The sequence below is a fragment of the Ornithodoros turicata genome, chromosome 1 (assembly GCF_037126465.1).
Source record: "Ornithodoros turicata isolate Travis chromosome 1, ASM3712646v1, whole genome shotgun sequence".
NCBI lineage: Eukaryota > Metazoa > Arthropoda > Arachnida > Ixodida > Argasidae > Ornithodoros > Ornithodoros turicata.
The window spans coordinates 50,616,868-50,862,160 of record NC_088201.1 but is presented as its reverse complement, the minus strand read 5'-3'; the positions used below and the strand labels follow the sequence as shown (position 1 = coordinate 50,862,160).

Here is a 245,293-nt window from a genome sequence, read left to right as displayed (position 1 = left end):
GAACATCATCAGATGTAATATTCTTGATGTATGAATGCAGGAAGAAATTAGATGCCATAAACGTATTCGAAAATGAGTTGTGAACGAATTAAGTACAGGTAATTAAGTTACGGTAACTCCTTGCTTATAGAGTTAGAAAGTACTGTACCAAAATACTTTCAGAAATGAGTCCCTTAAGTACATCTTATTTATTAGTTGTACTCGAGGGTCACTTGCTTTTTGATGGGTTTTAAAGGTACTGTTAGGCAGTAGACAAGCATGATATGCCGGTGATGTGACTAGAGACTTTGTTGCTTCTAAATACCATATGCGGAACCATACGACCGACAACGCGCTATAAATATTTTTAATTTGACATGAAAGATGCGGCGTAGTGGAGCGGTGCGACGCCTGGTGTCAAACAACCCCCTGTACAGCGGGCAACACTGAAAATTGGTATTACACACTATGACATCGGAACTTCGTTATTTTAGTAACCATATTATTAGTTTTCCTGTTTACCTATGCATTCTGAAACCCCTGTTAACAGTTTAACCTGTTAACCCCTGTTTTTGCGAAGTAACCCAGTGCTGGCCGCTGTTCGATGGGGGCTCTCCCTACTTCTCTGCTGCGCCTGCGCGCTCCTTTTGTTCGCGGCCTCTTTCGAACGAACAAACTCTCTCTGTGAACCTCTGTGAACAAACAAGTCCCGACGCTCTCTGGCTTCTTGAACGTCTGACACATTTTTTTCAACGGCTCAGCATTTCATTTCAGTTTGCTTATCCGTTTATTACTAGCCACTGTACGTTTATCCTCAGATGTGGATCGTTGTGTGGATCGTTGTGTGGATTGCAGGGGTGGATTTTATGGTGGATTGTGGTGGATTGCTATGTCGGGCCCAGTGTTATACACATGGAATGTGGTTGCCGCCGTATGTGTCAGAAGTACGGATTCATTTCGAATACCTAGCACAGTGTTGCCCGTAATCTTTAATTGTAATTTTCTAATTAACTGCACCGTCGATTGGAATGAAACTTGCACAGTTTTTGTCCTGGTGGCTTGGACTATCGAATAGCCACACTAAATGACATTTGATCGGTGCTGCTTTACAGTACCTTTAAACGGGTTAGTTACAAATTTCTGGCTGGCAGCACTGACTTTTTCCAAAGGCCGAGTCTTTCTACTGCGTTGAAGTTATGAATTTTTTCTTGTTGCTGCTCTTCTTGCAATTTTAGCGTTAAATTAAAACGAAATATACTCAAATAAGGCTTGAACTGTGCAAGCAGACAAAAGAGATTCTGGCAATTGCTATCGAAATTCGGGAGTGGATATCTTCATGCACGTGCGTGTTTCAGGATTTTTTAAACGTGAAATGGCTTTCAACTATGGTCTCTCATTCTGATATCCCGCTTTTGCCCGAAATCCCTCAATTAACGAGTTAATTAATGAAGTTTAGGTGATTAGTCATGTCGTAGTTGCAGACTTTCTTCGAGGGGATGTCAGACTGGCCGCAGAACTCAACTGCAAAAACGGCATCTATTTTGCTCTGCTAGTTTGTTAATAAAAATTCTGTAACGAATAAAAATAAACACCCTGTATATTGCTGCACGCTCGGATTCCACCGCACTCGTTATAATTGTTGTAGGAGGGGGGGGGATATGTATATGTATATATGTTTATTTAAAAAAAGAAGAGGAAAGGTTAGTCAAACAAAGAGCCGACTTGCTATTCTCAAAATGTGTGGCAGGTACAATAGCATGCGCATACGTATTTAGGCAACGTGTGTTGCTATGTGCATACGAATGTCAATATCTACAACACTACACGTAGTGTAATATGACTATAATATAATACAGGAATGATATCATGAATGTTAATGGAAGTTATGAAATATAGTATATTCTTAGCCAAGCCTTTGCTGGCGTGTGCTCATGCTGGCGCATCCAATCATTTTTACTCGTAACCGACCACAAGAAGCAGTGGTTTCCCTATCTCAAAAGCAACGACATAATGAATGATACATATTATCAGCTGCTTTCTCCCTTTGTAGGTGTGTGTGTGTGTGCATGCTTTTTTTTTTTTAGGTACGAAACCCGAAAGTTTCCTAGACCATCCACGGGGCAATCACCCTCCAAACGACACAAAGAGGAACCAGATGTTCCCAACTGTCCCTAATCTGACGAAGATCGCTCTACATTACATTCACGATGTACAACGCTAAAAGAGCTAAGGCGCAGGCAGACAGGGAGGGAAGAAAGACGACACGTTTTCTCGCGTTTGTCTGTCTTTCTTCCCTCCCTGTCTCGGATTATCCTCCAATTACAATGCACAAGCTCAACGAGGGACACGAAAGAAACCAGCACAGATACACACAAGACGGACACCACTGGCAGCGAAAGCGATGTTTTGTACCTTCCGGTTCCGGTCAGTGCCGTGTATGTCAAAGGGAGTCTGGCCATTAATGGGACCTGTCTATACCTGAGGCTCCACTCACTTTTTGAGGTATCTAGTTAAATCACAGGTCGAAATACAGTGGTCTATTATTACATCCATCCAGTACTTATACCTCACCCTTATTTACTAGGTGCCACCATTTTGGAGAAACTCGATTGATTCGGATTGAAGCGGATATCACTGGTGACAGACCAAAACGACGGATTTTGCACCCACTTTTATCAACGCCATCTGCACGGAGAGAGGCATGTTGGTAAGGCTCAGAATTGCAGAAATGGTTGCTGGCAGAAGTGATTGGCCAGGATGGCGGTACAACCGCTTCTTCGTAGCAGACGATAGCCGGTATGAAGTTTTATATCACGTAATGCAAGTACATTGAATCAAAAATGAGCAAAGATGTATGCATAAATAAAATGCAATTATATAACGCAAAATCCTACATGTAAGGGTCGTCCTTCTTGCTATTTTCCTGGTATCACGATCTTAACTAGGCCTAACGTTAGCGAAGAAACATCCCATTTTCACGTAAATAATGATGGCGGAGCGAAAGTTGAAGCTGATTTTACAGATGCGTACATGATGATATATACTCACAGTATGAAATTAAAGTAGTCTGTGAAAATTTTTTGTCACGAAATCTCCGCTTTGCCGTCCCAAGCACCATCCTCCATCTTGGAGAAAATTTGGTGTCATGGCAGCCCCCATGGAAAACGGTAACCAATTACATGCGCCTAAGTTTGATTGACAGGTCGAGCCTCTTTTTTTAGGCTCCTCCTAATGGCCAGACTCCCTTTGGCATACACGGCACTGGTTCCGGTTGAACTTCAGCGCCACCTTGCAGGAAACGCTGGAGTTGCAATCATGAATGGTTACAAACCACGGCACCAGATGGCGGTTTCACTGGTTGTGCTTGCATGGGTGTATTTCTGAGGTAGTAAATTCGATGAAAAGGTTTCGTTTGTGCTAGAACTTCTAGGAGTCATTGTACGCATAATCCTAAGTCTCCACTGCACAGCGTGTCTCTCATTTAGTCGCAGAATGGTCGAAAACGACCATCGACAAAAGTGCCATTTTTCGTGGTTAAAACAAGCCATTGCAAATTATCCATACCATATATCAAAATATCGCGTTGTACCGCCCTCGGCAAATCGTCAAACGACACAGGGCACAAAACTAGACAGTGTTAACTTCTTTTGTTCTCGTTAAATCTCTTGACGAACAACAGCAGTTATCGCGAACATTACCTTATTCTCGGCTCCATTGTACCTTTACCGAGACATCCATCTAAAAACGGAGGTAGTAGCACCCTAGCCAAAGAAACCAGCTTTCCAAAGGTGTCAGGAAGAGAACACGCACGAGCGGCGCAATCCTTTGACGAAGTTCCCCGATTTCAGGGGAGGAGTGGGACTGCAGCCTTAATAACGGTTTTCGGTTCAGGTTCGGGTTCGGGTTCGGTTCGACTCTCTGGGTTGCAGGTTGGAAATTTTCTGTGCTGGTCCCATCATCAGGTAATGCGATGTTTCCCAAACTGTGTGTCCCGATCCCCAGGGAGATTGTGACCGATTCAGTGGGTGCTCGGGAAATGACTCGGGAACCTGATAAAAAGGACAGCAAATGCTTTTCTTCGAACATGCTCAGCCCACTATTCTGCGTCTCAAGAAAGCTTGCGGTAGTGAACCCCGAGGGCTAACGAACAATCTCACTTTAGCAAATAGGGACCGCCATTCCTGCTGGCATGCGTTATTTTCTTTCTTTTTTTTGTTATGGTTTTTAGCCGAGCTGATTCACTGTGACTACACTAACTGTCCAATTAATGTTCAGAGGCAATTTGTGTAGGGGGGAGTGGTTGTCGCGACGCGATATCTTATGTTTTTTTTTTATGGGTCGCAGGGTAGCAGTGTTTGGGAAGCACTGATACAAATAATGAGAACCAGCAGAGTGACGATCTAAAAAAAATAAAAAAGGAAAAAAAAAACACAAAAGTAGAAAAAACAAGTAGAATAAGTAAAAGTACACAAGTAGAAGGCACATAAATAACATCAATTTCAGTTTCGAAGCGACACAACTTTATGTAAAACATTAACATGCTCGTCTCTGTATCTCGCATAAAACAACGTAGCAGTGAAGCAGTCTATTGGAGAACGTATTTTATAGTGGCGTTCTACTTTGGTGGAAATGTCTTCTTTAACGCATTTATGACAGGACGGCTAGGAGAGACATCCACGTTTGGAACACGTGGTGTTCGTTTAGCCTCCTCTCCTCGACCCCTGCTGACCACGTCATCATTATGATAACGGTGGCGCCTGCCTTTCTGGCTTGGTGACATTTCATATTGTAACCACGCTGAGCCAGGAGTCCTATTATCGCGAGAGGGCACACTATAAACCCCTCTTGCCGATCCAGGAGTTCCCATATCATAGCGACGTGCACTAGCGGCGCCTCCTGCTGATCCTGGAGTTTCTGCATCACGAGGTTGGGCGCTATGTGTACCGGCGATGTGCCCTCCGCGGTGAGGCTTCCACTCTGGAGAGTCCAGATCAGGTGAGTCCTCTTCATCCACGTGGTGCTTCGCGCAGTCGTCTGGAAATGCGACGATGAGTGCGCCAGGTTTGATGTCGAGTGGACCATACATAACGGTCATCGTGTACGTGAGGAAGGCAATTACGGATAAGGCGTAGCCTGGAATCCACATGTAGAGCACGCGGCGTCTGAATCCCAGGACGACCATGACGCAACCCACGGAGAACATAACAAAAGCGATCGCATAAATAGTTTTGGACAGGCTTGATGGACGGAAGGTAGCCGGCTTCACCTTCGCTATGGTCTCGAACCCTGCAAAACAATCGATGAAATATCATATGTATCATATCATATACCCATATCATATACCATCATCATATACCCATATCATGGGTATGTATGAACTGGTATTTCTCCGCGAGGAATTGTTCTACCCCATTTACTACGTTTGGTGCCGGTCGCTTTAAAGTGCATCACGTTACACTTGCGCACACAATAACGAGCTAAATAATTTCACGTGACTGCCCGCCTGGATGAGGCGTTCTTCGGCGTGTATATTGTTAAAACAGAACGTCGCGGCATAATACGACCAACTTCGAAACACTCCCGTCTCAGCGTTTATACGAAAGTCCGCACCCGCAGGCACTGAAGCTCTCTGAAAGCAAGGTCATGAGGTAGAACGAGGGGGTTTTGCTGGTGACGACATGGGTCACGTACCAATGCGCCTTGGTGATTGGCCAGAGCACGACCAACTCCAAAACAAATTCCCAACAACTGCACTCTGAAAAAGGAACTTCACCGCATCGCACGCAGCTAGCCAACCATCATCCCGAATTGCATGGTTCTCTTCCCTGATTTGTTGAAAACGGGAGGCGTACGCTTCTTTGTCACAAAAATTGTCACAAAAAATTCACGCCTTTTGGCAACCATGTACGAAGAAGTAACAGCAATAGCTGTAACGTCCACGCGCAACACCGCGGTGTAACGTAAGAGTTCGCGGTGTTGCGCGCGTGCGGGCGCCCACATCAATGCCACTTGATAACAGAAGGCCTGAGCACTCTTTCGATAACGTCCTGCACCTGGATCGGCTGCCATTTATACATTTTCAATGGGGGGGGGGGCTTTTCTCTTCTTCGCTCTTCAGTGACGTCACATCTATCTATCTAGCCCCAACAGCCATAGTAGGGCCACGTGCGTGACGTCAATTGAAAGAGTGCTCAGGCCTTCTGTTATCTAGGTGACATTGGTGTGCCTGTTCCGGAGCGCGAGTGTTTGGCACTTCAACCGTTAAGTGGTTACGCTTGTACTCCGAGTTTTGTACTCGAGCGCGCTCTTCACGCATCAGCTTTTGGAGGGTGCACGAAAAAAGGGTATCGTGCTCCCCATCACGTGACCTCTTCCCTTCTCTGCACGAAAGCGAAGAAAGAGAACGCAGGACATGGGGTGGCAGCGGAGCAGAGAAAACATAAAATAGAGAAAGGGAAAAACGGCATTACAGCGCGCGTGTTCAACCGTCCAAGTGCCGTTTAATAGGTGCTCCAGGAGCACGAAACTCGGAGCGCCCGAGAAGGAGTATAAGAGGGCAGCTACTTAACGCTCCCATTGGCCACGTCGTCCGAAGCCACAGCCAATCGCAAACGTTACAAACATGCACAAACTGGCTATTCAGAAACTTCTCCGCAAACTCTGCGTTGGCCAATGCAAACTGCGACGGACGCGCATTTGTTTCATGCACACACGTTAATGCGTTAAGTCGGGCCTGTTGGTACAAATCCATTTTCTAAATCGCCGGGGCCGCCCTCGGTGGCTCAGTCGGTAGCGTGTCCGTCTGCTGATCCCAAGATCGCGGGTTCAAACCCGGCCGAGGACGGTGGCAAACTTCGTGGAAAGGTAAAAGTTGCTCAAACGTGCCGTCTTCCGTGAGGGACGTTAAATGTGGTGTGCCGTGTGTCAAGATTTCGGCGCACGTTAAAGATCCCTCAGGTGTGCAAACCAATCCACAAACCCGAACACTGTGCTCATGTGCTCATGACCACAGTTGTCTCGCGACGTAAAGCCCCGCATTATTAAAGTGCTAGGGGAACGAAAACGCTATTGACGGTATAGGCTGACACATCTGTCCTTCTGCTCACTCATAAAGAATGCTTCCAGATCAATCTTTCGAACTCGTTCCTGTACTTTCCCATTGTGATTGTATCACTATAACCGGCAACACACCCGCAAATGTCGCAGTGTTCCGATAAGGTGGCTGTGTCAGTTTTGAAGCTGTGCGCGTGCCCACGTAATCTAGTGTTTATGCATCTGCACGTCTGCCCGGTGTAGTGTTTTCCGTTTTCCGCAGGCCAAAGGAATCTTGTATACAACCTGGGCGTTGCAGGAAACAAAACTGAAAGAGAAATTCGCTTCTAGGCACAACATTCCGGTGGTTTGGGGGCGATTTTAACCTGAAGTCTATGATTCCCCTCGTAAACAGAGATAAGGAACGTCCCGTTTGCGACGCCAACCACAAAAACTATATTTTGTTTCCTGCAACACCCATGTTGTATACAAGATTCCTTTGGCCTGCGGAAAACGCATTGCTGAAAGTTGCGCCTGTGTTATTGTGTCATTCGACTTCGTTCCCCTGGCGTTTTAAAGAATGGATAAGTACACGCCTCTGGGACCACGGCCTCATGGCCATCATCCCATTAGCATGAGGCCATCTCATGGCCACGGTTTCGTGCTCGCGTACTTGTTCGTTCTCCCGCCTGTGTCTCTTGGACTTGGCTTCGCATTTCCTAACTTCTCGGCTTTGTTTCATCGTAACCGCTTTGTATCCCCTCACTGTCGGGTCATGTCTTCGTGCAGCCAATGCCCGTTGGGCTGCTTCTCCCCCGATGTGCTACGCCGTTCGCGGGCTGCAGCGGCGCGCTGACCCCTGGGGCCTCTCGTAGTAATCGTCCTCGATTATTACGAGAGACACAAAGTAATCGACCTCGATTACTTTGTGTCTCGCCTGTCAATGGTCGTTCCGTGAAGAAGGCGTGGAGAACAGAAATGAATGTCACACGCCCTCAATCAGTAGTCGAGCTCTTGATCCTGCAATGTTCGTGATAAAGTATACACTCTTAAAAATGAACTTCACCTCATAGCACGCTCCTAGCCAACCATCATCTCGAATGATATCGTTGTCTGACATGATTTGTTGAAAACGGGAGGCGTACGCCTTTTCTGTGACAATTATGACCAGCATAAGTGTCACAAAAAGGCGTACGCCTCCCGTTTTCATCAAATCAGGGCAGATAACGATATCATTCGAGATGATGGTTGGCTAAGAGCGTGCTATGCGGTGAAGTTCATTTTTATGAGTGTAGATAAAGCACGAAGAGCCAGAAGAGTGCAGGATCAAGTGCTCGACTATTGGTTGACGGCGCGTGACATCAATCTATGTTGTTCACGCGTTGTTCACATGACGAACAATGACAGGCGAGACACCAAGTAATTGAGGTCGACTACTTTGACGAGAAAAGGCCCCTGAACTCCTTATCTGCGGACGGCGTACACTCTTAAAAATGAACTTCACCACATAGCATGCTCCTAGCCAACCATAATCTCGAATGATATTGTTATCAGTCCTGATTTTTGTTGAAAACGGGGGGCGTACGCCTTTTTTTGTGACACTTATGCTGTTCATAATTGTCACAAAAAGGAGTACGCCCCCAGTTTTCAACAAATCAGGGCTGATAACGATATCATTCGAGATGATGGTTGGCTAGGAGGGTGCTATGTGGTGATGTTCATTTTTAAGAGTGTATATGGTATACTGATTGCGCTCGCACCCAGTACAACCGCCTCTGTTCTTTTTCTTTTTCATCTGCTCTCCGGTTTGCTGCTGCGCCAACCAATGGCACGCTGAATAAACTGCCAGACACTACGCCGTGACCTTGACAAAAGTTCCCTCATACAGCTATCGCTGTAAAAGTCGTGCGCCCCGCACTTTCCTCAAATCAAAAGTGATAAACGTATCACTCTGTGCTATGTGGTGAAGTTCTGTTTTAAGAGTGCAGTAGCTGACCGTGGTTGTCGGCCGACTTACACTAACTAGGAGTGTGTTATGTGGTGAAGTTATGTTTTCAGAGTGTAGAATAAATCTACACGTCTGAATGTGTACAGAGCTGAACAGGTACGAGAACGTACTTTGTCGCACCTCGTGCGGAGTGTAAAAATCCATTATTTAAGGGGTTGTGGTGTACTTTTTGTCAACTGTGCACTTACCTCGAAGTTCAATCCCAGATGGAGGCCCCAGGACTGTGTTGAACATGAGGATGAGAGTGTACACGCCAACACCTAGCACTGAAATGGCGAGGCCGGCGTGTATTCTCAAAGGGGTGTCATGGGCAACACCTGAAATGGAGCAAACTCCACCAAGAACGAAGATCAGGAATGAAACCAAGAGAAGCATTCGGCTGCTTCCTGAGATTCCATATTCCACTTCATCCGCGTCTAGAAGCGACGATACGGTCACCCGATCTGCGCCGGGTAGGTGTGTCTGGGCAACAGGTGAACGCTTTCCTAACCCAATACTCCTTCAGACCGCAGGGCCAGTTGCACCGACGGTTGCAGTTTCGTGTGCTGACTTTTGACTCAAAAATGGAAAGCGAGACTGATTCGCCGTCTCTCACCTCTCGTCATCACCATCCCCATCGCCATCTTTATTAAAAGCTTCGTTTTCGAAACTGCCACATGCAGCTTGGTGGTGCGCTTATCTCCTCCCCTCAAAAGCTTATCAAAAGCTGGAGCTCCGTAGCCGACACCTTCCAACAATGCAAAACGATCCACCACCCACGGCTTCCGGCAATGGGACCAACCTCAACGGGACAGTCAACCCCACAAAAGAAAAAAGGGATAAAACAACGGTTTGTCCCAAAGGGGAAAGCAGCAGGAAGCGACTGAAACCACGGTCAACGTACACTCCTAAAACAGAACTTCACCGCATAACACGCTCTTAGCCAACCACCATACCGGATGACGAAAGTTCTTCCCCCTGCACTGTTAAAACAGAACTTCACCACATAGCACGCTTCTAGGCAACCATCATTCCGAATGATATCATTCTGTGTCCTCATTTGCTGAAAATGGGAGGTGGCGCCTATCTGGGACACATTACGCATGTCCCAGATAGGCCCCTCCCCCTGTTTTGAACGAATCATGACACAGAATGATATCATTCGGAATTGTGGTTGGCTAGGAGCGTGCTATGAGGTGAAGTTCTATTTTAACAGTGTGATTGGTTAAAAACGGGAGGCGTGCGCGTTTTTGTGACACTTATGGAGTCACGTTAATTGTCACAAAAGGGCGTACGCCCAGCGCTTTCCACAAATAAGGAGTGATAACTATCATTCTGCGCAATGGTTGGCCTTACCGTGCCATGACGTGAAGTTCCGTTTTAAGTAGTGACGACGCCCACGACTGGCCAACAACGGCGAGCCGATCCTGTCATTACTCCCCCCCTCCCCCTCCGTTTTAAGAGTGTAGACTGTGTTGTAATATGTGTGCTGCAATGCTTTCTTCACTCTTAAAAAAGAACTTCACCGTGTAGCATGATCTTAGTCAACCGCCAACCCGAATGGCATGGTTCTGCCACCCAGCTTGGTTAAAATCGGGAGGGGTATACCTTTCCGTGGCACTGCTGCTGTTATGTTAATTCTCACAAAAAGGTGTACACCCCGCACTTTCCACAAATCAGGAGTAATAACAGTACACTCTTAGAAATGAACTTCACCGCATAGCACGCTCCTAGCCAACCATCATCTCGAATGATATCGTTATCTGTCCTCATTTGTTGAAAACGGAAGGCGTACGCCTTTCTGTGACAATTATGAGCAGCATAAGTGCCACAAAAAGGCGTATGCCTCCCGTTTTCAACAAATCAGGACAGATAACGATATCATTCGAGATTATGGCTGGCTAGGAGCGTGCTATGCGGTGAAGTTAATTTCTAAGAGTGTATACCATTCTCTGCAATGGTTGCCTCCACCGTGTTATGTGGCGAAGTTCTGTTTCAAGAGTATTGGGATACTATCCGTCATATTTACTGAGGAAATAGATAAGCTACTCCACCGGAACACAATATCTCTGTAGGCAGGCCCCTGTTTACCGCGATCGCCCAAGAATAGTGTGAAGGGTAACAGGAAACGCGAACCACGTGAAACCTTATCGGAGCTGAACCGGAAGTATCTCGATATTTCGGGCGCAGTCGTCAGGAAACACTTGACAAAATTTTGCAAGACGGTCGAACAGCATATGTAGGTTGGGAACGAAAAGAACTAAACTTAAACTCAATATGCACATGGACGTGTACTTTGCACAGAAATCTGGCCTGGCCGAATCGTCAAACACCGTGGCAACCATCCACCTTGTATCAGAACATTTGCCTCTCTGCTGATTAGCTATATCGTTCCGCACCAATCGTCGTATCTGAAAACTGCTTGCTGTTCGAACGCTGCAGAATGGTGAAGACTCTTTCACTTGTACGCTGTGCTTCTATAAATCTGCTCGCTACTTTTCTTAGAGCCATAAGTCAGTGCACGAAGCTACCCCCATCCACGTTGTCTGGCATCTCTGCTCTGCGTCACAGTTGGACACCTTCGATACTATTCACTAAATTCATTACGTTAAGAAACCTCCTCTGCCAGGAATGTAACAAAAAATTGGTACTCAGTGAAATGAAAGGTTCTTACTTGGACTACGAGAACCAAACGGCATCCTTTTATGCGGGGTTGAGATGCAAGCGCGTTTAAAAATAAATGTGGGAAACTACTTCGTTCGAACACATTGCTAAACAACAATTATAACGCCCAAAGAAGAATGGATAATACGGCACAATATCGGTAAGCATAACGATATAGGCTCACGGGATATAAATTGCTTCTTTCTCGTTACTGCACATGTATGGTGCACTAGCTCGCCATAGTATATATGCCATGGTCGTCTAAAACAATTATTAAATGTTTTTCTTATTATCCACAGGAGCCGAAATGCTATTGGTGAGATTAGAAAGGAACACGCAAAGTATTTTATGTGGAAGCGGATGAGTGACATCATCAAGAACCTGACAAGAAGTTTGCGAAATAACGTCTTTGTGCGTAAATCACAAGAAACCGTCATGTTGAACAGGAACACAAAATGCTACATCCTATAGTGATCCTATCACAACATCACGATTTTCCTACACGGTCTAGAGAGCTTACGGTGATTTTACACGTGACTTCCACAAGCCTAATGCGTCTCATAACTTCGTTTTATACTTGCAGGATCACCAACATTGTTATGGCCACTGCAACCTATAAAAAGAAGAAGAATTGTGTACTTCAAGGAAGACGAAAAAGAACCTCGCATGATAGAGAAGAATGAATCAAGGCAAGAGACGGAGGAAGAGGGAGAAGAAACAATGGATCATTACTTCCTCCGCTGTGCTTTTTACGCATCCATTAGTCGTCAGTTTTCAATAAATCTTCTCCGTACCTTTTCTACGCCGTTATATTTATCCAGTATTTTGTTCTCTTCGGCGTTTCTCTCCAACGCAATGCCATCTTTCATGTCATCAACACACCGTTTCTAATTTTTAATTTCATCATTCACCCTTATTCCTGCCAATAGTAATTTACATAACGGTCCTTGGCCAGTTGCCCTACGGCTACGAGCCACATAGTTCATACCAAGAAGAAGAAGGTTACGTCCATACCAGGCAGTGTAAAGGAAAGAAGAAGAAGAAAATCAAGGACACGTCGAAAAGTTCGTGTAAGCATGGCAGCGGAACATGCACCGGGTAAGCAATAACTTTCGGACATCGGACTTGTTATGTTCCTTTCTTCTGTGTAAAGATCTGATCCCGCACACAGCAAAACCAGCTGTTTAGGCCCAGGGTTGCGAAGCTCTATTGCTACTGTCAAAGGTCTAGAGGGTGGTTCATACGTGCGGACGCAGCTACTCTAGTGACCAAATTACAATACAGTTTTCGCTTTTTGTGCGGTGTGAAAAACTGCAGAGTTTTGAGAACCCTTGTGACACCCTTCAACGAAGCCTTATGTTCGAAAGGCTAATATTCTGCCGACAATTTAAAATTCTCCATAATGGAAATTAAATATTCGAATGGGCCTGTAAACAAATTCGGTGTAATTTGGCTTCCTCATAGCCTATTCATTTGACACGCGAATATTGGCAGTCACGCTCGACGATGAGCATTTACGTTAGGCGCCGTGCAGCCATCACATTGCCGGCCGTGGAATTAATTGTGCGCGAGTGCGAGAACAGATCTTTCACAGGTCACTGCAAATAGGACAGGGTGTGTCGTACAACGGTCATGACAACCAACACGCAGACGCCCCCCAGTCGTATGTTTCCTGTGCGGACACCGAGTGTGATCAGTTGTCCAAAGAGCCTGAAACGAAACGATATGTGTAGTCGTCTAGTCGAAATGGATCTCCGATCTGCAGCTAGATTTAGTGATCAAATCCAAACCTCAATTCCAAGTTGGTGAGAATGTAGAGCAGGATGTGGTTCTACACCACGTTCTTCGTAAAGCGCTCAGTCCCGAAGTCTCGGACGCTTATGCGCATGCCAGCCTACTCGGCGGTTACTGAGGTACAAATCAAAATTCTAACCAACTCATTATCTATCCGACATGTTTTGTCCCACCCAGAGCGATCAGTGCTCGTTAGAGCGCGACAGTGCAATCATGAAAAGTAACACTAGGGCACAACGGTTACAATTGAACACAACGTTTTATAAGTCCTCTAAAGTTAAAAGGAAACAGTAGGCTTAAACGTTCAAAAAAAATACAACAGAGATTAAGAACCAGCACTACCAACTCAGACGCACATAATTCACATAGAAATGGCCTTAAGTATAGAGTTCTAACCGTATAACGGAGAATTTGCAAATCTTAGCTGTTTTGCCCAGGATGTCCGAATGTTCTTTGTTAAAGGGGGTGCTGTGATGTGTCGGGTCGCACGACGGGGGTCCTCATGTTGTTATGTGGTGCCTGCAGTTTCTTCCACTACGCAACCAAACAAAGAAACGGGCTGACGTCTCCCCTCGGGGACTGACGCAACGACACGTACTCGTTTCCAAGCTACGAATGACCTTTCTCGGTCTCGTTCCTGTTCTGCTTCACTCCTTGTTTTTCTTGTTCTTTATTTTTTTAATCCATGCAAGGAGGAATTCCACACACAAACTTACTAGCCATTGTCACATGACAACCACGAGCACACGGCCAGGAGTTCCTGCCTTCCCCAATGTACAATTCCCAAGATAAACAATAACTGCACCTCCCAGAGAGAGAGAGAAAAAAAAGAAGCCGTTTCGACGTCTAGGCAAAGAACATGACGTAAGAAGGAGACCGTGGCCTTTTGCTGCTGTACCTTTGTTTATACAACAACATGCTCGAAAAATTCGCATAATACAGCGGAATCACGAATTTCTGACGTCAATACGAAGGAAATGCCTAGATCATAGCCAAAGAAATGACGGAGGACTACGGCGACTATGACTAGGGATACGGGCTACGGCTAGGGCTGGCAACTCATTCGTCGGACAAAATTCTCCCAGCCTCGTATGACATGACGTTTATTTGGGCATGGCAGTCTTCGTTGGAGTCCGTTCGTTGCACAGCCGTTACGAAAAGCAGTCTTCGACAGCCCGCACTAGCTTTCCTGTAGTGACACCCCGTTTCGTTTGACGGGGTATCACGACGCACGACGACCATCTGTTTCTTGACTGCGAGCAAAGGTGACACAGCATACACAGGCTCCATTCTGTAGATTACATACCCTTTAGGAGCATCTCCGAAAAGTATACATGTGTGCATCGTCGGTCGTCGGACTGTTGCTATACCCTTCTGTGTAACTAGGTGGTTTGATCAGTACTCACGCAGCGAGCACTGCTGTTAGACACTAGCAGAAATTGTTGCACCGACGTGAGTGGGGGGGGGGGGGGGGGGGAGCGTTTCCTTTGCACTTGCCGAAATTGTCACAGATCTTGGTCGTCAGCTTGAGGATACTATTTCAGGCGACCTTCTCAAAAGTATGGGAACGACCAGGCTGCGGTCTAAAACGTTCCATCCAGCAGTGAATGGCCTGATAGAACGTTATCACCTTCAGCCGGAGGCTGCATGATGGCTTGCGAGCACCTGTGTCACTGGCAAGATCACCTGCCATCGACACCCCTTGGCATACGCTGTGCTGTCAAAGCGGACTTTCAGGAGGAACATTATCTTCAAAATCGTTGACGTCACGGTTACGTAGTCTTTGAAACAAGCTAGTCACCCTCTCTGTCGCTCTGTTGGTCCAGGCGGCATGGCATCGGTAACATCATTATTCAGTTCGGTGCTATGAAACCGTTATCCTGGCGTTTGTGCCGGTGTTCAAAATATGTCCAATAACTGATCACTGAAGACCTTCAGCTGCATAGATGTCGCGGTGCATGTTTCCTTTGCGCGGTGTCTCGCTTCGAACGAATGATACATGTTCGAACGGCATCTTGCCAGGGCTGGGTCGTGCTTTAGATGGAGAGGAGAACAGGGCACCGCGGTACGATTTCGTTGTTGTTTTGCTTCGGGAACGAGACCATACAGTTTTTTTTATCTTTTACAGATTAAAAAAAAAGTCTATCAGAACAGCACTGATGTCATTTTTGCGGACGCGTTATGCGGCTGGGACATCCTTTGGGAAACGTAATGTAACTATTGGACGACTAATTACCTAAAATGCATAATTTAACTTTTGAATTAGATGTTTTCGCGAAAATGTGAGACAGTAGAATTCGAGCCAGTCATTATTTAAATCCACCCTATTCTTTAAATATTCTGAAACGAGCACGTACGTTGAGATATAAATTGCGCACTGGTATGCAAATGAGGCGAATTCAGAACTACGCATTTCTCCAGCGCACAAAACCACATCGCTTCAGCTTATCTGGACCGGAAAGCGGTCTATCTGGTCAACAGATCAGCATTTATTCCAGTCAGATCGATCGCTACAAATCATGTGGTCCTATGATGCGAACGGCCTTTCCCTCTTTTTGCGCTTGAGGACCGCGTGGTTTCAGTTTCGGCTCATTTGTATAACAAAATTTATATCTCAACGTACGTGCGTATATCTCAATACACGTGTGAGTGTATTTAAAAAAGAGAATGGATTTAAATAATGTCTGGCCACAATTGTGCTATCTCGCATTTCCACGAAGGCATCTAATTATAATTATGAAGTTAAATCATGAATTCGATGTAATTAATAGCTATACGTATGCTATTTCCCACAGCATAACCCACCTGTGTAAACCGCTTTTAGGTAGTTCTGATAACTTTATTATAAAATTCTGTAAAGGATAAAAAATGCTCTGTCTATTAATTAATTAATAATTGTATATTTACGACGTTCCAGTATGAAGTTTGTTTTGTACTGATTACATCTCTGCCAAGACAGAAGGGCTTCATCGCCCAGTAACAGGGCTTGTGTCTATAACTCTCAGCTAAGTGACGCTAGCGTTCCTGTAATAAACGTGTGATATGCATCACGGAGTTATTTCTCAGAGCCTGTAGACTGGGATGGCTCCTCCCCGCGCACCAAAAAGCATGCGTTATAGATTCGTACGTCATAACCTATGACAGTGGTTCCCAAACTGTGGGTCGCGGTCGCGACACTTTCCGCGGGAGGTCGCGAAGCGGCCCACAAATCCTAAAAAATTCCACGCCGTGCTCGCTATCTTGCGTTACCAGGAAGCCCGCGGCAGCAGACCCGGAGGTTTCTCATAAACGCGCTTGGATGAGGGGTACGCGACGCTTTGGATGCATCACACAGCCTCGCTTTCACGCCTGCTTTCAGTTGAGCACGAGGGCCAAAATCTACTGTCGTGAGGTCCACTCACTCCCATTAAAGGCCACGGCGTCTGCGTCTATCGCGGCATACACGGATGCCCCGCCTTCACGGCGCACCGCGCAGTGGCGTCTTCTCGAATTACAGCGGAGGTCAAAGACACGAGAAAACCATATCGCGTGCGTTGTCGGCACAGGGGTAGCACTCAATGTATTGCTCCGTAGACGAAAGCGTGCTGAGCGAACGCCATGCATCCTGGACAGGTCCTGGTCGCACGTCACAGCAAACGTCAAGGCGCACGTGACCTTAAAGATGGTGGCGCCCGTGATCGGCTGCCACACCGTTTGTAAACAATGCGGTTGTTGTTTCTGCTCGACGTTTTGGATGCTTTTCGATCACGGTAATTACTTTTATCCGATAATCTCGCAGTAAAACGCGCAGTTTTGCACATAAGGCCACGTACTGTTGACGACTTCCAAAGGTGTGATGACGACCGTGCGTTAAGGCTCACTGAGACGATGCGACGTACTTAAACTAATGCGTGGTTCACACTACAACTTCTCTCCGTTGCGGTTACGGTGCGGATCCAGTGCGGAGGCGGCTGTCGTACGACACGCTGTTCAGACATATGCGTTCTTGATACGTCAAACGCTTGTGGTTGACCAATCACGTCTCCACTCCACCACGTCTCCATTCCACAGGCAGCCATGAACGGGCAACGTGATGTGGTCGGCGAAACTTTGAATCTCTGAATGAATCTCTGTACTCGGCTCGGCGTGGGTCGTAGAGCCACGGGTATTTTTCGACCTCTGAAATTAGAGCTTCTTGTTTTGCCAACGTGCTTTCACCGGAGGCAGCCATGTTGGAAAAGCACGCGACAGCACAGCAGTGATGCGCTTGCGCGGAGCGCGTTCGCTCATTGGTCAGCTGCATCTCCGCAGGTAGCCCGTACCGCATGGACTTCGGTCGAGCTCAACTCTTGCGGTGCGTGTGCTTTTCGGCGTGTCGTGCTTCGTTGTCATGACAACGGTGTCGCGCCGCATCCGTAACGCATGAAAATGCAACAGTGTGAACCAGGCATTAGGAGAAATGGGCTACCATGTTGCGGAAGAAGCACCGCGTGGTTTACGCTGGCAAAATATGTTCATCTCCTGGCTTTATGACGACGGAGATATGTCGGTAAGCGGCAAAACGACGTGTAAACAAAGTCACATGACCTCAAAATGACGTTTTGTATGACGTGCGACCAGGACAAGATGGCAGTTTTGCCGAAGGCACCCGCTTGAGGGTAGTTACAACAATGGCGGGTTTGTGTCACCCCTGTGGTTCTCAGTGAGTGAAGCATGCAGTAGTTAGCAGGTCACGGCGCCGTATTTGCTCAGGATTAAGGCCCGTTCCGACACACAGCGCTTTGCTCCACAGCGCTGCACCACAGCGCTGCACCACAGCGCTGCACCACAGCACTGCAAAACAGCGCTGTATTTCCACTGTGGGGTTCGCACTTGCAGCGCTTGTCCCAGCGCTGTACTTGGTGATCTCACGTGATCGAAAAAAAAAAAAAAGGCAGCCCCGTCACGTGAACGCGGCGCCGCGTTCTCATTGGTTCAGGGAGCCTATCGCTGGGAGACAGCGATGGGAAAGTTCACCGAAGCTCAACTTCGCCAAGCGCTGTTTTCCATCGAGTCGCAGCCGGGAGAGGAGGGAAAAACAGCGCTGTTTTCCAGTGCTCTGGAGCAAAGCGCTTTATGTCGGAACGGGCCTTTAAGCGTTCGTTCGTGCTTGTGGTTTCCAAGTTTCGCGTGCATCCAGCTGTTTAATAGTGGAACGATTCCTGACAGCTGTCAAACGAAAAATGTTTGGAGACCGAAAGTACAAGCGCAGCGTCAGAGACGGTGCTCCTGCCGTTCTGCAAGACTTTTTGCACCAGAGAATTCGCTCTGAATGTAGCGCCAATAAAATGTCAGCGTATCGTTCTGGTTAACGTTCATGCGCTGAGATGAGAAGGCGTCCGGCTTTCGCGACGAGGAAAACCGGTGGGGGAGGGGCGTCGTGACGAGGTCGTCTATATTTTTATGGGCCGCGGGGCAGCGAAGTTTGGGAACAACTGTCCTATGGCGAATAGCCAAGTCGAAGCTAGCACACAAATGGACAAACACACCGTCAGGTCTCATCGCATAATGGAATGAGGCAATTAATTGCGGATAATGCTAGACCCCGGTGGGACATGAACCTAGACTTCATCATTTGCGGTGAAGTGCTGCTGCAAATACGCCGCGCTAGCAGGCAATTACGCGCCTGCAGGACCTCCAGCAAAGGACACCATACGGACGGACGGACGGACACCCTCTCACTCACTTCTGTATCTTTGCTCGAACAAGTCACACACACAACGAGGCCCACGGCAGGTGGCTCATAAACACGCTCGTTTTGTATATGTGATTGTGTTTTTGAAAACAAAAGTAGGAAGGGATATAAGGAAGTAGCAAGTAGTCGGGGGGAAGCAACAATGCGAGTGTCTTGCCGTTCTGACTTTTTGACAACTACCTTATTTCGTTTTACTCAGGTAGTGGAAGCTTTAGTGTTCTGTTTATGGGCTTACGCACTCTCCACTATGTACACCAGAGGACTCCTGCCTCGTTCTTACGCACAAATTGGGAATTTTCACGGGATGAATCATGCACTTGAGTATAGTAAGATATTGAGCGCAATGCGATGCTACCACAATTTGACGGGGGTCGCTAGGTTCATGTTAGCGTCATCGGGTTGTCTCCCACCACTGAGTGGGGGGACCTATACGCGTTGCCTGTACATTATGTGCACACTGTATGCATGATCGAAAAAGTTTTTATCTGGAAGAGAAGCGCATTTAACTAGCCATTTCACGCAGCTGCAGCAGCCACTGCTGAGGGACCTGAGATCCGACGCTCTAGAAGTAAGTTATTTTTACGTTAACAATTATCCCACCTGTCAGTGAGAATGCAATTTAATAAAATATTGTTCAGGGGTGGGAATACAACTAAGTGCACCTCCATTATCACCCCGTTCCCCATTTGCTCATTCAGTCATTTTTCAACAGCCCCTTCAATCACGTGGGGTAAGCAAATCACCGATGTTCCCGGTTCCCGTAACTTTTTCTTGCTTTTTCACACACGGTTGTTACTTTTCAAGCTGACGAGATAAGCCCTGATAGTAAGTACGGCACCATGACAATAGGTGTGCCAGGCGCGTAACAATCCATTGATCGTCGGTTGTATTTCTTTCCAGTGATTGCGGAGTACTTTCCTGCGTAAGTGTTCCCCAATTCGCATTCCCGTGCCTTCCGTATTCTGTGATGAAATAAACTAGTGGGAAATAAGAAACATGTTAAACTGTATAGGTTGCACAGCACTACAGTCGTGGTCGATCTATATGAACGCCCCCTCATGTGCTGCATGGGAACTTAGAGTATTTCCTATTAAAAGAACGTGTGAGACGACCGTGTGCGACTTGAAAAAAACAAAAAAAAAGAACGATGCACAATCACGTTTTAAAGAATATGTCGTCTTCCGGTGGTTAAATACAGAGAGCAAACATGCATCGATAATGCCCTTCTCAGGCTGAACACTACCACAGAAGATGCTCGACCTTTAAAGGAGTACTGAGGTGACCCCTAGAATATTTTTGTTTTTCGTTGCGGCGTGTTTTGCAACGCGCAAAATGAGCTCCTGCGCAAGAAGCGCAGATGACTTACAGAGCAGCGCAAGGGCCTCTGTTCCACACACGTTTAAAGGTCCACTAAAATGCAAAAACGAGAAAACAAAGCGGCGCGTGAGCTGAGAAGAAAAAACAAAGGAAAAAGCACAGAGCCGTTATACGTCACGCGAGGATCCTGTCGGCCGTGGACTGTCCTAGTGGACAGCTACACAGATGAGGCAGGGTTTCGAGACACGTTAAATGTCACTTCATTGCTCCTTTAAGCTTTGTTCGATTTCAAACGACTTAAGCTTAGCGACTCACCAGTTACTGATTTGCAACCTTGAGTGATTTCTGAAAATCGCGGCCAGTGATTCTACGCTATATGTATCTACCGGTTTCAGACAGCTTCTCCATTAATGCGTATTGAGAACCTGGGCCTCAAGGTGAACAAAGAAAGTTCATCTTAAAAGCTATAGTTCAGAATGACCGCAGTGCCCTTAGTACACTCCAGACAATTCCCCCTTGCAGACACTTCCCTTTAAGAAAATCTTCATTCTTGAGAACGTAACTCTTAAGAAAATTTTAGCTGGTGTTAAAGGCATCAGGTTGAGGGACTGGTATAATTAAAACCGAAGCAGAAACCCGAACGTTCAAGCAGCAGCAGGGTCACTTGCAGTCTCGGCGTATATATACAACGGGTCCCCCGCGGTTAACCAATCGAGTAGGTGTTCCCCACGATTGAATACAGAAATATTCTGATATGGTTAGCACCATTGATCCTTATTTGATTATTAATACAACCAAACGTCCTGCAACTCTTTCTCCGAGTAACTAAGGTGAAAGAGGCTGGAAACTAACTATGTCGTCCGTGCCACGGATCCCAACCTTGTTGTATTTTGCAAACTTTTTATATTTCCATTTCTCTACATACGGTTTTCTGTCAACATTGGCTACAACCATCGACTTTAATACACTCAAATTTGTGGAAGACGATGCTAACGCTTCACCATGAACCCCGTACACAAAGACAAAGGTAATGAAGGAATATGAAAATGAAGAACAGTGTAGGATAGGGGGAACATTGAAACACGGGGTACACTGAAACAGTCAACTTTTCTGGTCCCATTTTGACGGTAGCAGCTCCACCTTTCGAAGGTAGCATCGTTCCAGACTTCTACTCCATTCAGGACAGCGTCACGGTGCTGCGTAGGGTGGATCGCCCCGGAGACAACCAAAAATGGTTCCTGCCCCTTACAAAAATAAGTTTGGCCAGTCTATTGACATCCTTTGGAAGTCCTATTTCCTGAACAGACTTCCTTTGGACTATTGAATTTATAGCCTGTCTGTTTCAAGTCTATAGACATCTTTTGGACTATCGTGTATCCTTTCTTTGGCCTGTCAATGGGAGATTTGCACCAACAGTCTATAGACAACCTGCTATAGAAAGGAAATTGATATCTGCCATTGCCTGTCTATTGACTTACTATAGACTAACAATAGACAGGCGACTGGTCCACAATTCCCCTTCTACCATCATCATATGCACCCTATTCCGATTCATGAACTGTGATCTGTTGAATCTGAACCTTTAATTCTGCTGAGTTCCTGTTGTGTGAAAGTGTGTTAAACTTTTTTTACCTGTGTTGAGAAGCAATACAAGGTAATACGTGGCCGTCATTGGCACACGTCTAGGATCATCGAAGATAATCCTTAGTGCCATCTGCAATAGCTTAACCAGTGCAAGGACGTAGCACGTGCAGTTAAAAAGGCATATGCAACACTACCATCTCCTTCCTAAGTGAAAACAGATATGATATATTGCTTGACTTTCGAGCTTCCGCAAATTCGAGTGACCTACTTGCCTCTGACGAGTCAGAATGAAGTGTGAGGGGTCCCAGCTTAATTCGAAGTGAGGAATTGCTTGGAGTATTAACTCATCACCAGGATAACACCTGTGTTTGTATCTGCTTTCGGTTTGAGACATTCAGTAGGTCCAGTGAGAGACAAACTTGTGCAGTGCGTAATTTGCCATGCAGGTTCACATTGGTGCAAATAGCCACCTCACTGCACAAGTTTGACTTTCAATGAACCTACTGAATGTCTCAAACCGAAAGCAGTTACAAACACAAGCGTTATCTTGGCGGTGAGTTAATACTCCAAGCAATTCCTTAATTCGGGCTTGGATGTATGCGCAATCGAATTAAGCTGGGACACCTCACCCTTCATTCTGACTCAGTGGCAACCAGGACTTTCGAATTTGCGGAAGCTCGCAACTCAAGCAATATATGGTATCTGTTTTCTCTTAGGAAGGAGATGTCAATGCTTCGTGCTCAGAGGTGGGCATCCTGAAAGCACTGGAATTAAGCTATTGCGAATGGCACTGATGATTATCCACGACGATCCTAGACGTGTGCCAATGATGACCACGTATTGTCAGCACAAGTTAAAGAACATCAATACACTTTCACACAACAGGAACTCAACAGAATTCCAGATTCAGGTTCAACATACCACAGTTCATGAATCCGAATTGAGTGCATATGATGATGATAGAAAGGCAATGGTGGACCAGTGGCCAGTCTAATGTCAGTCTATAGAAAGTCAATAGACAGTTGGGGCCAATCTCCCATTGACAGGCCAAAGAAAGGATAAACGGTAGTCCAAAAGTGTCTATGGACTTGAAACAGACGGGCTATATATTCAATAGACACTTTCTCTTTAGACAGGCTATAGGTTGGCCATAATTTTTTTCTTAAAGGTGACCTCAAAAGGAAACTTTCTCTGATTACACGCATTGTCATGCGTGCTCGAGAATGTTTGCACAAGAAGCACGAAAGTTGGGACGTACTTGTAGGTCCTTCTTTCGTAGTATTAGTAACTTCCCAAACTCTAGTAACTGATGGCGTCTCCCTCGGCGGAAAATGGCGTTTACCGTTGCCATGCCGCTATGGGGCAAGTTGCTACAAGTGCTTCAACTTGGAAACTTAATGGTATATGTACATCGTAGAGAAAAGCAAAACACAGCAAACATAGAGCAGAGCAAAGTCTGGGGCGCCCAGGAATGAACGGCGTCCAAATACTGTTGCAGATGACTTCATGGAATATTACTGTCTGGCGTGACATGGGAAGTACGCACCGAACAAGGAGTGTGGGTTCAGTGCAAGGTTTGCAAAGACTGGTCACATTGGGATGGTATTAACAAAGACCTGTTGTACGTTCGCCATGACTGCACGGCAAATCCCTGATTCCTCTAAGGTTGGGGCATATCGAAACACTCTGCCTCCTGTTGCATATTAAAAGATTTTGGCCATATTGTCATGAAATATTCGCGTCATTTTTGTTCCACAGTATCCAGAGGGATCAACAGTGCTGCTAGTGCACTGAAGCGCCTACACCCTCAAGTACGATCCGAATTTAGACGGTTTTCTAAAAAAAAGCTACAACTTGCCCCCTCCCCCTTCCCATATGTGTGCGTGGCAAGGCTTGAGTTAAACATCGGTCAACTAAGCGATAACCTAAGTGATTGCCGCCAAATTATCTGATCTATCGACGCTCATTCCCTCCAATTATGATGCTATTCGCAAGTACCATCGGTTACTCTGAGGTTCTTCTACATCACTTACCTTACATAGTCACGTGGTTTCTATACTTCTATGTGCAGTGAAGACCAACCGGAACCAACCAAACATAGGGCGTGGTACATTGCCCCGCTGGTTGCATTAGCCCTCGCGTGTCTCGGACTGCTGTGCATTGGCGCTGTTTACTACGCATTCTCGAATTCCGGAGGTAAGCTCAGGTTGCCTCACAGAATGTTGTAGGACCTGTCAAGAACGATGAAAATAAATCCACACTACGGCGAGGACTGTGAAGTGCTAGCACCGGTGTCGCATAGATAAATAGTGACGTTACTTTTTTCTTGTTCACTTCATCGCGCATTCTTTATTCCTGTCACACATGTAGTCTTCAATGATGATTGAAACCAATGGCCACTGAACATGCGCGCAGCGTCCCCAGGCGTGCAGCGCGTCCACTTCTCAAAGGGCATTGGATCCAGGGATTTCCCTACACCCCCTCAGGGGGGTGTACACCCTCCCTGCATTTTTGCAACCCCCCCCCCCCCTGAAATTTCTCAGGTGACTCCACCCAGCTCGGGCACCAACGCGTTCTGGTAGTGAGTCCGGCGCAGCGAATTACATCCTGTGCTGTCAAACTTGGGCTGTAGAACCACAGTCATGCAGATGATCGTACCATGCATTTGCCCAAAATCATTTGAAAGTGACTGTGCAATGCATATATTGCGCGTATGTACGAGCAAAAATGCATGCGGGCACGCAAACTCAATGTGGATCATCAAGAGCCATTTGCGCCCAACTCAACCAAGCGAGGTATTCTAAGGTTTTCACCGTTGATTGCTAGGTGTTCGTGACAAGATGGTAGTCTCTTATCTTTGTCGGTCGTGTGATTATGCATCTTAATGTTGAAATGCCGTTCACAATGAATCTCTATTCTAATGTACTGTGTTCTAAAGTAATAACATGTACAAATAAACCGGGAAAGCTGTGCAGAGATGTCACCATTGTGCCACCATTCTTCCCGTGTCTAAGAAAAATTCCGTAAGTCACCAAGTATGACCCCCCACCCCCCTTGAAAGCTCGGCACCCCCCCAGTAGTGAATTTCTGGGGAAATCACTGATTGGATCCAATGCTCCCGAGAGGTTGAGAAGTTACACGCTTGGTGGCACTACGCGCATGTTCAATGGTCATAGGTTTCAATGAGCATTTCAATGAGCATGAGCAAGACCCCCACCCGTATGCCCACTGCGCACCCGCAGGGGTATTATTATATGCCTCAACGGTGCAAGTATAACCTTCGTCATTCCTCGCGCAACTTAACCTTAAAAACAAAACAAGGAAACAAAAAATTTCCCCGCGTAACACGATCAGACCAACTGCAATGATCAGACCAACTTTTTGTTGTTGTTGTTGTTGTTGTTGAAAATGGGAGTCGCACGTCTTGGTGCGTATATGAAGATTGTCATAGGAATACGCGCTCAGACCCCCGTCAACAACAACCAGTGTCGTTTTGCACTTCCGACAGTGGCTGCCCAAGTCATATACGTAATACCGCATAATATTGAATCTTCCACTTCTTCCATTCGGTCTGCCTCACATATGTCGCATGGTTATAACGCAGACAAAGATGACGATGCCGCCGAACCGGGTGCCATGGGTGCCAATAAAAGCGCCGAGATTCAGCTAGGACATGGTAAGGAAAAAGTACGTGGTCATAAGTAAGTAGCTACCGTGGTCCATTCACCAAGACGGGGTTGTCAACACATAAAGATCCGATTCGCAACATACGCCTACCTAAACATACATATACAACACTCTGCAGGCAAGTAACACGCTTGAGTCATCATTAAACAGCCGCGCACTGTAAAATAATGCGAGAACATCCATCCTGTCAGTCGGTACTTTTCGAGAAATTAAAGGAGGTAAGAACTCCTATCTGCATGTATTTAGTTACGGGTTTAATAGATGCAATATTGTTCTTCTACGCTCCGTAATTCTATTTACAATTTATTGTTCAATTCTGCTCATTCATAACTTTTGCAGCGTTAATATAAAAACGCACTCTCTTTCGTATTCGGCCGTCCAGATACCTCTATCCATCGTTACGTCATCTGAAGAATTGTAGCACCCAATCAGACGCCAACACAGAGGTACATATAATGTTCTGCTTTACCCTCTTCAAGACGAACTTCACTACATGGCACGCTCCAGCCAACCGTCATCACGAATGACAACGTTCTCGTCTCCGATTTGTTTTAAACGGGAGGCGTAGCCCACTTCGTAGCCATGCATAATAGATACATAATAGGCTCCGCCTCTCGTTGTCCACAAATCATGGGCGAGAACGTTGTCATTCGGGAAGATGGTTGGCTAAGAGCGTGCTATGTGCTGAAGATACGCACCTATCAAATTCACCTATACAAAAGGTGTCACAGACAACACGTTGAAATCGCCGTTTAGAGCCGACGCGGTCGGCGGGCTCGCTTGGTACAGTTGATCATAGCTCCTTTAATTCAATTTCACACCATAATGGACCGCACCTCATTCACAGTTCATGATTCGACATTAAACGGACAACCCTTCAATGCCACAATCCATCAGTCAACATCAACATAGTAACCATCGTATACCCTCACGGGACATGAACACCACATCACGTCCCATCACTCAACATCACATCATTCTGCATCATCTGGTGGTGAATTTACTGACGTATGATCCACCCACAGAAAAGCTCTACACCCGTGAAACAGAACTGCACCATATAGCACGTGGAAAGCGTACCATTGCACAAAATCATACCGTTGCCGCTCCTGATTTGTGGAACGCGCGTGTCGTACGCGTTTTTGTGACAAACAACGTAACTGCGTGAGTGTCACAAAAAAGGCGTACGCCTGTCGTTTTCAACAAATGAGGGAAGCGAACGATGTCGTTCGGGATGATGGTTGGCTAAGGAGCGCCTTCATATGTCATATTCAACTGCTGGGCTTTTTTCCTACACTATTAAAACAGAACTTCACCACATAGCACGCTGCTAGCCAACCGTCATTCCGAATGATATCATTATGTATCCTTATTTGCTGAAAATGGGAGGAGGCGCCTCTCTGGAACACATTATGCTTGTCCCAGATAGGCACTCCTCCCCCTGTTTTGAACAAATCATGACACAGAATGATATCATTCGCTATGGTGGTTGGCTAAGAGCGTGCTATGTGGTGAAGTTCTGTTTTAAAGGGACCGAAAAGTGAAAAATAACCCCCATATTTTTGCCCACTGTCGTGCACAATATCGTTGTTTTATAAGATACAGAAAGCATTACTTCTCAATTCGGCATAATTTTTACGTATAAATATTTTGAAGATTGCCGGAACATGGACGGTGCTGCCAGCGAACGGTGAAAAAGAGCAACTTGGGTTTCAGGTCCAGGGCTCCCAGGGATTGGTCAACCCTTACTACGTGAGAGTTAATTAATTTTGTAGAGAACAAAGCTGACGCACATTATCTTACAGCTAAACGCCATTTTAAAAATAACGCTCACTTCCATAGCTTTTACGTTAATAAAGCCGCTACGAGCTACGATCCGCCGCGCCATCTGCAAGGCCGTCTGTGTTATCGCGTTTATTGTTTATGTCGTGGGTGGTCGTATTGGTCGCGCGAAGAGAAGTGAATGACATGTTCGTGGTTGTTGTGGTCAATTATTCGAGAGACCTACATATGCCTGGTGTAGTTTTGGTAACAAGGGAAAGGGTGCAGGCTAGCTGGTATAGATCCATGAAGAAGAGACACGGACACAGAAGACGACACACGTAGGTTCTCTCGTAGTTTTGGTGTTCGGGGATGCAAAAATCATGTTCGCTCACCATCGGCAGCGGGCGTTTTCTACCACAAGATTCAACAGGAGAGTGCGCGAAAGCGAATGTGGTTCGAAACACTCGGTTATTAGATGTGGCAGTGGTGCCGTGTGTGCTGTTCTCATTTTGCTGCCGATGACTACGAAGATGCCGTAGAAGGCGAATTGTGAAGACGTCCGAAGCACACTGATGCTCAGTACCCAGTGATTTTGCTTCACCGAGGTGACGAGTTCAACACAACGTCTTAGGTATGTACAGGCGTCACACATGTATAAATTATAATATAGCGACGACGTATTCCATTTCACTTATGTTATCCTACTTGTCCCGTACTCAACATTGTCAACATCAACAAATTTAATTTTAGGGGCCTTCCAGTGTTAAAGTGGCGCAAGACTGCTTCGTGTGTGTGTGATCCAGGCACTCAAGTTGACATGACAGAAATAGCTGAAAGCAGGTATGCAAAGTCCACAGATGGAAGCACTAGATTTGTTACGTGTTGCAGACTTTGTGACATTTTTTTTTAGTCTTTGGATAGGTGCAGAACATTAGTATGACATCAACAAGGGGAGAAGAAACCGATCAGAACTACTACCTTGTTTGAAGGGTACAAGAATACTTCCTGTTGAGATGTAGTTATGACTTTATGACTAAGGAACGCTAATTAATTTTCTAGAGATGCATCCTCTACACTTGAATGCCCAGTGAAACAGCAAACGTTCGTTGTCTTTGAAGCCCCACTACTGGAATTGTTCAATGTGTGTCAGAGCTGCAGTGAGCCATGCAAGGTTACCACATCATATTGGTCCTAAATTCGCAGAGTTCCCCTATCTAGGACGCAACTGTCATTTCTCTTTATTGCTTTTCCGATCCTACCTTCTGAGAGAATAATGTGGTTCACCATACACTGCATGGCACTGCCTTTCTCTATACTCATGCTTTCGGTTTCTTGTTCTGTTGAATAAATCTTCACTTGAGTTTGCAGCCATCACGCTGTCTACTGTGTTTGCCCCTCTATCAATATTGATGTGCTGTAACGGTATAGCACATCAACATGCCAACAACCTACCAAACACCCTTGCCTAGTCCTACTTTTGGATGGAAACTACACGATGTGGTAACATCCACATATAGAAAGTTTTAGTCGACGGAGACTTGCTGTTTTTGTACAACCTTCATTGTACATTTCTTTTGTCTCACTTAGCATGCTTGAAGACATGTTCTGATCTTCATCAAGATGACAGGTCATTGTTCGATCTGCAGCATTATTGTTCCTGTAATCTTTTCACCAACAGAGAATACAAAAGTGAACAAATGGTAAAATATAACTAGCTTGTTAAATTCAAAAGGGAAAGACAAAACTGTCTATACTTCTCTTGTTTATTTTGTTGTAGGTTTTACAACTCTATCAAGTACGTCAAAACATCAGAGGGCAGAAAGTCCTACTCTGTTTCCTAAATCCCTGGACAATATGAGGGGAAGCCATCTGAGTTTATTTACAAGATTGCAGCCGGAGAACGGTGCTGTTCACCGGAGCCGGACAGGAATCGAAGTGGTGCACGCACCGGTAAAGGCGCGAGAAGAAGCGCGGGTGGTACGGATGGTGCGATCGTCTTCGGCGCCGCCACAAATAAAAAAGAAAGATATTGTTTGAGTGGTGACAAAATGTTGCTTCTGCTCTTATATTTCAATTAAATGTTACGATGCATTTGTAGTGTACACTGAAGCCAGTTTCAATTTGCAGGGCTGTCAAAAGTACTTTACAAAAGTACACCTCAATTACAGTAACAGAGAACTTATGGAATAAATTATTTAGCCATTTTGGAGTACTATGCGCACCAATGGTGCATGGTTAACTTTGAACCCAGATAAAGGGTTAATAATACTTGAAGTCAGCCCTCAAGTCCTCCTTTACAAATGTTAGTTGATGACGTGATAATGAATCAGCTACAAGTACTCCGTTTAGCAAAACAGAGTTAATTAAGTGTTAAATCCCAATCTTGTTTCAATTATTAGTTGACATTTGGAAACGTGGTCACTAAGAAATATACTAAAAGGTTATGAACACAGTTCGGCTGAATGACACTGATGAAAATTATCTTACTTACTCCTCACATATACAATTGAGACATGAGTATAACCTACAAATACATCTATGCCCACAGGTTATTTGACCCTCCAGGAACAAACTAGTAATTATAATATGCTGTGACAGCAAAGAAAAAGCAATGAGAAAAACTTCCAGCAAACAAGAAATGAAAATATGCTGACATTTCTAGAGGTCAGCACACTGATGGGAAAGCATCCCTAATAGCATGCATCACGCAGATCGAGATCCAGTGGAGTACTTTCTATTGTATTTTCTCGGAGCACCCCATATCCTTCTTGTGAATGGCCGACAGGTGGTATAACGGAATTTCCTGCAGAAATAAGGGTTTTCCGTCCAGTTTGCCGTTCAAGTAGCGCGTAAAGACCACACGGCGCTGCCGTGTATGTTGCCATGCTTTTCGGTTTCTCGGATGTATGTAAAAGACACTTGCAGTACTTCGGTGTCAAGGCACAGTATTTCGAAATATTCGTTAGTTCTGATGCAATCGTCTGTCTGCTTTTCACACGCATTCTATACCTCTCGGCAGCAAAAACCGTAGTATCCATCCGTAGTATCCGTCGGTTTGCGTTTCACATACGAACACCTGCACGACGAAAAAACAGTGCTTGTTTCGGCTTACACAAGTGTTTCTCCCTGATACATGGAAATTTCACAAAACAGTCCATGTTCACGGCACGGTGAGCTACTGCTGAGGACAAATGTGACTCCGATTGATCTCTGGACGAGGAATCTTCTGCTGCGAAGAACACACTTTCCAGCACGCTAGCGCACGAACAACAGTTCTGTGTGAGCGACAGTTCTCGAATGCGGAATTCCAGCGCACTCATGTTCAAGAGGCTCGACATTCTCGACGTAGAAAGTGGTCACAAATGCCCACTGCCATTTTCGTTTTCGCCGGATTAGCGCCCGGAAGTGCGCGTATTACATGCGTCCTCGACAGATGGCGCGGGGTCATGCAATTGTTGACAGACTGCACGGTTTCCTACTAGGTCCCTGGGCATGCAATTATGGAAAATTCGATTACAGAAAAACTACAGCGACTTCAGCGGAGTTCTTTGATATTCGAACTTTTGAAGGTTCAAGCTTTTCGCCGAACATAAAGTTTCGATAGGTTTATATTCACTTTTCGGTCCCTTTAATAGTGTAGGAAAAGAGCCTCGTGCGCTTTCTTCAAGAAACGGGCCTAGCGGAAAGATCACTCTAGTGCACCTCTCACCTACAGTGTGCCTCCGTCCCATCAGTATCGGTCATCCTGCCTATGCATCACTTTGAAGTCCTCAAGTCCCCTCTCCCACTTTCCTTCTTTTTTGGCTATAGTCGTGACGATGCCCACTTGAGTGCGGCCAACATCGGCAAGCTACCTCGACCTCCCCCCCCCCTGTTTTAACAGTGTATAAGACATTTGAAACCAGATGGGAATACTGGACAGGGGGAAACGTTCGCCATTCGCCAAAAAGACGGTGAATCGAACTAGTAACCTACTTGCAAGAAGGGTATCTCGATTTATTTTTTAAGTATTTGGTGCCTGCACCCTGTTGTTGAAAGAGCTAGTATAGTGTGCACTCTAAGAAAAAAGGGAGTACTTTTACTACTTTTGGGGTCTAAATGCATTGCCACAAAAAATAGTTCCCTTCGGGAGCAAATGCACGGGTGTAAATGAATGTCACAGAGTGAAGACTGCATTTCACGCTCTGTTCTAAGAGTCCCACGTACATAATTCGTGTGCACGCATGAAAATACTTGGAATCAAACCGTCAACAGTGATATATCGAGTGATATAAAATCATGCGACACACATAGGGCACAGTTTGCGAAGAAAGAAGCGCTAACTGTTTCTTACTCTGTGGGGGCGGAAAATTTCTAAGTTCGCTGAGTTATACGCCTTACGCCATGAAATTGACCCAGAGCACATATTTACGTAGACTGTTGCATTCGACAGACCATTCGCGAAGATCAGTGACAATTTGTAGTCCTGTGGAGTAAAATGCAGAGTAATTGCAGTCTAGGGGACTAGAAGCTGCAATTACTCCCCATGTTAGTCCTTTTTTTCTTAGAGCGCGGCGGTGCGTAATGCTGGGTACAGTAACAGTGGTGTTGGTTCTGTAACTCTTGCTATTTCCACCATTGTCTGTAAAATCACATTTTATGTCGGTTTCTCGCAGCGACACCTAGTGACGCATCCGCCACCACGGTATCGTCTAGCGCCGACGCAAGCCAACGCAAATCGAGACATCTATATGATGCTGACTTCCCCCTCCTTTGTACTATGGGCGCCCATGGGGTCTTGCCTGAACAGTACGCATATGATGACCTCTGCGACTTCGTCTATTATACGCACGTTGCCTTCGACTCGGGAAGGAAGGACTTTGGCTCCACCAACGGCGACGCATCTTTCGATATGTTCAAGCGGAGGGCATCTGTATCTCACAACAAATCTTACGGCATGTCCTTCCACGCTGAGTAAGACCCCGTACGGTACCTAATCGTGTTAAAGGAACATTGACGTGTAGGAATGCTCGAAACCTGGACTCTTAAAAATGAACTTCACCGCATAGCACGCTAGCCAACCATCATCTCCAATGATATCGTTATCTGCCCTGATTTGTTGAAAACGGGAGGCGTACGCCGTTTCTGTGACACTTATGCTGTTCATAATTGTCACAGAAAAGGCGTACGCCTCCCGTTTGCAACAAATCAGGAAAGATAAACGATATCATCCGAGATAATGGTTGGCTAGGAGCGTGCTATGCGGTGAAGTTCATTTTTAAGCGTGTGCGAGCAATAGATCTGAAGCGATCGCCGAATGTTGTCTTATTGCCCGGCAGCTCATGCAAAATACATATTTTTATGGCATCTTCGACTGGCGGTACCAATGCTGTAAGCCAGAGAGCTCCGAGCTGGAGAAAGAAACAGGATGGAAGAAAGAAACAACTGCCGAAGCTGTTGCCAGAGCACTCCTTTTTGACCAGGCGTAGTTAGAGCGTTCTAGAGCGATCGGACGCTGCCAGTCGAAGGTGCCATTAGAATCTGTTCTCGCGGTTATCCTAACGTTTCACATTACCAATCACAGCGACACAAATTTGCATTGTTTCGCGTGTCACATAATTTTATATTTCTGCGTATTTCTTCCTGATCGTCATATAATGTGACAAATGCACGTTATGCCATATTTTGCGTCATTATTTCAAAAGGAAAGGCGTGGGTACAAAACCCGTGTTCCAGCTATACACATCTAGGCTACTACGCTGCTTTTAGGCTGCATCGTGCCACGCAATCAGTGGATTCGTTTAGCACAGCTAGCATTCAGAACGAACTGCTGCAAACGAAACGCACGACAAATAGTCCGCAAGCTGAAAAAAAGAAGAAGAAAAAAAAAAAAGATGCCGCAAGCATTCGCGTGTCCCAACACTTTCTCGAAGACATTGGCGTGAAACATGACCTATAGCGGCCAGACGTGTTAATTTCTCAACTCTCAACTGTTACTACTTCCATAAAGAGCTGGAGTTTGGAATCGTGTTTCTTGGAGATGTTTGAAGTTATGCGTGATGAAAATAATTGACTCAAAGTACTGCATTGTGTCTGTACTGTTCTCGAAGGCAATGAACGGCACAACGAAGAGCACTAGCGTAGAGTGCACACTGCGTACTAGTGCACACTGCACTAGCGTAGATGAGCTAGGTGACTAGCGAATTCGCCAAATCAACACCCAGCGAGATAGCGCGTACATTTTTGCGGTACTTGACTTTCATAACTGGCAAATAAGTGAGGTTTTAATCATCTCATGTCAAAATGCGCGTGTATTTGCGTGTACCTTTGAAAACAAGACTATGGCGGTATACGGCAATGACCAATGAGAAATACCTGAGTGTGCACGCGTGAACGTATGTTCCAACTCCAATAAGGAATACGCATTTTCTTTCGTAGAACGTTCTTGCGTATACACAGATCCAAGCTACGCAAAAGCTTCCGAAGCAAGGTTCTCGGCATCGTAATTGACTAACTTGACTTTCTTAGTTGGCGTATATGGGACTCCCCTCCACATTTAAAAGGGGTAGCCTTCAAAGGTAGAAAAATCTTGGGTCTGTGAAAGCAAGAACCATAACGACAGCAATGACCTACCGTCTACATCCACAGTGCCGAGAGCTCCGGAGATGATACAGACCTATAATATTCGATCCAGCCTAGCGTTGAGGCATATTGCACTGATGTATGGCAAGTTCCTTGGCCAGTGACACTTTGTACACATCCATCAAACTTGCAACCCCATCCATCAAATGGATGCAAACATCCATCAAACTAGCACACACACAAGAACACAAGATCGAGCTGAAGACTGGGAGGTGATGGGTTCGAATCCTACCACCGGTGCGCTGTCTGATGTTTTCCCTGGGTTTTCCGACAGACTTTCCACACGAATTACGGCACAGTTCCCCTCGAAGTCGCGAGCGGGCCGCATACCAGCCCCCTGTCTTCTGCTGTTTTCTCTCCATCTGTCCACGTCTGTACGCCGCTCATAGCCACATTTCCTTCGCGGCGTTTGCACGGAATTAAAAAAAATAATGCTCGAAGGATGCGTCATTTCAGCTGAGTTCACGGAACTTTGGCATCGCGTAGTCCCATGGTCGTCGCTCATGTTGCATCCACCCCAGGAATTCCACGACTGCTCAACTTCCCGTTCCAGTGTCAAGGTGTGATACCCAGCGTTTATTCACACGTGAGCCACATATCCAGAAAATGGTCGCGCATCTCTTCGGGAGGCTGTCGCGTCGTCACTTATCAGCACAACATAATCTCGCTGGCTGGAAGTCTGGCCTTATCACTTTCAAAACGAAACCCAAGCAGCAAAGTGTACTGAAAGTCGAGTGCAATAGGGGTGGACGGGTAGGTGGAAGGCCTTGAACAGACTCCTGAAACTAAAGAACATTGATAAGACACATACCGCCCACCCCTATTGCACTCGACTTTCAGTACATTGTGCTGCTTGGGAACAGACTACCGACCACCTTTGACGACGCATTGCGCGGATGCCTGTATCTCACAATGACAAAAGTGCACTTATCAATGCGGAACATGGAAGTCGCTGGAACATGTTTTCGGTTTTGGCTCATTCGCTTAGCAAAATTTGGCGATGGATACATCAAAACACGTACCCGTTTCGGGATTTTTTAATGCGACAGCATTTTTTAGCATACTTTTGTGGCCTGAGTGTCCGCGTCGCGTCGCATTATCTCCACTCGTTTGTTTCTTTATCGCGGCGCCGGTTCAGTAGGAAGATTTAGAAGAATGGGAAGGATTAGAAGATAATTTATTAGATTATATGGTATTTACGATAAGGTTTCCGAAAATATGATACGACAAACACCTAATTCATTTGAAGTGGCTGACATCCTGATCTTGGATTTGACAGTTTCCTTTATATTGTAGTGTAGTTTTCGAGCGCTTCCGATGTGCTAAAACTCCCTAATGTTTCCTGTGTTAGCGCCGCGAAGTAACCACGGGTATGAATGGCATACATTCGTGGACTGATGGATAGAGGACAGGAGGAAGGAGTGGGGGACAGAGGGAGGGGAACTGCGCCGACATTCGTCTGGAAAGTCTGCCGTGAAACCCAGGGAAAACCTTAGACAGCATCGCTGGAATTTGAACCCACCACCTCCCAATCTTCCGATGGCCTCGGCTACCACCAATGACAGACGCTTTTACACACTCACGTCGTCTGGCAACACGAACTCCACGGAGTTACAGCGTAGGCGGTGTGCTGCGAACCATTCGCGCAAGTAGAGTCAGATGCCAGATATGCTGCTGCGGGAGATGCAGACGCGGTAACCGAAAATGAGAAACATAAGCGGGCGGGCGACAAAGCGTGCATTACACTGGGACAGATGTTCAGAAGTGCGCATCAAAAGAGTTCAATGACTTCAACACGAAGTGCACGTGGATGCAGGCGAAACCAGTGTTTCTGCACGAGACCTACGGCAATCTACGGTTGCCGTTGCGCCGCACGCAAATGATGTACGGCCACAGCGCAGGGACGGCCCTGGTACGTAGGCTGCAATGCCATCGCCTTTCCTATTCGTTTGGCAGTGCGCCAAAGAATACAGTAATCTTTTTTTAATATGATGGCTTTAAATATTGGCTTCAATTCTGCCATCTTACAATTTCGTGAAAACATCTGAATCAAAAACCCAAGAAAAGACTTTCAGGTAATGAGTCATTTAGTAGTTACATGCTCTCTTCGAGAGAACATCCGCCTGGTCGTATAAGCGGCCTGCAAAAGTGGCATCTGTGCTGCTTATATAACTTTTTCTGTAAGAAAAACTGCGAGGAATAAAAACAAACACCCTGTAGCTATACAACCGGAAACATCAAAGCAGCGCAGAGCAGGTACAACGCACGCGCGAATGCAGAACACCATCACCCACGTGGTATCCGTTTGTCACTCACCATTCGGGTAGTATGCCATGTAGACAAAATGAAGGCCTGCTCAATGCTTCCGCGCCCTGCTTTGTTACGTAGTCGTGGTGTCGTCTGTTTTAGTCAATCGCTGCAGACGACTTCAAAAATGGGGCTTGTGGCTACGAGTGGCTGCCTGTGCGGCCGATGGCGGCTGGTTTCCATGGCTACGGCCGCTGAATTTTTAATGGCCACGTCACGTCAGTTAGCGATTAAGGGTGAACCGCATGGCACGAAAAACTGTCCGAAAAGTGGCGGAACCGAAATCGGGACCGAACTTTTTTCTGTGCATCACCGCATGCTACCGAAATGCACCCCGAATTTCGGCCGAAGACTTCTGGCCTTGGGGAACATCGCCTTCCAACCATCTAGGTCAATGAGATAATCCCTGTATTCATAGGCGTAGAAGTCGCACACACGGCAACAGTCAAACCCATTCCTACGTAATCGTTCCTATGATTCTCCTTCCGGCTGGATAGCCATTGGATGCTTCTGCGTTTTCGGTTGGCGTCACTTCGCATTTCGGACGAGAAATCTGGCCTGCCAGATCGGGCCGAATTCGGCACGGAATTCTGTTCTCCGAAAAAAGTTCGGTCCCGAATTCGGTTCGGAAAGAATTTGGACGCTTTTCGGGCCATGCGGTTCACGTTTTATAGTCCTTCTGTATTCTAGTTAGCGTTTGTACTGGTCGTACAACTAACAACAGCTCCACGTGTACGCTCGGCACCATATGCCATACTTCCTCCCAACATGCATTTCCCATTATCTAGATGCATTGGCAAGTTCTCTTCATTTGCCTATTGTATCTCCGTTTTCCTCTTCGTTTTGCCTACATGCTCATGTATCCTTACTAAGCAATATACCAGTCGAAAGCCTGTCATGAACTTACTGTACATTTGTAACCGCCGCCTCTTCCCTCTTACTTACTTAGGACGCATACACCACTGGTGGACTGGTGCATCATCATCAAAACAAAGTGTTTTGTTGTAAAGTGAAGTGAAGGAAATACTAGAACAAAAATTTTCATTAACACACTTTTTATGTTTGTGTGGCTTTACAGTTTCTTAGCAGACGTGACGGCTACCTTACGCACTGATTTTGGCAAGCATATTTTCAAGACACACTTTGAAGGCAACATCCGACATCACGGCATACTGAATATAAGAGGCAGCATTGCTCAGCTGGATCACTACCGAGGCGATATACTATCAACTATCAGTGTAAGCCTAAGACGACTACACAATTCTTGGAGAATTTTATAGGTCTGTTTAGCGCTTTGCACTGGACATGTAGACGCTTTTGTCTACATGTCAACGTAGGCGAACAGTTGCCGTCGGACTTCGAAAGGCGCGACCCGTGCAGACGACAGCGCCTTGAAACGCTGGCCCCTGGATTTGAGACAGGAGCTTGGGAAGATCGCCTACGTTGAAATCGCACCTGCAACCCTTCTCAGCTGCACATTCACGTTCGCCTCCGACGGTATTGTATGCATGCTGCAAGCCAGTCTTCAACCCAGTGGCCAACGTTCCGCGGGGCTAGCGTCCCCATAGGCCACGCACCTGCGCGTTACCGTTACGTTTGGCGGTGGCTGTAGATTACTCGACCACGCAACAAATTACAGCATCCGGACAATTGGTCAATGCTGACACATGAGGCTTCTACAATGATATGCGGTCAGCACGATGTACGGTAATGCATCAGGGCAACCGCATCTATCATAACAACTTGGCTGACCCAATGTACCTTTTCGCTGGCTTGGTTCCTAGGTATTATAAGGATTAATCTGAAGGACTGAACATGGGGAACGTAGTCCCTACATACGGAACACAGTTTACGCCAATCCCTTACCTGAGAATGCTACTCAATAGAGAGGATCGTATTATCCTTCCACCTTTAGAATTGTTCACAAAAACGTGACATGTCCATACGTATTTCTGTCATGCAGACGATCAATACATTCCAGCGAGAGCACAGCCAGAGTTGGCCAGTCTCGCACAATTACATCGCCATAGGGGTCGAGCTGACGCTACAGGCCGAACTGCCGAGGCTCCACGGGTATCTCAAGCAACTGGCTGAGTAAGCATTTTCATTTATCGAACGCTTTAACGGCACATAACAGAATTTAAACGGGAACCAAAGCTCAAAAATATTTTTCTCCTTGTTACCTTGACTCCCACACAAAAGGAACGGAATTCATTCATTGAGTTGTTCGTGATTTATGAGTGAAAGAACCCGAATTATACAATTTCCCTCTCCTTCTCAAGAACAGCACAATGTGGAGAGGCCTCGGATTGGTGTCATCAAATGGTCTCCCGCGAATATTGGACAAATCGTTTGAGAAGACCAATAAGAATGCGCTCCACATTGTTGACCATCTTGAGAAGGAGAGGAAGAACGAAAGCGTAACCTGCAGGTTCGTTCGCTCATAAATCACGAAGGGCACAATGGATGAGCCCCGTTCCTTTTGGGTTGATGTCAAGGTAACGGAATCTTTAATTCTGCAGGAAGAAAGATTTGCACTTTAGTGCCACGGTAACTGCATTACAGGGATCAAATATTTACCTTCTTGTGGCTTAGCATTTTGTGGTGCCATACTATTCAGTTGTAATGCAGTGGTTGAAGTGTTAAGACTGAGAGTATTTTCAAACATGTTTAGTGGAGAGCGGATTTTTAGGCACTAACAGAGGGCGCTGTTGACCGAATAGCACGCAGTATGCCAATCATCATCGCAGATGTTATCGCTCTGTTTCTCGATAAGCTGAGAAAGGGGGCGCACACCTTTTTATCTATCAACTTTCCTTCCAATCAGAAGATAAAATGATACGATTCTGAAGGTTGGTTGGCAAAGAACGATTTATGCGACGAAGAGCGCTACCTGTTAGTGCCTAAAATCCTCTATCCAGTGATTAGGTAAGGTAATGTTAAAGGGACCACGAAATGATTTTCGCGAATTCCGAATGCTCTGCCAGAAACGGTTTTTACAATCTCTCACTATCATGAACACATCGACTTTTAACCGTATTTAGAGCACCGGGGGCGCGGCTACCGCGTAAAATTAGCGGGGCGCGGCAGCCGGATACATCCCTTCACCGCGGTCTTATGTCATCAACATCTCATCAACATCCATCCTCTCAGCAAATTGTGGATGGCGGCGAGCACACGCGTGGATCACGTGGGTGCGTGGTTTCGGTTTGGACAAGAAACCACGCTGTCATATATTTGTCGTTGAAATCAGTAGAAATATGGCGAACCACAAACTGTCTGAGATTATGCGACGCACAAAACGTCTGGAAGTCGTTCCGTACACAGCAGCTCCCAAAAGGTCACTAAGAGAGAGATTTTCTGACGAAGACAGGAAAACGATGAGAGGAAGACGTGCTCCGCTAACCATGCCGACAATCAACAGCTACTTTACACTTCCGGTAGGCTTCAGTGATGATGATTAAATACGATCTTAGCTCCAGGTCAAATTAAAACATATTTCATGACCAAGTTTGCAAGCTTGTTCGCAAAAGATCGTCCGCCAATTGGCAATATCAGCTGTGTTTGACGTCAGGGAACAGTAACGGCAGCATTTTCATTATTGTTTCCTTTTTCGTTTCTGGGACATTTTCGTTTCCATTATTCGTTTCCGGTACCAGCCAGTCAATTTCGTTTCCGTTACTGTTTGCGGTAATGAGATGGTTGACGGGGAGCTGTGAACGTAGATCACGTTCAACCCTGTAGGTACTGCGCTAACGTCATGATAATTGTTAAAGCACCCAATGTGATAACACTTCCTACTACTTTCGTTGTATGTATATACACTTGCCCGAAACGCGAAAGCATGGCGGCCTGACCACAGGGCACATGAGCGTCAATGTCTCTGTCCCTGTCCCAATGTCCCTGTTGCTCTTGCTTTTAATGTCTTGCAATGCACACTGTGTGTTTCTGCTTATTTGCACAATTGAGTAATCTGTTCCCTGGCACATCTAAGCCTAGAGGCACTGTGCAGGAAAGTACAGAGGTGAACAGACAGCCTGAGGAGGCTTGCAGGACTACAGCATGACGTTCAGAAGGCATAGGTCGCCACTATATACCATGACCTTCAGAATGCGTTTTGGTGGTACCTACCGAACGCCCACCTTCCATTCCATCTGGGAGATGCGCGAAAGTTGTGACTGCTAATGCGCATGCGCCAGTCTACTTCGAAGACGTGCGCAACACCAAGGTCATAGAATAAGATGATTGTAAAAAAAGAAGAAGAAAAGTTTGCACAGAGCAGGATCGCCGTCCTGGTCAGGGGCCTGCAAATAATAAATGTGCCCTGATGCTACACGTAATGTTTGTCTGGTATAGTATGGCGACATGCTGCACGTGCCGCAGGGAGGACTGCGAATAATTTTGATCACCTGGGGTTCCTTTGACGTGCGCCGGCAGCCTTCGACACACGGTGCTCGGAGCAATGTTTACGTCCCTCACATTGTTACCGTCCTCGGCAGGGTTTGAACCCGCGACCTTGAGCTCAGCAGGCCAAGACGTTACAGACTGAGCTACCGAGGAGGGCCAGGGGCCTGCTTGGGCCCTTCCAGTCCTTTTGATGTTGGACATGTGCATCTAGCCAGAGGGGGTGGGGGCTCGTCTTGGGTGACGCCGCACAAAGTGGACCTCTGCCACCTTCTATCTGAATGAGTCTCTGGGGAGCAGCGATGACTGAGGTTCCCGAATGGCACGTGCCTGATGATCACATGCTTGCTTTTGCGATGTTCTCAGTTCGCACACTGTACTCGTATTCAGATTACTGTGCAAGGTATTGACAACTACATTTACAAACTTATGAAAGAAAAGCAAGAAGAATGTGCCCATGTGCTGAAGGCAGAGGTGGGCACCTTCACGAGGGCGTGCGAGGGTGAAGGTTTCCTCACCTCACCCTCACCTCACGATATTTGAGGTGAGGTGAGGTGAGGGCCAGTTTTTCTGGTGATGTTTGAGGTGAGGAAAATCTTCAAACAAATTTTTGAGGTGAGGTGAGGTGAGGCAAATTTTCAAACATTTTGAGGTGAGGTGAGGTGAGGAAAATCTTCTTTTAAAATTGTTGAGGTGAGGTGAGGTGAGGAAAATTTTCAATTTTTCTAGGTGAGGTGAGGAAAATTTAAAAAAAAATGAGGTGAGGTGACGAAAACATTATGAACGCGCACTTTATGAAAACTTTTTCCGCGCGTACACGGGATATATTTCCTTCTTTTTGCAGCTTGCGTCTCTCACCTGGGCGGGGACTCTCCTCCTCTCTCACTGGTGATACGTGCAACTTTTACGCGTATAACAATCGTTCCACGAAGAGTTTTCTGTGATTGATTAGGCCAAATCTGCCAGCTAAAAAAACGTTACATTGACTAAGCAATTTCACGAGTTCATTGGCAGTCACTCAAAGCCAACGCGACTTTACTGATGAAGATTCTTCAATCTCTGCGAACGTCACATCGAATACACATATAGCTTGAAAAAATTGAGGTGAGGTGAGGAAAAGTCTCAAAAACTCCTTTGAGGTGAGGTGAGGAAAATTTTCAAACCATTTTTTGAGGTAAGGTGAGGTGAGGAAAAATTTTCAAAAAATTTTTTAGGTGAGGTGAGGAAAATTTTTCAAAAATTTTTGAGGTGAGGTGAGGTGAGGAAAATTTTTCTCCCAGAAAATTGAGGTGAGGGCAAGGCTCGTGAGGACAAACGCCCACCTCTGGCTGAAGGTGCACTAGTGTGACACTTTGTACTTGTTCGGTGTCACTTCCCCTTTTATATATACAGCCATCGGGCGCGTTAGGTCGGTGCTCCGGGAACGTTCTCTCTTTTACGGAATCACTTACCACCTACCAAGCGACCTTCGGTGCGCGTTCCCGGGTGCGCCCTGCGCGCCCCTTGTCTCATGCCTGGGAAAAGCAGCACCACTTCTGGCCCGTGACGCATGTTCCGGTGTGCGCGCGATTCGGCGTGCTTGATTGGTGGTTTCAATTCTCCCCCTTCACCATGTTTACAGAATGCAGTCGACAGAAGAAAGCTCGATATGTGGAGCACGTCCGCAGCACTTGGCTTCTGGAAAGCCTCACAAACATCGTTAAGTGGAGACACCAAGAGTACGTTCTCCTGAGAACTCGGGGAAAGGATGGACGCATAATTAATGCGTTCATCACCCGAATTCAATATCGAATATCGTTACCGTTCCCGGTAATAGTGCTGCATGATATGTGTTTCTGTTTCCGACACCGTTACCATTACTGTTCCCAGTTTGACGTTGTAAATTAAGCTGGACAGAACAAAGGTCCTACAAGCAGGGTCGCAATGCAAGGTCCGTGCTGGGTGGCTGTCAGCAGTCAAACTGAGGCACGCCCGTTTATTCGTCGTCCTTTTTAGGCCTTTGCCAGAGAGGGCGCTACAACGTCACGACCAGTTTGCCTCGCAGCCAGGTCGTAGCAGCCACCATTCTCGGGCCTGGTTAATAGCGAGTATTTTAGCTGTTTTAACGATTTTCAACTTCATATTTCACAGGGTGAATGTTTTCGCATGGAGGAACAAATTGAAAATGATTGTAGGCTTGTCAAATATATTTTCATGGTCCCTGTAATGAAATGTTATCCCCAGTTTGCTGTTTGCATGATTCTTGCAGCTGAACGTCGTGCAGCCCACTATCACCCCTGCAAACCCTTGCAGTCAGTTTAGAAAACACACAAGTGAAATATCACATATCCATTCCTTTTCTGCCCATGCCGTGGTGTCTGCGAGAAGGCACCGCTTGCAGCAGTGCCCCCTCAGCATACTTCCTCATGCATCACACTCAAGGACATGGTCCTATGTGCTGCCAGGATTTTTTCCAGGGGGGCAGGACAGAATGTTTGTGGGGGGAGGGAGTGTTTTGCGGTACGAGAAAAAGGAGTCCATAGTTTGTGATTGTGTTGCAACGGCAATGTTTACTTCCTGAAACCAGTAGGGGGGGCAACTGCCCTCCTTGGCCCTCGTGACTGTGTGCAGCATAATCAATCTCTCAACCTGTTTTCTGTTTTAAGGAGCCCAGCAAATATTCTGGTGGCGTGTACACACGTCTCGAGTTGGAATAGCTGGGAAACTAGAGGGACAGCTGGTGCCACAATGTGGAAGAATTCTAGGGATATCGATCAACCTGACATTGTGAGTAGAGCAAGTGTCCCAGAGAATCGACCTAAGCATAACCTATTTACTTGTGATTGCATAACATGATACTAATGTGGAGTGACATGTATTCATACTGTATACTATACACTGTAGATAGCTTGATAAGAAGAAAGATTTTCGTAAACCAAACGCGAATCACGAACAAAGCTAATCCCTAGCATTGCCAGTCATACAGGACAAGACCAGGAGGTTGCTACCAAACACTATTGATATGATACGGAAGAAAAGTGCTATTGCTTTAATATCGCAGTCAGTCCACCATGGTTTGATGGTGACCCCACACGTCGAAACGGCAGTCAAGGGGCTGCACCCCCGTGACAATGGCACAGCGAAGAACACCCATGTAATTTTCCATGAATATCTTCTAGGCCATTGTAGAGCGGAGTGATTATTAATGGCGTTAGCGGAGTGTCAGTAGTAGGGCGAGATTCGCTATAACAACCACCTTCTTCTAATCCAATAGAAGCCTATTCTAATCCAATTCTAAGCCAAAATCCAGTTCTAATCCAACACAATCCAGTTCTAATCTAACACAAGCCCATTCTAAGCCATCTGATTGTTCACCATTAGCTCCGCCCACGTTGATTGGCCCATGCTAAGCTTACTGATCGTTGATTGGTTGACCAGAGCTCCGTTCGTTTATGCTAATTAGTTGGCATGGCTCCGCCCACTGCACACTGATTGGTGCATGCTAAGCCTGCTGATTGCTGACCATATCTCTGCCACTTTATGCTGATTAGCCGGATTCACCCATGCTTCACGCTGATTGGTCCATTCTAAGCCTACCGGTCACTCTCCACATTTTCCAGACATCTAAGCCCTTAGATTGGTCGAGCCCTGGCGTGAACCAATCACCGTGAAGGGGCGGAGCCAAACCAGCTCATTAGCATAAACGGGTGGAGCTACGCTCGACCAATCAGCGATCAGTAGGCTTAGCATGGGCCAATCAACGTGAAGTGGGTGGAGCTAAAGCCGACCAACCAGATGGCTTGGAATTGGCTTGTGTTGGATTAGAACTGGATCTTGGCTTAGACTTGGATTAGAATAGGCTTCTATTGATTACAAAAAGGTGGTTCTTATAGCGGATAATGCCCTACTACTAGTGTCAAAGTGGAAGAACCTATATGTATGTGTGTCTGTGCATGTGTGTGGTGTGTATGTTGTGTGTATGAGATTGTGAAGCCTAACCGAGGCAGAGGTATAAGTGAAAGGGGAGGTCAGAGGGTAAATGTAAATGATATGAAATTCAAGTAGTTGAAGGTAATAAGAGGTACGAGTAATTTGTAAGTAAGGTATGAGTAATAATTAAAGCAAGTAGGTTGAGTTTAAAGGTAATGAATGTATATGTAATTAAGAGAACGATTAAATCAAATTAAACATTACCTCAGGTAACCTGCAGTTACCTTAGAGAGTTAAAGTTCAAGGGTGATTGAAAGTAACAGATGCTAATTAAAGGTTAATTAACTGGACTTACATATAGTAATTGAAAGTGTCAAACCAGAAGTAGTATACACTGGAGGTGGACAACTGGAGGTTAGGTTAGACGGGAAGTGGACAACCGGATGTCGAGTTTGACTGGAAGTGGATACTGTTAGTCAAGTATAGACAGGAAGTGAGCAACAGGTTGTCGGGTGTAGACCAGAATCGGATACCTGGAAGTCAAGTATAGAGCGGAAGAGGCGCTTAATGCTAACGCATTTCTCTCACATTTACCACTAAATAGCCACTCAGCCACTATGTACTCAGCAAGAACAGTTTATCGGAATAATAAGACATGACATTAGTAAATAGGAAACGAAATCGTATAGCTCTATATTCATCTGTTAAAGAAATCCAAGCCACTCAAGTATTTGTTTGTTTGTTTATATGTTTATTTGTTTAGTGGTACACAAAATATCAAGAACACACTTGAGATAAGAGACCGTGAGGGGAAACCCAGTAGGCTAAATGCTGCATTGGTAAGAGTAAAATTGCATCATCTAACAAAATACTCACGACTCCCATTGGGTAAGCTGCAGAGCTTGTCCTTTTTCTATTTTGATTTCTGCTATACACGAATTAGACCAATACACCAAGGACATTTGTCTTTCAGTCATCGACCTTAGGTGAACTGGTGACTGTCTTATCTCCGACATACACTTTAATGGTGTCTTTCGTCATGGGAGTGACTTCTTTCGAGCTGCCGGATAGCTGGGGCAACGTCACCAGCAGAGACAGCACTAGCCTGGAAAAGCCAACCAATTCTTCTGTTGTGGGATATGCAGAGGTGAGTCAACAGCCTCCCAACTTTAGCTTTCAGTTAATTAGTAAGTTTTAGTATATCGTATTGAAGGAGTTTGCCAACAGGTAGCCCAGGAACACAACCTTTACTGAATAGTCCCGAAGTACAACTGTGACAGATGACCAACGTGGTTGAACAGTAGATCAAGAACCACACAAACAACAGCTCGCGGCGCGTGCTGCGGCTGTCCAACAGTCTCAGCGCGTAGATGCTCCGAATACACAACACAACACGTACGTTATTGCCTTTGCGTACGTAAGAGATACTGTCGCTGATTCTGCGCACGAGAGATGCACGCATTGAGCAGAACCACCATGCTGTCTCTTACGTACGCAAAGGCGATAGCGTACGATGCGTAATTGTATGATGCATTAAAACTCTCTATTTGATAACGATGTATTCACAGGCAACTTAGCAGCGAGCAAGAAAAAAAAGTGCAGACTCGTGGAACCGCATGACGCCTATTTCAGCACGAAACACGCGCCGTAGTACGTTTGGCGCAAATTTTCACGGGGAGAACCGGTTTCTAGCGTGTGCTCGGGCGCGTCACACATCCTCTTGGTATTTCACGCGGACGGCAGCGTGGCAATCATAGCGCGGCATGCGTATCCATTTTCGGTTCCGCAAACCATGCAAACTAGTATGACGCCGTATCCACATTTGCATCGCTGACATGGCAGGCCTCTCAAAAACGCTTGTGATACTTTCACATAACGAAAGGTAGAGGAAAGGTCTTCGCTGGTCCTCGCTGAAGACGGTCATGTGGGAAGAAATTCGCAACACCACTTTGTTTTTGATAGCGACGCCATGTGTGCACTTACTGAACCAGCGTTTGATCTTTGTCTTGCTTTCTAATTTGCTAATCGCTTCCCACAGCGAAATCCCTTCCCTGTTCCTTTTTTACTGTGTTTTACTATGTCTTGCATTAGTGCATATTGAACATCTACTGGCCTCGCTGCGTGATTCTTTTCTCTCGGCGAGCAGCCCGATTCACGACGTGCACTTCACTTCATTCATGCAGTTTGGTCCACGTGTTTTCGCCGGTGCGTTTTACACGCTGACAGTTCTACGGCCTGAAATACGCCCCATGCGGTTCGCCAGAAGAAGAAATCGGGCGATAAGTCGATTCGATTTCGAGAGTCTGCGTTCTTTGAAATGTTAGTTTCCCCAGATGCCTGTTTAATACCACAAAAAAAAATACAAATGCTGTATCACTGTACCATTGCGTCCACTGGCACGCGTGCAACTCACTTAGGCATCGTTCACACAGGACAACTTTTTCCAGCAACTATGAGCAATTTTTGAGTTGCTGGCAGTCGGCCGACACCGGCAACCTCCAATAACTCTAGTTGTTCGGAATTGCTCCCCGACCGAAAACTTGAGAAGTTGCTCGTGCACCGGCCAAACAGCGAGGGGAGCATTGCCACGTGACTCCCGACGGCGTGATGTGATTTTGTTCTTGGGTTCATGGGTCCAAATCCTGCAGGTGCAGGTGAGAAATAATTTTTTTACTAACATCACACAGACATATGAATTACCATTTTTGAAGATAATGATGATCTTTGAGATGCAAAAAAAACAGACTAAGATTTCATACACAGCAACTAAAGGAAAAACACGATCAGTTGGATTCGAACCCACATTCTCCGGTTGGTATAACGTTGCTTGCTACGTGTGAACGCGTTCTCAAGATTGCTCATAAGATGTTGGTTCGAGTTGCTGGAAAACATTGCCCCGTGTGAACGCAGCATTAGATTGCTTGATTTGCAGGCAACTTATGTGTAACAACGGCCCCTTGTGTAATGACCTTACCAACAGCCGCTTGAAGGTTTTCTTAGTAATGGGGCCCTATTCTCGTCAAAGTAATCGACCTCGATTACTTTGTGTCTCGCCTGTGATTGGTCGTTACGCGAAGAAGGCGTGAAGAACAGAGGTGTATGCCATGCGGCCTCAACCAATAGTCGAGCCCTTGATCCTGCAACCTTCGCGCTTTATCGGAGTGCCCATATCACAGCGAGGCTGCCCTTCCGCGTAGTCTCGCCGGAAGCGGAAGATTGTAGGTTGTATGGTGAAAGAGAAATTTGTGCCGACGTGCGATATGTGCGCGTAGAATGCATAGCCTACGCGCACGCCACGCCAACGTGGCGTGCCTGCCAACAACGTGACGAAATGTGCAATGTTTTGCAATCCATGACATGAAGGTTATTCCACAGTGAACGGAATATCACCACATCACATTAATTGTAATACACGTTTACACCTATGCGCCACGCTTTTCCCTCCTTTTCCCCGTGTCGTTTATTTCAGTATAGCACATAGCGCCCCCATGTTGTAGGAAAGCGCGACCTTCGTACTGTTCATGCACTAGAGACACCGGTGGATGACGGTAGAGTCTAACGATGGCTAGTGATACCGGCTAGGGATAAATAAGGGGAGCCTATGGGCGGAACTTGTTCTGGTAGCTCTGCCCAACAGTTCGTGACGTAAAGTAATCGAGCTCGATTACTTTTGACGAGCATAGCTCCCATGATAATAATGATACAAAGCTTCCGTGAAGTCAAGGACAAGTGATGAAAAAACCTCCCATGGCGACAAGACACACTCCTCAGAGTGTCGAAGACCTTCTGCTGGGTGGTCGTTGACCCCTGCCTTAAACTAAAGCTTGTGTGAGGATTGATGTTTTAGATAACTCCTGTCAATGCTCCACAGAAAATAACCCGGATGAGCTACGTCTGGAGAAGGAGCAGGTAGATTCCACGCGAGATTCTGTGATGGGCAATGATGTCCCCCAGAAACTTGGTTGATGAAGAAGTTGTATGTGCAGTTGCACCGTCCTCCTGGAACTTGGCTTCTCGAATTTCATGTTCACAGCGGTGAACTGGGAACTAAGAAACTGTGCCCAGACATCTACTGTATGAACAACAGCAATGCTGTATATGTTACACCACTGCACAGGATATAACATTGTGCACAACATCTAGCATAAGTAGATTACATTAACTAAAATTAGACTGGAAATGCTTTCGGAGTTTCCAAGTTTCGAGTTCCAGATATCGTCTCAGCACACTGTTCAAAGAGGGGTTAAATCGTGTTCAATACCCACAATAAGAAAACTTGACGTAAAGACAATGTGCTGCCATGGATTTCAAGACAGTTATAGACATAAGACACGTTGCACGGCACAGGCCTCATGAACAGGCTCTTGCACATTTATCAAATTTAGAACATCGGGAGCGGAATTGTATATTCACAAGACATGATAGCGTACCTGCTGGCCCTAAATCGTTATTCAACATATTTTGTTGAATATATATTTGGTTATTCCTCCGAATACAAATAATACGCATCAGAAAGGTGCCAGTTTGGTACAGATGATCAACAGACCTGGTGCATGCATTAAACGTCGCTAATCGCTAGGTACATGGTCCGGGCACTGTACAGTGACTACAAAAAGAGGAGGGGAGGGGACAAATTATCAGTAGTATAGTAGGGCGCGGTAGGATGAATTTTAAACTTCCTCATGTTTTGTGGTGTCCACATGTTCCTCAAAAAGTAATTGCGAGCGATATTGAACCCTCGAACTACTTACCCCAGTGGCTTACGTGTTCCTGTGTGTTGAGAAGTAACATAAGTGCTGTTATTCAGTGCAGTGACGGTCAGCCACAGTAAACCTAAAATTCATTTGTAGGTCTGTGAGCTTCCGCAAATTCAAATAGTGCAGCCTGAGGAATTTGCCATCGTCGGAAAGAAAGACCGTCATCAGCAATTCATATTCGACAGCACGGAAACAATATTAACAAAGGTGAGAAGCAAACGTCAACGTCAAGCACCGTTATCTATTGAAACAGTCCAATTTCTCTTTAGATCCAGTACTGCATTGTTTGATTTAATTGATCTACACATAAATACTGTTTCTCTTTACACTTTAAACACAGAGGTGGTGAGGGTAACGATGTCCCGAAATTACACAGTCTTTCAAAAACGTATTGTTCTCCCTGCTGATTTGTTGATAATATGACGCATACGCTTTTTTATAACACTCTGCATTTATAATAACGGCTATGGAAGGGTGTACGCCAGTAGTATAGTTTAATACTTATAAGAACCGTTATGTACAATGACATCTTTTTTCTAATCCAAGATGGCCTATTCTAATCCAATTCTAAGCCAAAATCCCAGCGCTCTGATTGGCCGTCCCCAGTCTAAGCCTACCAATTGCCCTCGCTGGCCCGTTCGAAGTCCACTGGCCCCAGATGGCACAGCTCTTTACTGGCTCCACCCACTTCATGCTGATTGGTCCATTCTAAGCCTACAGACTTCTAAGCCGAACCACGCTAAGCCTACTGATTGGGCCTTCACACCGAGTGGTTCATTCTAAGCCTACCGATGGCTGGCCCCTATTGGTCCACGCTACTTACCTTGTGGCGCACCTCTTTACTGGCTCCACCCACTTCATGCTGATTGGTCCTACTGATCCAGACTTCTAAGCTGGTCCACGCTGAGCCTACTGATTGGCCCTTCACACTGTTTGGTCCATTCTAAGCCTACCGATGGCTTGCCCTGATTGGTCCACGCTAAGCCTACTGAACAGTGACCGGCTAGACTGTCGCTGCTGGTCCTACTGTCGCTCCTAGAGCATGCGTTGGTTCAGCTGCATCAGAGAGATCGTTAGTCTATAATTCTATCTAGTCATCTCTTGCGCTCATTGGTCACTCAGCTCCCTCGGCAAACACCAACTGCTATTGGTTCATCTAACTACAAGTGGTTGTGCTCATTGGCCCATCTGACTACAAGCCTCTCATTGGTCACTTATGTCTAGAGCTCCCTAACTTGTTCACAATGAAACTTTTTCACATGCTCTGATGGTGCCGAAGAAGGTTCCCTACATATACAATAGATGGCGCCGGTTGTATACCCTCTTTGCAAAGCTGGACAGCTGCGACAAGTGTGAAAAAAAAAATTATTTCATTTGTGACTCATTTCTATCCAACTGGTTCATACTTCTGGAGAGTCAGCGTCAGAAGGCTGAGCAGCTTACATGCCGCCGCATCCTGCTGTTCACATAGCCACAGTTGCTAATGGAAATAAAAAGACGTGTTTAGGGTACACTTCTCAAAACACACTCTACACGAGTAAAGTTGGCTTCACCTGGTTGCATGCGTGCGTTAGGTCAAGCCCACCCCTGGGAACACGTTTAGGATCGTTTTCTGTGTGTGCTTTGCAGGTCCACATAAAAATTGTTTCAATCAAGCAGAATGGCAAATGATGCTATGGAGCGCGTTCATTCTTAAGAACGAATTTTGTGACACACCCACAAAAAAAAACAAAAACATTTCAATGTGTATTAAAACAAAGTGCAAAAACTCATTGTGATGCTAAGCGGGGAAGCCAGCACGCGTTCGAAATAAGCAGAAAGAAGCACATGATCGAGAAAACATCGATAGTTGATGCTGTGCAGAGAAGCTGGTTTGAGAGAAAAACAACTTCAATGATAAATAAACCCTATAGAGCTTGGGCCCGTTTTTATTTTAGACAGCGCGCGTTCAACACACGAAATTAACTAAATCAAGCAGAATGACAAAAGCATAGTGGCACTGTGTGGTGAAGCTCAAGACGCACTGACGCTTCAACGCTTATTAAACAATGCTATGCAGTGAAGCTTCACGCGTGCTCAACCCAACTGAGTACTCAACCCAAGCTGAGTACGAAGAAACACAATTTCACATTGCTCCCCTCAGAATATTCTGTTCAAACATAGCCAGCGTATATTTCACACGCGACACAGCTCGTACACAGAGCACAACTGGAAGCACCCTTAGAAGAGTTAGAAAAGTTCAGGGCACAACGTCGCACTATGAACCAGTTCATCTCGGAAAAAATGCGCTCACCTTCGCAGACGGGCACATAGATTCACGAGCACCGTGCAGCAATATCTGAAACATGAATTTCCGACGGCGCGTGGACAGCTCACGCGACTTTAGCCAGCCCGTGTTTACGCATATTGCAGTTTTAGATGGTGCACTTCAACATAAGATATTAATTAAATCAAGCACATAGCATAGTGATGCTATGTCGTGACTGACGCTCCAACGCTTATTAAACAAATTAGTTGGTGCTACACTCTTAAAAATGAACTTCACCGCATAGCACGCTCCTAGCCAACCATCATCTCGAATGATATCGCTATCTGCCCTGATTTGTTGAAAACGGGAGGCGTACGCCATTTTTGTGACACTTATGCTGTTCATAATTGTCACAGAAAAGGCGTACGCCCCCCGTTTTCCACAAATCAGGGCAGGTAACGATATCATTCGAGATAATGGTTGGCTAAGAGCATGCTATGCGGTGAAGTTCATTTTTAAGAGTGTATGCACGCACGTACACAACTCAAGCTGAGTATGAAGAAACACAATTTCAGATTGCTCTCTCCCAGAACATCCCGTGCAGTCGCACCTTCGCGTTCCTTCTCTACTGGAAGCACCAATATTAGAAATATTAAGATCATCACACTATGAACAAGTTCATCTCATCAAAAAAATGAGCTCACCTCATCACACCGGTATGACGCACGTAGATTCTTGTCACGCGGCAGGGTACAGCAGGGTAGGGAAACACTGGCGCGTGGACAGCTCACACGATTTTAGCCTGCCCATGCACACCTCACAACATGCGCCGACACACCAAAATGTCGCGCACCTTCCAGGCACCCGCATGTCGACAACTTACCGTGCCAGCCGCACGGAAATCTAGATAGCCGGAACACAGACGCCTAATATACCCCTCCCGGTCCGGTTGGGGCTATCTGTTTTATATCAATGCTCGCTCGTTTCCGCAAGGTTGCAAGTCCGAGAAATTGGGTCACTTTGAGGATGAGCCTGTGTTCGAGCCATCTGTTTTATATCAAAACGCACTTCAACCAGTCATGGCCAAACTGAGTTTATACTACAACTCTGCGGCGGACCCGAGGGGAAAAAATGTTGTGTATGTTTCAAGGTGGTGTAAGTAGGCTTTCTCCGAGAAACTGGGTCACCTCATAAATCATATTTTCCGAGTCCTCGAGGCCGCGTGTATTAAAACGAAAAGTAAACTGTGATCACACAACGCTATGCGAAGAAAAAAAATCGCTATGAGCCCACGTCACCACCTGCTCATTGTCGAAACAAGCTTTCTGTAACCAAAAACAAAGGGTTCGCTTATGCAGTTTCCAATAAGTTCCAAATGTCCTTCGCAGCTAACGGGCGCGCATCGGGCCGTCCCTGCGTGATTGTGTAAACAAAATTGCACCACCCTCCAAGGGCGCATTTGAGTTCCGTCCGTCGGTCGACTCTGGGTCAAGCGCACGACGAGGAAAGACTATTGTCTTCAAGATGAGGGAAGTTCTCATTTTTAGTTCATTCGGTGTGCGTAGAAACTGAGAAGTCATGTCATTAGTTTTCGAAAAGCCGGATAAATCCGGTGATGGGGACATTCAGAACATCAGCATTGTTCCGGAGAATGAAAAGCTGGACGTGTTGGACTTAAGCAAGGTCGACAAGGGGATGCGGTATAGGTGGAACTCCTGATGAAAAACGATAAACGCGTAAAGGTTCCCAGTTGTTTTAAGCGATGCGTGAATTACCGGATCTGAAACTGGAGAAGCGACTCATGGATGGATCGCCCGAAATCATCTTTACTCACTCGAAGAAAAAGTGACCCGCGAAAGTGCGCGCGTCTCATATGTAATTATTAGTAAAATAAATGTATTTCCTGTTTTAAGAGAAAAAAATGCCGTGCGGTGTGATGGATAAGGAAGCTATATAGATAGGACGATATGGTAGGGAGCTATGTAGAAGGATTATATAGCAGGTACTCATCGACTAAGCGAGTATAGTTTGTGGAGAGCACCACGCTATTTTAAAGCCATTTTATATCATATCCCAAACGTTTTGCGTGATCAAACAAGTCCGAGCATTATGGAAAGAAGAAAACCGTTTCACACATCACGGTGCGTGCGCGCTAGCCATATCGCAGCTTGTTTCAGCGTGCTCAAACAAGTTCTGACTATTAGTGAAAGAAGTTTTTTGGAGTTTTGGTTTTCCAGGCGGGTTCTGCATGGTGGTTGCAGCGCATCAAGGAAAGCTGAATGAAACCACCAAATTGAGCTAGAAAAAAGAGATGCGAACCTATTCATGATATCACACGATCACGACGAAGTCCTAAAGAGTACGGCTACAGAGACATCGTGGTCATAGATATTCTTCAAGCTCTCCACCTGCTGCACGTCTTAGTTTCCCACTGGAATGAATGCTGTCGTATCATGTACGAAGCGGATGGCTGTCCCCCAAAGATCGAGCGAAACTGTGTAATCCTCACGTAAAATAAAGCTATTTCGTCCGCAAGGTTTTTGAATGCATGAACAGACGGTTTTGAACGTCCACCCTACCTCATTCCATGCATTTTTTGAAATTGCCACGCGGGCGTTTCACATCGCGTATCTGATGGAAGTGGTGCGAAAATACTCTCCCTCTATATCTATAAATAGGCAACACGCGGTGCAATTCGAGCTCCCACCGCACACCATTCGAGATAGCAGATCAACATGGTATGGTGTTTGATAGCAGAAGGGGTAAATCGATTTCCCGCCCTCTCTTCACAGATCTGACGAAAAGCACATTTTCTGTAGGACGCGTGGACCTCGATGTTGTAACAACCTTCTTCCAATGGATACCTGAACAGGAAGTGCCGGAAGGAATATATGAAGCTTTCATCAACAAAAGATTCGCGCAGATGACAGGATAGACAGCCTCCGTGGACGAGATCTGACGCATGTACTACGTAATCGAGCGAAAACAAGGAGTCTCATTTCTATTCAAAATATCCTAAGATGAAGTCCTAAAGAGGTCGAGCTACGAAGACATCGTACCTGTAGACACCCTTCAAGCTCTCCTTCTGCTACGCATGCTGGTCTATCGGTGGAATGAATGTTGTTGTATGACTTACGAAGCAAGCGGCTGGTTTATCTTTCCAAGGATTGAGTGAAACAGTACAGGCAAATAAACGTTTATTTGCATAACAAATGATCTCAATGTGCGTAAACAAAGATGATTTCGCGCTGTCACTAGATACCTTCTATCTACCCAATGGGGGCAATATGCTTACCGCGCGTAGTTCGCGTTCGCGAGGGGGATTTGTTTATCATAAAAATAGTGGTTGCTCCATTCCCGCTGCTCCATCTCGCTGCTAAAATCAATAAAGATTATGAAAACATTTTGTTTTGTGGTAAACACGGTATTCACAACACTTTAGCGAGGACGTGTTCTAATGTGGAGACAACACGTTCCTTTCCGTCAACGACGGTAATGTCCAAGCTCGTGTGGTTCTTTTTCCAGTAGTCACGCACCACGGGGATGGAAAACCCGGCATTTATGATTGTCTCGTTGATGGGTTCTCCGTTTCTATATCGCTCCAACAGTTCCAACTTGTATTTCACAAACTGTCTTATTTTATGAGTACTACACAGGGAATAGCTCTCAAAATGTCACTAAAATCACTCGATTCTCCGTGTCCATTTAAAAAGTTGTTTAGGCATTGTAAATCTGCCAGCATGCGTTTGCATACAAACTAATCCATCTCACACGACACACTGGGGCTTCGCACTTTTGCAGTTGTCAAGTCGCTGCTCATCACTTTTCTCATGTCGGAGGATTATCCTTGAATCTATTCCGTGTTTCTTACAAATCTGCCCCGTCATACGTCGCGACCAGTCCCACGTCTCACCTCAACGCATAATACTAAAAGCCAGAACTTGTTTGAGCACGCTGAAACAAGCTATGATATGGCACGCGCGTCATTTGTATAAAGGGGAGCGGGCATAATGCTCTGACTTGTTTGATCGCGCAGAACAATTTACGTTGTTGTAGGACATCGCCCTGTGCGCACGACACAGAGAGCAACTACCTGTTTCTGCGGGGCGCGAGCCAGCAGCAACATCAGCGTCCTAACAAGTGATGGTTTAGCGCGGCATTTTCGGTCTCGAGTTGGTTGCACTCGGTCGTTTTTTTCCTGTGGGTTTGGTTCAGCTTTCCTTAATACGCTGGAAACACCATGCAGAACCCGCCTGGGAAACCAAAACTCCAAAAAACTTCTTTCACTAATAGTCAGAACTTGTTTGAGCACGCTCAAACAAGCTGCGATATGGCTAGCGCGCACGCACCGTGATGTGTGAAACGGTTTTCTTCTTTCCATAATGCTCGGACTTGTTTGATCACGCAGAACGTTTGGGATATGATATAAAATGGCTTTAAAATAGCGTGGTGCTCTCCACAAACTATACTCGCTTAGTCCATGAGTACCTGCTATATAGTCCTTCTACATAGCTCCCTACCATATCGTCCTATCTATATAGCTTCCTTATCCATCACACCGCACGGCATTTTTTTCTCCTAAAACAGGAAATACATTTATTTTACTGATAATTACATATGAGACGCGCGCACTTTCGCGGGTCACTTTTTCTTCGAGTAAAGATGATTTCGGGCGATCCATCCATGAGTCTCTTCTCCAGTTTCAGATCCGGTAATTCACGCATTTCTTGCAACCCTTCATCTGTGAATCGCTTAAAACAACTGGGCACCTTTACCCGTTTATCGTTTTCCATCAGGAGTTCCACCTATACCGCATCCCCTTGTCGACCTTGCGTAAGTCCAACACGTCCAGCTTTTCATTCTCCGGAACAATGCTGATGTTCTGAATGTCCTCATCACCGGATTTATCCGGCTTTTCGAAAACTAATGACATGACTTCTCAGTTTCTACGCACACCGAATGAACTGAAAATGAGAACTTTCCTCATCTTGAAGACAATAGTCCTTCCTCGTCGCGCGCTTGACCCAGAGTCGACCGACGGACGGAACTCATATGCGCCCTTGGAGGGTGGTGCGATTTTGTTTACACAATCACGCGGGAACGGCCCGATGCGCGCCCGTTAGCTGCGAAGGACATTTGGAACTTATTGGAAACTGCATAAGCGAACCCTTTGTTTTTGGTTACAGAAAGCTTGTTTCGGCAATGAGCAGGTGGTGACGTGGGCTCATAGCGATTTTTTTTTCTTCGCATAGCGTTGTGTGATCACAGTTTACTTTTCGTTTTAATACGCGCGGCCTCGAGGACTCGGAAAATATGATTTATGAGGTGACCCAGTTTCTCGGAGAAAGCCTACTTACACCACCTTGAAACATACACAACATTTTTTCCCCTCGGGTCCGCCGCAGAGTTGTAGTATAAACTCAGTTTGGCCATGACTGGTGGAAGTGCGTTTTGATATAAAACAGATGGCTCGAACACAGGCTCATCCTCAAGGTGACCCAATTTATCGGACTTGCAACCTTGCGGAAACGAGCGAGCATTGATATAAAACAGGTGGCCCCAACCGGACCGGGAGGGGATATTACGCGCCTGTGTTCCGGCTATCTAGTTTTCCGTGCGGCTGGCACGGTAAGTTGTCGACATGCGGGTACCTGGAAGGTGCGCGACATTTTGGTGTGTCGGCGCATGTTGTGAGGTGTGCGTGGGCAGGCTAAAATCGTGTGAGCTGTCCACGTGCCCGTGTTTCCCTACCCTGCTGTACCATCTTATGTTGAAGGTCACCGTCTAATACCCTAGTCAGACAGCAGACAGCAAATGTCAATTGCGAGAAATGGCCATTGGCCTCTCAAATGACGTTTGTTCGGGGGCGCCTGCCAGACAGGCGGGAAAGGAGTGCTCCTCAACTGACTGCTCTCACCGGCTCCCTTTTTCGGTTTCGTTTTCCCTGTCTGCTGTGGAAATTTGAAGTTGTTCTGTGTGCCACAAATCAAGATGCAGAAGTCATATGCACTTCTCTAAATAGGATATCTAAATACGTTTACACAGTTTCACTCCATTATCCGCATTTTATAGGTTTTCCTACATTCAGCTGCGAAGGTAGCGAGGGTACAATGGCATAACACTGTTGTCGAGATTGCTCCTTTCTGCACCTCAAATGTCGTTGGGGGCCTCCTTTCTCGTTGATGGTCATTTCTTAGAAAGGTCCTTTGAGCTGCCGTCTGACATGGCTCTGAGAGGCCATTTTTTGCAAATGAAAATTCCACGAAGTCCTTCGAGCATGCCGTCTGACTGGGGTATAAAACTGCAATATACGTAAAAACCGGCTGGCTAAAGTCGCGTGAGCTGTCCACGCACCGTCGGAAATTCATGTTTCAGATATTGCTGTATGGTGCTCGTGAATCTATGTGCCCATCTGCGAAGGTGAGCGCATTTTTTCCGAGATGAACTCGTTCATAGTGCGACGTTGTGCCCTGAACTTATATTTCTAAGGGTGCTTCCAGTTGTGCTCTGCGTACGAGCTGTGTCGCGTGAAATATACGCTGGCTATGTTTGAACAGAATATTCTGAGGGGAGCAATGTGAAATTGTGTTTCTTCGTACTCAGCTTGGGTTGAGTCTTCTTTTTGTAAGATTGAGTACGCGTGAAGCTTCACTGCATAGCATTGTTTAATAAGCGTTGGAGCTTAAGTGCGTCTTGAGCTTCACCACGTAGCGCCACTATGCTTTTGAAATTCTGCTTGATTTAGTTAATTTCGTGTGTTGAACGCACGCTGTCTAAAATAAAAACGGGCCCAAGCTCTATAGAGTTTATTGATCATTGAAGTTGTTTTTGTCTCAAGCCAGCTTCTCTGCACAGCATCAACTATCTATGTTTTCTCGATCATGTGCTTCTTCCTGCTTATTTCGAACGCGTGCTGGCTTCCCTGCTTAGCACCACGATGAGTTTTTTTTTGCACTTTGTTTAATACACATTGAAATATTTTTGTTTTGTTTTTTGTGGGTCTGTCACAAAATTCGTTCTTAAGAATGAACGCGCTCCGTAGCATCACTTGCCATTCTGCTTGATATAAACAATTTTTATGTTGAACTGCAAAGCACACACAGAAAACGATCCTAAACTTGTTCCCAGGGGCGGGCTTGACGTAACGCACGCATGCAACCAGGTGAAGCCAACTTTACTCGTGTAGAGTGTGTTTTGAGATGTGTACCGTAAACACGTTTTTTTTATTTTCCATTAGCAACTGTGGCTATGTGAACAGCAGGAAGCGGCGGCATGTAAGCTGCTCAGCCTTCTAACGCTGGCTCTCTAGAAGTATGAACCAGTTGGATAGAAATGAGTCACCAATGAAATTGACTTCACACCAATGAAATTGATTTTTTTCACACTCGCGTCGCAGCTGTCCAGCTTTGCAAAGAGGGTATACAACCGGCGCCATCTATTGTATGTGTAGGAAACCTTCTTTGGCGCCATTAGAGCATGTGAAAAAGTTTCATTGTGAACCAGTGAGCAGCCGGATAGAGGCATGGGCAGATAGCAGTTGGAGCCTACCAGCCCCCGGCTAAACCTATCTTATGGTAAAAGTTCCACTATCCCACAGTTAAACTTATATTATCTCATCTAGAGATTAGAGGGAGTGACCAATAGCAGTCGGGTCTAGCGATGGGTGGAAGTGACCAATTGCAGTTTGAGCCTGTTAGGGAGCTCTAGACATAATGACCAATGAGAGGCTTGTAGTCAGATGGGCCAACGAGCACAACATCTTATAGTTAGATGAACCAATAGCAGTTGGTGTCTACCGAGGGAGCTGAGTGACCAATGAGCGCATGAGATGACTAGATAGAATTATGGACTAACGATCTCTCTGATGCAGCTGAACCAACCCATGCTCTACGATGCTGCTGGACCAGGAGCGACAGTCTAGCCGATCACTGTTCAGTAGGCTTAGCGTGGACCAATCAGGGCAAGCCATCGGTAGGCTTAGAATGGACCAAACGGTGTGAAGGGCCAATCAGTAGGCTCAGGGTGGACCGGCTTAAAAGTCTGAATCAGTAGGACCAATCAGCATGAAGTGGGTGGAGCCAGTAAAGAGTTGCGCCACGAGGTAAGTAGCGTGGACCAATCAGGGGCCAGCCATCGATAGGCTTAGAATGAACCACTCGGTGTGAAGGCCCAATCAGTAGGCTTAGCGTGGTTCGGCTTAGAAGTCAGTAGGTTTAGAATGGACCAATCAGCATGAAGTGGGTGGAGCCAGTAAATAGGTAAGTTTGGACATCTGAGATAAAGCCGCAGCGGGGTTGCCGCCGCGCTGGTGAAGGCTATGTTCAGCGGTGCGGGCCAATCAGAGCGCTGGGAGAGTGATCAGTACGACCAGTCAGTGGAGCCGGTTAATTAGCATAAAAGGTCAGCGTGCACCAATCACCGTGAAGTGGGCGGAATCAAGTAATTACCATAAAAGGGGCGGAGCTACGGGCAACCAATCAACGATCAGCGGGCATGGGCCAGTCAACGTGAAATGGGCAGAGCCAAGTAATTAGCATAAAGGGGTGGAGCTACGATTGAGCAACCAACGATCAGTAGGCTTAGTATGAGCCAATCAACGTGAAGTGGGCGGAGCCAAGCCAACTAATTAGCGTAAAGGAGCAGAGCTGCGATTTACCAATCAATGATCAGTAGACTTGGCGTGGACCAATCAACGTGAAGTGGGCGGGGCTCATGGCGGTCAATCAGATGGCTTTGGATTGGCTTGTGTTGGATTACAACTGGCTTGTGTTGGCTTAGAACTGGATTTTGGCTTAGAATTGGATTAGAATATGCCATCTTGGATTAGAAAAAGACGTCGTTGTACGTAACGGTTCTTATACAGAATTAAACTATACAACTTACGCCCCATTGTCTCCTCAAATCAGAAGCGATAACGGTATCATTCGGCGAAGCTGGAAACATGTTTTTTTGTTTTACAGTGTCAGCTGTATAGTGGGGACTTTCCCCGAGATCGCGTCGGCGGCATTCGCACGTTCGCACGAAACCCTTATCGCATGAGCGCTCAGCGCTGAGAGTAAAGGCTGGTTCACACTGTCACGTTTACGCTTGCGGCTACGGGTTACGGGCGCTTACGGTGGGGGTTGCCATGACGACGAAGAGACGGCACCCGCAAGATCGTTTCCGCAAGGAGTTGAAGCAACTTCAACTTTTCTCCCGCAAGCTACGTAACCGTAAGCGCACTGGCCAATAGGATGGCAGAAAAGTTCGGATGCCGTGCAAGCGTTTTGTCTCGCGCGTCTCTTTGCAGAGATGGCGAAAACATTGAATGTCTTAGAAGCTCTTATTCTCCTAGTTGAGAAGTTTCCCTGGCTATGCAATAGCAAAAGAAGCGACTAAAGGGATGCCACGAACAAAGCAAACTCATGGATGACAATTAGCAAAGCAGTGGGTCTGTCAGGTGATATCTTTACTCAATGAATCTGTCCGAAGTAGCGAGTTGTACGTTGCACTGTCGACGATGGCGTTAAGTTAAGAACATTAACAGTTAAAAACATCGTCAAGGAATGTCTGATTGTCTCCCAAAGCAGCCGGCACCGGGGTGCTGGACGCCATGCTACTCTGTGGCTCTATTTCACTTTTCTTCGGAAGGATGGCGCTCTAGGAGGCCGCTCCTCATTGGAGGAACGGAGCGCCGAAACGTAGTAATGTGAACGATGCTGGAACGTAGCCGGAAACGAGATGGGTACTACGTAAGCGCAACCCGTAGCCCGTAAGCGCGAACGTGGCAGTGTGAAACAGCCTTTAGGAAGAGAATCCCGCCAGCTTACAACCGCATCCGATGGAAAGTGAGATAAGCACGAAACTGTTATCGCATGTGCGCTCAGCGCTGAGAGTAAGGAGCAGAATCCCGCCAGTTTACAGTTTTACGCTTTTTAGTTTTACGCTTTTTGTTTCTTTTTTACGCTATCGATGGAAAGTGAGATAAAAACCAAAGTACGTCAGTTTTACAGCGTCAGCTGTACCGTGCTGCTCCCCACAGGGCTCGTGGTGGCTGCGTGCTACTTCTCGCCTCACGTCGCGCCGGGACACATCCGCGATTTTACCACGTATGTACTCGCGCCTTACCGCACGCACAAGCTTCTCGACGTCGGAGACTTCATTGTGGACGTTTCACTGGCCAAGAACACCACTTTCCTAAGTGATATGTCCGAACAGCTAGACCTTACGCTGTGTACCGACATCCGCCAACCTACTACTAGACTAGATGATGTAGACTTGCTATTCCAGAACAGGCCCCTCGTTCAGGACACCGTTCACCTCGCCAACCATTTCAGCGACCGCAAATTAATACTCATCACGCTTACATAAATTTCTCTACACACTTTCATCTGGCCTCATTTCACCACACGCAAAGCTGACGCTGAATTTCACGTTAGACGAGTCGTAACCGTCCTGTGCTTTTTGTTTTTAGTGTTTTTTTTATAATTCCGTGTTAGCGCCGCGAAGTAACTGTGGCTATGAGCGGCGTATATAGACGTGGACAGATGAAGAGAGGACAGCAAGAAGGAGTGGGGGACAGGGGGTTAGTATGCGTCCTGGGCCGACTTCAAGGAGAACTGTGCCGACATTCGTCTGGAAAGTCTTCGGAAAGCCCAGGGAAAACCTCAGACAGCACAGCCGGTGACAGGATTCGAACCCGTGTCACCTCCCAGTCTCGGCGTGGAAGGCGATCACTCTAACCACTATGCCACGGGAGCTGGTTTTTTAGTGTGTAGCAGAGAGTGGGTCCCTGTTATATTTTATAATTCTATCGACTGCTTGACGTTACCAATACGAACAACCTTTATCTGCTTAACGTTTCTTCGAAAGCTACTGTGTTCGTCCGCAGAATGTAACAAGGCTCACAGATTCCTGATTTGAGGAGCGAACGGGGCGTACGCCTTTTCCTGGCATTTAGCATGTATCCAATTTGCCACAAAAACGTTTACGGGCGACATTTCTTTTTTTTTTTTGCGTGTGTGAAAACTGACATGTCGAAATTTCTACTTGATAAACGTTGCATGTGCCAGTATTTTCTGCATGACATCACGTAATGGATAGATCGAAGTTTTGTAGTCAGTAAAAATATACTTCTGCAGGTGCGATATACATTGCTCGTCTTGGGGAAGAAGATTGAAAAGTTGAATTTCGGCTTGGCTGTTTTCGATATGGACCTCGAAGACTACAACGGCACTTGTAGCCCCAGTGCAATACGATTCGAGCGACTGGCGGCCATGCGGAGGGAGGTCGACCGCCTCTCTATTCCTCCAGAGTCCCCACAGGATGGAACGGACGCCTGAAAGAGATGTTCACCTGCGTTGTGTGGCATCGCTCGCGCCATGATAGATCAATTCCCCGAGTGGATAACGCTACACAATACTACAGTAGTAAACCATAACGAACAAATATGAATTCAACTTGTCGAACAACCTCTTTCTTCGTGCGTCTGTGAAAACGCGGGTTTATTTTTCTTTCTTTTTTCCAGAACGAATTGTGGATAACTTAAAGGGTACCGTTATACGTAGAGTAAACGTTCACAATGAGTTAAAGATGGTGTGTGAAAAAGAAAAAAGAAAACGTAGTTGAACTGAAGGTGTGATCGAAATAGTGGGTGCCTGAAATATATGTAAGCGGAATATTTCGTCTTGAAACAGTCGTAAGCATTAGAAAATCAAATTAAATCGGATTTTGCAGCCGGCGGCGCGCTCCTGGCTCAATACAGGCAACAGTGTGCGGACTGACGTCACTGGAGTCTGTTATGAAGGCAGGCTGTCAGTCACAAAATGCGGTCTTCCGACCGCAATCGGCTGCCGAACAGTCGCTAGAAACATCTCCGTTCATGCTTTCGGTGGTATCGGATTGACACCATCCTGGCGACGCTTCAGCTGAGGGATTGGGAATGTCACCGGCAACGCAAATTACGTTACCGGAAGAGGCGAATCAGGGAAGGGCCGTTTACACCGGAAGCTTGCAGTTGGTTTCGAATTCGATGTTTTTGATGTTTCATGAAAAACACGAAGGAACTTTGCGAAACATTTGGGTGGTTTCTTCTAAGAAGGCATCTCCAAGTGGACATCAGATTAACTTTACAATTTCGGATTCCTCGCGGACACCACGTTTATATCACACGTAGGCGGTGTAACAAACGCAAGGACGTGGTTGAGTGGGCTTTGAAACACAAATGTGCTCCAACAATTCTTGTGTAGGTGGGACAGAAATGTGTAATCAAATTTGTAAACCTTGCAAAGAGGAAACGCATTAAAATATATATTGAACATACAGCGAACGCAATGGTGACAAGGGTAGGTGAGAAACCTTTATTTTACAGCGTCAGCTGGGTATAGTGGAGACTTTTCCGGGATCGCGTAGGCGTCGGCGGCATTCGCATGTCTGCACAAAACTCTTGTGAGTGAGGAAAGTGAGATAAAAACTGACATACGTCAATTTTACAGCGTCAGCTCTGCCGTGCATCTTCCCACAGGGCTCGTGGTGGCTGTGTGCTACTTCTCGCGTCGCGCCGGAACGTATGCTCGACTTTAAGCGGTAACCGCATACGACGATTTCTCGACAGAAAAACGGCCAACTTTCTCACCGGCACGACAACTCGACGGAGAAACGGCGGGATGATCCGCATGCACAGATTTCCACTGCGGCGGACGGTGGCGCCCTAGCGGGCGTTTCGTTGGTCAGTGTTATAGTGTGTTATTGTGTAAGTTATAGTGGCACACAGAAGAAGTTCTTGCGGTCATCATTCTTCGCAAAGCAAGAGCTACAAAATCGCCCTCAGACAGCAGCCAATGGGCGACAGCATGCTTCCAAGTTCCCAGGTTGGTGATACGGGCATCCGAAATGCCCGCCACGTCCGCTTGTGGAACGGTAGCGCGGTGAGCGGTCCTATTGGCGCCGTCGAGCGGTCGCTTGCGCTCTTCGCCGGATTTTTCTGTCCACCGCTGTTGTCGAGAAAGCGGTGACGTTCCCATTGCTCGCGTCGGCTCACCGGAAAAACGGTGATGGTGGCCGGTTTTCCGTCGAAGAATCGTCATATGCGGTTACCGCTTTATCGTGTATGTACTCGCGCCTTACCGCACGCACAAGCTTCTCGTAGTCGGAGACTTCAATGTGGGCGTTTCACTGGCCAAGAACACCACTTTCCTAAGTGATATGTAAGAACAACTGGGCCTTACTCTGTGCACCGACATGCGCCAACCCACAACTAGACTAGATGATGTTGACTTGCTATTCCAGAACAGTCCCCTCGTTCAGGGCATCACTCACCCCGCCAATCATTTCAGCGACCGCAGATTAATACTCATCACGCTTAAATAAATTTGTCTACACACTTTCATCCGGCCTCATTTCACCACACGCACAGCTGACGCTAAATTTTGCGTTACACGAGTGGTAACCGTCCTATAATTTTTTTCTTCCTCTTCTTTCGAAAGAAACACCGTTTCGTTAAAGCCTCTGCTTCTTCGTTTCTTTCTTCAATTCATTGTATAGAAATTATAAAATTCTATAATTTTTCGCAATTTATGACAAGATCAAGAAGTCTTAAACCACGGTGGCGAAGAGGAACATCTCAACAACTGAACCGCCATGACAGATGCGGTAGCCCCGACGTGTTACGAACGCGCTACAGGCTGCATTCGCCGTTCTCATATGTTTCAGTCATAGAAATCTTAAGGAGTATGTTGAAGGAAACCTCCGAAACTAGGAAGCAGGGGCGAGGGGACCGCCAATCTGAATCAGCCAGCGTTGCCACGCAGCACTCTGCTCCACCGCTAAACTTAGCGCATGGCATAACGTATATACACAGCACACAAATTATTAAAAAACAAGGCCTGTGCCCAAAGATGAAACACAAGCTGTACACACATCAAACGTCCATGTACATTATGCATAACAGTTGAGACCAATTCGCGCGCGTGACGTCACGGCTTGCGGTGGCGCTGCAGTCAGGATATCGTCTGCTTGGTGTGGACAAAACAGCAATCAATTGGAGTGATTGTTGTCATGGAAAGTGGGCATGCCGCAAAGCTGTGTATCCTTCGCGTACAAAACTCGATGGGGAAAGGGTGGCGAAGTCACTTTTCATCAGTTTCCGTGCAACGCAGAACGAAGAAATCGTTTGATTGTGCATCGTTTTTGTGTGTTGGAATCGTTTTGATCAGTTAAACAGAAATTCTCAGACATCGCCTTTGTGAGATTCCCTCACGATACATGCGCACAAATAAACGACTCTAACATGAATCGGTACACGTTTTCAGAAACGCCCCGATCAAACAGCTCGCCTATGGTGAAGTAATTGTGTGCTTCCAGTGACATGTACGCTTGCACAGAGTCAGCAGTGAACTGGCTCGGCAAAAATACTAAATAAACTACAATGCAATTGTGATCGGCGGCATGTTTTGTGGCGGCATGTTGTCGATGTGCAGCGCAAAGGTATCGTCATATTGTATACCGTTCATAAACAACTTCGTGTTGCAGCAACACTTGTCTCGTTCCTTCAGAGCTCTAAATTATTTCCCGTATTGTGGAAAGAGACAGTCGAGAACGGTGTAGCAGTGCAACACAGCCGATGTCGCACTTGACGAAAGCATTCGCACGGCTGCGTTCAGTGTGTTTTGTCCACACCAACCGCGCGCATGCGCAAATGGCGCCTCTTGTTTGTAAACAGTAAAGTGGTCTATACGTACCTCATTCAAAAAACAAAAAAAAGACAAGAAGCCAGTAAGCATACACCAAACATAATACAAAAAGGTTTTTGGAGCAGTAGCACACAGCAGTAATCCATTACTGAAACCCTGGGATTGAAGAAAAAAACGACACGGACGCCATGTGGGGACGCCGTCACCATGTTCGCCCACAGCACAGGATGCCCACACTGCCATCGCCGCTGCCTTGGACCAGCCTTGGCTACGAGCCTGGATAGAAGCAGACAGTGAGAAAATCCGTAGCCAACAGAAGCAGCGGAACAGGCGTTGCCAACAGTTTTCGCAATTCCTCCTGTTTTCGCGGGCTAAAAATACGCTATCTTCCCTCGGCTGATTCAATATGGCTGCCTCCGGGCGCCTACATTGAGAGAGAGAAGAACCCCATTCAAGTACTTTGCTCTCCTCTGATCCTCCTCTTCGCGTTTCCTTCTAGCCATAAGAATTCTAGGGTCGCAGTAGTAGGTCTACATGGTACAGCTCCGGTCAACCTTGTGGGATCCCCTTCCCTAAACCCCACCGGGGTTTCCCTGCCGTTCCGTCTTACAGCTTCCCGAGAACACGGACACAACCAAGAAATGCAGCAATACAACTTTTATCGCTTACATGCTTATCAGCAATTCCAGTCCACGGCGTACACACCTCTGTCTTTTTCCCACGCTCACTTCTTTTTAAGCAGTTCTGAGGAGAGGGGGTCACGGCTCTCGCCCTTCCCTGCTGTACCGGTACGTCGCCACCTTGTGGCGTCCACATCTTCCCCTCCCAAAAAAACTTAGATGTCCGGGAAGTCGGGGAGGTCCAAAATCCGTTCATCTTGCGGGCGGACCCGAACTGGTGTCCCGGTGAGAAGATGGGGTTGGTAGCGCCGCACAAGGGCCAATGCGGCTTCCAAGTCTTGCAGTCCAAGCATGGGAGTCGCTGCGGATGCTTGCTACTGCGCACGGGTGAGGTGGAGAGGCCCCGCCCGATGAGCTTCCGGGCTGACTTGTAGCACCCCACAAAGAGGACAGAGGCGACTCCCCTTTTCCGGGCTATAGATGGCCGGCGGCTCAGTTGGGTGTCTGTCCTGGAGGGTGAGTCCTTGGAAGGGCTCGGGGACCTGGGCAACTGGGTCGCCTCGAAGAGGTCGGGCCTGGTCGCGCCAGCGTCTGCGGGATACGAAGGAGACACTGGTGTCCCCTCGGAGAACCGTCCAGGTCGCAACGTGACAGGTAGGGCGGTTGCAAGGAGTCGTACCATAGGTGGGCGGACGGGCGTCGTGGCTCGGGGCTCGGCTTCGTTGGTCTCGTGGAGTGCGGGACCTCGCTCGGGGCCTGCATCAGAAAAAAAACGAAAAACGTCACCTCGGTCGCTTACGTGGGCGAAGGTTATAGCGGGTAATCCCGGGAACCCCGCCCTGAGCAGTAGTCTCTTGGGGGGATGGTTGACCGGCCCTAGGGGGACTTGAGGAAGAGCGGGCTTGCGATGCTAGATCGTGGTCCTCCTCCCACCTGCCGTTGTGCGAGATGCGCTGGCTGAAGGTCTTGTGGTATTGTACGTGGACGGGGCCCATTTCCTCGTTGTCGCTGCAACGCTCGAGCCTGTAAGTGACCGGAGTTAGCTGCGCGCTTACCCGATAAGGACCGTCCCATCGATCAGCGAGAGAGGCAGCAAAGCCTTTCGCTGCATCGGTAAGGGGATGTGTTCGCCTTAGGACCAGGTCTCCAACGCGGTAAATGACCTGGCGCCGACCTTTGTTGTACTGAAGAGACTGCTCCAGTCTTGCGACCTCAAGACTCTCTCGTGCCAAACGAATGGCAGTCGAAATTCTATCGCGAAGATCATTAGCATACTTCGCGTACAAACGACTAGGCTGTGCGCGCCGTGTTCGCAACGTGTTTTCGAGGGGGAACACAATTTCCCGTCCGAAATTCAAATAAGCCGGGGTAAATCCTGTCGACCTATTTTCCGTGGTACGAGTGGCAAAGCCAAGCTCCGTAAGACAGGCGCCCCAATCTTTATGCCTTTCGGTAAAAGATACCAACATAATCTTGATGTTGCGATTAACCCGCTCAGTTATGTTCGCCTGAGGGTGATAAGGGGACGTCTTTACGTGACGTATGCTCAATGCAGAGCAACTATCGACAAACACCTTACTTGTAAAGTACGAGGCGTTATCCGTGATAAGCTGGTCCGGGAATCCAAACCGGGAAAAACGTCCAGCAGTCTGTCCCAGATCCGAGCGGACACCAACTTCCGCAGCGGGTAAAGCTCAACCCACTTCGTGAAGTGATCTGTAACAACTAACAGATACTGGTTACCACGGGGACTTCAAGGACCCATTACGTCACATGCGACTATCTGCCAAGGTTTTTGGCTCACAATCGGTTGCAGCAAGCCGGGAGGCTGCCCTCCACGCGGCTTAGACTTCTGACATATCGGACAGCTGCGTATATACCGCAAAACATCCTGTCTCATACCTGGCCAAGTCGCGATACGACACAACTTAGAATAAGTCTTGCTGCCGCTACCGTGACCCGACAATGCAGAATCATGGAAGTATTTGAGGAATGACTTACGTAGCTTCCTTGGAACTACGATCCGAAAGGGGCAATCACCAACCTCCTCGTCGTCCGCCTGGGGAATGTACCGGACCAGGAGACCATCCTCGCTCAGCTGATAGGAGTCGTACCTCTCCTCAGCGTCTTCCGTGCCTTCCAGGTTTGCTGTTTCCAGCCACCTTGACACACGCTGACAAAGGCCGTCGGTCCTCTGCGCTTCCAGGATGTCGTTCCTGCTCACAATCTGTCCCCACGAGAGCTCATCCTCCGTGACGGTCTGGTTAACCGCGGCCACAAGCTACTGCAGAATAACGACGTCCTCAAGGGGCAACGGTGCTCGAGATAGCGCGTCTGCCACCTTATTTGAGGTTCCCTTCCGGTATTCCACCGAGAAGTCATATCGCTGCAACGTTAAACTCCAACGTGCGAGCCGTCCGGCTGGGTTTTTCAACCGCTTTAACCAGGACAGTGCCTGATGGTCAGTTTGAATAGTGACTTTCGCACCATCCAAATACATGTCGAACTTATGTAGTGCGAACATGATTGCTAGGCATTCCTTCTCCGTCACGCTATAATTGCGTTCGGGAGGCGTCAGCAAATGCCACGGGCTGGAGTTCACCGTGATGCTCTTGTAACAAGACTGCACCAAGGCCGTAATCGCTCGCATCTGTTTGAAGTACAAATGCGCGATTGAGGTCCGGGAGATACAAGCGGGTAGCTTCCGCAATCGCTTTAGCGAGAGAGGTAAACGCCTGTTCCTGCGCTTGACCCCACGACCATCGTGCTCCCTTCCGCAAAAGCCAAGTTCGCGGTTGCGTTAGGTCTGCGCATTGCGGTATAAACTGTCTATAATCAGTAATCATACCCAGGAAGCGCTGCAAGCTTTTAACATCCGTCGGGCGGGGGTACTAAAGGATAGCCTTTAGCTTGTCCTCGTTCGGCCTGGCCGTGCCGGACTCCACCTTGAACCCGAGGAGATCGATGCTGTTGGTAGCTAACTGCATCTTCTGGGGATTGACAGTCAATCCTGCAGCTTGCATGCGTCCTAACACCACTTTCAAATGAGAAAGGTGTTCCTGGAATGTACGTGAAAAAATTACTACGTCATCCATGTACACCATAGCGAAATTGTATTTCGCATCGCCAAGTACCTCGTCCATCACTCGCTGAAAACTAGCGGGGGAATTAGACAGTCCAAAGGGCAGTCGGACAAATTCAAATAATCCCCTGTGACAGGTAAATGCTGTTTCCTCAACAGCATTCGGTGCTATCGGAATCTGCAGGAATCCTCTACTGCAGTCCAAAGTTGTAAACACGTGGGCGGATCCCAACGAATACATGATCGAGTCTATCGAGGGAAAAGGGCGCAAATCTCTTACCGTCACCTCGTTCAGTCGGCGGTAATCCACGCACAACCTTGCGGTTTCATCCTTTTTCGGCGCAAGAACCACCGGAAAAGCCCAATGGCTGCGGGAAGGTCTCACAGCCCCGGTCTCGATCATTTCATCCAGCGCAGCATCGAGGAGCTTGCGCTTATGCACACTCAACGGCCGAGGATTACATCGCCAGGGCCTTGCGTCGCCGGTTTCTATCCGGTGCTCCAATGCATGGGTTATACCTGGTCTCTCTGTGAACATACAGGAGAATGGCCGCAATGCTTTAGCGAGCATGCGTCGCTGGTCTGGGCTTCCTGGAAATCGTTTCAGGGCGTCCTCCAAAGCAGCGGGTACGACCGTCGCTGTTAGGTGTTCTGCTCCGGAAAATAGCTCAACAGACGTAGATTGTCCAGCTCCGGGATCCTGGGTCTCCTCACCAGTCCGGTTCTGCTCCGTTTCCGGCGGCGTCCACTCCATGAACGGGTTGAAGGTAGTACCGCTTGCATGCTGGTAGGCTCCGCGACGTAAGTCCAGGACGAGTCCCATCCGGATAATGAAGTCGCGTCCCAGGATCATCAGTCCCGCCAATCCGGGCAGGTAGATGAAGCGTTGTCTGACACGATGTCCGTCGACGGTCAAAGTGAGACGTATTGCTCCTCCGGATGGTACCACTGCATCTGGTGCGAGCCTTAGGCAGGTCCTGGTTGACCGTACGGAAATGTTCCGCTCCCGGCACCAATCGTGGACGGTGTCACCTATCAGGGATGCAGCGGCTCCAGTGTCCACCAAAGCCGCAACGTCCTTACTCAGGACGCGCACCACGATAAACGGTCCGATGTTGCATATGTCATCCTGCGCTCGACATGCGAGCGGGACCGAGGCCACCACGTTATCAGACAAGATAGCATGGTTAGAATTCACTTGCTTCTTATCGACATTTTCAGCAGCCGAAGACAGAACTGAGTCATTCTCAATTACCGCCGCTGGCATCCCGGGTTTCCCTGCGGGGGTTGTCTGGGGGTGGTAGTGGTCTGCTCGGGCAGTTACGACGAAAACGACCGCGTTCGCCGGAACCGTAACAACGGGGTTGTGTTCCTGCGTTATTACTTCCCCTAGAGTCGCGCCTGTCCTGCCGTGGTGCATGACGTGCATCACAGACTTCGCGCGGCTCTGCTCGTGCCGACCTCAGCGACAGCGAGCGAAGGGCACGGGCGACAAATGCTACAAAGAAGACTGCCAATGCACTCGCTGTCGGTGCCCTCGGGAGTGCGGCAAGACGGGTCGGGCCCCACGTGTGGGCGCCAATTTGTGGGATCCCCTTCCCTAAACCCCACCGGGGTTTAGGGAAGGGGATCCCAGTAATGATAGTGGAAAAGTAAGTTTTCAGCTTGATTTTTCGATTTCCGACGCATTTTGAATATTCGTGTTCTCCACGTCGCCAACCGCTCTAAAAACGCTATTTGGTACTGTTTTCACGATCTAAGACGTTTTCAGCTTGATTTTTCGATTTCCGGCGCATTTTGAATATTTGTGTTCTCCACGTCGCCAACCGCTCTAAAAGCCGTTCCGTCTTACAGCTTCCCGAGAACACGGACACAACCAAGAAATGCAGCAATACAACTTTTATTGCTTACATGCTTATCAGCAGTTCCTGTTCAATTCCAGTCCGCGGCGTACACACCTCTGTCTTTTTCCCACGCTCACTTCTTTTTAAGCAGTTCCGGGGAGAGGGGGTCACGGCTCTCGCCCTTCCCTGCTGCACCGATACGTCGCCACCTTGTGGCGTCCACGACCTTAATAATAACACTGGAAAAAAATCGGCCTCATTTCCCAGCGCGATAACAGCCACCCTTGGGGCACTAGAGGAACGTTGATTATTGCGTTAAACTAACAGAATAATTCTGTTCAACTAAGATTTCCTCATGGTCTCAAGGGTTGCTGTAATAGCGCTCGGAAACAAGACTCCATTTTTTCGAGTGTTATTATTAAGGTTGACCAGAGTTACAATACCCCTTCCTTACGGAATAGGAAGCAATCCAAGCATACACGATAATAGCAGACGAGACAGACTTACTTCACGTGTGGAGCTCAGAGGACAAACACGACAGGGGTGGGATCGGACACCAGGAATGCCGAGCCGACGTTGAAGGGCTGTGGCCGTATCCATCATGGCAGCTCCTGGACTTGTACTTTGAGAGAGCGCTCATCACCTTTTGACAAATCCTTTGTTTTACCCCATATGACTTTTCTCTGTGATGGCTTTTCTTCTAGCCTCTCCCTTTATGATTTCTACAGGGTGTCCCGGAAAATATGTCATTAAATTATAATTTGAAAAAAAAAAATACACCGCCTAGAATAACGCGGTCAACGGCATTTGTGCTTACTAGGTTTTTGTCACCTCTTGCTGTGAATGGCATCTAACTTAAGTTTTATTATCAGTTTTTACGAACTGAACCCGGAAAGTTGCCAAGTAAACATCGCTTTTTTTACTCCACCAGTGTGAAGTGCGTGCCAAATTTACTCAAATTCATGATAACTGACACAGATATTGATAAGCTATCCCATCGGAAAAAAATAGCCGACCACCATGCGTTTTGGAGCCCCGCCCACAGCCTAGTGCTCGAGCACTTTTTGCGCGCCCTCGCTCTCAGACCGACGAAAGGAGGTTGCTAAACCCAGCCCACACAGGGATACTAGAAAAAGTAAGCCGAAACGTGCCGCAAATGAATGTTTTTATTTTCTTGCTTCGGTAACAGATAAAACAGGCATGGCTCACAAACATTCGGCTCCCGCTGAGATCATGTCTTCCCTCCCCCCATTTCAAGAACTCCCACTTTTTCTAATATCCCTGTGTCAGCTGGGTTACTTCCTTTCGTCGGACTGAGAGCGAGGACGCGTAAAAAGTGGTAGAGAGCTAGCCTATGGGCGCTCCGAAACGCATGATGTTCGGCTATTTTTGTCAATGGGATAGCTCCTCAATGCCCATGTGAATTATCATGAACTCGAGAAAATATGGCATGCGCTTCACACTGGTGGGGTAAAAAAAAGCGACGTTTACTTGGCAAATTTCCGAGTTCAGTTCGTAAAAACTGACATAATAAAAACAGTAAAATGATGTGAAATGAGATGACATTCACATCATGCGGTCTCAAAAACCTAGTAAGAACAAATGCTGTTGACCGCGTGATTCATGTTTTCTGGTACACCCTGATGCTCTGGGCGACCGGGTTTAGCTGCACGTGACTTTTGTGCCATAATTCAGTTATGGCTTAGAAATGATGAAATGGGATAGAACAAAAATATGAAATGTCAACAACGACAATAGTATCGTCATTGTGAAGTGAAGACATGTTCTAAGTAATTTTTTGCTTTCCTTCCGTAATTGAATTCGGCTCACTTGAATCAGCACCTCTTCAGTTGCACAAACTGTACTTGCGAGCAGCCTCGCATATGGGCGTTTCAAGCTCAAGGTGTTCACACTTCGTAAACCTAAGGAACGCCACATAGAGGACCACACAACAGCAGTGGTTCCGGAGAATGTTCACTGATCGGCAGTCGTCTACGCTCAACTGTGTTCCAAGAGTATATCGGTAACATAGCTTTTTTGTATGAGCTGATCTATATTTATCATACCTTTTGGCCTGATAAATACATTATGAAAATTATTTGACGCTTGGTTGTTTATCCGGGAACACTCTGGATGCAGCCGATATCTTGCAGTATGATCGCTTTTCACGCTAAAACCCGACTCCATCAAGACTACATCAGAAATTCTAATGGTCCATTAGAATATTTTCATGGACCATCAAAGCAGCCTGTTGGCACATTAACAACTCCTAGTGGTCCAGCAGGGCTGTTAGCGGTCCGACAAATGCTGTCCCACAGCCCGTGGTGGGCCAAAAGAGGTGGGCCAAATGGGTCCACAAAAAGGTCTGATGGTACCACAGGGCCCCTGACGGCCCAATAAAGGGTATCTAACTGTCCATCAGGTGAGCTTAGTGGTACATCAACGGGGCTTTGCGATCGAAGAGGTGGATCATCATGGTAGATCAGGGGCCCCTAACGGGACATCAGAGATATGGAATAGCATATAATCGACAAAACACTCCATGCAACACGCCTTGTCCTTTAGTGTTTCCTTGTGTCGAAAGTTCTAGCTGTTCTAAAAAATGAGCAACGCTGTAGCCGACGTTCTTCCAGTATTCAATATGGCAGCTCGTATTGTCCTGACAGGCCGATAGACCTCCGACCGTCAGACTATTAATTTTTTTATGCCGTTTGACGACTTCGAATATTCTAATATTTCTTCAGGATGCAGTCGTTCGTGATATGTGACCCCCATAAAACGTCCCTAAAACTGTTCAGCTCTCACGGACTCAAGCGGCGAACGCTCCAGCGTCTAAAGGCGATTGAGCATCGCGCGACGCTCGCAGCCTATAAAAGGTATTAAAAGCGATAAAAACCCCTGTGCCAGGAAAGAAACAAAAGGATGACACAACACACATCACAGACAGAAGATTTTTATTGACAGACCTGCTTCTTCAATAACCTGACCCAACGACGCCCTTTTCTGCAAGGTTACACTTTTACACCCTCAAGCCTCCCAGTAACTTCACCTTTTCGAAAGCACGATACTGATCAAAAGCCGCTCCTGTTAGCAACTCCTAAGTCCTGTACTTTCGAAAAGTTAAAGGCACTAGGCAGGCTTGAGGGTGCAAACGGGTAACCTTGCAGAAGAGGGCGTTGATGGCTGCAGAGGCAGGTCTGTCAATAAAAATCTTGTTCGTCAGTCTGTGCTGTGTGTTAAGTCGTCCTTTCGTTTGTTTCCAGGCACGGGGTTTTTGATCGCTTTTAAAGTATGAAATACCCAACAGCCCAATTTTAAACTATTTTCTATAAATGGCCACGTGCCATGCACGAGTACCATAAGCATCCATAAAACGACTGGGAGCTTCATAGGTGGACGTCGCTTTCCGTATATCCACCGGATGTCGCACGTCGGCAGTTTAAAAAAATTTCGTAGTCTTGACGGAATTGTCTGATGGAATGGAGGAGCGAAAAAAACGCGCGATTGTACTCAGAAGATCTGTTCTCGATGGATCTACAGAATGCCTAAACCAAAGTGAGTAAGAAACACAGACGTTGTGGTAATCTTGAGTTAATACCCCAAGCCATTCCTCACTTCAATGTTGCGTGTGTGAGTAAATTAAATAGATTTACAGAACCCACCCCCTTCTGTTTAACCGCGGCACCAAGCAGGGCTATCCGATTCGCCTAATCACGGAAGACAAGCTATAAGTATGGTACATGTGCTGTCTGCGTCCAATTCTGGTTTGATGCCAATGTATCAAAGGAAATGGACACTGCCATCCTAAGTGAGGTTTGGGTCCTTCACTTCTGGAGAGCGTTTGTTGTATTTCATTTTTGACTTTTTCTGTTCACTTCCTGAAATTCTGCAAAGAATTAAAGCAGGAGAAATTAAATTGTGTCATGACAGGGGCCGGAGAAAAGAAAGGACCCATTTTTTTGCTTTTTTTACTTTTCTGGAGCTCCCTTAGGTCCTAATGGTCCCATCAAGCCATTAAACCGTTATTTTTAATGGAGATGTCCGAAATTACGATAGGCCTAATGGTTCCATTAGGATTTGCTCTGATGGATTTTTCGATCGGGCAGTGTCTCTACCAGCTACCAAAACAATCGCCCTGCACTAAGGTTCCAACACAAATAAAATAAAAGCTGTTCAGATTGCTAAACTGTTAACTACACTCTAAAAACAGAATTTCACCGCACAGCACGATGTGCGCCAACCATTGCCACGAATGATTCCTCTCACGAATATCGCCTGTGATTTGAAGACGGAGGGGGGAACAGGTCCTGTTCTGAGAGTGTAGGACGATTGTACAGGGTACAGATTTATTGTGAGTTTGAGTGGGGCACTAATAGCGAGTTCTTTTCGTTCAACCGGACCGACGAAACCGGATCCCAGGGGAATACATTCTGTGAACCCAGTTTTGCGTCGAGTGTTGCTGGTGCTACTGGAGGTTAGTATTCTTCTGGACAAAGACATTCTCCGAGTGTGCAAGGAGCGGTACTTGCCCCCTTACAGATTGAGTTACGTGTTGTGATGTACGTGCATTACAGTTCGCTTATCATTCAAAGTAGCTTGAATGTTATACCTGGGCACAAACCGCTCTTCTGTGACCCACCTTCTTGGCCTTCAGGTTCTACCGTAGCAAACCAAAGTATTTTAGCAACTTCCATACTTCTAAAATGTCGTTTATTCGCCGCTGGTCACCGTGTGCAAGTCCTTTCTTCGGCGGTGTCGTGATGCACTAGTCGAGTCCACCATTCACTCTGCAGCACCAACACAAAGCAGTCTCTGTTACAAGTTCGCCAATGTATTCGTCCTTCGTACATAACACGCTGATGTCACTTTGCTGGGGCGAGCACGTACCCGTTTTCTGTAAATTACGATAACAAATTCACTATGAGGCACAACCAAAGCATTCAATAGACGCGACTCTGCAAACAGATGAGCTGTCAGATTTCTAGTGACTTAGGTGTATGTGACGACCCGCGCTCTAGTGAGCTCACCAGCTGTGTTCGTAGGCTACAAATGGTTGAACGACTGTTGTAAGAGAGCAACGCAGTGCAGTCAAATGGATGGAGGTGTCTAAGTGAAATATTCGTTAGATAGCAGCTGTACTTGTGGTATTCGGCGAACTGGGACGATGCCTTCGGCTGAGCGAGTGGTCGGTCTTAACCCTTCCATACGATCTCCGCAGTAGGCCCTGAACCTGGAGAAAACAATACCGAGGGTAATGTTTAATACATGCGTACGGTCGATCTAGGAACGGCGACAATATCCGCCCCCCCCCCTCCGTTCCAGTTTTTACGTAAGGAACGTACCTACATAGCTAAATGAGAAACGAGTAGTATAGGCTAGTGCCGAGGTACAATCGTGGCGAATAATGAACCAAACTTGTTCGTGATCTCGTCTAATTACCGCCGATTAGCCGTGCAGACTACATCTCACATATACCAGGATCTTTTTTCAACCAACACAGACCCTCGATAGGTGTAACAAGATTTGGTGACATGTTGGAACAAGTGATACTAATGAGAACAAACGATAATTATTCTTCATCTACTATCACAAGCATATCTTACACTGACTACAAATTTTGTACTATGTTCATATCAATGGAAATTAGAGGGACAGAGTCACAGCGAATGATACTTATTCTACCTAACCTATCATAATCGTAACACTCACTACAAAGTTTCAATCGAAATCAGAGGAACAGAATCATAGCGAGCAATAATTATTCCATTTAAGTTTAAGCACAACCAACATTCTCAACATCAAAGGAAATCGTAAATACTACCAACTGCCTTCGTATCAAATCATATAGCACTCTCTACAAATTTTACACTATGTTCATATCATCCGAAATCAGGGGAACAGAATCAGAGCGAATGATATCAAAGCATATAACATCATAATGCTCACTACAAATCACTACAGATCAAGCACAGACACATAAATCCTTCAAAAGGCCTGCACAAACTGCACACACACACACACCGCTAACCAGGCAGAACCAAACCAAACTACGAAGAAAACGGCCATACTACTCAGAAAAATATGCTCATTTCCTGACCACCGTCTGGAACTTCTGGAGAAGCGGGAGACAAGTGTAACACATTCCTTCTTGCCTGCTTCTCCTTTCCTCTTTCCCGAAACAAGTGATGGGGAGACCACTACTGCTTTCCCCAAAACAGGAGGGTGTGCTTTTCTTGTCGCTCTTCCTATTCTGCAACCTGAACTAGTTGCATATGTGAATGTGTACGGACGACACAGACTTTCGTTTTTATTGCTTGCTCACAGAGGCAAACTTTTGAAACCTGCTATGGAGGCAACAAATTTTACTGCATCATAATAATCCACCAATACGTACATGGGTGGAGTACACTAACTTACTTGTAACTATAAATGATACCTTGTTCAATAACTGTTCTAAGCAAGCTCCGTGAAAACAATACATTCAGTAAGTGCAGAAGCACCACAGGAACGGGTCAAAAAGTTGCACTGTAGAGTTGAACTTCTTGGATAATTATGGCGTAGAAAATTTGTTGTCTCCATAGCAAGGGCCAACGTTTTTCCTCTGTGACCTCGTTATGAGCAAGTAATAGAATTGCTTTTCCAGAAAGTTTGTGATTTCTCTACATATTAGCACATGCGACTAGTCAGTTTACAGAAGAGAAAGAGTGGCACCAAAAAGCAAGCCCTCCTAGTTTGGAGAAAGCAGTAGGGGTCTCCCCCTGACGTTCCTGACGTGTGGGAAAAATAAGTAGGCGAAAACGAATGCATGAAAATTGTGCCCCGCTTCTGTGGAAGTTCCGAACAGCGGTCACGAAGCGAGTATATTTTTCTGAGTGGTATAGCTGCTTTAGTATATTCCAGTTTTGTTCTATTGTGTCTGTGCAAGCCATTTTCAGGATTAATGACAAGGTAAGTGTGATACGTTTCGAGCTTTTGAGTCACACAGTGGTGGTCATGCATAGCAAGCTTAGAATTGCTATCACAGGAATTATAACCTCGTGTACATGAACCTGACAGGAGCAGGTCGAGTTGGGTTGTCGGGTTCAACTGGCTCAAGTAAACGCTGTCGGGTAGGGTTGACTTGCATCATGCATCTCAGTCATCCTGTGATGACTGAGATCAGGATGCATCCAGTCGGCCCAACAGCAGGGGGTGGGTTGACGACGTGATCGGCGAGGTGCATGTGAACGCGGTTGAAGCGAATGAGGCCCGCCACAAGGAACTGTGGAACCCAGACATCTATTGCTCAAGCGCGGGTCGGGTCAGGTAAGACTCAATCCGCAAGTCAACTCTACCCGCCTCTGCATGTCGGGCTCGCTAAACGACAGTTGTACGTATTAGTTATAAACCTGTTCTTCAATTAAAATTTGTGCCCTCGTTTTGTGCGGCTACTTGTATATCGTGTGTTGTGCTTTGATATCTGTAATGTTTGCCCGAAAAAAGGTTGTTTACGTTTCTGTCTGCCATGATCATGAAAATGAATGAGCCTCTAGTATGAACGTAGCGTAAACTTTGTAGGGAGCGTTATTTATTTCGCGCTGGTGGGGAACCGGGGAAGAAAGAAAAGTGGAAGGAAGGACTTCACCTCTTGATGCGCTTGGAACGCTATCTCCGTTGACAACGCATAGGGGACAACACGTGGAAGCTGGTGTGGTTGGTGAGGGCGCTTCCGAGACAGTGGCTTTAAAAGCGAGTACGAGGCGGTAAGGTGGTTCGTCGTTCATTGGTCTTTGTTTTGTGTGTGCGCCAGAGCTGTTCGCTGCTCCTGGTCTCCGACACGTCAACTCGACACTGTTCTGGTACTAAACCTTTGTTGTTCTTTTCTAGAGATTCCTGTGTTGCGTTTTTCTCTGCTACTAGGCTGACGGCCAACGCCCCGAGAGTGGAAACCTAGGTTTCCACACTCTTCAAATCAGTTCCTTGGACATCGGTTGGTATGAACGTGGTTTAAATAAAATGTCAGGCATGTCTGCTTGGCTGATCGGCGGTGCACCTAGCACCTATTCCCATCCGTTATTTGCCACGATTATACCTCGACACTAGTTTATACTACTGAAACGGCAGTAAGGGGGAGTAGAATGTCACGATGCCAACATCGACGCAACCAACCACCAAAAAATTAAAAAAACAGCTTCACCACATAACACGCGCCTTGCCAAACCATTATCCCAAATAACATCGTTCTGTCCCCTGATTTGCTGGAGAGGCGTACGCCTTTTCGTGACACTTGTGCAGTTATAGGGCGCGTTAATTAGCGGCTCTGCAGACCGCGCTTCGTCCACTCTGTCTCTCTCGCTCCGTAGCCTCTGCTAAACGGGTGTTTATGCCAAGAGACCGTTGCGTGTGCACGTGATGTGTGTAAAGCGCCTCTAGGCCTCTGGGTGTCACTGAATGTTCTTTTCCGGTAGAGCCGTCTTCCGATCCGGCTGCCTGAAACCTTAAAAGGATTAATTAAGGTGCAGGTGGCTCAAACCGGAGAGGGGGTGGAGAGCGCGAGAAGCACTCCGACTGTTGTGAAGTAGCGCAGGAGCGCCACACTCCGCAAAAGGAGATGTCCTGGTCAGTAAAAAGGAGCGCGCTTCATGCGCTCCGGAGCCGCTACTTAACGCGCCCATAGCAATTGTCGCAAAAAGGCGTACACCCCACGCTTTCCACAAATCAGGAGTGATAACGGTATCATCTGTGCAATGGTTGGTCCACAGTGTGTTATGTAGTCAAGCTCTGCCTTAAGGGTTTGGTTCCTAAACTACGACACCCAACACCAGTGTTTATTATATGGTTTCCAAAATGGTGGTCAGCGGACTGGATGCGACTTTAATAATACAGATGTCAATATGGCCTAGATTCAGGCATCCTGTCGGAAACCCACATTTTATGTTGCACGAATAAAGCTCTAGCAAATCGGCCAGATTTTGATAAGCACAAATATGAACGCAACACGGGCCCAGACATTGTGTCTTTGAAACTTGCGATTTTGACACGAGGCGCTGGTGGGGTGCCGCCTAGTGTGGTGTTTCACGTAGAATTTTCGTAACGAGTTCCCTCTTTTGCAAGATTCCACGTTCTATCTGAAACCCGCTGCTGCAAGCAGACACATTCTGGGAATCACGATTCCTAGCGATATTCTACTCTAGAAGATTCAGAAGCAGATCTGGGGGGGGGGGGGAGTCCTGACCCCCCTCAATTTCAGTGGTTACATAGAGTATCAATTGACCTCGGCAGTATAATAGCATGTTTTTGAAGGCAGAACCCCATCCCCCCTTCAGAAAAATCCTGGATCCGCCCCTGAGAACATTCCCGTTGCTTCACAGTTTGTCGGCAGTAGTTGAAAGGAGTTCCTTTAAAAAAGACGACTAGGAAAAAAGAACTTACTTCACCATTGCAGTAGCAGAACACCAAGGACACAAAGAAGCCCTGAATCAAAAACCAGTATCAAGTTTCATGCTGATTCTAGTATTACTACGACAATTCAGCAGCAATATGTTTTAAAGTATATTTGCGAGACTTTCTCACCTGAAGACCAACGATTGTCCACTCTGCATACTGTTTGATGGAATACTCAGTGCATGACTTTGCCGAAACAAACGTTGTGAGGATGTAATGGGAACCAAAGACGGGCAGAAGAATTAACACTGCACGAACAACTTTTCTGAAAGGAAGATTCCCAAAATCAAAAATATAGCAAGGACCTAGCAGGTCACTAATATTTCGGTGGTAAAATGCCTTACATAGAAAATTTATCTAGTCAGTTGAAAGGCTGCCTTTCCTAGTAGTATTGCTCTCACTGTATACTTTTCTTTTCATCCATATCTACACTATACTGCTATACGAAAACTGGACATAACACCTGTGCCTGCAGCAGCCTTCGGTCTCTGTAGGTACCTCGCTAACCTCTCTCAACCTATCTCATACTTTCTCTCTAAGAGCCTTTACACGCCGGTGGCTTGTACTGGCGTTAGGAGAAGAATCAATAATCTGATTTCTATGCTGCTCCAAATTGTTATTCAGCTCCAGCGGAGTTCATCGATAAAAGCTTACTCCGCACGCGGGACTGTCACGCAATGCTAATTACTTAATGAGTAGCAAGTTTGGCCAGCCCTGCCGTCCCAGTCGCCAGTCCGCCAACCATCCGGGCACATCGTTCGTTCTTGGTCGTCCTCTTTTCGATTACACTTGCGTTAATCCAAGATGAGATTGGCTGACGGTCTCCTCCACTCGTTGTTTATAAAATATGGCGGAATAACAATCAGCACATATATTGTTGGCTCAATGCTAACGTGCCGGTCAAGTTGTCGTAATGTCCAACCTCCTCCAACTGAAAGAGTGACACTAGAGGATATGCGCGTGCAAGCTTAGAACACAACTTCAAGGCATAATATGCTCAAAATAGGTGAGCACGCAGAATGTAATGTCCGAGCATAGGCATTGCGGTGAAATTTTTCCATGCATGCTGTGTTACATACATGGGTCGAATGTGTGTCCTCTTTTTCTTTTTGTTCACCATAAAGCTAGGACACAAGATTTCTCCGCACCTTGATATCTTTCCATGCAAATAATATGTGCGTGCAAGATTACTGAGGTTCGTATGATACTCACTGAAAGTTTGACTTCTCATTCAAGTTGCTTTTCCGTAGCTTCGTCACGAGTATGTAGATGACATGAATCATGAAAAATACGTTGATCTACAAGGGACGGAAAAGTGACATTTTATGGCAGTGCAGAGCTTGTAGCTGACTTTTTGTCCGACAGAGACATACCGGGCGGCCCTTAAAATATAACCCAACATGACCAGAAAAGTCACTATTACAGAGGGTGAGCCATTAATAAAGTTAGTGTTGCCGACTGAGCCCCTCATTCTTGCATCCTTCTTAACACTGTCATTCGTGAAGTCACCTGATTCGGAGACTTCGTGGACAGTATTGAAAAGTTTCATTAAGGGTCCCCTAGAGGACATTTCAAGGAGCATGGAAGGACCCGAGCAAAAAAAGATGACACGAGGAGTCGAAATTGGGATTACAAGCACTGTGCGCACTCCTGGTGAACAACAGAGCTTGCAATCTCGCGAGTTGGAACTGTTGCTTCCTTCGGCTGCCAGTCTGCGACGTCGTGTGAGTCGTCCAATAATGAGGAGCGCGCTTTTTTTTTTCTTGACTGTTGCAGTTGTACTGTTGCGCCGCCCTTCCCGCATTTCGGCCAGTCGCTCTCGCTAGCAGACGATTCCTATCAGCCAATAAAAAGTGATCCGCTCACCTGACGTCACAACACGCGAGGAGCTGCTGGGGGAGATCGCGGCCGCTGCGCGCGTTTTTATAAACCAGTTTTTTCAGGAAATTCGCACCTCCCAAATGAGATATTTTGCGTGGCAGTTCCTGAAGGTAGTAATATGTCCATATCACGCGGTAAAATAATACGTATTCTAAGTGCCTCCCATGCTCCTTTAATACGGAGTTGATGACGCTTCGTAGAGAAACGGGGAGCAAAGAGGCAAAAGACGAGACACCCTTGAAAGGAGCAGTCAAAGGCCCCTCAGTATTTTTTTTTCTTTTTGGTTACGGCAGATGGCGTGACAAATAACGCGCGTTCTTGAGGAAAGACACTGATCGTATAGCTGACCTGCAGCGTTAGAGAGAGATATTTGGTGCGAGCACGCTGCAGAAGCTCCCACCTCGTTCAGAGAGCAGAAGAATGAGTGGGCACGACAGACGTCACGACGTGACGCATGAAGGCCCATGAGCCAGGATTTTCACAGCACCCCCCGCATCACCCTAACACCCTCCAAAATACCGTCCAGAAAGGCCAAGAACGCCACAAAGCATATACGAGACCCTACCCCAAGATGAAAATCCTGGGAATATCCCTGCTATGAGCTCCTAAAACACAACTTCATCGCATAAGAGGCGACAACCAAAGTATTGAAACCATGGTGTTTCCTGATAGAATTCTTGACGAATGAACGAAGCAGGGTTTTCGAGCAACGCAAAATGTCACTGCATTGCTCATTTAAAACGGAAACAAAAGTAACACATTGTAACTCTCTTTCCTGGAATCGTTAGCCCATGAGTTCAATTCGCCGATGGCAGTTTATGGTTAACTTATTCAGCCATAAGTGAATATGGATGTTGTATATCGATAGGGGTATATTGGATATACCGATATTGGGTATATTGGGGTATACCGATTGGGGTATACCATATATGGTATAGTATCTGCTTCTTGGTAATAGCTGGTTCTTGCTCATCCAAGTCAAGGAACCCGCATCTGGGCTGGCTTATCCGGGATATAATTGAAATTCGGGTTTGTCATTCTGGTAATTAATTGCATGATGAATCATGCAAGATGTTACTGCGTTGGCCTAGAACATAGGTTGCTGTAGATCATTCAAAAGAGCCTATACTTACTAAGAGACATGCAATTATAGGAACACTGAAGACATAGTCGTACTCTGTGATGTTCCGCCAACATCTGGAAGTAAGCGAAATTTCAATCATGTTCTGACGGATAAAAGTTATCACAGTGACGCGCACTATACAACTGCCACATGTTCACGGACAATCCTTAAAAGCTGTTATTGGTTGTTGTTGTCGCTGTTCCTACGTGTACGCGGTATAATCACATTGGAGGGACAAAATATGAGAGGTGACCTATCTAGCCACTGATCTTGCTTGACTAAGTGGATGTACGTTGAATCGATGGAGAAGAACGGGATGCTGCAAAACTGACGGCACTTTTGGAAACCATTCGTATACACGTCATCACGGCCATTCATAGTAGATAATGACCGAGGGCCATCAAAAGCAAACAAGACACCGTTGTCAACTTACTGCAGTCGAAATGAGAAGGAAGTATACCGGGTGTTTCACGAAGGTCCCCCGGCTGAATAATTCGTGAACAGGTAGCGCTAGCGAAGAAATTTCTTTTTGGTAAAGATCCTTGGGACATCGGCCATGAACCGAGCAGTGAGCGGCTCATTTGCATGCGCTCACTGATTAAATAAACATCCCAACTTTTAAATTTTACTTCGCATGCTTACGGGACTTCTTTTTTACGCATCGAGACCTTCAGCGAAAAATATTCAAAGAAAAAAAACGCGTCAACACTTTGTGATTTTTCCGAGTAATTAATTAGTTTCGGTTTACATATTTCTTACGCGGAGCAGTGCACCAATGCGCTCTTTGGATCAGCTATCCGGCTGTCAATTTCGAGTTCACCCGCCTGGTTGACACACGGGGGTGACGGAAGGCAAGGAACAGCCGCAAGACCGCAGGAGACGCTTTGGTGTTCCTTCTCCTTCTCTACACTGTTAAAACTGACCTTCACCTGTACGTTCTTCACCACATAGCACGCCCCTAGCCAACAGTTCATCCCGAATGACAACGTTCTCTCCCTTGATTTGATGAAAATGGGAGGCGTACGCCATTTTTGTACGAATTATGCCGTACATAAGGACAAAAAAAGACGCTCTGACTCCCGTTTTCAACAAATCGGGCGAGAACGTTCTCATTCGGGATGATGGTTGGCTAGGAGCGTGCTATGTGGTGTAGTTAATTTTTAAGAGTGTGCCCCACTAGTTCACAGCGCTCGCGGCGCGTTGGTCATCATCCATGATAAGAGCACGCTATTTCACCTACGGAACTACAGTACCGCCAGCGCTGTTTACCAGTTGCTTTGAGAAGGAATACCAAAGCGCCTCTGGCGGCTGTTCCTGATCTTCCATCGCTCCCGTTCGTGAACCAGGCGGATGAACACGAAATTGACAGCCGGATAGCTGATCCAAAGAGCGCATTGGTGCACTGCTCCGCTTAAGAAATATATTAACCGAAACCCATTAATTACTCGGAAAAATCACTAAGTGACGCGTTTTTTTTTTTTCTTTTTAGTATTTGTTGCTGAAGGTCCCGATGCGTAAAACAGAGGTTCCGTAAGCGTGCGAAGTAAAATTTAAAAGTTAGGATGTTTATTTAATTAGTGACCGTATGTAAATGAGCCGCTCACTACTCTGTCCATGGCCGATGTCCCAAGGATCTTTACCACAAATAAATTTCTTCAATGGCGACACCTGTTCACGAATTATTCAGCCGGGGGACTTTCGTGAAACACTCGGTATCTGGATGGTTCTTTTTGGTGCAGGAACTCACTCACTTTGAACACACAGGAGGACAGCATAAGGCCAATACCGCTGTACGTTTTCTTTAGTTTTAGGTACAGTAAGCTTCCAGACATGGATGACTCGTTGATGTCAACCGCGATTAATGTTAATTTCTCACGGGACTCCAGAAGGAGCGCATTATTTACCTTATGTCTGCCATGGTAGCCCTAAGGGAGGAGTAGATGATGACCAGTATCAGAGGCAACCCTGTAATGAGCGTACCGATTGAGAATTAAAACATGCAGTCTTACATTACCAGTGTCTGGAGGTAGATGAAAACCTCATTACAAGAATGCACCCTGGAACAAACACATACCCCAGCCAAATCCGTAGTAGTAGATGAGATTCGTCTGCTGTGAGAAGGCGGAAGCTACTAGACGATGCAAGTAGAAGCCTTCACATACCATCCAGGCGTATTGACTGGCCATGAAGTATCGCGTGAAAACGTTCACTGCCTTGCACCACCACTATAAAACAAGGCGGGTTCTCATGTTATTCAGGAAAGTCATATTTTTCGTGGGCCAAAAATGACTGCAAAAACCTGCGGTTCTTTCCGCTACCAACAAACTTTCGTTTGCACAGGATAGCGACCCATAAAGGTGGTCCGGTACCGGCATGCCATGTTCAGCAAATACTCATTGCAGATGGATAATAATGATTAGGAGTAGATTTACACGTGATAGCCTACATCCACGTGGTGCAACCTACGTCCCAGGCGTACGGCCTACATTCGCAGGGTAGGAACGCGGATAATTTCGGCCACCTGGGATCTCCTGCAGGTAGATCATTGCGTTGTTTCCATAAAAAGCTCTGGATGCAGTTCAATCCTGGTAAGTTTCAAAGTTCCTGAGCATTTCACCGCCAAGTTATCATTCTTAATGGCCGAACCCCGAAGTAAAAACAATTGAAATGGTGGTGTAGCGAAGGGCTGTTGAAACGCTGTTGTCCAGTCACCGGCGTGACGCGCAACACTGAAGCGGCTAGAATTGCAATTCCAGCTTCGTCTTGGCTGATATCTCCTAAATACCCCTAAAATAACCAAACAAACCTCTTCTGCAATGACAGTCGCTTCAGCGTTGCGCGTCTGGGGAGCAGCGCTTGCACGACCCTGTACAATAGCGCCATTTTGGTTGTTTGCATTACGGTCCAGTGTACTAGTTCACTATAATTAGGAGTTCGTACATTTCGAATCATAACTTTGCACCACGATGCTCAACCACTTTGAAATTTACCAGGATTGAATTGCCCTCAATGATTTATATGTAGACAGTACAATGTGTAGAGCCGCCGTAAGACCGAACCGTAACGCGCGAGCGCCTGGCCAGTGCCGCGGAGCGTTAGCCTCTGGTTCTAAGACTGCGACCTCTCGAGACATAGATCCGAGACTGGGTTGAAACATACACTGCCTCACGACAGTGGCCTAGCATGCGCGGTTAGACGGTTATCGCACCTACAGTCTGTCTCTGCTTTGCACACTCACTCACCACCGGCGGTGCTGCATGCGCATTGCGACCTGGCCACACATCCAGCGGTCAACGCTCCGTGACGCTGGCCTCTGCGCAGGCCGCGCACTCGCGCGGTACGGTTAGGTCTGACGGTAGCTGTACCTACATTGGGAAATTGCAGAGCACGACATGCCGACACTCGTTCACTTTTGTAGGTTGCTCCGCTGTAGTTTTGCTCTGCCCTTTTCGGTGCACGCCTTTGCCTAACAGTTTCCATATGCAGTCACATGAAAGCATATGCCGTGTGTCATAGGGGGGCGGGCACCGCGAAGAATAAAGAAGGCACCGGAAGGAAAACGAGCACGGGCGAAATACTTGAAGGCACAGAAGTTCATGGTTCGCTCGCTACAAGGGTAGAGCTGTTCGGCAGACCTTGCAGGCGTGGCGGGTGCAGCATCTATAAAATAATGGGGACGACGAGAGACAACTGAGGGTGCAGCATCTGAACGGGGTTCGTGATTCTTCGTCCCCACTCTTGGATCGAGTCTTGGTTCTGGCTCTTGGCTCAGGCGCTAGATTTTCCCCCTGATGCTGGCACTCGAAGGTGGTCTCCCCTGCACTACGCCCAATCGACGGCCTAGTTCACTCCCACTACAGCTTTACTACTGTCTGAACAGTAAAACATTTACCTTGGACCTTTCTGCCTCCCCGTTTCATGCCGCCCCCTGTGCGAGCAACCTTCCGACAGCCCTATCGCCAACGTCTAGTGCTTCTAAAAAACAGGACAGGACTCAAGCTCGACCACCGTTCAGGATGGTATAGTTCTGTTCCCTGATCCTTGAAAACGGGAGGCGCTAACACTAAACACTTTACCATGTGAACAGTGTTACAAAAATCGCGTACGCCCCTGATCTTCAGCAAACCAGTAGACAGCGATATCATTCTTAATGCCTGGTTGGGATTTAGCCTGCTATGCGGTTCTGTTTTTAGAATGTAGGTAGGCTCCCAGACAGTCGCACCACAGACTGCTCTCTGAGCAATGAAGCGATATATAGCCATACTTTTTTGCTATCGTTGACCTTGAACCTTCCATGCGGTGAAGTTCGCTTTCCGCACAGAATACGTTTTCCCGACAGGTACGTATGGCTATGAGACGAAGGTATTACGCAATCTTAAAACTGCAGCTGACTGCATAGCACGCCCCTAGCCAATCGTGATACCGAGCGATATCGTTGTTTCCCCCGACTTGTTTAAATGGGCGGCTTACTCTTTCTTGTGGCCCTCGTGTATTTATGTGAATTGTCACAAAAAGGCGTACGCCTCGTTCTTCCCGTAAATCAGGAGTGCTAACGGTAGAATTCTGTATAATGGTTGGCTTTGAGCGTATTATGTGGTGATGTTCCGTTTTAAAAGTGCAGAGCGTACGCTGTAACGGCCAATAAGAATAATCGCCACTACATGCAATTTTTACAGGCACTAATTCTTACCAGGTTTCTCTTGGTATAGTTCTTGGATTGGTTGGCTGCCTTAGCATCATCTAATGTGAACACCGCATGGTCGATTATGTAAAACGCAGCTGACATCATCACCGAGAAGCATAGGTGCTTATGAATAGAGATGCGAGGAACTTGCAGAGTTCTGGAACAACGAAGGTATGTTTGCTGGTAATCCGAGGTAACTACACGTACAGCTTGGGACAAAAGTTTACGGAACACGGCACTGGCGTATTTCTTCATCGAAGCGGCTCCCTGCTGGATATAAATAAGAGATCGTATAAGAAACGGATGGTCGGCTATACATGAAATTCTCGGGTAAAGATAAACAAGCCCCCACCGCAACTTCCGGTGCCACGAAGACTACTGGTCGTTACGCGACTAAGGGCGCTCGGAACCAGCCCCCATGCAGAATTATATCTTCCGCGCTTTCCTGATTTGTTGAAAACGGGAGGCGTACGCCTTTTTGTGGCAGTTTGAATTGCCACAAAAAGGCGTATACGACCCTCTCTCTCCTCAAGTCAGAAGCGATAACAGTATCAATCGGCACAGTGGTTGGCGCAGAGCGTGTTCGCTGTGAAACCGGATGTCGTTTTGGCACCAAACCGGAAGCGGTGAAAATGGCATGTATTCTATCCATGTCCCAGCATGTGTGTCCGCTCCTGTTCGCTGCTAGGGTGCCGCTCCAGGGAGAAATGCGACACCCCGGTGTTCCGTAAACTTTTGTCCCAAGCTGTGCAAGGTAGTATTACTTTTAAGCGTAATCCCCATAACAGATAACTTTTTCCCCTTCGAAAGTGCGACAAAGAAACCACGTTTCCACGCTACAAGAGGCGCTTTACCCAGATAACACAAGCTTGTCCCAGGGACGTTTATGGGACGTCCATCTCCGGACTGCACGGACATCCCTAGGACTGCATCATTTCGTTCGATACCAGTCCGTATGAACTCCCAGTGAAACTCCGAAGTAGGACTTGCAATGGATGTCTCGCACCTTCTTTTATACCTCAGTAATATTTTCCCCCTTTTTTACGGCTCCTATACATCTTTAGGTTGAAAAAGGCTACATATGCTGTAAACGTGTCATATGGCCCATAAAATATATGTATTTTTTGCCCTTCTCATTCAGAAAATTCTGTCCCACGGATGTCCATGGGATATACTTTCACGGAGATATGAATATCTGCAGAATAATGTCGAAACTCCTCCAGCGGGTATACTGCGGAGATCCACCTGGCCGGGCTTCGAACTTCCCACCAACGTCCACCTTGTGGACATAACCAGGGGATACGGACGTAAGCAGGAGCTCTCTGGGACGCAGCGTGTATGTCGAGCGATTGTTGCTTTTTTTCTTGTTCAGAAGTCAGTATACGCTTTGTAGTAGGATATAAAGCGTCTTTCCGCCGTTCTTTTTTAACATCTGCCACCGCAGCCGGTGGTTTTGTTTTCTGTTGCTCCGCTTTCTTTCCCATGAGGGAAAATAAGCGCGGTGTTTCAAAAAGAAAAAAAGCAACGAGAGATTGGGCACTCAGCCGAAAACCTTTGGAAATGAAGTGACATTCACTTCCGAACAGAAAACAGACACTGCAGATTGGTGTTCTGGCGAGTTTCTACACATTCGAAAGCACTGCTCGCCTTGAGTCGGAACGAAGGGTGAGATGTCTAAGTTTAATATTCGATTGCGTACACAAACAACAGTGAGATGAGAAATTGCTTGGCGTATTAAGTCACCGTGGATGTAGTGTTTCTGTTTCTTACTCATTTGGTTTCAGAAAGTGAGTTAATTGGTTCATAGAAAGTCGAATTTGTGCAGTGCTACATCGTCCCGCGTTTCTCTCTCATGCAATACATGATCGATACAGCATCCCATCACGGAGCTGATTCAGACAGTCCGTGAAACAGCCGTAACAGGACCTCCTGCGGATATATGGCTGCGGATATCCCTCCATGAATATCTCCGGGGAGTCCCACGGAGGTCCATTTTTGGATATGAACATCGGATGCCTGGGATCATTATAGGATGTCCCCGGGATTTCATGTGCTGTCTGGGTAGGTACAGCAGAGCACTTCCTGGAGATCGTTTGGAAGCAAATTGCTGCTTGCTAGTGAACACTGTCGATGGGTATGCGATTAGCTGCACTAGAGATATACTAGATTAGACATAGGACTAAGCATTTTGTCAGCACCGGGAGAGCTTGTTATTTCCCCGAAGTGAAAACTACGAAAATGCTCTAATGTTTGATTATCTAATGCCAATAAGAAGCGGAATCGATAATGGAATTGATGGAGTAGTCCTCGGGTTCACTTCCTGGGCTTTTATCAGTGTGGGGAGTAGCGAGAGAAAGAAAAAAAACAATTCTGTAATCCGACGACGTTACGAATACTGTCACCTCTCGCTCACACTTTGGGAGTGAGGTCTCGTATCGAGTCGGATCCTGTCTCTGACCCTATAATATTAGAACAGACGGAAATTGCGAGTGTTTCGAAGCAGATGAGTACTCCCGCCAGCAATGCTTGACTGTATGATAAACGCGTACGACACACGTGCGCATACAGAGCGAAGAGCGAAAATGTAGAGTGAGTGGGTAAGGGCACTAAACAAATATCCTAAGAATGCTTCAAGGGCTGATAAGATGAAACAAGAAAAGTCGTGGCTACGCGGGAGTCGTTTTCATCCGCTCCACTAAGACCACAACAAAATAGTTTACGTGGTTTACTATCACTATTAGCGTGTATTACTTAGTTACTATTTGATTCATTTTCATAGTTATGCGACAGAAAGACCTACACTGCGGTGGACATTACCCACACTCTTAACATCTGGCCCTCAAACTATTACATTAACATTGCGAACAACTACCGAGATCATGAAAAAGTCTGGTCACAATTCGTGACGGCGTTTTTAATAGTTCGTGGGGATAGCGAAATCCCCAGATCTTACTGTAGTGTGTTTCGCATATAGGTACATCATCATCAAAATTAAGCGTTGTGTATAATATCATTTGTGGATATCAGTTGTATAAAGAGTACACAAAGGCGGAGACAACGCGCGAAAAAATACACGCAACGTGCAATAATGCATCAAGATGCTCTCACCCCTCGACCAAGCTGCAATTATGACGCCCTGAAAGAAATTTGTGGATCCGCCCAGAAGAAATGAACTCGTACAAAAGGAAGCTCAGCGGTTAACACTCACTTGTACCAGTTGAATATTATGAGCGCTGGAACGAGTGCAGCCACCGAGACCGAGAAGAGACCAATGGCATAGTGGTACAGAGGGATGTACGTCTGCAAATGGGAACAAATATCAATCGACACTTGTTAGTACAATCTTTAAAAAAAAGGGTGTACTTTAACTCCTTTCCTTGCCACATATATAACACCCTTTTGGAGAGTACAATTACGCTCAAAAGGGTGTCTCCTCACTCCCTCAAGGGAGTAGCATAACACCTTCTCTCTGCCGGGAAGTAATATTACTCTCCAGTAGGGAGAAAGGTGTTATGCTACTCCCTTAAGGGAGTGAGGAGACACCCTTTTTAGTGTAATTGTACTCTCCAAAAGGGTGTTATATATGTGGCAAAAAAAAAATGAGTTAAAGTACACCCTTTTTTTAAGAGTGTAGGTGCGCTCCAAAAGCTCGTCATTTTGCACTCTTTCGATATTCTTATGGAAATCAGAATAAGAGCGTGTCGATCAAAGTATGGTGGTTACGTACGTGTGGTTACAATACGAGCTGATCGGTGAACGGCACAAGACAGACTACATCTGACGGGTAACAGTAAGAGTTGTGCCTCCACTGTAATGCTAAGCACCATTGACAAATGGCAAGCAGCAACGCAAGGCCGTATGTACAGGCTTTCTCTTGAAGGAGAACACTTTTGGTATGCCACTCTCTACTAAATCTGCTTATCTCTCTCTGTTTCATGTATGTGCAAACCAACATATGGACATAATATCAGGATCCACACTGTCGTCAGAAAAGTTTTGTCCATAAAACGGTTCCTATGCACAATTCTATTTGTGTCATACCTACCCGGTTTCCTGTTACTCAATGCGTTTTGAATGTGCTCTACTAGATCGAATCGTTACTACACGATCCATACTCTTACCGAGGGCCTTGGTGAGCAACTGGCATAAAATGTGCGCTGTACTCCGTTCCACTCGTACCAGGACCCGTTAGCGTGGCACCATTTCGTAAGGTAATCTGCAGATCACAAATAAGCGTGATGTCGGTTTCACACGGAACAAGTCAAACGCAACAAAGCTTACTTTCGCAGTAAGGAGCCGAGTGAATGTAGAGTATAGATGGGCACACTTTGGAAACATTGGTGTTTGGCTTTGTGTCCTCGAAGCAAGTCAAACCGTCCCAAGTGCGCGTGCAGTATGTGCCGCCTAGAGAGGATGAAAACGTTTCTGTGAATTTTTTAAAGAGTGGCGGTCGACTTCTGGGACTAACGAACTATGTGGCAGTTCTACTGGCAAAGAGTATCACGCTGATAACACTACGTTATTTGGACCACAACATCATAGTGGAAAAATCTCGGCAATAAGAACCAAGCCACAAAATGGCTAAAATTTGCCCCTAAAGTCCCTAACATTACTCATTTGTAACGTTCTAGCATTATTAATCTTGCTATGATGGTGACCCCAAACCTTTTTCTTGTGTTCTCCTTGACCTCACTTAGTTTTCTTTTTTCAAATATCACCTCATTCAAACGAAGCTGAGGACTGAGGTGTACGTGTCCACCTTGCCGACGTGATGACAAAGACTTACGCAGATGTTTGTCCGTGGCCTCACCCTCAAACACAACAACATAAAGTCGATGACGACTTGATGTCACTTCCAATGAGAACATAGTGGCCAACTACCATTCACTGATCAACATTTTTGCAACGGATACAATATTTCGGTGTGTTTTCCTCTGTGTCTGCAGGAATCTGTTTCAACTTTCATTTACCAAGACAATTTTTGTCTGTTTCCTTAACGTCTGATACGTCCTCCAATCGAAGTTTTGTCTTATTATTTTGTTCTTGAAGTCGCATTGTTAGTTCTTTGCAGTTAGTTTGCCATTGCAATGGTCAAATTTAGTTGGACCGCGGCGCACACAGTGAAAGTGAAAAGAATCGTTACGCTCGAATCATCCGAACCAATCCTCTAATTGCTTGGATTCGAATTCTTCATATGAATTTAGAAACAATTCAGCACCTCGTGCTACTACATATAACTGCAGAAATCCAGTTTTGTCACATCACCACATCATCATCCCATTTATGTATGTATGTGTATGTATGTGTATGTGTATGTGTATGTGTATGTGTATGTATGTGTATGTATGTGTATGTATGTGTATGTGTATGTATGTGTATGTATGTGTATGTGTATGTATGTGTATGTGCATGTATGTGTATGTATGTGTATATATGTGTATGTATGTGTATGTGTATGTATGTATGTGTATGTATGTATGTGTATGTATGTATGTGTATGTGTGTGTATGTATATGTGTATATGTATATATATATGTGTGTATGTATATATATATGTATATGTATATATATGTATATATATGTGTGTGTGTGCGTGTGCGTGTGTGTGTGTGTGTGTGTGTGTGTGTGTGTGGCGGGGGGGGAAGATAGCAATGCGTTTTTTGTTCGTTTCCTTTTTCGTTTTTGGTATGGAATTGCTGTGGATTAGCACTCTGTTGCTTCATATGTCTACACCAGACTGAACAATTGCTGAGCATTCGCATTCACTATATTGCATCTCCGTCTTTTTAGAACGTCCAACTCCAACTCCATATTGCATCTCGCGTCACGTGTGTCATCCTGGGTCTAGCTCACCATCAAAATGTCACATATTACATATATGACGGCAATCGACTGTACGTAGATTGCGGTGACATTTTTAACAAATGGAGAAGTGGTTGTTCTTGTGTGAATTTATTATGCGTAAGTCAATTTCATAGTTCTCGTGCTTTCACAAACCTTATCACGCAGTGTACGACATGCCGTGAAAAATGACGGCTGTGTCAGCCATTGAGGTTTGACGTAGAACTACGGATATGTTATCTGTGATCGTTGAGCCATTTTGACTCGTTTTGGAGCTGTAAAGACCGACATTGATGGCGTTAGTGACGTAATGTGGCTGTTAACGCGAGCGTCTTCTTGTCTCTTTTTCTGTCTATAAAGTCTATACGGCGCTCTGCAGCAGTGTGCGGCCTGCACCTCACTACATTCCAGTTTGCTCTTTCCTGTAGGACACTTTCTGTAATCGCATTTTCGTCTCATATATGCCGACATCGTCAGAAAATTCATACTTCGGCGCACAATGTCATGTATGATTTTCAAATGGGATTTTTTCTTATATTATATACGCGTCAGGTTAGACCTTGTCAAGGCCAACCCTTTGACACCTCATTGGTTTCGCTGCGACAGAGGGTACGTGTGCCACGCGCGGTGATTATTCTCCGACTGACGACATTCGTGCCCTTAATTGCGCAACATACGCCCTGTCAACACCATTGCCGGCCACGTGTGCACTATCAAACGAAACTTTTCTCTGTTATCTATACAACGCCACCTCACTCGCTGCGATATCTTGAATATTTTTGCAATTATGAGCGTTTTAAAGGTGGTAATAATAATTGGGTGTTTACGTCGCGAGACAACTGAGATCATGAGCGACGCCACAGCGGTCGGTCTGCGGATTGCTTTTGCCCACCTGAGGGTTCTTTAACGTGCAATGAAAGCTCATTACACGGCACCCCGTATTTAACGTCCCTCGCGGAAGACGGCGTGTCTAAGCAACTTGTACCCTGCCACCAAGTTGCTGGCGTCCTCGGCCGGGTTCGAACCCGCGATCTCGGGATCAGAAGGCGAACACGCTACCGACTGAGCCACCGAGGCCGGTGTTTTAAAGGTGGTGCCCGCGAGGAATCCGGAATTATAAAGTTAACGTGATATCCACTTTGAGGTGCCTTCCAAGAACATAACACCAAGAGAGTTTCGCAAATTTTGTTCGTGTTTTTTGATAGAACATCAAACACATGGAATTCGAAACTAACTGCCAGCTTCCGGTTGATACGGCCCTTCCCTGCTTCCCCACTTCCGGTGACGTAATTGGCATTGCCGGCGAGATTCCCGAGCGCTCAGCTGACGGCTTCGCATGGCTGGTTGCAATCCGGTAGCGCCGAAAACACGAACGCAGATGTTTCCAGCGACTGTTCGGCAGCAGATTGCGAATCAGAAGACCGGACGTTCTGACGGACAGCCTGCCTTCATGACGTCGGTCCGCACACTGTTGCCCGAATTCAGCCGGGAGCGCGCGGTCGGTTGCAAAATCTGATTAAATTCATTTTCTAATGTTTCCTCCTGTTTCAAAACGAAATATTCTGGTTACATGTATTTCAGGCACCCACTATTCGGATCGCAACTTCAGTTCAACTGCGGTTTGTTTCTGTTTTTGTTTTTGTTTGTTTGTCCGGACACCACCTTTAAATTACTTCCAAATTTGCGACGTGTCCTCGAAGATCAGGACACACAGTACGCACCGCATAGAAAGCCGTAGTTATACGTCAACACTGCCAACTTTTGTTAAACTTACGGCTGCTCGGTGGATCGCTAATCATTTTCAGACAGCAGGCCTCCGCTTTTTTCACGCACTCCACCCATAATAAGGCTATCTTCCTGGTCTCGAAAGCCTTAAACAATGGGCTCTGGCGGTCCTCGATGTCTGGTAGATGACAGTCATCTTCGCTGTTCGGCATTTCCCGGGTGCAGTTCAGGCAGATCTTTGGAAAGCGTGCTTTGTAGCACATCCTGGTATTGTTTGAATTGGGTACATCAATAAAAGCTCAGTAAGTATCACTGGCGATCACACCATAGCGATCTAGAGACGTGCTCTCAGCATGACCCTTAAATAACCCTTACATACCGACCTTTCTGCAGCACAGGGGACGATGACAAAATAACAGAGACGGGACAGAACGCCTGCAGACTGGATGACGTTGATTAGTTAGGAACATATTATAACCTTCAGTCACATGGGCACCCAAGAGCTTGCTCAGTTAACAAAGTACGGCAAGAACACGTTTTTTTAAAGCACAAACAACTGTGCAAGGCACAAACACGTGGCCTTGTTATTCGATAATGCTACCAGCTCCCCCGCTGCATCCCTCTCGTTCAATATAACCCTTACCTTAATTCATGTACATGATACTTATACATGTACATTGCACGTCAACAAAATGCAGTGTGAACAACCATATAGCTCACAGTGCGAACCACATGGTGCGTATTCCTTTGAGTAAGACGTCTCAGGCAGAGTGCTGAGCCACACGCAGAATACCAGATTTCCATTGCGAGAAACCGTGCGACAAAAGCAGGCGGATATTTCACGCAACGGGCGAGTGCACTCTTGAGACATAACTTCACCGCATGGCACGCTCCCTGCCATCATCCCCCCCGTTCGTTCTGCCCCCTGATTTGTTGAAAGCGGGGGGCCTACGCCTCTTCTGTGACACTTAAGAAGTACACAATTGTCACAAAAAGGCGTACGCCCCCATTTCTCAACAAACCAGGGGCAGAACGATGTCGCCGGGGACGATGGTTGGCTGGGAGCGTGCCATACGGTGAAGTTATGTCTCAAGAGAGCACCCGCCCGTTGCGTGAAATATCCGCATGCTTTTATCGCACGGTTTCTCGCAATGGAAAACCGGTCTTCTGCGTGTGGCTCAGCACTCTCCCTGACACGTCTTACGCACAGGAATACGCACCATGTGGAGAGTGATGTCATTGGGGATGATGCTTGGCTAGGAGCGTGCTATGCGGCGATGTTATGGATGATGGCTGGCTAGGAGCGTGCTATGCGGTGAAGTTATGTTTTAAGAATGTGCGCTAAAAGCGATAAGGTTGTAGGAAATGCTTCAAACTGTTCCTTGTAAACTCGTAATGTTGCGAAAGCACCCACAGGGGGTGACATAAACCCGCCATTTTTGTAACTACCCTCATGGGGGTGCTTTCCACAAAACCGCCATCGTGTAGTGGTCACACGTCATAGGAAACGTCATTTTGAGGTCTTGTGACTTTGTTTACATGTCATTTTCGCGCTTGCCGATATATTCCCGTCGGTATAAAGCCAAGAGATGAACGTATTTTGCCAAACTATATACGTTGCTTCTTCCGCGACATGGTAGCCCATTTCTCCGAAGTTTAAGTACATCACATCGGCTCAGTGCGTCTTAACGCGGGGTCGTCATCACAACTTTCGAAGTGGTGAACAGTACGAGGCCTCATGTACAAAACTGCGCGTTTTACTGCGAGATTATCGGGTAAAAATAATTACCGGAGTCGAACTACTTCCAAAACGGAGCACAGAAACTGCAAACGTGTTGTTTACAAACGGTTTGGTCCCCGATCATGGGCGCGGCCAAGTCACGTGTGTGTTGACGTTTGCTGTGACGTGTGACCAGGACCTGTCCAGAATGCATTGCGTTCGCCCAGCACGCTTTCGTCTATGAAGCAATACATTCGAGGGCATCCCTGTGAAAGTACCCATCGCAAACAACGGGCTTAGAGCACATCCGCATGCTTTTAAAGCTAAAACCTAAAATATTTGCGCTAGCAAGACACGTGGATTCGCTTCCCCGTCTGCCTGGTGTCCGCCATCTTTTCGTGTTCCCCACCCTCAATGTGTGCATAACATTATCCACTCACTCTAAAAACAGAACTTCACCGTATGGCACGCTCAGCGCGAACCATTGGCACGAATGATAGGGTGAAAGAGAGAGTGATGCGTATGCGTCTTTGCGCAAATTATCATACATCCAAAGTGACACAAAAAAACGTACGCCTCCCTCTCTTTTCTAATCAGAAGCGATAACCCTATCATTCGTGCCAATGGTTGGCGCAGTGCGTGCTATGTGCTGAAGTTCTGTTTTTAGAGTGTTCAGTGAGCTACGCTCTAAAAACTTCACCACATAGCACGCTCTTAACCAATCACCATCCCGAATAGTACCATCGTTCTGCCCCCTGATTGGTTAAAAACGGGAGACCTACGCCTTTTTGGAACACTAATGCAGTTCCAAAAAAGGCGTACGCCCCGCGCTTTCCACAAATGAGAGATGTCCATGAGATGTCCCGCCGCAACATCAACCGGAAAATACCGATATATATTAGTCTAGAACTTCTGCACTCTTAAAGACGAACTTCACCGCATAGCACACTCCTAGCCAGCCACCATCCCGAGTGACATCGTTCTTTCCCATGATTTGCCGAACACGGTGGGCGTACGCCGTTTTTGTAGCATTATGTAGTTCATAATTGGCACAAAAATGGCGTACACCCCCTGGGTTTCATCGAATCAAGGAAAAGAACGTTGCCATTCGGGATGATGGTTGGCTAGGAGCGTGCTATGCGGTGAAGCTCTGTTTTTAGAGGGTGCTCGACGCAATCCTCTACCCTCTTAAAAAGAACGTCACCGCATATATTACCGAGTCAACCATCGTCCCAAATGACATAGTTCTCTTCTCTGATTGGTATAAACCGGAGGGAGTACGCCTTTTTGTGATACTGATGCAGTTGCGTTAAGTGTCACAAGAGGCGTACGCCCAGCTCTCTCCACAAGTCAGTAGTGAAAACGCTATCATTCTGTGCAATGGTTGGCCTTCACTCTAAAAACAGACCTTCACCGTATAGCACGCTGTGCGCCAACCACTGCCACGAAGGATAGGGTTATGGCTTCTGATTCGAAGAGAGAGAGGGGCGTATGCCTTTCTGTGTCAATTTGGATATATGATAATTGATACAAAAAGGCGTACGCCTCCCTCTCTCCTCGAATCAGAAGTGACAACCCTATCATTCGTGGCAATGGGTTGCGCAGAGCTCTTGCTAAAAGGGGCCCGCGTATGGTTCCTGCACGATGGCGCACCACCTCACAGCGCGAAGGGTGCAGCACAACTGCTTCGTCAGATGTTTCGGGACAAGTGGGTTGGACGCCCTCTGTCGTCGTCTATCCCAACTTGGCTACGGCACTATGACACTGGCTACCTTACTGGGTCCTGTTCGTCAGTCGACCCAGTGGGCAGTCACCACTGCGTTCCTCCGCTTTCTCCACGCTTCGAACCTTGTCAACGCCTTGTGATTGTGTGACCGTGTGTGTGACTTTTCAGTTTTAGTTTTGTGTTCTTCCTTTCCTTTTCTTTTCTTCTCTTCTTTGTCTTCCCCTTTTCTTTTCTTCTTTTCCTTTTCTTTTCTTCTTTGTCTTCCCCGTTTCTTTTCTTCTTTTCCTTTTCTTTTCTTTACCCTTTTCTCCTTTTTTCTTCTCCTTTTCTTCTCCTTTCTTTTTTCTTAATAAACATATCCTCCCCCCCCCCCCGGGTTGGTCGCTTTGGTCCAGTATCATGGCCCGCCAGGGCTCCTGACTTAAACCCGACGGACTTTTACCGCTGGGGTCGCATCAAAGAAGTAGTATACAAAAGCGAGCCGCGATCGCCAACTGACCTGCAGGACAAAATCACTGCTTTCTGCTCGTTGCTCCCCAGCACCGAAATAAAAAGGGCAGCGAGAGAGACAATCCGGAGAGCCCAGCTGTGCATTCGAACCGATGGCGAACATTTCGAACACTTTTAGCTATGTCTGGTGCGTGGTGATATTTTGTTTTCACGTCTTGAGCTTTCGTGTGTTTTTATTTTTCTTTTTTTTAAGGTGGTTTCTCCTCTATTTTGCAGGGAAACGTACCCTGTTCTACACTGAAAGTGCCGCTAATGAAATTGAGCGCAGGAAAAGTGTTGCATGTGCAGCATTGCGCAACATGTTGAAACAAACGAACAATGAAGAAGAGCGCTGACAGGTGTTCGTGCAGAAACAAACACGCACACACACGCTGGATTGGTGACGATGATGTGGGACAGGAAAACAGACTGCTGTCTGCATTCATAGTGAAAATCGTCGTGTACAGGAGCAGCAAGTTCATGCGCACTCAAAGATAAACAAGCACACTGACAAGAGAAAAAAAAGGGCGCGACCCTGAAACTGATGCAGGCAAAGCCAGGCAAAGCTTTTTCACCTTCCTTCATAAGATACTTCGCTGATACTTCGCAGCAGAATTTAGAGCCCTGCAGGGTCCCGACCCGGCCCGCGGGCCTGGCCGGGCCGAGCCCGAGCCGACAAAATACGCCAGCGCCGCGGGCCGGGCCGGGCCAGGGTCGACAAATATGTTCCCGAGAGTCAGGCCCGGCCGGGCCACGCAGCTAATTCCACACAATGGGGATGCATTAGTTCATATCATCATGCGCTTGCGTTATTCCTGTGCATATTTTGCAAAGACAAGCAAAGGATACTGCATTATGCATATGATTCTACCCTCTAGAACATTGTTTTTCTTCACGCTCTAGAACATTATCAAAGCCACTTTATATTGCTCCTCACTCCTCACGTATTTCACAATCACTTTCGCAAAGCTTGGTGAGAGGGGTAGGGACTGGGAGAAGCAGTTTGTCTGCAGCATGCTCTACCTCCGCAAAATCTTGACAGTGTAACGATAATTCCCATGCCCGCGTGCGTTCAGGATTTAATTTGATCTCGTGCGGTTACGGTGTTAAACCGCCATCACTTGTATGTTTGTCTTCTCTCCTTATAAATTTACTTATAAATTTGTTTGATAATCGCCAGAAACGCGTACGTCGCGGCTGGAAATACTAGGCCGGGATCTACTCGCCGGGTCACCGGGACGGGCCGGGCTCTATTTGCTTAGACGCCGGGCCGGGCCGGGCTCTAGTCACGGGGCCGGGCGGGGTCATTTTTCGATGCGCCCGGGCAGGGTCGAGCCCGGAAAAGTCGGCCCGTGCAGGGCTGTAGCGGAATTATTCTGTGGGTTGGGATTCTAACCCTCTCTCCCTCGTATGGCGTGTCAATGTAACCTCCTCTCGTCGCACTTTGGCGCTCAAACTAGAGCCGACAAAAAAGAGGCGGAGTCAAGGACTCATTTCCGCGGATTTTCGGCCAATTTATTTCAGCAATTCTCGTTGCGTTACAGGTGCTATACCGAGCAAAATGACCACGAGGAACCCATATGCGCAAAGACAACGTTAGCTTGACTTAGGAAATTTCGGAGTTCAATTCAAGAAATGCAATCTCCATCAACTGAAATGAAATAAAACTTCAGTCGCGATTTAGCGGTAAATGCGAGAGAAATGCGTTAGCATTAAGCGCCTTTTGCGGTCCATATTTGACTTCCGGGTATTAACTTCCGGTCTAAACCCGACTTCCGGTTGTCCACTTCCCGTCTACACTTGACATCCGATATCCACTTCCGGCCCAACTCGACTTCCTGTCTAACCTGACTTCCAGTTGTCCACCTCCGGTCTATACATGACTTCCGGTTTGACAATTTCAATTACTATATTCCATTTAATTAACCTTTACTTTGCCTCAATTACTTTCAATCACCCTTTTATTACCGCAGTTTGTAACCGCAGGTTACCTGAAGTAATCTTGAATTTCATTTAATTCGCTTTAATTACGTTTACTTGCTTTAATTACTCTCAATTTTCCTTTAATTGAGGTTAATTACCTTTAATTACATTTAATCTTTCTCTTAATTACATATAGCTTACATTAATTACATTTAAACTCAACTTTATTGCTTTAATTTTCTTTAATTACCTCTAATTACTCTTACTGTTAACTACCTTCAACTACTTCAATTTCATATCATTTACCTGCATGTGCATTTACCCTCTTATATCCCCTTTACATGTCACACTTATACAGCGTGTTTCACCTAAAGTGATAGAAAATTGTAACTGGCGACGTACTCGCCGGAGGATTGTGGGGCTCTCGGCAATTACATTTTGGGAACTTTTGCCGCCATTTAGGTAGGCTTTGGACAATTTTCAATTTAGGGAAATTTATTTTTGTCAATTGAACTTCGAAAATTGCCAAGCGCACTTCACTTTTTTTAAAGAAATATGAAGTCCTCCACGGATAACCGCAGACCCAACAAAAACGACGCACAGTATTGGAACAGAAATCGTCGAAACAATTAGTAAAAACTACGCTTTAGCCCCACCTGCTTGATTTTCGCAAAGAAGCGTGCGCCAGATGTGCGTCTAGAGGAGGAAGTGTCCCCACCTTTTGCCTTCATTGTGATAAGACGGTTGCTTTGTTTTCTTTGTGATAAGACGGTTGTCACCAGTAGCAAGGTTAAAGCGGGGGGAAAAAAGGTAAAACAAGAGGCGGGAACACTTCCTCCTCTCCCCGCATCTCCCGGACGCTCTTCTTTGCGACAATCGAGCAGGTGGGGCTAAAGCGGAAATTTTACTCTTTTTTTTTTTTCGACTATTTCTGTTGCGATACTGTGCATAGTTTTTGGGTCTGCGATTATCCGTGGAGGACTTCATATTTCTGTTTAAAAAAAGTGAGGTTCGCCCTGCAATTTTCAAAGTTCAATTGAAAAAATATAAATTTCCCGCAATTAAAAATTGTCCAAAGCCTTCCTTAACGGTGGCAAAAGTTTCCAGAAGGTAATTGACGAACGTCCCACAATCCTCCGGCGACTACGTCGCCAGTTAGAAGTTTTTATCACGTTAGATGAAACACCCTGTATATAGCACACAGACAGATATACAACGTCATAATCTAAACATACCAGAAGTTCTTGGCGGCTTTTCGAGTCGTAAGACATATGCTTCCAGCGAGGTGGCGCGCATGCGCAGTCGAAGTCGAACTTCTGCGAACTTTTTCCAATTTTCTGACGAAAAGCTCAGATTTCGCGAACTTTCGCGAACTCGAACCTCAAAAGGTTCGTGATATCACTGGTATTTATCACGTTAGGTGAAACACCCTGTATACCTCTGCCTCGGTGAGGCTTCACCATCTCATACACAGACACACGCCACAGAGAGAGAGAGAGACATACATACAACTTTTTGCATTTTGACACTAGTACAGCTAACACATTGAAAATGGTACCAATGTCTGGCAAATGTTCCAGGCAGAAAAAAATCCCTTGACCGCATGTCTCTCCGTTGCCCACGTTATTTACTATGGATTTCTATCATGGTTGGTGGACCACCCTGTATGTTAACTGCTACAAAAAAGGTATACACTTCCCATTTTCAGCAAGACAGGAAAGAGAACCATATCCTACTGAATGACTGTCGTTTCTATGCGTTGAAGTTCTCTTTTGAGAGTGTAGTGATTGGCGTCAACAGTTTGCAACCGACATAGATTGTAAACAAATGCAAGATAAGTTAAGTTAAGAGAAGAACATATTGACTTCAGGACAACAGTTTTGAAAGACCCCGACCACTGGGGCATGGCTCCCGCGCATGCCCCACAGCACAAATGTTTCCAAAGGAAGACGTCATCAAGGAGCAGGTTTTGCTGCACATGTTGACACGTTCGTTAGCGGCGATGCTTCATTTTGTTCGCCCTTTTCTGTATCAACCTTCCTTCGGCACTTCCGCAACCCACGCACGGACGCCCAAAACTTGTACTGCGAGCTCAAGAACGTATTCGACATCACTCTTAAAACAGCTCCACCATAGCACGCTGAAGGCAAAGCCGTAGCGAGGGGGGTGCAAGAGGGGCAGCCGCCCCGGGCGCCCTCGCCTGAGAGGGCGCCGAAGGGCAGGGCCTGGCAGGTTGGTTCGACAAGATAAAGCGGAAATGAAGAAAATTTGAATTTACGATCTCTGCAGAGCAAACAGGCGTTTAATTTACTTGTTTATAGGGCTTCTGACGGCAGTTGTAGAATGGTGGGGAGGCGCTTTAGGTTTACCCTGCCCTGGGCGCAAACTTGTCTCGCTACGGCTCTGGCTGAAGGTCAACCATTGTACAGCACTCCTGATGTGTACAAACCGCGGGGCGTACGCCTTTTTGTGACAATTAACATGTCTGTATAAGTGTCACAAAAAGGCGTACGCCTCCCGTTTTCAACAAATCAGGGGGAGACAACAATGTCATCCGTGATGACGGTTAGTCAGGAGCGTCCTGTGCGGTGAAGTTCTTTTTTTTTTTAGAGTGTTAGGTTAATAAGGCTACGGGGTGTTGGGATGGAACGAATGAAGAACTGTCTACATACTTGCCCTTGAACTCCTTCCGTAATCCGTTAGTGTACATGTAGCACTCAACTGCTGCCCGACGCATGAAATGTTCCATCGAGTGCGGAACCCCTCGAAGTGTACAAGTCTCGTTGTGCAAAGATGATTGATGAAAAGGCGGCCCTGGGGTGTAGGGCACAGACTCTGCCGGGAAGTGCCGGCCATGTAACACCGGCGCCTGTAGTGGGACAACCGAAAATTAAAATCCACATGGAGTAAGGACTGTACGGCTTTTATACATCACAATAGAACAGATATCAGCACGACAAAGGGTTACGACCTTTACATCGATGTCAGGAAGTTTTAGCTCTGCACCTAGACGTCTGGGTACGCATGCGTTAGCAGCTATAGCAGCACGTTGCACTTTCGTGGCGCGCGCACAGTTTGAGTACGGCGCAACGCGCACTCACGCATACCAGTGGCTGTAAAATTGACACAATGTCTAGAACTCGGCAAGCCAAGTGTATGCACTTGGCTTGCCGAGCTTGGCTTAACTTGAAAAATCCTACAAACTTTCTCACAGGATTAGTGCTTTCTTTCAGGATTTCTCATAGCGGACGTGTAGATAGCCGCGTGTAAATACGTGCGACATAAGCGATCCGCTGCACTGCTCACATACACGCGTTCACCGCAAGCGTCAGCCAATGTGGGTCTTTCGTGCCTCCCTTGTCTACAAAGCGTTATAGCGGAAAGCTCGAAGCCCACGTTTGGGTTCGGAGTGAGACAAACTGCTGTTAGTTTCAATGAAAGTGTAACGAATCCTGCATCGTGCTTCTTGCCACATACTGTATATGCGCTCCATGTTTACAGCCGCCGCCATGTCGAAATTCATCTCACCCTGAGAAGAAGTAACGCGATTGGTTCTCCGCTTACGGCTTGCTGCGTGCGTCGGAAAAAGTTCTGCTTGGGCGAATTCCTTGCGCTCTGCTGCGGAAGATCTCGCACGCGTCTGTTGCCACGGTAAACAACGTTCGCCCGCGTCCGCACGCAATGAAACGCGGTAGTGTGAACCATGCTTAAAACTCATTATTATCTGACAATGCGGTGTAAGGGACCTGACCCTCTTTTGCGTCATCTCGTATTGCCGCTGACATGAAACTGAAACTTGCCGTAACGGAAACCACCACAAGCAGCGATCGAAGCAGTATGAAGAAGAGCAGCCAGATGGATAACCCTTGCATGACCGAAGGCAGACCAAGACGGCCAAATCCTGACGCTATCCAGGACCCTCTGCAGGTTGCATCACATGGGCTTCGTCAGCTCAGTTCATCTGCGTCCAACATATTACGACATTCAACTTTCATTTCAAAACGGCAGTCAAAATCACACACTTCCTTGTTATGCGCAGAGTCAGCCCGCACAATTTTTCTATTAATTTCGCGGTCAATTATTCATAGATGAAATTTATGGCAAGCGCTTCCACTGACGGGACGTCACTCTCAGCAGCTTGCGTTTTCAGTCCTGTCAAGCAATCAAGCCATCAATTCCAGAAAAAACACTTTTCCGATTACGTTTTACGAAAAACGTTTCACTGAAACAGTTCTCAATCACCTTCATCCCGGTCACACGCCTTCATTATGTTCGTCGACGTGCGATAGAGCTCGCACTTACGTCACTGTAAAACTGAAACTGGATATCAAATATACGCCGTTCGTCTTTCTCGTATCCCAAAAACTATGACGTTCTGCTGGATGGAATTGCGCATTTACCATCTACACGTTACTTACAGTCGAATAAAAGTCACAAAATCTGCCGACATCTCCAGACTGTCCCTCCAAATAGAGTCATTTGTTACTCTCATATCACAATCCAGTCAGTCGTTACAGAGGCGATGCAAAATATCGTCTTTCTAGAAATCAAGTTGCGGTCGCTCAAGCTGAAAATAGACGACTTCAGAATATCCCAGAGAGCTTAGCGCCGCTTTGAACTGTGGGAACAATTGCTGGTAACAAAGGAGGAGAAGGTCTCCAAACTGTTTCGGGTCCTTCTCTCTCGGCCCATTGTCCACGAGGAGTCAAGGTCAGCGAAAACGAAATGTGAAGGACAGTTCTGCCTTCCTCATTCCAGTAATCTCCCAGGATACAACGCGTATGCAAGGAGCACTGGGATTTTCTCAAATCGTCTATTCTCAAGAGCGGGAGAAACAGATTGTCTCCTGTAACACGTGGCTTTACGTCAAGATACAATTATCTAACTAACGTCTAAGACAGAACCTCAAGCAATTATGACAAAATAAAGGCAGTGCAGGAGCGCCTTCATCGTGCAATTCGTATAGAGAAGCGAACTTACTTCAATAGGCTAAGCCCTAGATTAGGTTGCGACTCAAAGGTACTCTGGAAACAAAATCTATTTACAAAATGTCCACTGGAATCCCTGTTATTCAGCATGGTGATACCATGGTAACCGAGAATGCTGAAAAGTGTCGCCTCCTAAATGATTATTTCAAATCAATGTTTTCTAGTAGTGATATTACATCCTACCCAGGGTTTCAGTCACACTTACCGTGGCCCATGTCTACTATTACATTGTCGAAGCGGAGAATCATTAACCAACTTTATAACCTGAACGTTAAAAAGAGAGTAAGAGGCATGTGCTAATGCGATTGGAGATTAGTTGCTTATACTTTTTCGACGTTCACTTCATTTGCGCAAGGTCCCGTTGCAGTGGAAGTTTGCCCATGTTGTACCTATTTTTAAGGCTGTGATAAATTGTGTGTAGAGAACTATAGACCTGTCTCACTGTTAAACTCCATAGGGAAAATTCTTGAACACATTGTTTATGTGTGAATATTATGAATCACCTGTCCCTCAACTGTTTTCTAACTCCGTTTCAGCATGGTTTCCGTAGAAATTATCCGTGCACTACGCGACTCATTTGTTTATTTCACGACCTAGCATTTAATTTCGACAATCGCATTCAAACTGGTTACTTATTTCTTGACGTTAGGAAAGCTTACCATACTGCTGACCATAGATTGCTGCTATACAAGTTATCTTTTCTGAATTTGGATTCTGCAGTTTTGCTTTGGCTCGAAGATTAGATTTTTATCAATGGATCTGTGTCGCCCCCTACTGCTGTAACGTCAGAAGTTCCTCAAGGGTCTGTTTTAGGCCCACTTCTCTTCATAATTTTTATAAACGATCTCGCTACTATATGTGATTCATCCATTAGATTATTTGCAGGTGACTGCGTAGTGTATAGACCCGTCAAAACAGAAGAAGACGTTCATATCCTCCAGAATGACTTGGCAAAGATAGAATCGTGGTGTAACAGCTGGGGCATGACTTTGAACACTCGTAAGTGTAAATGCATTGCGTTTTCCCAGACAAAGCATATTCTCGGTTACAAATTAAACAATGTTATCCTCGAAACAGTGGACGATTACCGATATCTGGGAGTCACTATTAGCAGTAACTTAAAGTGGGATAAACATGTTGATGAGATTGTTAATAAGGCTCGTAAGACTCTAGGTTTTTTGACAAATTTTAAGTGTGCCCCAAGAGACATTAGGGAGATCGTCTATCTGTCTTATGTTTGGCCAATTTTAGAATACTCAAGTACTGTCTGGGATCCCGCAGAGTTAGGTTTGCGGTATAAATTAGAAACAGTCCAAAGTCAGGCTGCAAGATTTGTTATGAACAACTATTCACCATATGTCCGCTCTATCTCATTAAAATCGTTGCTGGGATGGGTTCCGTTGGAAAAACGTCGGTCGCAGGCTAGTCTGAGATTGTTTTATGATATCTTCTATGAGTTAAATGGAACCCCTAGAAACGAGTACCTTTTGGCTCCTGTTTTTATCTCTGATCGCGTTGATAACGAATGCAAAGTTGATCCATATCGTTTTCACCTCGGTGCCTTTAAAAATTTCGATTTTGTCCGAACTATCCCCGTGTGGAACAGCCTTCCTCCGGACCTTGTTCTCTCAAGGACTAGCGCCATATTTACTAACAGGTTGTCATCCGTGTATTCCTGGTGACATTTGTATCCTAATGTATGATATTTGTATCCTATTTGTAGTGATGTATTCCTAGTGATATTTGTACCTGTCTAGTCTTATTTCTTTCCTTTGTTTCGCTAACTGATTTGTACTGTGCATGTTTTTTTCTTTTCTTTTTTCTAGTGAGTTGTATGGTGTCCTCTCGCCTCTACGTAATGCCACATTGGCGCTGTAGGGTTTCCTGTAACAAATAAACGTGCAAAGGTAAACTATGATAATGAACGATGCCACAATGGACGCTGTTTTTGCCCACCTGACGGCTCTTTAGCGTGCGCCGAAATCTCAGCACACCGTATTCAACGTCGGTACGGGGCCATTACATCCAACGAGCTATTACATCCATCGTGTCATTACATCCATCGATGGACGTAATGGCACGATGGATGTAACAGCTCGTTGGATGTAATAGCACGGTATGGATGTAACGACGCGTTGGACGTAACAGCATGATGGATGTAATGACACGATGGATGTAACGGCACGATGGACGTAACGGTCAAAAAATCTGGGTCGCCATGGGGGCGATGGGAGGTAAGAAGGCCGACGGGAGGAGAAGCCCGGATTAGGAATGACAGGAGTGAACAGGTAACCTGCCTGTGTTCAAGACGACTACAACCCGCAGGCGGTTGCTGTGTGTGTGTTTCCTTTCTTTCTTTTTTCGTTTTCTTTTTATGGAAGGAATAGCAAGTCGGCCTATGCCTGACTAACCTTTTCCCGCTTTTTTTTTTTCAATAAACATACGCTGGCATGGGACGCGCGGACGTGTGCATCCAAATTCGATGCGAAAACTTTATCAAATTGTGGCTTTCATTTCCACCTCATTCTTTCCCGGACGAACTTGAAACGTGAACCAGTACAAACTAACCGCAGACAGTCTCAAAAAAGAAAAAGAAAAGAAACACGCACACACAATAAAAGCTTTTACAAGCATAAGATGGCCCGTCACGACGGGAAGCTGCTCAAGCGCTAACTTGACCTGCCACCCTCACGTCCACAACGTGTGGCAGACATTGAAAATAAAATACATAAAATGAATTAAGCATAAACGTGTCTTTAAAGGGACCGAAAAGTGAATATAAACCTATCAAAACTTTATGTTCAGCGAGAAGCTTGAACCTTCAAAAGTTCAAATATCAAAGAACTCCGCTGAAATCGCTGTAGTTTTTCTGTAATCGAATTTTCCATAATTGCATGTCCAGGGACCTAGTAGGAATCCGAGCAGTCTGTCAACAATTGCATGACCCCGCGCCATCTGTCGAGGACGCATGTAATACGCGCACTTCCGGGCGCTAATCCGGCGAAAACGAAAATGGCAGTGGGCATTTGTGACCACTTTCTATGTCGAGAATGTCGAGCCTCTTGGACATGAGTGCGCTGGAATTCCGCATTCGAGAACTGTCGCTCACACAGAACTGTTCGTGCGTTAGCGTGTTAAGTGTGTTCTTCGCAGCAGAAGATTCCTCGTCCAGAGATTAATCGGAGTCACATTCGTCCTCAGCAGTAGCTCACCGTGCCGTGAGCATGAACTGCTTTGTGAAATTTCCATGTATCAGGGAGAAGCACTTGTGTAAGCCGAAACAAGCGCTGTTTTTTCGTCGTGCAGGTGTTCATGTGTGAAATGCAAACCGACGGATACTACGGATGGATACTACGGTTTTTGCTGCCGAGGGGTAGAGAATGCGTGTAAAAAGCAGACAGACGATTGCATCAGAACTAACGAATATTTCGAAATACTGTGCCTTGACACCGAAGTACTGCAAGTGTCTTTTACATACATCCGAGAAACCGAAGAGCATGGCAACCCGGCAGCGCAATGTGGTCTTTACGCGCTACTTGAACGGAAAACCCTTATTTCTTCAGGAACAGCATATTATAATTGCTAGTTTAAGGGTAGTGAAGGGTTAAGTAACCTGTGGGCATAGATGTATTTGTAGGTTATACTCATGTCTCAATTGAGTCTCATGTGAGGAGTAAGTAAGCTAATTTTCATCGGTGTCATTGACCTGAACTGTGTTCATAACCTTTTAGTATACTTCTTAGTGACCACGTTTCCAAATGTCAACTAATAATTGAACCAAGATTGGGATCTAACACTTAATTAACTCTGTTTTGCTAAACGGAGTAGTACTTGTAACTGATTCATTATCACGTCACCCATTAGACGTCACCAACATTTGTAAAGAAGGACTTGAGGGCTTACTTCAAGTATTATTAACCCTTGATCTGGTTTCAAAGTTAACCATGCACCATTGGTGTGCATAGTACTCCAAAATGGCTAAATAATTTATTGCATAAGTTCTCTGTTACTGTAATTGAGATGTACTTTTGTAAAGTACTTTTTACTGCCCGGCAAATTGAAATTGGCTTCAGTGTACACTACAAATGCATCGTAACATTTAATTGAAATATAATATAACAGCAGAAGCAACATTTTGTCACAACTCAAACTATATCTTTCTTTTTTATTGTCCAGGGATTTAGGAAACAGAGTAGGACTTCCTGCCCTCTGATGTTTTGACGTACTTGATAGAGTTGTAAAACCTGCAACAAAATAAACAAGAGCAGTATAAACAGTTTCGTCTTTCCCTTTTGAATTTAACAAGCTAGTTATATTTTACCATTTGTTCACTTTTGTATTCTCTGTTGGTGAAAAGATTACAGGAACAATAATGCTGCAGATCGAACAATGACCTGTCGTCTTGATGAAGATCAGAACATTTCTTCCGGCATGCTAAGTGAGACAAAACAAATGTACAATGAAGGTTGTACAAAAACAGCAAATCTCCGTCGATTAAAACTTTATATATGTAGATGTTACCACATCGTGCAGTTTCCACCCCAAAAGTAGGACTAAGCAAGGTTGTTTGGTAGGTTGTTGGCATGTCGATGTGCTATACCGTTACAGCACATCAATATAGATGAGAGGCAAACACAGTAGACATCATGATGGCTCTCAAACTCAAGTGAAGATTTATTCAACAGAACAAGAAACCGAAAGCATGAGTATAGAGAAAGGCAGTACCCATGCAGTGTATGGTGAACCACATTAATCTCTGAGAAGGTAGGATCGGAAGAGCAATAAAGAGAAATGACAGTTGCGTCCTAGATAGGGGAGCTCTGCAAATTTAGGACCAATATGATGTGGTAACCTTGCATGGCTCGCTGTAGCTCTGACACACATTGAACAATTCCAGTAGTGGGGCTTCAAAGACAATGAACGTTTGCTGTTTCACTGGGCATTCAAGTGTAGAAGATGCATCTCTAGAAAATTAATTAGCGTTCCTTAGTCATAAAGTCATAACTACATCTCAACATGAAGTATTCTTGTACCCTTCAAACAAGCTAGTAGTTCTCACCAGTTTCTTCTTCCCTTGTTGACGTCATACTAATGTTCTGCACCTGTCCAAAGACTAAAAATAATGTCACAATGTCTGCAACACGTAACAAATCTAGTGCTTCCATCTGTGGACTTTGCATACCTGTTTTCAGCTATTTCTGTCATGTCAGTGCCTGGATCACACACACACGAAACAGTTTTGAGCCACTTCAACACTGGAAGGCCCCTAAAATTAAATTTGTTGACGTTGACAATGTTGAGTACGGGTCAAGTAGGATAACATAAGTTAAATGGAATACGTCGTCGCTATATTATAATTTATACATGTGTGACGCCTGTAGTACATACCTAAGACGTTGTGTTGAACTCGTCACCTCGGTGAAGCAAAATCACTGGTTACTGAACGGCAGTTTCCTTCGGACGTCTTCGCAATTCGCCTTCTACGGCATCTTCTTAGTCATCGGCAGCAAAATGAGCTCAGCACACACGACACGACTGCTACATCTAATAACCGAGTGTTTCGAACCACATTCGTTTTCGCGCACTCTCTTCTTGAATCTTGTGGTAGAAAACGCCCGCCGCCGATGGTGAACGAACATGATTTTTGCATCCCCGAACACCAAAACTACACCAGGCACATGTAGGCCTCTCGAATAATTGACACAACAACCACGAACATGTCATCTCTTCAACATCTCTTCGCGCGACCAACACGACCACCCACGACGTAAACAATAAACGCGATAACACAGACGGCCTTGCAGATGGCGCGGCGATCGTAGCTCGTAGCGGCGAACTAGCTGAATGCTTCATTAACGTAAAAGCTATGGAAGTGAGCGTCATTTTTAAAATGGCGTTTAGCTGTAAGATAATGTGCGTCAGCTTTGTTCTCTACAAAATTAACTCTCACGTGGTAAGGGTTGACCAATCCCTGGGAGCCCTGGACCTGAAACCCAAGTTGCTCTTTTTCGCCGTTCGCTGGCAGCACCGTCCATGTTCCGGCAATCTTCAAAATATTTATACGTAAAAAATATGCGGAATTGAGAAGTAATGCTTTCTGTATCTTATCAAACAACGATGTTGTGCACGACAGTGGGCAAAAATATGAGGGTTATTTTTCACTTTTCGGTCCCTTTAATGATCTTATCTGTGTGCTGCTCTCGCTATATAGTTGCGCAACGCTACCATTACCAAAGGTATACCAGTGACTTAACAGCAAAAGATCACAGTTTCTTGAGCAGCGCGGCCATAATTGATAATAGCAAAGTGCATTCTATATTTTAGTAGGTACATCAGTTGCAAACAGCGCTTCATTCGCGGACTGTAACATTATGTACATGGCAAAACCCCAACATCTATCACGCGTTTCAGATACGTTGCGACGTCTTTATATTGAACGAGGGCACACAAAAAATAGTGGCGAAATAGTTCCATCTCTTCGGCATGCCGGGCGTTCCTCTCCCGGATTCGTGACGTTTGTGGCTTGGGCAGCGCTGCAGGGTGGCACAGCAGAAGCCACAGCTGGTACTTTGCGGCGTGCTGCACCTTCTGGAAAAATACAAGAAGTTCCGCGAGACTCGGGAGCTGGTTCGGGAGTTGGTCATGGAGTCCATTGTGCCAACCCTCAACCACATTCGCGATGCGTGCTCCGGGGTTGCCAAAGTGGTCCTATACGTCACGGACGGGAACGTATGTCAGCCAAAATCGTGGAAGTAGGATATGAAGTGCCGCAGCAGAGCGCTCAGAAGAGGTGATACTTGGTGAGGTGGATTGGAAATAAAATCCTCGCTGAACGGGAGACGGAAATGTTCGGGGAGGAAGGGCAGGTGCCTTACCGTCCTGAACCACTCTCGTACTTCTTAATTGTCCTCCAGACGGTTCTCAAGCAAAGCTAGTCCCGCTTTTCATTTATCGCCGTCGCATAATGAAAGGCGCAGGCACTTATTTTTATCGCCTGATTCACACGTACAGCGCTGAACACTGTCACTGCTGCATTCATAGCTGCAACTTCGAAGTGAAACATCCAGTAACCTGAGCTTTGTAGTGTTCCCAAGTGGCTGAAACGGTGTAGGAGTGTGTCACGAATTACATCATGGGTTTATTCATGGGCGGCTGTGTCACGTCGCCTGGTGAGAGCAAACACCACAGGGTGACACTCTCCTCGTATTGAGACATGAAGGGTGTACAACGGGATTCATGAATTCTGGTGAGTTATGCTTAAAGTTTCCGTCCCAAAACACTTACTCGGCCGACAAAAGCGCTTCCAAGTCGCTATCTCCGCACAATACGATCATTTCGCTGTCCGGTGTGGAGTCTGTGTCAGAGGAATTCTTCTCCGTGGAATCGTCCAGGCAGCAACAATAACCCGTTTCTGGGTCAACCCGTGGTTTTTCCCGGATTCAGGTGACCAGGTGTGTGCACCTTCCCAACCCTATCTGGTATTCACACCACGTGATTCACACCCAGGACGCTATTTCATAGGTGAAGGAGATCATTGGCGAATAAAGCGCAGAACCGCGACATTCGCACTGGGACCACTCAGTTTGAAAGCAACTAAGTTTCCTAAGTTTCAAAAACAACTAAGGAATTAACGACCTCAAGACTTGCTGGCCACTGACGTAGGTGCGACAAAAAAGTACAGAACACCGCGTTTGAGATGGTCGATGGAAGGCGCTGCGTAACAAGCACAGAACAGCGACGAAAACATTGACCGAGTATTCTGTGTCCGTGGATGTAATCGCTCGTTGGACGTACTGGCCCGATGGATGTGATGACTCGTTGGATGTAATGACCCGTGGATGTAGTGGCCAAAAATGGATGTAACGTCTCGTTGGATGTAACGGCACAATGGATGTAACAGCATGTTGGACGTAACGGCTCGTTTTTGGATGTACCGGCGCGTTGGATGTAATGGCACGTTGGATGTAATGGCACGTTGGATGTAGTGGCACGGAATCTTCAGCGTCCCGGCAGGGTTTGAACCGGCAACCTTGGGATCAGTAGACGGACACGCTACCGACTGATCCACCGATCGAATTTGCCAATGCGCGGTTCTCTAAACGTTTGGGGTTTACGCAATGATCTGTGGCGACCTCACTCCGCAATGCGGCGCATGTTTACATTTTTAACTAGCAACAAAGTTATGTAACGTAATGTGTTACAACGCCAGTGGCGCATATAGAAGAACAAGGAGCTGATGTGTGTCTTGGTCCCTTCTTCTTCTTCTTCTTCTTCTTCTTCTGTGTGCGCTTCTAGCAGTGAGGTTACGGAAACATAACAACAAGCTCAGCTTTAAACTCTCTTTGGTGCAATTCATTAAATTCTCGTGTCCCTCCTGTTGCGTATCTCACAGTGACAACCTCAAATTTACTAGCACAAGGAAGAAGAGAGAATTAACACCATTTGTTGAACTTTTACTCGTTCCAATTATTCGACTAAGTAGGTTAGACGTTTATCTCAGCGAACGCAGCCTTTTGCATCCCGAAGTGGTGTTTCCCCGCAAACAAGTTCGGTAGTCTGCACATGTTTACCGTCTGTGCTGAAATTTGCCACCCGACACGTCGCATGCATAAGGCTGTGTACTATGGAGCGAATCATCTAACGCGCGACTGAAGGTGAAAAACAGCCATTAGCGTTTGAACCATAGTACCGAGACATATCGCATATGTTTGTTATCCCTCTGCACTTGGGACAAGGTACCAAGATGCTAAACGCTGTACATACTCCAGCGACTGCGTACAACTTGAGGTGATTTACGACGTCTATTCTTAGGAAACAGTGAGCGTATCTGTCCGATGCAGCAAAATGCAAAAAAGCGGTGCTCATGTTCCATACGCCAGTCTTATCTGGGCTGTCCGTCTTGCGCGTTATCTTATCTCTGACCGCAAAGCAATAACGAATGGACGAAAGATTTCCCCGGTCTCGTCACGCTTGAGCCGACACCAAACGCTCAATGTCGTCAGTTATGACGACATCAAAGAAAAGATGAAAAAGGGAGACAGCATTTGCTTGCAGGTTATGACGCCTTCCAAGTGACTCATACGAAATTATATAGGGTTCTCTCCGTGCATAATATGCATGAAGTATTAAGTATTTCAGTGCAGTATTACGTACTTCTGAATCCATCCAACGCGATAACGTTCCTCCCAATTTTGCACAAGCCGTAAGCAACAACGTCACCACACAACACTGCTCTTCTGGAAGTGGTTTCGCGTAATTTCCCACACCAGTGCCATTCACATATGCAACCAAACTTACTTGAGCACGCAAGCATATTACACCGCTCTAACGAACGAACAAGCGAGCGAGCGAAAGAACGCGCGCAATAGCATCTCTCGGTATCGATATCGGCTATCGATTTCCCTCCGAACCGAAGATAATCTGCCCTAATTGGGGAGCGCTTCGCACGATTGGACTGCGCTTCGACGTAACCAGTCCTGTGGCCGTTCTTCTGCTAAAGACTGTGAAAGAACAAGGTCTGTTATGCCTACGCTGAGTAAACTGCTCTTGCAAATGATCGCGTTAATGATGGGAAACCAAGTCACATTATTGAAATATGGCGATCGTCGAAAAAGCCAGACAATTTAGTCTACGTACCTGTGATCGAGCAAAGGGGCTAAGCTGCAAAACCCGCAACAGGCAATTATTTGCATCCGACGGCAACAAAGGTAATAACGTGGTGCAACGGGAAGGCCCAAGGCCTCTTGGCTGGCGAATGTGGACAGAGGCCGACAAAGTCCCCGGGAGTGTCCTTATCGCTGCGACGACAGCACCTGATAGAGGACATAACGTGCGCCAAGTGGGAATCTTCTTATCATTAGGCCAGCCGCCCTAGTTCTTGCTGTTGTGCGTACAGCCACAATTGTGGGCCGGCAAACAGATTGTCCACCTTGAAGTGGAACCTTGTCTTAATTATCCACCTGTTTCAACAAAACCCGCTTTGGAGACAGCGCGCACCTCGACGATCTCTTCGAGTGTCCATCATGCTTGCGTCAGACGAGGATAATAAAATGGACGAATATATTGTGTCACCATGATATTTTCTCTCCAAGGAACATGTCTAAAGAAAATGGTTGAAGCAACAGATTGATCACAAACATTCATATTTTTAGGGTCGTGCCGAAGTAGACAATAAAAAGTAAAAAGGGGGGGGGGGGGGGTCAAGGCAAGAAACGTGTGCTCAGCAAACATGTTTCAGAGGTTCTGGGAGACATGCTTTATATATAACAATGCTCGAAGTTTGCATCCTCTCCGTTTACCTATGATCCTAAGTTGACAAAGCACACCGGAAATACCTATGGTGATTTTTACCGTGCGAAATACTTCTCCTTTTGTTGCAAAAAGTAGTGGAGGAAATATTTTAAAATCTGTTTGGGAAAACTCTTCGAAGACATTGACAGATTTCTCGTGGCGACATCGTATAGCTGACTTATTAGGGTGATGCTCCGATGATCCTTTTAAATAATTCTATGCTGAGAACGATAGCGATGGAAAATGCTCCGGGAAGCGACATCCATGATTTCATGTTCCATTAAGTTTCAATGTATGATTTGAGTTTGTTATCCGTGGATAAGTCCTTTAGAATGACGGAGATTGTTATCGCAACGAAACACCCTGCAATAACTCTGCTTCAGCGAAAATCAAGCGTCATAACCTACTAGATATCCAGTTTTCAAAACTACCCGCATCGCACAGTTGACGAGCTGCACGGTTATCAATATAGTAACAAGCCGCATAGCACATTCGTCAAGCGGTCGAAGGGCCACGCACAGCGGAAGATAGGATTGCCAGCTCTTACTTCAACACTGGTGGCTCAGTTTTCAACGTAGCAGTCACTTCCTTCTTCAGTCACCAACTGTTACGGGCATAGTTCGATGTCAGGATAACATAGGTGCAAAACAAATTGGAATAGCTGGCGAAGGCGGAGGTGTGTGCAAGGGGCCGAGGTGGCTGGTACAGGGGAGGACGTGTCACGCGTAGTGAAAGACGTAGAGGATCCAGGTCAACTGTGTGTGCCAGTGAACGAAGCTCTAGCCAAAGCAGCACGCATCGCCATAAACACTACGCTTAGTTCTGTCACGCGCGCATAAACTCTACACCTGATTACTACTTGATTCCCGCTCACGTTTTAAGTTCTGGTGGTACCTGCGCTGCGGCGTCCCGCTCGTTGACGGCAGCCAAGGTCGTGCTGAAGGCTGGGAGGTGGTGGGTTCGAATCCTACCACCGGCTGTGCTGTCTGAGGTTTTCCCTGGGTTTTCCGAAGGCTTTCCAGACGAATGTCGGCACTTGCCCTTGAAGTCGGCCCAGGACGTATACTAACCCCTTGTCCCCCACTCCTTCCTGCTGTCCTCTCTCAATCTGTCCACATCTGTACGCCGCTCACAGTTGCTTCGCGGCGCTAGCACGGAATAAAAAAAAAAGGTACATGCGCTGCGCAGAAACTGCAAATCTAATTTCGCAAGTAACTGCAGCGCATCTGCTCGGCAACCTGGGCATTTTTATTATTATCCGTCCGCCACTCATCCCAAGGTAGCAGGTTCGATCCCAGCCGATAATGCCAGCAAGTTGGTGGCAGGTTACAAGTTGCTCAGACACGCCGTCTTCCGCGAGGGAAGTTACAATGCGGTGTACCCCGTGCTGACATTTCGGTGGACATTAGAACCCTCAGGTGTGCGAAATTAATGCACAGACCGACCACTGTGGCGTCGCTCACGATAATAGTGCCGACCTACGTTTCCATTTTTTTTTTCTTTCTACTTCTGTTTTGTTCTATTCATGATCATAGTTGTCTCGCGACGTAAAGCCAGGAATTACATTATTAGCATCATTCGTGAAACTTGTATTTCCATACTGTCAACAGGAAAGCATTGATGAATGTTCTATCGGCGGTGTGTGTTCAGCCCAGGGATGGGCAGTATTTAAATACATTGTATTTCAAATACTACTTAAAATATAAATGCACGTGTTTATATCTTGCATTTAAATACAGTCTGGATAAATGTATTTATATTTATATTTAAACACTGTTTTTGAGTATTTATTTGTTTAAATACTTCGTAAATATATGTAAATACATCAAATTCGCATATTTCCAAATTCTGCACCCGCATGTACTGTCATGACGGACGCTTTGCTTAGAGGCTATAGGTTATTCACCTGGTCTGATGGATTAGAACACTTTTAGATGTTTCTTTCGGGCATACATGGATACTGCACTTGTGTCAGCAATCCAATAGCGTCAACGTTACTCATTTCTGCCATTTCCACACTCAGCACCAAATATGAGCCTTTGGCTCTGACTCCTCAGAAAGACTCCAGGACCGATATCTAGATGTTACAGAACCTTCTGGGTGTGCATATTGTTCTGCAGCTCCTGTGGTGAGGCTCGTTTCTTTCACGAACCAAAATCGTCTGATCAAACAGGAGCTGCATGGACGACAGAATCTGACATTTTTTTCTTTCTACTTCTATTCTATTCTATTCGTCTATTTAAATGATCCCATCATTAACATCACCATGTTGAAGGAACGGTGTTACATCGTAACGGTCTGCTTGAATGCCCAAAATATAGGTATTTAGTCTATATTGATCTTAATTATTTCAGGGTGTCTACAAACCTGGAAAACAGGGAATTCTCAGGGAATTTTTATGCGACTGTAAAAGTCAGGGGATTGTCATGAAATTTGGCAAAAAGTAGCTGAAGTTAGGCAAAATTGCAGGCAAGTGCCATGACGATGCGCAGCAAATTGTGAATGCCGATCAGTGCTTGGGCGGCTTTACTACAGCAACGTTGCCAGGAGTATCACTTCGCCAATACGACAAGCTCAGAGGCAGACAACACCAATAGTCAATAAATGATCTGTTTTATGAAGGATCTGTGTCAAAACTTACTAGCAGGCACCAAGTTCCCTTTTGTTTTGGTCCGGGAATTCGAAATCTGCAATTTGGTAGGCACCCTGTTATTTGCTTATTCAGTGCATTTATGAAAGTATTTAGGGAATTTAAATACTCTATTTATATGTCGTATTTAAATATTGCACTTACAAAGTAGTTATGCAATGTATTTATATACATATTTAGGCAACGTATTTTGTATTTATATTTAAATACATCAAAAATGTATTTGTGTCCATCCCTGGTTCAGCCTCGAACGTGTAGATATGGACAGTGAAACATAATTTAAAATCTGCATTGAGCAATTGTCTGGCAGGGCATGCCGACACAGGAAGTCTTTGATAGGGTAGATTGAATATTGAGCAGTGCTGATGTCGAGTTGATTGTTTCAAGCTTATTTCCTCGGTGTATCGTTGAATGGAATGCTTGGTTCGTGCTTTGCCTCCAGTTCAATTCTTTAATTCACTCCTGCAATACCCTCGAGGTGAGGCTGCGGTATATAACCCAGCTGAAGGTTTAAACGCGTGAACATGAAAACATGATAGTAATATATATCTTAAAAGCGTTGTTTGCTGGACTATAGGCTTTCTCTGTCTCTGTTGCATGCTAATCTCCTTGATACCACAATAATGCAGACATATTACCTACTGCTTTCTGAGTTTGAGTTTGAGTTTGATTACAGAAAAAAAACGGAAGATATTGAATTCGTCACCTGACGAATTCTGCTACTCCCACAAAGGAATGAAATGAATGCTTTCTCTTTTTCGGTGTGTGCGCCATATTTTGGTTCCTCGCATGACAGTAATGCCACGTGTCGCTCTCAGATACTCAGGTGTAATGCGGCTGCACAAATAACTTTGCCGGTCTGTATACGTGTACTGCAGACATAGCTCGTTCGACAAGGATGAGCCACAATGCGGAGAGGTCTCGTGTTGGCCTCCTCAAACGATCTCCCGCCGTGACAGGACAAATCGTTTGAGGGGACCAATGAGAATCCGCTCCGCGTTGTCGGCCTCCTTGAGAAGGAGCTGGAAGGAAAAGCCTAAATTGCAGGTTCTTTCGTTCACGAATCACGAACGACGCAACGGATGACTCCCGTTCATTTTATGTTGATGTCAAGGTAACGTATATTTCATTCAGCGAGGAGATATTTTTATTTCAGTGCCCCTTTGAGACGCTATGACCTGTTCCTAAGGTGTGTAGGCGGGGCACTTGGTAACTGATCATACTGCGGTAAACAAGCAGCGAACGTTGCAGGGACGGGACAGAAGGGACACGATCAACTGCTAGTAGTTGTCCATGTCCCTTCGCTCTCCTTGTCTCGTTTGCTGCTTGTCCCCCCAGTCAGGGGCGGATTTAAGGGGGCCGAGGGGCGACCCCCCCCCCCATACGGCTGTGTTCCCTATGTAAAAACCCTATCTCCTGGATGATGCTGTGCCGCAAAGCACGAAATTTCCTTAAGACCCCCCCCCCTTCCCCCAATGACAGACCCTTAAATCCGCCCCTGCCCCCAGTATCCCCTGCTCCTACCTATCTGGAGCGTTCCCTCATAAAAATAAATGGAGCGATTACACGTATGCGAATGTGTGAACAATGTGTTAATATTTTGTTGCAATAACCACGAAAATAAAATATTCAAACGAACGGAACTTGCTATGACTGTACAGTGCATCCTTCTGTGGTAGTCTTATGTCACCAAGCAATGTTGCCTCCGATTGTGTTACATTTTAAGATGCTAAGGCTGAAATACTTCGTTTGACAGACTTCGCTTGAGGAGACTTATAGGAGTTGAGGACTTGAGGAATTCATAGGTACAACACTCCTACTTGTACACTTGATATGCTACATTTTAATCATTCGCGGGAATATCAAATGTGGTGGGCATTTGCTACTTACTCGATGCACACTGCAAAAACATCCAAACGTATGTAGGGAACGTAAGCCACACTGAGCATTATAATATGATCCGGTTATTCTCGCCATAATCGTGGTCCACCAAGTCCCACCTAAATGAGCAAACCGGCTTGATTTCGCACACGCATAGCTGTGTGGTTCTGCTTTCAGTACTCCTACTGTGTATTTACACGAGCGACACCCCCACGGAATAGTCTAGTGGAAGAAAAAGGAAAGAACTATTGCAGAAGTTCTTCCGCGTCTTATGTTGAGCATTTGCACGGCGCCGGAATATCGGAAGTGGCATACCCCTCACATAGCAGACGACACCGTCAGCCCTATTGTCTGCTGCGTAATATCTTGTGGCAGAACCGAAAGCTATTCCCTATGGTGAGAAGAGCACAAAAAGACGTGACATTGCGCATCTCACGCTGGAGTATTCATGGGAATGTCGCTCGTGTTAATACCAGTGATATCACGAACCTTTCGAGGTTCGAGTTCGCAAAAGTTCGCGAAATTTGAGCTTCTCTTCAGAAAATTGGAAAAAAGTTAGCAGAAGTTCGACTTCGACTGCACATGCGCGCCACCCTATTGGAAGCATATGTCTTACAACTTGGAAAGCCGCCAAGAACTTGTGGTATGTTTAGATTATGACGTTTTTTATCTTTCTGTGTGCTATATACAGGGTGTTTCATCTAACGTGATAAAAAATTCTAACTGGCGACGTACTCGCCGGAAGATTGTGGGACTTTCGGCAATTACACTCTTAAAAATGAACTTCACCACATAGCACGCTCCTAGCCAAATATCACAGCGAATGATATCGTTATCAGCCCTGATTTGTTGAAAACGGGAGGCGTACGCCTTTTTTGTGACAAAAAAGGCGTACGCCTCCCGTTTTCAACAAATCAGGGCAGATAACGATATCATTCGAGACGATGGCTGGCTAGCAGTGAAGTTCATTTTCAAGAGTGTACCTTCTGGAAACTTTTGCCTCCATTAAGGAAGGCTTTGGACAATTTTTAATTGCGGCCAATTTATTTATTTTTTCAATTGAACTTTTGAAAACTGCCAAGCGAACATCACCTTACAGAAATATGAAGTCCTTCGCCGATAACCACAGGCCCAACAAAAACTATGCACAGTATCGCAACAGAAATAGTCGAAAAAAATTAGTAAAATTTCCGCTTTAGCCCCGTCTGCTCGATTGTCGCAAAGAAGATCGCACGGGAGATGCGTGGAGAGGAGGAAGTATTCCCGCCTCTTGTTTTACCTTTCTTTCCCCCGCTTTGGCCTTAATGCTGGTGACAACCGTCTTATCACAACGAAGGCAAAAGGCGGGGACACCTCCTCCTCTAGACGCACATTTGGCGTGCGCTTCTTTGCGAAAATCAAGCAGGCGGGGCTAAAGCGTAATTTTTACTTTTTTTTTACTATTTCTGTTGCAATACTGTGCATAGTTTTTGTTGGGTCTGTGGTTATCCGTGGAGGGCTTCATATTTCTGTAACAAAAAAAAGTGAGGTTCGCTTGGCAATTTTCAAAGTTCAATTGACAAAAATAAATTTGTCTCTTAAAAATTGTCCAAAGCCTTCCTTAATGGTGGCAAAAGTTTCCAGAAGGTAATTGCCGAAAGTCCCACAACCCTCCGGCAAGTACGTCGCCAGTTAGAATGTTGTACCACTTTAGGTGAAACACCCTGTATTTATTACACTTGCAAGTTGGATTGGAAACCTGCAAAGGGAAAAGCATAATGCTAGCCACCTGCTGGCACGGCTGAGACGCCGCCGGACAACAACCATGTCTTCCTGTGCATCGCTTAATTGTCTCATATGTCATAACCATGCAGGGCCGGCGTCTACGGGGGGGGGGGGGGGGGCAACTGCACCCCTGAGCCCGCCTGCAGGGGCGCAAATGAGACAACTTTCGTGGAGCAAGAATACGGGAGGGAGGGCACAAATTTACCACTTGTCCCCCCGGAGGCGAAAAGTAGACGCCGGTACTGGTCAGACGACATATGGGGTAGGTTTGATAGATGCGGGTGCATTATTACAATCCCGATTGCACTTCCTGTGGTAGTGTTTATAAGAACCGATGTTTTCAAGAAACTTTCCATAGTTGCTAGTGAGTGCCTGCGTTGTGCGTCCGTCGTTCTTTCTCGGACCCTCTCCGTGCTGCACTGTTTCATCGTGAACTTGTACTGACTAGCCAAACCAATGTTTTGTCATGTTTGACTAACACACATTTCAATTTTAAGAGCTATATCAGTCACAGCATTTCCAACTTTGCATGAGAAAGGCCAAGTCAGCGAACCTTTGCGAACGTCGGCGAATCTGGCTTGAAATTCGAAAGTTCATCGAACCTTGCGAACCAGCGGGGTTCGCGAAAAGTTCGTGTGTTTCTCTTATGCAGCACAGTATTTGTGTATATACATACATAAATACTGTGCTGCATGATATAAACAGCTCAAAAATCCTACCTTCTTTCTCCGGGGTGTATCGTGTTGGGTTTACAACGCTAGAATTGCATTCATTGGCCGATTGGCACAACGCACCGTGTTGTCAACGGCCAACGAAAGCAGTAGGCAAGAAAGGAATATGTGATAAGTGCGCATTGAGACAATTGTTCTTTTGTTTCAGATCTAGTCGTTCCTGTCCTCCTTATCTCGCAGAAGCTCGAGCCTTCGTTTCAGCCACTTCAACAATGCCGGAAACATGGCGGACACGTCAATGTCATGTATGCATCTCCTCCAGGAAGTTTACACCAGCTGGCTTGCATACTTTTGCTTTCAACGTTTCGGCTTAAAGGGGTTAAGACGCACGTTATGCCGGATAAATATAAAATATGGTTGGATAAATATAAAATATGGTAGATGTGAGTCTGTGTTCCAAGGTTTACAGTTTACGGGTGTAATACATTCGTAGACAATCGATATCGAGAATACCGAAACTGATCCAGCGCTGACGTCACTGTAGGCGTCTCCGCCAGTGAGGCAGCGCGGGAGAGGTCATGATGCTCACGAGAACCAATGGGAAAGGCCGTAGAGCTTCAGACATCAGAGCTTGACGTGGGCGTGTAACCAAAGGCCTGTATCTCTCCAACTACGAGACGTAGAATTTTTTTTTTTTCTACGTGCATGAAATGAACCACAGCAGTGAGTCACGTTCCTTTTAAACTATGGTGTAGGTAGTGTCAGGAAGCATCAATCAGTCAATCTCCTCCTAATTTCATTCGCGGATGGCTGTGGCCGTGTCTTTTCCACCTGCTACCCGCTTGTCTTCCGACCTGCTGAACCAGCAGCATGTACAGCATTTTTTTGCGCTCTCCAGCGCAGTGAGCGTAGGTAAACATTAGGGGTGTACGAAGAGTCATTTTGAAATTGGAGCCAAACGAAGCGAATAGTAATACAACCGAAGGGAATACGTAGGGAAAAGTTTCATAATCGAACTGGATACATGTACAGGGGCAGCGAAAACGATTAGCCACCGGATGCCGCTTCGAGGGACTGCCGCATCCCAAAATCCATCAGTGAAATCGATACCACTATGTTCGGCATCGGCCGACAATCCACTCGGCTATTTTTTTCGTGCGAAAAGTGCTTAGATAGTAAACAAACGAATTTTAAAGATCAGCGCTGCTTCCGCAGCTGCACAGGCTCCGGCGGCGTGACGTCACTTCCTAAGCGGAGGAGTGAGAGGGTGGCGCTCAGAGGAGAAAGGCGCAGTCCAGACGCCTGTGAGACGCCCAAACGGCCGCGCCATTCATTTTCTCAAGGTCGCGCCCTCATTGGCTCTTAGGGAGTGACGTTTTGTCGTTTTTCCAGTGAGGGAATTCCGGCATACTCTCAACATTCGGCGTCTGTTCTTGTCATGTATTCCACCGAAGTCAAACTACGCCACTCTTTCGCGTGGGGTTTTCAATACCTTGGTCAGTGGTCCACGAGGAATAAAATGACACTATAGTTCCGATACCGATTGGAACGGATGTGACTGTCCCTTTCAGGTGATCTACAAGTGTAGTTCTGGTATCCGACGGTTGTCTAAAAAAACACTACCGCGTTCCCAACGCTTCGTAGCGCCTTCGCTTCGTTGACCATGGCAAGCGTTCCGGTTACCGCGTCCAGCAGAAGCGGCATGGGTAGTTTCTTCCACAGCTTTGCAAGGGACCAAATCCACGATGAAAGAAGTCTGAGTGTGGGGCAAGAAGAAGGGACGAACACACAACAGCTCAATTGTGAGATGTGTGCTCTTCTTCGTTGTACACGCTCAGGCTTCCTTCAACATAAGATTTCGTCCACTTTCTCGCCTGCACGTTTATGCTATCTACATTCACCGCACAGTAACTGAACTGCTGAAAAATGTATACCTTTTAGGGTATAAACGGCTTGTCCCAGGGCGCATACCTTTTGAGGTATAAACGCTATACCTTTTTCGAGGTATAGTAACTTTATATACCTCCTTGAAGGTATATTATTTGCACCTCATGGTATAAACATGTATCCCCTTGAACGTATATTTTCAAACCTGGGGTGTAATCTCGGGAAACTGGAATATGCGATTTATTGCAGCGCTATATAAGAGTGGCACTTTCCTGATCCAGCTCGGAACAAACCTACAACAAAATAACATTGGGCGACAAGTGCTTTAATAACAACAACTACCGCGAGAAGGAAAGAGAGAAAGAAAATGTCCGGACACGCACGCACACAAACGTCCCACAAACTCACATACACAAAGTGAAGGTGTAAAACGTAGAGAAGAGCTCGTGCAGATTACTCGCCACGCAAGAAGCAGCGTGGGAGGATTTGGTGGAGAACAGATACTGGTATAATACATCGTGGCTTCGCAAAATGTGGGGCGCCTTCGCCCGGCGAGCAACAATATGAGTGAGGACGCGTAGATTTGGTAATTGCAGGAACAAATAGCACGCTGCCATAAACCACTCCCCCTATTAATTACGATGCAACTGTATTACTGACCGTGTTTCCTAATTAAATTACTGCTTAGCTGAGATGGTACTGTCTCCACCACAAATTAATGTGGTTCCACAGGTTCATATCTAAAGGTATACAAAATACCGAAGGTATAAACGCTAGAGAGAAGTACCTTATTATATCCTCAACTGGCGTGGAAGGTATAGCCTCGGCGATTTATACCACCCACATGGTTTAAACAGGGTATAGAGGTTGGTTATGAGGTATAAATATGGTAGTTTAGTCCTGGTTTATGCCTTCATTATACCTCTTCTATACCTTTTCTTCGAACAGTATGCTGCGAAATGACGAATACCAGTTAACGAAAGCACCGCAAAACACGTGAAACGCGGAGTGTTCTCTGGTACAGTGAAGGAAACCCGATGCGCCACTAACTCGTTGTAGTTGTACAAGAGCTTGACTGAAGTTCACTGCGGTACGACCAGTGTAATGTGCCGAAGATGGTTACGTGATTTTTTTGCAAACGGATACATATCTGGGTAAGAAGCAGCGCTCACTTTCTGTCCTTGCCTTCTGTTCTTTGTGTGCGTGCGTGCGTGCGTGCGTGCGTGCGTGCGTGCGTGCGTGCGTGTGTGTGTGTGCGTGTGCGTGTGCGTGTGCGTGTGCGTGTGCGTGTGTGTGTGTGTGTGTGTGTGTGTGTGTGTGTGTGTGTGCTTACTCGTGCAAATTCTGAACTATTCGAGATAAAAAAATCAAAAAGAGGCATTCGATTCGACATTATAGAATGTCATATTCGATTCGGAATTCGATGGTTTATCGAAAAATCCTAGTATTAGCCACCACTAGTAAACACCTATCTAAACCGAACTGTAGCCAACTAAGGACTACTCGGTGATATCCGGAGTTTCGCTTCATCCATTCGTACAAAGCTATGCTGCTGGAAGTCAGTTCAATTTCCGCACAGTTAGTCTTACTAAGACTCCCATCGCCAATAACACCGAGGCCCCTATATCGATGCATGCTCTCAGTTAACTCATTGTTGAGGAACACCACGCAGTGTTTACAAAGCGTCAAATCCCGAACTTGGAATCAAATCCCAGCAAAATTGATTCCCAGTCTGATTTCCATTTGACAGTCAATGTCCGACCCTATACCCATCGTGCCCCTTACGTTGCACGGCTTACGAATTCACAAGCACGAACAACAGTGTTTTCTTTGTTTCGTCAGAGGGCTTCAAATGCGACCAGTATATTCCGACTGACGTGCAGATCCCGTCATTGTCCAATGTATCCATTTCAGCTAGACCAGTCTGAAAAATATGCACTATGGTCGTCTATTCAATCTAACTCACTGGTGAAAGTTATCATATTATATATTACTAGTGTTGCGTGGACTGCTGGCATATCTTCTACATACCTAGGTAGTAATGTCAAATTACAAATTACCAGAAAAAGTAATTCATTACTGTAATTTAATGAATTACTTTTTCTGGTAATTTGTAATGTAATGCATTACTTTTGACATTATGTAATTTGTAATGTAATTTAATTACATTTGGGCAGTAATTTTAATGACATTACTCATTACTTTTTACAAAAGAATCGAGTATTCAGGTTAACGGTTTGTGGCATTGGAGAATCATTGTTTGCGGGCCCCATCCTCCGGACAGTCTTTATGTTGCCGGGATACATTGTGTCATCTTCGTCTCTACACTGTGGAACGATACGTCATACATGGCACCCTGGCTTGTAGAAGAGACAAATAGAAGAGTGTGATTAAGCTTGCAGTAATGATTTAGTAATGTCATTAATTTTTCGTACTAATTGTAATGAAATTTCATTACATTTCAATTGCAGTAATGAGTAATGTAATTTAATTACATTTTAGAAGTAATTTACCCAGGTATGATCTGACATGCGAAAGCGAAAATAAGAAAAAAATAGTCTTCGCGGTATACAGGGTGTTTCAGTTCAATCCCCGGGCTAAATAATTCGCGAACGGGTGCACCAATCGACGAACTTTCGTCGGACACCACCCACAAGCTGCGCACCGTGTGAATGAGTGGGAGGCGCTCATTATTGAAATAAAAATTCAAATGACTTTCGTAAAAAAACATAGCTTCTAAAGCAGGGCGCTGTCGGCATTAAAATGGGTACTACTCCTTTTGGGACCTTCAGTGGACACCTTTTAGAGAAAAATCTGCCACCGAAGCGGATCATTAGTTGCAGTAATTAATTGGTTTCGGTTTACATATCTTTGTGGCGGCTGGTCGCGGTGAAGCGCAAAAGGACGCTCTTCCACTCCCTTATCAACCAACGAATTATGTCCTTACACCAATGAATTACGTCCTTTTGCGCTTCATTTATTTATTTATTTATTTTTTGTTCTTGTGATGAGTCCTGATGTATCTCCCACGTGGAATGAACCTCCTAATCCACGGATGGAAAGATGTCCTTCCTGCCGTTCACGGATGGAAAGGTGTCCTTTCTGCCGTTCACGTGGACGCAATCGAGCGAAGCGCAGGCGTCTACCGATCCCATATTAACAACGGCAGAGATAACGATCATTCGCACGTCAAATGATCCAGTTAATAGAGAGTTTTAGTGTATCGTACGCTATCGCTTTAGCGTACGTAAGGAATAGCGTTTGTGGTTCTGCGCACTGCGCGAAGCTCTCTTTCTGATATGGGCGTGCGCAGAACCCTCAACGCTTGGTTGTTCTGCGCACGCGCAAAACATAAAGAGAGCTTCGCGCATTGCGCAGACCCACCACGCTATCCCTTACGTACGCAAAGACGATAGCGTACGATGCATTGACACTCTGTAATATGAAGCACACACATCTGAAACACTACGGCGTTTTTGTACCATTGCTTGTTTCGGCCTTTGCTGTCTTTTAAGGAAAGGTGGCCGTTGGAGACAGGAGATTTTGCGCAGAGACAAGGCATGGGAATAATCTGCTAACCAGAGTTTGCGTGCTTATGGCGATCATTTATGCTCGTGACGAAAGAAAACACAAAGTGATCCGGAGATCCGAAGAAACCGCAAGAGGGCACCTTGTTTTCGTCGCGATAGCGACAGCATACACGGCACAATAGATAGAGAGTTTTAGCAGACGGTTGATAACGTGACTAGCGTCTCACCGTATCAACCGGAACCAATCAGTGGATAAGATTCTGAGTCACGCACGAGTGCGATTGGTTCCGATAGAGACGATAACTTTATCAACGGTATACTAAAACTCACTAATTTTAATCGATCGTACGCTATCGCCTTTGCGTAAGTAAGGGATAGCGTTGGTTGTTCCGCGCACGCGCAAAATATAAAGAGTGCTTCGCGCATTGCGCAGAACCACCACGCTAGCTATCCGTTACGTACGCAAAGGACTGACAATGCTCGCTCACTAATGACAATGAATTCCAGATACCAAAGCCTAGACATTGCATGTGGGATAACCTTGGTGGAAGTCTATCTTATTCCATCCCCAAAACGATTTCTTCGGTTGTGGGGGTTCCTGGAGCAAGCCAGGATGGAATGAAAAACTTGAAATTGTACAGAATCATAGTCTTGCGACCTTCCGGCGAGAAGGGCCCAGCTTCAGCAGTGCACAACACGGTCAAGTTTGGTGTAACAACTGACGAGACTAACCACGCAAAAGACCTATGCAATATTTTACACGAAATACTTCTACCTCCCTCTTTTCAGCAACGTTGCAGCCTTCATGCAATCTGGATGAGGACGATAGTGCTCAGGACGCTGTCATATTGATGCTCTTTTTTCTTTTTTTATCTTCTTATTTTTATACTAACTTCATGGATTCGGTGCGTCACAGGTTTGTGCGCGCTGTTTCGAAGATTTCTATGAAAACGCTCACCCGTGCCTCCCTTATTACTTTCCTCTCTTATCGCCACTGCGAACTGTAAAACATTCACCCACATTCAATTCGGATTTTCGTTGACATTTTTACTGTAGATGGAGAAGTGGCGTGGACATGAGCACCCGATTGAAACACCAACACATGGTGGCTTTTTCGACGACTGCCATATTTCTACCAACACATGATCGTTTCGATTGCGTGGCTTACCATAGAATTTGGCGAGCTTGGAATGGTGTGGGCGCCGTGATAAGAGTGGAGCTAACGTCGTATATCATGTGATTGGGGGGGGGGGGTATATGCGGGGTATAAAATAAAAGAAAAGATATAAAGAAAAGAAAAAGATATAAAGAAAACATTAGAAGAGGAAGATATGCAGAGCACATGCTCGGCAACACAGAGCCAGGTAAAAAGCCGTTCTAGAGAAATGTCGCAGATGTCCAAAGGAATCCACTCGAAATATCAAATGCATTGCTTCCTCATTAAGATACCTCTTCCCTTTCCGGCATAAAAATACAATGTCGACGTAGCGAAGCCCTTTTTTTTTTTTTTTTTTTTTTCTCTATGCACTAATGCACCCCTATGCTCTATGCACCAATGAGTGAATGCTCCTCGCAGAACAAACGCAGGGGCGGACCAGTTTTCAGAAGAGGTGGTGGAACTCCTTGCCGTACCCGGCCACGCTTATCGGGCACCGTCACGACTATCGCAGGGGGGACCGTGCGGCCTGGGCCGACTTCACAGGAAACTGTGCCGACATTTGTTTCAAACCGTCTGAGGAAAACCCAGGGAAAACACCCAGAGAGCACAGCCGGTACCCGCGGATTCGAACCGGAATGCCATCCATGCAACCATACACGCACTGTCCAATCAACTAAAGTCACGTGTAGCTCCTCAAGAACCTCTTCAGCTCAGCACGTTTTAGGAAACTATAGTGCTGGACAGCAATATGCAAGTTCCTGTGGTTTCAATGTTGCATCCACGGATTCGTGCGCGCCCTTGACTAATACATGCAGAAATAGGACAAGGGACCCCCACGCAGCGGCAGCAATCGCCTGGCCGTCCTTGAGATATATTCTCCTGCCAGTCGTGGTTTCAACACGAGCGTTTAAGAAATATTGGGCACAACGCAAGCTTTGGAGGTCGCATACGAAGTCCAGCGCATTTGATATTGTTTTGGTGTGCATCGATTCTTGAAAACCACTTTCTCACCGAACGCTGGCGATCAGTGTAAAAGAAGAACCCTTTGATCTGCTTTCATGCGGCCAGCCTCGTGAATAAGCGTTCGCTGTTTATCGAAACGTGTATTACATTTCATGCAGTACAAAAAATGTGCAGTTCCCAGTATATCTCTCTTCCTCACTGTGGACCTTGATCCGCATGTTCACATTCCACGCGCCTCTCCTTCGCAGACAGCAAATGATAAAACTATTTTTCCACTTCGGTGGTGTGCGAAGATGTTTGTGACTGTTCAAGGCAAGGAACATTATGCTAAAACAACTTATCTATTTGCACTCCAATCACCTATTTCGATATGAATATCGCAACACCAAAGTGACGTGGTCGCCTCGGAACATCTCATTTATCAGCAAGACGAGATGTGAAGGCGACGCACGTTACTGAGGCATGAAACGAACACCATATCAATCACTGCACAGTCACTTCACGCCTTTACGTTATAATCACCCACCTTCACGAACGTCGATCAGAATCACGTTACAGGGAGACTCCTTCCACCTGTTCCACAATTCACAGGACACCAACTGTGACGACACGCGGAATACGACACTTCATAGAGTGACGCACTTTGGTCATCCAGGTCCGAGCAAGACACCAGAACGTTATCAGCGGACGTCCTCCACGAAGACGATCCACCTGTGCGGTACTTCTGCGTAATCGGACGGCACACCAGCCTTGTCTGCTAGTGAAGCACACACTGGGCTGCTCGATAAGAATACGAACAACAGCGGCGCGAGAGGAAGAGAGCGATGTGGCGGAGGCATCGCAGTTCCGTGATTGAAGCGACTGCTTCCTTTTGTCGTCGTTCCGTCGCGCACATTATTTTCGGAACACGGTTCGCTTCGATCGGTTGGCTTTGATGGGCTCCATTGGACCGCTGTCTGCTGCACACGCCCCAAATGTGCTCAATACTTGTCTGAGCACGCTCTTTCAAGGCATGTCTCAATAAATAAAAGATGTTTCTGTTGTTTTTTCCCTGAAGCTGTCAAAGGGCATCAAAAGGGTCAGGTAAAACGACGCTTCGAAGTATGTTTGTCGCATTAAAACATATTGTTTCGCCGTGTTGGCAGAGCGAAGTAACCTGCGAACGGGGCGGAGAAACGCGGTGAAATGGATAGGGTGTAGCAGTAGCGCAGCCAGATAAATATCTCGGGAGGGGTTCCATGGGAATTTTATATGGGGAGGATCTCACCCTCATTTCCCTCTCCCAAATGCACTACCGAAGTTACAGATTCGGGAGGACTTCGACCCCCCCCCCCCGCCCCCTACCCCCACCGCTGGCTACGCCAGGGTAGGTGTGGTGCAGGGTTCGTACGCACCTGTACGACACTTTATTTGATGAAACTTTTAAAGCTCTGTAAGGTAGTTGAACAAGTCACGAAAATAACACACACACACACACACGTACGTCGACAAATTCATGCGAAACAAACTTTACCACATCAGACGCTGACGCTCCTCTCCTACCCAACCATCAGAACGAATGTCATCGTCCTCTCCCCTGATTTGTTGAAAACGAGAGGCGTACGTCGTTTTGTGACACCTATACATTTGCGTTAATTGTTACAAAAGGGTACACGCCCAACGCTTTCCACAGATTAGGAAAGATAACAACTACCTTTCATCAGGCTATGTGGCGGAGTTCCGTTTTAAGAGTGCACACTTTCCCACATAAGGTCACTCGAGGAGAAGGGCTCTAAAGCGCACTTACCCTTTCCTAATATCCAGCAACAACGAGATTCGTGGAAGTCGACATCACGGAAAAACAACTCAATACAATGGCTGGTAATGTGGCCTTGGTGACGATGAAGTCTCGTTGTATGCTAGACACGGTCCAGAGCAATTACGAATGTGTCAGGAAACGTAAAACATGTGGGCTGCTACCACACGGTGCTAGTCTGATTGATAGCGTATTGATCCCTTTCTCGTAGGAAGGCTGGCTTCGATTACGCCTGTCCGTTGTTTGTTTGCGCTTGTACGTGTCAGCGTTCAGGCCGATTTCCGTTTGCTCTTGATACATTTTGTGGGTTGTTTATCAGTTTCGTGTAACCTTGATCACTGACGGTGACTTCCGTCCATTCAAACGACGTGTGCGGAAACTCCGTATCCGCATATCGCAATAGATTACCCAGTGAGCCAGAACGAGCCGGAACAAGCCAGAGTCTGCAGAAGGCTAATCAAGATGCGTGCTTGGAGAATTACTACAATCACTGTAGCGATAACACTCTCGCTTTACCGCACACAGAAGAGCACGAAAATGCTGCGCACTCTGGCCTGTCATAGGGATCAGAAACGTCGATTAGTGTATTTTTGAGTGGCATATGCGTTGGATATGTGTCTGTATGTCGTCGGCAGTCCTCGTTTCGGATCTCTTCTCTGTGTGCTCGCGCTGGACGCAGTTAGTCGGTCCGGTTTGTTCCGAGCCTTTTCTCGAAAACCCTTCCTGTGTTTCTTCTTTTCTTTTCGTTTCTTTTTTTTCACGTAGAATATACGTGCAATTAGAATAAAGAATTAAAATAATACAGCAATAAAGAATTAAAAATTGAAATAACTACATTAATTTAGTGGATTTCGCCCATACCAAAATGTAATGTTACGTTTTGGTGTAGGGTGAACCACTAAATCAATGTATTTATTTCAATTTTTAATTCTAGAATAATTAAGATAATTCTAAAATATCTAATTATTTACGTACCTTAACTAAAAGTCGCCAAACTAAATTCTACGCCCAAAATCCCCCCCCCCCCAAAAAAAAAAATTCTTCGTGCGCCGTTGTATGTTATTGTTTTCAGATTCGTGTAAGTGACATCTGTTGCTTGTCTTAAGTTGTGTCACCTATTTTTCCGTGTTCACGGGCTCAGGCTTTTGTTAGTACGAGGTCGCGTTACTATCCTCTGATGTCAGGTCGTTCTGAATACCTCCGATACTTGGATATCATCTACTGACAATGGAAAGAATGTTTCCGCTATTCATAGGCAGATTCCACACCACCACTAACGAAAAGTTTCACATTAATTGGTTCAGTCCGTTCACCTTAAAGGGACTATTCAACTTCCCAAACACCCCATATTGTGTGTGTGTTCAAAACGGTTCTTCGTATCGAGAAATTGGCACACCAGTGCGCCGTTTTTTGTGGTGCACTTAACTGGTCGTCGTAGTGCAGAAAATCTTACACTGGCTCGAGTGTGTATGTTATATTGGTCGCCTCCGTGCAACGTGGGACGCGTCTCATCGGACGTTCCGTTCGCTATTAGATCGTTTCTACACTCAACACACACCAGCACCCTGCACTGCGAAAACGACCAGCGGAATACACTACAACAGATTGTCTCTGCGCAGGGCAGAGGGAGAGGCAGCTACTCACAAGGCAGCAATAAGGGCACGTGCGCCTTGAAATGTTACCACATTGTTTGGGAGAAGGATGCTGAGGTCGCTCCATGGGCAAGGTTATTTATTTTATTTTATTTTCGCGCACGATCTTTTCGAGAAATGTTTGTTACGTTTCGGCCTATGTATTGTCCTCTGAAGGACGAAATTGGGCTACTGCATATCAACATCTGAAGGTTGAGAGAAAACTACGACCTATTGTCATATTTCTTTAGTTCCCGTAAATGTTGGTTATATTTTTTTTATTACGTGTTCGCGCCGCGAAGCAACTGTGAACTATGATATGAGCGGCGTACAGGCGTGGACAGATGGAGAGAGGACAGCAGGAATGAGTGGGGGACAGGGGGGTTAGTATGCGTCCTGGGCCACCTCCGGGGGAACTATGCCGACATTCGTCTGGAAAGTCTTCAGAAAACCCAGGGAAAACCTCAGAAAGCACAGCCGGCGCCAGGATTCGAACCCGTGTCACCTCTCAGTCTCAGCGTGGAAAGCGATCAACCTAACTACTATGCCACGGGAGTTGGTCCCCGTCAATGTGATGTATGTTTATCTGAAACATGGATTTATGAAAACGAAAGCTCTCCCTTGCCTGGTTTTAAATATACCGGCGGGTACAAAGTAATACGTCTAGTATACGCAAAGACCAAATTTTTACCATTCAAGAGACCTGTGAATCGTTGTTCATAGAACTTGATCATAACCATTGGAGTCATATATAAATCCCCATCCTTGAGTACTAACCTATACCTATTAGAAGATGAAGAGGTGTTGTTTAAATTACGTTCTTCGGAAAAACGTATATATTTATTTGGCGATTTTAATAGTGAGTGGTCAGATCAAGAAACATCAAACTCATATACTTACCTTTTGAATTCGTACTCCTTTGGAAATGTAGTTACTAAACCTACACGTGTTACCTGCAACTCTGCCACTTTATTAGATTATATCACAACAAATGTAAGTTGTGATGATCTAAATCTCGAAGCTGTTGAGGAGTACGAGGGGTGTTCAAGTCAAACCTGGACTTTTCATTTTTCGCAAAAGTAAAATTAACTTACAGGCGAGAAATTAGTTTTATTTTTCAACGTAATCTCCAGCTGCACTAATACACTTGTCCCAGTGTTTCACGAAGCCTTGGATACCAGCAGCGTAGAAATCCTTACCGGCGCGTAGCAGCCATGATCGGACCGCATTCTTGACCTCGTCGTCGCAGCTGAAGTGGCGGCCCCCAAGGAACGCCTTCAGTGGCCTGAAGAGATGGAAATCGCTGTGGGCGAGGTCTGGACTGTAAGGGGGATGTGGCAGCAACTCCCAGCCAAGTTCCTGTAAGGTGCGTGTCGTGAGATGCGCGGTATGCGGGCGTGCATTGTCCTGTAGGTGGAGGACTCCTTTGGTGATGAGGCCCGGCTTTCCGAAACTGGAGGTGTTCATGAATGATGGTGTTCAACGTTCCCCCAGAAAGGTCCGTCTTTCGAACCAGTCCGAGACATGTTATCTGTAGGTCCTTGAGGATCAGGCGCTCCACAAGTTGTATGTTCTCAGGAACTCTGACACTGGGCTCTGAGCCGCCCCGGCCGGGATGGTCCTGCACTGATGTACGCCTGTCTCGGAACCGTTTGCACCACTCAAACGCTTTCGTGCGGCTAAATGTATCGTGGCCATACTGAGCCTGAAGTCTTCTGTGAATTTCAGATGACTTTACGCCTTCATTCACGAGAAACTTCATGACAATTCGCTGTTCGCTGTGCGCGCTCACCTCGTTGTCTTGTCTAGCACCATCTTGTCCAGCACGTGTCTTCTGTTTTGCACAAACTTTGGACCACCACGTGGTGAACGCGGAGGCCTCCCGCGTGTGAAAATGACGAAAAAGAAGTAGCGTGAGCCATTTGTACACTCAGGAGACAGAATGTCCCGGTTTGACTTGAACGCCCCTCGTATATTACAGATCATTTGGGGCCGGCAGTTCATGCAAAATGCATATTTTTAGAATGCGTTCTAACGAATATCACAGTGATTTTCCAGACATTACGAACCTCAGAGATACAAATTTACAATGTTTCGTGTAGCATATAATTGCATATTTTGGCATATTTTTTCCTGATGGTCATATATTATGACAGTTGCATATTATGTCACATTTCCTGCATCATTGGCTGAATATGTTATATTTCCGCGCCATTCGGTTGCATATTATGCCATATTTGGGTGTCATTTGAATAGTTTTTCAACGTTTGCCTTTCCCTTTGGTTTGCTCCGTTATTTTCAAAGGGAGGTCATAGACCCTAATTCCTACACTCTAAATCGTTTTACACCTTAAAGGGTGTAAATCAAAATGTTCATGGCGCACACCTTTTAAGGTGTATTTTAACACCCCCATGGCAATTGGGGTGTAAAGGGTGTAACGCCGAATAAAACAGCTGGGTTTGTGGCAATAAGCTGGTCACTGTGTATTGACAATTATCAGCATATTGCGTATAATCACATTGAGGTTCCTATATGTATGCACATCAAGGTGATTAAATATGTGTGTAAACATGCACAGCCGACATACAGACAATCATGGATGGCGTGGCAGCTGTGCATGGGAATGAAGCATGGCAGCTGTATATAGCTTTTCGTGAAACTGTAGACCTTCTCATGAGCAGGCACCTCCCCCATATGCATGTTCATTACTTAGATCGCTACATTTATTCGTTTCTTCAAGGCTTTGCAGTGTTGTACCCACAAATATCCAACTACTATAAAATGCATTACGTTGTTCATTATCCGCGACTCATCATGATGTTTGGTCCTTTCCTATCTGTATGGTTGTACGCGTTTCAAAGGGAAACACCAGCATTTTAAAGATGTTGCTAGAAAAACTCGACATTTTAAGAACATAACCATTTCATTAGCAAGAAGACATCAATTTTATCAAATGTATGTGTGGTAGAAGCCCTTCATCAGAAATGCCACATCTACTGATGGTTCCAAGGAGATTCACGCAGAATCTATAGTCTATGTGAAAAGTGCAGTTGATAATGATAACTGATTTGCTGTTGGCTGTTGCCAAATAATCTTCAGATGAGGACTTACCCGTGTTCATTGAGATTGCAGGCATAGATGTTATTAACTCTGATACCATTTTTCTCATACAAACATTAACTACAGTTGAGTATGATGAGCACTATCATGTATTTGTTCTGTCTTGCAATGAGGAGCAACGTGTTTTAAGAAATTTAAGCACTATCTCAACAGACCTTCTAAATCTGCATGCATTACCAGATGGTAGACCTGTTGTAAATCCAGCCCATGCACTGTTGTAATGTAACTTCCTGTTCCCTGTTGTTGTATATATTTACTTTTGTTCATTTGAACGAAAACAAACATACTCCCTTTCTACACCCAGGCGACACACTATCATCATATTTCACCTGAGGGTGGAGTACACCAAGTTACACCCTCAGAAACTTCCAAAACAAAGTTGTAGGGTGTGAAAGGGGTGTGATCTTTGTTAATACACCTATTTTACACCTTTAAAGGTGTGAAACGATTTAGAGTGTACTCTAACCTAAGTTACTACGCTGACTTTAGGCTGCTTCGTGCTATGCAGTGAGCGGATTCGATTAGCACCACTAGCACCCAGAACCAACTTCTGAAGACAGAACGCGCGGTAACTAGTCAGCGAGTTCAAGCTGTGGTTGATAAAAATAAGAGAATCTAATCATTCAAGACCGGTGGAGGCGCCGTTCTGGAAGAGCTGTCTGCACATGGCGTCTATGAGCTAGGTAGCTAGCTAATTCGCCGTAATGACATGCAGCGGGGGGGGGGGGGGGGTGTAGGAAAAAACGGTCCCGGAAATAACGGTCCCGGAAAAAATGGTCCCGGAAAAAACGGTCCCGGAAAGAAGGGTCCCACTGGCAAAAGGCGGAAAAAAAGGTCCCGCAGGCATGGAATGGTTTTGCTCGCTTGTGCACAAGAGCACATCTTTGGTGTGACAGATGATGCTCCTCAGACAGAGATAGTTATTATGTTTTGTGAATACGGTGTTTTATTTGCTCTTTATTTTTTTTTTCTTGCTTTGAATTGCCTAGTTGTAGGACCTGACTACCCCGCTTGACTAAAATTCCTACCCCAAGTCGGCAATAACTCGATCGGTAGCTGGCTTCGAGTAGTAGCTTCGGTTGGCGCTTACACTTGACGTCATTCTCTTTTCCGGCTTTGGCCGGAGTTCTTAGACCTAGGTCAGTGAACTTTTTGTCTGTGTAACCTACTCTAGCCTAAGCATGGTACTGGTGAAAAGCTTTCTGTCCTTCGGTTAGCGCTTACACTTGACGTTATTCTCTTTTCCGGCTTTGGTCGGAGTTCTTTTTGTCTGTGTAATCCACTCTATCCTATGCGTGGTCAGGAGGAGGCCCCGAATAAATGTATGCTGGTTATACCAGTGGGGTGAGGAGTATATGTTTACTGAAAAAAAAATACTAATAATGATAACTACAAGGAAAGGTCAGCCAGGTGCGAAGCCGGTTTGCTACTCCTTAAACACAGAAAACAACACGGGAGTGACAATAAATAACTTGTTTCAGCACTAGTTCATAGACTGTTCATCCACGGTATGCACGAATGTACTAAGAGTATTCAGAAGAATGTGCGGGAGAAAGAAAATAACGGCTGGGTCCGGTACCATTTTTTCTTGTCTTACTATAGCAGTGTGACGTGTAATTGAACCGCTGTTTTTGTTCTTGAATAAATCCAAGCGTATTTGTGCACTAATGTCATCTGTCCCGCACCGTTCGAGTTACTGCCAACTTTGGAGTAGCAATTTTAATCAAGCGGGGTAGTCATGTGCTACTACTACGCAATTCACTACGCAATTTATAATTTGTAATGTATTGAATGTCTAAATAAAGCACTTATCTATCTAAAAATTCAAAGCAAAAAAAGAAAGAGGAAAATAAAACACCGTGCTCACAAAATATAATACATATATCACTGTCACACCAAAGATGTGTGTTTAAGCGATGGCAAAGCTATATCGCCTGCCTGCGGGACCATTTTTTCCGCCTTGTGCAAGCGGGACCCTTCTTTCCGGGACCCTTTTTTCTGGGACCATTTTTTCCGGGACCATTTTTTCCGGGACCGTTTTTTTCGGGATCGGCAGCGGGGCAGCACACATTTTCGCAGTACATGGCTTTCTCAACTGGCACAACAGGAACAAAACAGGAAGCACGCACCTTTGGAAACCTGAGTATGGTCATAGTGCCACTCTGCAATGACCAACAAGGAATACCTGAGTGCGCATCCGTGAACGTACGTTCCGATATCCAATAAGGAACGCGCATTTTCATTTGTAGAATGTTTTTAGACAATGTACGTGTTTATATAGTTCCCAGTTATGCGAAAGCTTCCGGAGCAACATTCCTGGCATCATAATATTTCTGCATTTAGACGTTTCGCGCCGCATATTTGCATGCATATTTTGGAAAATTTTTGTGCACAAAGTGCCGGACCCTACAGTTTTCATTATTTTTGTCAATTCCCTTTTCAAACGCAAAGCTATCCAGATCCAAACCAAGTCTCACAAGTGGTATAAATTACTCTAAAGTACGATTACTACTTATTAAACACACACAAGAACCCATTAGGAATGGTAATGCAAACGAAAAATGTTTAGATATTGTTACTAAGATACAAACTGCTATGGATATCTCAGCGCTTTTGTGCAAAAGTGGACTTTATGATAAACCTATATGGAATTGATGACGGATAGAATTTTAAAGACTCTTAAAGAAAAAAAAAGTTATTGGTATCGGAAACTGTAGCGTCATAGAAGCGACAATTATTTTAGAACCAAATTCAATTATTATCGTGATCTGTCGGTGAAGCTTATTCGAGAACGAATGCGAGTGTATTACAGTCAATTCATAGACTGTAAAAGAAAAATCCTTAAGTTTACTCACAAGTGACTGATAACTCTGATACCAGCAACCTAGTTATTGCAAAATTGTTTGGAGTGCACACTGCACAGCTCCCATAAGCGAAAAGAATCAGAGAAAGGTAACAGAAACGGAAACGGGTATTATATCGAAATATAGCAGGTAACGGTAACAGAAACGGAAACGGATATCGCACAGTTAGAATACCTGAAACAGAAACGGAAACGACAATAATTTATGGTAATAATTCGGGTACCGCAGGACCCGAATTATTGCAATTCTTCACCATATCATGTCGATAAATTTATGAAATAAACCTCAATGAAGCAAATTAAAATTAACGCTGAAGAACTAAAACTAAAATGAACTATCAAACTGGAGCATATAAGTACAGTAAATAGAAGAAGCATAGTTCTTATACGATTATGGTGACCTTGAAGTTGCAAGCGTGAATAACATTCCTGGAAACCATGTTCATATTAGCTGTTCACAGAAATTACGTACCTATATGTGTATTTTGAATAAACGTTGTCTCTTGTATGTATGTATCCCTGGAGGAAAGAAAAGCAAGAAGGAAAACAAAAAGCTGGAGGTGTGGCGGTACCGAAAACCGAAACGGAAACGTAGCGGAAACGAAAGCAACAATGGTGGAAACCGAAACTGAAACAGAAGCAAATAAGGGCCAGTAACGGAGGTGGTAACGGAAACGAAAAAGATTCCGTTACCTTTCCCTGAAAATAATGCCACTTACATTAAAGGGATATTAAACTGCGAAAGTCCGGTCCGTAATTGTGCAATGTGCACTCCAAACGGATTTTGTGCAGCATATAGGTTACGGCACATATGCCGGCAACAGAGCTAGCAGTCACTTGTGCAGTAAAAGTACGGAAATTTTTCTTACAGTGTAGTGAGGTATTAGATACTGTAAAAAAAATGTAGTACTAATGCAGCTAATGTGGTATTAAGCATAATGTTGATGCAATATTGTTTAGCTGCGTTATTGGAGCGATTTATCCAGATAGAGTAAGGACTTGGGCTTTGTCAGAATTGAAGTGTGTTAAATTAGTGAAGCGGCCAAAAGACATGGAAATGCGGGATGTCACTGTACGACAGCAGACAGAAAGCGAGCCGTCTAGACGGCGGATTATCCCTTGAGGCATCCCATCCCCAAAAGGGACTGTGCCCTTGGCAAAGAACACCTGCTGCAGACGACCAGCGGGAACAAAGGGTTCCGGGCAGACGGCTGTGAGCGCACACCCTTTATAAGGAGGCCCCATGGTCGGCAGCGAGCAGCTTGAGTTTGGACTTCGTCAAGAAGACACCGGCCCAACGCTCATTTGTATATTCTCTCCTGTATTTGTCTGTCACTGTATATAAAAGTTGTTTTGTTAGTTGCCAACTGCTGCATTCCACTTCACCCGGAACACCTGGGAAACTTCACTGGCGCAGTCGACAGGATGCAGCAACCACCATCATCGGCAACGCAAGCACTTGGACAACGGAGGCCGGCAGTACAACAGTGAGAGAAGAGGGCCAGCAAAGCTATATCCACGTGAGAAGCTTTTGCATTGGCAGTTACATCGAAGTGGCAAACTAAGCGGGAGACTTCGGCGGGAAGATTGCTGTGAGACGGCACCTACGAGGGAGGTCTTAGGAGAGCTACAGCCAGGGAAGCGAAGCGGCACCTACGTGGGAGGCTTCGAGAAGTACAGCTGAGTTGGAGCGACACCTAAGCGGGAGGCTCCAAGGACTACGGTCAGAACAGCGCAGAAGGAACAGCCATCACGGAAGACAACAAAAGCAGGTAGGACTTTGTCCTGTTTTCTCCGAGGTTCATCATGTCGGTAACCAACCAGATCAATAGATAAAAGGGATTCCCCAGGCGTAGCCCCGGAGGAAGTTGTGATCGACGAAAATGGGGCGAAGGGTGTTCAGACAGACGCAGATGTCCGACTGAAAGGAAATGGAGCTGCAGGCATTACAGCTGCAGATTGAGTTGGAAAGGTTAAAACTTGCGCGAGTGCAGGCCGGTAACGGGAGTGACGTGCGCGCGGGCGGGACGCGGAGCAAGATTGGGGAATACGCGAAAGAATTGAGAGCAGCACTAGCCCCCATGCCAGTGTCGGACGCCATGGTGCCCGCATGGTTCAAAAACGTGAATACGCTTTTCGCATCGCTTGAAATTCCGGAATCTGTGCAGGGCACAATTATCTTGCCTTTTCTAAATGAGAAAGTCAGAACGCTCGTCGCTAGTCAATCAGATGGCGAGATAATGCAGTACGAGGATCTGAAGCAGTTGATCCTGAAAGAGCTGAAGCTCACTGCTAATGAGTACAAAAGGCGGTTTAACACGGCTCGAAAGGGAGAGGGCGAATCTTGGAACCAGTTCGCAACGACGCTAGAAACCCTGTTTGCGTGTTACGTTAACAGCCGAAAGATAGAAACGATGGGGGATCTTTAAAGGAGGTATGAACTCTCTCAGTAACCAGGTCCTGCCTTGTCTGATTTCGAAAGCCTGTCCTACAAGTGTCATCTGCACAAAATATTACATGAAATGACGAAAGCATTATTTTGAGAGACATTTTTGAAATGTAGAGGCACGGACCTGATCTTGGCGCCCTCACGTGCCCATTTTAAGGCGGGAGCATGACGCCTTTCATAGACGTGAATCCTATAGGTTCATAAGCAGCCAATCCGCTTTCGGCTGCTTCTGGCTGAGAGCCGTCTCCGACTTCGCGGTCGGTTGGTTTGCTTTCGCCGTTGTGGTTAAGCGTGCTATTTCGGCTGTTGCGTTTCGAGTTTCTTCTATTTCATTAAGTGTAATTTGCCGTTCATTTTCCGTAATTTGCATGTCATTTGTGTCCTCGTTCGATATCAGCTGTACATATTCTTGCTTGTATATAGACTAACGTGTTGTGTATAACTCTTGTTCCGTGTGTTTGAACCGTGTTGATATGCCTACCGTGTGCGGCGTACCCGGCTGCAGATTGTCGCACAACAAACTTGATGATGTGCGGTACCACAGCGTGCCAAAAGCAAGCAGAGATGTGTGGCTGACGGCGATTAATTGGCCTCCCGGAGCACCAGCGCCCGACAACCTTCGTGTGTGCTCACGCCACTTTGCTGAGGACGCATATGAGCGTAACCTGACTGTTCTGAAAGCTGTTAGCGGAACCTCAAAGCATGCACGACTCAAACCGGGCGCTGTGCCCACATTGGCGCTTGGATGTAATTCGCTGCAGACTTGCGACAGCGAACAGGTAATGTGTTCTTGACATCGTAATACATCCAGAACCTGGTCTAACATGTGCATGTGGTATTTCATCTTGTGCAGGCTGCAGACACCGCAGAGCACGGAGACAGCATGATCATCAGCAGTGCTCCGCATGAACAGTCCGAGGTATCTTATTTCATACTTTCCAACTTATCTCGTGAGAATACTCGCGTCACGTCAGTACAATGGGCTTCCATGTATGGCGTGCGTACGATACATTCGCGCAGTTCGGAATGCGTTGTACAAACGGCTTGTCTGACATTTCTGCAGGTTCCCAACTTAGTCCCAAATGCATCAGGAGATCAGGAAGATGCACAGGTATGTTGATCTCAGAATGTTCTATCAGAATACGAGTATTGTTAGGTATGAGGGGCCACCTAAACAATCAGATGAAATGTCATTTGCATATTCTCTATGAACTATTCACCACAGGCATAATATTACCTTTTGATGCTTTTTTTTTTTCATCTGTAGGAAGACAAAAGTCACAGAGGGAGATATCTGATTAGGGGGCACAGGAGTCATGCTGTTTTTGTGAAATACTACGGGGTATTCAGAGCAGTGTGGGTATGTGCCTTGCAGTGGCAGAAAGACCAGTTATCTGGCTGCAACAAATCTGGATGTTTCTTCCAGAAATCAAACCATGACTTGTTTAAAATTTCTGCAGTTGGAAGGGAAGGTTTATTGCTGATTAACATCTCCAGTTAGTTAATATGACAAAATAATTTGTAAGGTTGAATTCTACTCGCAGCAGCCTTCCTGAAACCCTTCTCTGACAGAGTGACAGTTTTTGGCAAACTTTTGTCCAAGAGGAAGGAACAATTTTCTGCTGTTCATTCACCTCAACCATCACGAAAGAGACCTATTCCGTTACAAGGCACTTCAAGAAAAGAAAAACTCTAGACTTTGCACTCTCTAACAGCATCCTCTTGTGCACTGATGCGGAACTAGTGTCAAACTGAGTTGAATCGAAAACCGAATTTCTTAACTTGTTGCACTAGTGTCCGAACTAAACATGTAACCCAGCATTGGGTAGTTGAACTAAAGAGCAGTGAACTCTCTGAGCAAGAAATGTGTACAGTAAAACCTCCAAAGTCAGACACGTCCCTACCTCGGACAACTCCCCATGTCGGACAAGATTTCGTTGCACCGGAAGGCTACCATTGAAATTACGTGGGGATGAAATTCTCTGTCGGACACCTCTCTATCGCAGAAGTAGGACAGGGTTTTCCCTGCTGAATCAGACAACACCTTGGCCCAACTACAACAATCTCAGCGTTTCCATTTTTGTCTTTCTATTTCTATTGTATTATTCTCTGCCCATCTTTGCATCAAAAAGAGCCAAAAGCAGACAGTGCCCTTGACTTTCTTTTTTTTTTTTTTTTTGTCCCGAGACTGGGCTCAGCATTTTGTTGTTCAGTTTTTCCCAAGTCGAAAAACTGATGTTGTCGATCTACATTGCAACTATTCTTTGTGTGAGTACTTGTCTTCGGTTTGTCTGGAGCCTTTGAATGTGCACTGCACCCAGGCAATGAAAAGTGGGCTGACGCTTCAGAGACAAGTCCTTGTGCTTAATTCCAAGGGTTTAAACTATCAAGCAGGCAGCACGCTTCTTGAAAAGCTCCAAGGGAAATGCCATTGAATTGGAATCTGCACAGAATTTAATCTACCAAAATCAGTAATAATTATCGGTGAAGAGTGGGTAAAGAGATAACACGTACCACTAATGACCATGAATTGAAAAAGGGGGACATTTCTGGCAACACAGCTATGATATTTTTCATTTTTCGTTTCCCTCGTATTCTGTAACTCAGACACTCCCTAAGTAGGACACGCTTTGGCTGCACCGCGGGTGTCCAAGATAGGGAGGTTTCACTGTAAAATTAGTCTAGTTAATTATGATGGAAATTGATACTCTGAGGCTGGAACACTGAAGACAGGACAAACACTGCGATACTAACAGACACTAGTTAATTACTTAAAGGAGCACAGAATGACCAGAGAACAATTATGTCGGGATAACTAGAAATTAGGATTACAGGCCCTGGGGCACACATTCACACATAAACTACGACTGTAGCATGTAATCCCGGAGCACAAGAAAGCTTTCAATCTCGCAGGTCAGATAACACGCTTTCCTAGGCTCTCAGATGCAGCTTCATGTGCCTCACCAATACAGAGGCGAGTGCCTTCTTTGTTTGTGTGTGTTTTTTGTAGGGTGTCGGAGCGAACCGGAACCGAAAACTGAAAAAAAACGCTATTTTAGTCCCAACCGGAACGGAATCGAAACCGTATAAGTTTTTTTCGCTCGGGAGGGAAACCGAAAAATATATTGAACGGTTTTCGGTCCAAGAAAAAACTTCGCCGGTTTGGACTACGGATAGGCGAATGAAACAGACGTCGTGTGCTCTGAAGTCATGTCATGGATGCTATACGAGGGTTACGGATGTCGGTATACTATGACCCTTAGGATCTCATCGTAACGGTTTATCGTTCGCGCACAGACATGTGACTCTCTAGCAATGTGCCGTAGTGTTCGTTTTAATTTGAAATTTGACCCCTCAAACTCGCCCCAACTAAACAGTGACCCAACGGGGGCTGCATACGGCTTCTCTATCGGTAATGTCGCGCAACGCGTCCCTTCTTTGAGGGCATCTAAGTTGAATACATTTACGTATACGCGAGGGCAAGCCCGTGCGAAGTGGCAACTCTTTTGTGGACATCACACGAAGAAAATCAAACGGAGCCGTCGAGCGCGTTTGTGAGTGAAGATGTTCCTCAATTTGCGTCGTACTCGTGCGGTGGTGCTTGCTGGCTAGACAGTAGCAGCAGACATTCGGATGAGACGCCATCGCTCCAACCCAGCAAGAAAGTACTTTACGTATGACATCACGACAAACAAGTCCGTTTGTAGCATGTGCTTCAAGAAAGTAAAAAGCCTATTTGAACGGACAGTAACCTACAGGAACCAGGAGCTATCAATTTCAGAGCTGTCTATTAATGTTAAATAATATGGGTGCGGAATAAACGGGTTTACATTTTGTAACATTGATTTTTTTTGGGGGGGGGGATGAATATTCCCAGCAGAAGCGGAACCGGTTAAAACCGGTATGAACCGTTATTTTTTTGCTCCGGAGCAGAACCGGTACCGGATCGTTTATGATGTAACCGGAACGGAAACCGGAACGAAAAACGTTACGGTTTGACACCCTGGTTTTTTGCATGCTCTTTTGGCACCTCCCCTCGCACGTCTTGACTGATCGGTGTTGCTAGCTGAATTGCCAATGGAGTCATCTGCCAGCGTGATGTCATGAGACGCAAGGAACCGTTGGGCGAGGTTGTCGCCTCTGTATGCTCCCTTGCAAAGCAATTTTTTCAGTAAATTTACAGCCCTCAACGGAAATATTTTGCGTGATTGTTCCTGAGAGTAGTATGCTCATATGGCGGTGTAAAAAAAATGTTTCAAGTCTTCTCCGTGCTACTTCAAAGCAAGCACAAAGTGCAAACATGGACCTTTTTTTTTGTGCAAATTATTGGCTTAGCAAAGGTTCTTAATCATGTGGCAGAAATTCTGAAAGGGTCCTAAGCCTTATTCAAAAATGAAATTATGTACCCCATCAATTAAGCATGCAGAGGAGTTATTTCTATGTCAGGCCTATGTCTCAGGGGCTGCTCACCACAAGCCTATTTTCAATATCGCTTCCAAATTATTGTGCAGCGCCTTGTATTGACTCTCCACAAAGCAGGAAAAATACATAAATAAACGTATTCTTTGCTCCACAAGTTCTTTTTCCTTTGTGTTTGCACCAGAGTTTGTCTCTTTTTTTTTTCTTTTGCCAAGAATGGCACCTCGAGATGAACGGGAACTGAGCCTTTAGGCCTGAATCTAGAACAGCAAATGCACAGCACTTTTTGATAAAATAAAGTCTACTGTGTGGTGAGCCATGTACGAATGGACTGTTATGAAATGTTGGATGTATCAACAATAGATGGTGTCGTACAAGTATCCTGCGTGTGTGCAGATTTATGCAGACAAAATTTCTAGGTATGACTATTTATTCTATAAGTATTGTGTCTTGATATACAGAAATATTTAAAGTAACAGCTATATTATGGGAGTGCATAGGAAAACCCAACATAAGAGTTCCCAGGGAATGCAGCTCTAATCTTCGTTACTGCACATGCCGGCAGCACTGTCCTATTTCTCCGCCCTCGCCAGCCCCATATCCACCTCACGAACAGGCGGTAAGCCAGGTTGCGGAATTTCCTGCGTGGGAAAAAAAAATCCTCAGTTAATTAACATGTCACCACAACACTTCAAGTCAACCCGATCGGGGCTAGGTGGCTACAGCAATCGTGTAGTGAATGGCTATAAAGCTGAAGCTAATAGTAAGTTTAAAAAATAGTAAAACACCAAGCAGGTTACATCTGTAAATGTGGTCTTTGCAAGAGCACACAATTTTGTAATTTATTGAAATTTCTTAGCGAAGTGTCCACACAATAATAACGTTGAGTGGACAGGGGCAACAAATGCAGACAAGGCGTTCAGTTGGGGATATGAGTAGTTACAACCATCCAACTCATTATTTCATTCCGCACATCACCACCAGCAATGGGGTAGAGTATCGCCCCTTGCGATTGAACTCCCCATTAAGGTTGTAATAAGGTTGTTATAGGCTACTGGTAATTCCTGGTCACTGGTTGGGAGATGTGCTTGCACACTGATAACTATTCCCATTAGTCTGACTTGCATCTTGCGAATATTAGCACATCAAAATAGTTGTAGCCCCAAGGAGAATTAGCTTCAGTTGAAATTATTTTGATCTGACATTCCCTTCTTTTGACCCCAAAAAATGACAGCTGTTCACTGCTATGTCGTAGGTAACTAAGATGTCGCAGTACCTTGCAAACAAAGGTTTAGTGGCACATCTAGTTGTCTTTGTCAATACTATGCAGTACTAAGGGGATACTAACATACCAAACATTCAAACACAAAAGTTTTGTGAAAAGTAGAGAGCCTAATTAATGTTTTAGTTGCGCATATGTAAAATTATCTGTTCTCACAATTTATCAGTTGTTTTGATCAATTGAAGTGTCAGCCGATACATTTCACATGGATCGCATCAAAGGTTTACTTTATTCTACTTTATCCTACTAACTCACCTGTAGCTACGCTCCCCCGGATTCTGTCCAAGAAGATCGGCTTGCTCTGCGTACACTGCTTCGAGCACTTCAACGTCTTCACAGAATATGTGAAAGTGTTGGTACCGCGTAATGCAAAGTTCTCCTTTCTCAACTATCCGCGGAATTTCCCGGCAGCAGATGGATTCTACTTCTGTAGGCATCGGTTCACAGAATCCACATGTGCACCTGTAACAGGGTTTGTGAAATGAAGCATCGCTTGCGCTACGCACACGGACACAGGGAAACGAAACTTACCACGCGGTGTTCCCTACGCGTCCGGGATCCTCCGGTTCTGGTGGTTCTGGGGATGAATCCTCGCTCTCGTCTGAAGTGTCATCGTCGCTACATGAGTGTAACCTCTGTGGCGTATCGTCGTACGGTGAAAAACCATACAAGCGACTCCGTTCCAGAATTTCTTTCTCTAGCTCAGACAGAGGTCCTAGCGCCATGCCTGCATCCTCGCTTGCGTCTGCCTCTAGTGACGCGCGCAGTGAGGGTGGGTGGAATTTCCCAGCTTTCCTTTTGTTTCCCGTGCGGAGATCGCTCTCTCGAAACAGCGCAAAAAAAAAAAAAAAAAACATAACGCCGTAGCTTGTTTAACGGTGCCTGAAAATGATTTACAAACTGTAAAATCGCACCCCCGATGAAGACTCGATGAAAAGTACCTGCGCGACAGAACGTCGCGCAAGTACAGAAGTGATTCGTAGCGGGTGGTGCGTGATACGCACAGAGAGAAATCAATCTGGAAATATTATGGTCAACTTTAAATGATAATGGGTGTTTGTTTCAACATAGGCAACTATAAGCGAAATCGCATGCATACAACTCCCTCCACAATCCCAGAATCTGCCTGTCACATTGAAGATGGATAATTGGGGCTACTAAAACAATTAGGCATGACAAAAATGTTTGGCTGTGGATTGCAAACCTTTTCCAAGAACATTACAGGAGTTTGGGACTAGATACCTGGCATGCTGCCGTCTACATGGCTGTACATTGCAAATTTGTCATACATTGAAAATAATTATTGGAAATTTATAATAATAAAATTTATTATAAATATTAATTAAATTATTATAAATTATTATAAATAAAATTTCCACACTGTGTATTTTTTGGAAGAACTAATTGCCCATTTCTATAACTCATCTGTAAAAGAGCACTCTCTCCATACCATATCCACCATTGATGTAAAACAGATGTTTCAAGAAAATATAAAATTGTAGAAGTGCAAGGGTGCAGGCGAGCTGGTACATTGTAAAACGACTATAAAACCTGATCGGACATGGAACAGAAAAAAAGACAACACGGCACGTTCGTGTTGTCTTTTTCTGTTCCCTGTCTCACGTTTTATTGTCGTTACACAAGGTTTTGCAGCATTGTTATTTTTCTTGCTTTGAACTTCTCAGTTCTTATGTGCTGAGTTGTGTGAAGAACGACGGTGGTATGTTTTAATGACTCATTTGATAAACTTTTGCAGGTGTCTACAGTGATCACGGAATGCAGCTGTGCAGCCAGAAACAGGACAGTGAACCATAGTTCTGTAGCAACTCAGACTGAACCCCCTCAACGTGTGTCAAAAAGTAAGTTCCCTGAAGCCTTCCAGGTAACATGTTTTGTGTGCATGGTGCAATGCCTGTCATTACTGTGCAGTATCTGACTGCAAAATTGGCATATTGTATCATGCCGAGCTGAATGACAACCACAGATTGGAAATCTTTACCCTGTATTTATTGTGTTCACTTTTCTACAGACACGCAGGTTAACTTCTGCATAAAAGTGAGCAAGGGGACGCAGACGTGAGAAGCAGCACTTGTGGCAGTGGCCTCAAAGCGTGATGGCACATCTTCCAAAACCACTGGTGCATACACACAAACTGACGTGACAATCAAGGAAACCTGCGACAGCCTGGGAGACAACACCTCACCATCTGAGACATTGGAGCAGATTGCCACTGGTGGGATACCGGTGAGGTGCAGCACCCCCGAGCCAGCTGCACGTCACATCACAGGCACAATTTCTGCACTTCCGTCTCCAATTCGGACTAAAAGCCTGCTGTCAGGCAGTGGAGATTCAGACGAGGAGACGAGAGAAACAAGCATCTATCTCCCATCTTTCAGCGAATCATTTGAAGAGTATGTACTGCATATTGTTCATTTTCCTGTGCTGCATCTCTCAATTTCTGAAAATTGCTGCCAGTATTATATCATGCAGCAGTATGACATGATTGTGTATGTGAATACTGATTAACGTAACATGTTTGGCTTATTTCATACAGGGCCCCTGACGTTGCAGTGTGTGAGGACATGACAAATCAAAGGAAATACATAGTCTACGAGTCTTGTCTGCTTCCTCTTCTGAGGATATGTCAGATCTGTCATGGGCCATGCAAGATCACGTCAAAGAGGACCCTTGGAACACAGCTTGTGGTGCAGACATTGTGCAGTGAGGGACATTCAGAGACATGGAAGTCCCAGCCCACTGTGCAGGGCAAATCACTGGGCAACTTGTCCCTGTCAGCTGCAATATTCTTCTCTGGGTGCAGCCCCACAACCGTGCTGCGACTACTCCGACACATGGACGTGGATGTCATGACTGACCGGACATACTTTAATTATCAAGCTGCATATCTTGTGCCAGCAGTGGAAAAGGTATAAAATACTGCACCACATTTGCGTGTAAGTAAAAAAATGTGTATTAATAGGTATGGATGGTGGAACAAGAGAGGCTCCTGTCATCGTGCACTGTGCCTGTGGATCTGGCTGGTGATGGCAGGTGCGATTCACCTGGCCACTGTGCCAAGTACATGACGTATACCTTCTTGGATGTTGGCAAGAACCGGATAATTCATACCGAGCAACTTCAAGTTGGACAGGTTAGCTCCGCACAGTAACTTCAAGGGAGGAATGAATAATTACCGTGTTTTATATATCTGCAGTCGGATGCTGTCAGAAACAGTGTCCAGATGGAAAAAGAAGGATTGAGGCAGGGGCTCGACTTTATCGAGTGCAGTGGTGTCGCTGTTCGCACGATAACCACAGATCGCCACCCGTCTGTGCGCAAGTACATGGCGACAGCCAAGCCTGGGATAGCACACTACTTTGATGTGTGGCACGTGGCAAAAAGTAAGTCATGCAAGATTTTTCTTTTTTTGCTCCTGACAGTTAATCTTTTACTACGAAATTCTGACACACAACATGAGACTAAATGAATTCCTCTATACCCAGGTGTAAGAAAGAAGCTCACGTCAGCTAGTCAGTCTGCAGGTTGCAGTGCACTAGCTGAGTGGTGCGACTCAATCGTCAACCACATGTACTGGGAAGCTTGTGTGGGTCGTGGCAACGGACAGCTGGTTATGGACATTTGGAGGTCCATACCTAATCATGCTGCAGACGTCCATGAAGGTCACGACGGGATGTACCCACGCTGCCTTCACGATCGCCTTGCCCGAAAGTCCTGGCTTCAACCAGGTCTGCCAAACAGTGTTTTGGAGATATTGGTACTACTCGAACATTATTTTTTAGGTTCTCCAGCACACAATAAGCTGAAGGCCATTGTTTGTGCGAAGTACTTGATGAAGGATGTCCAGCAGCTTGCACCAGACACACAAACTTCGGCATTGGAGTCCTTCCACAGCTTGCTGATTCGGTTTGCACCGAAGTCTGTGGCATTCACACCTGCTGCAATGCGTGCAAGGCATGTTTCATGTTGCATACTGCATGATCTTGCTCATCTGACAGGAAAATTTTTTCTGTAGGACCTTGCTGGCCATCCTTCATTACAACGAAAATGCAGATCGTGGACAGGCAGTGACAAAAAATGGTGCTCCCTGCTACAAGGTTGTTCACTCGAAGGCAAGAAAGGGGAAAACAACAATTTCTCCATGCAAGTTGAAATCAACTTACAGTAAGTTTTGAGTTCCTGAGTTTACTTGCAATGGATAGCAAACTAGAAAATCAACCCACAGACTATGTCCGGCACCTGATGGACGAAGCTATGGAGGAATTCTCCTCAGAAGACACCATCAAAGGTGCCATCGCCAGAAACAAAAGGGCACAACCTCCTCCCATGAGCCACAGCCTTCCACCATATGACAAGGAGGACCTAATTGCAGCTCACAGAAGCCGCTACGGGCCTGATGCTGGAAGGCTCACTGTGAGCATATAGACCGTCCAGAAGGTTTCCATGTGTTTGGAAATGTGAGTGCAGGCAGGTGCGAGAAAGAAAATTGACCACTTTGCATGGTGAAGTAGATTTAGTTGAGATGAAAAATAACTTAGTTATATCAATTACAGAGGACACTGCATTATCAGAGAACCCTACTGCAGGATTTTTGGCGACGCTATTCAGGGAAAGTAGTTCATGATGGCAATTGATGTTCTGAGGCTGGAACACACAGAAGGGGCAAATGCATTCAAAGCCTCAAGTGCCTAAGAAATTAATGATGAAAGAAGGAAGTCACTGAAAAGGTTAGCCAGCTGCAGCACGCGAACCCACATCTTCTGGAAAGAAGTTCATATCACCAAGGGGCAGAATAACTTCAGCAGCTTCAGCAAGTAATATTTGTAACGGCACCGCAAAGAATATCCCCACATCAGAAACACACTACAAGGATCGTCAAATTGAGATTATATTCGACACAAGATGAGCTCCCTAACGTAATCGTTAAAAAGCCAATCCGCAAGCTCAGTGCAAGGTTTTCATGTATCTGCTAGCACGTGTGAAGATTCACTTGACATGAGGCCATTATGAGTTTAGAAAATCTGGTCTTCCCGACATTGAGCCACCAGCATCCAGGGATTGGAATTGGATCTCAACCTTAACGGAATACTGCTAAGAACTGCTATTTTTTTGTTGAACCGGAACTGAACGTTAACCATTTTACTTCAAGCCCTAACTCCTGATCAGGTATCTGCTAGCACGTATGAAGATGCACTTGACATGAGGCCATTATGAGTTTAGAAAATCTGGTCTTCCCGACATTGAGCCACCAGCATCCAGGGATTGGAATTGGATCTCAACCTCAACAGAATGCTGCTAAGAGCTGCTATGTTTTGTTGAACCGGAACTGAACGTTAACCGTTTTACTTCAAGCCCTAACTCCTGATCAGGTATCTGCTAGCACGTATGAAGATGCACTTGACATGAGGCCATTATGAGTTTAGAAAATCTGGTCTTCCCAACATTGAGCCACCAGCATCCAGGGATTGGAATTGGATCTCAATCTCAACGGAATACTGCTAAGAGCTGCTATGTTTTGTTGAACCGGAACTGAACGTTAACCATTTTACTTCAAGCCCTAACTCCTGATCAGGTATCTGGTAGCACGTATGAAGATGCACTTGACATGAGGCCATTATGAGTTTAGAAAATCTGGTCTTCCCGACATTGAGCCACCAGCATCCAGGGATTGGTATTGGATCTCAACCTCCACGGAATACTGCTAAGAGCTGCTATGTTTTGTTGAACCGGAACTGAACGTTAACCGTTTTACTTCAAGCCCTAACTCCTGATCAGGTATCTGCTAGCACGTATGAAGATGCACTTGACATGAGGCCATTATGAGTTTAGAAAATCTGGTCTTCCCGACATTGAGCCACCAGCATCCAGGGATTGGTATTGGATCTCAACCTCAACGGAATACTGCTAAGAGCTGCTATTTTTTGTTGAACCGGAACTGAACGTTAACCGTTTTACTTCAAGCCCTAACTCCTGATCAGGTTTTGATCATCAGGTTTTGATCCTGATCAGGACACACTTTCTTTGGCACATCTCATAGATGAAGGGATGTAATATCACCCATCTAGGTAATGGCAGCTCAGGATTCTGAACTCTACTTCTACCATATCAGCGGTGCACATGTTCTATGATGTGGTCACCTGAAGTCAATCTCAGCAAACCGATACACAAGATATGAAGGCTACTGGACTTTATATATGGACAAAAATAGTACGTGGACTGCAGCAGCGTCACATATTATGCAGCAGTACTGGAACACAGTTCCATCTTGTCCATCGTTCGTCATTGGGGTAACAAGCTGTAGGACTCAAATAACATGGGGGAAGTAAAGTTGTATAAAATACTTAACTGACTCTCAACGTACTTGCCGATGTGAGTGACCGGATAGTGTTTGGCATTGTTACTTTGTCTCCAAGTATGTCAACAGACAATCTTTCCTACTTTGAAAAGTGGTCACTATCCTTGTTTCCCCAACTGAAAAGATTCCAGGTAGTAAGCCCACTTTTCCCGACAAAATCTAGAACTTCTTTATTCTTGTTTTGTGACAACACTTTTGACAGTGTGCTCATAAGATGAGCAGGGATTGGGCTTTTTTTTTCTCTCTCTCTCTCTCGGGCGATCAGGGTCAGTCCCCACCAAGACTACTCCGCTGTATAAAGTACCATACATCCTCTGTGGTGGCCTTTACCTCACAAATGTTTAGAGTATAATCACCTTCTTAATTCAGGTGTTTTTAATGCATACCCATTTGTGCTCTGCTCTTCTTTAACAGATACACGTGCACTAGACTAACTGGTTTCTGCCTGCCTTTCAGCAAAGTCTCTTATCCAGAATTCCAACGTGATGAGATATTTATGTGCATTTCCTGTTTCACTTTTTCTCTCAACCATTTTGTATTCACCTTAGTGTACTTATAACCCACTAGTGCTCTGGCTATTCCAGAGCTTGCAGGCTAATGGCACTGAAGCTTGTTCTGCTCAAAATTTACTTTCACCGGCACAGGCTAATTTTTTTCTCTCCAAATGCATTTGGCTTCCATTGTTACTTTTGTACTCTGTGCACATTGCTGCAGCATGAATTTGACATCTTCAGCAGGCCTAATTGAGGAAAGTAATATTAAAAGCAATAAAATTCCTCAGAGCAGTTATACCTTTGGGGGATGAGAGGATCCCATACGTTCTTTTGTATATTATTGTATAGTGCGTCACAAAATTATGTTTCAATTATATTTTGTAGCTTTGAGTTGAAGAGACCTTCAGGGTTGGTCACATGCTGTGGCAGAATGAATGAAGGAAATATGGGAACAGCACAACTTGTCTGGATACACATTAGCTGTAGTTGTTAATAGTCTGTTATTGCCATGTCTAATGCTGTGATGTTTCAGAAGAAAAAAAAAGGATGACTGCCTTTCGTAATGACCAGGCAACACACAGTTGTTGTTTTATTGCATTTTAGTTGGCATGTTTTGTTGGTTGTTAGTTTTCCTAAAATACTGTAATAAATATGATTACATTTACTGTGTGCCCTTGTGTCTGCTTAGTTGCAGGAACTATCTGTACAATTCGTCAAAACTGAATCAAAGTGAATGCAAAATAGAAAGAGGGTTTGCATGGTATGTATGGCAACCCAAGCAAAAAGGGATTAATTGAGCATTCACATGCATGAATAGAGAGCAACGCTAGACCTGGCAGTCATAATTTTCAAATGTTACTTGTTTGAAACATCACTACATCCCTACCGCTGTTGTTACAACAAGCCAGTAATGTAAATAACGCTGTCAACGGTCTACATGTATAAGTGTCAGTAGACCGTTAACTTCGCTCTCGAAATACCGCGCCTAGTGCGGCATATCTCGCTAACGTTATTGAGCTTTTTATTGTTGAAACGAAGTGAAAACGAACGCTGTAAGGTGAAAATGCGCGTTATCCTATTTCGCACCACATCCATAGAAAAAGCGATAACGACATTGGACAAGTACGGCGAGGAAGCATGTTTTGCATTGCAAAACAAGACAATCGTACCAGCGGCGAACAGTTCGAACAAGGAGTCATTATGAATCAGCTAGCCTAGGCCCTTTCACTACTATAAGAATTTGTTTGCCGTTTGGCGATTTCTTCGGTTCTCCCGTACGCGTAGTCCTGCAGTTCGTCGTCTGAGAGCAGACGGCACTTTGTATACTTCCGCGCTGTCCTCTCATTGGATGCCACAAAATCTACAGACTACGTCATAGTGGATAGGGGTATCGGTATGGCGGTGTTTCTAGTCGATAGTACTTAAAGAAAGAGTGCGTATTTATATTGGCGTTGAAACTATTACGAAACATAACTATTGCATAAGAATTTGTGTACAGACTAATTACACCTTTAAGAATAATGTAACGTCATCAAATCAAACATCCAAAAGGTGAGTTCTCAACTCCTTTAACGCGAAGCAAATTCTCAAGGCACGTCAGTAAGGTCGTTGAACAAAGGAAATAGGAAACCCCCTAGATGTTACAACTGTGGCACACTGGGTCACATGGTCAGGGACTGCCCACAGCCAAAACAAAGAAACACGCACGAAAAGACTGCGGAAGCAAAGGAAGAGGCATCAAGGGATGACGCCGAAATAAATCATGTAAAAATAAAACGTTCAAAAATAAATCTCTTAAATATCAAATTTGCAAAATAAACTCTTCAATATAAATCATGAGAAAATCCACGCTGTCGAAATAAACTCCGAAAAATAAACTTTGAAGAATAAACGCTTCGAAATAAATCTTTTAACATCCATCGTCCCTGATTTGTGGACAGCCAACGGCTCTACGTCCGCCGCGGAAAATAGTACCCTCCTCGCGCTTGGGGCACCGGAAGTAGGTTGTCTGTCTGTATGTGTTCCGTGACCAGGTTTGCCAACTTAGTAGGGGGAGGGGGGCTAATATAATTGGGAATGACGGATGCCCGGGAGCGTATTATTCGGTGAAGTTCTGTTTTAGCAGTGCAAGTAACGCGCGACATCGGTGTAATATAGTCTAACATAGAGCCGACTATCAGGAGAGTTTGGCCATTCTTTGGTACGCTTTCTGATTTTGCGTTTCTCTTTTTCGTGTGTGTGCGCGCTTTCTTCGCCTTTCTTTTACCAGTGGGAATGACCGTCGCCGCGCAATCCGTCCACAGCGCTCAGCTGACTCAAGGATCAAGAGCATACCTGGGTAAATTACTTCTAAAATGTAATTAAATTTCATTACTCCAGTTAGAATTTAATTAAATTACATTACTCATTACTGCAATTGAAACGTAATAAAATTACATTACAATTACTACGAAAAAGCAATGACATTACAATGTCATTACTTTACCATTATTGGCATACATGTTCCCGAGTTTGTGGAAGGCACAAGGGACACACAAGTTGACGAAACTTGCCTTCCCCGAAATTCGAGAAAAAAATGTATGCTTACAATGTATCAACAGTTAGCTTGTACTCTTCTATTTGTCTCTTCTACATCTCATGCTAGTGTGCCACGTATGACGTATCGTTCCACAATGTAGAGACGAAGGAGACACAATGTATCACGACAACAGGAACGTTGTCAGGAGGATGGGGCCCGCAAACAATGGTTCTCCAGGGCTACAAACCGTTGACCTAACAACGTTTGTTTGTGGGTGCCCTGCCTATAAGGCAACTGGCTCGTCAAAGGGACATGAAAGAACTGATGATCTTCCATCGTCAAAGGGAATTGACGTTCCACGTGCCGATTGAGTGCGTCACCGTTCATGGTGCCGTTGGAATTCTTTTCACTCGCCAGTCCCCCAACTCTCTTTCTGCCAAGTGCCAACACAGAACACACACTCGATTCTTTTGTAAAAAGTAATGAGTAATGTCATTAAAATTACAGTCAAATGTAATTAAATTACATTACAAATTACCTAATATCAAAAGTAATGCATTACATTACAAATTACCAGAAAAAGTAATTCATTACTGTAATTTCATTACAATAATGCTATTACTACCCAGGTATGATCAAGTGTGCGTGTCCTGTATTCATACGCGCATCGTCGTCATCACTTTTAAGCTAAATATTTCGAAATCCCAAGTTGTTATGTAATTGATAACAATACAAACATGAGCAAGAAACATCATAATAGCATGTTTCGCCGAAAAGAACAACACGGAGCGTTACCTTCCTAAGCCTAACCATGATTTATTTTAACAGCGTTTATTTTGAGGACGTGTATTTTTAAACGGTTTATTTCAGAAAATGGATTTCGAAGGGTGGAATTTTAAGCATGGATTTTTTAATGTTTTAGTTTAAAAGATTTATTTCAGCGTACAGCCGGCATCAAAGCTAGTTGCGAGGGTCTCGTGCCTAGACATGGAAGGGCGGGAAAGCACAGATAAGGCAGACGCAAAAACCGTGAGTCTCAACGTCGGGGACAAAGCAATAGAAGCCACCCAAGCAGCACAATGTACTAAAAGTCGAGTGCAATAGGGGTGGACGGTATGTGTCTTATCAATGTTCCTTAGTTTCAAGAGCATTTCAAGGTCTTCCACCTACCCGTCCACCCCTATTGCACTCGACTTTCAGTACATCGTGCTGCTTGGGCAGGTTGGATTCGGGTGCTGACATCACGGTAGTTAGCTTGGAGGATCTGCCAGAAGGATGTTTATCCGATAGCAGCGGTACAATCAAGCCGAGAGGTGCTTTCGGGCCCGCGATCACGGCTGATCTGGTGTACGTCCCGCTCAGCTTAACAGGGAAAGAGGGAAATGTAAACCAACAAGTGGCTAACTCTATGTGCAGTTACAGAGGAGTTAGCTAAGGGTGTTGGGGCATTACTAACCCCTGAGGATTATGATGAATTAAGCAGAAGGGAGAAGAAACTAGAAACCGAGACCGGCAGAATTATAACTATGGAGCAGGAAGTAGGCCTAAATGTGGCACCGGCGAAAATCCTCGAGACTGTTGATGAGGTAGAATTTGAGGAAGAACAGCATGATGAGATAAATGCGGCCAATGTGTTAGCTGTTGAGATACAGGACAGTGAGGAGGTAAATCAGCTACAATCTGACTTCCGCAGGGAACAAAAGAGCGTTAGCTGACGCGTGGGCACAAGCTCGGAAGGGCAGCCACGGCATGAGAGTAGAAGATGATGTGCTATTTCACGTGGAGGAAATAGACGGTAGGAAAGAGAAGCAGCTGGTCCTTTCTAAGTCACCAAGGGAGGAGGTGCTACGCCTAGCCCACGATATGCCATGTGGAGGTCACTTCACGGAAAAGAAAACTAGGCAGCGCATCCGTAGCGGATTTTATTGGCCTACTATAGGGACGTATGGCTGAGCCAGGTGGCGCGTCGGCGCTGCGCCACCTACGGCGGTTTTCGAAAGTTTTCTAAAGTAGGCGCGCCCGTTCCCGCATGCTTTCCAGTTGAGCGGTGAACAGTTGACGGCGATTCGCGATGTTGCGTCTGTTTTGTTCGTTCAGCAGAGTACAAGGAGTCGAGGACTTTTTCTCCGATACCAATGTGAAGAAAGGCAAGCAACTGGTTAAGCACGTTTACGCCACAGAGGAAAGAATTGACGACGGTTCTGTCACCATACATGCAAAGTGCGTCTCACAAGTAAACGACAGCGTCGTCTATGATATCATCTTAGAGGTAAATGTGGTTTTGTTTTCTCGCACGCAAGTAGTATAGAAATAAGTCCTATAGCCAAGAGTTTTCTCTAATCCAATTCCAATCCAATTCTAATGCAATTCCAATCCAATTCTAAGCCATAATCCAGTTATAATCCAACACAATCCAGTTCTAAGCCAACACAAGCCAAATCCAAAGCCATCTGATTGGCCGCCATTAGCTCCGCCCACTTCACGTTGATTGGCCCATGCTAAGCCTACTGATCTGATTGGCCGCCATTAGCTCCGCCCACTTCACGTTGATTGGCCCATGCTAAGCCTACTGATCTTTGATTGGCTGCCCGTAGCTCCGCTCCTTTATGCTAATTAGTTGGCTTGGCTCCGCCCAGTTCACGCTGAATGGCCCGTGCTAAGCCTACTGATCATTGATTGGTTGACTGTAGCTCCGCCCCTTTATGCTAATTACTCGGCTCTGCCCACTTCACGCTGATTGGTGCATGCGTATCGCTGAGCACAGCTCCGCCCCTTTATGCCGATTAACTGGCTCCGCTGATTGGTCCATTCGAAGCCTACTGATCACTCTCCACATTTTCCAGACTTTCTAAGCCCTCTGATTGGCCGTCCCACGTTTAAGCCTACCCATTGGCCCCATTCTAAGCCCACTGATTGGCTGACTAAGCCCGCTGAACATAGCCTTCGTTAGCGCCCGCCAGATGGCGCACTCGGCAGCGACCCTGCTGCGGCTTTATCTCAGACATCCAAACTTACCTCATGCCACCAGATGGCGCGACTCAGGTGCATCAACTCCGCGCTGTTCCGCTTCGAGGCGTCACACGAGCGAGAGAACTTCGTCGAGATGTGCTGCCACATATTGCGCTCCTGTATCACCGCAAACAAGTTGCGGGAAATCATACGCGAAATCTTGGACGAGTACCTGTCGGCTTACAGGGAGCAATCACTGCGCAAGCTTCAGGAACTATGTCAGGAAGAAATACGAGTCCTGGAGACGATCATCAATCGCTCTAGGAGCTATGGATGAAAATAAAGATGCATCACACCTCGCTACACAGTCTGCTCAAGTTATTCCACGATGCGCATGCAGTTCCAGCACCCTGCTCGAATTCTCATCTCCGGCGCGTCCATGTGTGGGAAGACGGTGCTCACGCAGAATATAATGAGACACCCCGAATTATTTAGCATTCCACCGCAGAAGATACTCTACGTACGAAAGTATGCAGCCGGCTGGGAAAAGGATTTCGACGGGGCGGAGTTTATGGACCGGATACCCGCAGATTGGGATGAGCGATATCCCACTCTCATAGTTATTGACGATCAAATCACGGAAAAGGGGGTTCTATCGGAGGTAGAGTCGTTGTTTGTACGTGGGTAGCCACCATAAGAACGCGTCAGTGATCCTGATCACACAAGCCTTGTTCTATCATAACGCCGCTTTTCGAACGATATCGCTGAACGCCAGTTATATCGTATTGTTCCTGAACGCTCGGTCCGTACAACAGATTGAAACCTTCGGACGTCAGGTATTCGGGAAACAGGGGCTTTCCTATTTTCTCGACGCATATAACCAGGCGACGGAGAAGGCGCACGGTTATTTAGTTGTGGATCTGCACGCGCAAACACCTCCCTCTCGTAGCCTGCGAACGGGTATTTCACCGCACGACCGGCAGTTCCTGTTTACGCCCGCGAAATGACGGCCGATCTTAGAAGACATCTCACGCTCCTCAAAGTATTGGCCGCCAGCAAACCGGCGCACCGCTCGGAGTTACTTAAAGAGCTCAGCTGCGACGACATTCGAATCCTTTCGGAAATCTGTCTGAATATTCTACGCAGAAATATCCCACTTTCGACGGAACTTCACAAAAACCTGAAGAAACACAAAAAAATCCTCCGCTTCCTCGCTTGCAAGTTACTTCATAAGTGCCCCCGGCAGTTGAAGAAATATATTAGGGGACAACGAGGTGGTCTTATTCCCATACTTCCACTGCTCCTCTCAGGGCTATCAAGTCTCGTGGCGGGAGTCGCCGGGCGAGCGATATCCAAAGCCATCGGTCATGGCTCATAGAATAGAAATAGGTGAAGTTCTGAAATCTAACGATTCGGACGATGTAAAAGTGGGCAAAATACTGGAAGCCCTCTATTACTTGCTGAAGCGAGCTCACTATCATCCTCCTCCTCCTCCTCTGGAACCTGTCCATTCGGAGCCCGAACCGGAACCCAATCCATTCGATTTTAATCTTCTGCCCTCCAGCGTTGATAAAGCACGTGCGAAATCTGTGCTAAAAGAATTGAAGAAAGTTTTCACCTGGCAGGCGGATAATGTGCTAGTATATAGAGGGAAGCGAATCAATCGCTCAAACATTGTGGCTCTCGTGAGCTACTTAGCACGTCGTAGCGCTCTCATCAAGAAACCCCGCTGGTACAAAAAAGTATCGAAAATTATAAGCGCTCTGAAAATACACCGCATTGCTCGCTGGAGCAAATATGGGGCCCTATAGAAAGATCAAGGAGAAAGGGTTAGGTGGAGTGGATCGGTACCGACCTTATCACAAGCTCACGCGCGCAGAAGCCGTGGAACAGCTGAAAAAAGAAGATGCTTACACCCTTCACAAGCCTGTGAAGAAAAAATTTAAGCGGCGCTCCATCATCGCAACTCACGTGCGGGATTTATATCAGGCAGACCTTCTGGATATGCGTAAATATCAGAAATTTAACAAGGGCTTCAGGTACATCCTAACGGTCATAGATACGCTATCGAGGTACCTGTACATGGTCCCCATTCGCACAAAGCGCCCGCAAGACGTAAAGAAAGCCTTCCAACGAGTTTTCCGTCACGGAATTCCGAAGAATTTGCTCACGGATCGCGGGAGCGAATTTTGGGGTTCCCCCGTTCGTCAGTACTTTCAGTCGCTACTAAATCACTATAGCACACAAAGCGGAATGAAAGCGGCCTCTTGTGAACGCGTGCAGAGAACAATTAGAGAAAGAATAGCCAGGCATTTCACTAGTACGGGGAAGTTTAATTATATCAACGCGCTGCCGAAGATAGTGGCCGACTATAACGACTCGGTACACTCCGTCACGGGCGAAAAGCCGAAAAATGTGAACGCCGCAAATGAAGTAGCTCTGTTCAACAGATTGAATCGTAAGACGACCCCGCGCGAGAGCAAGTATAAATCAGGGGACCAGGTGAGGCTCGCGTTAGATCGCGGCGTGTTCGCCAAAGGCTACGATCAAAGGTGAACGGCCGAAGTGTTCGAGCTGTCGCGAACGAGAAAGACCGATCCGCCCGTAGGGACGCCCGACGGGAAAAGAAATACTGGGATCATTCTACGAGCAGGAGCTGCAGCCCGTCCACCATCTTTCCTCGTACGATAAGCGACTCATATCCGCGGTGATTAGAAAGAAGAAAATTAACGGAGTATTGCACTACTTGGTTCGTTGGTTCGGATACGCCAAAGATCACGATTCTTGGGTGCCCGCCAGCGATGTCAGAAAATGAATTTTACGTGTATCTGCTCTCGAACGCTAGCATGGACCTGTACCCATCCAACACGCTGAATGACTTCACGATCGCGTTAGATAAGCCGCTACACCTGGATGATTCGTACGTCGTCGGTCTAGAGGGATTTTCCATTCCCAACAGCTTGCTGAACGTGAACCAAGCGCCTGATAACCTGATAACGCTATCAACAGAGAAGTGGCAAACAAAACAGCTCACGTTCGAAGACACGGACACGCTATTGAATAAAATATTCCCCGAATATGGGATAGAGTGGACTTACGAGGAAGATCACTACGTGTTTAAGCTACCGTCGCGCGTGCGCTCGGTGAAATTAATCGACAGACCGCTGCATCTCGCCTTTGGAATCGTCGACATCGATGGAGATCATCCGGAGGGCGGTAAAGTACGCGCCGTCCCAAATGTGTTACCGCTCGCCGAGGAAAGAGCCGTTATGATGCGAGTTCGCCGGGTGATAGTGATCAATAACGATCTAATTTTAGAACCCCGATCGCTAATTACCGACACATTCAACGAATTCTTCAGAGCGACGAACGATACAGAATCACGGGTGGAATACAAAGACAACACTTACTCGCTTTCTCTCCCGACGAATTTCAACTTGTCGACCGAGTTCCTGGACCTCATTCAGGTGAAGCACATCCATGTTGAAGGATCCCGAAAGCGCATCACGTGTAATCCCATAGTGAAGACGTACCGCGTCCACATAAACACTCAAGAGACGGAAAGTCGGTGCATTTCACTTCCACCGAATTACTACGAAACACCCGAAGCTCTCGTGAGCGCCATCCATGAGCGTCTGCAGCCGGAGGCTTCCCTCACGTACGATGCGTGGGCGAGGAAGTGTTCGTTGAGCTTGCGGGAAAACGTGTCGCTTACATTATCCGATTACTTTGCGTTTCTTACTTAATTACTGGGTTTCGGCGCGAAAACCGTATTCACCGAAAACGATACGGGCGTCGACGAAGTGACCATAGATCTTCCCATTAACTGTATTATGATATACACGGATCTCGTCACGCCCTCCGTAGTGGGAAACGGGCGGCATCCGATACTGAAATTAATTCCATTCGTATACGATAGAACGAAAGAACAACTGAGTTTCAGCTTTCTACCCGTTCAGTATTTTAAGTTAGTGCAGCGCGAAATTTCCTCAATCACCGTCTCTATACGCGACGACACGGGTCACAAGCTACCGCTACAAAATCGCGGTAGATCGACGCTGACGCTGCACTTTAAGCATGTACACTAAAGCGGTACCAATCTACGGATTTGGCGTTCCGACGGTATACAGGTCGCACCTGTACCAGAGGGGAGGCAATTTCTTTTCTCAGCTCGGGCGTTTCGCTATTCCACTCTTTAAACGCGTATCGCCCTACTTAAAAAAGACGGCTGTTGCGGCCGCTAAGCGCGTGGCCAAACATCTGTCGGACGGAGACTCTTTCCGAAGTGCGCTTAAAAGACGGGCGAAAGATACGGGCCGTGAAATTCTCCGCGACCTCGGAGGGGCTGGCGGGCGAAGAAAGAGGAGAAAACCGGACGTCTTCGATGGCATAAATCACGCTGGTTGCGCAGCCACAATTTAGTTGCGAGATGGACACGATTAACGTCGTACATCCCGACACTCCTCTGTTGGATAAGTCGGAAACACAGTTATTTTCCGTGCCGGGAACGCAGTGGCATATACTGAAGGGGGAATATGAGGCATTCTACCCGGTCGCTGACATATCCTCCGTCATAGAGTTCCAGCTTTCGAATTTGGGGCATCACTATCTCGATTTGAACTCCGCGTACATAGTGACGAAAGTCCGCATCGTACGTAACGATGGTTCGCTACCGGAAACACAGGTTGGCGATCGGACGACCTACGACGAGGTCTACCCCGTCAACGCGTTCGCCAGCTCGCTTTTCAAGAACGTAGCCGTCTTCTTGAATCAGACCATGATTACGAATAATGATTTGTATAGCTATAGGAGCTACTTGGATATTTTGCTTCACGCCAGCACCACGGAGCAAAATACCGTGCATAAAGCAGGTCTGTACACGCAAGAAGAAGCGCGTCAAACGGAAAACAACATTCGCGCTCGTGGACCGACCGAACGACACAACCTCACACGTGGCGGCAAGACCATCGACCTGGTTTCCAAGATCAACTCGGACATTTTCCTGCAGCCTAAGCTACTCATATCGGGAGTGGAAATTAGGCTTGTTTTTTATCAAGGCTCCGACGCGTTTCGCATTATGAAGACCGATCAGGAGCACCACATGCATAAAGTGGAAATCATGAGTGCCACCTTGTACATAAAGAAAATCACCGTGTCTCCCAGCCTATTCCTCGGACACGAAACGGAATTGCAGCAGCGCAAGGCTCTCTACACACTGGCCGGAAGTGAATCGCGTATTCGTTTGCTACCAGTTGGCAACCTGGATGCATGCCTGGAAGATTTATTTCCAGAGAAGATACCATCTAAGGTGGTGGTCGCATTCGTGCCCACCCTAGCCTACCAGGGAGCATTCAATCGGGACCCGTACCGATTCGTGAACTGCGACATTGAGTCGGCGACGCTCACCGTGAACGGGACGCAGCGAATAGACACGTTCGACTTCAACAATAACCTGAACCACCGAAGCTACTTCAACTTCCTGGAGCAGCTGTGTGAGAAGCACGTCTCCTACGAATACGACCACTACGTTGGAAACAAGTTCCTACTGTACTACGACCTGGATCCCGATCAATCCTCCGTCCACCTGTCACCGATCAGGCGTGGAAACGTTCGTCTGCAACTCAAGTTCCGACGTGCCTTGGCCGAACCCACGACCGTATTGATACTGTCCGAGAGTGTGCGAATTATGTCCATCGATAAGAACAGGAACGTCACACTGGATTAGCGATGTTCGAGCAAGATATCGAGAGACTCCTGAAGTACAACGATTACACTTCGGCACTCTTCCGTGGTGTATACGCTCGAGACGACCGTCTGCCCGCACTGGATAGACCGGGTATAATCGTGGTGAACACCGATCGGCGACAGCAGGCTGGGGAGCACTGGATTCTGTATGCGAAAATGAAGGATGACCTCATCTACTTTGATTCCTTCGGATTGCCACCCATCGAACCTGAGTTGAAACGCCTCATCGTCGACGAATATAATGATGTCTGTATTCAAAGCCTGTATTCTCCAATGTGTGGTGTGTACTGTTGTATCGCGGCGACATTTTTGGCGAAAGGGAAATCACTGAAGAGCATTGTATCCCTGTTTTCCGATAATCTCGCCGCTAATGACCTAAAATCAATAAAGCTGCTAGAAAAGTTGTTTGTTGCTTAAAAACGCCTGGTGTCCTTTATTCTCTATAGCTCCCCCACAAACTATACTTGCTTAGTCAATGAATACACGCTATAGCTCCCTATCATATCATTCTATCAATACAGCTTCCCATCATATCAGCCTATCTTCCTAATCCATTACAACAACGCAACACTTAAAATCAGAAATACATGTATTTTTATTTTACTGCTGATTACATATGGGACGCTCGCTGGTCTCGCGGTCACTTCTTCTTCGCGTGAGTAAAGATGATGTCGGGCGATGCGACTCTTTTACCATCCCTGAATCTCTCCTTCTTCTCTAGTTTCAGATCTGGTAATTCTCGCATTTCTTGCAAATCTTCATCTGTGAGTCGCTTAAAACGACTGGGCAGGTACACCTTTACGCGTTTATCGTTGTCCATCAGGAGTTCCACGTACACGGACTCGCCGTACATAGTATCCACTTTGCGCAAGTCCAACACGTCGAGCTTTTCGTTGTTCAGAACAGTGCTCATTTTCTGAATGTCCCCATCACCGGGTTTCTTTAGTTTATCCAGCTTCTCGAAAATAGATTACATATCTCTCAGCGCAAGTTTCTACGCACGCCAAATGAACTGAAAATGAGGACAACTATTACCTAACTTTCCTCATCTTGAAGACAATAGTGAAACATACCTTTCTCGTTGTGCGCTTCACCGAGAGTCAACCGACGGAAGTAGCTTCACAGACCTCAAATGAGTTGTATATATCGCAACTTTTATATAAAGCACCCCTGGAGGAGCGCAAGGGTGGTGCGATTCTGTTTACACAATCACGCAGGAACAGCATGTGATTTATGATGCGCGCGCACGCACGCGAAGGACATTTGGAACTTCTTGGAAACCAAAGTGCATAAGCGAACCCTTTGTTTTTGGTTACAGAAAGCTTGCGGATATAAAACAGATGGCCCAACTTGTTGAGACATGCAGCGCCGCGGCCGAGGCTCCATGACCTCATTTCTTCACAAACGTGATTTACGACCTCCAAAGCATGGCAGTACGCGAGCTTTGATATAAAACAGATGGCCCCAACGTGTTGGGATGGCCGATGAAGCTCCGTGACCTCATTTCTCCTCCGTGACCTCATTTCTCGCAACACATGATTTACGACTGCCAAAGCATGGGAATATGCGAGCTTTGATATAAAACACATGGCCCCAACGTGTTGACACGTGCACCACGACCGGGAAGGCCCCTTGACCTCATTTCTTGGAACACATGATTTACGACTACCAAAGCATGGGAGTACCCGAGCTTTGATATAAAACAGATGGCCCCAACGTGTTCTGACGTGCAGAGTGGCCGATGAAGCTCCGTGACCTCATTTCTCGGAGAACGTGATTGACGACCTTCAAAGCATGGGAGTACACGAGCTTTGATATAAAACAGATGGCTCCAACATGTTGGGATGGCCGATGAAGCTCCGTGACCTCATTTCTCCTCCGTGACCTCATTTCTCGGAACACATGATTTACGACTGCCAAAGCATGGGAATATGCGAGCTTTGATATAAAACACATGGCCCCAACGTGTTCTGACATGCAGCAAGGCTGCTGGTTTATAAGCCGCGCGATCGCCTCAGGGGGGAACAGTCGGCTTTCACTCGCTTCAAAAGTAAGTTATTCGCCTCACTTGTTGCACGTTTCTTACGGATCCGTTTATTTTCAGTGCCTCGGTGTATGTTCTGCTTTTTGGATCCTCACGATATCGAGGATGAATCGGACGACGATTCTCGGGACGGCGCACCTCCTACACTGTCTGCTCACGTGATGCGATTGCACCCCGACGTGGATACATCTTTCCTGCCGTTCTTCCAGACTGACAGTGCATTTAGAGGTGTCGTTAAAAGGTTCGTGCTATTGGCATCTGTTCACGATCAGGGAGTAGAGGATTTGCGAAAATATTTAATGAGTCACTTTCACGATATGGTCGCTATATTGAGAGCGCAAAGAATACCCTTTAGGTTTTGCATTTGTTCGGATGTTTTAATGGTAAAGGAAACTCGTGGGGAGATAATCGCGCACATTGCCCACTTTATGGCGTTTGCTCGCGAAGTCCACAGCGACGGAGCCATCGTGAATACCCTGATGGATGTGATTCAGGAGTCCACGGGACGCGTAGAAAATTATCAGCGGGAAGGGAGCGGGTTCGTGTCCACCGACGTCCAAAACGTTCAAATGTGCATTTCCGCCGTGAAAACGAAAAAATTCGGATGCAATGGGACACTTCCCGATCATTTGGCTAAGCGCAGGAACGTGCTAACAAATATTCATTTACCGGCACGTAAGAAGGGTGAGTGTTTTAAATACAACACGCTCGCCCTCCTGCATCCACAGAGTTGGAATACATGGTCAAAAAAATATGAAAATTATGCAGCGGAGTACTGGTGGCCTAGTCGCTTCCCCGTTTCCTACTCTGACCTGGACGAATTCGAAGACAAAAACATGATATCCGTGTACGTATACGAGTACGTCGATCAGGGAGTGCACGTGTCGCGACCTCCAAAACTCGAGTATGAAAAGAAAATTCACTTATTGGCTATAGACCAGCATTTTTTTGGAATCAAGTCCCTCGAGCGGTTACTGATTAGGAAAGACAAGCGTTTCGTCTGCGAGCGTTGCACGCGCTCTTTTAACAAGGAAGAGAGCATGGCGAAACATCGTCGCCTGTGCGCGGACGTAAACGAAATCATATTGGAATTTTGCGAACCAGGCAAAAACTTTGTAGAGTTTACTAAAATACAGTGCAAGCAGCAGTACAACTACGTCGTCGCGTTGGACACGGAGAGCGTACTCGCGCCCAGTGGTGTTGGCATGCAGCGTCACGTCACCTCGAGCTTCTGTGCCGTGCTCGTACGCACCCACGACTCGAAGGTGATGCGCATCAGGACGCACCACGGTGAAGATTCTGCGAGGCAGTGCGTCAGAGCTTTGATGGAAATGCGGGACGAGATGATCGCCCTGAACGCCTGCCCCGCGGAAATGGTGCTGAATGATGAGCAACGAGCACGGCACAGAGCTGCCACCCACTGCGCGTACTGCGGGCGGGAGTTCGCGCAAGATCTACCCCGTGTCCGGCACAACGACCATTCCAAGCGTTGTACTGCCGGCGAGACAAATTACATCGCGACGCTGTGTAACCCCTGTAACGTGGCGTGCACGACGCGGGAAAAACTGCCCATCATGGTGCACAATCTGGCCTACGATTTGGCTGGACTACTGCGGGAATTTCACCTTCTCGGGTGGAAGCGACCTCCCTTCATCGTGGCCAGTTCCGTGGAAAAAATCCGATCGTTCGAAATTGGCACCTTCCTATTCAGAGATACCATGCAGTACCTAAATTCGTCGCTGGGAGAGCTCGTGGAAACCGTCAAATCCATGGGGGGCGTAGAGGCGTTCCAATGCCTGAAGCAGGTATTTGGAGACGACTACAAAATTTTGCTGCGTAAAGGTGTATTCCCGTACAGCCACGTTAGCTCGTTCGCGGTCTACGACGAATTGGCTCTGCCGGCAAAATCCGCCTTCTGAAACGATCTGACGGGGGAGGATATAAGCGATGAAGACTATCAGTACGCGCTGCACGTATTTGAACGTTTTGGATGCTCGAATCTGAGGGATTATAATGCATTGTACCTGAAAACAGATGCCCTGTTACATGCTGACGTAATGCAGCACTTCCGACGCCTGTGCTACGACGCGCGCAGTTTGGAATTGCTTCATTGCGTTTCTCTGGCATCCTATTCGTGGCAATGCGCTCTAAATTACACGCGGGCAAAATTGGAGCTGATCATCGACGAGGACATGTTCCGGACCATCGAATCGGGTGTTAGAGGCGGACTCTGTCAGGCGAGCAGGCGTCATTTACGGGCTAACAACCCGCTGTGCAGTGGCTACGATCCCAATAAAGAGGAGGTGTACATATCGTACATAGATTGCAACAATCTTTACGGATTCAGTATGATAAAGCACCTCCCCGTCGGCGATTTCGAATGGGTTGAGGATTTTAGCTCCGTGGATTTTATGCGTCATCCCACAGATTCGGATGTGGGATACGTGTACGTGTGCGATTTGGAGTATCCAAAATCTATCCACGCGCTGACGCGGTACTTCCCCCTGGCTCCTGAGAAGGCAGTCGTCCCGAAGGAATGGCTCTCGCCATTCCAGCGAGGGCTCCTCGAAGAGTTAATGTATAAGCCGGCGAACAGCAAAAAGCTGCTGCTCACGTGCAAGGACAAGGTCGAGTACGTTGTTCATTACGCGCTGCTCGCTCTCTATTGTAGACTGGGCATGCGGGTGACAAAAATTCACCGAATTCTAAAATTTCGTCAGGCACCATTCCTGCGTCCCTACATCGAGGACAATGTTGCCAGACGCGTCGCATCGAGCACGACGTTCGAGAAAAATTTCTATAAAATCTCAAATAATGCGGTCTTCGGGCGTACGCTACTAAATAAATTTAATATGCGGGACATTCGAGTAGCCTTCGATGAGGAGACAGCGAGTCGCCTCGGGAGCCAGGTGGAATGCGCGCGAATGGAAATTTTGTCCCCCGATTGCGTCATGTACGAAATGCGCAAAAGAAAAGTGCGATGCGATTTCCCCCTGCAGATTGGCTTCACGATTTTAGAACTGAGTAAGTTAACCATGTACTCGTTCTACTATGAAACCCTGTTGAGTAAGCTCACTTGTCCGGTGATTACGTGCTACTTTGACACGGATTCTCTGATCCTCGGCCTATTCTGCAAGGACTATGAAGATCAGTTACGCGCGATCGCCGACGACCATTTAGATTTGTCTTCCTTCGATCGTGATCATCCACTGTACAGCGAGAGGAATCGCGGTAGACTTGGCGCGTTCAAAAGTGAAACGGGTAGCGTACCCATTGAGGAAGTAATATGCTTGAAAGCCAAAATGTATTCCATCAAATTAGCCGGGGGAAAACAAATTGCAAGAGCTAAAGGGGTCAAAAAGGACATTGTGCGCAAACACCTCCTCCATGATACGTACCGCGATACCCTATTCAAGCACGCTAGCGTATCGCACGAACAGGTGTCAATAGTGGGAAAGAAACAGTGCATGTACACCATCAGAAATGTGAAAAGAAGTCTGGTGGCGTACGACGACAAACGATACCTCTACAATGACGTGGACTCCTACCCGTACGGAAGCTGCGAATATGGTAAGCTCGAGTGGATGACGTAGATAGCGAGATTTCACCTGGCGTTCTTTCCCCCCGCCGCACAGATAATGCAGTGGATGAGTAGGAGTAGCATCATTTGACCTGCGTCACTGGAAGGATGTGGCACCTCGTTCTCTTCTCGCTCGTCTCGTGCGCGCTGGCGCTGGACGCTGGCAACTGCACTGCGAGCATCAAGCTCGAGAAGGATAAGCACACGTACGCACACGAATGCCCTGGCGACATCTTGGCCATCAGAGAGTGGCACGTGGTACCTATGCGATCCGGTATTAACCTGAATAGGAACGCTACTGGATCGATGCGCGCGTGCCTTCACTCGCTGGACGTGAGCGACAGCTACGAAGATATCCAGTGCACGCGGATGTGCCCGCTCACGGAGGACGAAATTTTTCTCAGCCGCTGTCCCAGAGATGTCTACATGATCCGTCACTTCCGTGGAACCATGCCCAGCATCAAAGGAATCAATCTCTCCAAGACCGCCATGCTTTTTCTCAAACATGTACTCAATAAACGTTGAAAGGTATTTTTTCCCTGTCTGTCTGAGATAAAGCCGCAGCAGGGTCGCTGCCGAGTGCGCCATCTGGCGGGCGCTAACGAAGGCTATGTTCAGCGGGCTTAGTCAGCCAATCAGTGGGCTTAGAATGGGGCCAATCGGTAGGCTTAAACGGGGGACGGCCAATCAGAGGGCTTAGAAAGTCTGGAAAATGTGGAGAGTGATCAGTAGGCTTCGAATGGACCAATCAGCGGAGCCAGTTAATCGGCATAAAGGGGCGGAGCTGTGCTCAGCGATACGCATGCACCAATCAGCGTGAAGTGGGCAGAGCCGAGTAATTAGCATAAAGGGGCGGAGCTACAGTCAACCAATCAATGATCAGTAGGCTTAGCACGGGCCATTCAGCGTGAACTGGGCGGAGCTAATGGCGGCCAATCAGATGGCTTTGGATTTGGCTTGTGTTGGCTTAGAACTGGATTGTGTTGGATTATAACTGGATTATGGCTTAGAATTGGATTGGAATTGCATTAGAATTGGATTGGAATTGGATTAGAGAAAACTCTTGGCTATAGGACTTCTTTCTATACTACTCACGCATTCTCAAATTACACTGATTGTGCAGCGCTACAATACTTGTAGATGCCACGAGGCAGCCGTGTCGACGTCTGCACTGGTGCTCATACGAAGATATTTACACGGCTGGTCGTAGCTACTAATAAACTTTCCGTTCATCTGGTTTGTTACGTTTCAGCTGGACAGTGAGTCTCGCACTCTTACGCAAGGCAGGTGCACGTGCAAAGCGGGAATTAATGGCAAATGCAAGCACGCAGCTGCCGTTTGCGTGCATGTCAACAGTGCCGAGGATGACTCCAGGACAAGTAGGCCACAAGAATGGGGAAAGCCTAGTAAAAAGCCGCAGCGCGATCAAGGAAAACTCACTTCAGATTTGTTTCCAGGTATGAATATGATGCACTCATTCCTCATAAGAGTTACAGCAGCTTGATATACCCGACCTGTTCCATGCATGCACTGCACCTTGTTGTTGAAGGTTACTAGTAATGTTCTAGACAGGCTGTCCTACGCAAGACTTGCTTCTCGGTGCCCCTTTGCATATTATGTCCCGCCATAAAATAATTATGATAAATTAATCCCTGATGTTGCATACATGCATTTTTCTTTTTTTGCCAATTGTTTGAGCTTTTAATGGTTTTCTGATTTTTTGTTGTCTTTGTCACTGACTTTCTGTTCTCGCTCTCAGCTGGGCCTCTGAAATGTAAGAGAGGTACAGTGCCAGATCCTCCAGCACCTGTGATGGAAGCATTTCCTTCCATACACTGCTCCCTTGTCCAGGTTTTGACCTCAATGAAGAAGACCGAGGTGGAAAGGGATTGTGAGGCTCTCCTCAGGGATCTCGTCTCTGAAGTGTCCGAGGAGGTGGAAAGGGCACGGCTCACTCCGTACCTAGCAGAGATGAACCGACGTGACAGGGTGTGGCACTTCATGGAATGGACAAGGACACGCGAAGGCCGACTGATGCTGGTAGCGAAAGATTTCTGCGCCACATTAGATGAAACAGCACAGGAATTTTACTCTGACAACGTGATTTTGGAAGATGACACGGCGCACCTGGCAGCACTTACAATGGGGCAACCGGAAAATGAGCGGTAGGTTGTCATATACTTGATCTATTACATAGATGAGTGATGGCATTTGTAGTTCTTTACTAGGTCCCAGGTTCGTGAGATGGTGTAGTATAGTAGGGGCTAGTATTTACCATACAGTGTGTTCATGCTAAATGTGAACGGGATCTCAGAAATGATGTGCTGTCATAGGCTAACTGATACGTTTCCTGAGAAGCTTGTATAAGAAACACGTAGACCTTGCAATGCAGCATCTGTTTCCTACAGAAGTGTTCAAGCAACGACATCAGTTTTTCCGCGGCAGGTCGAGTTACGAGAAGTCCTGTTGACATTTGGTGTGGACACCCTGTATAGACTTTGTTAGCATTTTCGTTCATTACCCCCATGTGGTTCAAGGAACGAAAATACAGGATCACGAGCTCCACTGCACATCAAATCAAGACCCGGAAAACAAAGTTTAAAGAGCTGGCTGCCATCATGATGTCGAGGAAAACGTTCAGCAGTGCTGCAACGCAGTACGGTATGCATGACGACATCACCTGACTTCCAGCAATTTTTCTTTTTCACTGTTTGGCACAAATAGGTTCCTCCCTGCTTTCACCAGGTCAATGTAACTAAATAGTACAGAGTAATTCTTTTTTTCACAGGCATTGCAACTGAAGGGTGCGCTCGAGACGTGCTACAGAATCATCTTGGCATTCCAATTATACAGGTTAGTCATGGAGCACCTCAGTATGCTTAAACAAGCCTTGCATATGACATCCGATATTTACTGGCATGCTTTCTTGTCTCTAGGATCCTGCAGTATCATTGCTATGCATCTTCAGTTACTTCTCATCTCCACAGAAACATTACGATTGGTTGTGTAGTAACACCAGTCCTCCACAGGTAACCGAGGATGCGGCTGTAGAGTATGTACCACTGCGCCAATCTACAACGTTGCAAGCTCATTGGCCCAGGCTGCGTGCGCGCTCCGATTGGTCGACAACGTTTTGAAATCGCATTTTGTACGCGCGCATGTGTGTGCAGCGTCCCGGCGGCCGTTTCAGCATAGTTTCGAAATAGCTCGCATCGGTCGGCACGGCGTCCGTCCTCTTGTGTTCTGTGTTTCGGTGATGTCAATCGGCAGAACAGTTTGTGATTCTACGCGTGTTGTGCTGTTCCTGGACACGACTATTATCCCACGTACAGTCTATCAACTACGGAACTGGAATGCTTCGTGGGCTGGTGCGGTTGGAGCGTGAAGAACGCGTTCGAGCGCCGTCGGATTTTGAGGCCTCACAACAAAGACAGGATTACGATTACGTGCCACACAAGCGCCTTTTCCGCTCTGCAAACAACGAAAGAAGATGCTCATCATTAAATCGGCCGGCAAGGCGTCCTCTTGTGTTCCGTGTTTCGGTGATGTCAATCGGCAGAACAGTTTGTAGAAGTGTTCGCTGGTTTATTCATGCGTCGATGTGATTCAACATGTGTTGTACTGTTCCTGGGCACGACTATTATCCGACGAACAGTCTATCAACTCCGGAACTGGAATGCTTCGTGAGTTGGAGCGGTTGGAGAGTGAAGAACAAGCGCGGGCCCCGTCGGATTTCGAGAGCTGTGTTCGTTTTGCTTCAAGTTCGAACTTAGTTACAGTGCGTCAGCAACGGACTTTGTATTCACAGTGCATCCATGTATCAGATCTTTGAATCAGTGCTTTGTGTCAAATAAATATTTCTGTTAGCCAAAAGAAGCTTCAGTTATTTTGAATATCGGGTAACGGTGGTAGGCGTGAAATCCGGTAGAAGTCGATGGTAGCCAGAACCGGTCGAAAGGTCAGCCAAAGTTAAGGCTCCTGATTGGCCGACTGGCATTGCATAATTTCTACAACGTTGCACTCTCATTGGTCGTGTGCCCAGTGTTGTGTGAATTATCTCAAACTATGGGCGCTATGGGGAGCTGTTGGAGCCTGGTAACACCTCCACACGTAAGCATGGTCATATATGTGTGAAGACTCAGTGCCAGAGTTGCAGTGCTCAGTTGCACTATGCAGTGCATTGAGCTGTTCTGCATTCTAGCCATACTGCAGGGAACTCTCAGTAAGTCAAACATCCGACACTAGGAGTACCTGTGCATGTAATGAGCTCATCATAATGTCGTAGTCACATGTAATATAGTCATGTATGTAATGTCATGTATGTAAAGTCATGTATGTAATGTAGTCACACTATTGCTTGATCCGAACAAACTTTCCTGGATGCCAAATGTTTGACTTGCTGAGGGTTTACTGTACATTTAGACCCTGAAGTTTTAGAGTTTAACAGTATTTTTCCCCGAACATGCACCCCGAATCGAGGGTCGCCAATTCGGGGTTAAACCGGATTACAACCAGTTAATTATTTTAAAAAACTGAATAAACAGTACGATGAACATTAATTCTTCAACCCCCAATTGCAAAAGAAACACAGCTTCAGGGTCTATGTAAATTATGTACTAAATTACACAGTCCGTTAATATCAAGCATGTGTTTCAGACTGGCCTTGTTGTCATGCACGAGCAACCGTGGCTGTGTTGCAGCCCCGATGGGATTGTCCAAGCAGGAGGCACGAACGCTGTCATAGAGATCAAGTGCCCCCACCGCTGCAAGGATACAGTCATCGTCGACTATGAAGCGCAGACCTCAAATGTGGATTACTTGAAGTTTCTAAATGAGCATTTAGTTCTGCACAGAAATCGCAAGTATTTCACACAGCTGCAGCTCCAGATGTATGTGCTGAATGTGTGCAAGGGGTTCTTTTTTGTGTTCTCGCCAAAGCAGTCAGTCATCCTAGAAATCACACGAGACGACTCTTTTCTTGCTGAGCTTGTGCCCAAGTTGGAATTCTTTTATTTTACATATTTTTTGCCTGAACTAAGCAAGTAAAGAACACTTTTGACAGCTTCCTTCTAGTGAGTTTTGATAATTGGGCTTTGCAGATTAACAAGGGCTGCACAAACTTTCATGACTTTATCCATGTGCGGTATAAGAGACAGGGGTATGCAGTTGCTTAACACTTGGTAGATCTTCAGCCTCTGGATCACACGCTCAACATGTATCCGCACTTGGGCAATTATCAATGTTGACCGCATGTCTTCCACGGAAAGCTGCCCTCCTCCGGTGTTAAATGGTGGCATCACAAGGACAGCACCATGTTCTTTCATCGTGGTAGCAATTGATGGGAATCCCTTGTCACTAAGGGCTAGGTCACCTGGCAGCACGTGCGTGAGAAATCTGGAGTTTCTTGTGATATAAGAATCGGAGTGCCTTCCGCCGTATGGCTCCGAAATAAAGGCGATCATTCCATTGGGAATAATTCCCACCAGCCACTTCAGGGTATAGCAACCTTTATAGTTGGAGTATAAATAGTGCTGCTGTTCAGGTTTGGACGGGGTTTGGGTCTTCACTTCCGTGCAATCTATAATAAAGGTACATTCGGGGTAGTTCCTTGTAAAGCATGGGGGCATAGTGTCCTTGATGGTAGCTCTGGGAGGGACGAAGACCCACTGCTCCAGCTTAATACTCAGATGATCCAAGGTCTGGCGGAAGATGTGTGCTGCAGTTGACTTGTTGATCCCGAAGAGTGCGGCAAGCGCTGTTAATCTGATCCCTAGCTTGAGTTTCATTAGCATGAGGACCAGTCTGTCCTCCTTTGTCACATCTGCAGCACGCTGTCGCTGGTCTGGGAGAAGGCTAAGCAGCAGGGCAAATACTGCCATTGATACACCACAGAGGTCATGCAGAGCCTTCTCACATTTCCGTAATGTATCAAACCCTTTGAATGCGCATGTTCTTCTCCACCTTTTGGTTTGGCGTGGTGCCTAAACTAGGAGAAAGCAAAGCAGATTACAATATGGCACAGGTAGCATGTCGCATGAAAACAAGTGAACAAATGAGAGTTATTTGGTTACGTGCCTCTGCCTCTCCCTTGTCGCAGTGGGTAACTTGACTCGTACCAATGGAGCCATCTGTAGCAGACAGCAGTATCTTCAGCTGCCCACTTGGCAGTGGCCCATCTGTCTGCGTTTCCTGGCACAAAAGGATGCAATCCACTTATTAACACCACCCTACACTGACAAGAACAGTGACACTGAAAAGTGAGCCATAGAAAGGGGTTAGTCTTGTAAGATGTCGTACACACCATGTTCACATGTTGTGTTACGGAATGCGCTTCCGCTGCTACGCTTGCAAGCAGCTCTAGCCCGTGATCGATGTCCATTGCAGAATTGTCATCTTGGTCTCGTGCTTCGGGGGTCTGGCATGGTGCAATAGTAGTGTTGTCCACTTCAGGGCAGTCGTCATCGCTAGGCATCTCCACACAGCTGTCCGGAGTGCAGTTGTTTCCTTCCTGCTTCTGACGTCTCGCCCACCTACATAATTTATCAATTATGGTCAACAAAACACTGCCGGATCATGCAGTTATACTTTAGGGAAAATTGTGAGAAGTTGCTGGCAAAAGTCACTTTCCTCATTGAAGTTACTGTGACCAATCACTGCAAAGCTAAACCAGTGCTAACCACTAATTACAGTAATTGTTTGCATAGTTGTGAAATTATTGCTTGTATGTAACTAAGTTACTGCACATGAGTGGCCAACGCCTGAGCTTTGTACCAATTAAGCACTGCTTTTGTACATCACACAACCGTGCAGCATGAAAATTTCAGAAGGTTCACGAACCGTTTGTGCCTTTTGCCATTGGGGGCTTTCTTCCTGTACACCGCCGGGAATATGGTAGGTATGTAGGCGGGATCGGCCTCCACGTTGCTCACTGCGTTGCCGACGAAGTGCCGGCTGCAGATCAATGTCCACTTCTGTGGATTCCATGGGGATCCATCTGGGCTAAAGGTATCAGAGGATGATCAGAATCGTAACAGCACAATGCCTAACACTGTTGGCTTACTTCTTGCGACGAACAGCGGAGATCCAGGCTTGCCGGCGTCTCTTTTCGTACCATTTCCCTGGAAATGTGTAGAATGTTACGGGAGGAGCAGCGTTTGCTCCTGTCAAGGTGTTGTTGCTACATCCCACTACGCAGCAATAGAAAGCTTTAGTCTTCTTTGCCGGGACAACGTTTTCCGCCATTTCGCTGCGCCTCCGTTCGTACAGCGCGGGCTTCTGGCCGCTCCGTGGCTTCGTCGTACTTTAGATAAGTTTTGAGAGCTGGCGCCAGGGGAGAAATACGGCGCTGCGGTAGCTCGGGAAACTCCAGCCCAACGTCCCTATGGTAGCGGGTATTAGGTCCCACTGTCAAAGTTGTCACTCTTGTCAAGTGTCGTCCCCTCCTAGGACTAAAGACCGCGTGCCCATTGCACCACTTACAAGGCCGCAAGTGCCATTCAAAGTTGTGTATATAGATTGTATCGGACCGCTCGAACCCCCTTCCGCACGGGGGCACCGGTATGCTCTGTGTATAGTTGATCTATGTACGCGATGGGCTGAAGTGATACCGTTACGAACACTAACAGCAAAGGCAACTTGCCAAGCATTATTGGATTTGTTCTCCCGGTACGGCACACCGGAGACGATTTGTTCTGATCAAGGAACAAACTTTGTATCCAAATTGACCGTCGAACTGCACAAATGCTTAGGAGTAAAGCTGCGGTTCTCCACGCCGGAGCACCCACAAAGTAATGGGGTCGTCGAGCGCTGGGATGGCACCTTTAAATCCATGTTGCGGCATGTAATAGCGAATCATGAGCGAGAATGGGACCGGTACATCCGATGTGTATTATGGGCATATAGAGAGGTACCCCACGACATAACGGGAAAATCCCCTTTTGAACTCATGTACGGACGTAGCCCAAATGGTCCGCTGGGCATTTTACAAAAATCGTGGACAGGACAGTGGACGCCCCCAACCGGTCTCAATAGATCGGTGACTCAATACCTGCAAGATCTGCGAGAGAAAATGGCAGAAACTGGGCGCATTGTTGATGAAAGGGAGAACACGTTCAAAGGGATTATGTACAACGGTACAACCTAAGAGCGAAAGTAAAGAAGTTCAATGTCGGTGACGAGGTCTTAGTGTTGGACAGTGGGCCGGTTAGTAAAATGAGGCCAAAGTGGCTGGGACCTATGAAAGTCAAAGAAAAGAGACGGGAAAACAGCTACGTTATTGAGCAGCCAGACGGCAGCGAGAAATGGGTGCACGCAAATAGACTACGACGGTATTATGCAAAGGTGAATAACGTCGGGGTCATCTTTGAGGTTGACGATCAGTTTGGGGAAGTGATAGGTACCCTCACCGCAACAAAGGAGAGGGGCACCCTAAACTTAGCAGAAATTGGGCATGCACATCTGGACAGAAGTCAGAGTGAAGAGCTGGCAGAGGTTATTGAGCAGTTCGCTCATTGCTTTTCAGAAAAGCCGGGTAGATGTAATGCAGGGGCGCATAAGATTACATTGGTGCCGGACGCAAAGCCTGGGTCGTCCTACCCATACAAAGTCCATACGGCGGCGGAACATCCCCGTTTTCCTGCTGGTACGTCAACTGCGTATTCTCGTGACTAATAGCTTGCAACAAGAACTCTTTGCACTCGGCGGCGACGAGTTTCTGCAGCGGTGGCGGTTCCACCCTTCGCTTTTGGTGCAAGGGGGCTCCGTATCTGTCCGAGGTGTCCCTCCGTGAGGTGTCCGTGAACAGTACCCCTCCCATCACTCATCTCTCCCATCACTCGTCTCATGCTCCATCGAATGTAAATAGTGCATATCCCTTTTGTATCATGAAGCGTAGCAGTGTGTATATCGCCCCTCATAGCCTCATGGCTCATAAATTGTAAATATTGTTTTGAGGCGCTGTCCATGTACTGACCGTTCCACGTCGTATTAAATTTTCCTACAACAAAGTCCCCATTGCGTTGAGAGGCGAGGTAGAGCGACAGATCGATCAGCTTTTGGATTGGGATTTCATATACCCCACTGACAGTTCGTTTGCCCACCCAATAGTATGCGTCGCCAAAAAGGACGGATCAGTACGGATGTGCATCGATTACAGGCAATTGAATGCAGTCACCGGACCTGACAGTTTTCCTATGGGGAATACTACAGTGTTGTTATATGAAGTAGCCAAGGCGCGATACATCTCAACCTTAGACTTAACCCGTGGCTATACTGGCAAATTGCCTTAGACCCCGAATGGCAGAAGTTATCTGCATTTGCGTCTCCGCGGGGTCTCTACGCGTGGAAGGTCATGCCATATGGATTGAGGAACTCGGCTGCTACTTTTCAACGCGTAATAAACCAAGTGTTGCATGAGCACAGGGGGTACGCAACGACGTATATCGACGACGTGGCCGTTTACTCAGAAACGTGGGAAATGCATGTATACATCACCTTCAGAGGGTGTTGAGGACGATATCAGAAGCAGGGCTAGTGATCAATCCCGCGAAATGCAGATTTGCGCAAATGAGTGTCAAGTACCTCGGGCACGTAGTGGGATCGGGCATGCATGCCCCTGATCCCGAAAGGGTAAGTGCGATAGTTAACCTCGAGCCGCCAAAATCAAAAACGGAGTTGCGCAGTGCCCTAGGCTTGTTCAACTATTATCGCGACTACGTTCCCCATTACTCAGAAGTAGTCCTGCCGCTAACCAGTCTGATGAATAAAAGGGTACCAAATAGAATACCGTGGAGCAAAGAAGCGGACGATGCGTTCCGCAAAGTAAAAGCTGCACTTGCAGCAGTTCCAGCGCTCGCAGCCCCGGACCCAGAGAAGGGGTACATATTGACTACCGATGCGTCCGAACGGGCAGTTGGAGCGTGCCTGTCACAAGGGACAGATAGTGCAGACAGGCCAAGTTGCCTTTTTAAGCAAGAAGCTAACTCCAACGCAGTCGAGATGGTCGACTACAGAACGCGAAGCGTATGCGGTCGTGTGGGCACTAGGGCGGCTTGATACCTGGCTTTCTGGGACGAAGATCAAAATCATAACCGATCACAATCCTCTGACGTTTCTCTGTCGGTCGGCATCCCCCAGCGCCCGTCTCACACGTTGGGCGCTTGCTCTGCAAAAGTATGACATTGAGATAGCTCACATCAAAGGGATATTAAATAAATGCGCAGATGCTCTGTCAAGGCTGGATACAACTTCCGAAGGGGTGTCTGGAGAGGTTTAATGTAAATAGTAACGAATTCAGTGATATGGCCTGGTGGACCTCTGGAACGTACAGGGCGGGGTTCTATGCTGTGTATGTTGTATTCCGTGCAATACGTGGACTGAAGGGACGTTGTGAAGTGACTGCCAGACTCAATTCTTCAACGTTTGTGTGATGTTCCTTCGACATCAAGTGTCTTGCAACATTCTTGGTGGGGAGGCGTCAGAATTAACGTGTGTTAAACTAGTGAAGCGGCCAAAAGACATGCAAATGCGGGATATCACTGTACGACAACAGACAGAAAGAGAGCCGTCTAGACGGCTGATTATCCCTTGAGGCACCCCATCCCCAAAAGGGACTGTGCCCTTGGCAAAGAACACCTGCTGCAGACGACCAGCGGGAACAAAGGGTTCCGGGCAGATGGCTATGAGCGCCCCAAGGTCGGCAGCGAGCAGCTTGAGTGTGGACTTCGTCAGGAAGACACCGGCCCAACGCTCATTTGTATATTCTCTCGTGTATTTGTCTGTCACTGTATATAAAAGTTGTTTTGTTAGTTGCCGACTGCTGCATTCCACTTCATCCGGAACACCTGGGAAACTTCACTGGCTTGTTGGTAGGACATTCTTAAGAGAGGAATAGCAGTGAGGGATCCCAGACGAACCCAGGATGAAGACGGAATGACGACAGACGATGAACCACTGCACGATTGCACGATTTATCCAGATACTCTTAAAACTGCTGGGGTTGTACACTCTAAATCTAGTACTGTCTAATAAAGGGTAAAAATTAAAAAAAATACCCCCTATTTTAAAAGCTACCCTGTAACCTATGGCTATAAGGAATGTCCTGTTTAAACGTTACACAGATCATCTATAAATAGAGGTTACTGTCTCCTACACTCTTAAAAATGAACTTCACCACATAGCACGCTCCTAGCCAACCATCATCCCGAATGACAACGTTCTCGCCCCTGATTTGTTGAAAACGGGAGGAGGAGCCTATTTTGTGGCATTATGCACGGCACAAAATAGGCTCCTCCTCCCGTTTTCAATAAATCTAGGGCGAGAACGTTGTCATTCGGCATGATGGTTGGCTAGGAGCGTGCTATGTGGTGAAGTTCATTTTTAGGAGTGTACTCGCCCCACAGACGTAAAAGTTAGTTTAGCCAGGCATGGCTGCCTCTTAAACGCCCCCACTTCACAGACGCTACACAATAAATGACCCTGAAAATCAGCTGTCATCAGTGCAGAGCGCAAACTGTCTTTTACAACAGAGCTGTAGCATACGTAATTCATCTAGAGTCATCCAGTGGTGAAAAACCACTGATCACTACATGCACAGATTCACATGCACAACAAAAGAAATGAAGAAATAATTGCAACTCGAAAATATTTATTATTTAATTAGCAAACCTGGCACTCCAGCAGAGACAGGAGCACGAGGACGTCACAACACAAACGCTTCAGCTGTGGTGATTCAGTTTCAACGAGATACTCTTTACACTCTTTACGCTGTTGCAACTCCCTTTCAGTACGCTGAAAACGTTCCTATACCTTTACGATATCTGAGAATGACACGTCAGCGACGCGACTATGATAATCCAGAGGCACATGAAGAAGTAAAACACAAGGATGATAATGGATTAAGCAAAGAACCGTAACAACCGTCATACTGTGTTGAACCGCGTTAAAGAGACCAGAACAGACATTGCGATCAGTGTTGCTAGGCTGCTAGACCAGTCGTGGGCAGCTCAGTGAAATGCGCCGCTTCGAAAACATTGTCGCCACTGGCGCAGTTGCGCGGAAAATCCCTAATTGGCTGCGTGATATATGTGTAAATATGTGGATACTCATCGATCTCCGAGAACTGACGTCAGTCTCACTTCGCGCTGATTGGGCGAGAGTCATTTGATTGAGGAGCCGAACGGCCGAACCGCCGAACGGAGGAAAAACCAGGGAGGCACAGTGAGCGGGTTTCGCTGTTACGAAAATAGTGTCGCCGCTGGAATTTCCCGCCAAATTCCAGCTCTGTGTTTTTCATTGGCTCCGGTCGCCCACGTGATCTTTCTCGATCATGATTGGCTGAGGCTCATTTAACCGGTGGATTCGCTCGCCGTTCGTTTCCTCCATGGTTCCCTCCGAGGCGCCTTCCAATCTGGTGTTGTGCAGCTGGCGTCCATGTTGGAAGACGGTGATTTCGTTTCGTGGATTTCGAAGATGTTCGAGCCATAAACTGCGTTTACATGGACTGATAAATCGGTTGGTAACATCTCATTAAGGCCGAAGTCTCATTACGGCCGAAAGTCTCATTATGGCCGAAAATCCTTCAATCCCCAAGTGTCTAGTTACGACCAAAGTCTCAATACGGCCGAAGGTAGTCTCATTACGGCCGAAGATGTCTCATAACGGCCAAAAAGAAAAAAAGAAGCATCCACCATATTAGCTGTGTATATACTGTGTTTTATGCTTCCCAAAATGTGTCCGAGGCGGTGTGCCCCCACGGCTTGTGTCACACACAATGGTTCATGCACACAATATTGCGACAGTGTTTCATGCATCCCTCGTGAAAAATGTTTTATTGTCATATGTGTCACACGATATCTGTATGTGTTACGCCATTTTCTCTCAGTATTCATGCAACATCCTACTCGTTGGTTCTGTGAGGAAACTGTGTGTGTGTGTGTTCTGAAAAGTGGGAGCCCACAAGGGAGCCCACTGGGAGCTCCAGGAGCCACATGACCTATGACCATGATCTTCACCCCACTAGCTGCCTTCTACAATTTACGTCCACCTGAAATTTAAAAAAAGTACATAAGGCACTGGACAAAATGACATATGCTCTTGTTTGATGACGATCATAAGACATATGCTGTCAAGCAGGCTTTTTTTTTCATATATTCAAAACATATTCAAGAATTATGGACAACAATGACAACTACGTCATAATGATGCAGCTGCATAGCCAGGAAAATATTTCAGGAGGTGTTTTATGAGGCTTGACATGCGGTGGAGGAGTCCCCCTCGTCAGTGCTTTATCCAGACCCCCCTACAGCCCCCTAACTTTTTTGCCTGTGCACCCCCTACAGGGGATGCCCTTGCGATTTCAGCTTCAGATACGTCTGTAATGATATGTTAAGCTGTAATGACGTAACTATAATGATGACCTCCCCCCACAATTTTTTCCAACACCCCTCTCGTGCTTGGGATTCTGGGTAAACCACTGCCCCTTGTTCATTTTCGTGGGGCACTACATTAGAGCTTATGCCACTGCACTGATGTCACAATGTTATAAGTGTGTGTCACTCTGGGCATTCAGAATTCCTCTAAGCTACAATATGTAAATTTAGAATATCCGAAGGGTAAGCACCAGATGTTACCTGCAGGCTTCATGCTGAAACGCGTGTACGCAAAACACTTCCGCCGTGGTGGGCGACGTCGTTAGTGTAATCATACACGCAAGACAAGGGCGCATGGAGTAGTGGCAGCAACCTGAAAACGATACATTTTCTTGTTATATATGAGTAATCAAAAATATACATTCCCACATGATCGTTTTGTCGTTTGTAGGAAGCGCTAGTAAGGGAACAGCACTTGGTAGGCCACATGCAAGCCACAATGCGAGAGGTGCCGATATTTCGATTACGCGATCAAAAATTAAAAGTCTAGAACCATGCACACTTCCCCATGCAACTACTTCCCCAGCATCGTGAGACATGACACCCATGACATGACACCATGTATTCACGTATAGTGTAATGTGAAATGATATGCAGGAATGAAAAAGATGCCAACATACCTGTAATCCAGTGTCTCATAAGTTTGCTTCGTTTCCTGCAGCTACCATGAAGTGCAATGCACAATTTAAAAGTTTCGTTTCGCCATGATGCTCACCGCACATTGCTGCACATTTCGCAAGCGTCACGCAATCCCACGTGACCTCTTTTTGATCAGTGAAAATAACTCGCGTCATGGACATGCATGTTCATCTCAGCGCTAATCACGTTTTGCAGGCTACAGAAGGAGGGGCGATCAATACTCTTCCTTTCGTGTTTTGATATCTTATTATATATACCATATATACTCTCACGCTCTCACTTTGGAAGTTCGGATGGTGTGTAGCAACGTTGGGTATCTCGTTTCTTGTGTTAAAGGGATAGTCGCATCCGGAAGCGTGTTCCGGAACTGTTATGGTCATGTTCCCTGTCGTTCATAATGTACGCCGGCGAATTTTCTCCGCACAAATCCACTTGGTTGACTCAGAAACGATTTTTAAATGTTCGCGCTTCCGGCACGCACGGCAATCCCCGCAAGGCGCCGACACTGGATGACGTCACCCGGATAAACCAAGGATCAGGAGGTGCTCCTTCCCGCCGGAGTTGTGTGTGTCTGAGCGCGCGTCTGACCTTTTTTCTTGTTGTCTTGTCGCGTTTGCTTTGAAGTACTTTGAACCACAGTGTGTGCCCTAGGATTTCACGCCGTTGACGTGCGATTTCACAGCCAGGAAACCGGTGCTACGTGCCCGGGTGCACAAAGACTTATAACGCGAATCCCGAGCTTATATTTCACCGACCTCGCAATGGCGAGACGGAACGAAAGTGGGAGGCAGCGATCGCCAGCCACTACTGTGGTGTGGCCCAAGGATTGAATGTTTCACGCGGCTGTTCCTGTCATTTCGCCGACGACGCCTATTTTGATGAAGATGTATTGCAAGTTCGGTTCGGGCTACGGCAAAAACGGAAGCGGCTGAAGATTGACGCCGTGCCTACCATATGCGATCAGGAACAGGGGCAGGAACCAGTAACGGAGGTAAGTGACAATCCTGCGTGGTCACAGCTACGCTGCGATGAAAAATATCAGTTGTCACAGTAAACATCATCGCGAACACCTGGCCTCGCCGCCGATTGTAACGTCACAGTCACACCGCCTACTAATGTACACAAATTATTACAATGATTGCTGCATCCTGACGCAATAGTACGTGTACTCTCGAGAAAAAAGATTGGTGCATTGTTGCTGTGCTAATTGTCGCCTGTATTATGCAGGAGTAACGTAACACTCCCACATGACAGCGTTATTCTAATGTTATTGCAGCTAGTGGATGTTTCTACAGTTCATAGTGTAAGCCTGATGGCAGCATTCAGGGATGTGGAAACATCACAATCTGTGTTTGGCTACGTCCGAGACACTTCACGTTGCATCAGTATTCTACTGCAGCCTTGTTGCTAATTTCTGGCTCTATTTCAGGCGGCAGCAAGCACGTCAACGGATTCAGCTGGATTTGGTATGTTTTGTCAAGCCACGAAAATATTGCAATTCTTTTTGCACGTCCCACAACATAATGGATATGTACAAGCCCTGAAGATTGTGGAGTTCTGTGAAAGGAATCTTGTGTGATGCGGCTGCTAGCGTTTATAACGTAATGTCGACAGGAAAATAACTGTGGCAGTGAAATAGGGACCGCAAAGGGGAAGATTTATTTGCATAGTCATTTTTATATTTGTTATTGTACCTGCTAGGCCCTCAACGTATTCTTTTGAGTGTTAACACTCGAGGCCATATTTCAGATGCGGAGGTCATGGCTGAAGCAAGTGCCGAGGACCCACGTCACGGCGCATCTCACAAGAGGGTTGTTATCCCCTGATTCCAGGAAGAGGAAAACAAAGGACACACACTTGCATAGTGTATTAGTACACCAGATTTCGATCTGCACACATGAACCCTCCTAACATCCTGTGGCAGCATACCTGTAACCACCCAGACTTCACACCACATTAATTTAGAACCACAGCACAACATAATAAAATAGCTTAGGTTTATTTGTCTGCCATACATAATGGGAGGCAAATAAACCTAAGCTATTTTGTTATTCCCACTCCGTCATACTCCACTGTACAATAAATCGATACAATTATAGGGTCATTCTTTATTCCCGTCACTACACCGCATTGACAATCTGCACAGGGTTCGAAATATTCCCACCTCAGCACTAACTTAGTGCAGTACAGTCTGGATTTAATGCAAGAGCTAATACTGCCACGTGTAGTAGTTTTTGCTGTACAGACGGGTAGACAGTCTGTTGACTGCAACTGGAGATACAGAGTGACAAGACAAAACATCCCCCACACTGCAATGACGAAAAGACGAAAATTGCTGCAAGACGAAAATTTTGCTGACATAGGCACACTTCGTGCAAGTGAGCCATTGGTCATCCCCCTTGCCTCCCATCAGAGGTTCTCGAGAACACCACACACCTATAGTATTCTCGAAAACCTCTGATGGGAGGCAAGGGGGACGACCAAGGGCTTACTTGCACGAAGTGTGCCTATGTCAACAAAATTTTCATCTTGCCACTACATGTCTCCAGTTCCAGCCATCAGTATGCACCAGCTTGTCTCTCTTGTCAAGACACCCTTGTTTCGATGGACCTAACGCTGATAGCCTTGATAAGACATAGACGGGAACTTCCTCCTGATTGCTTGGACAACGCATCCAGGCCATCTTGTGAATGCCGAGTATGCCGTGAACCTCAGGCAGCTGGAAAAGACAACTCCACATGACATTTCTTTTTGTTTAGCATCATATCTTGTGGGCATTTGCACACCTGCCAAATCTCCCGCAGTGTTGGGAAGACAATGGCCAGAACAGAAGAACAGACACTATCCCAACCTTGGAGTTCAAAGGCTGTGATTTCCTTCCTTAGTTCCAGGGTCTACCGCATTTTGAATGTGGAAGGTTTGCAGATGTGCAACATAGTACAACAAAAAAATGTCCGCCTCTTTCAGGATGAGCCCGATTCCAACTGCTAACTCCCTCCCAAACCAGCTTCCCTCCACTTTCGGCAAATCCAATTTCTCCCAATCTTCAGTAACATGCTTCCCCCCTTCACTGGCACCTCAAATGCTTCTGTTTTCAGACTTGTAAGACTTTCCTTCAGAGTTTAAAATTCCCACTGGATATCTGCCAATCAATCGGTTCTGTGCTGCCAATCAGGCCATAGCTAACTGGCATAATTGAGAGCATGTCGAGACTAGCTGAGGCGGCTGTGTTGCTTCACTTTTCCTAATGGAATTGTTGGACCAGGATTCTCTGGATTGTTCCAAGGCTGGCGTCCACGCTTACGATTTATGGGGGACAAACTTGTGTAGGGCAAAAGGCTGCTGAAAATAGTCGCCCTTTTGTATACAGCCCTTGTCCACTTTAGGTGCGACAATTTGCATAACCAACAACACCCGACTAGCACCCGAGTTTACCCTTCCGAATCTTGATGGGGGGTTATTTAAACCGAAAAAATTCATTACGGTCGTAATCATATAGCAAACGGGAGAGCACTGCAGCAGGCTTACCTGTGGTCCTGGGGATTGAGTCGCCTAAAATGTTGATCATAGCGGCAGAATTGAGGCGCGTACACCACTAGAAGCTCTCTACGGAGTCAGATGTCCCTGAGTAACGGGTGTTGTGTTATGCACTGCACGGCGGCACTGTTGCACATTTCTGCCACCCTAGCAACAGAATGGCAACACAGGCTCTCGTCAAGCTCCTGTGGGTCGCAGACTCCAGACAGACACCTGCAGATTTCAACATTCTAAACTGTTTCGCACATCCGACGGCAACCATGCAAAGAGATACGTCACCTAAAAATGTCATCCCGCGGGTTAGCCGCAGCCACATCTCGTGGATGGTCGGCGGCTTCCAGAGGCATTGGGTCCGTAGAGTATGGGTCATCATCCAGCATTAACTCGTCGCCGCTACCGCTAATATGTTCGTCAGAATCTCCCCCAGACAGAGAAACATCACTCTCTTTTTCCGACTCCATGTTTGCTCCTTTCGTTTCGCGATCGCCAAACAGGCGCGCGGCTCGCATTTGACCAGGGCGCGCGCTGATTGGCCTTATCCGGGTGACGTTTCCTCCCACTTTTAGAGAGCGAGGGCGCAAGGATTCCGGTTTCTTTTTCATCGGATTGCGCGAAAAGTACGCCGCGGATCGAAATGGTATTTTCTGGCCTACTTCAGTGGTCGGCAAGGAATTAGAATTCGCATTAGTTTCGAAATTGACCTAGGAGAATGCGACTGTCCCTTTAAGCTCCGAATTAAGCTCAATTAAGCTCCCTTTAAGCCGAATTGTACCATTGTAAAGCGAATGGAAATAAACTGACGTCGACTGAGATAGGTGTTCCTTCTTGGCCAATGACTGTAGGATGTCTCCACAAAACGTCACAACAAAGCCGATGTTCATCTAGCTCTCCACAAGCAGCTAACTCCACCTAGTAGCCTGCTGCTTCACAGCAACATCAACACTACCTTAGGGGTGTACACATTACACAATATGCTGGATTGTGCTGTGGTATGATAACATACTGATTGTCACACAATATGTTTATATATATGATAAGGGCCCTAAGGGCACACTGCATGGCTTATACCCTCTGGAATGTATATCCATACCTGGCAGCAACATTGCATGTCAATGCACGTTACAATACACGTTTTGACTTTTGGCCGTTATGAGACACCTTCGGCCGTAATGAGACTACCTTCGGCCGTATTGAGACTTTTGGCCGTATTGAGACATCGGCCGTAATGAGACTTCGGCCGTAATGAGATACAATCAATCGATTGAAAGCCCCAGTCGACTAATCGTCAAGGTCGGATGGCGAGGGTGTACATGACAATCGGCTGGGACTCCCAAGGTCGCACAGCGCTCGACTGAAGCTTAGGGGAACCAGCTGGATAAGTTGCATGACCGGTTTCAGTCGACAGCTGTCGTCTGAACCACCCCATCGTAGCGACTTCCTTCCTCTGTGTCGACTTCCCTTTTAAGTCAATGTACGCCGGTTTATATGCAGAGGGGCAATCGATTTGTCTCGTCCAGTCGACTTTTATCGCCTTCATGTAAACGCGCCTATGACGAACACCGGTAAGCAGACAAACGTATGATGCATATCAGTGACCAGACGTTTAATACTGCCGCCTAGCAGTGTGCATAACTGAAGTACGCCTTGTCCCGTATTACATCACTTTCTGCCGGTCATCAGTCATGACCAGGGAAGGGTAACAGTAATGGTAACGGAAACAGAAACAATACCACGGTCCTCCATTACCAGAAACAGAAACGAAATGGAAATTATCGTCAGGTATTGAATTCGGGTAATGGCTATTCCTGCTGTGCGATGACATTTGAGTGACTTTTCATTTTATTTTTGTATTTTGATGACTCCATTCGCTGTAATGCTCTAAATACTACACGAGAGCATGGAAACAAGCGCAATATTTGATCTCGAGGGTGCATCTCCTCGCTTACCTACTCGTCTCAGTCCTCCATGACATCAACACATGAGACTCTCCACGCACTCTACTCCACGATAGCACGAGGATGAAAGCCTACGATTTTTATTTATTATTTATTTAGTTTTACTTTTTTTTATTTCACTGTCGCTGTCAGTATTGTTTACTATTGAGAGCGTCCGCCTATGAATGCGACATTGGATGAAGATCACGCTCACCTTGAGTTGCTGGACTCAGAGTGATAGAAGACTGACTGAAGACATGTTCCTACTTTTTTTTTAAGTCTTGCAAGATGTGCGCGACGACGTAATATTACTCGTGTGGTGTGTACGCGTGACACCGAAGTAGCACTTGGGCAAAACATGGTGCTGGCAGAGCCGGACAGGCTGTCCTCCTGCAGCTCTGTAACAGCCGTTCCATTACCGGAGACAGTAACGGAAACGAAATTGAAGGGCTGGTATCAGAAGCGGATAACGGAAACTATTTGAATGTGTCTGATGTTTAATACACTGGTGTGCATGAAAAGGAAAACAGCATGTATCGCGTACGCCTGGCTCCCCGAATTGTGTCATTAGTCGACACGTTGGTGCGTAACGGGCCTAGGGCCGATAGCATGCCTTACATAGCGTATCCAGCCAATTAACGTTGCTTATGCTCTGCTTTACCTCTTTTCATTCAGACACAGACAGCTGTTCGTGGCCCCAAGCATGTAGCCCCTGTCACTTGAAAATTCTACACTTGTGCTTGGATGAAGCGAATGGCTCCTGCGCCTCATACACTCTTAAAAATGAACTTCACCGCATAGCACGCTCCTAGCCAAACATCATCTCGAATGATATCGTTATCCAGCGTGATTTGTTGAAAACGGGAGGCGTACGCCTTTTTTGTGACACTTATGCTGTTCATAATTGTCACAAAAAAGGCGTACGCCTCCCGTTTTCAACAAATCAGGGCAGATAACGATATCTTTCTAGACGGCACAGTACTGTTCGTACTGCACAGTACTGCCGTCTACACTCTTAAAAATGAACTTCACCGCATAGCAGGCTCCTAGCTATTGATTGTAAGAGTATTATGTATGTACTGGTACCAGTCTTGAACACATCCAAAATAAAATAAATTGTGTTATCCCCCCAGTTACTGCAATGGCTAAATGCAAATGTTCTCACACTAAACTTTACCAAAACTAAATATACCGTGTACAGATCCCAGAACAAAGTCCCGAACTTGAACAGTCTTTCTGTACATATAAATGGCGCAGAGATAGAACGTGTGGATAAGATTACATACCTTGGCATTATTTTTGACTCCTCTACACTGGAAACCTCATATTTCATATACATGCATAAAAAACTCTACCAGGATTGCAGTATTCTTCTTAAGGCTTGCCATTATTTCCAATATCAACCTCACGGACTCTATATTTCTCACTTGTGTGATGTCATTTGATGCACAGTGTTGAATCTTGGGGAGAAACTTCTTATCTTACACCTTTGCAAATTCTACAAGACGGATACTTCGCATAATAACCAATTCACTGGAGTCTAGTTGTACCTTGTATAAAGCGCTAAATATCTTGCCGCTTGATAAACTACATCTCGAAAGATATATACTCCTCATTACAAAGTGTGTATTGCACGAATTGTTCATGGATGATGTACAGTTCACCCGTGCGACCCGTGTGAGTAGATCTCTATGATATCACCAGTTCAACGTCCAATTCTGTAAGATTCATTGGATACCATGGTGCAGTCCAATGGAACTCGTTGCCTCTGTCAGTTGTGACATCTAATAGTTTTAAAATGTCCGTCAGAATGCATTTATTCAGTATTTTTTTACTATGTGTATAACTTGATATTAGATAATAGCATCTTGTGGCATAGGTTTAAATTGTGTATTTTGCTCTTTTATAATTACCAAATGCGGTACAAGGAAACGAACATACTATGCAATTCTCTGATCACACCGGCTTATGCTATGATCCGTATGGTTTCTTAGTGTTTTCTTCTCTGTAAATATATAAAGAGTAAGTAAAAAAGGCTGACCTGCTTGCATAGCGTATTCACAATTAATCATGCGCGCTAGAAATCGCCTCCGGACCTCTCCCTCCACGTTTCTCCTTCCTCTCGCTTCTTGACTACTAACACGCATGGTCCAGGGTGCATCTTTACGTTGGGTGTGCACACGGCTCGAAGAAAGGAGCGTCGGCCAATCATGAACGTAAGATGCGGTGAGCGGTGACGTCGTGGGTGTTGTAATCGGGTACAGCGGTGACAGTCGTCAAATTTCTTCGCGGGCCATTCGTGCCGCCGCTCGCTGTGGCGCCTCGCCAGGTGTACGAGCTTCGTATAACTTAAGTACTTCGTTTAAATTCTCTCGTGAGAAAACCTTCCTCGGGCCGAACGTAAAACTTCGGTTGTGTGCTCAGGAACATCCCCTTTATCAAACAAAAACGATAAAAACATCGTTTCGTAGTCCCTTTAAGTTGTACACAAGTATGGAAATCTGCGCAGTCCCTGCAGTCTCTCCACGGTTAAGTGGAACAGCCAGCCTTATAAGCGGACGTCGAAAAAGCCATGTAGCGGTGGTACTTGAAATACCCATTCCTTGAATACCAGTCAAGTGCACTGGCCACTACACGACACTGGCACGACTTCGCGATGACTTGCCAATAAGTGTCTCACTCAAACGAACAGGACGCGTCCGTTTCGGAAAAAAATTGAGACATTCTTATCATTCCGTTAAAATAAGCTAGAAAAACACGCAAAGCAGGGAAAGGACGGTTCGTTCTCCGCGAGAGGAGGAGGATCTAACGACAGTATGTTGGATGAGATAGACCTTTGTTGTCAGTTCAGAGTTTGTTGTGTTGTCTGTCCCTTTTATGTCCTTCGCACTGTGTGTCTCTCTTTTTTAATGCGCGTTACGTCTTTGTGTACGGAATTCCACTCTGTACGTTATTCGTTCCCAAAAGCGTCCAGGATATCAGCGACGGAACGTGATCTCTCCGCTGCGTATAGAAAGGGATCTTTGTACTGCCGTTAACGACTCGTGACGTGGTGTTTTCCATGCACTGGTGTTTTCCACTAAGAATCAGGAAAGTCGATACAACTCAAAACCAACCATTCTTGTGTAACTATACCTCTACTAGTGCTGTTTACAGTCAACAGTATTAACGAACTAAAGATTCAGGTTACATGCATGGTGAGGCATGCGATAACAAACAATAATTATAATACCCCGGAATGCCGATGTGCAGCATGCAGTTTTCCGAACCGCAAGTAATCGCAGAGGCTTTCACAGATAGTTTTTCGATCCTGTACTTCGTTATCAACGTGCTTGTGAGCAAGATAGGTGTAACAGAAAGCAATCGGAAATTATTGTGACGGCGGTTTGTGCCCACGTCCATCAGAGTTCTCCTTAGAAACGTCTATGCCTTCGACAATACGGTCACTGTCATCTGCGGATAAAGAAAAGAGAAAGAGGCATTGCGGGTTACAAGACTGTTGACCTGTAGGTGGTGAGGTACCGAGATCGTGGACCTGCATGTTTGAGTCATCCAGCAGCGGAACGTGCGAACGCCACTATAGCATGGAATCCCTATGTTGAGCCCAAGCATTGCATTGCTCACGGCGATGAAGTTTCGCGTTTTACCAACAGCGACACAGTAACGACTCACACGTGTATCGCATTTCATGCACCCGTGTTGCATCATGTAGTCAGTGGCGTAGCCAGACCTCAAAGGTAGGGGGGGCTCGATACGAAAACTCGCCCCCCCCCCCCCGCTGATCCTGTGTCGACAGCACACACATACTTGTGCACACTGCAAACTGAGGATTAAAAAAGGGAACGAAAATAGTTGATTTAGACGTACACAGTACGATTACATGTATAGGCTGTCATGACCAATGAAGTGGTGTCACGAGATTGGAAGTATTTTGAAAAGCTCATACTTTGAAAACCATTCAAGAGTGCTTCTTAGATAGACGCCATGAACTGCAAGAACTTTCGCGATAGTCACACTGGTCCCCCCCCCCCCCATATATTATGTTCTCGGATTTGCACGATTTGTGTGGGTCGGTCCGTGGCAGGTAGGGGGGGCTCGAGCCCCCCCCCTAGCCCCCCCCGTGGCTACGCCACTGCATGTAGTAGCTCAAACATGCAGAGTTCAGATCGCAAAGCCACTCTGCGAAGTCGTTTAGCGACATTACTTACCCTGAGGCTGGTTGTTCACATTACCTCCCAGCCCTGAAAATCGCCACAAGCACCATCAGGAACAATACAGTGTCGTACACTTGTCTAGGTGTACAAATCACGGCATCGAGGTATTCGAGTGCTGCCACATGCTGATCGCACCTATAGACATCGCTTACACAATTTAAAAGTATCTCGATTGAATAGCACTTTGTGGAAAGCGCAAGTAAGCGCAGCAAGGCAATGAGTTACAATCCGATTTCATTGTTGTGTCGTAACGCTTACCGTCACACGTGTGAAACTGCTTTCTACATTTATTCGTTGCAAAGGTCAAGACATTGCATGGAAACGATCAAAATTAAAATGTCGAAATCGAAATTTTATTCAAAGCTTTCACCAATTATTGTGCTCTAGCGCTTCATCCATCGGCAAAAGGTGCAGTGATGTCGCACTAGTGAGCACGAGGAGTGCTACGACGAAGCCATACCTATAAAACCTTCCGTTTAAAGGGACTATCGCATCCGGAAACATGTGTATGAGACAAATACGGTAATGTCTGACAGCGCTACACAGTAGTACTTTGCCACATTTCTCTTCCGAAAATAGCTTACATACTTGTAAATAAACGAGTTCTAAAAATTCGCACTGTCTATGCAGCTAAGGAAGCCCCAGGGGTAAGAACATTCATGATGACATAGTCCAGGCACACGAATGGGAGCACAAGCCAGGTGATTGTCTCCGAGCCTTTCTGCTTCGCGTTCACACCGCAATATGTATGCTAAGTAAAAAGTGATCGGTGAATACACCGACTTTCGCTTATGAGCGTGGGTTCTAACCCGACAATGTCACGTGGAACACGCTGTTACGTTTCTGGCTGTACGAACACGTCCGGCGGTAACCCGGAAGTGACATTCCATGACATGACCACAGAGGCTCCGAGGGCGCTCCCTGATTCGATATGTGACGTTTTCTCCGATTTCCAGAAAGAGAAGCTCGGCACACTCTGAACGTCATTGCATCAAATTTCACGCAAAGTAATCCACGATTTCGCGTCAGACATTTTATTTTCTCTGGTGAACGAGGAGTAAAACGGTCTGCTGTGTGGTGTTGTCCTGACTATCCTGGTTATTAGCGCTTCTAGGAGAATGCAAGGAGTAAAACGGCGCTATAGTTTTGGAATCGACCATAAGACAGATGCAACAGCCCCTTCAAGGAAAGTTGATGGAAGAAAAGGCACGCGAGGTCGGACTTCAATCTGAGCCAAAGGGCACTGCAGATATTGACAACAGGGTTATGAGGTGGTTTAGAATCAGGTCATCAACAAACAAATTTTTAACATTACCAAAATTACAGCACAATCTACTATGACTAAACCAGTAAAATGAGTAGTAAAATGGGGATCGCTATAAGGACATCCTTTTCTAATCCAGTTCAGGCCAATTCTAAGCCAGCTGAGTTGGCAATCCCAGTGATGTCATAGCTCCACCCCTTCATGCTAATTGGTCAACTCCACGCCTACTGAACGCTGATTGGTTGGTCCCAGCTCTGCTCCTTCATGCCGAGTGGTCCATTCCATGCCTACTTATCTATATTTGGCTGACATAGTTCTATCCGTTCGTGATGATTGGGCTATTCCACGCTGACCGATTGCTGATTGACTGACCTTTGCACCAATCACATGCGTATTTGGGTGCCCCTACACACTGATTGGTAAATTCCATGCCTAGTGACCGCTGATTGGCTAGCCTTCGCACTTATCACATGCATTTACAACTGCACCTGTCCACTGATTGCTTTAAAGGAGCATAGAAATGACATTTAACATGGCTGGAAACCCTGCTTCATCTGTGAAGCCGTCCACCAGGGGTCACCATACAAAATATTTTCACTCTGCATGCAGTGTATTGTCACTGCGCAATCAAATTTACAAAATACAGTTGGAGACACGAGCCTCCTCGTGTGATGTAGAAACTGCTCAGTGCCTTTTTTCTTTGTTTTTTCTTCTCGGCTCACGTGCCGCTTACACATGCTTGAGCTGTGCCATTGGACGTCACTTGTGACCTGCTGGAGCCTCTTTGCACGTGAAGAGGGTTTTTAAAGCCTCGCGCGTGCTCTGTAGGTCACCTGCGCCCATGGTTCTTTCACAGGAGCTCGTTTTATTCGTTGCAGAAGACGCTGCAGTGAAAAACAAAAATATTTTGGGGGTGACTTCTATGATCCTTTAAGGCTTCATAGACAGCCTTCTAAGTCCACCCCACAGTGGCCGGGTCTCCACACCAGATCCGCCCGATCATTGGTTACTCTTCTGGGCCCGCTCATATGCTGGATTGCCCCCTATGATCTATTGCACTCATTGGGCCATAATTCCAGGATGCTTTCTCATTGGTCCAGGGCTAACACAGGCATCTGCTCATTGGTCTTTCTACCCATTGGTTACTCATCTAAGCTTGCTCATGGGTTGCTAGACGCCAAATTGCTCATTTGCTTATAATTCCAGAATGCTTTCTGCTCAGTCCAGGGTGCTCTGTACATCATGGACAACCACGGCCACTCATTGGAATTCTGGTCGTTTCTACATTTCTAAACTCACTCGTAGGCTGGTGCAGCCCAACTGCTTATTGGTCCATAATTCCGCCTATGTCTACTTATTTCTAGATTTCTAAGCCCGCTCATACGCCAGTATACCCCAACGGTCTATTCCGCTCATTGGACCATAATTCCAGGATGCTTTCTCATTGGTCCAGGGCTAGGACAGGCATTCAATTGGTCTATTCTACCCATTAGTTACTTGTTTAAGCTCGATCATAGGTTGCTAGACTCCAAATTTCATATCACCCCATAATTCCCGGATGCTTTCTCCTTGGTCTAGGGTGCTCTGTAAGTCACGGACAGCCACATCCATTCACTGGTCAATTCCACTCATTTCTAGGTTTCTAAGCCCGCTCATAGGCTGGTAAAGCCAACTGCTTATTGGTCAATAATTCCAGCTATGTCCACTCATTTCTAGATTTCTAAGCGCCCTCATAGGCTAGTAGACCCCAACGGCTTATTCATCCATAATTCCAGCAACGTCCACTCATTTCTAAGCCTTCTCATAGGCAGGTAGAGCCTAACTGCTTATTGTTCATAATTCCAGAAACGTCACAGACAGCCACTCATTCTTCCATTCCATTAATTTCTATACCCACTCATAGGCCAGTACCCCCCAGCTGCTTACCTGGCTATTCCAGTAACTGGTTCATAATTCCGGGATGCTTTCTCATTGGTACAGGAGAGCTCATAGTTCCCAACATGTAGGGATACCTCTAGGTGCCAGTCCAGAGCACTACCAACTGTTCTGGCACAGCTCATAGCCTGGTTCTCGATACACCACCCATACCCCTTATTGCTCTCATTGGCTACCCTATAGGCTGGTTCCCAGCACGTCATACACCGTAACCCATTGGTCCCAGGCACTTTTCCAGAGCACACATTGGCTACCCCTTCCAGATACCCCATTTGCAGATTCCCCTTGCACAATTTCAAGTCAGACATAAAATGTCCTGTCGTATCAAGGCTTGCCCAAACTGGATTTTCGCGCTCGAGCACTCCACCAGATGATGCGCGCCTCTCCTATTTCAGCAGTACTCAGCAGACATACCCGAACTATATTTTGCCACCTCCAACAGATGGCCCCATTGACACCACAATGAAAGAAAAAAAAATATTTCAATATCAATCAAGCACATGATCAAGAAAACACATAGATGTTGATGCTATGCAGTGCAGCTTGAGAGCATTTTTCTTTTTTTGCAGATGGTGCGCTTTCTGTTTCGATGTCCCAATGAAAAAAAAAAAGATATCAATGTTTATCAAGCATATGATCAAGAAAACCCTTAGTGGTTCATGCCAGTGATGGCCAGTAGTTAACAGTAAGTTAGTGATGACACCTTCACAGCGCACTCCTTGACCTTGCTGAAGAGACAAATTCGCAAAAACGCCACATCGTATGTTTTCAATACGACTTTGCAGTATATTACGCGGTGTTCGGTGCTGCAGTTTGCATACAACTTGTGGCAAAATAAATAGTTTTTCTTCTTTATTTTGATATCAAGCACGTTCTGTTATGTATAACCATTCCTTCGCACCAGCGCAAAAGGTGCATTTTCTATGCTGATGCGAAGGAACAGTTATACTTAGCAGAATATGCTTGATATAAAAATAAAGAAGAGGAAAAGCAAACCGGAGCACCGAGGGTCGCATAATCTTGCTGCAAAGTTGCAGTCAAAACGCACGATGTAGCACTTCAGTGAATTTCTCCCTTCATTTTTAACAAGGTGAAGGGCGCTGTGAATGTGTGTAAACACATTTCTCTAAAGTACTCTATCTGAAAGTTTCATCCATTACAAATGTACTTTGTTAAATCGTAAATACCTGTTGCTGTCCCTGTTTGTCCAGTGTTCTCACCCTTACCATATTGCTGTTAACAAGCAATAAAAACCGGACGGTTTGGTGGCACATTTTAAAAGTGATAAAACCCCAGTGCAGAGGACACGAAAGGACGAGACGAACACGAAGCACTGATGCTTCGTGTTTGTCTCGTCCTTTCGTGCCCCCTGCACTGGGGTTGTTCCTGGTATGTCCCTTGTAGTATGCTCATATGACGCAGTAAAATGATATATGTTCCAAGAGCTTTTCATGCTCCTTTAAGCTTCTCTGCAGAGCGCCACTACGAGTTTTCTTGATCATATACTTGATAAACATTGGAATCCTTTCTTTTTCGTTGGGAGTCGAAGCAGAAAAAACGCACCATCTGTGACGAAAAACCCTCTTGAGCTTCACTGTACAGGGTGTCCCAGAAAACGTGTCATTGAATTATAATAAAAAAACTACGCCACGTAGAATCATGCGGTCAACAGCATTTGTTCTTATTAGGTTTTTGCCACCTCCTAACGTGAATGTCATGTACTCCAAGTTTAATTATGTAAATATTTGCGAACTCAACTCGGAAATTTGCCAAGTAAAGGTCACTTTTTTACCCCACCAATATGAAGAGCGTGCTGAATTCACTCAAATTCATGATAATTGACAGTGATATTCACGAGCTATCCCATCGGAAAAAATAGCCGAATATCATGCTTTGCGGGGCACTGGACCATAACGCGCGATGACTTTTTGAGCGCAATCGCTCTTAGTGTGACGAAAGGAGGTTTCGAAGCCCAGCCCACAGAGTGATAGTAGAAAAAGTAACCCTTCCTAAAATTGGAAGAGAGAAAGCATTATCCCAGCGAAAGTCGGACGTGATAAGCCGTGCCTGTTTTATCTCTTTCTGCAATGTCGGGGAGGGCTGGGTTTCCAACCTCCTTTCGTCGGACTGACAAAGATTGCGCTGAAAAATTCATCGTGCGCTATTCTGTGCGACCTCCGTAGAGCATGATGTTCGGCTATTTTTTCCGATGGGATAGCTCCTGAATATCCCTGTCAATTATCATTAATTTGACGAAATTAGACACGCTCTTCACATTGGTGGGGTAAAATAGTGACATTTACTAGGCAAATTTCCGACTTAAGCTCGCAAAAATTTACATAATTAAACTTATGTCACCCGACATTCACATGAGGAGATGGCAAAAACCCAGTAAGAACAAATGCCGTTGACCGCATGACTCTAGGTGGTGTAGTTTTTTTACTATAATTCAATGACACGTTTTCTAGGACACCCTGTATATCACCAGCCTCTATGGGTTTTCTTGATCATGCGCTTGATAAACACTGAAATAATTTTTTTTCTTTCATAGGGGTGTGGATGGTGCCAACTGTTGGAGATGGCAAAATCTAGTTTAGGCATTTCTGTGGAGTAACGCTTGGGTAGGAGGGTCACATGCCATCTGGTGGAATACTCACGCTGGAAAATCCAGTTTGGGAATGCCTTGCCGTAATACGACATTTTGTGTCTGACTTGAAATTGTGTAAGGGGAATGTGTGAATGGGGGATCTAGAAGTGGTAGCCAATGTGTGCTCTGGAAATGTGCCTGGAACCAATGAGTGAAGTGTACTACGAACCAGCCTATAGGGTAGCCAATGAGACCAATAAGGGGTTGGGGTGGTGCATCGGGAACCAGGCTATGAGCTGTCCCAGAAGAGTTGGTAGTGCTCTGGACCGGCACCCAGAGGCCTAGCCTACATATTGGAAACTATGAGCTCTCCTGGACCAATAAGAAAGCATCCCAGGATTAGGGACCAGTCAGTGGTGTGCACAAGACAGAAGCTGGAGAGTACTGGCCTATGGGCCGGCTTAGAAATCATTGGAATCGACCAATGAATGGCTGTCTGTGACATAGCTGGAATTATGAACCAATAAGCAGTTGGGCTCTACAAACCTATGAGCAGGCTTAGAAATATAGAAATGAGCAGAATTGACCAATGAACGGCTGTGTTTGTCCATGATGTACAGAGCACTGTGGACCAAGAAGAAAGTATTATGGGTGAATAAGCAATTTGGGGTCTTGCAACCTATGAGCGAGCTTAGACGAGTAACCAATGGGTAGAATAGACCAATGAGTGGATGCCTGTCCCAGCCCTGGACCAATGAGAAAGCATCCTGGAATTATGGCCCAATGGGTGGAATAGACTGTTGCGGGTGATCTAGCCTATCAGTGGGCTCACAAGAGAAAGCAATGAGCGGGCGGATCTGGTATGGAGCCCCGGCCGCTGTGGGGCAGACTTAGAAGGCTGTCTATGAAGCCCTAAACCGATGAGCGGACAGGGGCAGCAGTAAATGCAGGTGACTGGTGCAAAGGCCAGCCAATCAGCAATCAGTAGGCGTGGAATAGACCAATCAGCGAGAAAGGGTGGAGCTATGACGTCGCTGGGGTCGACCAATCAGCGGGCTTAGAATGGGCTTGAACTTAATTAGAAAAAGTTGTCGTTGTGGGGCACGGCTCTATACTAACATGCTAATGCAATATGTTTGAACATTCGCCATTACATTGGAAAAAAAGGAAAACACAAAAAATGCATGCCGTCAGTGGCGTCACTAGGGGAGTGCGGGGCGTGCGGTCCGCACCGGGTGAAGCGACGGAAGGGGTGACGCACCGCACCAATACAGCCGCTTCCTCCCGTTCTCTGCAGCACGCTCACGCAAAAAAAAAAAGAAACAGAAATAAAAAAAACATGAGAAGCCTTCTGCGAGGCACATTATTTTTTTTTTTTTGAGTGTAGTGTAATATGTTTATTTATCGCGAATCGCCTGGTACGGAAAGGTATCCGTTAATGGGGGACTGGGAAGGGGTGGGGTGGGGGGTGACGATTAGAGCTCCCGCACCGGGTGACGCGTACCCTAGCGACGCCACTGCATGCCGTTTCGCACGCATGTGCGAAGGTGTGACAGCGACAGCTGTGTCGTCCACGCGCAATACGGGCGAAATGTGGCTCTATTCAAAGAGGGCCAACACACCTTTATGGTCAGTAAAGTACAAGAGAGAAACTGATGTTCTGAGGTCTGAACATAGAAGGGACAGATACAAACAAAGCCTAAAATTGCCTAAGAAATCAACGATAAAAGATGAAAGTCACTGAAAAGGTTAGCCAGCTGTAGGGATCGAACCCACATCTTCTGGATTATCGGTCCAGGGCTTTACCAATAGGCGATTTCAGATATTGCCCTTGTGCTCCGCACGGGGGCCCTCCGTCGCCCAAGTCACGCGCATCGCGCAATGCGTCGTGGGAAATGGTTTACATTCGTGCTCGTCTGCCTGTTGCTCGAAGGTGCGGGAGGTGAATGAGAGAGAAAACCGAAACCGTTTCCGCTCTTCTTCTTCTCTCTGACTCATGGAAACTAAATCCCAAGGTGCAGCGGGGCTTTCGCAACACGGCGCTCTCTGGTGGGCCATCCATGCAATTTCTGAAATCGTCTATTGAGCTAAGCTAACACATCTCTCCAGCGACTTTCGGGGTGCGTCATCTGAAGGGACGACAAACCAGCCGCTCACTCTCACTCACCCTCCTTTCACTCTTACATTTTTTTGCTCACTCATACACACATTCATACGACGGAAATCGACGCAAGCGGCACCTGTTGAACAAGAGAGAAACTGATGTTCTGAAGGGACTGATGTTCTGAAGGGACGACAAACCAGCCACTCACTCTCACTCACCCTCCTTTCACTCTTACATTTTTTGCTCACTCATACACACATTCATACGACGGAAATCGACGCAAGCGGCACCTGTTGAACAAGAGAGAAACTGATGTTCTGAGGCTGAAACAACATACAAGGGACAGATACAAACAAACGGTAATCCAGAAGATGTGGGTTCGATCCCTACAGCTGGCTAACCTTTTCAGTGACTTTCATCTTTCATCGTTGATTTCTTAGGCAATTTGAGGCTTTGTTTGTATCTGTCCCTTCTATGTTGTTCCAGCCTCAGAACATCAGTTTCTCTCTTGTTCAACAGGTGCCGCTTGCGTCGATTTCCGTCGTATGAATGTGTGTATGAGTGAGCAAAAAATGCAAGAGTGAAAGGAGGGTGAGTGAGAGTGAGTGGCTGGTTTTTGTCGTCCCTTCAGATGACGCACCCCGAAAGTCGCTGGAGAGGCGTGTTAGCTTAGCTCAATTGGTAGAGCCCTGGACCGATGATCCAGAAGATATGGGTTCGATCCCTACAGCTAGCTAACCTTTTCAGTGACTTTCATCTTTCATCAGTAAATCACGTTGGGAAGGTAAGGCACTGAAACTGGGTGGCAATGTTCTGGGTGAGGACAATGTCGATGCACGTACTGTTGCGAGCCTCTTGGCCTCTGCTTCGCGTTCCCTAACTTTTGGGTCTTCTCGGCTTCATCTCATCGCAACCGCTTTGCGTTACTGCTGGATCATGTTATCTTTGTGCAGCCAGTGCGTTGGGCTGCTTGTTCTCTCGATGTGCTATGCCGTTCGCGTGCTGCAGCGGCGCGCCGAGCCGAGCTCTGAACTCCCTATCTGGAGACGGCATACGCTCTCCCTAGTCGCCCCAAAAGTTCACAAGAGTTCCCTCATACAGCTATCGCTCTGAAATGTCTTCAGCTAGCAGCCCTTCAAGAAATTGCTGTAAAACGGGATTAGCAAATGGGCTACCCGCACACAAAAAACCCAGTGTTGCAAATTTCCGAGTCACTTACATCCATGCTCCATGTCCTCAAGAACTTGTTCTGTTGTGAATTGTTCAGTCATCGATTCGTATACTGGAACGAAAATGACACCAGTCTCTTGATTAGTTTCATGGGTGAAAGCACCAGTGAAACGTAGCTAAGGCTCGGTTAACATCATCTTTGCTGTATAGGCACTAAACATGCGCATATGTACCTTCTGTCGCAGTCTCACTGCCAGTGGAATCACTCACACTGGTGGCTATCTGAGTTTGGCTCGTTGAAGAAAGGCTATGGGTCGTCCATGTCGTCTTCGGTGCACTTAAAGTCGTAACTTCGATCTTTGCATCTGAAACCATCCGCAGCGTTATGTTTAATATTGCTGTACAGCGGTCGTACAGTTGTCTCATGCGCATGGCACAAGACCAAGACCAAGTAGGCGACATGACGCGGCATATCGGCAAGACCACTGGTTCGTCACAATATATCAAAGATAGGCACAGACGCCTGTGGAAGAAGTGGCGGCAAGCGGTCAGTTCGGAGGGGTGCAGGGACCCCTTTACGGTGTAGGCATGCCTAATGCTGAGTTGGATTGACAAAATGGATAACTATGTATAATAATGTAACAAGATTCCATTGGCCCAACGACAAAATAGAGAGTGTTACAGTCATGTCTCGCTTACCAGGGGTTCAGATATCCGGAAAACTGGGGACGAACCTGCTACCCATTAGATTTTTTCTCGGTTATCCAGAATTCGTTATCCGTATCGGACAGCAGGGACCAATCTTCCAGGACCTAGGTCATTCTGATTCGCTTATCCGGAAAAGTGCCAACGTCCTGTGTCCCTGGAATGTGCTATGGTCGCGTTATTCCGGAAAAGCGTCACATCTCACCGGGGCATTCTCTACTGTTTGGCTCTTCTTTCTTCAGAGGTCACCCTTTTTGGTGTGCGCGGGCACGCGGTAGAGATGGTAGACGATAACCGGAAAAGGTGACCTGCATGAACCCGGCGCAAGAAATTCACATGTGAATGTCAATGTCCATGCCATCCGAAAGCACCGCCTCCCTTTTGGCCTCTGCAAAAGACATTTGCAAAAAGACAAAAACATGTGCGCGCGACCAACTTTCTGAGACATTACTCCTCTTTGAACAACAGAGCGACGCAGCAGGTGCCCGTGGCTGTGACCAAAATTCTGTCACACGCGTGCCTACTAATTTCAAGCAGCTCAATTCGCATGAATTTTTGAAGTAACGATCTTCTCCTTGTTTCCTTTTCTGGAGCTACCAAGAAATCTACCCAATTTTTTCGGGTTTGCCCGGAAGTTGGCTTGGTTCGGTTATGCGGATGGACTCCCGAGGTGTCCGGATAATCAAGACATGACTGTATATAGATCGTTTATAATGTCACCGTGAAGCTCTAGTACCTAATGGAACCAATGGCAGCGTGCATGACTCAGAATCTTATCCGTTGATTGGTACGGTAGATATGCTACTGGGGTACGGTAGATAAGCAACGTGATGCCAGACACTTCGAATTAACAAGGCGATTGGCTTATCATGTGTTCGGAAGCGTTATCGCGAACACTTTCCGATCTAAGAGACGCTATTAGTGACTGTAAAGGCTGGTTTAGAGTCCGACGGAGTGGGGTATAGAAAAAAGTCTACGTCTGGCGGCAGCCGGCGAGCTGTGCACGGCGTGGGCACCGGTGGACTCGCATTTCCCAACATGACGTCACCCATCGAGCATTTGATCGAAACATCCGTGCCTATATATAATACACGACGCACGGACAATAGGGACAAGCAAAAAGAGGAGAAACAGATGAGAAGACGTGCGACTTTCTTCTTCAATTCAGTGTTCATGTTTGGGTCTTCCAACCGTATTACAGTATAAAAACATAACAGTGCCAACGACGGGAGCACGGATAGCTTTAGTCGGATTCCAACACGCGTGTACAGTTGCCAGATATGACTGCTTTCCCAGTACGAAATGCGAAAACCTCCGGTAGTGTTTTCGTTGCGCTGCGCCGAATTGCGTCACACTATCATCCCGGTAAAGGCTGGTTTAGAGTCCGACGTAGTCGCGTTCCGCGCCGACAGCCAGCGTCTACCGAGGTCATAGTCTGACGCGATTCGGCGCAGCGCAACCAAAACACCACCGGGGATTTTCACATTTCATAATGAGAAAGCAGTCATACCTGCAGCCGCTTGCTGAAATCCGACTAAAGACAATCCGTGTTCCCATCGGCTGCACTGTTATGTTTGTGCTACTGTAATACGGTTGGTACCCCCAAACATGAACACTGAATTGTATAAGAAAGACGCACGTCTTCCCAACTTTTCCCTTTCTTTTGCTTGTCTCTACAGTCCATCCGCAGTTTATTATATAGGCACGGATGTTCCTTTCCAGTTTCAATCAAAAGCTCAATGGGCGACGCCATGTTGGGAAATAGAGTCCACGCCGTGCTCAGCTCGCTGGCCACCGCCAGATGTAGAGCATTGCTTTACTCCCCGACGGCGGCTGGCGTAGTCGTGCGTTGCCGCCGCGCCGCGCTTCGCCGAGTGTCGTCACACTATGAACTCACCGGCGGCGGCTCGCGATGCGTAGCGGTGCGCTGTGCGTCGTTACGCCCTGCTCCGTCGGACTCTAAACTAGCCATAAGATGAGGAAGCGTGGCGTAGCGAACGGTAGCTGTCGGCGCGGAGCGCGAGCGGCGAGGGGCGAAGACTACGTCGAACTCTAAACCAGCCTTTAGTTCATCGGAAGCACAGTACGAAAGCAATACGACAAAGGAAGTTATCAAATCCAAGCTTAGCAATGTGATATCTCACACGTTTCAAAGAAACAGGGCGATTGGCTTATCATGCTTCCGGAACCGTTATCGTGGACTCCTCCCGATGTACTAAAACTGGCTAACCTGCGCTCAGAATCCCAACGTCACGGTATGGCTGATTATTATATATTGGTCGGTAAAGGCAGGTTTACAGTCAAACGCAAAGCTTCGACAGTCGCCGCAGCGTTCCGAGGCGCCAGCCAAAGTTGGCCACGTCACGCTTCGCCGTCGTTAGCTGGTCATAATCCGACGGATAGTGCGTAGCGAAGCGAAGGGATGGCACGATATGATTTGATGCGCTACTTTATTTGTCAATGCGTCCCTCGCCTTCAAATATTTTACAAAACTGCCCCGAACAGCCTTCCAATACTTCTTGCATCCGTAGTTGACGAGTCGAAACATCGTTACTTCAACGGCGACGAAGGACAATGACCGGATTTACAAAGCCATTGAAGACAATGTGGAGTCACTGAGCGCACGGCTCTGAAGTTCGTATTTTTTTTTACACTTATACACACATCTTTCATCATCACATTATATCTTTATACACACATTTTATACCTCTGTCATCCGTTCGACGTGTTTCGTGCGGACTGTGCTTATCATTCGCGGCTTCGAACGACAAGCGCAGTGCATTGTAGTCGAAGCTACCACCCGCCGACGCCAGACGTAGAGACGTGCTCTACTCGTTGGACGACAGCTGGCGCAGTCGCGCGCCGCCGTCCCGCCACGTTTCGCTTGATAACGCCGAGCTATAAAATGAACGACGGCCGCTTGCGTCGCCACTCTGGGCCCCTGGGCGACTTCATCCACCAGAAAGCTTTACGATTGCCACATGGAAAGCCAAACTTATCAGTTATCTACTGAAATAAGGAGCTCGCTGCACGACCCAGAATGGCGGCGATGTTGATGAATCATGAAAAGTGTGAAAACGTGGCAAGCGACGGACGTGGCAAGCGACGTGGCTTTGTGGGTGCTCGTTTGACCGAAAAGGTGAGACTATCTGTGTCCCGGTCCCACAACAAGCCCAGCACCTTGATCGTTGCGTTGCCATCGGATGCGTTGTCGTAGGAAACCTCGTCCGACAGAAACCGCTCGCGAAGTGCGGATGAATTTGAAGTCCATTTCCGTATATCCATACCGGCTTCCTGGAGTATGTCAATGGTGTCGCCATACACTTGAAGGGCGTCGGGTTCTGACGTGCATCCCACAACCAAATCGTCGACGTAGAACCCTGTACAAAGCCGTGGAACAGTCATCGGGTATCGAGAGGCCACGGAAGCGAGATGATGCTGTAACGTTGCCGCCAGCAAGAAAGGGCTGGATGTGGCGCCGAAGGGGACCCTGGTCATGCGCCACTCCTCAATCTGCGGGCTCTCATGGGCGGCGACGTCCTGCACCCATAGGAAGCGGAGGAGATCTCTATCATCTGTTCGATAACTGATTTGTAGATACGCCTTTCTTATATCTGCCGTGAGGACGACGGTGCTGCAGCGAAACACTAGTAATAGATGTATGAGGTCGGCGTTAAGCTTGGGTCCTTTCATGAGGAGACTGTTTAGAGACGGTTGGCCGGGGCAGTGAGACGAGGCATCGAAGACGACGCGGAGCTTCGTCGTTACGGCGTGTTGCGACACGAGTTTCCCCGGGCCTATTCACTAATGCAAGAGCCTATTTGCGTCCTCCAAGAATGGTCAGCGGACGCCGAGCAACCTTTTCTTCCCGCATACGACCTGGTTCTTGAAACGATTCTCAAAAGTCACAACGGACAGTTAATCCGTCAAACCCGTTCACGTGTCTCCAACGTGGGCGCAAAAGCAGGTCACGGTCGGATCAGCTGCCTTTCTTCCCTCGGACAAAGCGGCCACCTCCAGACTGGAGACGACCATGGAGCCCAGACGACAGTGCTATGTACAGAACTGATACGTTTAAGCCAAAGTGCTTTTATTGTTAATGAAGTGAGTGCTCTTTTGTATGTAACGGCCACGGCCGCTCGAATGCTTTATAAGGAGCGGACTCTCCCGTTCGCTCTGTCTGTTCTCTGAAACCCGTCGAAGATGCAATAAACCACTGTTTCGTTGTTTGAGTCGGACCCCTGCCTGGCCACCTCCCCGTCACATCACCGCTCGGACCCCGAGACGCAACAACTGGATGGCAGCGTCGGGATAGACCTCGCTGGACCGCAAGTCGTCGCATGGGTGAGTGCACCGCTTTCCTTGTCAGATCTTTACCAGACGGTGAGGAAGCACTAGGCAAATTCTGTTAGCTATTTTGGTTAGGAAGCACGAAGTTCAGCTTCAACCCAAAAGTATAGCGGGGAATTTGGCACTCTAGAGAGGAACCATGGACTTAAGTAAATTGCGGGTACCAGACTTGTTACTTCTGCTAGAAGAACTTGGAGGTAGCGCTGGGCAGGCAAAACGAAAACCCCAAATCATTGAGCTTATCCGGGGAATTGGAGCCGATGATGAGGAACTAACGGAATGTTGGCAGTTGATCCTTGAAAGAAAAGAGATGGAAGAAGCTGCAAAACAGGAGCGTGTTGAAAAGGAAAAACGCGATCATGAGCTCACGGTGAAAAGATTGGAGTTAGAGAGACTCAGGTTGGAGGCTGAAAGTTCCGGACGTGTTGTAGGCAGAAGCGCGAACAGTGAGCAAATCAAAATCAAAGATCTGCTACAACCTTTCAAAGTCGGGGAGGACATTGGTCTGTATCTCGTCAATTTCGAGCGCACGTGTGAGAAAGTAGGTTTCGAGCGCGATGTCTGGCCTCAGAAACTCCTCACTCTATTGCCCTGTGAAGCCGCGGATGTCATAGCTCGGCTAAGTAAAGAAGACGCCGCTGTCTATGCCAAAGCGAAAGACGCTCTGTTAAAGAAATACCGCTTGTCTACCGAAGCCTTTCGGCAGCGATTTCGCACGTCTAACAAGAAGCCAGACGAATCATTACCAGAGCACGAATACAGGCTGAAGGCAAACCTGCTAGAGTGGCTTAAGAGTGCAGAGGTGCACGGCGACCACGATAAGGTTATCGAATGCATAGCTTTAGAACAGTTCTATCGCTGCCTCCCCGAAGCGACCATGTTTTGGGTTCAGGATCGCATGAAACAGGTAGATGTGCAAAAAGCCGCAGAACTCGCGGAGGAGTTCGCAGCCCGTCGTAAAGCGCAGACAGTGAGCACGCTGTCGTCTAAGGGTTCGCTGGAAAGCGAGAAGGAAAGCCTAGAATCAGGAAAGGTTCATAGGAAAAAGTTTCATTCCGGGCGTTTCGGAAAAGGTCAGGAAACAGCTAAGCGAAACGGCAGCGAGGCACGACTGACGCCTGCTACGTCAGAAAACAGAGGCCAGTCTAACAGAGAGAATACGAGGGTATTCGAGTCTAGGAGACGTGACGTTTGCTACGTTTGTAACAAACCAGGCCACTATGCGGGAAGCTGCCCAAATAAAGTAGTGTTTTCCTACGTCAGTAGCAGCGCCGAGAACGCAAAATTGCTCGAACCGTACCTGCGGGACATGACTGTAAATGACAAACCGTGCCGTGTACTACGTGATTCTGCCGCTACGATGGACGTTGTCCACCCATCGTACGTAGAAAAGGAAAACTACACTGGGGAATGTGCCTGGATTAAGCAGGTCGTGGAAGAACACAGCGTGTGTCTTCCGTTAACAAGAGTTACCATTAAGGGTCCATTCGGAACACTGGTGACAGAGGCGGCAGTATCGAGAAACCTCCCTCAGGCGTATCCCTACTTGTTTTCCAACAAATCTGAACAGTTGCTAAAGGACCGTGGTCAGTGTTTTTCAGATGAGCTTGTATTGGCTTTAACTCGCTCTAAGGCAAGAGAGCTCGCGTCGAAAATGGAATACGATGCTGTTCCAAATCAGACGGCACAGGGAGACCCGATAAATTCCGATAATCTGAGTGCGGGTGGCGCCGATAAGGGAACTTCGGGAAGGGACGAAAATCGCGCCCGTGAAGAAATTGCGCAGGAAGCGACGAACGCGAATGTACAGCCCTTCGAAGGCAACTTCCTATCGCCAGTATCGAAGAATTTTGAAATTCTTGCAAATGTAAATGCGGAAGCTTTCGCCAAGGAACAGGAGGCTGACCCAACGCTTATCGAGCTGCGTAACAGCATCAAGGAAGGTGTAGCAAGGAAAAATATTAAATTTTTCGTACGATCGGGCCTTCTATACAGACAGTATCAGGACCGGAATGGTAGGACTTTTGATCAATTGGTGGTTCCGCAGAAATACCGTGACGACCTCCTTCACATAGCCCACTCGGGGTCATGGGCTGGGCACTTAGGGATTCGTAAGACTAAGCTCCGCTTGGTGCAGGAGTACTATTGGCCCATGTGCTGGAAGGATGTGGAAATGTTTGTAAGGTCGTGCGACACATGCCAACGCGTAGGTAAATCGGGCGACAAGAAGAGAGCCCCGATGCAACTTGTCCCCATTATCACAGAACCATTCAAGCGTCTAGTGATAGATATCGTAGGACCACTTCCCGCCACAAAGTCAGGTTTCCGCTACATCCTTACTGCGCTCTGCCCTGCAACTAAGTTCCCGGAAGCAGTGCCTCTCGTAGAAGTAAAATCCACGACTGTTGTTGACGCACTTCTCAGCATATTTGCGCGCGTCGGCTTCCCATCAGAGATCGAATGTGACAACGGGAGCGTTTTCACCAGCTGTCTAACCACTACCTTCTTGGAAAAATGTGGAATTAAGCTAATTCACAGCTCGATATATCATCCCCAATCGAATAGCGTGGAACGCGTTCACGGAGTGTTAAAGCGCGTATTACGGGCGTTGTGCTTTGAAAACAAAAAGGACTGGGAATCGTGCCTCCCGGCGACTATGTTCGCACTACGCACAGCTCCGCACGAAACAACCGGCTTCAATCCAGCAGAGCTAGTTTATGGCAGGAACCTAAGATCGCCATTGCGCTTATTGAGGGAATCTTGGGAAGGCCAAGGAGAGGACCCGACGGTCGTCGAGTACGTTCTGAATCTCTTAGAACGATTAAGTCACGCTAAAGAAATTGTTGAGCAAAACATGAAAGCGGCTCAGGGAAGAGCAAAGAGATATTATGACAGGACGGCCAGGAAGCGAGTGTTCGCGACAGGAGACAAAGTAATGCTGTTGAAACCCGCAAAGCAAAACCGACTAGACGTGCAATGGGAGGGACCCGCCAATGTAGTGCAAAAGATTTCAGACACCAACTACGTGGTTGAGCTAGGAAATCGTCGGAAATCAGTAAAGGTGTACCACTCTAACCTCATGAAGCCGTACCGAGAGCGTGAGGTCATTGTAAATCTCAGTTTAAATGTTCCCGAGGAAGTGACTCCTGAGATTCCCACTGTCGATGACACCAGAGAACTCACAGTCGAGGAAATTGTATGCTGCGCGCGTTTAGGAGAATCGCTCGAACCGATGCAGGTAACTGACATTAAAAGGATTGTACATGACTTCAAAGGAGTCTTTTCGGAAAAGCCAGGCAAAACATCGGTTACAACCCACGACATTCAGCTCACTAGCAATGAATCGATTCGATCTAAGCCGTATCGAATGTCGCCCAGACAAAAGGACATTATGGAGGTCGAAATCAAACGCATGCTACAACTCGGGGTGATTGAACGAGGTGAAAGTGACTACACCTCGCCAATGATATTGGTTGAAGTCCCAGGAAAGGATCCCCGGCCGTGCATTGATTATCGGCGACTTAATGCGATAACCCGGGACGAGATATACCCAATCCCCAACATCGAGGACAGGGTTGAGACAGTGAGCAAAGCAAAGTTTATTTCGACCTTAGACTTGGTTAGGGGCTACTGGCAGGTGCCACTAACGGAGAGGGCCCGCCGGTATGCCGCCTTTGTCTCTCCCTTTGGTACCTTTCGTCCCACAGCATTAGCATTCGGCCTCAAAAATGCTCCCTTTTGCTTTTCGAAGCTGATGGATAACATCTTGGACGGTCTAAGCAGCTTCGCTCTGCCGTATCTCGACGACGTGGCTATATTTTCAAATACCTGGGAGGAACATGTAGAGCACCTCAGGGAGGTTTTGAGTCGTCTGCAGCAGGCTGGACTAACCGTGCGACCAAAGAAATGTCAACTGGGAAGCGCGGAGATCACGTTGTTGGTCAGGGCTACCGCCGTCCTTCTGACTTGAAGATCAGCGCTGTAATCGATTTCCCGCAGCCCAAAACTAAGACAGACATACGGGCATTTTTAGGCCTCGCTGGCTATTACCAGCATTACATTTCTAACTACTCTCAAATTGCTAGTCCACTAACGGATGCCCTTCGAAAAACAGCCCCTTCAAAGGTGGAATGGGACGAAAATAAGGCACAGGCTTTCCAGGCCCTAAAGGAGGCCCTAACTCGCAAACCGGTGCTCGCAACACCGGACTACAACCGCACTTTTATAGTGCAGTGTGATGCAAGCGACCGTGGCATAGGAGCCGTCTTGTGCCAACTTGACGATCGCGGGCGAGAGCGGCCAGTTCTCTTCGTTAGCCGTAAGTTGACTGCGCGCGAAGAGGCGTACAGCGCCTCGGAGAAAGAGTGCGCGTGTCTCGTATGGGCTGTACAAAAACTTGAGTGCTACCTGGCGGGGACAAAATTCATAGTCGAGACAGACCATTGTCCTCTGACCTGGTTGCAGAGCATGTCGCCAAAGAACGGACGTTTGTTACGTTGGTCTCTCATACTCCAACAGTACAGCTACGAAATACGCTACAAAAGGGGGAGCCAAAATGGAAATGCCGACGGCCTGAGCAGAGGCTTTTAGTTCACTGGATGAGCTCAAGAACGCTTACCAATTTTCAATTGTAAATACCTACTTCTTTGTGTTTCTATCATGGAGTGCTCGTCTGGTGCCAGCGATTTGTGAGGGCGTAATTCCTCTTTTGTGTGCAAGGGTTATGCTCATTGTTAAGTAGCTGAATTGAGGGCATAAAGAAATTAGATGTACATATTATCAGAGTTAACACTGTCTGGTGTGATCGGGCTTTGGATAGCGGGGCACTTATTTGTGCACGCACGTGTGGTTCGGTGTGTTTGTTTCGCACACTGCTGTCTATTGTTGTATCCAGAGCTATACTTCTTCATCAGAGGCCTTTCAAGTCCAAGACTTCAACGTAGGAGTGTCCCTGTTTCGTCACGTACTGAAGCCACCTGTCCGTCCTTCAGCGGGAAACAAAGTGGCACGTGGAGCTGGACGCACTGGTTGAATCCAAGGCATCATGAAGTCCATCATCATAGTGGAGCAGCGAAAGTAACTGCTCCCCATCGTGATGACCACCGACGGGGGAGGAGTTGTTGCGACACGAGTTTCCCCGGGCCTATTCACTAATGCAAGAGCCTATTTGCGTCCTCCAAGAATGGTCAGCGGACGCCGAGCAACCTTTTCTTCCCGCATACGACCTGGTTCTTGAAACGATTCTCAAAAGTCACAACGGACAGTTAATCCGTCAAACCCGTTCACGTGTCTCCAACGTGGGCGCAAAAGCAGGTCACGGTCGGATCAGCTGCCTTTCTTCCCTCGGACAAAGCGGCCACCTCCAGACTGGAGACGACCATGGAGCCCAGACGACAGTGCTATGTACAGAACTGATACGTTTAAGCCAAAGTGCTTTTATTGTTAATGAAGTGAGTGCTCTTTTGTATGTAACGGCCACGGCCGCTCGAATGCTTTATAAGGAGCGGACTCTCCCGTTCGCTCTGTCTGTTCTCTGAAACCCGTCGAAGATGCAATAAACCACTGTTTCGTTGTTTGAGTCGGACCCCTGCCTGGCCACCTCCCCGTCACATCACCGCTCGGACCCCGAGACGCAACAGGCGTCTTTCCGTCTCACGGCGTGATGGGGCATGTAGTACACGTTGTCGGTTTGGTTCGAAACATTAGCAACCCGTTCGGCATGACCCTCGTCAAAGTATTCCCGAATGACGGAATCGTAATTGAGAAGTAGCTGCGGGGAAGTACGAAAACGCCGCAACTGCGCGACCAGCCGCTGCGCCGCCGTTACCCGGTTGTTTGCTTCGGCTGGAAGTCCAGAGCCCTTAACCATAAGTGGAACCACATAGCGGCCATTACGCTTTTCTACTCGACTTGAGAAGCAAAGTGAGGCGACGGAGTCGTTGTCGCCGGCAACGTGGTCGGCAATACCGAGGGCGTCCAGACGCCACATCTCTGACGGGTCAATACTCTCGAAGTGATCCTGATCTTCGTGTGCGAGGAAGAAGACTGACACCAACGATGATATCGTTCCACGGACGGGACCCCCGACGTTCTGTACAATCCATCCGAAGATGGTTTCAACGGCTATGAGGTCGGTAGCGAGGCGTTCGACATTACCGGTGACTACCTTCCAATAGTAGTCTGCTCCCACCAACACTCCAATCTCTGCGGTGTGACATGTGTCGGCAAATGGCCAGCCGCGCTCTTGCATCACCCTGATTGTCTTGATGCCCAATGGAGGAACAACGACGTGGCAAAGGTCGTCGACGCCAAGAGCCGTTAAGTCGACAACGGAGTCGCTTTCGAAGAGGGATTCGAGGCGCACCGTGACCTGCTCGCAGCGGTAATGCTTGGGATGCGTCGCCGCAAATGAGAATACAGACAAACTCTCTTCACCCTCGACCTCGCACCTCAGCTGCTGCAAAAGGTCACGTCGAATGAACGTCTGCTGGCTTCCGGTGTCGAGGAGGATGCGAATTTGCCTTCTGCCCGCCGGGCCAGACGCCCACACTGTAGCAGTTTGCAGCCGAGCAATTCCCCCAGTATTCTGCAGACTTGAGGCTAGTGATGTCGTAGTTCGGCTGAGGGGTTGCGGAGTCGAATTCTGCCTCCCCGATTGAGAAACGGGTGTCTCGCTGGTGCGCTGCGGGGCATCACGCCTCTGGATGTCGCACAGTACCGAAAGGTGCCGGCCGTGGCAAGTGGCGCAGGACAACAGCGCTGCCGTTCTGCACAGTCTTGAAGGATGACCAGGTTTCCCGCATCGAAAACATCTGCCTGTTCGAGATATACGTAGCTTCTTGTCGGCGGGGGACAAATAGACTGTACAGGACTGAAGCGGGTGATCGGTGGACCCACACAATGGGCACGAGTCAGACGGTGGGCGAGAACTCGGACGTAGCTGATGATCCATTAGCCCCGGAGAACGCCCGCTCGTCGCTGCTAGGGCTGAGGCTGTCGCCGGGCTATGGAGAATGCTTGGACTTCGGCTAGGACGCTGGGAGGCCTGACCGGTTGCACGAGTTAAGGCAACTTCTTCCCGCGTCTCGACTTGGACTTTGAGAAAGGAGATAAGAGCCTCGACGTTTTCCGTCGGCGTATCTACTGCGCCACCTCCTCCGCGGTCTCGACGTGAGGCATCGGTAGCATCGTCGCCGCCGCGTTCTCGACGCGAGGCATCGGTCGCATCTACCCTTCATTGACGAAAGAGCACACAAAGATCCTCGGGAAGGCACCGCGTGATGACGCGTTCAAGGATAACGGCGTAGTGCTCCTTGGGAACGTCCAACGCCGCCAACGCAGACGTGCGAAAGGAGACCTCGTCAAGGAGATGCCTTAACTGGGACACCTGTCCAGAACAAGTCACCGGACGAAGAGCTAGTAGCGCGTCGATGTGCTCGGACGTCAATAAACCTGGCCGGCCGTACCTGTGCTTGAGGGCCGCGATGGCGGCGGGGTAACGTTGAGAACTATGGCAAACCGGAGTCTGAAAGGTGCAGGATTTAATGGACCGACCGTAGAACGATACAGGACTGAATGGTAGATGCGCGCGTGAACGATGTCCGATGATCTTCGTCCTTTTTACAACACAGCGCTTAAATTGCATCAAATAAGTACTCGACAGCAAAATCCCAATCAGTTATAAAGTTTGTAACACAGACATAAGGAAGTGACGGGATTCGAACTCACACACTGAACACCTACAGAGTATCATCAGCGCCGCCAGTTCCCACTGAAGTCGGCCCAGGACGCATACTAACAACCCTGCCCCCACTCCTTCCTGAAGTCCTCTCTCCACATCTGTACGTCGCTCATAGCCACAGTTGCTTCGCGGCGCTAACACGGAATCAAAAAAAAAAAAATTAACGCCACCAAGACATACTGCTTCATGCCTCATCTCACTCGTTCGCCACGCACGTGCACAATTTAAATCCGAATGCCATCTGGTTCAGCTAATCACCGCAAATGATTTCAAAGTAGGAGGTTCATTCTTTTCGCCTGCACTGCCTGAACTATATAGTTCAAGGAGTGCAACCCTCTCGCGTTCTTTTTTTGGCGAATTCCACTGGTCGATGTGGAGCCAGCACCTTATCCGCGTGAGGGCAACGGATCCGGCACGAAGGCACCAAATCCGAACCCACCACCGAAAAACAATCGCGCTCCAGCCAAGATAATGACGGAAGCCGTCGCCCACATCCCGGCAAGCGTGCCCGATACTTGCTGTTGCTCGGCCTTGAAGATGCGGAACTTACGCCCCAATGCTTCGTTAGAGTTCCGGCCGAAACCGAGCTTTCTTTGCAGAGCAAGAGGGAGCACGATCTGGAACGACCAGTGGAACAGCGAATCCCATCCGAACCCGCCAGTGAAACCAAGTGAAACACGCTTTCCCCGCCTCGGAGCAGAAAAAGCCGCTCCAAACGTACCAGTGGAATTCGCCAACATCTCTCGTGTACTGGTGAAGCACTTTTCTTTCAAACAGAACCCTCCCAGGTTTTCGGCAGCTACCAGTGGCTGCCCATACGACTAATATCGGCTCGTCTCCATAGCTATACGCCTGCCGAAAGGAAGTCGTTATCTAGGTGCCGCGTTGGTATCACACGCGTATAGTATGTGTAAGAAAGAGAGTCTGGCCATTAATGAAACCTGCCTGCCCCTCAAGCTCCATCAACTTTTTGAGCTCTCTGGCTAATCACGAGCCGAGATACAGTTCGGTATTATTCGAGGCTATCCAAAGAAAAAATTTCGCCCTGGGTGCGCTCGTCCCGTGTCAACGTGCTGTCTCTCCTCGTCTTTGCTCCGGCGCTTTGACGTTCATCATGGAAAATCAACGAGCCCAAAGATTTTCTCTTCTTTGCTTTCCCACATTTCTTTCTCTCCCAGCTTTTCTTCTAGCCTCTCTCCTTACGATTTCAATGTGCAACTGATCCACCCGCGTCCCTCAGCAACGTCAATCTCATCCATCCTCATACGGACTCTCTGAAGGATTTGAGAGGGTTTCTAGAGCGCCATCCGAATCAAATACCTCTCTCGGGCCCTACAGGCCAGCTGATTATTTTTAATTTTTTATGCAGGAACGCTCGTTGTTTCTCGTGCAAGCCGCTGCTGCCAAAAACGGAAATTTTATGGAGAGGTGGGATTTTATGGACTATTCCTACGACGCACAGTGAGTAACGGGGAAAGACCTACCATTAGTTCCAGAGTCGTTGGCTGTGTGTCGAGACTGCGGGCTCGTTGCATTAATGCAAAAGAGTGGATTCGTTACCAAGGTTTGGTTGGCCGCAGCAACGCTTTGTGTCGTGACTCTTCGCAGCAAGATAGTGATTAACCCGCTAATCGCAACTGTAAAATTATCGGTTAATAGATATTAAAACACTCGAACGGCAGCATGTGTTTATATTGCGTTCAATATTCAGTGACATGCAAGGATTAAGACTACAATTTTCAATAGATTATCTACAGTAGATTATCGTACAGAGCACTATAAAACCTGCTTACATCTGCTCTGTTCTGAAGTCGTGCTTGTTCGAGACGCAACGCTACTGAAAGCGTAAGGCAGGGTATGTGATTTGACTTCGGTTTTATTTGATCTTGAGCTGTTAATGTGCTGCAGGTAGAAGTAGATTCCTCCAGACGTCAAACCTTCTGAAAAGTTTTATAGGCGTATGAAAATAGGAAGGACTTGCAAAGGATCATCCACGTTGAGTAACGTAGCACAACTCGGTGTTTTCGTAACAACACCGTTAATACAGCCACAAACACTTCGATATATATTCCTTGTCAAAAACAAGGAGGTGAGAGCTAAAATAAGATGCCTTACCACTGCCATTTCAAACAGAAGAGGGATTACAACATCCCATTGCGATAGACGACGAGCAGTGTCTTCACTGTCGCAGCTTCTTTTCAGAGGAAGGATATCCACATATCCATTTCCTCCCCGTCTGAGACAGGAAGTGTAAGAAGCTTTGTGTACGGGCGGACAGAGGACGACATACAGGCATAACGACATAACGGCTGCGTGCATTTTCACCTGCCACACCAAGCGTATGTACAGGAAGCCCATTCATTTTCCTGCCGTTACCAAGGCATTGATCTCACTCTTTTAGACTGTAAATGGACAGAAAAACTATCACGTGGAACAATATATTCCTTCATCAAGGAACAAGAACGGTAGGCAGTGATGAGCCGTTGAAGGCAACAACGCATAGCTACATAATTGAAATTCATAGTGATGTCCACTAACTATTTCTACAGTAGGTTAACTATAACTACTAACTACTTCGCGATGGAGTAGTTTAACTAGTAGTTTCAGAGGAGTAGCTAAACCAATTCTTTAACTACTGCAATGTATTTTAATTACATCTATAACTACTTAACGTCGTCCATCAACACCAATCCCTTGTAGTGTTGTTGGACACCTAAATACGAATCACAAGCAGTGATAATTATATTTAAAATATACTCTTGTGCCTACGTCGCTTAATTCACATACTGTCGTAAACTCCAACTGCCTGTCCCTTGTATATTATGCGCTGACAAAAGAGCTTGTTGCGGAAATATTTTCTATGGAGTGAAAGCTTCCGTTACAAAGGTACAACATACGACGGACCATGTACGAGATTTACACTCACGCTCCTTCGTCACAGATCAATGCGCCACGCAGAAATATTGTGGTGGGTGCCGAATGCGCCACTGTGGACCGTATAAAATATTTTCGCTTAGTCACGATGATCGATCACGTAGCCATCCTATGCGGTTATGTGCACAATAGGACGGTAACCAAGGTATTACACAGGCCGCTACGATTGTCAAATACAAAGCTTGCGTTGGGATTCTTTGTGCGCCTACGTGATAAACTAAGTTACAGATTTATTTCACAACAAATGAGGCTTCACTAGACAAGCATTAAAAGTGAAGATTTAGTTCACATGCACGGCACAATTGCTCTGCACCTCCGTTCTCGTCAAACAAGTAGCTCAAGGTAAAAGTCGGAAGCACAATCGTGCCGTAAAGCTTGCGACAAAATCGGAAGTAGTTGGCGCCTGCAGTAACCTAACTACTTTAGTTAACTACTCCGAAATAGTAGTTTAACTAGTAGTTGCCACTACATTTGTGCAACTAGTTGATAACTACTTTTTAACTACAATCAGGTAGTTTAACTAGTAGTTTAACTACATGTAGTTAACTACTGGCCATCACAGGCAATTTCATGTATCATATTCGAGGACCCAGTACGTTCAAGGTCTGAAGTGACGAGGTACTTCCAGGCCATGGCTATATGATCTTCGCATTTCAGTACATTGTGCTTTTTTTGGACTTGCTCTGCTTCTGTTTGGTTAGGTATCGAGTAAAGCTCTCTTATGCTCTTTCGCAGCACAACCAATGTGCAACCAATATTGTAAGGAGGATTGTCAGCTATCGCAGATCAATCTTTGCAGAACTGGTGTGCTCAACACCCCTCCCGATAAGAGTTACGTCTGTTACAGTCTCACGTCCAACTGTTGCAATTACATCATGATTTAGCGTAGAAGCCAAAGTGGCTGGCAACAAAAAAAAAGAGGGGGGAAGAAACGGCCAGTACTTCTGGTTTCCGTACAACACATTGGTATACTATATGGTTATTACCCACGGTGTCACTTCGGTCGTTTCTGTGCTAGTTATTTTCTTATGTATTTCTTTGCAATAGCTGTCTATCTGCATATCAATGATGCGATGTACACAAGTACTCGAAAGTGGTAAGTTAATGAGGAAGAAGGATACCTTGACTTCTGCTGTCAATATGTTCATCTTGTCGTGCCTCAGCTATAAAAGAAGAAGAAAAAAGCAACATGGTGAGAGAATCACATCCTTCACCCCAATGGCACTTTCATTCCCCTCGCAATAAGTAAACACTATCCGTAATTTCTTAATAAGTTTTCACGGAGAGCGCAAAACGTCTCCATGGTTAGCTACTGATCTGGGACAGGACGGTCCCATAGAACAGCCTGCGACCTCATGTCATGGCCGTGCTTTCCAGAGCATGTGCCTTGAGGACACTGAGCCTCTGGACTTCCTCCTTGGTGGTGCAGTTCTCCTATATACATCATTTATAGCCATCTGAGCCATTGGGTGCTCCTTATCTTCCGTTAGCCATGTCGTTCCGTGCCCATTCATGTCAGCTCTCGTATCATTTGCCAACTATCCGAAAACCTCCCGTATATTTGAAGTCAACTTGACTGCGACAAAGAGAACTTGGCTGCGTAACCGTCGGAGCAAACAGTCATTCAGAATGACATCGTTCTGTTTCCTGATTTGTTGAAAACAGGTAATGTAAACCTTTTTTTTTATCAATGTGGATATGTGTTATTTCATACACTTCCGATTTTCAACGAATCAAGGGAGAACGGCCTAAATGGCGGTTGGTTCCGAGAGAGTTATGCTGTCAAGTTCTGTCTTTAAAGTGGATCACTTCCCACGCAGGTTGCCAAAACTGGTTGACTTTTCCCTCGCTAATAGCCCGCGTATAGCTGAGGTTGGTGATCTGGGACTTGGCAGATTGGGCTGTAACTGCTACGACTTCACGTCCTCCATACCTGTGCGCTTGAGTCTTCACTTTAAAAACAGAATTTCACCGTATACTTCACTCTGGGTCAACCATGGTGCCGATTGGTATAGTTATCGCTTCTGATTTGAAGAGGGTACGGGGCATACACCTTTTGGTGGCAACTAACGTATCTAAATTGTCACAAAAAGGTGTTCGCCTCCCATTTTCAATGAATGGGGAAGTGCTCAGTATACTTTAAAAACACAGCTTCACCACATAGCACACTCTTAGCCAATCACCGTCCCGAGTGGCATCGTTCTGCCCCCCGATTGGTTAAAAACGGGTGGCGTACGCCCTTTTCAACACTTACGCAGTTCCAAAAAAGGCGTACGCCCCGTGCTTTCCAGAAATCGGGAGTGGTAAAGGTATCGTTCTGTGCAATGGTTGGCCTTCAATGCGATGTAGTGAAGTTCTGTTTTTAGAGTGAGTGTACACAAGGCCACAAGACTGCTCTTCAGATGACCATACCCCAATTGATACTTGCCGCAAAAAGCCGTACGCTACCCTCTCTCTTCGAGTCAGAAGCGATAACCCTATCGTTCGTGGCAATGGATGACGCACAGCGTGCTATGCGGTGAAGTTTTTTTTGAAGTTGCGGTGTTTTTAGAGTGTGTTCAGACGACTTGTTTCCGTTCCCCTTGCTCTGTACTTTTGTGCCATTACGTTCAAATTCAACCTCCCAGTCATTAATTCCCCCTACCGAAAACGAACATAGTGTGGGATACGACCTCTTTTAATGGCAGACAATAGAAACAAGGCCCAGCCGAAGATGACGGCGGTCAATAGTCCGGGAAGTACGAACATGATGACGTTCAGCTTCCGGTGCCGGCTGTCCGCTTCATTTTGCTCTTGCCTAAAATGATACATGTAGGCGATATTCCTTGATCAGATCTTATCACATTATAGGCTTTTGAAGAGACGCTATTTAGTTGCGCATTATGTCTTGAGAACTAATAGACAGCAGTGCTACTCTTGTAAACGAAGGGCTCTATTAAGCAGCATTTTCTCTGCTCGTTCTGTACTTTCCCTGCTTAGCAGTGGCAGACGACGACAACGAAAAAAGATGCACGCGCACATCACGTTTAAAAAAATGTTGTAGTAATGTAGACGCCAATGAAGAATTCTGTAGGCAAAACATTTTGTAATATCACTTCGTAATACTTGTCAAATTAACGCGACGAACACAGCCCTGGAGAACGGGAAAACACAAGACGCTATTTTCATAATGTTGGACATTCACGAACTAGACCAATTTGTAACATTCCAAGATTAGGTTGAATTCAACTGAACCTCCAGGACTAAGATGAAACATTAGGTGGTTTCGCTTACTTGGCCATTTCTGAAAAGCAGCCACGCATACTGCTCCACGACACGGACATGATCCCCAACAATTTAGTAACGTACGGTTCACTTGTAGCGTCTTGGTACGGAAAATTTAGAACAGGCGCTTGACCATGATACGTTGACGATGATGCTGATGATGATGCAAGAGCTAGAATGACTGATGACAATGATTAGTTGACTACCATCATGGTGAATGGAGCAAGACTGGCAAGGTACGTTCTAGTTACCGTACCTTGCCGTCTTGCTCCATTCAGCACCCGGCTAATTTGCCCGGCGAAATTCGGCGATCAATATTTCACGACACGAGCTCGTATCAGGATTTTTAAAAGATAGAATGGCTTTCAACGAGAATTGTATCCCGTCCTGCTACCTCGCTTTTGCTGGAAATCCTCTACTTACAGAATTAAGTAACGAATTTTAGGAAATTAGTAGTTAATCTTGTAGTTACATACTCTCTTCGAGAGGATGCTCGCTTAGCCGCATAAGTTAAGTGCAAAAACGCCATGCTGCTCTCACCGTTTTCTTATAAAAAACTGTAAATAATAATAATAAAATATTGTATCTGCTACGCGTAATATACAGGGTGTCTCTGTTAAATCCCCGGGCTAAATAATTTGCGAACGGGTGCACCAGTCGAATAACTTTCTTTTTTACAAGTATCTACCCGATACCACCTACAGGCTGCGCACCGTGTGAATGAGTGGGAGGCGCTCATTGTTTAAATAAAAATTCGAATTAGTTTCTTGAAAAACATAACTTCTAAAGCAGGGCGCCGTCGGTATTAAAATGGGTACTACCCCTTTTGGGACCTTCAGTGGACACCTTTTAGAGAAAAATCTGCCACCGAAGCGGGCCATTTGTTGCAGTACTTAATTGGTTTCGGTTTACATATTTTTGTCGCGGCTGGTCGCGGTGAAGCGCAAAAGGACGCTCTTCCACTGCCTTATCCACCAATGGATTACGTGTTCTTGAGCTCACTTCGCAATGAGAAGTGCTGAAGAAAAAATGGAAACCATGTGATATCAAGATACTATGTGATTAACTGTGTTTCGTCCATGGGATCATAACAGAGAAAGAGCGCATATCAGTCAGATAAGCGGGGTGGCAACTAGCGTAGCCTGTCTGACGCTATTACTGTTTCTCCAGCACTCCCCGTTGCGAAGTAAGCTCAAGAACACGTAATTCGTTGGTGGATAAGGGAGTGGAAGAGCGTTCTTTAGCGCTTCACCGCGACCAGCAGGGACAAAAATATGTAAACCGAAACCAATTAATTACTGCAACAAATAACGCGCTTCGGTGGCAGATTTTTCTCTAAGAGGTGTCCACTAAAGGTCCCAAATGGAGTAGTACCATTTTAATGCTGACGGCGCCCTGCTTTAGAAGTTATGTTTTTCAAGAAACTCATTTGAATTTTTATTTAAATAATGAGCGCCTCCCACTCATTCACACGGTACATAGCCCGTAGGTGGTATCGGGCAGATACTTGTAAAAAGAAAGATCTTCGATTGGTGTACCCGTTCGCGAATTATTTAGCCCGGAGATTTAACTGAGACACCCGGTATATTATACACCATCATGACCTGCGCAGACGAACCGCCTTCCACGCCGGGACGGAGCGGCGACACAGTTTCGTATCCCGGTATACCGGCCCTGCTGCCACGGTGTGTTCCCTACACTCTTAAAAATGAACTTCACCGCATAGCATGCTCCTAGCCAACCATTATCTCGAATGATATCGTTACCTGCCCTGATTTGTGGAAAACGGGGGGCGTACGCCTTTTCTGTGACAATTATGAACAGCATAAGTGTCACAAAAATGGCGTACGCCTCCCGTTTTCAACAAATCAAGGCAGATAGCGATATCATTCGAGATGATGGTTGGCTAGGAGCGTGCTATGCGGTGAAGTTCATTTTTAAGAGTGTAAGGCGCAGGATGCAGACAGCACAGCCGGTGTTACACTCTTAAAAATGAACTTCACCGCATAGCACGCTCCTAGCCAACCATCATCTCGAATGATATCGTTATCTGCCCTGGTTTGTTGAAAACGGGAGGCGTACGCCTTTTCTGTGACACTTATGATGTTCATAATTGTCACAGAAAAGGCGCACGACTCCCGTTTTCAACAAATCAGGGCAGATAACCATATCATTCGAGATAATGATTGGCTAGGAGCGTGCTATGCGGTGAAGTTCATTTTTAAGAGTGTAGGATTCGAACCCACCACCTTCTTCGCCTTCAGCACGACCTTGTATATACAACCGACAAACAGATGCTTTTACCCACTCGGCCATGCCGCCCCAGTCAACACAGAAAGTTGCAGAAGTGTTGCAGTAATGTTGCTGCAATGTTGCTGTGTTGCAGCAGTGTTTCACAACCAAGCGCAACGTTACCACAATATAACCAACAACAATATTTCCAATGCAACTGCGACGGAACATTGCAGCAAGGTTGCTGATACAATGTTGTGGGGACAATGTTGTGGCACTATCACTGGAGGTTACCACGTACTGATAGATAAGGTAGACGAAGAGCTGGTAATGCTGCTTGTGTTGATTGTGATGCTGTCTTACAAGTGCTACAGTAGGTAGAGGTTGCGGGTTGGAAATCGGCCGAGGACGCCAGCAACTTGGTGTCCAAGTACAGTACACTCTTAAAAATGAACTTCACCACATAGCACGCTCCTAGCCAACCATTATCTCGAATGATATCGTTATCTGCCCTGATTTGGTGAGAACGGGAGGCGTACGCCTTTCTTGTGACACTTATGCTGTTCATAATTGTCACAAGGAAGGCGTACGCCTCCCGTTTTCAACAAATCAGGGCAGATAGCGATATCATTCGAGATAATGGTTGGCTAGGAGCGTGCTATGCGGTGAAGTTCATTTTAAGAGTGTAGGCGAGGTGCAATAAAGTCCCACAAGCGTAACTGGCAATTAAGTCTCACACCAATGGACCTTTTTCCCGATGATTTCGCGAAGCGCATGCGCTCGGCGGTGGTTCTAGTCAAAGAGTCGCCGTTGTTGGCCTCACAGAGGTGGACGACGTCACGACTAACGCTCTGGGGGATGTGCTTCCTGGGCCGACTTCTAAGGGAACTGGGCCGACATATGTCTGACAGCGTCTGAGGAAAACCCAGGAAAAACCACAGACAGCACAGCCGGCACCAACATTCGAACCCGGGTACCTAACAGTCTCGACGTGACTTGGCGTGACATGACTCGACGTGACGCGACATGACAGGCGTGCGAGGAAAAACATTCAAAGCCGTGAAGGCGTTCGTTGGAAAGATATTGAACGCCAAAATCGCCATGTCTGAAAGTGCGCCGGAACTGCCATATTCTTCCGGATTTTTTTTTTTCTCTGGAACTACGGAAACCAGAGAAAAAATACTTGCTGTTCCCTTCTCAATCTGAGCCAGGCTACAACATATATATTTCAATAAAAATTACTGATGGTGTCCCGACCACCTTGCCTGAGTTGAGATGGAATTACCCACCTGCACTTGTCGTTCTTTCGTATGAGCTTATCTTATTCATTGTAGAGCACGCCACAGCGAGAAAAAAAAGACGGTGGTATATTTATTAGAACACAGAGAAAAAAATGAGGAAAGGTAAAAAAAAAGGGGTCACCTCAGTGCTCATTTAAAGGAACAATGAGGTCACATTTACCCTGTATTCACACGAGTCAGTTTTCTGCCGGCAGCAAGTCGGGAAGGAGTGAGAGGATATCCGAGATAAACAAGGTCACCACGCATCTGAAGACGCCCGCTCGTTCTCTAGCATTCACACGAGTCATTTTCCCGGCGGCTGTCAGTTTTCCGATCCCTTCTGTATTCGCGCTTGCATATCGTTTGTGTCTAGCGTAGGATGGACCAATGAAAGAAAAAACTTATTGCGCTTGGGCTCCTTGTGGATGATTCAGAGTGCATTCACGTGAGAAACGGGACAAGATATGGGCCAAAGAATAGATTCCGAAGAAGCGCTATAGAATCTAAAACAGCATTAACCCAAATCTCCGTGTGGACGACACAAACGCCTGTCGGAGTATTTTGAGAATAGACGTTGTCACATTCGGTTTTATTTTCCACTAATGAAGCGTATCTCGATGCTGAGCATCAATATAGGCGCGACAGCCTGCCGACAAGTGATGGACTGACGATGAGGCTGTGATGTCGAGCTACAGGTAGTCAATAATTAATTAAATTAAATCAAATCAATTTTTATTTTCCTTTCGGTAGGACGAGTAGCTTCCAATTATTATGTTTTTATACATGTATTGGAAACGTGCAAGCGAACGATTATGTGTAGTCAACGTCTGTCCAGCGAAAGAAATATCCGCGTTTATAAAATTCATGCTTTGTATTCCGTGTCTGTTTCGTCTCACGTAGAGAAAAAGTTTCCTATGCAACACTACATTGTAGGCATCTATCTACGCATTGCATAATTGTTCCGAAGCAGCTACGCCGGTGTGTCATTGCACGACTTTCGCCGTAAAGCCAAGCATCGTTGGCGTTCCAATTCAGAATTGGCCATAGAACAGTGAATGCCGTTGTATGGGACACATACGGAACAATCCTGATGAAATAAAAAGCAAGCGCGATAAGTATCCTTTGCGTCACCTTCTCCTTCTGCCGGCAGCAGACGCCGTCGGTCGTCAGAATCTGTGCCGGGAGGACAAGATATCCGGCTGCCTCCGACTGCCGCTCCGGAGATCAGAAAGTGGTGACGTGGCGAAGAGCGCCGGTCACGTGGCACCAGAGAGCGGTGACGTTCCCTGCCGCCTGAGCGTCGGCCGGCAGAAAACTGACTCGTGTGAATACAGGGTTAACACCGCTCGAAATCCTGCCTCGTCTGTCAAGCTGTCCACCAGGAGTCACCATGCAAAAGATTTTCGTTCTGCGGTGCGTATTAGCTGTGCAATCGAATTTACAAAAAGCGGTCGGAGAAAGACGGCCACAAAGCACGCCGACACGATGCTCTCGTGACGTAGTGAGCGCTCCGCGCTTTGTTTCATTCGCAGCTCACACGGAGCTGTGCTGCTGTACGTCACTGGTCGCACGAGGGGAGTAGCATACGTCACGACATCCTCTCGTTCTGCGATGCGCTCTTTTCCTCTTGAAACGAGGAGATATTAACCACTAACAACAACAACAACTTTATCTTGTGATTATGATTGAGGAGTTTCATCGCTAGGGGCGATACTCTACCCCGTTGCTGGTGGTAATGTGGTGAAATGGAATAATGGGTTCCCGCACAGTGAGGACCCAAGTCCCACACTGTCCAAAAAGGTCAGAAGTGCTCGAATAAGCAGACAGATCAGCAGGCAGAATCAGAGGCAGAAACGGTCGGTAGTGTTCGAATCAAATTCATTGACTTCATCCAGAAACGGAGTCACGGAGTAAAATCCGAGTACGGAGGTGACTGTACTCGGGGTCACAACCGTTGGGGGTTTGACGTAGAACTACGGACATATTATCAGTGAAGGTTGAAGTCATTTTGACTCATTTGGCCGACGTCGATGGCATTTGTGATGTAACGTCGCTGTTAGAGCGAGCAGTTTTTTTTTTCCTTCCTCTGTTTATAAAGCCTAGGAAGTGCTGCAGCAGTGACCTTTTAACACTCTTAATGCCCACTTCCCACTTGACGCCTGACGCGACATCGCTTGAGGACGGCGGAATATCCGGCGTTCTGAGAGGAGAGATGCCGAGCCAAAAAAGTTCGACGTGCCGAAATGTCACGGCGTTTTGCGGCGTTCACGAGAGCACACGAGACCGATGTTCTCTTGGCCAGTCAGGTGACATGTCTAAACCACGCCTTCTCGTTTTTTGTCTGCTGGTTTTCGCCGTATTACTTTTATTCCCTGACGCTCTCGACGTTTAGATAATTAAAAGTGAAACGTGATAAGCCGCAGAAGCACCTAAATAAGGGAAAATGTGCGCTCACTACATCAAGGGACCACAGAACACAATAGAGAGTTGTAGTACATCGTACGGGGGTTATCCCCTTTGCGTACGTACACGGTTAAAACAGAACTTCACCACATAGCACGCTCCTAGTCAACCGTCATTCCGAATGACATCATTATGTGTCCTTATTTGCTGAAAATGGGAGGAGGCGCCTATCTGAGACACATTATGCTTGTCCCAGATAGGCTCCTCCCCCTGTTTTGAACAAATCATGACACAGAATGATATAATTCGGTACGGTGGTTGACTAAGAGCGTGCTATGTGGTGAAGTTCTGTTTTACCACTGTAAGGGATAGCGTTCATGGTTCGGCGCACACCCATGAAAGAGAGCTTCGCGCAGTGCGCAGAACCACCAACGCTATCTGTTATGTACGCTATCGCCTTTGCGTACGTAGGAGATAGCATTGTTGGTCCCTCACATGTGCAAACCATAAAGAGAGCTTCGCGCAGTGCGCAGAACCACCACGCTACCCCGTACGTACGCCGAGGCAATAGCGTACGATGCACTAAACTCACTACTAAAAGGAGAGCGGACTATGGAAGTATCCCGAAGTGTCCCCTCAACCGCGAGACATAGCGGCAAGCTCTCCGTAGTGAGAACACGAAAAACGTGTGTGTGTGTGTGTGTGTGGGGGGGGGGTTCTAATGCTTGGCTCCAGTGGTGTAGCCATAAGCGACCGCAGCGAGAGGAGCGTAGCTGCGAGTCGACCCTGCTGCACCTCCTTGAATCCTCGAATTTCAGAAAGGGAGTCACTGCCACGGCGATGACGTCTCGAAAGCCGCTTCGTTTTTTTTTTTTTTTTTGCCCAGCAAGAGCCGACTCTCCAGTTCGAGTCGAATATACGAACGCATGCAACCTGTATAAGGCGATGAAGCATGCGCTGCCCATAGAAATCAAAGGGAGCGGCGTCTGCGACTATACCTCGTAGCCGTTGCGCCACATTCTTGCAATGTTTGTGCCGTTGCGCGAAAAGGAGCTCGCGGTTTTGTCGGGAAAATGTGCGCCAGAAAAAAGAGGGGCGTGCCTATGAGTCTCGGGGCGGTTGGGGGGGGGCTGGATCCGCCCATGCCCCACATACACACGAAATGTTTTTTCTGGCTGCGAAACTGCTTGGCTCTTTGAGAAGGAGAAGGCTGACTGGACAGCCAAGTAGACGTCTCAGGGGCGCGGATTTCGAACAGACTTTGGGCCACGTCCGCCATCTGTCAGACGACATAAGAACCACCACATAAAAACCACTCTCACCTGAACTTAACAGTAATAACAGACAGACAATGCTGGAAAAAATATTTGACCAGGAGAGGGAAACCCGCAGATCACAGAAATCAGAAAGCAAAAAAAGACGGCGATTTAGAAGAGAAGAGAGAAAAAAGAAGATAAGCTTGTAATTGCCACATTAAACCTGCAGGGGTCGAGTAGAGGAAAATGGGAGCAAATTCAACACAATGCCGACAAAGAAGGAATCCATAATTATGCCCTGACAGAAACCCACCTAAGAAACAGTGAAACACCACTCCTCAACCAGAACTGGATATGGGTAGGAAAGAACAGAGAGGGAAGAAAAAAGAGAGGAGGGGGAATCGGTTTCCTTATTAACACACAGAAAGTAAAATATGAGGAAGACGACAACTGCAGCGACACAGGACATCTGTGGATAAAAGTGAACCTAGAAGGATCAAAGAAAATAAATTTGTGTGCAGTGCACATGGCAACAGGAAACGAAGAGCCAACATGAAATCAAAGCCCCATCTACAGCTGCCTACAGGAAGACAAACAAACAATCTAAAAACGAAACAACAGTCATTCTTGGGGATTTCAACTGCCACCTCGCGGAAATCTGTGGACGTGACGAACGTGCCGAAGGTCTTCGTAATTTGGCAGACGAGAACAACTTCAGGATACTTAACCTTGACCCACTATGCCAGGGCAGGGCAACATGGAGCCGGAACAGCCAGGATTCAGCAAACGATTTCATCCTGGTGAACCATAACATTGAGGACCATGGCCTTCATATTAACTCTATAGAAATAGACGAACAGAAAGTGTTTAGTTGTGGTAGCGACCACAACCGCATCAAACTAAGCATGCAGACAAAATTACCAAGAAAAAAAAAAAGAAATAGCAAGCCGAAAACAGCAAAAGTGGAAGACAGCTGACGAAGACCAGATGAAGAAATTTGCGAATGAACTAGAAGCACAGTGCCTAAACTTGCAAACTCCTGTAGAATATGAAGAATTTGCAACTCTACTAACAAAAACTGCTTCAGCAAACATCCAACTGTACAAAAATTCAAAAAGACAAAGGAAAACACCGTGGTTCGACAGTGAAATAAAGCAAGAGATAAAAAAAGAGACAAGAGCTCAGCAGGGAACATAGAAAGGCACTTCGGAACCATCCACCATCAGCAGCAGCACTATGGGAAAGCTATGTAGAGCAAAAAGAAAAGACGAAAAGACTAGTAGCACTTAAAGTCGACAAATATCACCAGCAACTGGAACAGGAGATAAAAGAGGCAGGGGCACAGGGCAGCAAAAAGCTATGGCAACACTGCAAAAACATGATGGGAAAATCAAGCGAATGGTAGCCAGAACTAAGGGATGGTAACAAGATGCTCTCTACAAACCAAGAAATAGAGGAATACTTGACAACACATTTCAACCAACAACAGAGCAAACTGACTCCAGTGGTCCATATACGTGGGAACCAAAAACACACAAAGCTCTCGAACCTAGATATAACGGAACCCATAACCACCACGGAAATGATAAGGACAATCAAACGCCTAAAAAATAGGAAAAGCACTCGGAAATGACAGGATCCCAAATGAATTCCTGAAGTCACTGAAGCCAACATCGGTGGAAACCCTCAGGGAAGGCTTCAATACCATATTACGCACCAAGACCATACCGCAGAGCTGGAAGGAAGCGACGATTAAACTACTCCATAAAGGAAAAGAGAAGGATACACAAGTATCGGACTCCTACCGCCCAATAGCTATACTGAGCAACACATATAAAATCTTTGCCCAAATTTTAAACAGCAGAATACAGGCAAGCCTGGAGAAAGAGCATATGCTACACGAATCACAAAATGGCTTTAGACCACACAGAAGGACCAGCGACAACATCTTCATTCTCAAACAAGCAATAGAATAGAAACAACAGGAAAACTCTGAGCTATACCTCACGTACTTGGACCTGGAAAAGGCATATGACTTTATTCCACAAGAAAATCTCTGGTCAAAGCTCCAGGCCTACTTCAATGATGGCACTCTAACATTGCTAAAAAACCTGTATTCAGACAATCAGGCAGTCTTTGAGTTGGCTGGCCTGACATCAAAGCCAGTGAAAATGACAGCTGGAGTAAAACAGGGTTGTCCACTCTCGCCAACCCTATTTAATAAATATGTGAACCACCTACTAAAAAGCTTACATGAAGATGGACCAGGACTTCGCTTCACAACCATCACAACAGCAGGAGAGAGAGAATACACAAAAATATCAAGCCTGGCTTTTGCGGATGACATAGTCCTCTTCGCAGAGTCAGAAACAGACTTGCAAGATCTCCTCTCTATATGGACTAAGATTGCTGAGGAAGACCACCTGACCTCCAGTGCAAGCAAGACAAACTGGATGGGGTTTAACCTGAGTCGAGACCATCACCCCAAGGTCTATCTGCAAGGCAAAAGAAATATCCAGAACAAGTGAATACAAATTTCTAGGTATCCACATCACAGATGACAAAAATATAGTATCCACCCATGAAGTGTACCTCCTGCGCAAATCAAGCAAATTAAAAGAATTTATTTGGAATGCAGCACGGCAGAGTTATAACAGATATACAATTGGTCGACTACTCTGGAAGACAATAGCGGTACCTGCTGTCACATATGCAAATGACGTATTGACCCTGATCCAAAGTTTCTCGAAATCTGCCGAGAGACACCAGCTGGAGCTGGGAAGATGGTGCCTCGGAGGGAATGGGATAACAGCAAACTCTGCAATAACTGGAGAAATGGGCTGGTTCACATATGCCCACAGAGAGGCCAGCTCCAAGCTCCAGTACCTTGGAAGGCTGGCTTTCCTGTCGAAACAAAACTATGCCTCAAGACTGTACAGATATATCCGATACAAGAAAGTGAAAACTAATTGGATAAAGAAAATCACGGCCCTCGACTCAAAATTCAGCAAAGATACAGCACGTCACCTAGCTAAGACAGTAAGGGACCGGGAGGAAGACGGAAATGGAAGATGGAACCAAGATGGAAGTTGCCAAGACGGACCTAGATATATGGCGGCAAAATATGGGGCAACGTCCAAGCCTTCGCATGTATATGTGACTCAAAGAAAAACCGTGCACCGTCCAACATTATAAAGGGGATGAAGGCAGCGCCCTGCTGTTCCAGGCACGAACAGGGTCCCTCTTGACCCAGAAGAGGAGGCAAGACCTTTTCGACGAACCCGACACCAAATGCACAGTTTGTGGCGCCCATTTGGAGGATGTTGAGCACGTCGTCGTATCGTGTCCAGGATTACCCGGTGGGGCAAGAAGTTGCGACCTATCCCAGGCTCTCGGTTTTACCGTGCAAAGAAAGACAGCCAGGCGGAATAAAGACAAGGCAGAAAGAGAAACAGGCCCACAAACCGCGACTACTGACGTGAGCAACGGCGCAGAGCATGAAGATTTTGAAAGAGCGGAAGTGGAAGCCACCAAGCGCCGCCTGGTGACATGTAGGAGGAGACGCAAACCGTGAAGAAGCAACGAACATTTTCAACAAGACTTTTCCTTCTGTTATCTCGTGTGTATTTTATGAGTGTATTTTTTAGTGTATTTTATTTAGTCCCAGAGGCTATGGCGAACCTTCTACCAGAAGTCCAGCATAGCCCACCTTGACTCAAAAGGGATAGGACATGGCTACTACTACTACCACGTCCCGCGCTTCAATAAAAGTTGGGATTGGTCAGTTACTGCTGAGACGTCCATCACATGACCTATAATTAAACACTGCTGACTCGCCACGCGTGGAAACCTCGATGTCGTCGACAGGCGTGACAATTTCCGTAGTTGCCGTCAACTGGCCAGCAGCAACTAGCAACCCCCCTCTTCATACACAGAGGTCGGGCAGGGTGTCGGGATTCCGTGTTGTTACATTGTGGTGAAAACGTTAACTGGATATTCGTGTCCACGCGCATGAAGCACGTCAGACAGCTGACACACATCTTGTGTCAGCTGCGTATAGACGTCTCGGAGGGCGCCTATGCTTGAGGTCATGCGATCTTGTTTTGTCATGAGTCTGCCTCTGACGACACGTACAGATGAAAAATGGGTGACGGGACCCTCAGAGCTAAAGTTCAGGGGGAAGAGAGGCAGAGCAACCGCCCGCTCTGCCGAGTCTTCCGACGCCCTTGTCCGGCACGCTATCGTCTATAGAGTGGTATGTGGTAGGACGCCCCTGTGATTGGTGCAGACTAAGCCAGAGGCGAGGCGTCTTAGTAGCAGTCTTGCCGCGAATTGGAACGAGACTCAACATGGCGGCACATCCGGTTAGACCTCCGAGAAGCTGTCTAACCAGGGTATTGGAACACACCCGTGCTACCTCCCGACGTCACCATTCGCGCCGTGATGTCGCGTCGGGCTTCACCAAGTGGGAACTAGGCATTAGTGTCTGCAAGATTTCTTTTCCGTGGTGTTTTCGTCTCGTATGTGCCGACATTGTCAGAAAATTCGCACATCAACGCGCTATTTCATGTGTAACTTTCAAAGTGAATTTGACGCATAGTCAGAGCTCGTGAAGGCGGATCCTTTGACACCGCAATTGTTTCGCTGCGACACGCGGTATGTGCGCTACGCGCGATGATTGCTGGGCGACTAACGATATCCGTGCCCTCAATTGCGCGACATTTTCCCCCTCACCATTGCCGTTGACGCGTGCAATATCGCATGAAACGTTTATCCGTTAATTATAAAACGCCATCGCACTCATTCAGATATCTCGAATAGATTGTAAACTAGCGTTTTAAATTACTTCCAGTTTCGTGACGCAGCCTCGCTGGTCATAACGTACCGCAAAGAAAGACTTATTTCTACACTAAAAAGAGACAGAAACGAATGTGCAGTGTCGTAGTGCTCACAGTTTTCTCTGCATTCGTGTAATATAGAGAGCTCGTCCATGTGCCTCAGCAGCTCGAGACCCCAAGTCCCGGCGCACGTAGTTACAATAGTACTTTCTTCTGTACCAATAGAGAGTTTTAGTGCACTGTACGCTATCGCTTTTGCGTAGGTAGGGGATAGCGTTGGTGGTTCTGCGCACGCGCAAAAGAGAGAGCTTCGCTCAGTGCGCAGAACCACCATTGTATCCCTTACGTATGCAAAGGCGATAGCATACGACGCACTAAAACTCACTAATGAACCATACGAACAAAGAAACGATCCCAGAAGCGGACACATACGTGTGGGCATATGAGCTGAAGAGACGAGCGAGAGGTTCGTTCAGCCCACTAGCCTTACGTTTACTAGAGCAGAGCCGCTGACAGCATTGCCAGTGAATGGCTAATGTCCGTTGCGTGACTATATTTCCCATATTTCAGTATAGTTTTCCTGACTTCATGACATCAGACGACTGCTTCATGCCCTGCGACAAGAAATGTATCATTCCCGCGGCCAAGCTGCAGAAAACAAATTGTTTCCCACACGAACTGGTAACAGTACAAACATGCTGACTTATACTCACAGAAATGAATTCATGTATGGTACCCCAAAACATCCGCAGCGAATTTATCAACCATCCCAAAGCCGAGGCAAACAGCCAGTCCTACCTCTGTTCCCTCTGCGTCGTAGAACGTTTTCGTACACATACATATGGCTGCCCATGAGTGGATCAAAGACACGACTAATGCATTTTACGGCGAAGCGTACCGGACGTAATGTACGGACGAATGTTCAACTTAAATTTTCTAGTCTTGCATCGAGACGGTATAAAATCGATGCAAAATCGCAGAGACCCTTTGATCAAGATCTATATGCAGCTTGCAGTGAGCATGGTGCCATGCATTATCGCACCACAGATGCACAACAAAGCTGCGAGATGTAACTCAATACAGTAACACTAGTGCAGGTTTGCTTCACAGACCCGGCGAAAAGTCTGGCAGACCTTTCCTTTCAATAAATATATATCCCCCCCCCCCGGCGAAAAGATTACAAACAAAAAAAAAAACGCATCACAAACAGGTTACGCTTCCAGACGGTTTTTCGGAACACAGCTCCCACTGAAGTCGGGCCCGGATGCATACTAACCCCCCTCCCCGTCTCCCACACCTTCCTGCTGTGCTCTCTCCATCTGTCCACGTCGTGTTCTTCGCGGGTATACATTTCCGTGTCATCGCGTGTAAGGTGTGGGTAGACCCGCACTGCCTTCACGGATTACACGGGTATACCCGCAGTACCCGCAGGCGCAAATCCAGCTCGTCGGCTTTTGGTGCACGACCAGATTCATTGCGAACATTTTCGCCAAAATGCTTTCCAAGACGTTCCATATCCAGACCTTCCGTGGTGTGTGAGGGGATGACAGCTTTGTCATTTACTGGCACCGCGGATTCGGGTTCGAATCCTTTCACCAGCTGTGCTGTCCGAGGTTTTCCCTGGGTTTTCCGAAGACTTTCCAGACAAATGTCGCCACAGTTCCCCCTAAAGTTGGCCCATTACGAATGCTAACCCCCCTGTCCCCCATTCCTTCCTGTCCTCTCTCCACTTGTCCACGTCTCTACGCCGATCGTAGCCACAGTTGCTTCGCGGCGCTAACCCGGAATTAAAAAAAATAGGCGCTTACTCTGTGAGAGAGAGAAGGATGTCACCAGTTTTACAAAAAAAAAGAACGGAAAAAAGGTTACGCATGGCAGCCCCAATGCACTACTGCAAATTGTTCGTGAAGCACATCTTTATCTAACACATTCCTTCACCACGTCACCAGAAGTCTAACGAGCAAGCAGAGGATTCTGCGCGCTTCTCTAAGCTGAATAAATTAAACAATTGCACCTGACTTGAAAGGGTTGTCGACGTCACTTAGTTTTGAGTGGCAGAGGAGAGATTTTTTTAACGGTTTTATGCGTTCCGCCGTTAGCTATTCAATAATAAGAGTACAGAACGAACTTCACTGCCTATAGCTCGGAGCGTCTTGTCTACAACATACTAGTGACTAAACCCGTCCTCCTCTTGGATGGCCTGACATCACAGCGCGTACAACACACACATCGCTCCTATTCACTCATCTCCTGTGACGCTGCGGCGAACGCGACACTAGCTCACACTATTTGCGACTCCAGCGAAGCCGTAGCCACTTAGCGGTGGAAGTGGCAACCCTCGAGTCCAGGTTCGGCGTGCGACACCTATAGTTCGCTGGAGTCGCGAATAGGTGGTGTTCGTTTATTCAACTCGTGTAACCCAGGTGTCGGAGTCATGGCTTCTGAGAGTCATCATACGTCATCGGCTTCAGCGACCCGCATCGAGAGGAGTGTCACTGGGAGACCGGAGAGTCACGACTCTCGAGCACCTCTATGTGTTGAATCCTCGAATTTGAGAACGGGAGTCGCTCCCACACGTGGATGACGTCACGAGAGCAGCGCCGCGGCATTTTCGCCCACCGAGGTGGTGAAAGAACGGTCACCGACCGGTTTGGGTAGATGACTTCAGGGTCCAGCATAGCTCCTTTCAGGAATTATAACCTTTTTTTAACCTTAATGCAAGAACGACGAATGGTGTGAGAAATAACGAAGAATTGCATGATCTAACAAATAGATCATTCACAGATATATTCTGAAAATAATTCAGGGAATAGGCGAAGCCTCAAGGCCCAAACTTTCGAAGGCGCATTCGTCGTTGCCTCGCATGATACGGAAGTAGCCGTTTTCACCCCAGGATTCGCCCCAGGAGTTCTTGACAGTCCAGAACTTGGTTCCTGTGGCCTCATCCACACCATAGCCAACTACCAGTACAGCATGGTTCGTGAGTTCGAAGGGATTGAATGGCCCCAGGATGAAATTCCTGTGCACGGTTGTGTGGTGGTAGATGCCTCCGGAGTACGCTTGGAAATCTGGGTAGACTTCGAAACCTACGGCTACTGGTCCGTTCTTCACCAAGGCGAGTCGCATCAGCTCTTCGTTGCACCTGCATCAAGATATTCCTTCTTTTTGCAAAAAATATTGCGTAACTTCGGCAATTGGTCACTTGTGTGATTTTCGCGAGCGATTTGCTAACAATTTTGCTGCTAGTTACCGTTGGCATTCAGGAACCACGAACGCAAAATTTCAGCAATTTAAGCGATGCCACTGCGGAAGCAATGTCTCTTCCACGAGTGCTCGGTACCTGATAGTCATCGAGGGGATATTTTGACATCTCTTTATAAATATGCTTAGACACTATTTGACGAAACGTAAGCGCAATTGAACACGACGCGAACAGACGACAGCGCTAGCTTCCAACACTTTTAAAGAGGAAAAGTTAAATTGCGTTTTCGTCTCGTCATGTTCTACCACAAAGCCTAATCGTTTACCTTGTTCTATAATAAGTTCACTCTGCCATACGGGCCCCAATTTCTCCATAAAATTGGGAAGGCAGATTCAGCGAACTGTACACTTTTTGCAACCGTAGAGGACACTGAGCACATCCTCGTGCACTGCTCTAGATACGCAACTCAAAGGGCTACCATGAAATCTGCTTTCGACCGACAGGACAACCGCACCTTTGACATCGTAAAAGTGCTGGGTCCTTGGCCATCTGACAAGAGGGATGCTGCCTTGTCAGCTCTTGTGACATTTATTCAGAGGTGTGCGTTGGAGTCAGTCTATTAGGACCATGTAATTCACTATGCGGTAATTCACTACGTGAACCGGTGATTTTGGCCAATAGTTATCGCGAAAGTGAGGGGTTCTCTTTTATATTTATTTTTCATGGGGGGGGGGGGGGTCTGTCTATGGGAGTAGCTGAAATTGTCGTGTGACGAATTCAACCTCTCCCTAGTATTTTCAACATCAACACCAACGTTTACTCTGAATTCCCTGGCGTTCCTTACCCACCATATATCAAAGGGTAATGCGTAGAAGTGAAAAATTTCGAAGCTCAGCGTAGCCAGCAGTAAAGCGTGTGGAATTTTTTCAGTACCTACTCTCACAGAAGGTTTGCTCTTGGTCCCCAGGCCATTAGCCAGGCCTATTCGAGCATTTTGAGGGGTTTTTTTTGTTTTTTTTATATGGAGCTGCAACCGCATTTTTTTAACGGAATTTTACGATGAAATGACATATTACCTAACCGTGTTCTACTACGAAAATATGTCTGTACGTTCGAGTACGCTTGCCCAATAATTTTTTCAGGTGTAAGCATCTCCAAGGTGTTTCTATAGGAAAAGTATGTTGCGACATTTCTTTCTCATAACCTTTCCTGTGCAGTTGATTAGAATCTATGGACGAAACGAAGGCATTATGTAATCCAACTACGAACCCTCCATAGAAGCCTCCCACATAGTGATAGCGCGCAACGTAAGCACGTTCGCAGGTTCGGTTTGTTCTACAGGGACCGTCCACGCCTTGGTATGGGTTGCACTCTTCAGCTACGACGCCAAAATCTTGCGCGTACTTGCCAGCCACTAGATATGGAAAGCCGCCGTCGCAACCTGTGGAATATGCGCAGTCAGTACGTGGTCTCCAACAGCCTATTGTTACCTTGCGAGTACTTTGAGCAGGAGACGACGTCTTGTGGCGAAAACACCGGCTTCTGCTTGTTGTGGGTGGCAATTCGCACTCGAGCCTCCAGCATTCCCATTGACGCGAAGCTGTAACAGCTTCCACAGCTTCCTGCACAAAAGTGCGTGTGTTTGGAAAATCACATGCAAGTTATCCTGTTCTTTCATGTTATCTTTGGTACCACTGGACGTTTGAAGTAATGTTTGAACACTGTCTCAAACGAAAGGACGGGCAAACTTTTGACCAGAATAGGGGCCGATGTCGGTGTCATAGCCGTTCTGCTCATTCGTGCCATAATAGTGATTTCAAGATAACCTGTACTGTTAATTAGAAGGTTTGCCTTTCTTAATGATAACGTGATCTTGAATTACATTTTGTAGACAGCTCATCCAGAGAGTCGAACCGAACCTGAACCGAAAACCGCTATTAACCGTTATTTTTGCAGAACCGGAACTGAACCGAACCGAAATGGTCGACGCCATCTTGGAGCTGAACCGGAACTAAACCGTTAAAAAAATGCCGGTAACCGGTTCAAATAACGGTTCATACGGCGAAACTTTGCATGTTGTTCCTGAACATAGAAACTACTTTATTCGTCCTTTTTTTTTTCTTTTATTAGCTTCTTAGCCTTCCTGTTCGAAAAAATTGTGCCCTGCAGAAATTCTCGGGATTTTCTGGAGTCGCAAAATAAAAATAACCACATGAATGTCGATGGGATGAGGTGATTCACCGCAACAATTGCGGTACCATACATCAGTGCAAACAAAGATAAGATCAAAGATAGAAACTTAACTGTTATGACTACTATTGTCAAAGACATACATATGAGTATACAATGTCTTCCCCCCCCCCCCTCATATCGCGCAAAAGCTTTGAACCTCCGTACGCCTTTCTGTCCACTTCCACAGTACCACACAAACGGAAATACGCTTTAAGCTGCCTGTTATGCTTCATTGCCACCCGTGACGCCTGAACAGGTTCGTGAACCGAACCGTTTGGAAAAAACCGGTTCGAACCCTTATAGTTGCCTTCCGGAGCTGAACCCGAACTGAACCCTTATCGTCGAACGTGAACCCGAACCGATAAACGTTTCGGTTCGACTCTCTGGCTCATACCCGTGACTGGTGCTTGTGTGCTCACCTTGATTGCGCACTGGCGAGACATAGTTAACACCGCTCACGTTGCGCCAGTCGAACTCCGTAGGCAGCGCGGATGCCTCCTCTGCAACCGATGGTGTGACACGTGCTGGGCCGGGACTCCTGTGTATGGAATGCAGAACATATCGATGCTGCGGCAAAATTCTCCTACTGCACTCCACCACATTTGTTAGCATGCCTTATATTACGTGTCTCTTCTTTTCTTTTTTTCCTATATTGAGCGCTAGTAGCAAACAGCAGGTTATGAAAGTCAATGCACGAAAGCACGTACAGCTTGGGACAAAAGTTTAAGGAACACCGGGGTGTCGCATTGCTCCGTTGGAGCGACACGCTAGCAGCAAACAGGAGCGGACACTCATGATCAAATTTGACTGAACCCTGAGACAATGAAAACACAGACGATCACAAACAGATCACGGACACACATACTGGGAAAGGGATACAATAGCTGGTCACTCGTTTCGCATTCAATCTCTTCCTGATAGCTAGCAGAGTGCCGTTCCGATGACGAAATACGCCAGTGCTGTGTTCCGTGAACTTTTGTCCAAAACTGTACATCGGCACATACAGAGCAGATAATATCAATGGATTTTATTTTTTGTCAAGTACGTATTGTGCATAATATACAATTCGTAGTTATATACCTTTACGTGTTCAAAATGCTCTCTCGCTCCGCATTTTTTTATTCCGTGTTAGCGTTGCGAAGCAACTGTGGCTATCAGCGGCCTACAGGCTTCTACAGATTGAGAGAGGTCAGCAGGAAGGAGATGGGGAACAGTGAAGTTTGTGTGCGTCCTGGACAGACTTCAGGGGGGAACCGCGCCGACAATCATCTGGAAAGCCTGTCGCAAAACCTCAACAGCACAGTCGGGGATAGGATTCGAACCCACCACCTCCCAGCAGTCGTCAGCATGACCTTAACTACCACCAACGAGCGGATACTTTTACCCACTATTTTGGACACCTCACAATTTCTTTTGATTTTTGTGTGTATTAGCGCCGCGAAGCAACTGTGGCTATATGAGCTGCCTACAGGAATGAATGACAGCGAAGAAGCTGCTTTTACACGACCACCACCCACGCCTATTTTGCCACGATTGGATAAACCGCCTCACCACTTATAAAGGGTTCCTTTCCAAGCGGCTCTCTCCTAACCCATACCTCAACAAGGCAGAGGGGCAGCGGAGTAATACCTGTGACATTGAATTACGCCATCGACGTTTCCCTTCCAGTTTTTAACCGCATCATTTTGCTGCATTCCTTGTTTCATCGTTTCTTCTTTCTTTTTGCTTACTTTTAACAGCATGATGCAGATTCGGTTCATATTGCTATGCGATGTCACGAGACAGTCTGGTATTCTTGCTCGTTGTCATCGATGACAGTGTAGTCATCGATTTAAACATGATATTTAGAAGCTCATCGTATATGATGATAAACAGCAGCAAAACGAATGATTTCTACCGAGTAGTTGCTGTGCAAAAAAATCGAGAAAATCTGGCCCTGAATTAGAGTTGTTTCAGTTTGGCCTTTTTGGCACGCGCATATCTCGCGGGTTTTAAAAGATACAAAAGCATTTAAAAAAATCACAAGAATGTCTCAAACCTAAGGATATATGCGCGTGCAACAACGGCAAAACTGAAACACACGGATTCCGGGTCGGGTTTTCTCGATTTTTTGCACAAAATTATTCAGCAGAAATTACTCGTTTTATTGCTGTTTATTATCATATGCGCTGCGTTTATTAATCTAAAAAATATTGAAAATCTAGGAGGTCGATGGGGTCACCCTGCCTGATCTGACATGGAATCGACCAGTGTTGACGTTGTGGTCAACATAAAATCAATTTGTGCCAGGAATTATTACTTACTGAACAGCTTGTCCTCGCTTGCCTCCCCGAATGCGGAACATCTCACCTAGGGTTAGACCTCGGAACGGCTCGTGAACCTTGGCTTTCCACAAGGTTTGGGCGGCGTTCAGGAGATCAGCGAACATCTCAGTGTTGTGTGGATCTTCAATATTTTCCATTCTGTGAATGAGATGATTGCAG

General features: G+C 46.4%; 6 protein-coding genes across 14 annotated transcripts in view; 1 reads left to right on the top strand and 5 right to left on the bottom strand.

Moving 5' to 3' along the window:
- Positions 1-4,484: 4,484 nt before the first annotated feature.
- LOC135398890 (uncharacterized) lies at positions 4,485-11,843 on the bottom strand. 4 transcript variants are annotated; one of them, XM_064630431.1, is made up of 3 exons: positions 11,673-11,843; positions 9,208-9,481; positions 4,485-5,265 (listed from the first exon to the last, which is right to left on the bottom strand). In XM_064630431.1, the coding sequence occupies exons 2-3, from the start codon at positions 9,392-9,394 to the stop codon at positions 4,595-4,597; spliced, it is 858 nt and encodes a 285-aa protein (XP_064486501.1). In that variant the 5' UTR covers positions 9,395-9,481; positions 11,673-11,843; the 3' UTR covers positions 4,485-4,594. The 4 variants fall into 4 exon arrangements, with proteins under 4 accessions (XP_064486501.1, XP_064486518.1, XP_064486528.1 ...); XM_064630448.1 differs by having other exon boundaries at positions 9,208-9,351; XM_064630458.1 differs by having other exon boundaries at positions 9,208-9,285.
- Positions 11,844-12,708: 865 nt separating this feature from the next.
- Positions 12,709-63,200, top strand: LOC135398881 (uncharacterized). Its single transcript, XM_064630418.1, has 14 exons — positions 12,709-12,760; positions 19,693-19,737; positions 19,882-19,899; positions 19,974-19,994; positions 20,070-20,091; positions 24,142-24,266; positions 25,675-25,746; positions 32,177-32,474; positions 37,528-37,687; positions 38,413-38,543; positions 43,499-43,619; positions 45,736-45,909; positions 49,613-49,726; positions 62,888-63,200. The coding sequence occupies exons 1-14, from the start codon at positions 12,739-12,741 to the stop codon at positions 63,086-63,088; spliced, it is 1,524 nt and encodes a 507-aa protein (XP_064486488.1). The 5' UTR covers positions 12,709-12,738; the 3' UTR covers positions 63,089-63,200.
- A 13,475-nt stretch (positions 63,201-76,675) lies between these two features.
- On the bottom strand, positions 76,676-134,338 carry LOC135378243 (calcitonin gene-related peptide type 1 receptor-like). 6 transcript variants are annotated; one of them, XR_010418315.1, is made up of 16 exons: positions 132,827-133,146; positions 106,318-106,478; positions 105,190-105,386; positions 96,709-96,923; positions 93,375-93,497; positions 93,215-93,309; positions 92,302-92,393; positions 89,100-89,250; positions 86,484-86,634; positions 86,314-86,374; positions 84,420-84,483; positions 82,618-82,703; positions 81,535-81,670; positions 81,394-81,435; positions 77,010-77,212; positions 76,676-76,876 (listed from the first exon to the last, which is right to left on the bottom strand). XR_010418315.1 is itself a non-coding variant. In XM_064611208.1 (16 exons), exons 2-16 carry the CDS (start codon positions 106,387-106,389, stop codon positions 76,845-76,847), a joined length of 1,608 nt encoding a protein of 535 aa, XP_064467278.1. In that variant the 5' UTR covers positions 106,390-106,478; positions 134,087-134,338; the 3' UTR covers positions 76,676-76,844. The 6 variants fall into 6 exon arrangements, 5 of the variants coding, with proteins under 5 accessions (XP_064467278.1, XP_064467276.1, XP_064467279.1 ...); XM_064611208.1 differs by lacking the exon at positions 132,827-133,146 and adding an exon at positions 134,087-134,338 and having other exon boundaries at positions 77,122-77,212; XM_064611206.1 differs by having other exon boundaries at positions 77,122-77,212; positions 132,827-133,148.
- Positions 134,339-178,631: 44,293 nt separating this feature from the next.
- LOC135391044 (uncharacterized) lies at positions 178,632-182,377 on the bottom strand. Its single transcript, XM_064621161.1, has 6 exons — positions 182,158-182,377; positions 180,623-180,680; positions 180,400-180,561; positions 179,864-180,092; positions 179,644-179,751; positions 178,632-179,543 (listed from the first exon to the last, which is right to left on the bottom strand). The coding sequence occupies exons 1-6, from the start codon at positions 182,375-182,377 to the stop codon at positions 178,632-178,634; spliced, it is 1,689 nt and encodes a 562-aa protein (XP_064477231.1).
- A 14,017-nt stretch (positions 182,378-196,394) lies between these two features.
- Positions 196,395-225,552, bottom strand: LOC135398871 (uncharacterized). The gene is made up of 9 exons (XM_064630407.1): positions 225,377-225,552; positions 224,776-224,900; positions 223,225-223,266; positions 220,963-221,109; positions 220,654-220,806; positions 206,607-206,738; positions 206,423-206,485; positions 197,308-197,340; positions 196,395-196,552 (listed from the first exon to the last, which is right to left on the bottom strand). Exons 1-9 carry the CDS (start codon positions 225,424-225,426, stop codon positions 196,470-196,472), a joined length of 828 nt encoding a protein of 275 aa, XP_064486477.1. The 5' UTR covers positions 225,427-225,552; the 3' UTR covers positions 196,395-196,469.
- Positions 225,553-240,139: 14,587 nt separating this feature from the next.
- Positions 240,140-245,293, bottom strand: part of LOC135378242 (dipeptidyl peptidase 1-like) — a 16,523-nt gene continuing 11,369 nt past the window's right edge. The window contains exons 4-8 of the mRNA XM_064611205.1: positions 245,114-245,272; positions 243,230-243,348; positions 242,069-242,200; positions 241,848-242,019; positions 240,140-240,518 (exon numbers count right to left, since the gene is read on the bottom strand). Coding sequence (XP_064467275.1) covers positions 240,179-240,518; positions 241,848-242,019; positions 242,069-242,200; positions 243,230-243,348; positions 245,114-245,272 — 922 coding nt within the window. The 3' untranslated portion in view covers positions 240,140-240,178. The remainder of the gene's footprint in view (positions 240,519-241,847; positions 242,020-242,068; positions 242,201-243,229; positions 243,349-245,113; positions 245,273-245,293) is intronic.

Coding starts and splice junctions, on each gene's coding strand:
- LOC135398890 (XM_064630431.1), bottom strand. CDS start 9,394: ATGCTTCTCTTGGTTTCATTCCTGATCTTCGTTCTTGGTGGAGTTTGC. Junction 5,266..9,207: donor ATCTGGGATTGAACTTCGAG/GTAAGTGCACAG, acceptor ATTGTTTTGCAG/GGTTCGAGACCATAGCGAAG.
- LOC135398881 (XM_064630418.1), top strand. CDS start 12,739: ATGGCAGCGGAACATGCACCGG. Junction 32,475..37,527: donor GGCATGTCCTTCCACGCTGA/GTAAGACCCCGT, acceptor GTGGCTTTACAG/TTTCTTAGCAGACGTGACGG. Junction 43,620..45,735: donor ATATCGATCAACCTGACATT/GTGAGTAGAGCA, acceptor TTTGTCTTTCAG/TCATCGACCTTAGGTGAACT.
- LOC135378243 (XM_064611208.1), bottom strand. CDS start 106,389: ATGCAAGGGTTATCCATCTGGCTGCTCTTCTTCATACTGCTTCGATCG. Junction 92,394..93,214: donor GTTGCTCACCAAGGCCCTCG/GTAAGAGTATGG, acceptor TCCCATTTGCAG/ACGTACATCCCTCTGTACCA. Junction 86,635..89,099: donor ACTATACCAAGAGAAACCTG/GTAAGAATTAGT, acceptor CTTGTTTTATAG/TGGTGGTGCAAGGCAGTGAA.
- LOC135391044 (XM_064621161.1), bottom strand. CDS start 182,377: ATGGGAGGGGTACTGTTCACGGACACCTCACGGAGGGACACCTCGGAC. Junction 180,562..180,622: donor TCCGCTGTTCGTCGCAAGAA/GTAAGCCAACAG, acceptor TGATACCTTTAG/CCCAGATGGATCCCCATGGA. Junction 179,752..179,863: donor TAACACAACATGTGAACATG/GTGTGTACGACA, acceptor CTTTTGTGCCAG/GAAACGCAGACAGATGGGCC.
- LOC135398871 (XM_064630407.1), bottom strand. CDS start 225,426: ATGTCCGTGTCGTGGAGCAGTATGCGTGGCTGCTTTTCAGAAATGGCC. Junction 224,901..225,376: donor TGCTTTTCAGAAATGGCCAA/GTAAGCGAAACC, acceptor GTATCATTTTAG/GCAAGAGCAAAATGAAGCGG. Junction 206,739..220,653: donor CAACGACTCTGGAACTAATG/GTAGGTCTTTCC, acceptor GGATGGTTTCAG/ATGCAAAGATCGAAGTTACG.